Here is a 231774-nt window from a genome sequence, read left to right on the forward strand (position 1 = left end):
TTTAAGAGTCATCTGCTCAGTCATACACAAAATGATATCATGTGCCTTGGGAAAAAAAAATCACACCACATAGAAGAATGAGTGATAATAACACACAATTATAGATACTACATAGGATCAAATTACCTGATAAGCTATCATATTTGACACTAAATGAGTATGGAGAGACAAAAATCACTTGAATGAGCTAAGGCTCACAGGTGCTTGACAGATTCTAATGGGAGGAACAGTGGGTCTCAGGTTTTCTGCCAGAATTCAGGCATCCTGCATAGGTGGGAAGACTTATTGTGTGCTACACAGACTGCTTCTAGGACAAGTATTATGGCAGGAAAAAATTGCCTCAGAGTTATTTCTAGTGGCATTCAGACAGTTTGCCTCAGTAAGCATTCAGTGTAATCAGGGCCACAGCCTTAGTCAAATAAAATAATAATAAACCAGGAATATTTCAGATCAATTTGCTGATAGACTGATCTATGTTCCTTCAGTTTAAAAATGACTTCCTGATAGATCTGTAATTTATTAGCAGACAGAGAAGGCAAAATAGCACAGCGTATGTAGTCCTAGAATAGTTACTCTTTTTACTGAGGAAGAACACAACAGCCAAGGACAATAGCAATGAAGAACAAACAAGTTTCACAACACTGTTTAAATTACTACTTTCCATGTATAATAGTTGGATAAGCTTGTGCATTGATGACAAAAGTTATTTCATGATTTAGAGAGAAATACTGTGTGCCCTTCCAGGATAGCTGTCCGAACTACAGTGCATGGTAACTCTTGGAAGCCACTAGTGACTGACTGTAACACTCCAACACAGCAAATTGCTTGTCAGCACTGGAATATGTCCATTATTTGGAGCTCATGAAACATTAATGTGTTCCTGTCTCAACCACAAAATCACACTACGAATGAGTTTGGCCCATGAAAAATATTATAGCATCCACTTCACCCATCCAGTTCGTGACTGCTTCAGTGCCTGAACACATGCAATCAATCAATGCTGCAAACATGGCCCTAGTGAAATCTTGCTGTGTGCAATGTTGGGTGGAGTGACAAGCATGGCCCAAGCTGACATCTGGAACAGAATGTGTTACACCAGTGCCACCAACATGTAACAAACTGCAGTTTTTATGGACGCAGGCTCAATGCAGTTGCATTCTCACATCCCTGCTTGTATAAAGGAATTAAACTAGAGATGGCTTCCAGATTAAATACAAGACGTCTTTGTAATATCTGTAGTTGAATTAGGAAGAGTATGTGGAAGACAGTCCATATTTCAAGCCAGTTACAAACATGCCTACTGGTAAATTAAGTGAATTGTTATTTAGTATCTAATCCTGAAGAGAGGCACAAACCCACCTATTCAACACCAGCTGCCTTATATCAGCTGGAAGGTAGGTACCACTGTGAAGACAACTCTTTCCAGGAGCGAGTGTCAGAAGATGTATAAATGTGCTGTTTATTCCACTGAATACAGTGAACATGTTCTGCTCATCAGTAAATGTGATCTTACTACCTGTAGTTTTTAAATTAATAGCTGTATTTTTGGTCTGTTTGTGAAAATGTTATTGATGCAGAAAATACTTGGTGCCAGCTGTGGCAGAAAAAAAGACTATAGGCTCTTAAAAACATTTTCCATGAATGACAGCTTCTAGCAACCCACTTGCTACATTTCAGTGGCTTGAATTTCACATTCCATAAAAAGGCTTTTGCAGGGCTGCTGACACATGACTTCTCTATATTCTGTGGTGGTGTTAATCATTATCGCATAAGAAAATTTTATATGTGTATGTATTAGGTGTAGCTTGCTGGGTAGGCTCTTTAAAACAAGAAATCCTGATGCCCAAGGAGACATTCACACCTGCTGGAATGGAGAAGATGTTCATGCTATGACCATGTTACTTTTATTTTACCCATCTGAGCTTCATGGCTTGTCTCCCAAGCGAGATCACTATCGTAACTGGACAAGAAACTCACCCCAAGTATGCTGTTTCTGGGATGGACTTTCCCGGGTCAGCAGTCCTTCACAGCAGTTAAAAAGATCAGTTCTCTTTGCAGTCAGATCTGTTACACACATTTTAATGTCATGTATGTTCCAAACTTCCCATGAAATTGCAGTAAAGTCTAGCCTGGTTCTAGTCAGGAGTAACTGCTATTAAAAGATGAGCCAGGGCAAGCTCTTTCTGAGTTTTTCCTGTTAAAGATTGGGTTTAGATGCAGTTTGGTAAAACTTTATTTCATCAGCAGTAAGGGTGACACACTTAGGACTGTCCCTGTTAAATATGCTGCCAGACAATATCCTTTTTGGGCAAGACAATAATCTTAGTTGACAGCTGGATGCATTTACTGGCCAGCTGAATCCAAGACCTTGAACCCTGGCCTGGAAAACCCCATACTGCTGCTGCTGGAAGCACTGAGGCCAAGCCCAGGCCATGGCAAGGACTGGTGATCTTTGGCTGTGATTGACGTGGTTGGGCACAGCACACATGCAGCATAGCTCAGGCAAGGACCAAGGCTCAGGGTCCCAGCGCAGCTCCAAAATGGATGTGTGCAGGCCCCAGCTGGGGCTTCTGGCAGTCATCTCTCACACCACTTTCTCCACAGTGGTTGGCTCAGCGTCACTCAGCCGCTTCACATCAGAGCTGGCCTGGAGCACCAGTGGCCAAGCTCCCAGGAGGAGCTGGAGGCAGCAGCTGCAGGGAGAGTTACAGAGAAAGGCCATTACGTGTTAATTGTGCTAATTAGAGCTTGTTGGTGCATTCAGGGCTATGACAGTACTTGGTACCCTCACAGCTGCCATTACAGGCAAATAAATCTGATGGTAATCAAGAAATTGGAGAGTAAAGAGCATAGATGGAGGAAGCTGAGAGAGACCAGGTGAGTCAGTGCAACTGCTTTTACAGGCTGCTGAGAGAAAAGTGACTTGTACATTGGCAATAAGTAGTTTATAAATTCCCTGTGAGTCACCAGTAAATATCAATACAAGAATTTTGAGAAAGAAACATCAGCTACTTCAGCTTTTGAAGTAAAAAAATTGGGTGTCCTGTGGGGACGTCCCTTGCATTTGTTACGCTGGGTGTCACAAAGCATGAGAGGCTATGGCATTTGAGTGGGCAATGCACATCACTTTCGGTGGCCAGATGCATCCTGTCTAGCCCCTTAAGGGCTTTGATGTCTTGACAGCTGGGTTCTCTGGAGGCTGCCTCCAAGGAAGTCCCAGGGCTCACAACACAACGACCACAGTAGCCTGTGGATGTGCCAGGGCTCAGGGTCTTGCCTTGCCATGTGTCAGATGAGCACAGAATCCTCCATGTCCTCTCCAGGAGTAATTCTCTTCATGTCATGTCATTTTTCTAATATAAAATATTGCTTGCTCTTCCTCTACAGAAATGGCTGAGTGGCCAAAGGATGTAAGTAAGTAAAAGTGCCTTGTCTGCATTTTGTCTTTGTCTAAATGAGATTGTAAAGCATCTGGAAAATTATCTTGTCTTTTGTATATGACCTGTGTGCTGTGTTAGATCAGCACAAAAGTAGAGAACAACAAATTGCTTGGTTGTTCTTCCCCACGCCCCATCTATTTCACTTAACTTTGGTTTTGCTAGTGAATTGTGAGGATACTATTTTTAAAAACGGCAGGAAATGTATTCTCACCATGGAAAACCTGCACTTTTATCTACTTTTTGCATAATGATCTAGAGCATCTCAAATTAAGCAAACAATGCTATGGACAGCAGAGTAACTTAGTTTTGGAAGCTCAAATTTAATCTGAGGTAGTTCCAAGCAGGATTTAAGACAAGGCCATTGGAATTCAGTAGAGTAAAAATAAATGTGCTCCTTAATATTATTTTATTTTTTCTTTTTGAGAAAATAAAAAACTGTATATGTCAGCATTCTGCAATTTATTTTCTACTGTCTTGATGTTATGTCTTCACATTTGAAAGTTGGTTTTTTTCTATAGCAAGGTTTGAGTTTGAATCTATTGGCTGCTGCTTCACTTTTGGGTTTTAGTATGTTTAACACCCAGTCAGAACTAATTAAACTTATTCCTTTTGATTTGTGGAAAAGCTTTTGCTCAGAAAAAAAAAAAATAAATAAATCCTTCTCTTCCCTAAGTTGGGATTTTTTGCTGGCTCTTTAAAAGATGTCAGCTGAGGTCTCCTAGGGATGCTCATTCCAAGGGCGTGCAGTCAGTCATCCTCAAAAATAGCACTGGATTGTTCTCTCTTGGCCAAGCCTGAAGCAAGCACAGTTTTGATAAAAATGCCAGAGCCGCTTCTGGCTGGCCAGCATGCACTTAGCCTTTGGTTAAGAAATACCATTTCTCCTAAGGAAAGTGAGAGAGGCCCGAATCTGATTTATATCACGGGGTCCTGAGTTTGGCTGAGGTTTCAGACCTGCCTGCAGGCAGTCCCACACCCTCGCCTGCCCTCTGTGCACCTCAATTTCTGCCCATCATGGCCAGAGCTCCCCGGGCGGCCCTGCGTGCCTGTGGAGGACGCCCTTCCCTCAAATTACCCGTCTGGTCTGATACTGAACGGTCTTCCCTGCTCTGCAACAGCAAGGAATGCCAAAGCCCTTCCCAACATTACTTCTGCTTTCTGAGCTTCTTTGTTCCCTGCTGCCTGTGGTGAGCACAGGAGGTGTGAGGCTGTGTGGAAATTGCTGCTACTAGACAAGAGAGACATAAAGTACACCCACCAAGTCTCCAAAATCATTGATCTGATGAAAGATCTTTCATTCCTGCTGTGGCTAAGAATGCGCTATCTGTTCTGTAATGAGCCCCTTTATTTGCTTTCACCTTATCCTATTTCATCCTTTTCTTTCCTCTCCTCTTTATTGGATTCTCTTCTCCCTCTCCTTATTTTCACTCTCCACATTCATCTTTTTCTTTTCTTCTGTCACTGAGTGTTTACTTATAACTGAGCAACTGAAGTTAAACATGCCCACTAGATCCCGAAGAGAGATCTTGAAGAGCTGCAGAAAGAAAACCTATCCAGGGGTCACTGCAGAATGACAGTGCTTTTATGCCCCAAACATTTTACCATGGCACTCTGTATCGCATCTAGATTATGCCAGGATGGACACCTGCATGGGACAGTTCATGGCCACCCTCTTTTAAATTTCTCACTTACAATTAAATCCGTGTAACTTCAGGGTGCAATTTTCCAAGCGAAGCATGAGGCAAAAAAAGACTCAAAAGCCCTTTTCTATAAGATATTCCTATTTGACATGGTACTTCGTCACTCCCTGCAGGAAGACAGGCCACACAGAAGGTTGGTGAGCTTCCTGCATCTGTGGCAAACAGAATATGCGAATTAATCATGCTTCATCTGCATTGAGACAGAGGATCTAGGTTAAACCCTGCTGACAACGGCTAATGCAGAGAAGCAACATGAGCACAAGATATATATATATACCTCCTCCCTTCTGTTCTCAGATATGTTTTCCTCTGTGTGTACTGCAGATGAGAGAACTGGCTGGTATCTGTTGCTGCCCTTCAGGTTTCCATGGCCTTTTAGGGGACTTGCCATGCTTTTTGCAAGCTTCAGTCCTAGGTGATACTTTCGCTAGTACTGCTGAAGCAAAGGGCCAGTCCCTCATCGTGGACTCAGACTAAAATATTGCAGCAAGGGGCACTGAGTTGGGGCATGGGGAGTCACCTCATGGAGTTCAAACCACTTGCAGACACAGGTTCCTGGCACTAGTTCCCATGTCCTACAGATTGCATGTTCTCACATGCCACAAAATATCATGGCATCTCCACAAATCCATGCTATGTTCAGGTCCTTGGTGTGTTAGAAGACATTTGGGATCTGCTTGTGCTTAAAGGCCACTGGCAGAGATGGCTTCTCACATTAGAAGAACCTGGGACTCTGAACAACAGCAAGGGGGGACTTTCCCTCCCCTCCTGCAACCAACGCTGGTCACTCTCTGGAGGAATTGGGATCCAGACATATGAGAATGGCTCTTCCCTGAAACTGCATTCAATAACTGATCTAGATTAATTAAATGTCACGTAAGTATCTATGAGCAACTTGAAAGTTTTATGATTATAGCATTGAGATACGACCCAGCTGATGCTGAAAAGATGTTTGGTAGTGATAAAAAGTGATAATTGAGCATATAGGCCGTCTGATGCTATTCTGGCAACTGGGTATATCATATCCAGCCCCTCCATGCCTTCACTCACATGCCTGCTAGTGACACCAGTAACCTTGTAACTTCCACTGAGCAAGAAGATAGGGTCACAACTCACTCCTCTCTGCTTCACAATGACGACTGGGCTACAGGAGTTCCTCCACACTGCGGTGAGAGGAGCAGATCACCAGCGAGTGCGTGATGATTCACATGGCTGGTGCATTGTGAGATTTAACAGTACACACAGTGTTTGAGATTCCATGAGGGTGAAGCACTGTAATTTTACGATCACACTTAGCTTAAGTCTTGCATTGGTATTGCTCTGATGGGAATGTCCCCCCTTGCTCAATTTAAATATTTTTCATAAAAAATCAAATTAAAGAAAAGCAGTTGTACCAAGTCTGACATCTTAGGTGAATCTCAGTTCTTGCAGAGTGACCTTTTCAGGTTGATTCCCAAAATGGTGATTAGCTCTTTTCTTTTGCCACTAGCTGATGGTTCTCACATGAGTGAGGTGTGGTGCAGGTCATACAACAGTGGTGGGGGAGAGCTGATAAAAGAGAAATGCTTTCATGTTCCTGTAATCAGGCTGACCCTGGTAAGGGGAACAGCAACTTTTGCTGAACCTGCCCCATCAGTGACCTCAAACCTGATTGGAGAGACCACCCTCAACTCAGGATGCAAGGTAAGTTAAATTACATGCTGCTGAATTGCCCTAATACTGCCAACATTTTGGGCAGAAGTTGTAATAATGATAAAAAAGCACCAGTGTAATGGATACCATCATAACTCTGTAACTACAGTTTAGGTTTCAAAAATTACAAATACGTGTTTAAGTAAGGCTAACCAGAAAGTACTAGATGGCGCTTTAACTATGGCCAGCTGTTTAGTATTTAGAAATTACAAAAGAATGTTTTTTCCTTCAAAAGTGGAAAAATTTCTGTACATTTATACATATTGAGCTGGTGACCATTTGTCCAGCTCTACCAGGATGCATCAGATTATCTGTTTTTATCAATAGATGACAAAATACTTCGTAGAACAACTGCAAAAGAAAAATTTGACTCTGTAGCTTTCAATTTATGATGTACTCCACCTCTTATGGATTAGAGGCCTCATTCACAGCTACTAAATTTCATAGATTTATTTTTTTTTTTTTTTACCAGACCCCATCAGTTTACGGGTCATGGTAAACTTTGCTTTCTTTAGTAACAGTGAGTTTTATTTTGCCTTGAATTATCTGTGTAAAACTTATTTCAGTGACATTTCTTCAACTCACGCAGGCAATTCTATTCTTTCCGGCTCATGTATGTTTGGCTGCTGAGCTCTCTGTCAATTTATGATAGTTCTCTTTTATTCCTACTCTGAGTAAGCTTCACACCTGACCTCTTATCCCACCTCCCCCCTTCTTGAGTTTCTCAGAAATGGAACTGCTGGGAACACGGAAAAAGTATTTCAGCTGCTGATGTCTGTGTCAGTTGAACTGAAATGAAGTGTTCTAAAACCATAAGACGCTGTTTGTAGAGCTGCTGGCTCCAGATCACAAGGAGACCCGGCAAAGAAGGTTACATGGATGGGACAGGCATTTAGATGTAGCAAAGCATCTATCTTGGCAAGCCAATAAGCTGGCATTAATGCAGTCTGAAAACATGTGGGCTTCCCTGAACTCCTCCTAAGTGTCTGGCCAAACACAGCTAGCTGGTAGAAAATTTTATTAATTGGTTTATCCTAATAGGCATCTTTGGCTATATAAAAAGATAGGACAGCTTGTGGAAATATTTTAAACTCATAACCCAGAAACTTTACACAAACAGTGGAAAGGCTGGCTGAGACCACTACAGGGTGGTGATAGTAATTAGGGAGGCCCAGTACCTTCTGCAGTCCTGAGCTCCGTGCAGAGATCACAGCTCTGCACCCATGTTGCTGAGAGGTGCTCAGCATCATGCGCTAATAGGGTGGCCCATGTTGCCTTCTGCAGTTTGCAGCGTGATATCCTGAGTTGAGAGAGTTCCAAGGGGGTGGTTTGATCCTGCAGAGCCAATCTAATGACACAATGTCCTGTACCATTGTGCTCCCACCTGCAGCTCTTGGTACCTTGGTTCCTCTCTTCTGGAACTGGCCGATGCCTTTAAAGTGACACAAATAGCTGCTTTTGGGGTGGGAGAGAGTTTGCTGCTAGTGAGTGGATGGGAAGAAAAGGTCTGTGGAGCAGCAGAGCCAGCTGTTTGAGCATGCAAGGCAGGAAGGAGGAGAGGCTGTCGTAGTCTGGGAGATCAGGAACCATATAGTCCAGCCACTTCCTAAGGAAACAGTGGCTCCCTGGAATAGCCACTTCTCTTCAGTTTGCAAACATCTATGGATGGAGAAGCAGGTGTATCTGAAATGCAACTGTGTGAAGTAAAAGTGAGACAGCACTGTTAATCTGTAAGGAGCAGTCTGGGGATTTGGGGGAGTTGGCAGCTCGTGCTGTCCAGTTGCAGAAGCTCCTCCCCAACATACCATTCCCTGCGCATTAGCCCCCTGTGGCCTTCAGCTATCCCACCCAGTCCTGCCAAAATGACAGACTGGTAAGCAAAAAGAAGCTTGTTTGAATTTGTCCTGCTCCAAAACCACGGGTTGTGGTAAGAAAGGACCTGATGGGTGGGATTCAGTTACTTAACCATGGGCTTCTAGTGCCACTTTGGATGTTTTGAAGTATCCACAACCTCTGTGTGCAGATTGGGAAACGACAGCAGTCTTCCAGGAGAACCACACCGTTCTGGAAGAAGGTGGAGAGAAGGGGCATCTAGGCTGTCACTAGCTGCCTGGATTTCAGCATTTGAACCCCACCCCAGTGCGGTATAGGTCACCCTAAAGCACTGAGCCATCCTGGGGCCTGCCTTGGTGGGGAGACACAGGGTGGTCACAGCAGGTATGGCCATACCTAAACTGGTGGTGCCCCTCTCTCCCTCCAATAGGCAAAAGCTGGCTTTATCCATGTGGGGCTGGATCTAGTCATTGGTGTCAACAGGAATTTCACCACTGAATTCAGCAGAATAAAAGCCAGCACAGCTTCATGCTGATGGGCTTTCACAACCATTTGTTGCCGAGCCAGTGTAACAGGGAAAATGAGGAGATAACAGAAAGACATCAAATTGTGTTGACAAAAAAAAAAAAAAAGTAGCTTTCTATTATCCTGCCATACTCCTTGGAGAGGATAAGCAAAAGCAGATGCTATCGGTAGAGGAATGTTGCTATAAGCAATGAACCAAATCTGGAGAAGTTTGTTCAGTATTATCTTAATTAGCTGGAAGGTGGAAAATGCAGACCAGGAAGCAACTGGGCAAGGAAACTGAAAATGCTTAACTAAGAACTGTCCAAAATGAAAGAACAATGGAGGCAGACAGAAAGATTGACCAAGGAGCTGGGGAAAGTTGGAAGTTTATGGTTTTGCTTTTTCCTTTGTCATCTGATTAAAGTAACTTCAGCCCAATGGGTTTACATCTAAGTGGTTGAGTGGCTGCCAGGTAATATCAGTGTAACTGCTCAGATGAGAGAAGACCATTTGATAGCTACCTGTATGAAAATCATATAACAAGTGATTTATAGACCACAAACTTCAGTATTTGAATGTGAGGTGCTATCAACTTAGCTGGCTCTTATCAGAAAAAAAAAATAAATAAAAGACCTCCTATTCTGCCAAGAGCTGTACCGAGGGAAACCTCTGTGTGAAATACCTCTGAGGGTCTTATTGGATCCAGTTCTCTGTGGAACTATCAGTAAGAAATAGTAGCAGCACGCTGGGAAGTTTAAATACTATTTATTTTTCTATTATGTAGGAAAAAACAGAGTTAAACTAATATTTTTTTTCACCCATTCACAGAAAGAATGTAAGGATTATGGTTCAGGATGACTTCTCAATGAAGCGCAAACAAATCAACTGTTTTCTTTTAAATCCTTCTCTATTCTTCTCCATTAACTTGCATCTCTTAATAAATTTTTGTATGTGTAAATGTACATGTAAAATATACATAGACACATTTTATAAAGATATAAAAAATAGAATAATATTGGAATAATATCAATTGAATGTCAAAGACTGCCAGTTTGTTGTCAGAAGAAAATGTCATTGGAGGAACTCAATTCTATTAACAATATTTGTTGCCCAGTAAATCTTACCAGTGGGCCAACAAGGGTCTGTAACCAAATCTTCTTATAAAGGCTGTTGAACTGAATTCACTCCAATAACATGGTCTTTTTATGGAAACTGATAGGAGTTTTAACTGCAAAATTCTAAATCACCCCATTCTGCTCCATTTTACTGGAATTTGAGGACTTCAGTCAGAAAAGAGGACTCAGAAGAAATAATGTTATTGTATTGACAGATGTCCAGACTGCAAGGGAGGAGGTTTGATTTGACAGCCAATATTGTTACAAACACTTGTTTTTCTATCTTTGTTAACAGTGGATGGGAAATGCCTGGAAGTCTAAATGGTTCTCTGTAGTTCTCTGTGCTTGCAGCTCAGGTTAATCTTACAAGGTTCACTTCTGATCCTGATCACAAACATTTGGAAAAGTAAACACAGGTGGCATAAATGCAGTGAGGATAGTACTCATTCTGAGAGAGAGGATGTTATAAAAACAAAACAAGATAAAACATAGCTATAACCAAATTAGCCATGACTAATTTACAATGCTGTGTTGGGGACTATTAGTTACAGATAAGTTCAACAAACCAGTTTCAAACCACAGGTTTTAAGTCCCACACATATGAGATTAAAGGAAATTCAAGAAAGTAATTATTTGCAGTATGTTAAAGAGTTTACATCAGATTTTTGTGAAGGAGTTTTTAAAAGGAAGGATATTATGACTTGTTTACAGGTTAAATATCAACCTGGCAATTATGTTCTGCTTATTTAATTTCCTCTGCAATTCTAATTGCATACACAAGTCTTCTTCCTCCCTGCCCTCTATGGCTCTTCAGTACCTGTCATAGTCTTTGGTATTTCTTTGGAATATTGTGTAAGCCACCATACTGATATAAACAAGCACTGCTCTGTTCTGTAGCTAATAAATGTTACATGAAACTTAATTCATGCTCAAATAAGGAGCGCTCAGGTAACTGCAGTCCTGGGTTTGGTTCATAAATGCAACGTGCTAAAATAACTGAGTAGCATCCATATCAGAACTTAGACTGCACATATGTCTTGTCTAGACAATACACTTTTATTCTCTTCTTCCAACTGCAGTTCACAGACTGAATTTTCTTTCCTGAAGTCAATGGAGCATTGCCATTAATTTTGACCAGAGAATTTAATTGACTGATCCTCTTTTGTCCTCTGTCTCTCCCTCCCCCCACCATCTTCTGTTTGATTATTCTATAACACTAAATGCATTAGACCCCCTATAACACATCAACCTTATTTTTTTATTTACAAAAAAGCAAACTCTTGGAGGGAAAAAAAACCCAACAAATATTTGATAGGCCTTGTGGATCCAGCACCATTTTCCACATGGCCAGATTTCTGAAGGTCTGCAGATGCCTAGTGAGAATGTCTTACATAAGAGTCAAGACAGATTAGCTATCTGTGCTATTTACATATGTCAATAATGTTTTAATCTAGTCCATAATCTCCTCAGAATGTCACTATACAACATACAAGAAAGTATGTGCTGAGGTGTTGACAGAAAGGCATTTTTATTAAAAACCATTCCTTCCTGACTAGAACAGGAAAATAAAATTTATTGGATTTGCTAGAAAATAACGTTGTACTTTCCCACTGCCCGCCTCTTAACTTAAATTAGAGTCTATACATGTAATACTTGAAGCAAATGGATAATGGTATTGGCCTTTCAACTGGAACTGAGGAATAGAAATGCTGATATTCTATAAGATACTATGATCAATAATACTAATAATATCTACTAATAATATCTATAATACTAATCTATGATACTATATTCTATAAGATTCTATGATACCAAGGCAATATGACCCAACTAACTGTAAGCTACCTACACAGCAGGGCAAATAATCACTTGTTAAACAGTGGAAGAGAGTCTGCTGATGGAATGACTTGCAGTCTCTTCAGCTTATGGTCAATAAATCTCATTTGAAAAGTAATACTGCCCACTTATCCTTTCAGCAAGAGGAGACTGTCATCACCATGCTATATTGTTTCTGGCCTCACAGTATTTGTGCTGCTGACCTACTATTAGTCAAGTTATATCGTCATCCACAACTAAGTTAATTTGTCAGAAGCCAGTGGGTGGAATTGTCTCAGGTCACCCTGGAGAAAGAAAAACGAGAGGGACAGGTCCAGGTGATTGGGGGGCATCTTGTCTGACTGCGGCCAGCAACAGATCGGATGTGCATTCTGATATGAGGCTACCTGTAGCCAGAGATGTTTGGAGGTAGTAGGTTATATAACTAGACACTTCACTATGTTACATGTCTCAAAGAACCAAGAAGCAGCTCAGGAGGGCAAAACTTTGTTGTCTTCATGCTGCCCTTGATGTTCTCTGTGGCCTTGAGCAAGTCATGTAGGCTTTGCCTAAGTGGCAAACAGTGAAACATAAAAGGATCAGATGTAGAGACTGAAACAGTTGAAGGTAAAGAGTTGATGTTCACCCTCCACAAATGCACAAGCCTTACAGGTTGGTTTGTTTTTTCAAAAAAAGGTCTAGTCTGATTCATAGTACCAAATATCCACAAGGCTGGAGCACATCAGGGACCTTATTGATATGCATCTTGATTTAGCTTCACTCAGTATGAATCCAGATGTTACTATACAACCTCTCCACACTACAAACCAAAGCACAGTAGATGGGGACAACCAGGAGATTAACTTCAGAAGTGCACTAATGGTGCAAACTGAAATGCTAATTCAGATAACCCTTTTAATCCTTCTGCCTCATAGGCATATCATAGTACTAGGTTCGTTTACATGAACGTGATATGTTTAGCTATTATGATCATGATAATTAGATGTGATAGCATATTTAATTTCAGTATTCACTTGACAATATGGAAGCAAAGATTAAATGTTCTTCAGTAAGTGCATTATTAGTAGAGGTTAGGCTGAAAATTAACAGAAAAGAAGTAGTTCTTCACACAATGGTAATTAAACAGCAAGGTTCAGGATATTGTACACACCAAAACTTCACAAGGTTACAAAAGTGGCTGCACATATTCCCAGAAGTAAAATTCACGGAGGCATAATTTTTGCAGAAACTTTTCCAGTGTCCTAGGAGCTCTGAACTCTGAATTGCTGAAGAACTGGAGAGTGTCCTTGGGAAGAATCACTATACGCTTGCCTCAAGAGCCCAGTACCGGCTACTGCCAGAGACAGGGTAATCAAGTGAGACAGGCCTCTGATTTAACATGCTATAAGAATTCTTAAATTGATCACTTCTTTCTTTAAAAGGCTTTAGATTTTTCAAATTTAATCATTCAAATAATTCAAATAATTTCAATTATTCAAGTTTTGAATTATTGTTATTTAAAATATATGTCTTTAGAAATAATACTGTGGTTCCCTGGGGAGAGGGAAACTGGATATTATTTCTTCCAGAATAGCTGAACTTCTTCTACAGACTCAGTCTCACAATAATTCCAGAAGTCTTCCTGCAACATCTGGAAGTGGTCCATGATAGGAAAGGACTCAAACTCTATAGTATCAATGACGTTTTGGTAGTAGAGTACTGACAACTGAATGTTGATATTTCATCCTCAATACTTTGGGGACTGGGCATTCACGTTTTTACACAGAACTGTGATTTTTCCCCAGATGCTTTTTATGAAAACTAATCTGCTCAGCCCAAATCTCACCATCCCACTGAACAACAAGCAAAAAAAAAAATTCCTTAGTGGCTTACATTGAAGGTCTTAGTCTGTCACTGGTGGAAAGCCTCAGCAGATGCCTACGATGCAGTATAAATCTACAGCTTATATGGACACAAGCATCTCATATTGCTGTTGGTCAAGATCAGACTTTTCCATATTCATCAGAGGATCAGATGTTCCAGTAGTTCAAACCAGGTCTGAGAGAGTAGCTCCGTAATACTCAGAGGGATTACAGTAGAAGGTTTCCTTCTCAAAGCCAGTTTGAGACTCTCCTGCTCCTCAGCAGTCTTTTTAAACATTGCATAGTGCTTTACTGTCCCATCACTACAGCTGATGCAAGTCTTTAGGAACTTGTGTTGCAAACCGGGTCTTTTTACATGCCTGTATTAAAAAAAGAAATCACTGCTTTGCTGTAGGTGTTTTAACCCAGGTGCTTTTAGCAGTCCAGTATATATATAGTTCATTACCTCAGAAGATCACATAAGCACAATGAAGCAGCTATAAATAGCAGCACAAGGGTGCACTAATATAAGAAAAAATTATCTTTGCTCTGTCATAGAAATTAGGCACACAGTTAGGCATGCCAGTAATTATAGCGACTATAATTCCTTTATCCAAATTTCGGCCTTAAAGCAAGCAGCTTTCCTCCACAGTCCCATGCACAGTTATGTTCTTTGTGCAGTTCAGAATGCAGACTTCCTGTCAGCTGGTGGCTAGAATCTGGTTAACATTGCAGGAAATAGTTTAACCCCTTCTCTACAGATTGGGTGAGGTCTGGTGCTACTTTTTCCTTTTGGATCTGTCTGTCCCAAGCCACAAAGCACCTGCTAGAGGATGGCAAATAGGAAATTCCATCGATTGAAGTGAAGCAGCTAGTACTAATCTATCGCATCCTAGGGATTAATAAGTTCTAACGACAACAAAAAAATTGTGTCATGTTGTGAGCCTCCTAGTTTTTAAAGTCTCAGTAATTTTTTTTTTAAACCTGAGCCCATCCTTTTAGAGTAGCTAATTTCTGCAGAAAATTCAGAAGTAAGTCAAACCACTTTCTAAATTTACCTGAAAGTGCATTAGTTTTCTTTATCAGAGATATGTTTGTAAGGATGAAGAACATTGCATTGATCAAAAGCACTCTGTGTTGCAAAAAACCCAAAATACATGATAACTGATAGTAAGAGGCAAACTCCCAGCTCCTTCTTTCTGCTTTATAGGAGGAACTGGCGGCACAGCCTACCATTACATCTGCTCAGCATTCCCTGTTACATGATACTCTTTTCAGCATAAGGATTTTGGCAAAATATTAGTGTTTGGGCAGAAATTTTCTAGGTCTTAGGTCAATCTTTGTTTCTTAGCCAAAACAAACCTCATTTTTTCAAGCACAATGCTGTGACGAATCAGACTGACTGTACACATGAGCTGATGGGTGCCAGAAGAGATGGGTAACATGCATCCTGCCACACAAAAGCATACGATGTACTACCTGTTGCTAATGAAAAGTCTAAATTTGCACTTTTCATATATTAAAGTATGCATGAGTTATTTTCTTTTTTCTCTCTCTCTTTTGTTCCTCTCGTTTGGTTTTTTTTTTCTGGCATGGTTTCAAGGTAATTCCCAGGTGTTATGGCCTTCCTGAAAGCTAGGCAACTTTTTCCATGTCCACAAAACATCTACAAAAATACAAGAACTGAGAAACTTTTGAAAGCCAGCAGCCTGCATATGCTTAGTCAATACAGAAATGTTACGCTTCAGCGCCTAGCCACTACTTCTTTGTAAGCCGGTAGGGTTTAGGCGTACATCTGTTATAGGTGAAATCATCGGATCTCCTCAAGGCTCTTCAGTATTGAATTATCTTAAGTTTCCCTCACCAAGTATATTAGAAGCTTAAATCTCTGCCATGGAGCATGCCCTGAAGTGTCAATCTGACCTTCAAAATTCCTGCCTCCTCCTTTAGGTCATGAGGGATTCATGGGTCAGGCATCTCTGCAGCCTCTCTGTTCCCTGAAAAACCCAGTTTGCCAGGTGTGCCAGGCCCTTTTATTCTCAATTATATTATATGCCACCTCTAGGACAAGCCAAATATTCTGAAGGTGACCTGTTCTTAATTGTTATACAAACTTTGAACAAAAAGAAGTGATAAAAAGATAAGAAAAAAATCTTAGAATGGAAAACGGGGTCTGAAGGAAAAATGTCTGCAACCAATGGGGTTAAAATACTGATGAAATTAACTGTTTGTTTTTCAAGAAAGAGCATTTATTTATATAAAAACTCCCAAGCCCAAGGCAATTCTCAGTCTCAAGGGTTGTCATGTTAATTGTGGTATGGCATTCAATCTGTTCTGCTGCAAGTCTGTCTTCAGCCATATTGCTTGAGAAAGATTAAAGGTATCCTATCTAGCTGGAGCAGCACAGAGCTGTGACAACAGTATTGTGGTTGCTTTAGCTTAAGTGATTATATTTTGACATGGCAATCATGAATTCAGAGCAGAGCTGGAGAAAGCTTTGTGGTGATTTTAATTATTCAGTTCTAGTTGTGTTACTTGATTAAATGGCATTGCAGAATAGCATCACTGTGCTTGACATCCCAATTTTTCTTCCTTAAAGGGCTTTCCATGTCTTGAGCTGCTTATTTTTTCCTTTCATTAAGATTTGGGATGCCAGTTTGGATGGCTTAGGTATATATTTTAGTAATATCAGGATTATTTGGGTTTTCTTTAGCTTTTATATCATATTGACATATAAAATGTAAGATGTCCAAAAAGTGTCTTTAAAACTACAATACATGTTCTGTTTAGCAGCAGATCGGTATGAAAAGCAGGATAGTGTGTTTGTCATCAAGAGGTGCTTTTAAAGGGATGCACACAAAAAGCTGTTTGCAATGTATGTAAGGAAGTTTGATCTGTCCCAGGAGAAATAAGTGCCATTTATTGGGACTTTATCCATCAGCAATTAGCATATTTCCACACACATCTCCCTTCCAGGATGTCCATTTTCAGTTTGAGGTTTAAATTTTGTGAAACGGAGCTGTGCACGCTGGGCAGAAAATGGCCAGATGCTCAAAGGAGTCAGCACAAACCAGTGAGAGCTGTAATCTGCAGCAGAGTCCTGGGAGCACGAGAGAGATGATGCTGTGGTCCTGTGGAGCTTGACTGCCACACTATAGCATATTTACCCATGCATTTATGCAGTACTTTGTCTTCCCAACACCCTAGGGCATACAAAAAAGGGCAGAAACAAGAGCCAGACTATGCAGCCCAATTCCTTGCAGAGATAATGTTCTTGCAATTAAGGAAATTCACTCTTATTCAGCCAAGGCAGGTAATGGAAACCAGGCTAAGCAAACCACCATCTTTCCTTGTACTCTTTTCATTGCAGCTGCTTTCCTGCTTCCTTACTGCTCCTCCAACCACAAGGAGGACCCAGATCTCTGCTTTGTCTGTGCTGGCTCCTCAGCCTCTGCTTTGCAAGAATGGTTCTTTGCTGGACGAAATTTACCTAAGCATTTCACACTTTACACTCCATGACGCAAGATGAAGAGCTAGACCTTTGGTCTCACCCGCAGCTGTTACGTTCATCACTGTCACTGAGCTCCTGAGCTGTCCCTGACAGAAACTGGGATGCAGATGTGTCAAGAGGGGCTCTTGGCTGGGGATGTCAGGCAACTTTAGGAGCCTCAGTCCAGTCAAATTTTTCTAAAGAAAAATTTCTCTTGCACACAAAATGTAGCTGATGCTAGAGTTTTCACTAAAAAAAAAGACTGGAAGACTGGAAAGAATCTGAAAGTCAAAACAAAGCAGGAACAAATCTTCCTTTTCTCCTCCAAAGAGTTTAACCCACAGTCCAGTGAATTTAACTGACAAAAGGATTGGAAAATCTGATACATGCAGACAGATGCAGATGTGCATAAGATACATAAAGGAGTTACCTGTAGACATAAGGATTATAGTACAAGCTGGAGAAGTCAGCCTGTGTGAACCTCATGAGGTTCAACAAGGCCAACTACAGGGTCCTACACCTGGGTTGGGGCAATCTGAGGTTTCAATACAGGATCGGGGATGATGTGATTGAGAGCAGCCCTGCAGAGAAGGACTTGGGGGTGCTGATTGATGAGAAGCTCCACATAAGCCGGCAATGTGCGCTCGCAGCCCGGAAGGCCAACCGTATCCTGGGCTGCATCAAAAGAAGCGTGGCCAGCAGGTCGAGGGAGGTGATTCTGCCCCTCTGTTTCTCTCTTGTGAGACCACATCTGGAGTATTGTGTCCAGTTCTGTAGTCCTCAAAATAAGGATATGGAACTGTTGGAATAGAGAAGGCCACGAAGATGATCAGAGGGCTGGAGCACCTCCCATACGAGGACAGGCTGGGAGAGTTTAAGTTGTTCAGCCTGGAGAAGAGAAGGCTCCAGTGAGACCTTAGAGTGGCCTTCCCATAAGGAAGGGGCACCAGAAAAGCTGAGGGCAGACTTTTTACAAGGGCATGGAGTGATAGGATGAGGGAGAATGGCTTTATATTGGAAGGGGGAAGATTTAGATTAGACATTAGGAAGGAATTCTTCACGATGAGGGTGGTGAGACGCTGGCACAGGTTGCCCAGTGAAGTTGTGGCTGCTCCATCCCTGGAGGTGTTCAAGGCCAGGCTGGATGGGGCCTTGAGCTGCCTGGTACAGTAGGAGGTGTCTCTGCCCATGGCAGGGGGATTGGAACTGAATGATCTTTAAGGTCCTTTCCAACCCAAACCATTCTATGATTCTATGATAATACAAACATACTGATGTTTGTCCTTGCAAAGGTGTGACTGTCAGTATAATCCTGAAGTGCTGGTTTATGTACCTTCATGTAATGATCCAGTTTTGACCTGTGATAATGTACAGGGCAAATCTATTTACTCTTTCAGGTGATGATCACAGAAGCAATCTGCTTCTCTGACGGCAGAGTGTTTCCTGGACAGGCTGCGGATGTTTGAAATTAGCTGAGATCTTTTCAAGTCTGCACTACAGCCTGCCTGGGCTCTGGCTGCCCCTCTGGAAGGTTGTGTATCTTCCATAGCTCCTGCATCACATCCGCCAGCCTAGTGCAGGTATCTCTGCTAGCCTAAAACATCTATTACAGCACTGCACATCTGTGTTCAGACACCTGAATTACTCCACTCAGGAGCTCTGTTGCAGCCTATATTTAAAGGGAATTATGGCCAGACAACACTGGATTTTCACCATTAGGAAGACCAACGCACTGTGGAAGGAAGAAAAAAATTATAATTGATTATACAGGGATTGCCAGACGAAAATGCTACCAGCTGTGGGTGGAAGCAGGGGTTTTTGTTACTCCTAGCAGGAAAGGGAGTAAAATGCCTACTTTGTTATTTGGGAAAGACCTAATTTGTAAAGTTCAAATCTGTGTTCAGACCAATGTCCAGGGTTATTTTGATCAAAGGAGCGAGTATAGACTGCTGCAGAGACAAAAACAATAGTCTGACTGGACTAGCAGAGAGGGAACTGAAGCTTTCAACCACTAGCTTCTCCATTCTTGGAGTGCTGAGCCTGGTAGAGCCATCCAGGAGTCAATTAGTACAGAAATAATCTGCATTTGGGAGCACTGAGGCTCTGTTAGGTAGATAAGACACTAGGAGGAGATTAGATTGCGGTGTGATGAAAGATCATCTGTTTTGGGGAAGAGCAGGAGGAATCAAAAGAAAAGGAGCATATAACATGCAGAAGTTAAGGTTTTGAGTATTATAAATTATTTGAATTACTGGATTTCTACTAAAGTTCTTCTTGGTCAACCATTGGTGAACTTCCCCTCTGCTTGCTGCTGGCAAGGAGCTGTGTCATTGCAGGAGGTGCAAGAAATTTGCATATAATGGATACTGCAGCAGAGAAGAGCCAGTTCAACAGGTCTACTTGATTTAAAGTGGTGAACCACAGCAAAGACAGAGTTTATGATGCTGTAAAAGAAGCATCCACATTGCTCAGGGTTATTTAAGACTACCTTGATTGAATCATTCATCAGGTCAGCAACATGAATTTAACAGCACAAAGCCCTCCTGCTCACCTTTTGTATCTCTCTGCACACTGTTACTTTTGTACCGAAAAAAATAAAAATATCTGGTCCTGACCACAGTCATCTGCAGAAATGAAAATGCTGACAGGACGGAACTGCTTAGCAGTAGATACCAATTTTACACTTAGGGTTGCAAAGGCTATGGAGAGCTCCAAGTCCTGCATTCCCAATGAGGATAAAATCATTGATTTATTTCATAATTTCACCTGCCTCTCACTGATAGATGACTGCTTATTTTGATCCCTGGAAAACAGTTCTGCACAAAAACATAGGTGCATTGAATGCTCCAAAGGTCAAGCAGCTTGAGCATGGGAAAATATTTGTGAATGAGGCCCCAAAAAACTACTGAAAGAGGTGATTTCTGGCTCAAAGATTAGTCTTCATTTAGAGACTGAGAATTTATTGCTGCCCAAACCAGCATTATCAGTTTTCTGTCAGCAACAATCATCAGGATTTCCTTTCCCAATCAACGTGAGATGTAACCTCATCGTTGCAAAGGTGAAACCCTGACAGGGATTAAAGGCTAATAGAGAGAAATGAGGCAGCAGGGCTAAACAAAGAGGAGATTGTTACATGGCAATAGCAAACTCAGGCAGAATGTTACAGCTGAAACATGAACCACTGAACCAAAGGGGAAAACCAGAGTATTTTTAAGAAGAGCCTGAGTAATGTTGGGTCTCTCCGTCTTTCAGTGGAGAAGGAAGGCAGACTGCAATCCCTGCCTTCAGAAGGATTTTTGAAGCAGGATTAGCATAGCCTTGTGGTTTGTCAAGTGTTTAATTGCAATTCTGCAGGGACACAGCCTGAAAGACACTGGAAACCAATTTAACAATCATGCCTATCATTATATACACCAAATTGCTCCTGTGCACGTATAATATTTAGTAGTCTGAAATAGAGATGCCAAGGCTGGGGGCAAGGTTTAGGACATGAAAAGTGCTGAAAGGAAAATACATGTCTGATACTCATCAAAGTGATTTAATCCATGGCTGAATAGTGAAAAAAAGGTAAAAAGGATTTTATGTCGTTGATCTATGAGTTATTAGATTTTTACTCATTCTTTCACTTTCTGGAACCAACAAGTGAGGATATTTATTCTGGGGGGATTCTCTTCTCTTAAAGGTCACTCTTGGCCACCACGATATCTTTTAATCTTAAGACTCACCGCGGACTTGATTCAAGTCCCAGTGGAAGCCATATGCATTATAACTTCCAGTGGGGTCCCTTTGGCAGTCTCCAGCATACCCCCATTTTTTCCAGCAGAGCTAGACTTGTGCTGTAGTCCATATCCAGGTGCTTTAGGAGTTCATGGCATCTGGGCTGCTTTCTGCATGTTTCAAATGCCTTCAGCCCACCTATACGAGTTAAACATGTCCTCATGCTGTGTGCTGGACCCTCTTTAAAAGGTACCAGATAATTTGACCTTACACTGGAGCACAGAAATTACCAAACTGTGCTGAAGTTACCGCACTGCATGAAGTCGCTAGATTGCAATCACTTGTGAAGGTACAAGTGGAGGATTACAAACAAAATCCATCTCAAAGGTACAATAATAATATTGAATTAGATGTGGACTGGATGCCTTTATATTTGACATTGTCTACTTATGGCATATCTCAATCTGGCACAATGCTTTCAAGTGAATCTTAAGCAGAAAGGATGGATGAAAATATTTTTATTGTGATGATGAGAAGTATCTATATAAATCAGGGTCCTTGCTGATACTGAGCAGCCTTCAGAAACTACTCATAATATCTCCAGGCTAATGTATTTTAAGGTTTTCTGTGAGGAATTAGCACATCCTTAAAACCTCCAGGGTGCTTTATTTCTTATATTTTAGAGATTAAAGTCATCCATGAATGCAACAAGATTAAGTCCTTCTCTAGCAGAGAAATAACCAACTCAAGCAATCTGGTTGATCGCCAGCTCCCAAAAGGTGGAGCTGTAGGAGCAGCCTTCAGCTGCTATTGAAACGTTTTTAAGCTTGCTTCGAAACTTGAATTCGCATGTGGATAATCCCCAGCCCACATGGAAACATTAAGATGCATGGTTCGTATCTGTGGAGGGTAGCCCAACTGAAAGTTAGTTCCTGACTACCGATAAAAAGCATGCAGCAGCTTTTAAAGGCCAGGCAAAGTCAGCGGCCTTTCTGAGCCGAAATGTGTGGTTTTGACATGGCTGAAACTTTCCACACAAGGGTATTAAAATATTCAATTGTATGAAAATCTTAGAAATATTAGGATTTAGCAACACTATGGCTTGAGCTCTATTTTTCAGTGCTATCCGGCTAAGAAATATAAAGCCTACTGGGGTAGAGGTATAAAGAGCCTTTTAGCAAAACCCGAAGCCCTCCAACATTGAAAGGCAAGTGGCAGGCTTTAGATTTGTTAGACAACAGTTTTCAGAGAGGAAGACACATATATCATGCTGAACTGAAGGGGAAATTTAAGTAGGCACAATGTAATTACCTTGCTTGGAATCAGGCCAGGAAAACAGACTGGGATCTTTATTCTCAATGAAAATTCCATGGATTTATGCTTGGCAAACTAATTGCCATGAATAATTTATTAATTTATATGGTCTCTTTCATTTTCAATTTCATTTTTAGTGACCGACCACCTGCAAACAAAGTTAACTTTCCTCTTCTTTTTTCCTTCCTATCTTCAGTTATGATCACTCATCAGGATCTATTTCCGTTGCTGCCTTTCTTGCAAAGTTTTATTTTATTTTATTTTATTCATGCCATTTCTGCTCCATGGATGACTAGATCTCCTGGTGCAAGAAAACTAAAAAGATTTCAAGAACTCACCCTATTTAAATGTCAGGTTTGTGTGTTTTAAACAACACCTGAGTTTGGGGGAGGTGGTTTTGCAGACTTTTACAATATAGGAATATTTTTAAAGAGAAAATCAACAAATATGCCAGTTAACATGTCTTTATCAGGCATGAACACTGCAGGTTTCACACTGGCATGTGGCATAAAGCACCTGTAACTCTCAAATTACAGGGTGTGTTGGCACCTTATTCCCACACAGTCCTGTCAAAACTCTTATCCTAAAGAATATATCCCTTCAAGATCTTTAGCCTGGTGTATTTGAATACATTTTTATTTGCATTATGATCAACTCTAAAGCATTTCAGTGAGGAAAAATATCTGTGCTTTCCTCAACATAACCTATTAAGGGCAGAATTTCAGCATAACCCTGCTGCAACTACCAGAGCCCTTCTTGTTTCCTCCCTCTCTCTGCAAAGACACTTTAATTTGGAGTGAGCTGGAACTATTTTTTTCACTATGTATACTGAAGTCAGACTTGGTGTTTGTATTGGCTCAGGGCCTGACATGGCATTTGTGAGGATGAACCACAAGCATGCGTACTCCAACTAAGCTGAGCCAGGAAAATGCGTCCTACAACCAGAAACTACCTTCTCCCTCCACCCTTCCATTTCCAAACTGATAAGGCAAGGAGGAAAGCATATTTCAAGCTTCTTTCTAACTTGTAACGACGGCTTCCTCTCTTGGATCCCACCACTCTGGACAGGCAGACATTGAGACTACTTGGCAGCCGTAGAGATGGTCAGGGCTGTTTGAGGAAGCTTTGTGGGATGGCTTTTGCAGGAGTGGGAGGGGAAGAAAATGGAAGTGGTCATGAATGGATTGAGTTTGGTCTTTTTTTCCAATAATTTGCAAGGCGACACACATAAGCTTTCAGAGAGGAGAAGATAATATGCCCCTAATATGGACAGTAATCAAGCATGTTCCCGACTACAGCGAAGAAGAGAGGATACTCTGAGGAAGCAATTTTAACTCTATATCCCAATTCTATCCTTTGTGTGCTCCTGGAGTAGCTCTGCCCCTCATCCTGGCCTAGTAACTCACACATTGCAGTGAGCAAAACTCCACACATTATACAAAGACACGTTCTGTAGTAAGGTTAATCTAAAATGGTGCAATAGAGCGGTTTGGCACGTGAAGCAATTAATGAACTGCAGAACCTTTTGACTTGATGGTCACCAGTTGAGACCTCACCCAGGGTGGTAGCAGCCAAACTCTTCCAGACAGAGAGTCTCCTGTTCCCATTGGCGTCTCGCACAGGGAATCGTGGCTTTCTCACTGCTACCCCAACATCCAATACAAATAACACCTCCCTGCCTTGTAGCCTGCCTGAGATAGACTGGTTCTGAGCCAAAAGAGCTGATAATTAATCATATTTCAACAGGCACCATCTTATGGTTCTACCTTTGCTGAGGGTCGTCAATGGAAGCACTAGAAACTGAATGCTAGCTGAGACTGAGGCTATTTCTGCCCCTTAGTATGGGAAAAGCTACTGTGATACTGGCTTGATACTGGTCTGCTGTACTTGTTCTACAGGCAAACCCAGACATTATTTTCCAATAAATTCACAGATTGACGTAAGGAGGAGATGAAATTTGTGTTAATATACATGAATAAAATCTGATTTAGAGAGTAAGGGCTTTCCAAAGACCAGTCACTATAAGCAAACTATCCCAGGTTCAGTCCCTGCACATTAACAGCGATGCTTGCAGCTGCAGGAGGTGATGGGATTGTAAGGTAGGAATGGTTCCTGTGCATAGGGGTCACAGAGATGCTCATTCTTCTTTGAGGCCAATGGGAGCTTCTAGATCCTTGAGTAACTTCCATTCTCAAAGCCATTTTTTTTCCAGCTGTGGTCAGCAGGAGGTTATTCATCTGCTGGAGGTAACTCCTACAAAAAAAACTTCATTTGCAGCATGACTGGAAAAAATACTGTCACTTGAGCTCATTGAACTTATTTGACCATTCAGTGAAAGCAGGCGAAAAGCTTTTAGCAAAAATTCCTTTCCTCCTTCACACAAAAATGTTAACAAACACTCTTTAAAACCTGGACAATTCCAGAGGATTTCTGAGGAAAAAAAAAAAAATCATTATTGCTTTTGAAAAAATCTGAAAAACACTCTATTTCATCCAAATCCAAAATTTTCAGAAGATAATATAATCCAAAATCTGGAAAGCTTTGATCAGCTCTGAGACTGATAGACTTATAAACTGTCATAAAGTGGATATAGTCTATTGGGCTTTTTGTAATTGAAATGCACAAACCCCCTTTCCATTTAAGATTAGCAGGAGCTAAGACAGTTCACCTGAGCATCTTCTCCAAGTGAATTATTAAGAATTCAAAGGTAGACACATTGAGAAAGTGCAGTTAATATGTTTCCCTGATACATTCCTCAGTCATTTATACATCCTTTTTGTTTAATCATTAAGTCAGTCAATCTTTTCTGCTCTATGTGAGTCAAACTTATGTTGCTGTTCAGATACTTTTTCCCTCAGAAACCCTGCAGTGATTAATGAGACATTTTTGTAAATCAAAGAAAAAAGAAATGAAGAAAAGAGGTTATGTCTTTATACAAGTGGGTTGGGTTCATTTGGTTTTGGACTTTTTTTCCCCTTTACTTTTATTAAGAAAAAACAGTCTACCTACTTAGCTGTAGAATCTGAAATGCAGCTTTAAAAAGAAGGTATTTTGAGATTCTTGGCTTGAGGAAGGAAGTTGGAAGCTGCTGTCAGCCCAACTCTTTGTTTGCCAGAGGTCAATGAGTGATGAGAAGAGATTACACAGGAGGTAAATAATATTGAGTAATGAGCTTTGAAACTCTTCCGAAGCTTTAAGCTTGCACTTACTTCTTTCATTGCTTCTGTATCAGTCTGAATAAATCATCTTAATTAAAAAAATCAACATCTGGAACAAGCATTGATTTGTCATTTAAACCACAGCGCTCAACAAGTCTTCTTGCTGTTTGTAGCATTAGCAGAGCACTGCAGGTAACCATGTGGCTGTGCCTGTGCCATACCTGCTTAGGGAATAGGCTTTGTAGTGTTTTCTTCATCCACCCATTCTTGGGAACATTTTCACCTGGGCCTAATTGTCTAAAGCTTTCCCTTGACTGGCACCTTTTTGCCCTGTGCTTAGACAGTTGTGGGCAGCTCTGTGCCAGGAAGGAATAGATGGAACATGGATGGCATTTTCTGATTCAGGAGCTGCCTGTGTCTTGCTCAGGGTCTCGTTTATGTATGTCCACTGTAACTCTGAGCAGTGTCACAGCATTACAGGTGGCCATCTGCCAAGGACAAATTGTGGATTTTATGTTCCTTTCCAGTTCTGACCTGCTTCTCCAAAATTACCCACCCTGCCATGCTTTGTGGGAAGAATAACCATGCTGGTTATCATGTCCTGCCCTCCCATACTCCCTGTTCCTCATTTCTGCAGGTGTCTCTTCTCCCTTGTGTTAAGGTGAGTCTTGAGCCAATACATGGTGGAGCTGTGTCAGGAACTGATCTGTATGGAAATAGTGTGGCAAAAGTGGAACAGTCAGATCAGGTCACTAGCCCAGACAGATGTGTGGTCACAGAAACACTTGCACTAGCACAGCAAGGGAGGCAGTGAGGTGTAGGGCACCAGCAACCAAGAACGGCCAGGAGAAAGGAAGGCAGAGCGCCCTAGAGTCAGATTCCAGCATTCCTGCCCAATAAGGCTTCTGAATTGGCTCATTCCTCCACCAGGTAACTGCTAGACCTCAAACAACAGAGTGAGTGTGGGAAGTGGCACTTGGGGCAAAGCATGACTGCCCCTTTCCAAGAGGGGTCTGCTCCAACATCAGTCTGCAGCCATCATGTTTGCCTAGCTCAACTCCCTGAGCTGGACCACCACCAATCACCACCAGCACAGGAGGGAGGTCAGGCAATTTCAAGGCAGATGCTTTAAGTCATCTCTGGCTTCTGAGAGGTACAGTCTTCCACAGGGTATTTACTGCTCTCCCCCCTATCCCTATTGACCTGCCAGGGGATGCCATGGGGCAGAAGTGGGGCTATAGGGCTCATTAGCAACCTCTTCTTGATATTTGCTATTGTACCAAGGGCTGAAAGGGCTCTGAACGCTGAGAAGGGTTGAAATATGCCCCAGTTAATGATACCACAGTAAAATAACAGTGTATTAGAACACAGCTGCATTGCCCTTGTTTAAAGAAACATAGGAGAGGCTAGACAATTGAGAACCAAGGCATCCTTTAATAAGGAGAGGAATTTCTTAGAAAGGGCTTTTGGAGTACATCAATATGCACTCATATGGAAGTAAAGCAGCCCAACTCATTTAAGACTGGGAACATCGTTAAACAGTGAACACAGTGGCCAAGTCCGCTGTTGTGTTTAAATCTCAACTATCATTAATGGGACAGAGAGGGGAAGAAAAAAAAGACAAAAAAAAATGGCCCATTCATGACAGAACCAGTCATTATTTCTTCCTTTACAAACAATGGGGAAAAAAAGTGCTCTCATGAGAACCTGTATGAATTTCCTTAAGAGGCTGTACTTCAGATGGAGAATAAGCTAAACTCTGTGAGATATTGTGGTTACTAGGGCAACAACGCAACATTTCAAATACGAAAGTGAACAGATGTATACGCCCAAAGTAAATCATTAATGTGCATCAGTATTTTTGAGATGGGTTGGAGTGACTTATATATTGTAGTCCCTCTATTTAATATTTCAAAAGTGTTCTTTGATTTAAAAGCAAACACTTAATAGGCCTCTTTTCAGACAATTATGCTCCCTTTTCTACACAGCACTCTGAGAAGAGATCGGTTATTGCCATCTAATAGAACAAACACACAAACTTGATGGAGTCAAACAGAAGAGAGGGGCCTCGATACATCAAGAAACTTAAACACAAGCATTATTTTAAGGTTGCGTATCATCCCAGGACTCCTTGATTCCTTGAAAACTTGCACTGGCATGAGCACTTTGATGAATTAAGGTTCACTCAGTCAATCTGCATTATACTTTTTAATTGCAGAGAACAATTTTTGGTAATAGTGGTTTTTAATTAAGTCTTTCTACAGCAATAAATGAAACAGCATTGGGGATGGGCATAACTGCTTCCCAATCAATTCTTACCTTCTTATTCATACTATTTTCCATTTTCAGTACAATTAATTCAGTCCAGGAGACCCATTCGTAACTGCATGATGAATAACTCCTAAAGTAATTTAAAACACTCAACTGAAGAGATTTCTTAAAGGATTGTGACTCGGCCTTGAGAGGTACTGAATCTCTAGTTGCTAATGTTTGCTAAGAATTGTGAATGATAATTTTTTTCCCCAAGATCCAATCACTGTTCCAAGAGTGGTTCATCCCTATTCTAGTAACACACTCAAAGTTTGGACTACGTATTTAGCAGTGCTAAAACACAGTCATTTAAAAATGCTAATAAGATGGAACAAATAGAGCTACTGGTACTTCGTTCATTGAAGTTTAGCATCAACAATAGAGGATTATTTCTAAGAAGAAAAATACACACTGCACACCTAACATTATGGAACTGAATTGAATGGAATGATGATCTGTAGTTAGAGAATCTTTGCAACTACTTTCATTAGTCCAGTAGAGAAACAAAATTCTTCTGATATGGGAAGTGTTAAATCTGTGGCAATTTATGAAGTGACGGAGTTTTTACTCTTCATAATGTATGTGAATGATTACAAAAATAAGTTCTTACATATTTAAGTAGCACTTCTTCCCAGGATTATCTGTGGAAGTTCCTATTTCCTGTATGTTATCTGTGTCCCTTCTGTAGTGAAACATAAGTGACAGCAAGTTTGTAAGCACATTCTGTTGCAGGTGTGAAGACACACATGAGTTTCTGCAACTCTGTTAATGGTATAACAAAACATACCTTTTCTTGCAAATCTTGCTTCTTTTAGACCTTCACGACTACAGCAGACTCCTGCTACTTCCAGCCTCAGAGGACAGCCTGCTACTGGAGCAAGCAGTTTCCCTGCAAAAGCACCACATCAGGACACTTCTCTCTTGGGACATCCTGCTGACCGTGCTGTGAAGCAATGGGCAAGTATAGAGAGATGGGGGAGAGCGGCTGCATGGCTAAGGCACGGCACAAGGAGGAGGGGGAACTCCACTGACCTTCCCTGGGAAGCTTCCAGCTGGATGATGGTGCCACACCACATTACTGCTGACAGTTCCTTGAGCAGATTCCTTCCATGGGTAATTAGCCACCATGAAGCATGAATGGACTAGTTTTCTACCAGAAGGCTGAATTTTAGCTGACAAATTAGACAGATTCCCTGAGGCCAGAGTTATGCAGCTTTGCCAGCCTCACTAAAAATGTGATTTATAATAGATTCCTCGGTACAGGCACTCCTTCCTTCAGGAATGAAGGTGCACACCATGCTCAGACTCTGCTTAACGTGACAGTCTTATAAACCTTTGTCTTCTGCTAGGAATACTGAACTCTGTTAGCCACTTTTGATTTACCAGGTGACTCGTCTTTTGCCCAGCTGAGTGTGACGGTGCTGGGAAACTACTGTCCATATTCAGAAGTCAGACGTGTGCAGGTGTAAATAACATTTAGGAGGTAAGGGGATCTTAGATTGGGAAGTTATATCAAACGTAGCTGAAAACTCAAAAGACTTTGCCCAAGACACATCTCTGGCTTTCAATGACTTTGGCATAAAAGAGAAGCAGAGCAAGGGGCTTGCGAGGTTCAGGCTTCTTACTTTACATTAATTATACAAGAAATAGCTTATCCTGCTTTCAACCCTGCAGTCACCCTGCATGTTCCCCTGCACTAGTGTGAATCCCATTGCCTGTTATCTCTGAGCATAGCCCCAGAGGCAGGATGAGGCTGCTGTGCCAATTCACCCTGCAGGCAAAGATGGCTGTTGCACTGGTGCAAGGCAAGCACAGGTAAAAGATAAGAATGAAGACTATCAGACATGCCTGCCATGTTCTGCTTTATTCCCCTTCCCATCCTGCCTCTACACCAGACCTCAGAGAAAGGGAGATAAACAAGATATTTCCTCGAGGCTAATGGGAAGACCCAGAGTCTTGTGCAGCTGCAGAGTCCCAGGTAACAAAAATGAGAGGCAAGGAGAAAGAGGAAGTAAGGAGTCAGGAGGGGCTTTAGGCTAACATAATCCCAGACTCAGTTCTTGACAACCAGGGGTCCACCTCCAGCTCACCACTGTGTCTTCTCCATATTTAGCACTCCAGTAAAACCAGTATTTGTATTCAGTGAATTTCAGCACTTTCTCAGATCAAAAGGCAGGCTTGCCCACCCCTGACAGTGTCTTGAACATGTCTGTGTTTGCATAGTATTAATAGTTAATATTTACTTTAATTATTAATTTAAATTACCTAATAACTGCATGCAGTGTTATTGAGTTACCTGGCACATCCAGAGGCTGAAAAATTATGTGGGGAGAGATTAATAAAACCCACGTAGCCTAGATCTAGCAAGCGGCTAATGTGTGGCAGACAGATGCAGACACAGTGGGCTCATTTCATTTGTACTAATTTTGGGTTTAAGTGGGACACGGCACAGGTGAACAGACGGACAACCCCCTCCTTCAAAATTTTATCTCAATGTAGGGTGGGAAATTTATAGCTCCCTGGCATTATTACTCCTAGTCATTAAAATGTGCCATTTTTAAATTTAGAAAATTGGAATCCTGTCATATAAATACAAATAGTGACTTCTGCAGAGGCTGATTCTTATAATCAGAACATGCAGAAGGACACCATCTTATTTCATTATATTTGTGGCTGCTTAAGGAAGTTAAGACGATGATTTAAGAAAAAAAATCTGTATATCACTTAATCTTAGTCTACTGACACGATCTTGTAGGGAATAAACATAAAATACGAATGGACCAAACCTTCCCTTCAGACACATAATTAGATTAACTTTTTTGGACAGTCTTTACATACTGGTTTAAAAGAAACATAATTTTCTCTTTTTCAAGTCCACAGGTACAACAGCAAAGTTTCATCAGATATTTCTTTGGTGGGTTAAGCTTTTGAAGTTAAACGGCAATAAAATATCCTTGTATCCATATATCTTTGGAAATCTTCTTAATACGTTACTTAATAGCAATGCTTCTTGCCCTTTTTAAAGTTTTGGTTGTATATTTCTTTTCAAGAGATATAAAGGTGGCATAGGACAATTACAAGAGAATCAGATCTGAGAATTTTAAGTAGACTGTCAAGTATTTCACAGTATTATATAAAAATTAATACTAATTTTCACTACTCTTTTCTGATGAGTATTAAACTGCTCTTAGAGTTGCAAAAATTGACAAAACCCTGAAGAAAATTATTCTGGAGAACTAAGGTTTCAACCCATTATTTCTCAGTTCTGTATCTGTCAGTCAAACATCTTTTTCTATATAATTGGATATATTTGGTCTTTGGAGAAAGACAGAGAATGTATGTGGCAACTTCTGAGTTAGAATTAGCATCTTCTAAAATAGTATTTCTTAAGTTGACATAAGAATGGCTTTTGTAAATGCTCTGAAACCAAACCTTGTAGGTATCTGTTTCCTAACACCCAAGACACAAATCCCAGTCTTATTGCCTTTGCTTTTATAAAGCTTATCTGCTGACACGGTATTGTATGTACAGAAAACATTTTAGGTCTTGTTTTAATGTGAATTAGTTAGCTCCTAGTCTTATTTCTGTGTGTGCTAAGTGAAATGCTGTAAATTTACTTCTCATCTCCTGTGATCTGAGTTTAAAATAGTCATCATTAGTGAATGATCAATAGTGAAATCATTTTGTATTTCAGAAATGGAAATAATAAAATTACCTGAACAATTGTGATGAATCATATGAACTCGGTGCAGCCATTCAGAGAGACAGTTTTAGGTTGAGTTCTGCAACCTCAGAATTTTACCTCCGCTAGATGTCAGTCTGTTGACAGAGCTGGAGGGGTTTAATCCCTATTTAGCAGTACAGAGCATGGTAAGGATCACAGCTACAATTCTTCACTTCCAAACACCAGCAGTAACCCAAAAGAAGAGATACTCAGAGCCACGATATTGGTTTTTCTCGTTTTTTGCTCTTTTAGCCCCTGCCTTTTCCCCCCAGCAAATTTCTCATCAATGACAAGGTCCACCAATGCTGATAAATGGGAGCAGTGCTGAGTAACGCAGAATTCCCTGCGGGCATTTCCCTTCACTCATCCATTCATAAGGGGCTAGCCTTGACACATCTACTCAGGAGTACCTCACTTGTTAGTTCCTTGAAAATATTTAAATGCATGCTATTTTACTCTCTGACAGTGACAAGGTGATGAGGAGCTTTTTGGTTATTTCTGTTACTTAGGTAGAACAGAATTTATTTTTATTTCCTAAGATGAAGATATAATTTCAGAAAGTACTCTCACTACTCCAATAGTATCTTTACAGGACAGCTGAAGGAGCCAGGCTTGACTGCAGGCTTAGCAGATGAATCAATTTCCCCAGGCAGCAGAATCAGGATAACATTTCCTGGAGCACACATAAAATTTTGGAGGCTTTTGCACACCCATGCTAACCGGTAGCTTCTGCAGCTCCAAAAACCTAGGTTTACCACGTCCAGCTCTGTAGACATCATGCAAGCACAGCATATCAGGTTTAATGTGCATGTGGGAAATGACTACACACTGCATGCAAAGGCAGTGAGTCTGCTCGAACTCTCTGCCCTCTTGACAGAGAGCCACTCCATGTAACAAAAGCCTGGTGAGCTCAGTACAGAGCTCAGGAGCAATTTATGTTCAGATACTTAATAGTAACTTCTTGGATACTAGCTGTCCAGGCTGCTGAAGTCCAGAAAAAACGTTGCTGCTATCAAAACACAGGAAACGCCAAGATTTTTGTATGAGAGATGAGAGCTGACTGCAAATTTTGAATGTTCACAGAATCATAGAATCGTTCGGTTGGAAAAGACCTTGGAGATCACCGTACACTATTAAACCATATCCCTGAATACCTCATCTGTCTGTCTTTAAATACCACGAGGAATGGTGAATCAACCACATCCCTGGGCAGCCTATTCCAGCGCCCAATGACCCTTTCCGTGAAAAATTTTTTCCTGATGTCAAGCCTGAACCTCCCCTGGCAGAGCTTGAGGCCATTCCCCCTTATCCTGTTCCCGGTCACTTGGGAGAAAAGGCCAGCTCCCTTCTCTCCACAACCTCCTTTCAAGTAGTTGTAGAGAGCAATAAGGTCTCCCCTCAGCCTCCTCTTCTCCAGGCTAAACAACCCCAGCTCTCTCAGCCGCTCCCTGTAAGACTTGTTCTCCAGCCCCCTCACCAGCTTTGTTGCTCTTCTCTGGACACGCTCCAGAGCCTCAACATCATTCTTGTGGTGAGGGGCCCAGAACTGAACACAGTACTCAAGGTGCAGCCTCACCACTGCCAAGTACAGAGGGAGAATAACCTCCCTGGACCTGCTGGTCATGCCATTTCTGATACAAGCCAAGATGCCATTGGCCTTCTTGGCCACCTGGGCACACTGCTGGCTCATGTTCAGTCAGCTGTCAACCAACACCCCCAGGTCCTTCTCCTCTAGACAGCTTTCTAGCCAGACTCCTCCTAGTCTGTAGCACTGCATAGGGTTGTTGTGCCCCAAATGCAGGACCTGGCATTTGGCCTTGTTAAACCTCTTGCCATTGGTCTCAGCCCAGCAGTCCAGCCTGTTCAGATCCCTTTGCAGAGCCTCCCTACCCTCCAGAAGATCCACGCTTCCACCCAGCTTAGTGTCATCTGCAAACTTGCTGAGGGCACACTCAATGCCTTCATCCAAGTCATTGATAAAGACATTGAACAGGGCTGGACCCAGTACTGAGCCCTGAGGAACCCCACTTGTAACTGGCCTCCAGCTGGAGTTAACTCCATTGACCACCACTCTCTGGGCCCGGCCATCCAACCAGTTTTCAACCCAGGAGAGTGTGCACCTGTCCAGGCCAGAGGCAGAGAGTTTCTGAAGCAGAATGCTGTGGGAAACTGTTTCAAAGGCTTTACTGAAGTCCAAGAAGACTACATCCACAGCCTTTCCCCCATCCAGTCGTTGAGTCACTTTGTCATACAAGGTGATCGGGTTAGTTTGGCAGGACCTGCCTTTCATGAACCCACGTTGACTGGGCCTGATCACCCGGTTCTCTTGCATGTCCTGTCTCTATGATACACAGTCCATTTCTGAGCATGCTCTTCTGTAAACCTGCTGCTTACTGTCACCTTCCCCACATCCATCTTTTCTTCTTCAGCCTTATGATCAGTCTCAATAGCAGCCCAGAGGGGAGAAAGATGTCCTTCATTGCTTTGTGTATTGCCTGAAACACCCCTGTCCTTTCCTACTGACAAACTGCAGTGAAATTTTTCCCTGCCGCAGTGTTAAACTATATTATTGCGAAGTGACAGTCAAAAAGACACGAAATCAGTGACTTTTTTTAAGATTTAGTTTATTCCAAATTTGCATTACCTCAGGGTAAAAGAAAAATGTCATGCAGAGGGTGTAATAGAGAGTGAACTGTATCCCCCCCTTCTTATCTGTGCATCCATTTTCCATTTTGGCTATGTTCACTTCCTTAGTTGTACCAATCCATGCTTACTCCCCTCTCACAAAAACGAGCATGTCACTCCCCTTGTGCTATTCTGAGTTCTGATTTAGTTTATACCGTGCAATAACACAGAATAACTCCTCTTAATTTTTACATGTCGCTCTGTCTCTAATATGCCACATGCCATGGTTTTGTACATGCAAATAGGTTCAAATACACAACAAGGCATGCACAAGCTGAAGAGGAGGTCCACAGCAGTGGGTGCTGTGTGCTGCAGACAAATGGGATCCTGTTCTGCCTGTCAGACACTAGGGGTTTCAAGCAGGGAAGCCTTGCATGCAATGCTGCTCCTGCAACACAGAAGTCAGTATGGGTTTTGCCACTAGTTTCCTTCCAGTCCTGGTAATTAAATCCTGAATATTCTGTCAAACCCTGTAACAGAGAAATTCTCTATCCAGGAGAAAAAAAATCTGAACAGAAAGAGGTCTCTTGCTGGCCGAGGTTTTTACTTTACCTGTGGCCTGGCGGCACGGGAATCACTTCTTGTCACAACTACAAAATGACTGGTAGGGAAGAAGTCACCTTTGCAAGCAAAGGAGCCAGAGGAAAGGCAGGCAGAGAAAGGCACTTGTTAAGATCTTCAGAGGATGCCTGGCCAGCTCATATCCAGGTTTAAGCAGCCCAACAGGTATTTTCAGCTGGAGGACGGGAGAGGCAGCAGCTGGGAAATGCATGGAAGGTATGGGCAGAGCCACAGGCAGCGCATATGGGTCAGGAAAAGGAGGAGGTGGTAAAATAACATAAGCTTCTCCTCTGCCCTCAGAGGAAGCTATTGCCAAGGGCAAAGCTAATGACAAGCAGAGAAAAGAAAATGACCCTTCACTGGGTGTTTCCTGGTTACTACTGTTTAAAAATAGAATGACGGAGAAGTGTGCAGGTCATGAGCCAGGACTGGATGCAGCCCTCACACTTCCAGGGCTGACATTAGCTCTTCTGATGTGTAAGACAATCTCTGTGTCCCTTACACACAGAAAACTGCAGGACTACATAAGTTCGTGTACACATAGCCTCCTTTGACTCAGCAGCAGCCTTCTCACAATTCAGCTGCATCTCCTGCCAGAGCAGACCAAACCCCTACATCGAATTCTACATAATACAGATCAACTGGTACATGAATAAGATGTAATTCATGTACCGTGAAATTCCCTAGGTAATGAAGGAACTAGACTTTCGGTACCTGATATCCTAAGTAGCATCTCTCTGATCCAGCCAAATAGCGCAAGGATTGTGTCCTTCTATACACTTTGTGCAGTTGCCCAACATGATGATAATGCTGATCCTGACAAAAGCACTCCATGCAGATGTGGCATAAAAAGTTTGTGAAGGGCAGATGACAGTAACAAAGTTCCTCATTCACTCTGAAAGCTGGACTGCACCTAACAAATAAGGTGAGGCTATCTGCAGTGACTTTGAGCTTGACAACTGTACAGCGGACAGCATTTAATCCATATTTACTTCTTGGAAGATATCATTCATTTCCATGACAAACTGCAAGTGCTTTGAATGTCCCCTCCAGCGCTTTGCAGGCTTTCTTTCCAGATGGAGGGATTTCTTCCTTACGAAAAATTACATTAACTTCTGCTATTATATAACAAAGGAGTGACATGCACATTGCAACATCAAAGCCAACCATTCTTTTATGGCCCTCGGACTCACAGAATCACAGAATCACAGAATCACAGAATCACAAGGTTGGAAAGGACCCATTGGATCATCGAGTCCAACCATTCCTAACACTCCCTAAACCATGTCCCTAAGCACTTCATCCACCCGTTCCTTAAACACCTCCAGGGAAGGCGACTCGACCACCTCCCTGGGCAGCCTGTTCCAGTAGCCAATGACTCTTACTGTGAAGAATTTTTTTCTGATATCCAACCTGAACCTCCCCTGACGGAGCTTCAGGCCATTCCCTCTAGTCCTGTCCCCTGTCACTTGGGAGAAGAGGCCAGCTCCCTCCTCTCCACAACCTCCTTTCAAGTAGTTGTAGAGAGTAATAAGGTCTCCCCTCAGCCTCCTCTTCTCCAGGCTAAACAACCCCAGCTCTCTCAGCCGCTCCTCATAAGACTTGTTCTCCAGCCCCCTCACCAGCTTTGTTGCTCTTCTCTGGACACGCTCCAGAGCCTCAACATCCTTCTTGTGGTGAGGGGTCCAGAACTGAACACAGTATTCAAGGTGCGGTCTCACCAGTGCTGAGTACAGAGGGAGAATAACCTCCCTGGAACTGCTGGTGACCCCATTTCTGATACATGTGTAACACCTCACCTGAAGCCAAATAACCTCTTGAGTTGTTGGCTTTGGACTGCAATAGCTATTCTTGGGATTAAGACAGCCTGCATTATCCATTTCATATGTATTCTACTTTGCTTTTGAATACGTCAAAAAAACAGAAAAGTTATTTTGTGTTCCACCTCTGATGGTTAAGAAGACGATGGTATCTCCACTCAGATGCGCTCCTCCTCATCTTAAAATAGGTGTTCAGAATTCCTCGGCTAAATACTGTAATTTGCCTGGTGTAAGCAGGAAACTGAGGGCCATTGTGAGGGTGTGGTGTGCTCCACAGCTCAGTGGATCCACCGTGGGACTCACTGCTCAGCAGCAAAAGCTAATAAAAAGCATTTTCCTGAGTGCATCAATCAATTTCACAGGCTCCTATTAAATACTAAACCAAAAATAAAAGCTTTGGTCTATAGCTTCAAAGCTCTCTGGCCCAAGTTAATCTAATACAGGCCTAAAACAAGAGACAGAAAACTAATATTTACACCGGAAATATAATATGCTGTGGGATTTGTTTCTTCAGTGCAAAGTAACTTTTTCCAGAGCCCAAATTTGATCTTTTAATGGAAGTTACTTCCAATAATAAAAAAGGCAAGGTTAATATACATCTTGTGATTAAAATAAGCACCCACTCACAAACATTTGAGATGTGATGGATTCAAAGTCTTTGACCTGCTTCGCCTGCTGCAGAGACAGCATTTGCTGAAAATGGGGCAACTGTCTCCCTCCAGAGTCTCAGCTGTGACGCATCATTTTCCCACATCCAGCTTCAAACACCAGTGCCTAAAGAGACTGGGCAACCTCTAAATACGATGCAGAACTCTTAAAAATAGGTTCTGCATCATTTTATTTTCAGATGAAGTAGTCAGCTATAGATGCACCATTTTACTTCTTGTAGTTCTCTAAATCTTAGCTAAGAAAAACTGATGTTATTTAGAAACATAAGCTCTTTGGGGGAAAAATGGATATTTAAGGGATCTGCCTGTGGTCACAGAATCAGGCAAATCAGAAAAGCTCAAGCTATAATATCTGTGAGTAATCCAGTAAAAATTACTAAATTCTATAATTGATACCCCTAACACCCTGCAAAACTCCTTTACAAGAAGCCTGTCTCAAAGTATTGCATAACCTTGTAATCAAGGTGGTTTTGAGTATGTTGTTGAGAATGAATGAAAGCATGGAAAGACTAAAATGAGGAAAACCAAAACTGCTGTGGCTGTTTAAGGCAGAAAAAAAATTAAAAAAAAGATCATACTCATAGGCACTATTTTTCACAAGGACCCACAAATAATAACAACAATTGAAAAGGCATTTGATGAAACAGGCAGCAAATCTAAACAGGATAAAGCTAGGCTTTGAAAATTGTTAGAAGAAGATATCACCAAGATCAGGACTCTTAAAATTGCCAGAAAAAAACCCAAACTTTTCTGTTCTGCATTGTTTTCCAAGTGTTCTTAAAAAGAACATATTTATATGTGGACCTGCCATGTGCTACCTAACCTCACCTCATGGTAAGCAGAAGTTACTTTTGTCTTCCTCTATGTTAGCAGGAGTTAAGTTCAAGCCTTAACAATATACTAGTTTGCTTTATGGAACCAATGTATTCCCATCCTTACATCTTGGACATCTATAGTCTAGTTTGTGTTTTCAGCTATTTGATCTGAAATATTTTGTACACTACACAAAAAGTCTCTACACTTGATGGAGTAACAGCAGGACAACTGTTGCCTTAAATTATCAGATGTCATTAAAAAAAAATCCCTAAAGAGAAATGTTTACGAGGGGTAAACAAGACACTTTTGCTTACAAGATTTGTGTTCTAGAAAAGAAAGGCAAAATGGCAAGTAAAAGATGGATGAAAGTTGAATAAGATCAGACTGAGGAGTGCATAGTGTCCCTTCCAAAAGAAGGTAAAATAAAACTAAATACACTATTACATTATTTGCAGATAATTTTACATAATACATGATTACATTATTCGTAGAAAATTTTCAGAAAGCACATGTGCACTCTACTGCTCCCTTCATTGAAGCTGCAATCTGCTGGTTGCCCCCATACTGAACCAGCGGTCAGCAAAACCATGCAGAACAACATTGCTACGTGCTGCAGCCATATCCTCCCTGGGGCCATCACTGCAAGGCTTAACATACCCAGCTGCAGCCAGGACACTTCTGATGCTTGCCTGTTCTTAGCTTTGAGTTTCACTGCAGTTGAAACAAATTACTCTTCACTCACAAACAGTGATAGGAACTGCTAAAAGGAAGAACTTGCGTGATTGTGAAGGCCCTTGCCTGGCATCTTTTACCTACTTAATTTCTAGTTGTTATTTGAAGCAATTCGGCTTTGCTGTAGAGTGGCAGAGAGCTGCTTGTTTGTGCATTAATAAGTAATACATAATAATTACCAGGAAAAGGCCTTAAAATGGCACTTATTGGTGGACAAAGGAGTTTGACCGCGGACTTAACAAAAAACCCACCCAACCGGTACCCAAAGACAGGGGAGTATATTTCTAGAAGAAGGATACGTCCTTCAGGTGTGTAGGAGATGGAAGTGAGGTCCTCTCTGCTCCCCACAGGGTCAGACACCACTTATGTGGCCTCAGGGGATGCAGGGAAACATGGACAAAGGTGTGAGTGGGAAGAAATTAATCACCAGCGAGGTTTTCTGCCATATGCTTTCAGATTCCTTCAACTACCTTCGGTAAAGTTAGCTTAGTTCCAACTAATAAGGCTTTCTATAGATTTCATAGGATCATAGAATCACTAGTTTGGAAAAGACCTCTTGGATCATCGAGTCTAACCATTCACATCTGCCACTAAACCATGTCCCTGAGCACCTGGTCTACCCATCTTTTAAATACCCCCAGGGATGGTGACTCAACCACCTCCCTGGACAACCTCTGCCAGTGCCCAATGACCCTTTCTATGAAAAATCTTTTCCTGATATCCAATCTAAAACTCCCCTGGTGCAGCTTGAGGCCATTTCCCCCTGTCCTGTCCCGTCACTTGGGAAAAGAGGCCAGCACCCTCCTCTCTACAACCTCCTTTCAGGTAGCTGTAGAGAGCCATAAGGTCTCCCCTCAGCCTCCTCTCCTCAAGGCTAAACAACCCTAGTTGTTTACAAGGAACAAGGCCAGTTCCCTCAAGCACTCCTCGTAAGTCTATAATGGCCACAATTAATCATAGAATCATAGGATCACACACTCATAGAATAGTTTGGGTTGGAAGGGACCCTAAAGATCATCCACTTGCAAGCCCCCTACCACGGGCAGGGATACCTCCCACCAGATCAGGCTGCCCAAGGCCCCATCCAACCTGGCCTCGAACACTTCCAGCGATGGGGCATCCACAACTTCCCTGGGCAACCTGTGCCAGTGGCTCACCACCTCATGAACAATTCCTTCCTAACGTCTAATCTAAATCTTCCCCCTTCCAATTTAAAGCCATTTCCCCTCATTCTATTAGTCCATGCCCTTGTAAACAGTCCCTCCCCAGGTTTCCTGCAGCCCCCTTCAGGTACTGGAAAGTCACTATAGGGTCTTCCCGGAGCCTTCTCCAGGCTGAACAACATCAATTCTTTCAGTCTGTCCTCGTGGCAGAGGTGTTCCATCCCTCTGATCATCTTATTTGCCTCCTCTGGACCCGTTCCAACAGTTCCATATCCTTCTTATATTGAGGATTCCAGAACTGGACAGGTGGGGTCTTCCAAAAACAGAGTAGAGGGACAGAATCACCTCCCTCGACCTGCTGGCCACACTTCTTTTGAGGCAGCCCCAAAAAAGTCTATGGCAAGTACTGTAAGACAACAGCAAATTCTAAATGAATAAAACAAAGATATAAAAAAGGCTAAGAATAAACACCAATTTAAGGCAATTTTGCTACTGTCTCACACTATCGATATTTTCTCATTTGCAGTTAAAGGGAAGTCTTTTTGACTCAAACACTCACATCAAGCTCGAAATATAAACTCAACTGCCAAATAAAGATTGTGACAGTTGCCTTCACTGCCCAGGATTTTATTTTTTGTTGGTTGTATTCAAAGAATGTTATGTTGGAGATTCTGATACCAAAAATACTGGCAAATAAAACTCTCCAAGACTTATTTTGCAGTTTTAGAAAGGAAGCACTCTTTATTAGGCCTGGGCAGCACAAGGGAGTGGTCTCCATCAAATATGTGCAACGAGACGAGCTGGAAGAGAATGCATTTCCCACTAACATCCATATGTATAAATATTCCCATAAATCTTATGAATATTTGATTACTTTTCAAGGACTTATTTTAATGTTATTATGAACTTCACAGCAGTCAAAACTGCTGGTAATTTGGGGCTTTGGAGACAGATCTACTTGGCCTTGCATTCGACAGAGAGAAAGGCTATAGAGCTGAGTACAGAAAAAAAGACATCTGTTCAGCACAAATCGTACTTAACACAAGACATTATCATCTTTAAAGAATTAATAGTGTCTTGAAAAGTATCTGAAGGTGGCCTACAAGGAAGCCAAAGAGGCACTTTTTACAAAGGCTTGTAGTGATAGAATAAGGCACAATGGGTATACACTGAAGAGGGGCAAATTTAGACTAGACATAAGGAGAAACTTCTTCACCATGAGGGTGCTGAGGCACTGGCACAGGTTGTCCAGGAAAGCTGTGGCTGCCCCATCCCTGGAGGTGTTCAAGGCCAGGTTGGATGGGGCCTTGGGCAGCCTCATCCAGTGGGAGGTCTCCTTGCCCATGGCAAGGGGGTTGGAACTGGATGATCTTTAAGGTCCCTTCCAACCCAAACCGTTCTGTAACTCTACAATTCTATGAAAAGCAATGTTTTAAACAAAACACACTCTCAGAAGGATATTCTGCCTAACTTTCACGGAACACAAATGCTTACATGGAACTTAACTCTGCTTTAGCTTTGACAAAAAGTATTCCACGTTTTGTAACAGCAACCACTTCTCGTACCAATAGCAGACTGAGCGCGGCTTATTTCACACGGCGGGGCCTCGAAGGCTCACGCCCCAAGCGGGCCCCCACACAGCGCCGCCATTTGACCCTACACCCCCCCCACCGCCGGCTGCGCGGCCGCCATTTTCACGCGGGGGGGACGGAGGGGTGTGTGTGAGGGGGCGGGGCCGCGCCGCGCTGGCGATGGCGGCGTTGGGAGCGGGAGCGGTGGCCGCGGCGGCGGCGCAGCTGGAGAGCGCGATGGCGGGCACTGCGACGGAGCGCCAGGAGCGCGTGAAGGAGCTGTCGATCCTGTTTCGGGAGGCGCAGGCGAGGTAGAGCGTGGCCGCCCGCGACCACGTGGGCTGTGGGGGGAGGGAGGCCGGGGCACGGGTGGTCACGTGGCCGGGGACACACCGGAAGGACGAGATCCACACCGGAAGAACGGGATGTCATCGAGAGGGCCCTGTACAGGCTGGAGGAGTGGGGATGTGTGAACCTCAAGAGGTTCAACAAGGCCATGTGCAAGGTTCTACGCCTGGGTTGGGGCAATCCCCAATTTCAGTACAGGATGGGGGTGATGTGGTTGAGAGCAGCCCTGCAGAGAAGGACTTGGGGGTGCTGGTTGGTGAGAAGCTCAACATGAGCCGGCAGTGTGTGCTCATAGCCCAGAAGGCCAAACAAATCAAAAGAAGCATGGCCAGCAGGTCAAGGGAGGCGATTCTGCCCGTCTGTTCCTCTCTTGTGAGGCCCTACCTGGAGTATTGTGTCCAGTTCTGGAATTCTCAACATAAGAAGGATATGGAGCTGTTGGAATGGGTCCAGAGGAGGCCTAAAGGATGAACAGAGGGCTAGAACACCTCCCATACAAGGACAGCCTGAGAGAGTTTGGGTTGTTCAGCCTAGAGAAGAGAAGGCTTTGAGGAGACCTTGTAGCTACCTTCCAATACTTGAAAAAGGCTCTAGGAAAGCTGGGGAGGGACTGTTCACAAAAGCTTGTGGTGATAGGATGGGGGGGACAGGTATAAACTGGAGAGGGGCAGATTTAGGTTTGATACAAGCAAGAATTTCTTCAAGATGAGAGTGGTGCGCCACTGGCACAGGTTGCCCAGGGAACTTGTGGCTGCCCCATCCCTGGAGGTGTTCAAGGCCAGGTTGGATGGGGCCTTGGGCAGTCTGATCTAATGGGATGTCCCTGCTGATGGCAGGGGCGTTGGATTTTTAATGTCCCTTCCAATTCAAACTATTCTGTGATTTTATGACGTGGGAGTCTGGGGGCACGGGTTGTCACTGTGCTCTGTATGCAGGCAGGGGTCGATGCTGCCCCTCGGCTGCGACACGGGCTCTGCTGTCTTTCGGCTCCATCACGGGGGGCGGAGGTGCCAGGCGCTGCTGGTCTCTGCTGTGAAATCCCCGCCCCTTCCTTCCCAGGGGCTTCTTGTGCAACCTGGGGGTGAGCGGTGGCCTTGGTGCGAGAAGTAGCTGCTGTTAGAAAAAGGGGACTATTTCTTATTTAAGCTAAAGCCAATTTAAGTTTCATTTTGTTAATTGTGTTCTTTGGAAGTTAGACAGACTGTCCCTTTGGTAGCTTGGGTTCTTTAAAACAGTGTTTTTCCAGACACCGTTTTTTCTTTGGAGATGATGACTTCTTGTGTTGATACCAAAAATGCCGGGAAATAAAACTCTCTAAGACTCACTTTGGAGTTCTAGAAAGCAAGCTTCCTTTGTCAGGCCTGGGCAACACGAGGCAGCGATCTCTGTCAGCCGTGTGCAGCAAGACAAGAGCTTTTACAGAACATATTTCCTGCTTACATGCACGTGTATGAATTTTCCCAGAAATCTTGTGCATATTCTATTACTTACCAAGGAGTAACTTTAATGTTATTATGAAGTTCACAACAGTCAAAGCTCTTGCAAATTTGGAGGTGGCTCCAGCTCCAGGAGCAAAACTCTTGCCAATTTGGAGGTTTGGAGCCATTTCTCTGCTTAACCTTGTATTTGAGATGGAGAAAGCCTCCCAACAGAGGTGGTTACAGAGGAAGACACATCTGTTTAGCAGAGATCATACTTCACATTGATATAGGAAGTAGTTACTAAAAGGGGAATATTTTTGATTTAAACTGAAGTAAGAATTAATTTTCATGTAAGTCACTTTTTTCTTTATTATATAGAGTGTCCCTCTGATAGCATGTTTTGTTTCAAGCATTGTTTTTCTGAACTCTCTTCATTCTCGGGAGATGATAATGTCTTGCTTGAAGTATGATCTGTGTAGAACAGACGGGTCTTCTGCGATCACCTCTGTTTGCAGTTTCTCCCTACCTTAAATGCAAGATCAAACAGAGAGCAGGAGCCAGTGATAGAAGATTACTATTACAGAAAGGGGAGTATTTTGATTTAAGCTAAAGTAAAGTTAAGTTTATTCTAGTAACTGCATTTTTTTGGAAGTTGGACAGAGTGTCCCTCTGATAGCATGTTTCGTTTCAAGCAATTTTTTTTTTTTTTCCCCAGATACTGTTCATTCTTTGGAGATGGTAACATCTTGTGTTCAGTATGATCTGGGTTGAACAGATGTCTCTTTTTCTGTAATCACTTGTTTGCAGTGTTTCTGTGTTTCAAATATAAAGTCAGGCAGAGAGCTGCCTCCAAATTAGCAAGAGTTTTGATGGTTTTGAAGTTCATAATAACATTAAAATAAGTCCTTGGAAAGTAACAGAACATGCATGAGATTTCTGGGAAAACTTATACATACATGTGTAAGTGGGAAATATATTCTGTAGCCTGCTCTGTTCTGGCTGCACACAGTTGATGGAGATCACTCCCGCATGTTGCCCCAGCCTGACTAAAGGATGCTTGCTTTCTAAAACTTCAAAATGAGTCTCGGAGAGTTTATTTGCTGTCATTTTCTGTATCAACTTGCCCTTTCTCCCCTCCTTTCCCTTGGGGTCCTCTAGGGAGCAGACAGTCTGCTTGTGTCCCTGTGCCTGTGGCTAACACAGGGCAGAGAGGGAGGCTTTGGGTCTCCCCATCGCAGGTGGCAGCAGTTGCCCTCCTAGGCAGGTCTGCTCAAGCAGGTGGGTTGTAGCTGTGGGAGTGGCTGCTGTGGGGCAAAAAGCCATGGAGGGTCCTGTCGGGTGGCCAGAAATGGGTGAGATGTGCCCATGTGAGGTCACCTGAGGTTCTGTGCCTGCATGCAGGCAAGCCCTTGAGGTGAGAGTGGTGGTTGCAGCCCTTGGTGACCAAGGGCGCACGGTGTGCTGTGGGTAGGCTGTGGTGGGAGGGAAGGTTGGATGCCTCTTGGTACCTTTAAGATATGGACAGGAAGTGTGGGGTTAGTGAAGAAAGCAGGGGGGCCATATGGAGCATTGCCCTTCCAGTAATGTTAGGGAGACTACTGCAATACTGCACAACTTCGTTAGTTTTGGCAAAGGTTGGGCATGCAGAGGTTCAGCTGTGTGACTGGGTTTACAGTAAAGGTTTTGTCTCTTCCTAGAAGGTGGGAGGTGGCATAGACTGGTGTGTTCGCTCCTCTGAATGCTAGGTGTTTGAATTTTATAGCACCTGAGAAAGAAGAAACCAAACTTTTTAGATTAGCATAAAATTGTGATGATGTTTTTTTGTTTTGTTTTATTAAATCCTAAATCCTAATAATACTTATGTTATTAAGTTATGTTCTTAAATTATGTTATTAAATCCACATTTCAAAGTCAAGGGGTGGGGATAAGATGTACTTACAAATAATCTCTTGTGATCTTTGTGTGCGTACAGGGGACCTCCTGGTGTTCATCTCCATTTCTCTAGGAAGAGAGGAGGAGCTATGCAAATTTTATGCTTACATGCTGAAGTTTTCTCTGCCTGTTTTTGGCCTTTCTCCTTGAAACCTCTGCCACTGTGCTTGACGGAGGGGTAGATATTCTGCAAAATAGCTAAGTTTTGTGGGCACAAGTGGGCTGGAAGAGAAACACTATGGCTGCCCTTCCAGAAGGACAAGGATGTAGTGTTAGCTTGCATCCTATAGGATGTGACCTAATGGGTCTGAGAGCAACTTTGGCAATAAATTTGCTGTTTAACCAGAAGACACAACCAACATGGGTGGATGTTTGGTAGCTAAAGTTGTGGTATTTAGTGACAATTCTCTTGTTATTGCCTGATTGTTCGGTGCACGTGAAAACAAAATAACTTAAAAACATGAGTTCTAGTAGTCTGAAATTAAGAAGCAAATAGGGTGAGGAAAATAATGCCCCAACTACAAGACTGTGGTGTGGAATTTGGTAGACTTGATTTCACCTACGTGCTTGACTTAATACTTTAAGCATTTAGATCTTCTAAGGAGTGACAGTAGTCTTTATTTTGGCATGGATACATGAGTACCAACTCTTTGTTTTGACTTAATAAATCGTGCCTGTCTTCCTTGTCTGAGGGCTAGGCTGTTGCACTCTTCACTTCTGCTTCCTCTTGTATTTCTGCAGAATACTTGATGCAAGGGCAGATGGCAGCAGCAAATTGTGAACATGCTTGTCTTAACCAACAAAACATAGGAAACAGAAGTTTTTGGAGCATCCACAGAGCATTTCTGAATGAATGTCAAGGTCTCTTTACAATACAAGGTATTTTTTTGCCTGAAAGCTCCAAAACAGGCTCCTTGCTAATTTTGTAAATTAATATTTAAACATTAGGGAAAAGGTTATGGAAGGAAAATATTTTCTATCTTTTCCTTTTCAAAAATAGATTTTAAATACTCGTAGCTGCTATTTATATTTGTATGCGAAGCTTTGACATAACACTGGAAAGAAGATTGTTTTTTTTTAAACGATTTTAAGCACTGCTGTGGAGCCACTACCTGAAATCCCTCTTGACTATTTTCTTAATCTTAGCTAAGCATTCCCTGCTCTCCTCACTGATTTGAGAATCTATTTTTCTGTGTAGAAGGATGATTTTAATTAAAATTCCTTTGTAGCACACACTCAAATTGCAGTACTTTTATAAATTCTGAAGTAGAAGAGTCACATTTACATTTCCCCTGAAGAGAATCCTGCTTTACTAAACAGCCTTTAAGTCATTCCTTGTTTGTTTGGAATAACTTTTGCTTATTTGGTTAGGTTTTTATATTCTACTGTAGGAAAAGAGTTGTGGGCGGAAACATATGATTAAAGCACATTTGTGTTGTTTCATAGTGTGCAAGAGAGAGATTTGGAGGTCTGTCTCTTTGCTGATATGTAAAAATTCACCTCTACTTCCACATTCACAATGAGGACAGGCACTTCCTTGCATGCATCTCATTTGCTCTGTTAGGACAGGCAAGAGTTTCATCTCTGTATTATACTGGAAACATCTACACTCTTAGGTTTTGTTTTGTTTTTTTTTTTTTGACTTTCAATGAGATACTAAGAGAAAAGCTGTCACGGCAGCCCAGTATGTTTGTGATCCATTTTCTCATTAAAGTTTCTGTTCTGCTGTATAACTGTAAGAAGAGTAGAAACTTTTCTGCGATCAGAATGACTTTTGGGTGCCGTTTTAACAGGAGAGTCACAAGAACTTGCTCAAAGGTACTTGCAGTTGTACAGTTGCATGTGTCTTGCACTGACCACTGGTTTCTGTATTTTGAAGTTAGTTTAGAAAATGACCAGTTCCCTGTGATGATCCAACATTTGAGCATAGGCCATGTGTTTGATTATAAATACAAAGGTAACTGCAGTTGGATTGAGAGATTTCCTATTTTAGAATAATTCCAGTGTTTAAATACTCAGCTGACCAACAGCTAATGGTTCTGTATGTCATCTTCACTCAGTAAGCTTTTGTGTATTTGGGACAGGCCCTGGCTGGGCACTCCTTTACTCAACAATAGCTCTTCTGATGTTTAAAACTTGTGCCTGGATGGATTTACCATGTGTACTGTGGTACATCAGCCACTGAATTTTCTTTGGCGTGCATACCTGGGATGAGGCTGCAGGAGTTGCACCACCTTTTGTAAGTGGAGGATTCAGGTCCTGTGAATGTCTTTTCTTAGGTTTTAAAAACAAAACCTAATTCCAGACTTTCTTTCTGACTATATAAGCTCCACTGTGTTCATTATGACTGAGGACCAGGTCTGCTTGTAGTCCTTGTTGTGACCCTTCAGTATATTCCCCACCTCAGCATTATTCCACTGTAAAATGTAGTTTAGGGTTGTTCGTTGGGTTTTTTTTTCCCCGCTCCCTATTGATAATTCTCACTGATTCTATTGTAGTTTTTTTTATGTAGCTGAAGATTGTGTAAGTGTGTTGGTCTTGATCAGCTGTGAGGTTGTAGAATAAAATACATATTTCCCGAAGATCTGATAGCTGATGGTGTAGTAATTTAATGATATTTGTGTACATGGCTTTATTTATGGATGTGTGAACACTTATGATGAAGGGTGGGTGGAATTTTTAATTATGAATATGTTTAGGCATTTGAGGAAGCAGCAGAACACGGGTAATACTGTATCGTCTACTAATGTTTGATCAAAAAATTTTGAAGTTCTCCTTCAGGATGAGTTTTATTTGTGAACTTACTTTGTTTAATATTAGTTTCCGTTTCATTCCACTTCCTTCCGTTCATAGCTTAAGGAGTATTTCTCAGTGTTATGCCTGAGATCCTAGCTTCCCTGTTTGATCTTTAGTACACAGTGTGTCTCTTAATGTTCAAGAAGGCTGTGTCTGAATTTCCATTTTTTTGAGTCTAATCAGAAGTATGGAATGAGCCAATTTATTGAGCTTTCCTGTAGCAATGCCATTGATGTGGCTTCTTTTCACCAGCATGTAGTATTGAAATTGGGTTAACAATGTTTATGATGTGTTGCCCTCATCTTTCTGAACATAAAATCAAGGGAGAGAGTGTGTGAATAGCTGTAGCTTGGAAACATTTTGTGTATCTGTGTGACAGATCAACTGCAGATGTGCATGTTGGTCCTGGGGAGTTTAGTGAAGCTATGTGGTGCAGCTGTATCGACTCTCTCATCCATTCATATACTATCTGTCTCTGTGCTTATGGTTTTGTAGTGTTGTTTTCTTAGGTCTTGATTCTCTTAAGAAGTGGCTTTGGGTAATTCTCTGCTAAATTAGACAGCGTTGACTTTCTCCCTTGGCTTTGATCCACACACCTGACAATGATGCTAGTGCAGCCATGGGCGTTCTTCGTGACTCTCTCATGATATTTGTGGCAGACTGTTTTTTAACGGAGCTTCCGATACCTCGGTCCTCTGAAATATCTAGTGCTAGACATCTAAACTGTGTTTGTTAAGTAAATCGGTTCCTAATTCTTAAATAACATGCAATGCCGTGTATAATCATGCTAGCTATATGCATTGAGGAGACTTTTCATTGGTTTGCTTTTTAGATTCAAAGGAGCTATTGGAAAGATGTAGGAATGCTAAGGCAACACAACTTCCTCACAGCCTCTTTTCAGAAAAGGATGATGGGATGATGGTGTGCCAGTATTTTGCTCTTTCTGCTTGAAAGACCTTATATACATCTTCAGGTTTACTGAAGAGAAGCATAACTGTCATAATATGGTGCTTTTTGCTAGCGATACTTTTTTTATTCACTAAAAATTTATTTATTTCAGAGAAATGGCAGAAGAAAGTATATTTTGGAATGTCTTGGAAATCCTGAAGAGTGCCTCAAGTGAAATTGAGCAGACCTACAAGGACTCTTGTGAATTGGTAGATCTAGACACCTGCCTGCTGCTCGTAGCAGAGTGTTTCAGATGTCTGAGGAATGCCTGTGTTGAGTGTGCCAAGAATCAACATGTCATGAGGTATAGTTATGACCCATTTTAATCCATACAAAAATATAACCACCTGATGTTTGTGTGGTTTTATATCGAGGTTCTTATTTTACACTGCTGTGTTAGTTGATTTATTAACTGATGTTTCCTGCTTGATGCAGTCACTTGAAATGAAGTATGCGAGGAACAAAAATAGCTGTCCTATTTGTAGGTCAGTTTGAGGCACTGCTGAGTAATAGAACAAAGTGTTTGTGTCCTTAGTACATGTTAATTATGCAAACTATATAAGTGTTTTGGAAGTCTGACTGTAGAACTATCTTTTTTTCTCTTTAGTTTGCTTATTTTTTGTAACATAATAATAAGTGGTCTTAGTTATCAGTTACAGGATTAGTGTGGGTTTTTTTAAGGTACATTCAGATCTGTCTGGAACTCATGGCAAAGTATAGCCTGTAGAGTTGTGCACATTACCTGTATACATATTAGGGTACTTAGCCTCTCTTTTTTTGTCTGCTTCTGTTGCAATAATATTGGGGCACTTGGGATAGAATCACATACAGTTATTGAAAACCAGTAGTCTACCTGCTGTTTTGTTTTGTTTTGTTTTTCTTAAATGAACTAAAACAATGAAAAACATCCTCCTGTGCCAAAACCAAACAGAACAAAACTCGATGCCCCAAAGTTTAAGAGCTGTTTGGATGATAAGGAGTTGTTGCAGAATACGTACAATCTTAAAATTTGGTTTCTTAGGACTTGTCAGATTTGGTTTATTGAACTAAATATAATTTTGACTTGGGACAAAGTCAGAACTTGTGTGCTGGGACAGAGTTTTATTAATGCCACAAAAGTTGCAGGACTTTTCATGGAAGACTTCAGTTTTAGAATAAGGTAAACTTGAGTTAAGGCTCTTAGCTTTTTGCATCTGTCAGTGCTAGCATTCGTTATCATGTTGTGGGTCAAGGAAGACCGAGTTCCTTATTGTAACTTACTGTAGCTCCGTAGTTACTCATGTTAAGAAAACAAGGGGAACAGAATTGCATGGCTGGGAGTTGGTAGGATTGCAGTTTTCAGTAGTATGACAAATACCACCTGGTTAGAAGTAAACTTTCTAATGGAATTCAGATATCCAGCCTCCTTCTGAACAAAAATGTGCCCTGCACTGGTTACACCTGTGCTGCATACTTGCCCTCACTGGGCAGTTAGTATAGCCTTGCTCATTTAGGAAGCTAGATATTAATAATTGTACTTCTCCTTTAGACTGCAGGAAGGGAAAGGCCTGTGTGTATAGAAAGTTCTGACCATGTTTGTGACAGTGAAGGAGTCAGGGAGTCACTCATCGGATACTGTTTTGGCTTTGTTGCAGCGTGACAATTTATGTGCCTTTTAATATTGCACTGGGTGCTTTGAGCCAACTGTATATTAGCCATATGTTTGTGTTGATTTTAAATGGTTGCAAATGCATAACTTCTTTAGGAGCTAAATGTCCCGAATGATCAAAAGTTGTGAATGGAAAGAAAATTATGTGCCTTTGATATAGAAGTGTGCAACATTCAGATATTCCAAGCTACAAATTGTTTGATCAAAATCAAAACTGTTTGTTTCTAGGAAAGAATGCAAAGATTGTAAACACATGGATTGTGTAACATTGTTTAAACTTTTGGGCAATATGAGGCTTTGTTCCTTCCACGGTCAGTTTTTCATTGTGAGCTGTGAAGAAATTTGGGATCTGAAGGAGAGTGGGAAGTGGTTTTGTTTTAATAGATTGTATGTATACCAGCGTGCATATGTGTGTTATAAATGTATCTTTGGCTTCTCTTCTAAATTAGAACCTATTTGGAAAGAGCGTATGTCTGTCTACCAAACATCTGCAGAAGACAATTATTCACAATTCATATGTGATGATACAATATTTTTTATGGAACTCGTGCATGGGTGTGGAGGTTTGTTAGAGTTAATATTCCTGTGTTATGAAGTTTCAGGCACTGTGTCGTGGCCAGTCTCGTCTCAAAAAGTTTGACTGCTAACTTACAAAGAAGTTAAAAGCTGAAAAGTCCATTTGTTTATGCTCTATTCTTTTACTTTTGTTTTTTTTTATTCCTGTTGTACGTGCATCCTATTACATATGTTGTCTACCTCCAGTACTACTGTTCTTTGGCTGTAGAATTATTTTAGTGTTTTTGATTCCAAATAGCTTCACTTCACTGTTTTATCTTCACTACCACCATGTTTTTCTGTGCCTCGAAGTGTTCAAGCTCAGGTTGGATGTGGCTTTAAGCTACCTGATCTAGTGGAAGATGTCCCCAGCCATGGCAGGGGACTTGGACTGGATCATCTTTACAGGTCTCTTCTAAGCCCAGCCATTCTGAGATTCTACCTATGATTCCTTCTTACTGGAGAAGCTCTAAGTGATTACTTGAGCTTCCTTGCTTCCCTTTTTTTGTGCGTTTTGTGTGTATCCCTTGAACTGGCCATGTTGTTCGTTTGATGACCATGACTAATCACTTTGTTGGTATTTAAAATTAACACTTTCCCAAAACCCATAAACTTCAAGAAAAGCAAAGTTTTTACACAAAAAAAAAAAGCTGTTTGAATTACAGGAATAACCTGCTGATTTTTAGCATTTGGTTTAGAATCATAGCAAAAAGAGAGGAGAGTGTACTTAGCTGTGAAGGTAATGTGTCCATTTGCTTCTCATGATAGCATGGCTACTGACAGTCCAGCGCAGTTAAGTAGGATAAACTGCTTTTTGTTTCGGGTTTCTGAAGATGTCAAATATTTGCTGTTAACTTTATTGAGAAGCCTTTTCACTTTGAGTCTATTTCATATCAAGTGATTTTACTTTTTTCTCTCAATTTCATAATAGGAACTTGGGTCTCATCTCAACATCTGTCCATTTGATCAAATTGCTGCTTAGAATACAAATCAAAGAAGAATTATTATTGACTGGTAAGGCTCTCAATTTTGATAAATATATAGTGTATGCTATATTTTTTTACGTGGTGAGTCATGTGGTGGTGTGATGTCAGTTTACTAATGCATTTTTCTTCATAAATAAGCCTAACTTTTTCCTGAATTGCATTTAAGAATCAGGGAGCCTTCTCTTAACGCTGCTTGAAAAAAAGTCTTGGCTCAAAGTCTAGTCCAATTGTATTTTCTCTCAAAGATTCCCTGTAAATTTTTAAAGGGGAAATAAGAGGAAACTTCTTTCAAACTAACCAGAATATTTGAATTGCAAAAAGGTAAAATTGTTGTAATGCCTCCATTCAAAATATGGTCTGCTGGTTTGCTGTCTTTTTATTTGATCTGCAAACATAGTGAAATGAAGAAATACTCCTTTTTCATTCTGATGACACTTGAAATAATTTATCTGATCCCAGGAAACAAATTTTGGCTGCGATTTATTTAATTTTTTTTTTTTTAATTTCCATTTCTGTGCTATGGTTGCTGGCCGGCCAGGGTAATATCTGCCAAGAACTACATACTGATTTGAGTACCATTGACATTTCTTTAATGGGTGGGTTTTTTCTTCTCTTTTCATGCCGTGAAGAGAAAATCTGACTACAGTATCCATCCTCCTTAATGGCAATTGTTACTACCAATTTCTACCAAATTAATTTCACTGGATATTGAAGCATTCCAAGTAATTATTGTCACAATCTGTGTTTCCCTGTGTATGCTTGTAGAGCTTGATATATGGTGTTGGACCCCAGTCTTTAGCATATGTGGTTGCAGAGAGCAGAGAACCTCTGGCTTCTCTTGCTACTTTTATTTCTTTTTCACTCCCTTTACTTGGATGAGTTTTTAGTAAGTTCCTGTTGCTGCTTTTTTATAATTTTGTGAAAGCAAGTGAAACTACTGTCATGCAGTGACTTACCCTCAAACACCTTTATGAAACTGGAAACAAGTCCAGGATACTGTTTTTCGTTTTGCTGCTGTATTTGGCTCAAAATGAAACCTTTCAGGCATGAGAGGTATTATGCTTGAGTCACTTTTGCTCCTTCACGTGTAGTTGCGATCTTTCTTCCAGGGAAGGATCAGTGATGCTAGCACAGACCTTCAGTGTGGGAAGACCAGGACTAAGCCCTGTGTGTGGCAAAAAAAAGGGCTTGCTTCGTGACCGTAAAGAGGAGGAACTGATGGGACATAGGAGTGACTTGCAAGCTGTGGCAGAGGTTTGGTCAGATGGGAGTAGGTAAAGGCATGTGGAGGGCAAGAATTATGCTGCCCTACAGTGGTGAACCCCTTCATAGACCAGTAAGAGAAGAAGAAAAGCAATGGGAGTGAAAATTCCGGTTTTGTCCAGCCTGACATTGTCCCTATTAGGGTCCTTGACAGCAATAGACTCGAAAGGCTGTCCTGGAGAAGTGGGCTTCCCACCTTCAACTGATTCAGGTCACCAGGAATTGCCGTGTGAGAATACAAACTTTCAGGTGTGCTTCTCAACATCTGCAGGACAGTGAGCAGGATGTACCCCTTGCTGGTTACATGCATGGCCTGAAGTTTCCCCTGCGGGGCTGCTGACCCTTTCTTGATTATCATGTGTATGCGTGCTGTTCTCCTGCTCCTGGGATCTGAAGAAGCAGCAGTAAATGTTACTTAATAAAAAAGAAAGGAGGAGGTGGAACCCAGTAATTTGGTTAAGTGCTTCAGACTCCTTTTCCTACATAGAGGATATTGTAAAATCTCATTTTATCAACACTGAAAATTAAGGGAAGCATTGACCAGAAAATTTTTAACAGTATTTCAGTAGAAAGTGTTTTGTAGCTGTTACTCTACCTTGCTGTTCAACAAATAAGTTTGAGTTATAGCTAAAATCTGATGTATTGACCCAGGACAGATGGTTTGTTTGATACTCTACCTAGTATTGATCTCACCAGGAAACATCTGTGTTGAGCATTGCTTAGGTATTCCATTTATGTTGGTAAAACAAAAAAGAACCAGTAGACAAGCTGGTGTTGCTAATTAATTGCTGAGTGAGCCGATAGACTTGGTCTTAAGTAAGAATTAAGGTAGTGTCTAGAGCACTAGCTCCTTCTACAGGGTGTATCTCAGAAGTTAACTGTTACATTGAACTGTAGATTATTAGTTGTATTTTCAAAAGCGAGGCAAGTAAGTAAATTGGTGTCTGATGGAAATTAGTTACTGTGTTTATTAACTATATTTCTGCTTTATGTTTCTCCTACTGTTATTCATATTGGAAATTGGGTCGCAAGGCTAGAGTAGCATGTGTATTTCGTTCTAGCAGATAATTAGGTGTTAAGTGGAACATTTCAAGTTGTTCATTTGGATATGTGTCCCATTTCATCCTTTAAATGGCTTCTTGGATTTGATGATACCTTTTGGTACCTGTTCATATCATTAAGGTATTTTAAATACCTTCATGTTGCTTCCATAGCAATTGAATACAAGGATAAAGAGGTAGTGCTGTATTGCACAGTGAACAACACTAATTTTTCAGTTCATAACCCTGTGAAAACTTCCCAGACTAAAGAATTGTTGGCTAAATAAATTTGAAGTTCCAACATTGTTACATGTATGAAGAAGAGATACTGAAAATTCTTTATGTAGACTTACTTTAACCCGATCTGTGGCATGTTTCCTCCCTCTTACCTATTCATAACTGTTAAAACTGGTATCTGAATGGTATGTTAGTTTTTGTAGGAAAGTTGAGTCTAGTACAACTTGTAATGGATAAACCAAAAATGAAATAAAGTATATATTCTTTGGCCACTGCTGTGACCGGTGTGGTGATTCTAAAGGAGGGGATGAACTGCCTTTTCTAGCAATATATTAGTGATCAAAGCAGTAAAAAAGGAGATGCTGTGCAAAGTGGTGTGATTAAAACTGTTGCTGAAACTCATTCAATTAAATCCAGATTCCTTTGCATCATCTCTGCTAGGAGCAATACTTTTTTAATAGTTTATCTTATTGAAACAGCTTTACTGCAGGTTTTCAGCATATCTCTTTCTTTAATGCCCTAAAATGTTAGATAAATTCCTGTATGCTTGTAACATACTTGTCCCAGCTCGCTGTGGAAGAAGCTGTTGTTTTGAGTATGTGATATGCCACTAAGGCAATGGGCCAGAAAACCTGAAGGTAAGTTCTTATGTCTGTCCTGGTATAGCTCTTTAAGGCTTCAGATAGGTTTAAAAATAGCTAGTTAATAATACATATGGCATATAAAGATTGTCCAGCCCCACTTGCAATCCATCCATCCCTGTAATAGTAATCTTTTATTTTAATACTTAAACATTTTTAGGCCTTTGATATTGTGTTGATACAGATAGCTGTTTGTCCCTACTCTTCCTCCCTAACTTCCCAAGTTAGTTTTAATTGCATTCCCTAGCCTCTTCCTGTAATTGCTTACAATACATAGTAGTATTTTTTCTTGAGCAATTTATATTCCATAGTACTTAGAAAAGGGAACGCGCTCTAAGGAGTTGCACAGAGAAAACCAACAGACAGATGAGTATAGCGGGTTGATGGCAGTGATGCCTAACAAATGTTTAACAATTTGTAGCCACTCTTCTGGGCAGCACTAAGACTGATCTGGGTCAGATAAGTCACACATACTTGTCAATGTGCTTTATTTTCTTATTGCTCCAGCAGCCCTCCCTCTTTCGTTCTGCAAACAGGATAGAACTTCCCAGTCAAGTAGAGAAAAACTCAAGTGCTATAGTTCTTGAAAAGTATCTGGACTTTGTTCTTAAAACTGTATGTGCTGAAAGTCTAGGAAATGGGTGATTGTGTAAGGAAGAACTTAACCTTTTAGATTATGGAAGTTGGATATTCCTGGTGGGAAGACACAGAAGATGACAAATGCTGTGCTGCTCTCCGCGGTTCACTATTCATTTGAACAGGGATTGAAAGTGCAGGAACTGTACCTACTTACACAGAAATTCTGCGTGCAAGAAGGTCCATTATATTTCTTTGTTAACTGATTTGAGACCACAATCTTCCAGCAAATCGCTAATAAGATACTCAAATTTTTGCTTTGAGTCTTAGGGAAAAAAATTAAGTTTCTGCAGAATGTAGATTTAATGGATTTTGTAAAGTACCCTCTCCAGATGCCTTTTCTTTTGGCTTTTTTTTTTAAAAAACCCAGAGCCTCATCATAGTAAACTGGTTTTTTTCTGCTGTGAGTACAAAGACCAAGAACAATTGGCAGAGGAGTAGGCTTATTAAGTTGCCAGATGAACTTTAACTGAACTTAAAGCAGACCCAGATCTCGTTAGAGCTAGGAAATAGTTCAGTATGTTAGGGATTACAGCCGATACAGGAAAATATCCTTGTCAGAAGCCCAAGTAGAAAATCTCCTTCACTTCATAGCATGTGGCTTGGTTTGGTTGTGGCGTTGGTTTTATTTTTTTCTATGGCAAATCTTAAGCTTTCCAGCAGAATCTAGCAGACCTTTGGGAGGGTATTTTGAGGTTTCTCATGATGGATATTTAGATTCCAGAATGTGAGATCTGGATTTAGGATTCATCTCTGAAATCTGGAAAAAAACTCCAAATGGATAGCTTTGTTTCTCCTTTAAAAACTGCAGTGAGCGCATGCCTGTTTTGAAGCAATCTTATGTTCAGTAGAGTGTGCACCATTTGATCCTTTCCTTGATTTCTACCCCCACTCCACCCTGGACAGAAGGAGCTTTGATCTTTTTGTTTGTAAATAGATCTTCTCAAACCTTTCACCGCTTCAGAATATTGCCGATGCTGAAGAATGTGCTTTGAATTCCAAAGTAATTGCTTAAAAATTATTTATCTGCCAAAATACTTTTCTCTCCTCTGTGATGAAAAGGCATTGAATGCCTGGTAGCTGCCCTGAGTGGGACAATTTGTTGTTCAAGTTCTCTGAATGAGTTGATTGTCCTCTCTGAGCAGAACTGAGTGCAACTGCGCTGTATCAGCTGCAAAGCAATACTGTGCTGTTTTGTGTCTGTCTGAGAGGTGTGCTCTGAGCATTGTGCCAGCATTCCTCAGTTCCAGGCCACTGGTGGTGCTTGAACTAGCTTTAAACCAGGTAGCACAGGTATTCTTATTTTTATGCTGTACTGATGCCATGTCTTGCAAGTTTTTAGGGGGTTTAGCCAGCCAGGGTAACCTGCATTAACACACATCAATGGCAGAGTATTAACATCAGATGTTAATGGCATGGGTACTCCTGGAGATCTCACTCAAAATTAGCATCCAGGTACAGTAGCTGCAAGAGAAGAATAAAGGTTTAGGTTGGTTGTTCGCTGCTCTTAATGTCCAGAAACTTTAAATTATAGTGATAAGCTTGAATCTTTGAACAGGACTTTGACTTTGCTTCCTCTTCTCTGAAAAGTGTTCAGGTGTAGGTGAACTGCCACAGATATTTTATTCAGAATAGAACTTAAACCACTCCTTTACAAGCAGTGATTAAAGATGACTTTGTGTAGATATGGTCTTTATTATAGTAACTTGAACTTTTTCTTGTAGGCTGTTAAGCAACATGAATATCATATGTCTAACACCTGTTTACACATCCCTTCTTGAGGGAGGATGTGTGGGGAAATATGGAATATCTTGTTTTAAACATTTTAAAGTACTCCAAATGCCATGCACTTGTAAGGGAGCTGTAAAGAAATGTTTCTTTCTTTGAGCAGAAGAGAAGAAATTCTGTGATGCTGTTCAGGTAAAGACGACCACAGTGAATCTGAAACTTCTTCAGTGCCTTTTTATTTGTTTGTTTTTAAATTTCCTCTGCCTACCAGGAGCTTTAATAATATCTTGACTTCAGCTTTAGACAGTGTTCTTTTAAGTATTCAAACTGATTTGGACCTGATCATCATGTATTTTCTTTTGATTAATGAAAAAACAGTTGCTCTTGACCTATTGCTGCTTTATGGGTTGGTCATAGTCTAGGAGGAAAGTGTGTTGCCAAGTACTTTTTAATCTGTCACTGCGCAGGAGAAGTGCTCTCGGAAGAAATGGCAATAAGTAACCTTGGAGTTCATAACTCTGTGAAACTGAAAACAACATGAAGTCAATCTTTCATAGAGATTAAAATAAAAAAAAAAGAGGCATAAGGTGTGTGTGGTTTAAAAATAAGAGGTAAGGAACCTAGGTTATATATAGCTTCCAGAGATACTATTTCTTGCAAAAGCCAGATGGGATGGAAGCATTTCGTCTTTGATGGGACAACACAGCACTTATCCTTGAAGTCTGGAGGAGGAGAGCATCACATGATTGATCAAAGAAGAGGGATACTTGATTTCTTTGTAAACTCTTTAAGGTGAAGGCATGCTGTGCTAAAAAGCCACTGAATCATAAGCTGCAGGAGTTCATGTAGTACTAGAAAATCATTTCAGGGATCTCTCATAATGAAAAGAAATGGGGAAGAGGACATAAGAAATTCCCAAGAGCTGCATTGGGCAGCTTATCCCTTCCAAAAAGTTGTTAATTCAAAGTAATTTTTCAAGGGTTTACAGAAGAGATATTTAATCAAATGATTTTGTTTTCCTGAAGAAGAATCTGGATAAAGCAGGGAGCTTTTAGTTATGTTTCCAAAAGTCTTCCTGAAAACAAAAATGAACAAATACCAGCTAAGTGATTCAAGTGATTTCTACTTCCTCAAGAGAGGCTAGGAGACAAACTTTTCAGTTCTGTCGTCACTCAGTGGAATGAAACACAAGATGTTTCTTTGCTCTGACCTGTTCCTAGTTCTGCACACAACCATTTAAAAGTTGGAATTGCACTGGAAAACTGAAACTTGCTAATTTTGAGGGAATGGAAAAGCAGAGAAAAGTGATGTTCTCAAACCTGCCAAACATTAATTTGACTTTCCTTTATTCTTTTTTTAAAGTAGGCAGCCATGTGTCTTAACAATTTCTTGATTCTTGTCAATATTTATTTATCTATTTATTTCCTTCCACTAGAAGACAGTGGCAAGAGCAGCACTGTTAACTTTTGGTCCCATTGGAAAGAATATATCTTGGCAGTAGGAAAATGAGCTAGAAGTAAATACTCAGACCTTTTCAGATTCATTTGAGTGGTACCTTTGCAGACGCAGTTAGCTAGAAAATTGTGGCATTTGGGGTTTACATGCTGGCACAGGGGTCTTACTATATGTCGTCTATTTTTGATACTTTCTTTTGTTCTGTACCTTAGCATTTGGAATGACTGATAGGCAATGTATTTTAAATTAACAGGAAAGGAAAACAGAGCGGTCAACTATGGAACTTAATTATTCTTTAATGAATGCTAGTATTGACCAAAGGAGCCTGTAACTTATCTTTTGTGCTTCTATTTAATTTCCTGTTCACTATCTTCCATGTTTCTGTTTTATTCTTCTAAAAATTTGTATTCTGCTTTCAGTGCTTTTTGTTGTTCTTTAATCATATTGCACTGAACAGTTTAATTTTTAAATGATTTCATGTTGTTTATATGTGAAAAATAAGTATCTTCAAATATGCCCGGAAAGTGTGACAGAACAGTAGATTTTTACTGGACAGACATCATTACAGAGCGAATATCCAGAGTGCATCCAATGTATTTGGGAAACCATTGATAAGTTTTGCTGCATATAAACAGGGATCTTTTTTGCTATCTGAACAAGTGTCTGCCCACAGTCTTGGTTATGTGGATTTGGATATAATGTGACTACAGTTGGAGAAGATGTAACTTCTAAATTGTATCCTGGAGACTCTCAAACAGGATGGCTTATGTTTAAACTAAGAGAACTAAGGAAGGAAAGTTAATCCTTCCTCTCTTCCCACATTAGTGTCCTCTATATTTATCACTGGAAGAAGAGGCAAGCTTGTTTTATTGGGATTTGAATTTGTTTTGCTTTTTTTTGTTGTTGGTTTGATTTTGTGGTTTTCTGTGTGCTGATACTGTAAATTATCACACTGCAGATTTGTTTTTTGAATCATACGTTACATGCTGAGTTACGTGGAATGAGAGAGTAATTCCTTATAAACATTAAAGCATTTTACTTGTCATACAGGGTCAAAACATTATGAACTGTTAATAGGTGACATTTGTCAGTTTAAGTTCATATTAGCATTTCTTTTAAGGGAAAGGAAGTGAGAGAGTGACTCGCTAATAAACTCACAGTCCATGGAGTTAGTTCCCAAAAAGCAGCCTGAAAGAAGTATAGCTCTGTTGCTTGGATGGGGAGATTTAAAAATCTTCACTTTCATTGATTTTTTTTATTTGGAGTTTCCTTTTTCTTACTGTTAGCATAATTAGACTACTTATGTTTTACAGCTTAAATAATCCAGACGCAAATTTAAACAGACTTTTTTTAGTTGCATAAAAAGGGGGCAGCCTTGATCTTAAGAGCTGCCAGTTTCCATATGTGATCTTCGCTTTGTCTGTCTAGGCTTTTTGTATGGGGGATTGGTGCCAGTACTTTGCTGCCACTGTTAAAGTAAAAACTATAATTACATTGTCAAAATAATATTTATAGTATTTTCAGGGAATAATTGTGGGAGGGTGACGAATATATTATACTCATCAAACTTTTATGTAAACATAAGCATGAGTTTTTTATTTGACTTATTGGTGTTGTTTTTGGCCTTTGTGTTTTTCCAATCTGTAAAAATAATATTGGGATTTTCATAGTCTTTGTAGCATTGCAGAGTGTATACCCTAACAATCAGTTGATATACTATTTGGTAGAAGTAAACTGCTATTTGCACTTGTATTGGGATTTTGGTTTCATGTTTCCATAGCTTAAGAAAATCCTGCGATTTTTTGAGTTCTGCTATCCCCTACTTATTATAGTTCAGAGCATTTTACTACTTTACCAAACAGGAAAGTTTTAAGTAATTGGTGTGTTCTCTTGGTACCACTTGGGGTTGTTTGAGTTGGTTTTTTTTTTTTTTGGTTCGTTTGTGTTTAACTTCTAAGTTTTTTGGGTTTTGTTTTGTTTTGTTTTTTTTTAATTTGAAAGTGAGTCTGAGTGCTCTTGAAAGGTGACTGTGAGCATTTTCCAGAAACATCTATGAAGCAAGTAATAGGTTTTCTAACAACAGGCAGTTACCCCATTGCTAGTTAATGGCATAGACAGGACTTAGGTATTCTTGCTCCTGGGTGATGTGAAGTTACCAGGTATAATAATACTTAAATACTAGTACTGCCCTATACTGTGGTTTTACCTTTACAGCTGCTCTGTCTGTGCTGTGTTTGGTGAATATTCCCACAGCTTTTTAATGAACTGTCTTCATAACACCTACAGCAATGATTACAGACCTGCGAGCTTCACCCTTCCTAAGTATGTCAACCACTCTCTTGATGAGAACATTCTCTCGGTCCTCATAGTTCGGTCCAAAACCTATTGAAGGCCATGGAAGGACTCTGATTTGAGTGGACTTTGTTCCAGGTCTTTGTTCTCTGGCCTTTTTTCAGAAACTGCAAAATAGGGAGCCAGCTTTTACACCTCTTTCAGCTGTCCACAGAAGGGAAAGAGTCAAACCTGGACTAAGGCAAATCAAACCCATGAATTGCCCCGAGTTCACAAATGGTGAATTCTCTTGTGTGTGTGGTATTGTCCCTGTCTGCAGTGGTTAACTCTTGGCCCATGTACTGAGACTCCCACAATTTGAGTTTTATGCAGTGCATACAGGCACAGCTAACTGTGCACTGCTCCTGTTCTCCTGGAGGGACGGGTTTTTCATAACTGTGCCCTGCATGGCTAGTACAGTAAACTCTCTTTATCTAATACAGCAGTAGCTATTTTTTTGAGTAAAAGCTGGTGTTAACTGTGTTTTCAGCCCAACACATGTGTTCATGCATATGGCTTGGCGGTGACTTCTGTTAATACGGAAATTTTACACATGCCTTAATTTCTTTTTCTCGTGTCATAACATCCAGAGTGGAATGAGGTTTGAGGAGAGCAAGTTCAGATCTATTGAAGAAGGGCAGCTTTAGGACCAGGAATGCTATATAAATGCAACATATTATTATGTTAATGGGGGGGAGGGAGAAGGGGAGAGGAGGGTAGTAGTGGGGCTTCCAACTTCAGAATAAAAGCTTAAGGAGGGGCCTACATCATCATCACTAGACCGTTTATACCACAGGTAAATGTAGGTTTTTGTGTCCAAATACATTATGCTCCAGCTTTTTCTGTTTACCTCTTGTTAGTTGTATGGAAGACTGTTACACTCCCCTGCTGTTTAAAAACCTTTCCTAACTCTGGTGAAAACATCCTACCAAGTTTAATTCAGTGCTTCTTGATAGTTTGGGTTTTTCCCCTACCTTGGGCTTTATTCCCTACTTGAGTCCCATTGCTTCTGCAGTGACTGACTGATATAAGCTGTTCTAAGCCGAACTAACTTAATTACCACGAACTGTGACTATAAAATTGTATTATTGCAGCGGCTTGTTGAGGTACAGTTTGAACAATAGGCTGGACCCTGCCTGGCAAGGTTCACCTGTCTGATAGTATTGACACATATGGCATTGGAAGCAGACTTTGGAATAGTGACAGAAAAGCTGGTGCTTTCCAACAGTTTGGTGTTTGTTGCTCTATTGATCAAACTGTCCTTTCCATAATACGAAAATGTTTCTGATTGCTGTACTGGGAGACAGAGGCTGTGACTGTCTCAGAGTAATGTAATCATTCTGCCACTTCTAGGAAGAGACTAACCTGACCTAATATCCTTAAGTTATAACAGTTAGTAGATCAATGTGCTGCCTTGTAGGGTTCCCTTGTCTAGTTGCTGATACTGCTTTTAGGCAGTATGTGTAGCTGTTTTGTTTTTTTTTTTCTTGCTCCTGCAATTTGGAATCTTTCTAGTACAGCCTGCCAAGATGTTGCTGATTTATGACACATGCATAGTGGTTTTATAATGTGGACTGATACCCACTTGGAGCACAAAGGAAATGGGAGTTTGCTGATGTCAATTTAATTAGAATGGTTTCTGGTAATTAGAATGGTTTCTGGTTACTTTGGTTGAGGCTTGAAATGAACAGTAATGCCTGTATTTCTGTGGACCTTTAAATACAGTGTTCTATAAGCCCTTTCCTTCCTTCCTTCCTTGTGCTTTACTGTCTCCTACTCTACCAGCAACTAATGTCAACAAGACTCGTATGAGGCAGGTTTCTAATTTACATTAATATATCTGAATCAAAGCTTGCAGAAAAATCTATAGATCTAAGCTGGTTGCCATAATTTCACTGTGAAGGTATACAGTAAAAAAAATTAACTTCTGTTATGTATGGAAAAATTGTTGCCTGCCTCTTTCTTTTGATGTAAAGGCTGTGGCGTTTTTACTTTGCTCTGACATTGTGTGCTGAATCGGCAGCTGCACTGGGCAGCTCTGGTGTGAGTAGGACCATTGTAATTCTGATCATCTTACCTCGCAGCAGCTGCTTGGTGGCTGTTTCTAGCTTCTCTTTACATCAAAGGCAGGAAGAGGAACCAGACTTTATCTCATAACCTGCTGCCAGGCTTTGGCCAGAACAGGGAAGGTATTAATCAAGTTTGCCAGTTGTTTACTGTCCATAATAGATCCTGTGGTTATTGGCAATGATGGGCATAGTGCAGGTCACATGCGTCTTCCGTGTCTTAAGGCTGTGATGGAGGAGAAGAGGTAAGAGGCAAAAGTAAAGATTACATTATGTTGTTCTAGGATATGACCACATCTGGGTTGGTATTGTTTTCCCCAGCAAGGGCATCAGGTTTGTAAGACCAAAGTGGGATGAATGAGGCAAACAAACCTTTTAATGCAGAAAGCATTCTAGATTTAATGTAGGGAGAAGAAGCATTAGCTGTTTTCATGTGTACTGAGACGAAATGACCCTATTAAAGAGTCTGCCATGGAGGCCCAAGAGTGCAATAGTTTCTCCTGCAGGGAAAGTGAAGTTGAAGGAATGGAAAGGAACTGGAGGAAAAGCCAGGAAAGAGAATGTGAGGCATCGGCTTGTCTTCAGGTAAACTGTCACCTGTTTGGATCAAAATTGAAGCAGTTGTATTTATGTAGAAGTTCACCATGGCATTCTTCCAACCTTTTGATTATCATTGCCATGACATGACTTCCAGGCTCTCCAGTTAAATGAGCGTTGTTCTAATGGAAAAGGAGGGAGCTATGTGTAACTGTGGCTTTCCAGACACAAGCTACAAGGCTTTTTTTTTCCATTCTGCAGTATTGTTTTTGCTAGCAGGTTTGGGCTGGAAGGGTGCCTGCCCTTTGCCCTTCAGTGAGAACTTTAGGGAATATTGCCAGTATAGAAAGGAAAAGTTACAAGATTTGAACCAGGAGGCGTCAAGGTGTTTGCCTTTCTTCCATCCTCTGGACATGTATCACATGTGATGCAGAAGGGATTGTTACATGGCAATGAGAAGCAGCAACCTACCTTTACAGGTATACAAAAAATAAACAAAAATAAAGGTTAGTGCCCGAGAACATGGAAGCTAAAGCTGTTGCTTTATATTAATGTGTATATACAAGTAAAAATACTAAATGTAAGTTTATTTGTTGATCTCTGTCTATTGCAAAAAACCCATAATCCATTAGTAGCCAGATACAGAATATAAACAGTCCAAGGGAAAAAAGAAAGGCTGATATCCTTTCCACAGACTTACAGAAAAAGATCATTTAGCTCTTCTAGGAAAAATATAAGCACTTCAGTGGAAATTTTGGCTTAAATGAAACAACATCCACAGTATGCCTTCAAAAGCAATTGGAGAAATTTGGTCATAATCTTGGTTAGTATTTTACATGTTAATAATTTTCTCTTTTTTAGGGGTTGGTGTTTTTTTAGACCTGTACAAGGTATCATGTAGTAGTCTGTCATATGGTTAGATACCACGAATAACACGTAGTGGGTGGCCAGTACTTTTTGTTATTTTTCTTGGTTTCCTGGCATGGTTTAAGTCCATGTTGAGACTCCACAGTACTTCAAACTTGCTGATTTTGCTAGAGCAGGGTCTTTAAAGAGACATTGTCTGTTAGTTTCAGGCTCAACTTTTAGGTTGAGTCAAGAAAAAGATTTTACATCCTAACACATGCAGGAAACTTATAAATGCAGTTCCCAAGTCTGCAAGCACTTACACGTTTTACTTCACATAGGAGAGTAATCTCAGGCATGTGTTTTTGCTGCTTGTGGGGGTATAACAAGAGTCCCATTTATTATGCTTTTAGACTTTAATAGATAATTTATTAAAGAAATGAACACACTTATGATGTTTACTTTCTAAAAATTAAACAATGCAATTAGAATACCAGAAGATAAAGATAATGGTCCTGTTACTGTATTTGATGGGCATTGCTAATGCTGTATGAATCGGAATCACTATAAAATTGATCTCATTTCAGGCAGTGGGCTGTCAAACTGACTCTTTTCCTAGCAAAATGCACAATTTTCCTTTGAATCTACCATTATGAGATCTTTTAGAACTTTAATTTTCATCAGACTCTAATTTGATGAGTGTTCTGATGGTTTCTTCTAGTTCTCTTCTAATTCACTTCTAACTCCGTATTTTTAATAGCATGGTGGGGATTTTTCTTGTCTTTGAGTCAAATCCTCCTTTCTAGTAAGAACAAAGGTTTGATTTTTTGCCTAGATATTTATGTTCCAAGGATAGAATGGTTGTCCAGTAACGCCACATAATGTTCTGTTAATATTAGAATTGACATTTCTGAAGGGAATGAAAAAAAAAAATTAAGAGTTTTACTTTCATTTGGAGGTGGAAGAGATGAGGAGTGGGAACAGAAACTTATTAAACACCACATTCTTGGTATTCCACAGATAGTAAAAACAAGTTACTAGTCTCTACTGCAGCAAGTGCAGTATAATCAAGGAGGAAATATAGTTGGTAGCTAGGCATTCATTTTATTTACAGAAATAAAATGTTAAGCACTATTTTAATAAGTTTAAATGACAGAGCCCGTATATGTTTTGTACATTCAATTTGAGTAGTCTAGACAGACTGTTTTCCAAGGAAAATACATTTTCATCAGTATTTGTGGTATGATTCATGGTGGCGAAGAGGCAAATAACTCTTTTTTTATGACTGGAAGTTGCTTTAACTTGCAGCCACAAGGAAACAAGTCAATGACCGGATGGTAGTGGTGGAAACTAACATTTTATAGTAATAGAGGTCTACACCTTATGCTGAGTTGAAGATTTTACTTTTCCAGGAATGGCAATGTATCACAAAATATTCTGCCATTGTTTACAAATAACCAAAGGTGGTCTGTGTAATGGCTTGCAGCCCTCAATTTAGATTTGCCAAGCTCATAGACAACTTAAAAGGTGTACAGGCTATGGGAGGCTGTGATTTGGTATAAGTTGTTGTAAAACTTTGTGCATGTCCATTGTAGAGGGAGAACACCAGCTGTATCTTTCATGCATAGTTAATAGTTACCAAAGCATTAAAGAGAGAAATGCAACTTTGCTAGCCTTACAGTTTCAGTCTGACAAGTGATATTGTACAGTTTCACATACATTTTGATTGGATTTTTTTTAATATCTCTATGTAACTCCAGTAAAGGCAAAGGATTGTACTAATAACTCTTTCTGCACTATCTGCCCCACAAAAAAAGAACAGAAATGTTTTCTTTTGACTGTTTTAAGGCTCTGCAGCTCAGGTCAAGGGTTTTCAAAGTGATTGGTGAGCAAGTTCCCAGGCTCCTTTTCTTGACTAAAGAAACTGTAGTAGGAATTTGAAAGATATGTCTGATTATGCACCAGAAAAATACTCATATTCTTCAAGGGATATGTAAAATTATGTGTGAATATAAACATTTAAATAATGTACACTACAGCAAAATATGTTGCTTAATAACATAATGGTTGTGTGTAGCAATCTAATTCAGAAAGATACTAAGGGGAGAAATTGCAGTTAATCTTGTTGACAGAGGCTTACCAGCAATTAACTCTTCTAACTTTTAGTACTGGAATTTTTATACCTTTTTTAAGAACATAACCTAACCATGCGGAAGACAAGGAAACAAAGTATTGTGTTTTTAAGTCACACTGCTTAAAATCTTTGCTTAAATAACTTCAGTGTTTTAGGTTTTCATCTAATACACAATATTTTTCTGCCAATAACACTGAAATGACTTATTTTTGACAAGCATGGCGCAGGTTCAGACCTGTGAAAGCTTCGTGTGTCCTTCACACTATCTGGGTACTACTGTGATATAGTTGTTAAATGAAAAGTGTGCATTAGAGCTTGCTTCAGTTAGCATGTGATTATAAGAGACTTAAAGGAACAAATGGAATCACAGAATCACTTGGTTGGAAAAGACCTCCTGGATCATCAAGTCCAACCATTCCTATCAAATGGAGCTGTGTTCTTGAAGGCACTGAACTGCTCGATTGCATTTAAGCCATCTTCATACAGGACCATAAAGTAGTATCAATGGCCTCACCTTCTGCATGGGTTGCATTGAGCAACTCTGAAAGATGAGTTTAGAGGCAGACATACATGTAAGTACCAAAATTCATTAGGACAAGAGCCAGTGTTTCCCCTTGTGCACTTTAACCTGTTGTATAAAGAGTTATTTTTGTAGAACCTAGAAAAGTATTGGCATTTGCTAAAGAACATCCTGCTTCCACAGGAACCATTGAAATCTCAAGCGGAGATGGTAGTTTCTTCAGCTCGAAGGTCAATCTGTGTATCAGAAGTTCCATCTTAGTATATGTAATTTCACAGTGGTTAACCATCAGGTTAAAAATAGTCTTGTTGACCACACACAGTGTAACATTTTTTAAATTAAAATTTAGCTGTGTGGATAGCTACTGAATTATTTGTTAAATTCAGTGTTTATAGACACCAGCAGCTGGGGGTGGACAAAATGTAATATAAATCAGTCCTGTGGAACAGACATTTTTTTGGTAATTATATTTCCCAAATACTAGCTAATGCAGCTGGAAAGAGTGATTGACAATTATTTTTGTCTTCATAAATATCTGTAGGTTTTCAGGGAAAAGAAATAGCCTTGTCTTCTTTTTTTCCTTTCCTTTTTTTTTCTCTTTCCCTTTCAAGAAAGAACATGGCTTATTGAGTGGATGGTGAAATGTTTTCAACTGGTATACCATGCAGTGAAGTCAGTCTTCTAGACAGATTTCTTCAACTTCTAGATTTTCTTGCTGAGAGGACAATGACATTGTTGGAAAGTAGAAGAGTAGTATCTGTATTCTACAGATTTCTGACTATAGTTGAATCATATGTTGTAGCAGTCGAGTCCATTAGAGGTAAAACAAAAAAGAGAGACATGGGACTTGAATACTGAGATTTCCATAGCTGGTAATGCAATGCTTCACTTCTACAGTAGCATTTGCACTTTTTAGCACATGCTAAATTCACTTTGCATGTGAATTAACAGCTCTAGTTGGATATTTTTTGGATTTTTTTTTTTAAGGCATAAATACCAAAGTATGCTCATATCAGAATTCACTGTCACTTGGTAGCTGCTGATAGGCTGCCACATTTAATCATCTTTGGAGAAAAACACTGCATATGAGACATTTGTATACTCCAAGACCACCAGCTGCCTCTGTAGGGTTTTGGAGGGAACGTGATGTTTGTTTTTTTTAAGCACAACCACACAGATATTACTGTGATGTGATGTGATTGAGAGAACATGCTGTGATAAGCTACTCTAGCTGAGGTACTATAATGACTTTTAATGCTGTTTGCCCCTGTTCATCATTGGCTTTCCATCTGTGACTGCTAGACGTGGCACAGAATCACAAAATGCTTTTTTTCAGAAGGGACCTTTAAAGGTCAACTTGTTCACCCTCCTGCCATGGGCAGAGACATCTTCCACTGGATCAAGATGCTCAACCTGGCCTTGAACACTTCTAATGATGGAGCATTCATAACTTTTCTGGGCAACCTGTTCCAGTGTCTCATCACCCTCATCATAAAAAAATTTCTTACTTGTATCAAATCTAAACCTAACCTCTTTCAGTTTAAAACTGTTGTTCTTCGTCCTGTCACGACAGGCCCTGGTAAATAGAATACATCATTTTCGTAAGCCCACTACATATATTGGACGTCTACAATGTGGTGTCTCCGGAGCCTTCTCTTCTACAAGCTAAAGAATCCCACCTCTCGACCTTTCTTCACAGGAGAGATGTTCCAGTCCTTTGAACGTTTTTGTGGCCCTCCTCTGGAGCCAATCTTTCTAGTACTGGGGACTCTAGAGCTGGATGCAATGCTCCAGGTGTGGTCTGACTAGATGAGTCTGTCCATCTTGTTGGTGAAGACCATCTTGTTCCACTTGGTAAAGTGAATCTCATCAGCTTCTAGCAGACTCGGCTTATCAAAGGCAGATCTATGATCACAGAACCCAAAACATAACTATGCCTGTCCCATACATGAAGAATATTTGGCATATGTCGTTGACCTGACATCACATTCTGAAATGAGTTACATTTTTTTGTGATATCAATTACTCCTTTTTGTAGGGAAGAGGTGTTGTGGCATTACATCTTTTGAATTGCTGAGATTCATCACATGAGATTACTTGTATGGGGAAATGTTGTATTACCAAGATGATGCACGGGGAGGGTGCCCATGGTACATCCACAGACTTGTGAACTTTTCCTAGATCCTTCTTGCATGTTCCAGGACATCACGATTGAACAAGGACACTGTTAATTGCTTTAACAAATATTAAGACTGCAGTGTGTGTGATTATTCAAGAATTTGTAGATATTTATTATGATATAGCAAATGTTTTCATGGCATTTCATGACGGTAACACTAAGAATGGCAACTTTAAAAAGATCTTTTAACTCTTTTTTCTACCTAGTCTGTAGTATTTTTTTGATAACTTAGTCTCCAAGGGTCAGAATGTAATTGATAGCTGGAAAAGGTCAAGCAAATTTCAGGTAATGATTGGATTATAATCAACCAACCTCATGTCTCTCTGACAGTTATTTCTCATGGTAGATTAGGTAAGGAGTTCATGAAGAGAAATAATACCCTATTTCTGTGATTTGCTGCCTTGTTGGTTATTTCTGGCGGGGTAGTATTTCCTTAAAATATCTGCTAGAAAAGTAGCGTGCCCATGCTGGCCTTCAGAAAAGTTCTGAGTCAGCAGGATGGGAACCACAATGGCAGGCAGAAAATAATAAAAAAGTGCAAAGTTCAGTGAGATATAACAGAGGTCTTAAGAACTAAAGCATAAAGGACCAGATGATTCAAAGTGCAATATGGAGAGGAATATTTATTTTGACCTTAAAGATATATATATGGAAAAAAAAAATTGCTATTCCCTAAGCCTGAGAGACCTCATTTTAAACTTAGTTTCTTTTTGTTCTTGAATTTGTTCTGGCTGGGATAGAGTTAATTTTCTTCTTAATAGCTTGTATGGTGCTATGTTTTGGATTTAGCATGAGAATAGTGTTGATAACACAGTGGTGGTTTTAGTTATTGCTAACTAAATGAAGGACTTTTCAACTTCCCTTGCTTTGCTGGCAGGGAGGCGGACAAGAAGCTGAGAGTGAGCATAGCCAGGACAGCTGCCTCAAGCTAGCCAAAGAGATATTCCATAATGTATCACATCGTGCTCAGTATAAAAACTGGAGAGTTGGCCAGAGGCTAGATTGCTGCTCAGGGATGGGCTGGACATCAATCATTGTGTATTGTTTATCACTTGTTTTGTATATTATTAGCATTATTATCATTATCATCTCTCCCTTTTGTTATCCTATTAAACTGTCTTTACCTCAGCCCAATAGTTTTATTTTCTTTTCATTTTCTTCCCCATCCCACCCGGGTTGGGTGTGGGGAGGTGAGCCAGTGGCTGTGTGGTGCTTAGTTGCTGTCTGGGATTAAACCACAACAGTTCCCAAAAGGACACATGCCTAGACCTCCGTAGGAAATGTGGCTGCCAGCAGGCACAGTACCTTTCAAACAGACCTAATTTTACGTTTTCAGAACTTGGTAATGTCAAGCCACTTCCATCTGTATTAGACTGCTGTTTATAATATCTGTTAAACTGTGTTTTAACATTTCATTTTAACTTTGCCAACCTATTAATAAGTACTAGACTATTAAGAGCTGTCAATGACACCAAAAAAGTGGTTTAATTCTATGAGGTCCGTGGATTCATGCCTGTTTTTCATGAATTTACATCCTTTGGAAGGATCTAGGTAGGATATTATCTTGTACGATTAAATATCATCTTCCCATATTTTAAGTCTGTATTGAGAAAAGGCTAGAATAAATCCTTTGTAGTAACAGTAGAAATCTGCCATATTAAATTCAGAGTTACAATTGGAGAGGAAGTTACGGGGGGGTTTAATTTTTCTGATATAGGAATCAGAAAGTATTGAGCATATCACCATATTAAATAATGATTTGTCTACCTAAATAGAATTTAGCTGGATAGCGCAGGAACAGATTAATTTGTCTTGCTTTGGGTCTACCTGCTGCAACAAAATTTTCACGCTGTGTCTGGCTAGCTTAAGAAGGACTTGCAAGGAGCTTTCTTAGTAGCAGCCGGAGCTGCTCTTGTGGATTTCAGGTGTTGACAGGCAGCGTATTTGTCTGAATTTAGTACAAGGAAGAAAGCCACCTCAGATCCAGAAAAGGCAAAATTGCCACTGCCATGTGATAACCTCTGTTTCAGTATGGGTCTACTTCAGTCTGTGCTAACTGTAGCTCTGAGGTCTCATTGATTTCAGTCTGTCCTAAACCTTGACAGAGTCAGTTAGTTGTTGTAATCACTAGTAACCAATGTTTGATATTGATGTAACTGAGGAAAAAAAATGATTTGTTTCAGGTAATAACTCTAGAATACATTGTAGAATTATTTGCATTAGAAGAGAAAATGCAAATATTTGTGTACAGTAACAGTGAAATACTGCACCCAAAAAAGCTTAACTGAGATGAAGTCTTTAGTGTATAGATGTAACGTTAACGTTTGGCATTTATATGAAATTGATTAGTGTTTCTTTGAATTCCTCTTAATATATTTTCTGGGTTTTTTTCAGCTCTTCGTTGCAGCCTCCAGTTTCTTGGAAACATTGCAGCAGGAAATGGAGATTCCCAGAATAGCATTTGGAAGTGTGCTTTCCCAGATCTCTTCTTGTAAGCATGGATGCGGGATTGTTTTCTAATGCAATTTCTGTGGTTGTATTCAAATCTTTTGTACATGATATTTGTGCCTCTACTAGCACCCTGAAGCTTTGAAAAATAAGTTTGTTGAGAACAAGACATTTAAGACTATATCCTGCAGATTTTTTTTCAGAGGCGTTTTCTAGCAGTTATATTCATTTCCAAGAGCACAGCTTTTTCTTTATTCACTTTTCTGCTGTGCAGACTTTTTAGTATTTGTAGATCAGAAGGAACCTACTAACATGACTTAATCTTTGTGTCTTCCAATCCTTTTGTCCCCCTCCTAACCTCTCCAAAATATCTTCCTGGAAGTTTGGTAACATAAGTGTAATGAATATTACATAAAAGATTTTGTGCAGACACACGATAATGTTCTTGATGTGTCTGGGCAAGTTTTTCATAGCTAGCTAGTAACAAAGGCACATTCATTCAATTTGAGAGTCATTCTGAATGTGTTTTCAGCACCCACTTGCCAACACTGGAAGTAGACAGACCTTGTGATGATATAAGCAGATGATTATTATGGTTTCACCCAATTTCTAGATCTCCAGTTAGATCCAATTTAGCATTAGTTTTGTAAATTGCCCAATAAGTTTGGCCTTCAGCTAGAAGTTGGATGTTTTTCTTTGCAGGTGATTTCTGTCCCTGTTAGGCAATGTCAAACTCATGATTCTCTGAAAGACAGCAAAGAAGAACATCTCAAGGGGCTGAATGCCACTAGTCTGTTTTTCCAGGGTCAGTATTGACTTAATCTCTTAACTTGTTTTCTCTTGAAGGACATTCCTAACATACAGTGATGAGAAGATTGTTGCCTATTGCTGTATGGTCCTGTTCACCTGCCTTAATTCAGAGAAAGTGAGAGAACTACTGAATCCTGGGAACTTAACTGTGGCTGTTCATGTCTTGAAAGTCTACAAAGAGCAGTTGGAGACTGAGTGGTCGTATGTATCTTTAAATTTTTTTTTTTTTCTGCCTCTTAATTAGGTGTTTTTCTGGTATAAATCTCTGTATTAAAATGGCTAAATTTGTGACACTGCTAAGTAGAAAATTAAATTCTATTTAGAAATTAGTAATGTATTATAGAGATAATTTTTGTAATGCTTTCACTGGCTGTTTTTCTTGCTGCTAAAATTAGACTACATTTTTGTTGAGGATATAGACAGGAATTTTAAAATCTTGGTCTGTTGGGTTTTTTTTTAATGAATTGGAGCTCTAGAATGCAAATTTATACTTGTGTGCTGATTTGTGGAGATTTTTTAAATGAAGTTAATGCAGAACATAGTCTTACAAACTTTGGTTGTTGGGTCATGCTGGGAAGACTTGTATGACTTAAAACATGGAGTGGTTTTGGTTTTCTTTTTCTAACAGATCTGTTGTCTAGCGCAACGTACAATCATTTTTATACCAAAACAAAGAAGAATTTTTTTTTAATCTTGCACGTTTCATTTTCATACTTTAAGAGCACATAATCAGTGATTTTACACCATGGAGCTTTTATATTTTTTGCTAATGGCCGTTCTTGTAAATATTGTTGTCAATCATGCATTTGAGAAATGTTCTGCCCTGCATGAACAAGGATACACATTTAGGTAAATGTTAAGTGATGCGTTTTAAGGGGGGAGGAAAAAGGATAATTCGTATTTTTTTTTAGCATAATCCTTTGGAGGTCATGTTTAAATTCAAAATTTGTTTAGGAAGAATTGTCAGGGTTTTACCAGTTATATGGAAAGTCTCTAAACAGAGCGAAGATGATTGAATGAAAAGCAAATGTCATTTAGTGGTTTCCTTTTGTACTGAAAAAATAACTTCAAAATATATAAATGTTTTTGGAAAGCAAACTGAACATTTCAGGGTCAGGTGACTAGACTTCTATTTCACAAGTGATAAGCTGAGCCTTTAGTTTTGGCGTCTGTCAATATAAACACATGTGAAAGATTGCTTTTTGGATAATCATCTTGATTATCCTTCATTTTCTTCATGTATTGAAGATACATTGAAATGTATTTTGACTGAGATATTAAAGCCAGGGAGAGCTGGAAGAGGTTGTCACGGTGTTAAATTTATGTTTTGAAGGTAATTGCAGAATAAATGCAGCATCAAAATAAATGCTGAGATATCCATTTCCCTAATCTTTCTAGTCTGGAGTGCATTCTGTTCATGTTACAATGAAAATGTCTTAACTCCACTATGGATGTATATGTGGGTGGGAGATGGTTTCTCTTCAGAGTAGTCTTCAAATTAGAAAGAGGGAAACTTCTGTACAAGATACAGGACCATGATGAAGGAAAAGAGGTGGGTAGAAAAGAGTAATCCTAGCCTTGCCATAAGATAGTTGCAGAATGTTTGCTGTCTTATTCCTGTCGGGTTGCTGAGTTCCTTGTGTAGACAGTATGCAGAAAAAGCATTGGAATATCTTCCAGGCATTAAGAAAATCGTACATTTGGGTTTCTTTCATGGTACTTAAACATTTTCTTGTTAAGTCTCAGAGCTAATTATCAGTTTTCCCAACTGAAAGAAAAAAGTAATGAGTTTGTATTACATAGTTTCTTGGACCAAAGTGTAAATGGAAATCTCAGTATTGGAACTGTTTTCAATACATGTCAAATGCATTAACAAGTGCAAAATCTGAACTGAAAAGTGTATTGCAACTGTGCAGTTTCAAGGAGGTATTCAAGCAGTGTTACCTTGAAAGATAATTCCTTGCTAGAAAAGTTCTTATTTTTCTGTGTCTTTGTAGCTCTAGAGCCTTTTTGTGATTCTTCCTGTACCTGTTTCCCCCATTTCTTGATCCTCACTTCATTTCTTTCTCTGATATTCCATTTCTTATATCTCCTTTCTCAAGAAACTTGATTACTCCCTGGTTCTCTCTCACTATCAGCGATTCATATTGTGAGATAGTATCTCATGGCTGAGGGTAATTTAAATGGCAAAGTATATTCTTTCTTCAAATTAAATAATTTTGTTTTAAGTGATGTCCATCCTGAAAGAAACTGATATTTATATTTTATAATACTTGTAATATCTTTAGTCTACTTGGTGTGGAGGAGGAGGTAAGAAAGTAATATTTTCACTTCTTTATTTTTTACAGAAAAAAATGATGTAAGATATTTATTTTCCATATTTTTCATATTTTCGATAGTAATCTGCTAGGATGTACCTTTCCTTATGCAAAACTGATTTAAACAGTCTTTCTTTGCACTGATTGATATTTCTTTTTTTTTTTTCCCCCCCCCCTCTTTTATTCCCTCTTCCAGAGCCTGTACTGCATGGTATATTTCTGTGTAGTGAAAGGTTTGGAATAGCCTACAAAGTCAGTAGTCATGTTACAAGTAGAATAATCATTGTAAAGTCTTGCAATGCTGTTATTTTTTTTTAGTTATCCAACCAGTCTGGACAGTTTTCTCTTTTTGTTTTTTTTTTAAGACTATCATAATTAATTTGGTTTAAGGGTAGTCTGGAGCTGACTATTACAGCCCGTTTCTTGTACTAGCATTAATCGTCCTACCTGAGATAAAAGTGGATGAATACAATTGTGTAATGTTCTTTTGCTTGCTTGCTTTCTGTCCTTTTTCCTATTGCTGAGCAGCAGGAAGCAAGCTAGGCAGCTCTTGTGCTGACTTTCTTCTGTTCTGCCTACTTGAGTAGTTTTCTCCGCCGGTTCTCTGATTTAAGGGGAAAGCTCTACTTCGTCCAGCCGTGTTGTGTTTATTTTCTGTAGGAAATTGTTTCTTTTCATTGCTTTTCATTTACTAGTGCAAAGTGCTGCTCTGTTCTTGTAAACAGACAGAGCAGGTAGAGTCCAGATACGGCTTCTTACCACATACTTTGCTATGAACAGAAAAGCTGGACAGTAAGCGGAATTTCTTGTTTTGGTAGAATTAATCTTATTTACTTTGGCTGATGAAAGCTGAAGATTCTTGCCTTGAATATAAGAACTTCTTTTTAACAACAATATGTGAAAAGCTAAGCTTTATCCTTGGGTCAGTGTTGGCCCTGACGTGTAGTAATGCTGTGTTTTTAGGACAGCTTTTGAAATTGTGTAGGTTTGCATGTGCCTTATGTTGATAGTAGCTATTCTTTCATTACATCCTTCTATTTATAAAATGTTTTGGATACATCTCCCCCATCTTCCACAAAGAGTTATGTTACTTTCTGATAGGGAAGAATATGCATGTGATATAGTAAGATAAAAGAGCATCAAAAGATTTCGGTCCCTTTTCTTATGAAGTCAAAGCATCCAGAGAAGTTGAAGCTAAGCTTTGGGTGCCTCTCTGGCTGGACTGTAGAAAAAATATTTTGTCAGTAAGTCAATTGAAAATTTGGAGCTGTACGTCGGCTCTCACTGAAGTACAGACTGCTAGGATTGCTTAAATGAATTTACATAGCAGCAGTATTTGCAATAGAGCCATTACTCTTGTAAGGATTTGAGCCCCTTGAGCCACAGCTAAAAAAGTGTACAGCAACCATATTTTGGCGGCTGTTACAGCAGTATATGGCTGAGCTGAAATGCAAACTATTCTTCTTCCAGGAGGTTACAGTTGCTCCTGGACTCACAAATGACTGAAATTAAGATGTTGCTTTTAAAGTTAAAAATATTACTTAATTCATGCCTACCTTCTTGTCTCTCGGTAGGAGCATCCAGTTTTGTATTACACTAAATAAAAGATGAATGCCGTATGTATTTACTCATTTGACTAGGCTTTCTTGCTGTCAAATGCTGCTTTTAGGAATTAAAAATCTTTTTTTTTTTTTTTTTAGTAACCAGACAAGTTTTGGTTACAGGCAAAATTTGTATTTGTGATTTTACGCCCTTTACCTTTGTTGTGCACTGAAATTTATGACTTAACTTTCTCAAATAAGCACTTACAATGCTCGAGTTATTTTTGTAGTTGCTGCCATGAACCATTAGGACACAGAAGACATCCAGGACCAATATTTGGATTTAAGGCCATTGGCTGACCTGTAGTCTCTCCCATGGGGTCCTCACTAGGCCTAGCACATGTTGGGCTTTCTACTCTTCACCCACCACAGGAGGACAAGCACGTCTTTAAAATCTTCTTCTTTTTTTTTTTTTTTTTTTTTTTTTTTGGTGAATTGGCGATTTCTCATCTGCATTCATGTTTAGAGTCCAGTTTTCCATCTCCAACCTGGAAAAATCCTTAGGGAAAGTTCAGGAGGAACCTCTTTCCAAGTGTGATGCCTTTGGCTTCTCCCTCCGGTCTCGCGGCAGTTCTGTGGGGAGGTTTTTTCAGAAGAAATCTGAGACTATTCTGAGTAGTTCCTCAGACCTCCTTTTTTTAGAAGTAGCTGTTGGTAGCAGACCTTTCGCAGTTCCTCTTCTGTCTGCTGTAAACTCCTTAAAGAGAGTTAAAGAGAGGGGAGGAAGTGACTTTAAAGGCAGGATGTAGTTCTTTGGAATGTTCCTGTCACATTTGCCCACTTTTTGAATCACAAGATGTTCAGTATTTGACATGGATCTCCTTTTGGGGAGAGGGAATATTTGAAGTGTTAGCTATGCTTCCTGAGAGGGGTGTGTTATGGGAGATAAGGCCTCAGTTTAACAACTCCTAAATCTAATCAGTGATGGAAAGCCAAGCCATCCACTTTCTGAGCAGGTTTTGAAATGTAGGAGAGCTATTTTGTAGATAAGCACAGTGAGATTTTTTTGGGACTGCAAGCACTGATGCATTATTAAAACATGTTTGTAGAGTGACAGCGTAACAAAAATTGCCTCAAAACTTGGAAGAAAGGGAAATAACAGTGCTGTGATGTACACCTAAGCATGTCTTCAAGTGATAGACATTTTAAGTACTTCCTGTAGCATGCTATGGGCTAAGAAATAGTTAATAAACTTAAGGAGGAAGTCAGTTCTATAAGGAATGCCCTGGTCAAATTTTGTATTCAGTCTTTATATGATCATACCTGTTTATCCAGACCATATAGTCTGAAGGCTTATTTCATTAAGCTTGTGGTTACTTGTAAGCATCAGAAATGCTTCTATCTCTGAAATCTGGGAAGTTGCTGAATGTAATTCACACATTTATTAAATATTCTCTTGATTTAAGAACTGATATCTCCTCTTCTTTCTCTTGTAGAAAATTTGTCCTCTAAACAACTCCAAGAAGGTTTTTTGTTTTGGTTTGGTTTTTTTAGCTACCTTTGCCATCTTTAATACAGGATGCTGGGTGGCATTTTAAAATGGTATTAATTAACATATATCAGACAATATATTTTTAAACTGCTTCTAAACTTCTAGTCAACGCAGCTCCTGAACTTGTTTCAGGCTAGCAATCCTGTAATCTTGAATACTAGGAGCTCTTCCAAGTTTGTTGCTGCTGGTCTAACTCCCAAGAGCAATGAACTGAGGAGACAGATTGTGTATCTCCAGCTGAAGTTCTTCAAAACATTGCCTTGACTGGCTGTATAACCCTTTGTTTTGTAGCTTTTGGCTAACATCTTAGAGCAAGAAGAAACTGGAAGTTTTCAGGACTGAGAGCTGTTGAAACTTACCTCTCTTGTCCTGAATGTTTGGATATGTAGTTGGGCTTGCAAAGAGTGCCCAGAGCTTGCTGTTCTCACAAAGTGTCAAGGAGTATGTTATTACAGAATATATTTCAAAGCTTATGTCTTTGCAAAGATGCTGGCTTTGCAGAAACAAGTTAGGTTCCTTTTTTTTGATTGGATTTGTAGCATACACTAATTAAATGATCCTGTCTCCTTGATGATTCCTGTGCATTTGTCTTCTAGAAAGTGTGGTATTCTATGTAACATATGGCTTCTCTCTAGGCTATTAGCCTAATACCCTCTAACTCTGGTGAAAAACCTCAATGCTTGCTAGTGCCTGGTGCATGAGTGACCATTGCTGTTCTATCTTTATTCCTGAGACCTTATCCTTTAATGCAGGCTCCCCCTTTGAGGAGTTGGTTATGATCTGTTGCTTGCTTTGCTTATGATCACAGTTGTGTGATTAGAATTTAGCATTCCCTCTAAAATACTTTCTTGCACATGGAGAGTTTTTAAACCTCTCAACTTCAGTCCTGTTGCTTCTGCCTTCTTGTGATTTTTTTTTTTCTCTTTTAGCTCCTTACTGTCTGTTCCGTAACAGCAGATGATCTGTCTCCTAAACTGTGAACAGTCTTTCTACGTTATGCATCTTTTGGTTCTGATTCCTCCACCCCTATGTTCCCTCTTCTGTTTCTATTCAAAGGGATGAACATTGTTTTCAAGCCCTTGCGAACTAGTAATTATTTTCTGTGTATCTTCCATCTTTGCAATATAAGTCTGTAAAGGTACATAGATTTAATTCTTCTGAAATGTTGACATATTAAGTTGACTATATCTTAAACATATAAGCAAATACACTTATTCCATAAGCTAATGAAAGAAAATGCTGCTTCCTTTCAACAGCTGCTGCCTACCAAAGGATGCCTTCCAGTACCTGAAGGGGCTACAGGAAAGCTGGGGAGGCACTTTTTACAAGGGCATGGAGTGATAGGATGTGGGTGAATGGTTTTAAATTGGAAGGGGGGAAATTTAGATTAGGCATTAGGAAGAATTTCTTCACTCTGAGGGTGGTGAGGCACTGGCACAGGTTGCCCACGGAAGTTGTGGCTGCCCTATCCCTGGAAGTGTTCAAGGCCAGGCTGGATGAGGCCTTGGGCAGCCTGATCCAGTGGGAGGTGTCCCTGCCCATGGCAGGGGCTTGGAACTGGATGATCTTTAAGGTCCCTTCCAACCCAAACCATTCTATGCTGTCAGGGAACTGAACATATCCTTACTTTAGGAAACAAAGCTGAAATACACTGTTCAGTAACTGAAATGTATTTTCTATTCACTCTATTTCTATGTGATTACTGCCAAGATCTGAAGAGTCCTCTCTAACTCTCTTGCAGTTCCAAAGGAAAAAAGAAACACAAGCAGTAAGCCATTTTAAATATACTGAAATACTGAAAACGCTTGCCAAACACTACCTTTTTTTGTTTGTTTCTTTCTTTCTTTTTTTCTCAGTAGAAGCTTTTTCTTAAAACAAGCAGAGAGCTATGTCTTACGCTCTGGAAAATTGTGGAGCCTTTAAAAAGTCATTCCTCTGTGTTTCCCCACACATCTACATCCACAGCAGAAAAGTGTGTCACACAGTTTAGAAGCTACTGGATTTAGAATAGAAACCAACACAGATCTATTTTAGAATGTTGAACCTGCAAACATATGTGTTTTGTAAAATAATTAGGAAAAAGTAGCACAAAATTACATTGTAATTTATCCTAACCAAGACCAATGTGTATTCTAAAAGTTGTTTATTTTAGAAATACTTTGGTGGTTCCATTAGAGATGAGAGTATAGCTTGTGTCATCAGTTTTTCCAACTGTGTGCATCAGGCATAGTAGCTACTATGGAAAGAAAAAACAGGTTGTATTTTTGATTCCTGAAGAGCAAGGAACAAAAATCCTCCATTTTAAAATAAGAGGCATAATATGCCTGTTGGCTTCCAGAAAAACGATATTAAGAGTGTGGTCAGCTGTTTGGCACTGGAAGTAAGATTTTCTGAACGTCAACTTTCTCTTTTTGAAACCACAGCTCAATGATGACTGTAAAGATTAGGATGTTTGGCCTCCCCCTCCCCATTTTTTGCCTTTGGTTATTTTGTCCTGGCTTATGGAAAGAAGTGTGGACAGAAACTAGTTCTTCTGTGGCAAGGAGTCTCGCCCATGGGCACAGATTTAAAGACAAAGATGGAACTCTTCAGTAGAGTGCTTGTTGCTTAATTTGTATGGATGTGGTGGAGAAACCAGAAAATGTTACTTTTTTTTTTTTTTTTTCTCATTTTGGGCTGGCAACTCTCTCTTTTCTCTCTGACAGTTTAGGATGTTCCCCACCCCCCTCTTCTACTCTCCAGAAAGAAATTCTTATTTTTAATTCCAGGAAAGTTGGAGTTATATTGCAGGCTCCAAGTTCAACTGTGGTTTTAGATAGTATTGACAATTGGAAAAGTTTCCTTAATTGTAAAGGTCTGAGTAGTTTCTACTTTCTATTTGCAGTAGCAGTGCACTGGTACAGGTTTCCTCAGTTTTTCAAAGCCCAGCCTTACATATTTATTTATCTTGTCACCTCTTTCCTCTTCTATGTTTTGTGGAGGGGGTTGAGCAGAAAGTGGTCATATTGCTAATTATCTTCTATTTTTTTCATGGTAGCTCTTTAGAAAAAAGTTATTCCAACTTTGCACATAAGTAAAAATAAATCTCTTTTTAGTGCCTTTCAGATGTAGTTATCAAATTGAAAGTTAGTGTCTTCTGAATCAGAGAAATATTTCAGATAATCTGAACTGGGTCTTCTAGACCTGAGAGTTGTCTTGATGGAGAGTATGATGGCCTATAAGGAGGATGCATTTATAATGAGTAGTGCCTTTTGAAGATGAAGGATGATTCACCTCAGGAAAGGAGTTTAAATGTGGAAATGTATTTCTTTATTCTTTTCAGTGAGAAGTGCTGATGTTTGAGTGGAATGAATTGTCAAGGTTCTAGAGGCCTTTGTGACAGCACGTGTTTTGTTTGTTTATACTTGCAATTTTTTTTTTAAATAATTTTGATAGCATGCTTATATTCTTGTGCAAAGACAAAAAGACTTATGCTTCTAAAATATGTTCTGGTCCAAAACAATTCTTAATGAGGCATATTGCTTTTTTAGCATCTAAAAAAGCTGGAGTAATGGGTTTGAAAGGTTAGTTGTCTAAATTATATTCTTGTTTTCTTCAAGACTGGGATGATTTGTTACATTTGTTTCTTAACCTACACTGAAAATAAGTATTTCATTCTTGCTAAATTTTTTGGGTAGAGTGGCCTCATTGTTGAATGATGAAAAATGCTTTTGGTTTTGAGATCAGCTGAGAAGTTTGTTAATCAAATAGAGAATTGGCATGTCTTTTTTTTTTTACTTTCTTCTCAAACATTTGGCGGGGGCTCTTCATTTTCTGAGACTGAGGACACTGTTCTCTAAACTCACTAATGGGATTGAATCAACTTAATGTGGAGCATGACATTTGATGATAAAGTTGATTGCTTACACCCGGGTCTGATTGAAGCAAGCTTAGTGGTCATTTGGATTATACTGAGTGCAAATGTGGCTTATACCATTTCATCTTGGCTGCTTCTCAAGTTCAGTTTGGTACAATGCAGCCCTTGTGCTATTGTAAAGTCTTTGAACTGAACATCTCCTCCTGTTTTTATCTACTATGTAAAGACTTGATTTTTTTAGGATTTTAGCCAAATAATTTTTAAAAAGTGAAGAAAATTGGCATATTTAACAGTATTCATTTGTTACTGTGTTACACTTGCATAACAACTTTAATTTTCACCATTTCCTTCACTAAATTACAGTGGTCCTCAATTTACCCCAGTGGCTCTGCTGTTAGCCCCTAAAGAGAGTTTAAATCTCCAACCAAAGCCTTTTGTGTGCATCTAAAATGCCATATTCAGTCAGTAACCGAAAATTGAATGTCTTCTTTTATTTCAGAGATGTGGGTATTCTTACTTTTCCTCTTCTGCTACCGTGTCCCAAATAAAAGAATAGGACAGCTGAGGACTGAAAATTTTAGGTTTGATTTGCTGCATTCTTACTTAACTAACACCAGAATTTCTGGGCATGGGAGCAAGAGTTGAAAGTTTTTTATTGCATTATTAATTCTTCTGTTAATTAAAGTATACTAATGCTCTATTCTTTATGTTGCAGTAATGCAGGAAGTGGGTGAGGTAAAAGAGAAACTTAAATACAGAAGTGGAAATTTCTGGGGTGTTACATAATGTTGTGAAATTAAAAGAGAAAGTTTATATAAAAGTCTATGCATCTTTACCAGCAGAAACTTTATTCTGAGATACTGCAGGCTCCTCAAGCAGTAGGGGTCTAGTCCATGAAAGATATGTGTGAATAAATACACAAGTGTAGATCCAAGTAACAGGTAAAATACAGGTCTTCTACTTTGCAACTATAATGTGCAACTAGTACACTTAGAGCCTTCTGTGATAATTATTGATTGTTTTTTAACTACAAGGCAAATAGTCCAGAAGACTTCCTCAAAGGAATGTTAATCATGAAAAATAAGACTTTAGTCCATACTACCAATTGCAAAATTGAAAGATTGGGCTTCAGGCTGTCTCTGTAAGTGCTCTTCTACCATAATTCATTGCCAGCTAAAATTTATATGTTATGAGTCTACGTACTGTGCTCTGCACAGCTCTGATTATTATGCTTTTTTCTATTGAAGCTCCAGATAAAAGCCTTTGCTTCTACTCACATCTTTGAAAAATAAAGTCAATTGTTTCTATTCTGAAGGTTTTATTGTGGATGGCTCATATGCTGTGAACTATTGATTCACAAACTGTAGAATCATCCACCTTGACTACCTTGGTGATGGCCTGATTCAGTTGTTTTGACTGAGTCTGCGCTGCTCAGTTGGAATGTATTTGTCCTGCTGACTTTGGGTTGGTCTGTAGGCTCAAATTTGTGTTGAGAAACCCTTGAATCAATGTTATCCTGCTCAGAATACCAGCTTTGAGTTGATGATTCCCTGCGTCTATACTATTTTTTTCCTTGATTGTGTATGTATCAGTAAAAAAAAGAACAGCACAAAATAGCATTTCTTCTCCCTCCCCTTCTTAAAAAAGTCTAGTTTACAGTAACTGAACCAGTTGCTGGTTAAGTCCACAGTTACCGTTAGAAATATAATAACTATTAATCTTTTGACCTCTTGTTCTGCCATCTGTCCAGTTGTCATTGAGCGTTTGTCCAAAAAAATACTTCATTACAGCTGGAAGGCTTCTATGTGATCTTCCTCTTAGCTATGTAGTAGATTATGCATACACAAAATAAAAGGCTGTCAACAAAGTGGGAAGTAAGGAGGACGTGGAGGGAGTATTGAAATTGCTTGGTTTTCATTTTATTTTAGCTATTCTTTCTCCATAGCTTCATCAGCTTGGAGGATGCTCTGAGGCTTGGCCTGTAATTGTTTTATATTTAGTAGATAGACACACTTCTTTAAAAATGTGTAGTTTGTACATGTATAACTACACAGCATATCTAACACTCTCAGTACTTCTTTGAATGTAATTTGAGGAGAAAAATGAGGTATGTGAAGATATTTTTCCCCATGATGCTGAGAGTACATGTCTGGCTTGAAATTAAATGACTAGCGTTTGCTATTGACTGCTATGAATGGTACTTGGGAAAGTGATCCATGTAAATACTGGCAGACTGACCATACCTGCCTGCTTCGTAGAGCAAGGAATTAGATTTCATTATCACCTTAGGTTCCTTGTACACAAGGAGGGGGTTTTTTGTAAGTTTAAAACAGTATTTTGCTGCCTTGCTTCTGACAAAGAAATATCCATTTTCTCTGATGCATTGTTAGAAATTTTTTTAAAAGATAAATTATTTGGTCACTTTTTTGACTGTTGGGTGGGCTTAAAAACAGTGTTCTGATGAGTAACATAATAGTTTTCAAGCCTGAACTTTGGCTTTTCGCTGAGATGCATAAACAATTGGATGAGTGTTTTGTTATTTGAATTGTGGTGTGCTTTTGTATAACTGGCAAAAGACTCTAACCAGGTTTCCTTCGAGCATTAGAGTAAAAGCGTGCTGAATTGATGGGAAACGGCCACTTCTGTATTGAGAGAAATACGGCAGAACAATAGGCAGTTATTTTGTGACAATTTGGATCTATTAGCAAATAGAACCAGTAGCATGTCACATGGTCATCTGCAAGTGAAAATAACAAGCACCTTTTGACATAAATGTAGATGCTGTATTTGTAGCACCAGTAACACTTTTTTTTCTCTTTAGGTTCTTGATTGTTACAGACCATTTGCTGAAATGTCCAGAGTTGGTAAAAGCCCTCTATGCCAAACTGAGCAATCAAGAAAGGTAACCCCCAAAACCAATGTGGCTTTTAGTATTTAGCATTCCATATAGAGTATCCTGTTCACATGATTGAAAAACTGTGTGGTTTCATAGTTGGCACAAAATCTCTAAATACATGTTTCTATGTCAGTAATGGTTTTAAATTGGTTGGTTAACATTACAGCTTAGCCACAACTGGCAGTGATTTATGTAGGGTTGCAGAATCCAGGTTGGCGCCATTACTTGGTAAAGAACTACTTGAAAAAAAAAAAAAAAAGAGACAAGATTTCATGCCTGTGTCTTGATTTCATAAAAGGACCACACCCTGAAATATCTTATGGCTCTGTTTGAAATGCCCTCAGCTGTTCATGCTCCTGTTGTAATTACACGAAATTAAAAGGAAACCTTTACTGAAGTTTGAAGTGTATATAATACTGGTTTGCGGAACCTAAAAATCATATATGTACAGATGTCCAAGAATACTTAATATTTTGGTATTTCTACTATTGACAATATAAAATGCTTCAACAAACCTTCACCTTCAAAGAAACTAGCTAATTTTCCTTTAGATATTTGAGTAAATGTATGCTGAATTGATGGGAAGTGGCCACTGCTGTAATTGGAGAAATGCTCATTTAAAATTACTTTGATAAAGAATTGAGGAAGGTAACAATTATTTTCTTAGGATAATCAACTATGGGAAATTATGTACTATAATTCTACAGCTCCTCCAACTGCTTGAAGATATCGTGATCTTGTTTATGTATTCAACATGGCTACTTTTTTCCTCATTTGTCTGGGGAAACTGTAGGTTCCCTGTGTAGGTTTTGCAGGTGAAAGACAAAGCAGTCCTTTAATATTTTTTTGTCTTGTGTGTTTTGCTGTGATTAAAGCCACAGTGTTATTATTAATGGTGATACAGACACTGATCTTAGAAATTTTAAGGAAAGAAAAGTAATGATAGGCGAAGAAAGAGTGTACGATAGGTTGAGAACCATAGAATGAATATCATTAACATATAGGTATGGGATGGAAAACAAATGAGAATAGTAAGGAAAGAAATACTGTCTTCCTCCTTTATTGAGGCTAGCCAAATGGGACCAAATATAAGCTGTATGCTTACTGTTCCGGAAGGTTATTGGCTCTTTAACCAGTTAGCAGGAAAGACTGCTTTAAGTCAATGAGCTGGATTTAATTCTTCTGAGGGATGTCATCAATGTTCGTATGTTTTCATAAGCCCCTTGAGGACATCCAAGAATGAGTTAGGGTGTTCAGTTGTACTTAAAACAATAGATATAATCATTTTCTTGAAAGTTCTCAGCTGGATTTTTTGTGTGCACCATACTACAGATGGCGATCGGCAACCTCAACGGCATGGATTTTGATGTAGGCATCGTATGGATGATCACATGTGGGATGGCTAGTCACAGAGTATTTGCAGAATTTGTTATCAATTTCAAGCAAGTAAACTCAAGTTTTCCAAAAACACAATCACAGTACAATTTATTATGAATCTGATACTGTTTAATTTACTGGCAAACATATGCAAGTAGCTCATGTGGAAACCGACCTTTTGCATCTGAGCTACAGAAGAAAACCCTGCCATGGCATCTTTCTATATAATGTTAACATATTTAAGAATACATTCTTTTGAGACATATGAGGAGACTAATCCAATTCAGATAAAAACATTTTTGACTGTCATTAACTGGAGAAAAAAAGTAACCATTTAAACCAAAGCATAGGGAATTTGTTGTTTCCAAACGAGACAAGGAGCCTTCACCGCAAGAGTTGCCACATTGGGTGTCCAATAAGGCTGACTAAGTCATATGAATGAAGAAAGGACAGATGTGGTATTGAGGTGTCTGAGGAAAACAGCTTGAGCTCATGAATATATGGTAACTCGCAGTTACAGTGTTCTCTATCATGGACATTAAATACGCTTACTTTATATGTATTTACTGAAATGAAATTAACTATGCTGAGAAAGTTTGCGAGCACATACGTTAGTGGTGACTCCTAAAGTTGGCGGTTGCCTTAGATAACCAAAGTATATGCCATTGCATAACCGCAGTTATTTGCACTACTCACAGTATTTGCGCTATTCAAAGTATTTCTTGTAATTGAAATCTATTTGTGATAAAGAGGCCATGGTGCGTGCCATGAAGTTCTCCAACTTCTTGTTGTAGAAGTGGATTTGGAATATGAATTTTTAATTAAGAGACAAATTACTGACTTCTGGATGATTTTCTCTTTCATTTCCAAACAAATTTAAGCACTTTGTTGCATGTCTGAGTTTGCAAATGGCCTGAAATAAATACTGTGATAATGTGATCAAGCTCTTTTAGTGGTATTCTGGATTTGAAAAATGTATGATGATTGGACAATGCCCTTTCTCTGCAAGTGATTATTGCATAACACATGGCTACAGTACTTAGCCAAAAGATTGTAGATTCTTGAATTCTTTGCCAGATTTGAGATTTCCCTGCACGTGTGTGCAAGTATTTGCCAGAAGAATTTCAAAAAAGGCTTCTTTGTTTCAATCCAAATTAGCCTTGAGCATGTACAATGCAAGTTAATGCCTTGATAGTCTTAATTACATTGTAAAATCTTCAAGATGAGTAAGGCTATGTTGTCCCTTTTAAGAAGGAGTCTTGCTTTAATTAACAGCAACAAAAAAGCAACTGAATAGCTTCAGGTGTTTTTAAGATGCTCAACTACTTGCATTTTTGGTTTTGATTTTTGTATTATTTCGTGTGAAGTGTTCTCAGTGAATGGTGTAGCCATTGAATTACCAGCACGTAAATGGGCACTCAAATAGTATAAGTGATACTGCTTCTTGCTAATGTTCAGCTATAGGACTGGTAATGTCAGTGTTCTAGTGGGCTTTTGTTTAGTAATGCTCACAGACACAGAATAGCTGAAGGTAACATTGGATTAAAATCCTTACCTTAAAGGAAAACTTACCAGTTTCCTTTAAGAGGATTCTTACAAGTATCGTTCAAAGATGAAAGAATTGAAAATTTTGAGGAAGAACCTAGTTTGTCTCATAGAACTATTGCTGTCAGTGAACTATTTCGTGAAAGAGAAGTTCCAGTCCTGGAGAAAGAATGTCCCAAGCATCTGGCACCTACTGAGAGGTTATAAACCAAACGCACTTGATAAAAAATTGTTTGGCAATAATAAATTTCATAGAGTTTTACAATACTAATTTTTGACAAGCTTTGCAGAACTTTGCTTTATTTTATAATAATGAGGTTCCAGATTTAAATAACTATTGCAAATAGTACTTGTTCTAAGTTCTTAACAATTTGGTCAGCTTCCAGAATAACTGATTTAGATTTGTCTACAGGGTAAAAAGGAAAGAAATTGACAAAAACTTTTCTTAAGTAGTGCCTAAAGAAAGGGAAGATGATACAGCATGATTCTTTCCAAGTAGAGATATAGTCACAAATATAGTATAGCAAATTATAGTGTAGATACTGAACTGTTACAGAAATTGATTATGAGATGTGCTAAAACTGGTAATAACAGTTGTCAATCTCTTATACTTAACTATAGGCAAACAAATAAGAACAAGCTTTGTCATCTGAATGGCTAAACAATTGTGAGATAGTTTAAAAGAAAGGAGCAAATTGCATTGTGTGGGAGAACTGACATGGGCGAGTTTTAGAAGAAAACTGGGAGAAACAGCAGAAGAAAGGAGTGTAAGGGAACTTGCACCAGAACAAAAAGCATTACTCTAAGGAAATTGTTGGCTGAATGGCAAGACTTGCTTGAAATTCAGGGGAAAGATGGGGATGTCCTGAATGACTGCCTGGAATAAAAGTCAGGAAAGCTATTTTGACATGAGTGCACAAAGAGAACAGGAAACTTTAAAAGAAATAACATACAGGTGATGTTTTAATGTCACTCCTATTTCTTTGCAAGGATTCTGGTTGTCTAAAAGGGCACCTGATTATATTGGAAGAGGAATAGCAATGCAAAAAAATTCTCTATTGGCAACAATTTTTTTGTCTCATGCTTATGGAAGTATGTGGTGGCCCTCTGACATTCATAAAGAAAGACTGTCACTTTTGAATTCATATTATTGGGATTATTGTTGCAACAGTAACTGACTCATATTCCATTATGTGGGAGATAATATTTTATTGGAATAATTCTTGTAATCATGAAGTCTATGAGCAGTCTGTTTTCTTAGCTGAGCACATACTTGAAAGGCTCTAAAACTGTTAAAAATTGGTATGTAAATCTAGTCCTGTCTTGAGGATGAATGGCACGTCTGTGCACTTCACTTGATTTTTGTATAGGATGCCAAATCTGAAAGCCTTCATTCAGTTAGCGATGTTGGGTTTGTAGATGGGCAAGCGTGTGGTACCCAGCTGTAACCTACAGAACAAACAGAACGACTGTTCTGTGTTGGTGTTCAGTCACATATGTAAGCAGAGCCTGTGAGAGAGGTTACCAATGTTCTGTCGGGAGTCCGCACTTTCTCAAATGTGTTCAGCGCATATGTGTGCTACTGTGCTGAAAAAGGGTTTTGTCCTCATTCAGGTGATTGTTTAATGCAGCTGTATTGATGACATTGAGGATTGAACTCATCAAGAACTGAGTAGCTGTTACATGATTAATAGGGGTGGCGTTTTGGAGGTTAATAAGGCAGTGACCATGCTTTTTCCACAGAAAAAGACAATTCTCTTCCCGTTGTGACAACATGCTTGGTGAATTTAAGAAAAAGCGTCTGAACTATTCCACACGTTTAAATGTCAGTCCTTCCATCTGAATTGCAAATATTTTAGTGAAAGAAAACCCTGAACCTGCTCTTGAATTCATTCAATAAATAGTGCTCTTTCAGGCTGAGAGAGTTACAGTCAACTTCACTAGCCCATGTGTTACTTTGCACTGCAGTTGAACAGGGAAGCTGTAGGAGGGCCTCTGCCACGTTAAAGTCCTGATTCCACAAAATATTCCCCATTTGTCCAAACAGCATGAAGGGATATTGGAAAAAATTTTATTTTGAAGCTGTTAAATGACCCAAGTACATTTTATAGAGCAGCTTCGTTATGTATCCACTTGCTTACTGGTATAATACACTGAATAACTTTTACTGCGTATATGAGTAATTAACTTGGATTTAGAGTAGTCCATCTAGTGGCAATTATAAAACAGCTGTAAGGAACTGAGTGTGCATATCAATTTTTATTTCCCCTGTTTCTGCTCAGAATGGGTTTGGGATTGGGGAGAATTAGTGAAGGCTTGTATGCAAGGCAAGGGCCACAAAAAGCTGGTATTTTCAAATGGAAACTGTCAAATGGTCTGTATTTATCTTGCTGAACTTAATAACAGTAAGAGCTGTTTCGGTGAAAATTTTAGACATATGGAATATGCATTCACAGTAGTGTTAGGTCAAAATATAAGAAATTGGAAATTGAGATAGACTTGAGAAAAATATTGACTCTACTGTCTGGCCAGATTGTATTAATTGAGTGATGAATTAAATTAATAGCATGCAGAAATAAACCAGCTAACAGGAGCTGATTACCAGTGTCTGTAAGACTTCTTAGTTTTTAAAGATCAGCTTTGTTACTGGCATGCTAATTTTGTATCATTTTTAACAATTGTATCTGCTTATTCTACTGATGATTCTGTATGGCTTAGTGAATTCTATTAACAAGTTGTTTTCTGATTCTAGAGTTACTTTGTTAGAGCTGATGATGGCAAAAGTAAGTGAGAAGAACCCAGCTACCAGCGAAGAAATGAATGTGATCGCCAGACATGCTGAGTTCCTTGCAGGCTGTTTCCAAGAGAAATGTGAAGCTGTGCTCAAGTTAACTTCTGCAGCAGATGCAGAAGATGAGGTATGTCTGATAAGAAACATTATAGGAGTAAAATCTGAAATGGTGAATTCATTGCCACTATTAACCAAATGCCACTTGGTTAAACATTCTTAGTTTACTTTGTATTGGGAAAGCAGTGGCAGAGTTCATGGGAGAGTCTGTAAGGTAGCAGTCTAATTTTGCTTTTGATTTGAGGATGACAAAAATACAGTACTTTGAGATAGAAATAAATCTACCACATTGTTAAAGATCTAAAAGTTTAAAAATGTTCAAGTTGTTGTATGTTTGGATGTTTTATTATGTTCTCACTGAGGATCACATCTATAATATATTTGGGTTGTGAATTGTACTTTACTCAAATATGAATAAAAACTTAATATACTTACTTTATTTATAGGTAGGAAACAGTGTGTCTTTTTTTTTTGTACCCCTTAAAATTGGCATAAAAATTGAATATTTTTCTAGTAGTACTAAAGTAAGTAAATCTTGGTTTGTTTTTTTTTTAAAGAAACTTAAATAACCAATGATAACTTCATATTTAGTACATCATTACGGTCCAAAATACTAGTTCTTTGAAAATGCATTTGTCTGCTTGTAAGGCAGATATTCCCAATCTGTTTGAGACCTGGATCATCAAGTTGTGAACATGGAGAGCTGTAGTGTGTGTGTGTGAACAGCTCAATGCAGCAGAGCAATCCTCCCTGTAGGTGCAGGCTTTCAATACTGACTCCCCACAATTTTCCAATGATCTGGGGCTCTCTGGTGGACCATGCATAGCTCTGACAAGGCAAAACTTGTGGGGCCAGCTAGCATCCACAGCATCAGATTGCAGAGCACGCTGGACTCACAGTGGCAGATGACTCCTGTCTCCAGAGCACCCAGACACTTGTCCCAGCTCTAATACACTTGGAAGAAATTGGTTATTGCTTCAGACTTAATGAACTACTTCTGTTGAAGATGGCCACAATGAAGACCCTTTGCAGGCTAAATAGGAAGGCTTTTAGGAGTCACGGATGGTTTGTGGATTGTGCTTTGGGAACCTCTGATACAGAGCTGAGTCCTGGATGCCCTTTTTTTTACTTTCCCTCCTTAGGAGATATCCAACAATTGCTGGCTATTTGCCACACTGTATAGTGCAGTGAGAAGGTTTAGGCCATCCATGGATAGAGGTCTTTTCAGGTAATCTGGTGGTCTGTTTTCCCTCTAGCTTTGAACAAGCTGCTTGAAGATCTAACAACACCTCTGGGAAAACAGAAAGCAGTGACGATAACGTGCATTGACCTTATTTGTATTGTGTTAAGTCATCATACTGTGAGCAGGCAGTGCCAGGTCATATTGGTCTTCAGTTCTTGATTCCTCTCACATAGATAAAGTTTTAGTGTTTTCACGGTTTCTTTCTTTTTTTTTTTTTTTTAAAGACAACTAGCCAGAAAACTAAACACCTTAAAAAAATAACGTTTTCTTCACAGAATTTAATCACTGATTCTCACTCGTTAATCACGCTTAGTTTTAGAAGTGTCATTAAAGTACTTTGTTAATAAGATATTTTAAAAGATATTTTAAAATAAGTCAGATCTAGCTTCTATCTTGCCAATTGAGTACAGTGGTATGTTGAAATTGTGTTAGCTAATATACCGGCAGTCAGAAGCATTTCATCGTTAAAACAAAACTAGCCTGTAATAGTTTCATTCGTAGAAACTCTTGAGAATGATTGTCATAACTGATTTAGTATCAAAGTGAAAAAATATTGATCTTTAAATGCTATTATGTGATGTTACACTGTGTTGTACTTGCCAATTTTTTTGTTAGTTTAAATGGGCACAAGAATTTAAAATGAATGCTGAAAGGTGTTATGAAAAGATATTAAAGTTAGCTTCATGTAAAGGTGATAGTTGGATAGCAATATGTTATCTGTCCAAGAAGCACAGCTTCCCCTTCCCTCTGCAAACTGCTTAGCTATGTTATGTTAGAAAACTTAATTGGCTGCTTCCAGAAAGCGTATCAGCTTGGCAGAAGGAAGACATATATTGTGACAATCCCGTCTTTTTTTTTTATCTTCCCTCCTCTCTCCATTACATTCTTGGAGTTTTTGTTTCGTTTTTTTTTAATTTTTTTTTATCCTGTGTGGTTACTTTCCAAGTATTCTGTGGCTTCAGTTCTTGGAAAAAAACATTTGTTTGCGCCTAGCAGGAGATCTCTGTCCAACTTGAAGGTGCTGGGAAAGCACTATTAAGAATATTACTGTAGAACTTGCCCTGCTTGACACTTAACTTTTTATCTTTCTCTCACATAAGTATGATGTGTGATAAAGTTCAGTATTGCTGTTTGGTGGGAAATGTGGCTCATTTAATGAGCATAAAATATAAGTGACAATAACTGAATAAGTGGAGACCAATGATAAGAATTATTTTTTAAAAGTGTGAGTATATGTGAGCATTAATATTTGTGATATTAAACTAAACTCTGCCTGGACTTTTTTGTGGCCCTGAAGCCAAGTGCCTAGATCAGGCTATGTCTGTACTAGTGACCTGTTGTAGCCTCCAAAATTGGGAGGCCACATTTGAAAACTGTCTTTTGGGAACAGTCCTTGAATTAACTTGATTCCCAAAATGTTGTCTGGGTGTCCTATCCTCTGTTTAATTTATTGTGCATAGACACTACCTTTTTTTCTAAGGAACCTCAAGTCTTGTAGCTTCCATCTCAAACCAATGAAAAGCAAATCATATGCTTCTGCAGTGTTTAAAATAGCTTTTCCATTATAAGCCTGACTTCAACATCAATTTGCTTTCAGTAACTCTTAAACGTACTTTCAAAATAAAATCCTGTCCCAGATTTTAAGTTCTTATTTCATCTCTTTATAAGGAACTTCTGAGTCTCCCTCAAAACATGTTTATTTAGAAAATCTTCAATTATTTCCCTATTTACTTTTTAGATTATATATATTAATTATAGATAAAATATTAACTATTAATTATATATATTAATTATAGATTATATGTTAACTTTAGATTATCTATATAAACTACTTTTAAGGTAGTTTCTGTAAGTGCTGGATTGTCATTATAAGAACACATCAACAGTCTGTGAGAAAAAAATAGTTCTCTGGCTGAATAAATAATATGCAAATAAAACTGTGTCTCTCATACCTAACCAAAATGCTGCATCTCTGATCCCAATCCTATTTACCCAAGAATAATGTAAATTCTCGCAGCCAAAGTTCATTTGACCACAGAACTTCACAGAATTCCTGCGGATAACAAATTGGTGTCTTGCAGGCGGTGTTTGTGTCTTTAAAGCAGGGCACTCCTACTGAATAAACTCAAAGAAAACATTTATACAGAAATAAATTTCTCAGCTAGTAATTTTCTGCATTTCTGCTTTTGGAAGCTACTGTGTTTTTGTTAAAATTTCATCCCTTATGGCTCTGGTTTTGTTTCCCCATGATTTTTCAGAGCAATTTTTTATTGTAGAAAATAAATCATTGCAGTGTTATACATTATTGTTGCAGAAGGATGTCCTTATTTTATATAGATTTATTCTTGGTAGTTTAGAAGACCTGCAAAGAACCTGAGGTGATGAGAGATTCTGTCCTCTGTTTAGATTTTCAGTTCTCTTCTCATGGTACCCTTCATAAGCCATTTTCAGAAATATAATTTCCATTTACAGGAAGCACTGATTACAATTCGTCTTCTTGACGTTCTTTGTGAAATGACATCAAACAATGGGCAGCTGGAACATCTACAGACTTTGCCCGGTTTGCTTGAGGCAGCCATAGGTGAGTGAAAAGCCACAAGGTTTATTAACTGTTGGCTTCCTCCAAATCATGTTGCTCTGTGAGTGAAAACATGTTTTTTATGAGTGGTGGTAATTATTATTCTGACCTTTTAGTAAAATAAATAAATAGAAGATTGAGTTAATCTACATTTTCAAATATTTGATTTGTTCCTGGAGCTTTTCTGCTTCTCTGCTAGGTCTGTTGGCTCCTATTACCCAACAGAGCCTGGATTCAACTGTCAGCAATGTGCTATTTATACAGTAAGAGTTGTGCAAAGGACAGCTGCTGCCTACGTTCTTCCACTGGCTGAATGTATGTGGAAGAATTCCTCAAGAAGTAGAAAGAGAACTTTTCCATGCCCGTTCCCTTCTGTTTCCTATATTACTGAAAACTGAAACTAAGTACAGTTTGAATGTTCTTTACCAAATTCAGTGACTTTTACCGGTCAGTTTGAAAGAAGATTTGTTCTGCAAAGAAACGACAAGCAAAGGGCTGTATGCAAAGAAAATTAAGCTAGGATGCTCTAGAGTGACCCTATATACTCGGGGAGGAAGGAGGAGAAAGTGTACATATACTGGCCTGTGCCTTCCTGTTAGCACTTTCTGAGACTGATGTACGACACCATTTTCTGAGAAAACTGTACAAGTTTATGGATTTTAAAGAGAAATATATAATATGTTAGCTAAAAAAAAAGGCTGAAACAGCTGTTAACTATGGCTATTTTGAGATGTTCAGAGGGTCCTTGCTGTAAAAGGAAAAAAAAAAAAAACCACAACAAAAATCCAAACTAAAAACAACTCAACCCCAAAATCCCAACCAGACCTCTATTTTTGATGACAGGTTCATAGTTTTATTGCTTACTGTAAGAGGACTTACAAGAAGATCTATTTTGTGCTTGTGTGTGTGTGCTTTGAGAAAACTCAGCATAATGCATTGTCATCTGAATGCTTATGCAAGTCTTTGAACTTCAAGGAGCTGCAGAACGGTTAAGTTTAGAAGCCTATAGACCAGTACTCTCTAGCTGCCCACAGACTGAATTTCTCCACAGTCTTTAGGCTAATGAAACAGGTGCAGGCTAGACCATTGCTAGCACATGCACCCTATGTATTTTTTTACATACCTTCAGCCAACAGGAATTTATCAGCTTGTATAGTTTCTCTTTAAGACCATCTTTTGGCTAAAGGACTCTTGTAGTCCTGCGTTAGCAAAAAGCATGAAAAATTGTATTGATGTGTTAGATCACCTTCACTATTCTGAAGCCAGAAGAATAAGGATGAATAGCACAAAAGATTTTCATCTAATAGACCTCTTGATGAAGCAGTTCTTATCTTCATTTTATATCATGAGAAATTTCCTAATGGAAATGACTAAAAGATTGATCGAAAGATCTGAAAAATATCTGAATGCTCTTTTAAGTATCAACTAAGTAGCATATTTTTCTGTTTTCAGTAATTGTTGGATTAAGTTAAATGTAAGTTGCATGAAGCGTCCTGGGGACAATGGAATGCCAGGACATTTATTAGTATTGCAAATTCCTAAGAGGAAAATACTTCTTAATTTTTAAGTATAGAGACAGCCTTCAGTGAATTGTCTTCTCAGCTGTATGGGCTCTCAGGTGTTCATGTGAATTCAACTTTTGTTCTGGGTGTGGTCTCCTTGTGGAATATTGTTTTCACAGATTTTGGTTTCCCTTCTCCCTGATTTCTCTCTGGAGCTTTGTAGAAAAAAAAAAAATCCTAATTGCTGTAAATTAGCATTTATGATACAGGAACATTAGTATTTCTCAGCTGATAAGATTATGCCACTGAAGGATTTGTAAAGATGTGTGAAGGTGCTAGAGGTATTCAAAATCTTTCCTTGTACTACAGAGCTAGGAACAGACTGGAGAAGAGACAAAAAGTAATTCTGGGTTTAGTACGTGTTGTTGTGACAAATTTGAACTTCAGGAAGACTTCTAAAAAACTTTCTTTATAGAAATGAAACATCATACCAACTAATTCTGACTGCTTGAGAAGGGACAAATAGCATGAGCCTGCAGACTTTAGACACCTCAGTGTGTAAAAATGATGCAAATTTACCTTCTGACCTTGGGACGGCCTTGTATGCTTATTCTGGTGTGAATTAAGAAATTAAAATTAAGAAGACTTTCAAAGTTCTTTTGACATATTGCTGAATATCTGGAATTATATTGATTAACTTTGAACCTAACAATTAGCAGTAAAGCTCTGTGCAAAGGGATACTAATTTTCATGTGGTAATTAATTAAAATATTCTTGTTTTATGTAGATACCCTGAGGTTAACTCATCTTGCTGGGAAACAGGCTGTAAATATTTTCACTGCCACACATGCTATGACAGGGCAGGAAGAAATTTCACATCCAGCTGTGGGTTTTAAATCTCATCTCATTCGTTTGATTGGAAATTTGTGTTACAAAAATAAGGAAAACCAAGACAGGGTAAGTTTATATCTTTTTTCTGGGAGAACTGACACATGAACAGATGTGTATGCTTGACCATGACTTAACTGATGAAAATACATAGCTGATCTACAAATGTGTGCCTTTCTACCTTTTGCTTTGGTCCTATAGACTGCAAGCGAGTGCCTAATTCCTTTGTTGTTTTCATGTTTGCACTTTCTTTGAGAAGAAAATGTCTGAGACTAAACCTCAGCTTTACTTCGAAGGGAAATGGATGGGAATTGTTGCATGAACTCAATTTTTAATCTTTGAATTAGTTCTCTAACACTTTTTCCCCTCTCCCACCCCTTCATTTTTTTCCATAGCACTTCAAAAATGTAAGTCTGCTTCCATCAAATCACTTTGAACTTGATGTTTAGATTTCCTGTTTGAAAAATTAGTTTTGGTTCCATAATGAGGGAAAAGAGGGAATAACAGCATTTTTTAACTATAAAACCCCTTTTTCTTAGTTTGGTAAAAGATGTGACATTCCTCCAAGACTTGTTAGATTAATGTAGTTTAAGCAAGAAAAGCCGTAATCAAATAACATTGTCTTACAGTTCATCTGAGCACTTCTGAAAATCAAGTGGATTAGATGTCTCATTGGGCCTAAGCGACCAGATAGTGTATTATAGTAGCCTCGGCATCAAACGTGTGTGTTTCTTCTTATAAAGAAACCCTCTGTTCTCGTATCTTTCTTTTCTTTTAGAAATATCTTTCCTTATGGCAGCCTTGTTCTGGAAGGAAATTGTCTTGAATTGCCTTTGTTATTGGTATTTGTTAATTACTTTAAACACGGAAATTTGGGATTAATTTCCTTTCTATGTTTTATTAATTTGAATCAAAGCTTTCACATGCTCGCAAGGAAGCAATTTTTAAGCTACAAAATGAAAAACATAGAAGAAAGACTATATTGAAGGAGGAGTAAAGGATGTAATGGCCTATTTTTACTCCTGTCTTACAATGCTCAGTCACTGTCAGCAAGTACCAAAAATACAGTAATTAATATTGGTTACTCTGCAGAAGGTTAAATATAATAAGATGTGAGATATGATGAGCTATGAAGACATTGAATAATGAAAAATTAATCTCCAGTAGAAGCTTCTATTTACTAAATACTGTTATTGTGATTACTTCATTTTGGAGTTGGATTCATTATTCTGTTTTGTACTGATGCTATCAAATCTGGTTTCAGCTGCTGCAATTTTTATCAAGTTAGGTTTTTATAATGGCCGCAGGGCATTTTCATAGTGTATGACAGGAGTGCTCCATTTTGTTGTTTGGGTTTTGTTTGTTTTTTTTTTTTTTCTGGAGGGTAAAGAAATGGAAAATCTGAGGAATGTTACCTCTTCATCTAGCAAATGCTAGTAATATGGTCATACAGATGGGAAATAAAGTAACATTCCTCCCTTTCCCAGTTTCTGAAAAATATTAGCCACCTTATTAATAATTCTTGCTTATCTCTGTCTGTGACCTGTTGTTACTTTATATTTGTTTATGTAAGTGAAATACATTTTTGTGGAATACCTTATGATAGTGGAGGTGAGAGGGTTGCTTTCATTTTCAAAGGGTTGATTTACTGCTTATTGTTCATTTTCACTGGGATTTTCAAGTTCTCTGGAGCAATTAGTCAAGCAGGCTTATTGTTTTCAATGGAAGTTGGGTATTAACTTGCCTTAAACTGCCCACACTTCTTATTGCTTTATGCTGTCTTGAAAATTACTTAGATTCTTGTGTGTGATATCATGGAACGTTATTTGAGTTCTGTTGAAACTTTAGAAGTGCCAATATTATGATATCCTGTCTGTACCTTCAGTTTATTTCATACTTTTAAATTGGTTCTAATAAATGCACTTGTCTTTTTTAAGGCACTATCCATACACATGCTTGTCAGGACAGGGTAGGCAGCCGATATCATTCCGCAGATAAGAAAACTGAAATTTTGAGATGGGAGTGCATTGCTCTAAGTGGTGCGTGTGTCAGAACTGGAGCTGAATGAAAATGGAGTTAGTTCCTGGGTTCCCATGTGTGTCTTCAGAGTTGTATCTCACAATGTACATCTTATTTTGTATCCATTGTTGGTGTTAACATAAGTTTACATTACTTTTGATTGCATATAGAGAGTAATATGGGGTATATTGTGTTTTATATATAACAAGACAACTGACCAATACATCAAAGAGACCTTGGGCTTTACCATTGGCTGTCGCTTTTGTGCGTCTTACCGTCTGAGTTGTAGGCACAAGCTGGGGAAGTGGCTTTAGTCAGTTCAGCTGGTCTCTTGGCATAAGAGGGTTGCACATCACTCGCCAAAGGCTCTTGAACAGCACTGCTAATGCTCTGACTCTTTAATGAACTGAGGCTTTCATGCTTGTTTTCTATAATATTTTTCTGTAATTTCCCATCTCAGTAGAGCCCTTTTCCAGTAACAATGAAAATGCAGCAGTAAACAGAGTAATAGCACTACTCTATTTTTGTAATAAAACCTTGGTGTTGGTCTGCTTGACTTGATTTGAAAACGTATGTAGTCCCAAAAGACTTGGGGCCCAAACAATGACTTGGGCTAAGCCCTCAGGGTGTCTCTTGAGCCAGCCTACACCTCATGTGGTGCGTGTCTCCTGAAGTATGATGGTGCAGCCCTACAGCATGGGGCATGAGTGACAGAGTTAAAGCAACAGAGAATGCCTGGAGTGGGAGGATAATTGCTCTGTTTATAGTCTCCACATGCTGTAAGAATAATAATTGCAGGGAATTAGTGCACTATTTTATTGGCAGTGGTGAAAAATCTTGTATTACTTTGTAACAGAGAAATATCTTACTAGTGCTTTATTGCTTCATCACTTTCTGTTTAAAACAGTTCTTTGTTTTTAAAAAGCGTTCCTTGGCTTATACTCTGTTAGCATTAGGAATGCATTCTTTACATCTTTTCTTCCTCATAGTTTTATTTACAGTATTGTGATACGTTCTTAAGATATAAGGGAATGTGTAGACAGTTAAGCTGTAACCTGAGATGCAGTTATTAAAATGGGTCCTGCCAGGCTTACTGCCCGCTTGCATGTTTTCCAAGGCTTGGTATTTGTATAAGTGTCTGGTAAAGTGTTCCTTTCAGACTGGTACCTGTTAGGCACACGCATGTCCCAGTGATCTGCACACACTCTTGCATGAAGAGAAGAATAAATAAAAGTGCTGTATTTAGAACACCAAGTATTGAGCTAGTTTTCTGTTGAGCCTGCCAAAAGCCTGTAAGGGGTGTGCAGTTCTCCTGTGCTTTTCTCTCTCTGTAGGAGGAAGAGGTGTCAAGACTTATTGTCATATGTGTGTGCCAGTCCTGCAGCTTGCCTTTTATTATGACTTCTTCACAAAGATAAAATGTTTTTATTAAATGTATGCTTTTATTAAATGTACTGGAAGGAAGGAGGTGAGTTTTCAGGCCGAGCAGTGGGTGAAAGTTTTGGCTGGTAGCTGGTGAATGAACTTATCAGAAGGAAAGAGTGGAAATTCCTCCATACTCCCCTCATCTTGTTTGACTTGCTATCTAAACACCTCAATTTTATCACCTTGACAGAATTTATAGTGTTTTCTTAGTGAAGGCTTTTGGCAATTATTTTCCACTCTTACGTTTAAAGCTATGAACTGATGGATTCAGTGCAGCTCTTTCTGCTGGTTTAGTGTAGTGGAATTGTCTTAATAAAGAATAAAACTTAGGAAAGAAACCTAACGAGTGACGTTTACAGGATATAATCCTTTATTGTAGAAATGAAACAAATACAATGCAAAATAGGTCATAGCAAGTAACCTGCACCCCTCTTTCTTTGTTCATTTACAATAATATGTACTGGAAGGTGAGATGAGTCTCTGCCTTATTGTGACTTATTGTGCACTGGTCTGCACAACCATATTTCCTTTCCCTGAAACTATACGTTGTGAAGTATTGATGCAGTATGACTTGTTTAAAATATTTGATTTAATTTCAAGTGTCGTACTTGAATAAGCAAAAGGATAATGTAGGTCTTCTGCGTTGTTTCCCTTCCTCTCTTGTAAAGAGAGGAATTACATAGACTTCTATCACATAACCCTGCTGGAGTTAGTAAACAGAGAACCGAAAGGAAGTAGAAAGCTTGACAAAGTTTAATTGCAGTCTTTATTCACTGTTCACTTTAGTTCACTGTTACCTCTTAGATCAAATGGAGGAATATGAATCGCCTGGAGGGTTCTGTCCTGTGAAAACTATTCCTGAAGAGTGCAGTGTTGTCTGGAACAAGCTAGACACGAGATATGAGCTGTGTTCCTTGCAGCAGGGAAGCAGCCAGCTGGCAGAACGTCGGCACACTGAGATCATGCTGTACTGTTGCCTTTTGAGAGGGATTCTGAAGGAAAAAACTGTGACATTTCTGAGTGCAAAGTTAAGCCTAACATAGTAAGAACAAAGCACTTAGCTTGAATTTGGTGCTGTGTTCTGGTTGCATTGGCTTTGCTGTCTTTAACTGACTCTCATTACTGATAGCATAGGTAGTTTATTGCTACCTGCTTACTCTGTCTAGCAACACAGTTAGTATGCTGGGACGGTTTGATACGTACTGAGAGATCTGTTACCTGCAGAATAGTGAATACATCCATATATAATTTTGAGATGTGTCTTTATCTTAGCCTGTTAAGAGCAAAACTGATCCCCTCAGGTAAAGAAAGCAATCCATACTATTATGCCAAGGACATTTGAGGTACTATGGTTGCTGGTGGACCTCATGATTGGATATTAATCTCAAAATTTGTGGCTTTCATTGGTAAAGTTGTTACGTTGATTACGTAGGGGGAAAAAAAAGTTGCCAGTCTTTGCTACTGGCACCATCTTACCTAAATGGAGTCACTCTAATAAGGTGAACAATTTATGAGGAAACTTTTTCATGTATGTGTTTTTCATTTGAGGTGGCAGCAATGCTTCCACTAAGGTGATTATGTTGTTTTTTGTCAAAGCAGAGTTGAGAAAGGAAGACTACTGGGAGAAAAAGTGGGAGGAAGAAGCTTCTGTAGTTAAAATTAATCCTAATAAAAGTACGAAGTAAAACATCTGGATACTGTTTAATGTGTTTAATGTAACCTGGATATTTTTTTTTAATAAACATCTAAGCCAAATTGTTTTATATGAGACTAGCTCCCTAATTTGAAGACTCTTTTCTACCTGAAAGTATGAACAAGATTTGACTTGTTTGGAATTCAGTTTCCAATTCTTCTTTTTCACCGGGGCAGGGTGTGCAAAGAATCCAGTTAGAATACAGTTAAAAAAAGGTGCCAGCATCCATAGATCAAACTGTCACCATTCAGCTCCTTAAGTTAATCTTCTTGCTGTAGTGATTACAAAATAAAAATTTCAAACTAAAGACAAATACTTTGGTTTATGACGTTAGTGCAAAAATAATTGCTTTTTTTGTCATTGTAAACTGTGATGCTTGTTTTGGATTAAACTTTTATTTAACTATATTTATGTAGTATACCCTCTTAAAGCGCAAAATTTGCTCTATTTATTTATGCTGATGGTTTTGTTTTCAATGTTTAATCTTTTTTATATTACACTGTCAAATTAAAGGTGGAAAACCTCCAAATTCTAACAATGTTGTTGTAGGAGTTGAAAAGGGAGCATAGAGCAAGAGAAACTCTTAGCAATATCAACCAAGCATTTACCCAGGGGACCATCAACAAACCTACAGCTTGACATTTGTTCCAAAAATTTCATAATGAAAACTAGAGCCTTGAAGATGAGGAGGGACACAGACGTCCTTCTGCAATAGATGATAAGTAGTTGAGGGTTGTTACTGGAGCAGACACATGCAAAACAACACAAGAGATAGCAGAAGAACTGAATGTTCACCATTCAACAGTTGCTTGGCATTTACACCAAACTGGAAAATTAAAAAAGCTCAATAAATGGATGCTGGAGGAGCTGAATGAAAATTTAAAAATTACCATTGCAAAGTCTGCTCTGTGCTTCTTTTGCACAACAAAAATAATCTATTTCTTGATTGAATTGTGACATATGATGAAAAATGCATTCTGAACAAAAACAGATGGCATTCTGTGCAGTGGCTGGATTGATATGAAGAAACAAAACACTTCTTTAAAAGTACTGTTGCAACATATAAGGCATCTGTTGCTAGTCCTGGTCCCATACAGATTTTACTTTAGTCTTCAGCTCTGTCACAAACATAATTTTTTATTAAAGTGCCAAGATTTTCACTGAAGTGCTAGAGAGTGTTAAACGAAGAAGAATCATGAGGTCTCTAAGTGGTGGGACACTATGAGTAATAAATCGTTGGTGTGGAGCTTTTTTGCCCTGAGGTCAGAGATGCATGCCTAATGCGGTATAGCTTTCATTGGACGTTTAAATTGCAGGCTACATAGAGACATCTTCACATATTGTGTGTCTGGATATCCTTGGTGAAGGCTGACATACACACAGTACCATGCTCTCCTTCTAGTATGTTATTGGCCTGTTTCATGTGAAGGATTACCGTAATTGCCAACTAGCAGATAAAGGGGTATAAAGAACAGTCTGTATATTATTACTTTCTTATGAATCGTAGGCTGAGACTGACTTTGACGAGACCTTGAATATACATAAATGTAAACTACATTGGCTTGTGCCAGTGTGAAGATGTCTGTAGAATGATGATTTTATGCCACATACATTTTCCTAAAGCAAGAACAGGACTTGGGCATTTTGGAGTAAAAGAAAGACTATGGGAGGAGGTTTATTCTTGTGAAGGTAATAATGTTTTAAATTAAGATGTTGGATAGCTCTAGAAATTAAATTAATTGCTTTGATTTATAGTGGAGAGGGAAGCTAGGAAGGAGTAAGATGAGTAAATGTCTTCTAACATTCAAAATTAAAACAAGCTGGCTCTGCATACATTTCAGAACAGTCAGTACCAATTTATGATCTTGTTGACCTCTTCTTGACTGTGAACGGTTTTCTGGACCCTATTTGGTGTTGAACCCTATTACCATTGTGGTACAGACCAGGACTCTTATCATTTTTAAAGGAAAGCTTAGGACACCGCTGCCATACAACCATTTCTTGACCTTTTTCAAATTCGCAATAAAAACTTCTTCTAAGTCTTGAAACTGCATCTATGGCATTGATATTTAATGAGCCTGCAGCTTGTGTAGAAATACTCATTTTAAGCCAGACTGAAATCTAAAAATAAGGTATTTACCTTTATATAGAAGAATTTTCAATTGTTCCTGCAATTCCTTTCCTGGGCTGAGTCATATTTATACATGTGGCAAACATGAATTAAACTTGGTGTTCGCCAGCGAGAGTTTTGTCCTATTGCAGGCTTTTTAGACTTGTTGCTTTGCAGAATGGCCTGACATAGTACTTTGGTGAAAGGTATATTGTATGCCCATCCTTACTGCTTGGAGTAATTTGGGTAATAAACTGGTACTTATATAAAAAGGGAGGTACATCTGTGCTGTGGATAACACAGGTGATTTTTGGTGTGTTACCTACTTTGTAAAACAGAGGACTATTCTCCTGGGCTTTGCAGGCACTTCATTTCTTGAAGAACAACCTTAGCACCCATTAAGCAAATGCCCTGATTTAAAGTCCGCTTTGTTCAGCAATCTTGATCAGCTCTGTCATTTCATTTTCCAGGTGTATATTTTGAGGCCTATAAAGATAGGAGGTGGCATAGCCTATCTTCTAGAAAAAGTATTCTATTTTTGCATTTCTACATCTTGGGTTCAGATGCTTTAGGAGGACACGGGATGATAAAGTTCTAGTAGCTTGCAAAATGTTCTGAGATATTAGAAGGGTGTTTTTTGGTTGTTGTTATTACATGTATCATTCTCAGTTAAGAACACCATATCAACGGAAAATGCTTCTTGCTAGTTTACTAGGGGGAAATGGGAATTGGTTTGAGGTATTCAATGTTGGGAAAACTGTTGCTAAAATAACCATGTTCTGATGTGTCTAATATAATATTAAGAAAAAGGCTCAGAAGACAGACAGTAACCTGTTTCACAGGAAGGCTGTTTATCAGCATTTCCTGCTTTTTGCTGGTGTTACTGATTGCTGGAGGCAAGACCACCGTACGTGGAAGAATGTATACATTGCTGAATACTTTTTTTCCAGGAGATCTGAGCTGTTAATCCAAATTCTTTCCACTTTTACTGGTGTCAGATACAAGTGACATATATTTTCCATTACTATAACAAGGAATTTCATTAGTTTTTTATGTTGTTTTTCATTGTTCTAACCTCAACATGAACTTTGAGTTTCCCTTTCTTTTCTTAACTGCAATTCCACATACAATTTCTTTTTTTTTCTTAAAGCTTTAGCAGACTTCACAATGGGCTGATGTTATGGTACTGTGAGTGTTGAACGTGATCCCTTTTGGATGCACAAAATTTTCTTTTCCTTTCATATTACAAGAGGTTGTGTTTGCTGTTTTAATTACCCTATGAGGCATAGGAGTCTGTCATCACAAGAAAGCTGGTAAGGGACCTTATTCAAAGGCATGTAGTGATAGAATGAGGGGGAAGGCCTTTGAATTGGAGAGGGGGAAATTTAGACTAGACGTTAGAAAGAAATTCTTCATGATGAGAGTGGTGAGGCAGTGGCACATGTTGCCCAAGGAAGTTGTGGATTCCCCATCCCTGGAGGTGTTCAAGGCCAGGTTGGATGGGGCCTTGGGCAGCCTGATCTAGTGGAAGGTGTCCCTGCCTATGGCAGGGGGGTTGGAGCTAGATGATCTTTAAGATCCCTTCTAATCAAAACCCTTCTATGATTCTATGATCTTTTCATCTGTTTTTCAGGTAGTTTCTAAGTTTTGGTTACTGTGAAATATTAAAGTCTCTCAGCTAGTATTTTTATGACAATCCTAAAGTTTGTAAGCATTGGTACAAGCCAAAAAAAAAAACAAACCCCACATTATTTTCTGTTTTGTTGGGTGTCAAGACTTGCCCATCACTACTTGTAATCTGTCAATTCAGTTCACATTTTAGAAACACCAGTAAAGTGGTTTCATAAAGGAAATAAAGAAACATAGCATATGTGACATTTTGTGATGAATCTACTGTGGTACTTCTTTGTTTTAGCAGTACTCTGTGCTATATTCAGGATGAGAAGGGCATGAAGGAGACTTTATGTGAAGGCTTATGGAAGGTAGTGGTGGAAGATCACTTATCATTGATCAGCAGGCAGGATGCTGAACACATTCCACTAAGTCATGATAATAACTTTCCTTCTAAAATCAAAGAAGCATTGAGCTAGACAGAAGCTTACGAATGTGAATTATGAGCTCTGGTGTCCAGTTTCTGTTGCATCAAAGTGAGGTCCTGTTATTTAATTCCCTCCTTCTGTGGCACCCCATCATCAGGTTCAGTAGATGTGTAATGTCTTGAAGGCTTCAGCCTGTCTTTGTCTTATCTAAAAAACGGGCTTCGAGCCTTCACTTCTCTTTCCCCATATACTTTCAAGCCACTGTAACTTCTGTTACCAGCCACGAAAATTGTTTTCTAAAACTCCCGTTGAAGCACATAAGGCCATATAAGAGCACCTAGACCGAGAATTTGGTTTTCTTAGGATTTTTTCCCCCTTTCTCCAGTTTTTCTTTGTGTCTTTAGGAAGAGAAAGGAAACTGCAGTGACTGTCATCTGCAGTTTTGAGTTTCTGCCATTGGGTGATGCTGTTTGTTCTAAATTGTAGACTTGCATTATTCAGCTCATTGCTATTCAATGTGGCGTGCTTGTGCAAAGTTTGGTGACGCTGGTACCCAAAGGGAACTGAAGTACTTGAATACTCTCATTTTTAAAAGCTGCAAAACCAGAAGCTTTTATTTTTATTGTGCTCTGTTAGGCAGTGAAGGGCTACCTGGTTGAGTGGTAAGCTTGTGTTTTTCTGCGTGTTATAATCATGTTAGGTCATAGAGGAAATGAAACTGGTGAAATTGTGCACCATTTCCAACATAAGCATTCCTCTCCAGGATTGTTTTCTATTTCTCCTGTTTACTACCCAGCTTCTGAATATGTCCCCAAAAAGGAGTTCCTCACATGTTGTAGAAAGTATTGATACTGAAATGTCTGGATACTGGAGCTTGACTTGTCCTATTATTTTGGAAGTTTCTAAGTTTTCTGTAGTGCTCCTACATGGAGCACTACACAAGGCTGTATATATAGTGTACGTGGATTTTAGTAAAGCCTTTGACACAGTATCTCACAGTATCCTACTTGAGAAACTGCCAACCTCTGGCCTGGACAGGTGCACCCTCTGCTGGGTTAAAAACTGGCTGGATGGCTGGGCCCGAAGAGTGGTGGTAAATGGAGTTAAATCCATGTGGTGCTGGTCACAAGTGATATCCTCAGGGCTCGGTGCTGGGTCCAGTCCTGTTCCTTATCTTTATCAATTATCTGGATGAGGGGATCGAATGCACCCTCAGCAAGTTTTCAGACAAGTGAAGCTGGGAGGAAGTGTCAATCTGCTGGAGGGTAGGGGGGCTCTACAGAAGGATCTGTACAGGCTGGATCGATGGGCTGTGACCAATGGCACAAGGTTTAACAAGGCCAAATGTTGGGTCCTGCAGTTGGGACACAACAACTCTGCACAACGCTACAGGCTTGGGGGAAAGTGGCTGGAAAGCTGCCTGGAGGAGAACACACCTGGGGGTGTTGGTTGACAGCCAACTGAATATGTCAGCAATGTGCTCTGATGGCCAAGGAGGCCAACAGCATCTTGGCTTGTATCAGAAACAGTGTGCCCAGCAGGACCAGGGAAGTGATTCTTCACTTGTACTCAGCACTGGTGAGACCACACCTCGAATCCTGTGTTCAGTTTTGGGCCTCTTGCTGTAAGAAAGACATTGAGGTTCTGGAGCGTGTCCAGAAAAGAGCATCAAAGCTGGTGAAGGGGCTGGAGAACAAGTCTTATGAGGAGCAGCTGAGGGAACTGGGGTTGTTTAGCCTGGAGAAGAGGAGGCTGAGAGGAGACCTTATTGCTCTCTACAACTACCTATAAGGAGGTTGCTGAGAGGTGAGCGTTGATCTCTTCTCCCAAGTGACAGGGGACAGGACAAGATGGAATGGTGCCAAGTTATGGCAGGGGAAGTTTAGATTAGGACAAGTTTCTTCACCAAAAGGGTTCTCAGGCACTGGCAGAGGCTGCCCAGGGAGGTGGTTGAGGCACCATCCTTGGAGGTGTTTAAAAAGTGGGTAGGTGAGGTGCTTGGGGACATGATATAGTAGTAGTCAGGCACAGTTGGAGCTGATGGTCTCTAAGGTCTTTTCCAACCTAATGATTCTATGATTCTATACATCATTTAGATTTGTAAAAAGAAAAATGCCTGTTTCAGACCTGGAAAATTGTTCTGGTCCTACGTAAGCAGATGGGGACATCAAATGACTCTGCTGTGCCTTTAGTTTTCTGCATTTATTCTGCTTTGCTGGTGGTAGCAGTAACATAAAATTTAAAGTATATGAGATACAATCCTAAAAAGGCCTTCTTTTTCTTCTCCTAAATGAGCAATTATTCCAACAGTTCATGTGCTGTATTTGTCTTGTTCTGGACAAAAATAAATTTTTAATCTACTTTCTAAGTGAAAAATAGCAGCAAAACCCTTTTCATTTAGGCGTTTGATAAGTTTATGCACCTCAAATCCCTTTTATATATGTGTATTGCAGTATTTAAAATGTCAATCTATGGACTGTAGTTTACACTTGAGAATTATTAAAGAATGGAAAAGGGTGTTTTGTTTTGATACTTGTTTAAATGAATAGGTATACCAATGTCATATTACTGTTACAGTATGTTATTTCTTTAGCAGGTGGGCAGGGAAAAGCCTGTTTTGATTTGGGTTTGTCATTTCTGCAGCAAGAGGGAGGGACTTTGAATAATGGCTTTAAATTTACGCTCTTCACTCTTCAGATCATGCTTATATAAGCAGGAAAAAAAACCCCACTCTTTTTTTTTTTTTTTGAAAGATAGAAACACCTAGAACTGTGCAGATGACACACTTTTACTGTTCCTCCTTTGCATCCTTGAACAGGTTAATGGGGCTGTGATATCTGCATGGCAGTATAATTGCTGGAACCAGGAGTTGGAGAGAGCTGCCCCTCTGGTGCTGAGCTCTTAGTGCTACTTGTTAGACCTCTTAGAGGCATATCAATGAGACTTGTTCAGATTGTTACAGCAGAAGTGGTTTGCTGGAAGGGTTTCAAAGGGATGTTGACCAAAGATCTAGTGAAGACACTGTGTCCAGCTCTGGGGCCCCTAGAAAAAGAAGGATGTGGACCTGCTGTAGCAGGTACAGAGGAAGGCAACGATCAGAAGGCTGGAACTGCTGTCCTATGACAGGCTGGGAGAGGGTCTGGGGAGACCTTATTGTGGCCCTCCAGTACTTAAAGGAGACTTAGAAGAAAGGTGGAGGGAGACTTTTTACCAAGGACTGTAGTGAAAGATCAAGGGACAACTGTTTTAAACTGAAAGAGGGTAGATTTAGATTGGATGTAAGGACATTGTCTTTTGGCATCTCTCAATGAGCTTTCCTTAAAAACTAGCTATGGAACAGTCTTAATTATATGAAAATGAAAAAAAAAGAAAAAACAACTCTGATGCTTGAAAACCTTTGTATGACCATAAATTATATAAATTTATGGAAGCTGAAAAATCTTATTTTGCAAGCCAGCAGTACTTTGCCAAAACTGTGCAAGTCTTAAACAATGTGTGTATTCTGCTGTGCAATTTAGGTATGATATAAACCATGATAATTATATTCCCCTAATGATGGTTTTCTGAACAGAACACACAGTGTAAGAGATCTCTTTGTGATATGAATGGGTATAACGAAGGCTGTTGCAGTATTTTGATTTGAGTTTGAGATTCAGTCTGGTTGTGTAACTTTAAAAATATAATTTTGCTACTTTTAAGTGTAACAAAAGATTTTAGATATTTGACTACCTCTAAAGTGAAAATACCCAATGTGCTTCATTTCAGACTAATAATTTTTGAGGTGACGTGTACAATATTTCAGGTTGCTTTAATATTTAAATTATTACTGATATTTCAAGTGAAATATTGAAACTGGACTTAATATGAAGTTTAGCTTCATTTTGAAAATTAAAGTTTTTGTATTCTTTACAAACTAAAATAAGCATTGAGTTGCTTGCTTTCTTTTTTGTGTTGTAGCATTACAGTCTGGATTGATTTGATGTTAACCTTACCTATGACAAAATAAGAAGGATTTTGTTTACTGTTCTAGAGCACAATTATGGAGCTCGGTGAATTCATATTGAAGTTGGTGACATTTGTGTTGAGTTCTAGTAAGGGTAAACTGCAGCATTTACCTCCAAATTGGTTTTCTCCTGTCTTTTTAGAAAAAGAGGAGTGCTACCCATTGAGCAGTTCAGCACTTGAAATTTTCCATAAGACATTTTCCAACTTTTCCAAAACACGTAACTAAGTTAAGGTTGCAACCATCCAGCTATGTAGTTCTCAGCTCTGCCTGTTTTCTGCAGCTCCCCATAGTCATGAGAAGCTGACACAGCTTGAGAGGACATTCACGACAGCCAATTCTGGAACTTGCAATCCAGTTGGAATATTTGGTGGTTGGGAGTGCCTTCTTTTAATTGCAGCTCTTGAGTTGTACAGTTCCATGAGCACTTCACCATTTAATACGTTCTTTGAAAGTGCTTTTAAAATTTATAGCTGCCAAGAAAACAAGCTTAAAAATGCTTTCTTAATTTTAAAAGTAGAAATGTAATTTTTAATGCCCCTACAATAGATCAATCTGGTGGCTGCAGATTAAGGTTCTGGTTCAATCCTTTGTCTCCTCTCACCTTTAGACCCACCATTACTGTCAACCTGCTCCTGCAGGCTTTTCTATAAAAGTGTCGACCTGTGCCTTTGAAAATTAACTTCAAAGAAAACAGTATTTATTAATAAACGCCTCCAGAACTTTTCTTTGTTCTTTATAAAAACTAATAAAAATAGTGACTTTTCAATCTTAAGAATTTTTATTAAAATGTTTCTAATTTTATGATTGCCTTTCTTTTGGTGCAGATTTCAGATACTGAAATGTACCTTCAGCTCTGTTCATATGAGATCTTTTTTTCTTTAATGGATTTGCTAGGAAGAGTTGCTGTGCATGTGTTGGTTTCTTTTAATGAAGTTTTAATAATGTAGTATATGTAAATACTTAATGTAGAGTAATGAAACTGTGTTTTGAAACAAGAACTCTTTCTAGTTTTCAGTTAGCACCTGCAGTTTTGACTTTATGGACCTGTAATCAAATGATCTGTTGCAAAAAAAAAAGAAATGACAATATAATAAAAAATTATTTAAAATTTTATAAGCATTGGGCTTAGTGCCTGAGGATGCATATATATGCCTTGATTGCACAATAATCTTTTCATGTAAATTTACGATAAATGTATGGAATTATGGGATTCTTTATGGAATTCTAAAAACAATTTGAATAACACCTTTACAAATTTAAATAGATTTCTATTCATCATGGATATATGAATTCAGCTGGAAGCTGGGAATTTTAATTTCATAGTACCTGCAGTTGTTATTACCAGACTTGTATTTAGAGACACAAATACTCAGAACAACCTCTGTTAGTTGTAATTTAGAGGTAAATTAAGAAACTAGTGTGCAGTCTCCTTATGTACAGCTTCATGTATCGTCTCGCTCAATAGCCTGGGGCGGCAGCAAGCTTTCAGCATGAAATTTAAAGCATGCATACCTGAGTTATTGTATATCATGCATACTAAATATATGGCTTTTATAGGCATATAAATCACAACATCAGGATTCTTGTGTTGTCTAAATGTAAAGTTGATCTTAATCTCAATAAGGTGGCTAAATTTATCTTAGTAAGAGAACCTGATCCTGTGCAAAGGTTATGCTTGGTGAATCATTAAAAGAAAATGCGTATTCTCAGAATTTCAGGTAAAGGTAGAGAACAGTTGCTCAACTTTCTGTAAGTCTGGATCATCAGCAAAGAAACACAATCAATGTCACATGAGGACTGAGCGAATCCCTAGTGAATACAGGAAATAAAATGTGTTGGGAACCATTTCTAGCCTTGATGGCAAGTTGCTATTTGGCAAGGTTCACATCCACATGACAGAATTCTCCTTTATTGGCTTCTCTTCCTTCACCTTGATGTTTTCCCACCAAAAATACATCACAGAACTGCCTTTCCCTTGCCTCTCCTTGGGAAAAACTGTAGACTACATACCCAACCATTCCTGAATGTCCATAGGAATGCTAGTTGTCATGAGCTAGCAGCGCCTTGAGGACCATCTGAAAAGGACAGTAAGAAAGGGCAACCACAAGCCAGTGCTGAAGCCTGGCATCCTGGCTCTGCATCTCTTACTAATGTAATTAGAATCTCTGCTGAAATGCTGATTTACCCAAGTTTGCTGCAACCTTCAGACTTCACTACTGATTGTTCACCTGTAATGAGGTTTGTGATTCTTCTCCTTCCTTCCGCTCTGTTCTACAACTCCTGTAATGATTCTTGTACTGATTTTGACTACAGTAAGAGGATTAGACCTTGAGTACCATTGGCTTGGGCCATGGAGGCTGCCACCTCAAGTCGTTCTGTGTGTGTAAACCTTTGGCAACTCATCGCTAGTCCATTTGCAGGTTTCTTGAATTCCAGCATATGGTTTTGGATGCCCTGCTACTGTATTAACCTCATTACATTCTCTAGTTCCTAACCTTTTCAGGAATTTGTTTTCCTTGAAAGTGGCTTTCAAAACATAGATACTGCTCAACTTGCAGGAGAGGTTTGTTAAGTATTGTATTTATCTGTTTGTCAAAATGTGCTCTGGGGGATAGGTTTTGGGAGTTGGCAGTGGCATTTCAGAATGCAGTTGACCTGGGTCATGAAGCAAGTGGACTATGTCATTTGATAACTGATTTCCTCAGCTGTCTTGAGAGTATAGTGTAAGATGAACGATTTATTCTGCTGTTGCATACTGATATGTTTGTAGATAACTGCTGGAAGGAGCCAAGTGAATTATTACACTAGTGTAACCTAGAGTGTAATTTTGCTTGCTTTCTGAATCCTTTTGTGGTTTTCCATTGGCAATTCGGGACTTCCCAGAACTATAACAGAAAAGTTATGAAAACTTTGTGCCACCGGACTCACTTTGTAATGATTGTCAGTGGGAAAACTCTCTAGCAGTTATTTTTAACTGCGGTTACATTAGCAAAAGGGGTTACAAGAATTAAGAATGATCAACTATATGATGAACTACCTGATGAGGGCTACAAAGACGATCGGAGGGCTGGAGCACCTTCCCTACAAGGACAGGCTGAGAGAGTTGGGCTTGTTCTGCCTGGAGAAGAGAAGGCTCAGAGGAGATCTTATAGCAACTTTCCAGTACCCAAAGGGGGTCTACAGGAAAGCTGGGGAGGGGCTATTCATTAAGGCTTGTGGGATAGGACCAGAGGGAATGGGTCCCTTCCAACTCTTACTATACTATGACACTATGAACTGTCATTAAAGGATCAACATTTAGATTTCTTTTGCAGTTAAAAATGAAATACCATTACTTGCAAAATTCTGGAGTTGTTAAGGATTTTGTTCTGATTGTATAAAAGCTGTAAAAAAGACCCTAAACCAAAATAAAACCCTTTTTGTTCTTCAGTGTAAGGAACATTAAATACTTGAACAGTATGTGTAAACAGGGATTTCCATTACTTACTTAGTTACGCTGATAAAGAATAACACTTTAATGCAACTATACTGGTTTACATACCGTAAGTCAATATTTTTTAAATGACAGAAGAGGCTCCCATACACTGATATTTTCCAAGTTTCATATTAGCATACAGTGCTGCTAGCTACTATCTAATAGGTTGGCAATGCAAAACACCTTCATTAGTACATCCTTACTTCTCATTGAATTACTAGTTTATGTAAGTAGTTTATGTAAGAAGTTTATGTAAGACACAGCTGATGAGAAATCAAACCACAGTTGATTTTTAAAAAATCAAGTTTATAAAATAACGTTTGTTGAAATAGTCATTGTTTTTCACAGGGTGTCAGAAAGTGAGAAGAATGGACATATTGTATTAGTGATTGTTAACTTGAATAAATCCTCTCTTAATGCATTTGAAGATTTTTTCCATAGAAAAGTATCTCTCAGGTGCTGCAACTTGTCTTGCATTAGTGTTGATAAATCTTTCAAATACGTCAATGAAAGTATTCCATTTTCTTTTACTGTTTGGTTTCAGGATGTGAGAAATTCAGTCTGTCTGGGATATTCTATTTTCAAGACAGTATCTTCTTCAGGCTATGTTCTTAAATACAAGGGTTTTTTATTCATAAGATGTGGGAATGTAGTTGTCTCAGTAAAAACAATGCTGAAGTAGCTTGTGGCATCATTTCAGTCATGAAGAAATAAATTCAGTCTGACTTGTAAACAATGCAAAACTGAACGAAGAGTTATTCTGTTCATTTTATAATCACTTAATTTGTGAGAATTTATTGGTTTTGGCACTGCTTACAATTTATTTTACTTAGCAGTAGATGCCTTCTATGAAAGCACAATACCAAAGAGTGGCATAAGAAACTGAAATATGCGAATCCCAGCACCTGTCAGTTCAGCTACTATTGCTACATGTGAAGCAAATGTGGAAGGTTCTAATTTCTGTTTCTCTAGGTAATAGAAACTTAGACAGCTGAGTATACAGAGCTTGTGAAAGAAGCTTGGCAGGAGTTTGGTAACTGATCACTTTTAAAAGAGGATCTAGTCCTTGTTTTGAAGTTAAGCTGAACACTTCAACTTTGCCTTAACATTTCCTGAAGGTTCCAGTGAAAGTTACTGGGATTTATTAGTGTACTGAGCACAGAATAAATAAAATGAGGAAAAAGTGAGAGGGCTTCACAGGGAAGTATTTAGAACAGGACTGATATTTTGTACAGGATTATAAAATAAAAGGAAGCCAATGAATAACATTTGAAAAACTTAAAGGAAGTGCTTTGTATTTGAAATTACCTGCCACCAGTTCTATTTTGGATGAAGAATAGACTTGGTAACTTAAAGTTATCATAAGGGAAAAAGTTATGGGAAGAAGATATGAATAAGTCTCAGCAGAACAATGTACATCTAAGGCTACTTTCCTCACAACTTGAGACTTGATTTGTACCTGTATTAACATCCTGTGAAATTGAGACCCCATCTATTAGTTGTGAAACAAAGCAATTATTGTAATTGCAAGTTTTGTGCTTTTTTTCCTTTCAAAAGGACTATAGTTCTGTTATTTATTTGTTTCTTGGAAAATGTAATGTTTCATATACAATGGAGTGTGAAATTGGCATTGCTCAGTGAGAAGTATTATTAGTATTTAGAGTGAGTCGAGAGGAGAGCCACAAAGATGATGAGGGGGCTGGAGCACCTCCCAGACAAGGACAGGCTGAGAGAGTTGGGCTTGTTCAGTCTGGAAAAGAGAAGGCTCCGAGGAGACCTTATAGCAGCTTTCCAGTACCTGAAGTGGCTACAGGAAAGGTGAGGAGAGGCTGTTTATCAGGGAGCGAAGGATAGGACGAGGTAAAATAATTTTAAGCTGAAAGAGGGGGAATTTAGATTAGATATTAGGATGAAATTTTTTACAGTGTGTGTGGTGAGTTACTGGCACGGGTTGCCCAGAGAAATCATGGCTGCCCCATCCCTGGAGGTGTTCAAGACCAGGCGGATGAGGTTTTGAGCAGCCTAATCCAGTGGAAGGTGTCCCTGCCCGTGGCAGGGGCTTTGGAACTAGATGTTCCTTAAGGTCCCTTCCAAAACAAGCCATTCTGTTGCTCTGTGTTTAAGCAAAGGATAGTTTAAGCTGTAGACATCTGGAGGCTTCCCTGACTGCTCTGATTTAAAACACAGGCAGCAAACACCATTAATCTGTCTTCTGGCTTTAGTAGTCAGCCAGGTCGCACAGTCTACTGTTTACAATTTCTGTAGAGTTCTAGAAAGGCATTTTACAGTCCTTTACTGAAACACTTGCTTTACTTTTCTATGCTTTAAACTAGTGAAAAATGTAATTATCATCAAGGTTAGCTTTATACTTAACATGTAATGGAGTGCACATCCTTTACACACATACTAGGAAATTAATGGTTTGTTCTTTGACCCGTCACTAAAATCTTGGAAGCTTTGTAAATGAAGGAATGTGGAAAAAGAGAATAGTGAATGCCATTAATAATGTCTATGTGCTGTTTTCAGTCTTCAAGCCTACTAGCTTTCTTTTTTTGTTTTCCCCTACCTCCCTTGGCTGTGAAGTTTGCAGTGATAAAAATATACCCCTTAGTTTATTCTTTGCAGTTCCTTAAAAAAATTTATCACTACTAAAGTCACTGTATTTGCAGTGGAAAACTCTGGGCTGTGTCATTATGGGAAACTTCCACCACTTGGGTGACTGTGGTACTTTGTTTTTAGTCTTGAGTCTGTCAGCGCACTCCAAGCACTGCAATTCAGTGGGGCATGCCATTGTATTTAGCTGCAATGTTTTACCATGAAATGCAGCAATCACTATTATGACTCATTGTACATTTTGAAATCATCCTAGATCTTTTCTCACACATTTTTTTCATCACTAGAGTATTATGTGTTGCTATCTTTGCCACCAATGAATTTATATGTCTGGCACTGAACTTCTTTAAAGCCTCACTTCAAAGTGAAAGAAAAACAGAATTCTAAGTAATGCAGGACACGATTAAAGTCATCATTTGAGCACAGAAGACCTGACCAGCATTTATTTTTGCTTGCTGAATTCAGAAGTTTCTGAGGAAGAGTTGTAATTCACAATGTTTTGAGTGGAAACAGTTTAAGAGTGCAGTAGTAATGTGGGAGAGTGTTGACACATATGGCCTCAGTGACTATGGATTTGAATTGCTTTTCCTCCTATTCCCACTCACTCTACGTTGTAAGCAACTGGCAGTTTTCAGAGATATTTCAGCTGAACTGGGTTTCAAGGAGCAATTGGAATGCTGAGAGAAGGCAGCAGCAAAGCAGGTGTGCAGGCTGTTGGGAGAGAAAGGAGTTAGGTGCGAAAGTTGGCATTAGTATTAGAGTGAAGAGGTTATAGAGAACCACAAGACTGTCACTGCTGGTTTTTTTGTGTGTGTGGAACAGTAATGAGGCAATCTTCAACAGAAACATTGTATGGTAATGTATTTTTCTGTCAATGATTTTCAAAATTGAGCTATTGTGTGTAATCCTGGAATCTTGTTGGAATAAGAGCTATTCCAACATAATATCAAATGTGAAACTGATAAGAAAAAAAACCAAAACCAAACAACAGCATACTCCCCAAAATACAGTACACACAATCAACAAAACAAAGTCCTTCGTTTTAATTGAGAGATGTTGAAAATGCTTTTTTAAACTTGACATGGAAGATATTTGTTGCTACCAAAGTAGTGACTTGGAACTTCCTGTTGCAATGGTGATAATAACAGCTGAAATGAATCATGTGACTTAGCCAACCTTTATCCCTATACTTTTTCAGAACTTTGGAGTAATTTGAAGTCTCTGGTTTTCATTCTGCTTTGGAACAAAATAAAATTTTGAAATGTTGATTGCCTTGTGTAAGTAGTGTGTTCGGCCCTGTTCTAGTCACATACCTAATTCTTACATTTAAATTTCCTTTTACTTTTTTTTGTTCTGACTAAAGAAAAAGATTAAGAGAGTCTATTTTATAGCAATAATTTGAAATTAGCATCTAAGACTACCTGATTAATGGTTTTAGTGGACTGAAAATAAGATAGTGAGTGACTAGACACAGAGAAACATACACTGTTGTTGATGCAAATTTGTACAGATTCAATTGATAGAAAGGACAGGGGTTTAATGCTGGATGATGCTTAGCACCATTGTTTTCTCTTACTGCTGCTGCCAGGATAGGTGAAGACCGCACTAGCAATATTGGGTGTTTCAAGTGAAATTCTTCTTGTGTTGGACCTTACGTTTTCCATGTTAAGTAGTGAATATAAACCTAAGGAGACCTAAGCGCCTGCTCCTCATAGCAGCATCTCTTTGTTACTGAAAAGTGCTTTCTGTTTCAGGAACTGTAAATAAGTGAATGTTGAGGGTTGAGTTGTTTAAAAAACAAACGAACCAATTGTGTTATTGTCTCTTGTGGGAACCTATTCTGAATTCTCAAGTGTTTATATTATCATCTCAGTGCTGGAAACTCCTGTGTTTTGCTCTTGGAAAGTCTAGTGGAAAAAATGATTCAGCCACTGAGGTGGCTTGTTACCCTCTCCTACTAGCTGGACACTAGCTTCTGCTTGTTTTGGCTCAATCCTGACTGTGTGCTTGGTACCTTTGCATTCACTTTCCTTCCCTTCCCCGCTCAGTAAGGCCAAAACCTTCATATTCTAAACCACTTCTCCTTGGAGGGTTTTAGGAGATCACAAAAGTAACTCACTTATAGATTCTAAGATGGGTTTGGGGTTGGTTTTTGTTTTCAGTCTCCCAGAAGAGGCAAGGCTCACGTCTTCTGCAAGAGTTGAAATAAACCTTCTGTCTCTCTGGGAATTAATGCTGGAAGAGGAGCGATACATTTGAAATTATTGTAGCAGGAGCAACAACTTTTGTTGCCATGATTTCTGAATTTCAATTGTGAAGACGCTAAATATGTGCTTACCTAAACAGTATAGTAGGTGGATGAGTGTTCTGGGTATAATGCTTTGACTGAAATGGACATAAAGGTCTCTCTTAGCAATCAAAGTCATTCACACTGGTATAAGGAGCTCTCAAGCTAGCTAAGCAAGTCTGCTGTGATATCCTGGAGAAAGGAGCCTCTGTCCACAAGTATTTCAGTAGATCTGCAGGATGTGGTGAAGTCCAATAATAGACTTGATTGCTGCAAGCCACAGCTGCCTCTATTCTAAGCCAAAGTGCCTGTAGTCTGCAGTAGACCTAGGAGTCCACTAGTGCTGAGGGATTAAAGTGTTCTTTTGTCCTTTGAAATAGAATCTCCTAGGTATCTCCTGTCACTTCTGCTGCTTGGGAAAACAAACAAATGAACAAAACCCAAACCGAGAGTCACAAATGAAAAAAAGTGCAATATTTTTGCAGTGCCATGATAGCTGCAGTGGAGACAATTTGTGAACCTAGCCATCTGATATATTCCTGCCATCTGATTCCTGCTCTTTATTACTCAACACAAATGCTGGGTTCTGCCCAGATGTCTAATTACTAATTACCTATCTTGTTGAACAGGTCTTGGAGGAAAATTGACTCCTGTTGGTCAGCCCTGTTTGGTGACAGGACCTGAAGGATATACGTGGTCATTCTGTAGTCCTCATGTGGTACATTCAGAAGGACTTGAATGTGTCTTAGATGTTGACCAAAGAATCGACAACAAATCCCCAGTGTGTCTATTGTTGGATCACTTCTCTTTGGCAAGATTTATTCCAGTATGATTTTCTGTCTGAGAAGGTTGTGTAGACTCAAAGGCAGAAGGGACTTAAAGGGTCATAACCGTTCTGCTATCCAGAGCAGGACTGCTTGGAGTGTTCGTGGTTAAGATTTGTCCGAACATTTGGGGAGATTTGCAATAGCGGAGGCTGCTCCAAGAGTTCATGTTTCAGTGTATTGCAGTGTTTGACTAACCATTACTGTTAAAAATATTTTATGAATGTGTAACATGAGCATTCTGTTCATTAAGACTATTGCTTCTCATCGTCCTGAGTATAGATAATAGAACATACTTTTTCCCTTGGAACTGATAAAAGGTTGCTGTGTTCACCAGTAAGCTCTTGTGCCATAGATTAACTGAGTTGCTTATGCTCCCACTCTCTTCTCCCCTTCCTCCCTCCTCGAATTTTGGTTTTTAGATCTCATTTTTATTCCTTTCTGCCCAAATATGTCTTCAGGATTGTGCAAACACTTATGTTTTACTCTAGAAAACACAAAGTTGTCTTAGTTTGTACAGTTGAGGAATCCTTTTTATTTACTTTCAGGCATTAATTTGAGGTTATATGAGTTTATAGGAATAAATTTATACAAATGATCTGGCATCCAAAATACAAATTATTTTAAGATTTCCCTGTCATGTGAAGTCAATGAATATGCAGGAATATTCCACCAATGGGCATGAGTCATATATTTTTTAGAACTGTTTCTGTTTGTTGGTAAATTGTTTCTGGCAACCTTTTCCAGCTTTAGAACCATATTTTCTCTATTTAAGCTACTGTGAACCCGAGTCAGAAGAGTGGCTCTGTCTTCTTAGTAACCTCCTTGTAGATATGGGAAGACTATCATCAGGTTCGCCTGAGGAGTTTTCCTTTCAGACTAAAAAATCACAGTTCCCTCAATCTCTCTTCACATGGAATGTGAAGCTACTCTTTAGCCCCTTGAGTAGGTTGCAGCCTAATGAGTACTAAGGAGAATAATTGCTTCCCTTGATCTATTGGCCGTGCTCCTGTTGATACAACTTAGGAGGATGATGTTTCATAGAAGATGAATGTTAATGTCTTGATGATTTAGCTCTTGAGAAGTATGTTGAAAGATAATAATTTCAGTAATCTAAGGTACTAAGAGAAAACAGAAAATATAGTCAATAGTGGGTTTTTTTCTGCAATCTTAGTCTGTTCTTTAGGTTTTCTGTGGTCATGCCATCCCAGCTGTGTTATTCTTCCCCTTCCCTCTTACTTTACCTCATCCAGCTTTTATATCCATTAGCCTTTTAAAATTAAATTTGTCAGACAAATGTGGGTATCAGAAGAATTGTGCTACTTCTACTTTTTCCCTCATGAGAATCAACACATAAGTAAATGAGAAACTCAAAGTAGTACTCTTGAAGGGGGAAGTTGGGTAGTGGCGGCTTAATCTCTAATCCATTGCAAACTAAGTCTGATGCCTGGCAGCTGATCAGCACACCTGTACCTATGAACCATGTGCTGCTACTTGCATATTCTTCAGTATTTTTAGCTATGTGACAGAATTAGGAGCGTTGCAAAGAGTTCAGTGAAGGAGTCAAGTCCATAAAAATGTCAAGTTTGCCAGTTTTGTTGCTCCAAAAAACCTCTATTCTTTTAAGTTCCATAACGCGAATTGAAATTTAATACTCTGAAGCTAATGCTGTTGGAGACAAGACTTTTTTTCTGGTAGGAAACTGGTGATCTATAAAGAATCTCATGTCTGGAGGTTTTCCATAGAAGTGGTTCCTGCTTGTTCCTATTTTTTGACTTGTTTCTAGAGTATGTGCTTCCCCCACCCCAAATGTCTTTTAAACTAGAGACTAGTCTTTCTATTTCTATGTATTTGTCAATAACATGTAAGAAGAAGAGCAAGTGTTAGCATGGATTACTCAAACTGTTAGCAGTTCAATTGTATTTGTGAGAATGCATTTGCGTTTGGTTATCTATAGTTAAACCAAACAAAACTTCTAAGAAATAGAAGCATTTCAGTGAGTGAAACAAACACGTTGCTCATTCTGCCTTCTGCATCAATGAAAGGCTGAGAATCAGTCGCGTTCTAGTGGAAGAGCAATTTCTGTTCAAGCTGTTGTTATCTAAAGGCATAAATATACATTTTGCATAATATTATTCTCATAGTTGACTAGGTAATGTTTCTTATGCCTGAAGCATTAATAATTCTTTGAAGAGAGTATTTTTGCTGGAGATTTTCTGTTGCTATCTGTATAGTTACTGGACTTGGAAATCGTCGTTGTGTTTTAATATGTGTGTGCAGATTTCTTGTTCAGCAACAAGCACTGTCATGCTTGGAGAATTTGCATTCTTACCCTGAGCTTGGCTCTGTTGCTGCTAGAAGAAAAAAGTCAAGAAAGAGCCTACAGTTAATTTATACTTTCTCTGGGCTCTGCTGTGAATGGTTGTGTTAATGATAATTACTTATGTGAATTTCATAAGAAAACACTGGGAAATTACCAGAGGTAGTTCTGTTCAGTCAGATTTCCTTAAGTATGCTAGTGACTTTATTTATGTATTGGTCAACAAATGTGAATTCTGTAAGATATCATAAAAGCCTTAATTTTGGTCTGAATATATTAATTGGTTATCAAGAGAAAAAGCGTAGCTTTTTCTTCAGGACTGATGTGTCCCAAACAATGCAAATAAAACACTGTGTTGTGCCTCAGCAGTGGGCATATGCAGTCTAGGTTCATCATTTTCATAAGCTCTTGTTTAATATTTATAGAGCGTCTTCGCCTATGTGGGCTTCTATCTAGTGTCTGTTTTAAGTAATTTAAATACATTGTTAAATTCTGGGTTACAAAAAAGAGAAAAACTAGCAGTCACTATCACTGGGGAAAGCATTTTCTTTTAGGTGTAATACATTTACATTTCTCACTGACGTGATACCGATCTTCGTTGTATTTCTAGGGCAAGTAGAGGAAAAGACTAGAACAGCAAAATAGTGCTGTGTTGTGAAAGGTGTCTTTATTAACTAGTGGAGGCAGAGACTTGCCTTTGAATGCTGGATGTTCTGTTTTTCTGCTATTAGAAAACAATTTCAGAAGTTAACACAATAACATCAGGGAAAAATGGTACCGATTTGACTGAAGCACTGGAGATCAATAGCATAGAGCTGTATGTTTTTGATTTTTAACGTGTCTTAATTAGCCTTTGTAATGAATTTGCACGTGGTGGAGATTTCAGCCTAAACATAGACTGCAGCTTCATTTATTGGTTCATTGTAGTTCAGAATAAAGCATTATAATTCTTCGTAAAAGAATAACTTCATAGGGTTTGTTAGAGTCCACTGCACTTCCATGTTATTTGGTCAACTGTGTTGTCAATAATGTAAATGGAGAATAGATTTAGGGATCTGTTGTGTAACACAGACTACTATCAGCAATTGTGTTTACAAGACAGACATCAGAACCATCCTATTCCTTATTTTCTGTCTATAGTTTCTTCCAAAATCTAGATGGATTACAGCCAGTTTCACACCAACCACTACGTGTTTTTGTTTCCAAGGATATTTTTGCACCTTTTTTAAAGTGAGATTTGAGGCTTGTGCAATATTGACTCTCTTCCCAAGCCCTGCAGAAGGTCCCTGCAAAAGGTCCACCATGTTGCCTTGCACTGTGGATTTCACAGGCATTTCTTGTCAAAGGAAAAGCTCTGAGGCCAATAATTACTCGGAAAAAATCACTAGGCTCTTTGTATTGGGCAATATAGTTCCAATAAATCTGTGTAAGAGATTGAGACCTAGGACGAGGATTTCTCAATATTTACAAAATCTGCTCGTGTGCGAAACTTCAGACAGATGAGAGTGGGAAGGTTTCAGAGACTCTTATAATGCAAGTAAGGCTGTCTGGTGAGGGACAGTGATTCCTTCCTTTGACTCTGTGGCACACTCGTTGCAGAAATGTCTCCACTGCATGCAGAGCAATTACTAAACTGACTCACTTTGCAACCCAGATTATTACATTACCCTGGCATGAATTTTAGGTTACTATAAGATGTAGTTTCAGTGGATCACTGGTGGTTCATGAACAACTGGCACAAACTAGAGCTTCTCTAGCCATGGTTGCTCAGGAATCAGAGTTCTTCACCTCACTCGGAGAGTAGAAAGTAGAAGTAGAAATATTTGTCTTGTGAGGGCATGTTGTGAGGTTTCTTTTTCTTGCTTCCTAGTGTAGTAAACCACAGGTGACATACTAAAACTGGCATGCTGGTAACAAAAGCTATACCTAACTTGGTCAAATTATACATACAGTTTAATTGTAAGCTGTTCAAGAGACTCTCAGTGGGTGTATAAGGCAGTGATAGTTAGCGGGTGGTTTTCACATTTAGCTATCACTAAGGCTGTGATTTGCTGCTTCTATTCGTACTTAACTTTGAAGGAATCTCGTTGTATTCCCTCAGTAAGTTTTTGAAGCACATGTGAATTTTAATTAAAATTTTACTTTCCTAGAACACACACTCATGTTAACCAAACATCTCTTTGGAATTGAACTGGAACAGATTGCATGGTTTATTTCAGTTGACAGCACTTAATCTAGATTGATTTGTTCTGTTCAGCATTTCACTGATGGAAAATAAAAGGTAACATTGTAGGCATATCAGAGTTTGTCTACAGCATAAAAATCAAAGAACTAATGTTTCCCAAGCACATGCATGTACTGTGATATTGGAAGGTCACTGTTTGTTCAAGCTTTGAAATATGGCATAATACATAATGCATGGCCTTTATAAAACACACAAAAATTTTGTGGAAACAATGGATATTTTAAAACTTACGTTATTAACTGTATTTCATGTAGGTATGGTTATGCATGTTAGCACAGATGTGACAGCTAGCCACGCTCTTTGCTTTTCTTATACATAAGCCTTGCCTACTTGTATATCCTCCTCTGTTATTGTTACTTTCTTATGTTATAGCTTGAGACTGCAATAATATTATCTGAAAATAATTTGTAAGAGGGAAGGCAAGTGCTAAGATTTGTCTCTGAATTCAGTTTTGCTGATGGATACTCTGTTTTGGATTTCTTACCTAAATCTCATCCTGCCCAACTCCGCTCTCTATACCAGAGAAATTGCATTTCAGATAAGAGATCCCTCCTGCAGAGTAAACTTTGTGATTTGTTGTTTTACATGGCACTTAAAAACACATCTTATTTTGGGCAAAAAAAGATGGGAGAGATAATCCCACCATCAAGCCATGACCTAAATTGATGTTCTGTATAAATTCCTTTGCCCCACAAGTTCTTGGTTTGAAATTAAATTTTAAGGAATTAGAGAATTTAAGACTTGAACAAGTACGGTTTGGCTATCACAGAATCACAGGATGGTTGAGGTTAGAAGGGACTTCTGGATGAACCTCTTGTCCAACCCCCCTGATTAAATGTGGATCAAATTGCCCAGGGCCATGCCTGGATGTCTTAAAGAACTTAAACAATATATGTGTGTAAGGATATAAACAATGAATCCTCATGCTCTGGAGTGCTTTTAGAACTACTTTTGTAAATTAAAAATAAAATGTTTCTACGTCTTTAGGAGGTATTTCCAAGGTTGAAATGTTGCAAATTATTTAGAACACGTTAAAATTAAAAACTAATGCTTTTTAAAGCTAAAAGTATGCATGATGATATATGGTGTTACAGTGTATCTTACAAGTCGCAATGAAATTCTTATGCAATATACTTTTCTTAAGATAATTATGCTACATATTTATTGTTGACATTAGCTTGTCCTGAGTTCTTCATATGCATGAGTCAGTATGTATGAGTCTATTAGGATTATACATTATTATTTCATTCACAGACACAAATGAACTAGTGTGGCTTGTGAATTCACATGTGTATGTATATATAAAAAATGAAAAATGACAGATCTCATCTTTGCTGTTTTGCTAATAACATAATGAACATCTTATCAAAGGAAAAAATCAGTGGCTCTTACTTGATGTAAAGAATTTATGCGTGGGTACATAGAGGTAACATTGCTTTTGAAGGTTCATAGATACAGAAGATTAACTTGTCTGCATGTATTTTTCAACTTTTAATTTTTTTCTATATTTTTAATTGGGTAGTTTTTGGTGCTCTTCTCTTCTGGAAGCAAGCATGAGCTGTCAATTAGCATAGCTTCGCTGGCTCAGTGAGAGAAGCACAATATAGACAATACCTCAGTAAAACACATGTTGAATAAAGGAGCAATGTGAAATTAATATCTGCTTAATATGTGTTACTATTCTGTGATACTTAATGCTAGTAATACCAGATTAACTCTGCAATTTATGTTAATGTGTTTAATATTTTTTATGAAACAAACAGCCATCTTATGTTTTTACTTATTTCTGCATGAAACATCATTAGTATTGTTGAGATATCTGATAAATTAAACTTTTATTTTTATTTAGGTTTATGAATTAGATGGCATCCCGTTGATCCTGGACAACTGCAGTATTGATGACAACAATCCTTGTATCCTTTACAAAAGAATTCTAATTATTGAATCTGACTCATAAGAAAAGGTGTGGATGTTTACCATATTTATGCCAACATTGCTTTCAATTGGTTCCTAAGTCTAACTGGCCTCACAAGTTTCTAGTTTGTATTTACTGCATGGTTCAGAAGTGAGAAGACTTGTAAATATACTTTCATGAACTGGATTCTAAGCTGAACTGTGGTTAGATTCTGTTTCCTGAAATAATAATTATTACTGGTTTACAAATGTCAATTCACAGAGCTAGCTGTGGTAGAAATCTGACTTAAGACTTAATGTTTGGTCATTGTGTCAGATCTTGGAGCTTTTGCTTCTATTGAAATCATTCAGTAGACTGAAATAAGTACCCCATCAATTCTATACGGTTATTAAATCTCACTGGAGGACTTATTCTAAGCACAGAGACAAGGCTAGCAAGCTGTAATGAAAATCTGTATAATGGAGGGAATTAATGATGCAGATTACTGAAATGTGGGGGAAAATTTAATATAAATGGCATTGTGCTTCATATTTGGGATTTTTTTTTTCCCTGGGGCTTAAGAGCAGAGACTTTCCAAGATAGATTGCTGTTAGGGGGAAATAACTAAATATTGAAGATAAGTAGACTTATCCATCTCTTCGTGAGCTGCATAGTAATCCTGCTAGTGAGTTGAGCGGGTGAGGTATTATTTCCTGTCATCTAATCATTAGCTCCTTGTAAGTTTTTGATAGGAGCATCTGGAAATCAAATGCCTTTCCTGTCTAAAGTAATGCCAGCTTTCTTATATGGATCATATGAAACAGATTTTTAAAATTTATTTTTGAGAAAAAGATCACTTTTTAACAAGTATCACAAAGAAAAAAAGCAAAAATGTTGTGAAAATATTACATATTCTCATAATTGTCTTCTGTAGAGCATCATCTACATATAAATATATCTTATAAGGATGAAACAATGTAGGGACAGATGACAGCACAATGTTAACAAGCTGCATGGAGGAGGAATGGCTGTTAAGTATTTTCTGAGTTATTAATTTTGTTGCTTTATACATGAGATTTTTATATTCATCACCATTCCTGTAGTTGCAGACCTGACACTGTTTCTCTTGACAGTGCACCAACTGGACTTAGACTTCCATGGTCTGATTCTGGTAAGGGGCACTGCTGGATGCAATGGGAAGGGTGGGGAAAATTACCTTTCCCTAGGCAATAGAGCAGCCCTGAGAAAAACCTAATAAGGATCCCAAGATACTTTCCTTTGCTGGAAAGCGCAGCTGTGCAATGACTTTTAGATTTTCTTTCTAGGATTAATCCTTCATTTTAGCTCTTAGTAAACGAGGATAAATGTTGAGGCCTTCAAAGGGTAGAGTCATAATTTACGATGTTGAATTAAATGAAAATAAAATACCATGGGTTCCTTTACTGCATTTTGGGCAATGTGGAACTTCTTACACCTTTATTATACAGGATGACATTTTATGGCTGTACCATAAACTTTCCAGAAGATAAAACTTCGCATACTTGGTTTTTAAAGACTTACTAGATGTGACACCTTTTAATATGAGCTTTCATCACTGATCCGTAGCATACAGTAGTCAGGTGAATGAAAAAGTAAGCAGCACTTGGGCAGAGGGAGGACTAGCCTGCTGGGATGAAGTTTGCTGCGTCAGCTTTTGAGCACAGCTTCTGGCTATTACTGTTTATCTTTCTGACCTGGAGCTATTTGAGGTGCACCTATGCTACATAAAGTTAATGTTCCCCTGCTTCTCTCCTGCCTCTGATGTTCCTCATCTAATGTCTTCTCAGTACATATTGTGCAGGGAAGCAGAAGAAGAGTTTGCAGTTTGTATCTGTCTCTACTTTCACCTGATTTGCAGTGTATTCTGCTACTTCTAGACACCACAAACAAAGTTCTTAGTAGTGTGTAGTTGCCTGACTCTATTGAGTAACATTCTTCTGAAGATACTCAACTGTATCTGTCCTCTCTCTGTGCACCCAGTCTTGTCTGGCACAAATCCAGGTTGTGATGCTTGCAAACCAGAGCAATGCTCTTTCTAAGATTTGAAAGCCTACTTGCGTATAATTTGAACTTCCTAAAATTTCCTGCCTTTTAACTTTGTGATCCAGAGTGAATATATTTTGTCTCTTTTCAAGGAAGTGTTTAGGCAGCTCTTGACCTCAGTGTTGAGAGAGTTGCTGAAATTCAAATACGATCACTCAGTGGTGCTGCAGTTTGCCAAGGTGATGTAGAAAGCTGCAAGGGAAAGCTCTTCAGCCAGGGTTCCTCTGGGGAGTCATGTCCAGAAACTTCTCTTTATGTCCTTGTTTCTAGTGCCTGTTTCTGTGATTTCAGGCCTTGTTACTTGGATTTCTCCTTGGGTAAATCTAACTGGAAAAAGTTTCATCCAGATTCCTTTTGTATAAGAACTGCTTAGATTTTTAAGTTGTTGTAGATGTACATTTCTATTTGAGCTCTATTTGTTTTGGACACGCCCAAGCTCTACAGTTAAGATATTATTATGTTTTATACTGATAATAGTTAATACACTGATTTTCTACATTTTAGTAACTAAGTTCTGACTCCAAATTATACATACAAAATTTTCCAAAGAAAAATGTAACTTTTGTGGTAAAAGTGATGGGATTTTTTTTTTCTGGACGGAAAAAGAAACAATTTCCCTGAAGTGTGCAATTAATCAGGAAAAGCTGGACTGCCATGTTAGATGTTGAAAGTGCTCTTTTATTACCTTTGAGAGGAGAAATCCATTGATAAATCTTTTTATTTGTAGCATGTTGAAGCATACTGAAAGAGGAAATGGGTCTGCTCTTATCCTAAAATGAATTCCTTTGTAAACCTGTCATTACCTTAAAATTGCATCTTTTGAGATCTTGAACAGTTCTGTAATGTGCATTGAAATATCAGGAGGTACATCACGATTGAGATTGCTAGCTGAAGTTCAGCTAACATGTTTGCATTGCATTAGCATTTTAGGTTTGAATTCACCTTTCAGTGCCCAGTTTTGGAGAAATGTTAACTTGTCTAATTACATCTCAGCCTAGTATGTATCTTTTACATTTGTACTAACAAATAGTGCTTTTTTCTTTAGGATATTTCATGAGTAAAAGCAATTAAAAAAACTTGTTAGTAACAGACGTGAAGATGATTATGGACAGTTAAAAATAAGTTTTCCATACCTCTTGCAAAGATCATTTGAATTGGTATTTTAAGTTTTCGGCATCCATAGCTTTCTGTGGTTCCTAGTAAATTTAATGGAGAAATGCTGACAGATACCAGGTTTTCAGCTGTTAGGTGTCAGGCTTTTAGCACAGGGGAAAGGTAAATAGAGTGAGACTGGGGAGGTGCAGTTCATTATGGACCCTGGGGTCTGAAGATTTAAATTTAAGAGAAGACTGAATGTCACTTTAACTTTTTCTATATCCTTTAAATATTCCATCTTGAATTGGCTGTATCCTTACAACTGTCTGTCTGTATTCAAAAGAAAGTGTGTTTCAAAATGCAAGTGGATTTGCTTGCCTTTAGATTAAGTAGAGGTTCTTTCGTGAGATAAATTTTTGGGTTTGAAAATTCAATTTCTTGTTCCTCTTCTGAAAATTTGGAAGTGTTGTGCTTTACTTACATAACCTGTGTTTAAACACAAATAAACCTGCCACAGAATAGCAGAGTGGGTTGGAGATACCTAACTGGGTAATACCAGTAAAAAATTTACTCCAGATGCTGCTTTTCAGGTATTTTGGGTTGAAAAGGTGCTCTAAATCAAAATATTTTCTCTTTTGCTCTCTGAATGACCATCTTTCTCATCTCTGTCAGGCTTTAGCATCAGACAAGAGCTCTTTTTCTTCTTGTTCTTTACCTCATCCTAAGCTCTCACTGCTTCATTCAGAAAGGAAGGACCAGCTTCATTTCTGACCTTCCACAGATTCCAGTTCCTTAAGACAAACATGAAGTAGGAGGCTGGCCCGTTCTGATCAAAAGACTATTGACCCTAATCTTACAGAAAAGGTGCTTATAGAAGACACAAAATAAGCTAACCTGTTTATTATTAAGACTGTTCAGTTTATCTTAACTAGGTAAGTTGTCTGGGTTTTTTGCTCCTTCCTAATATTCAGACTCCTGAGTACCATGCAAAGATGTCATAGTTTATGAGGTTTTGGGGTGGTGAGGGAGTGGGGGTTTTGTTTATTTTTTGGTTGTTTTTTTTTAATTCAGTAACTGTCCTTAAAAATATTTATTCCTATTTTGGGAAAATAGACACGTTATCCAAAGTACTACAATGTAATATATGTTAGTTAAACTGGTAAAACTTGAAAATCAGAAGTGAAATGCAGTTTTGAAGACGGGGTGGTCTTGTTTTTTTAGGATGCTTACCAATCTTACCCTTTTGAGCCTTTTAGTAGACCTCTTGATAAATTGATTTTTTGAGTGTCTGAATGTAATGAGAAAGACCTTATGTAAGCATCCATATCATATTAACCCCTAAGCAGGCATATTTTTCTCATAGCCAGAAGTGCAGTTATACTTGAAGACCAAATATCCTGCTGTGTAGTGAGTGTACATATATGTACACACATATATATGTTTAGATATATGACTAAACACCGAGTTGACTCCATTTTTGGAATAAAGGAATAAGAATTTTCAGCATTTGTGAAAGGAAAACATGATTGCTGTGAATATCCATACGTAGACCCCCGAGTCTGAAAAATGGATGAAAACGTTGAAAATAAGTTCATTTTTGGATACTACTTTTCTAAGCTTCTTCTATTACAGTCAGTTTGAAAGTCATCTGAGAGGTAGATTGAAAATACTTTTGACTTCGTGGCAGCAGCAAGTATAATTGTGGTTCATGAAACTTCTGGCTAAAGCTAGGAGAAATCAAGTTGCTATGGTCTACAACAATGGCAGTTTGTTTGTGTGAGATGCCAGCAAAGACTTTGGGAGGAGCTGACAGACGTTTTATTTCCAAGTTACAGAGTGCAACCTAAAACAGGCCACATGCTGTAAAAAGTCTCACAGCTGAATACAAGCCAGTAGAAAGCAAAAATAAGAGTGTGAGTTAACTTTTTGGAGTAAATCATCATACAATTAAGCATTTTCACATAAATATGGCTATCTCATGTATGTTGGCAAGAAAATACACTGTAATGCTACATCAGTAATGGTTGCCTTTCTTTAGAAAGCTCACTTTAGGCATGCCGATACATTTAGTACTTCAAGGTGACCTATTTGATTCTGTATTTTTATAAGCATACATAAAATCATGTTATATCAGTGGATATGGACAGTGCAAAGGACCTAGACTACCAATGAAAATAGTAATGACCTCCTCACGCCCAATCAAGTTCTGTGCACTTGGGAGAAATTACTCCTTTCCTCATCCCATTGACAGTTTGCCTGGCTGCACAAGTAAATCTGAAGTCTGCCTGGGCTGAATAGGAGTATATTCTTTATTAGATGTATAAAGCTTTGCATTATGACAGGTTGCTGCTGCTGCAACCCTTATCCTTGAACAAGGAGCACTTTTAGAATCTTATTTTCTGTAAACCAGTACTGATTATCATGATGACTTTAACAAAAAGGTGGATATTAAGCTTTTAGTGACCTAGCAGTGGTTGGGGTTGGCCATAGAAGAATGGGGCTCGTCAGCACAGGTAAATAACAGAAATTTGTTAGCCTCAGCCTTAGTGTCAATGACAACACAAAATATCAACTTAAGTGGCAGCCAAGTACCATAGGTGGAACTAGAATGAAAAAGAAAGGTCAAGCAAGACGAAACCACTGTATTGCCATACTCTGTTTCAGTCCAATTCAACTCCTACATGCTAAGAATTCCTCTCTAAAACTGTGGAGAGAGAGGAGAATTTCTGGTTTGTGGCATATACACAAACCTTAGCTCCTTCTCTACATCTTAAAATTACATTCAGATGAACTGGTCAGACTAGAAACTGGAACAAGTACAAGTGTGGTTATTCATTGAGCAAGAACAGTCTCTGAGAGGGGCTTATTTCTTTCACCTTATTCAGCAGACCAAATCCTATCCTGTTCCTGCAAGTTGCTGTGAATGCTTTATAGCTGTATTTTGTTAGATACTAATGGAGCCTAGGGGTCTGTGTGGCTCGCAAGGGAATTTCTCTGTATTGTATGATAAGGTTTTTTTTTTTTAGCTGCAGTGGTGGGCCACTCATTTCCTAAATGATTCCCAAGAGACTTCAACCTTCTTGTTATTTCTCAAGGTGAAAGGTGGAAAACACAGCTGCTCACAAACACTGCTTCTGGTTTTATTTGGAAAGGTCATCTGCCCACCAATGCCTGTTTCTGTCACTATGCATCAGGGTGTCTTTACGCTATTGAAAGAAGCATTGGAAGTAACTGGTCTTGTTCTTACAGAAGCATTAATGGACCTAAGAGGTCTGGATTTCATTTTAAGTAGGATTTTTCTATACAATATTGAGTAAAGTGGGATTATTGTAAAGCTCTGAGGGGGGAGGAACTAGGTGCATGGTCCCTGTTGAAAAAGGTATAGGAGGCATTTTCGTAACCTGATCTTATTTAAAATCACTCTTGACATTGGCTTGGTATCTGAAGAGTTGCCATAATATAACTTCCATGTCTTAACCCATTGTTTATCTTTTTTATATGTTGAAAACTCTTTGGAACAGCATTCACCTGAAGGTAAAGAACTAAAAAAAAAAACCTACAACATCAGATTAAGCACAATATTTGGTAGATTTAAATTCTGACTCAAAGACTGCACTTCTGAAATGTTTGTTGTAATGAAATCTTTGCTTTAGAATGCAAACAGAGACGTCAAATTTTCTTGTGAAATGGTTTTACATCTACTAGCTGTATTAATAATCCACACTGTTTCCCCAAGAACAAATTTTCTCCTGTCAAATGCAAAGTTCTCCTTAGCATGAAAAAGGCTAATACCACAGGAGGAATGCAGTGTGCAAGTACAGGAAACGATATGCTGGGAAATGAAAGTGCTGTCCCTTTTTTTCTTTCAGAAATGACCACAGATTAAATTTTGTGTTTGGACATTTAACAAAAGTTATAATTCCTAATGGTATATTTCAGGTGGCTGATTCCATAATTTCAGGATGCAATTTTTTTTAGGATATCTACAGGATTATTAAAATACTGAAATACAGAGTTTGGAGGCAAGGGCTCAGTATTAATTTTTTAATTTTTTTATTATTATTTTTTATTATTATTATTTATTTATTATATTTTTTGTATTTTTAATTTTTTTTTAAGTATATAGAATACTAAAGCAGATTTGCAGAGATGTAATTATGATGTCTCTTCTTCAGTATCTCAGTTCTACCCAGCTTCAGTAAGTGACAACTACCATCATTAAGAAACATGTGATGTACAGGGTCCCTCTTAGAGCTGGAGGAAATATAACAGAGGTATACAGAATGCAAGAAGGCTTTTTCAAATGTTACATTATAATATTTCTAATCCCTTGAGAACAGTAATCTCTGTAGGCACCAACTCATGCATGTAAAAGTAAGGAATTAAAGTTAATAACTGTATTTCTAAACCAAATATTGTCATATTTGTCCTCTGTCCTAATCCTCTTGGTGGATTTAAATCCATAACAGGCTTGAATTCTTGAAAGAAAGCAGATCTTTAATTACCAGGAGCACCAAAGAAAAAAAGAAATTGAGAAAATATAATATTTCACTGCTTTTATAGCTCAAACAGCTTGCTTAATTTTTCTGTAGACGTTCTTTTGAAAAATTCCCCTCTGGGCTGAGACAGAGCACTAGAAATTTGAGACCCAAAGGTTTTTGTTTTGTTTAAATAAAGCTAGGAGTGGTTCAAAAATATTGTTGAGAATGGAATGCCTTCTACAACTGCCTTATCATATTTCAGTCTGTCTTCTTGACATTGTTTCTTGCACGCCTATAAAGAATATTCAGATGTCATATGGCCAATGTTTTGCGTAATATCTTTACTCTTACAATTTTCTGTTGTCACATTTTTGATCACTATTATTAAAAATATCTTAACTTCAGCTAGGGAATGTGTTGTCCTATGTAGTTCCTTCCTGATCCTTAAATCCTTTTCCCTCCTTTCCTTAGATCTTTGTTTAGACTTTGTTCTATCTGTTTCCAAAATGGTTTCTAAAACCTGGCTTTTCTTTTCTTGCTGAGGATATTTCAGCACTCCATTCCACTGACCCTGTTGATTTGTTCTCGTCTCTTAGTGTTCTGAGAGTTCTTCATGGAGGTGCAACCATTTCCTGAAATTGCAGTGGATATAATTGTGGTTAATGGCTGTTTTGCAAAACATGGGAGAAAAACCTGAGTCAGTTATAATTTAGTTGCATCTTTCAAAACACCCATTTATTTAACAGTTGTTATTTTTGGATACACACTGGTCATCATCTGATGTGTATGAGACTGGAACTGGAGTTTCATTTACCTTTGTTGTTTTGATTATTTGTCATAAAATGACGTTTGAAATTACCAAAAGCAGCAGGGATGGAAGTTATGCCACGTAAGCTAGCCAGCAACACTGAATCAATAAAATACTCAAGTACAATACTGAAAGATAAGCTGGCATACAGATTCTTGTTGAATCTATATAAATAGATTAATCTGTAGACACTATAAATAGAAAAAGAACTTATGTCCAAATTGTGAGTCAGTTTATCTTCTCATCTGCTTTACAGCGAGACTTTCTCATTGACTTGACCACATCTCAGGTATTAACTAGGTTGGATTTTTAAGTCCAGTGCCAAATCTTTGAAAGTTTTGTTTGACTTCTATAATTTCCATTTTAAAGTGGTTTAGAAAAGCTGTTTATTTCTATGTGTATGCATATAAATGCTCAAGAGTGTATTTCTGTAAGTGGAACTTTTTTTCTTTGCATGTCCAGGGAAATTTAAAATTAGTACAATCTGCCTGATGTTTAATCAGCTTTCAAGCACAGTAACCATCCCCCCATGCTGTAGTGCTTTACATCTCTATGTTTGCGGTAGGTTTTAATAGTAATTTGATACACGAGTTTCAACTTAATGGAATTTTGCATTTTTTTCTGTACCTGGGAAAAGAAGATAAGCTAAGGTGTTTTTAACAGTTAGGTAACAGCAATTGAAGCTTTTTCTTTTTAATGTAACAACCTGCTAACTCTCCAGTATGTCTTATAGGTAACAAACGGATTTAGTTGTCATGAATTCTTGAAATGGGATTAGTGTAATAGAAGGGACTGTAAGAACAGAATATTGTAACTGTGGAGCATTAGCTTGACATTGATCAAGAGTGTGATTCTTTCTGTTTTAAAACCAGATGATTTATAGTTACTCATAAATTATGGGTTTCCATTTAAAATGTAAGTCATAATTTAAAAAAAAATTGGCAGCCTAAGCAGCAAAAATGAATGTTTTAAGCTAGTATTACAAGTCTTAGTATAGGAAAAAGTAAAACAAACTAGGGGTTATGGCTTAATTTTTTTTAAAGTTCTGTAAGTTTTGGCATAAGAGACATTATAATAAAGATAGTCTGACATAGCTAAACATGTACTATGCCTTTTGTACCTCTGCAGTATTTGACTGAAATTTTGTGTTTAATTGCATAGTATGCTAAGGTGTGTGTTGGCACTGTGCTTTTAAGACCCCCAGAGCATGGAAGCAGTCACATAGAATATGTATTAAATGTTATTGAGCTGGCAGGCATTAAAGACCAATAGCAATTGAGGTGTATGGTACTGTCCATTGGTGTCTTGTGTAATCTGTTAATCTAGAAATACTAGTGATCCGGGTGAGAAAATTCCCCATATTGCTCTAGGTAAGAATTGTCGTAGTAACCCAAATTGCTGAAGTAGTAAACAGCATTTTAATGAGCGTTGGGTACCATTTAGCTGGGAGTCACTGAAATGAGTATGTAGTTAAAATCAGTCAAGCATTAAAACTAAGAATGAGCCTCATGATTTGGGTCTGTGTGTCAGAGACTGCTGAAAATGTGTTTCTGAATAATCTAGAGAGCTTGGACTTTACTTGTGGGACTGTAGATAGGAGTGAGAGGGCAAATGTATGTTGTGAGCTTTTGGTTTTCGCTTTTTATGAATTATCAATAGCCAGAAGGAACGAGCAACTATGTTGCACCTGTAATCAGCCATATAGCAATATTTAAGCAGAATTTGTTATGTAGCTTGCTTATCCTTCAAAACACATACTGAAAAACAAGTAGAGAGAAGGGGTACAAGAATTATGCAAAGGTTGGAGTATCTCCCCTAGTTTCTGTCATGCAAAAGATGCTTACCAAGTGGCTTGATTATGATCTGTGATTTGTTTTTTTCATCTATAATGAAAATCACTGGAAACAATTCTAAACAAATCTAAACCAGAAATAAATCACAAGTTGTAATGAAGGAGATATTTATCCACTGGAATGGCTTATTTAGGGAGGAAGTAAAATCTCCCGGACAAGATTGGATGCCTTCAGAAAAGGACATGAAAATGTCTCATAGATGACACAGAATTGATTTTAAGAGTGACTTATCATCTGTCTTCTGTGCACAACTGTTGGACAAATGAGGTATAATCATCCATTCTGGTCTTAAGAGATATTTGTTGGCCATAGACACTTAAATGGGTGAACTTTCAGTGGAAGTTATACATGAGATAAAACATGCCTGTCTGATTATACAGAAGACAGGTCCCACTTTAAAGAAACCTATATCCCAAAAGACACACTCTAAGAAATGGATTAATCATTACAGATAATAGGTAGGACATTCAGAGACTGGTATGTATACAGGTAGCCAGAAAGATGGTGGTTGTCTGCTAGAGGTGGAGAGAACTACTGGTGTGGGATGTTAGTGAAGGATTGGGAACTGGAAAAAAATATTTAATATACTTGTTGTACATATTGCAGAGAATGTTGCCTTCATATTGAAACTGTTTTGAGAACTTCAGACTGGGTACTTTTGTTCATTTGTCAGTTCTGAGATGGTATAATTTGAGATCTTTCTCTGACAAAGCAAGGTTCTACAGCGCGGAATTCAAGCTGCAACCCCCCGTTCAGGTTTTTGGGGACAGGCTTTCTGTCTTTACAAAAATATTTTGTGGTAGCAGATTTGTATGGGGAATGCTTACAGTTAGCTCAGCAGCCCACCCTAGTCTTCCTGTCCCAGTAAGGAATAGGAAAAAGCTTGCTGCAGGCATCTTATTTCAGCTGTTTCCAGTGAAGCTTTGCTGCCACGTAGTGGTGGAGATGGAAGCTTGTTTAACAGTGGATGGTCCAAACCTCTTCCAGATCTCTTGGACCAGGTGAGCATTACCTGTAGAAGAAATGGACCTCTGCTTTAGTTTCCCCAGTGTTACAAATCTTATCCTTAAAAAGCGTGTTCAGGAATAAATGCCTCTTCCAGTATCCAATGGTGCTGCTCCACCTTGGAGGCTTCCAAGTTAGATGAGTTGTGCTATGCTTTGCAAGAGTCAGGTCAAGCAGAGGAAGAAAAGCAGGCAGGCAGGCATTCCCAGCTGATACAGCACTGCTCATTTCTAGCTTTTAAACCCAGAAAGTGGTGGCTGCAATAATAGGTAATAATAACTGCTACAGAATAAATAAAAATAGAGACAATTGAACTATTTTAGACCTTTTTATTCTAACTTCTAGACAGAGTATTTTAAGTTTGTATAGGCTGAATTCCTGAAGCTTTCTGATGCTGATAATTTAATTTCAGATATAAATAGAAGCCAAAGCATTAATTGTAAATATAGCTTTTTTAAAATAAGTAAGTGAATTAAGATAAAACCTTTAGTTCTTTACATTTTCTGTAATTTTTTTTTTTGGTAATGTCTTAGGCGCAAGTAAAAGTTATCTAAAAAGCTAAAGGAGGTGTTAGGAGTTGCTGTCATTTTATACATCTTCTAAGACTTCACAAAAATACTAGAAACCTCAACAGGAGAAAACTTGTAAGCTTTGTAAGGAATTTGGCTGACTGCAAGGGACCAAAATTGTGACTATTTACTACATATAGTCAATCACAGCACATTGATCCACACTGTGATTAACAGTTGCAGTAGCTGTCTGCATACCTCTTTTAATGGTGAGAACAAGTTGCTGTGAAACAAAAGTACTTTAAAGGACTGAAAGACTTGAAGGGAAATGGTTTATGTCTTTTCAGTGTGGTTCTGTAAGTGGAAGTGATTTTCCTAACATGACATTTTTGTATCTCACTCCTGTCTACAGAATTTTTAGTGATAATTGGATTACTTGTTAAAGACCAGAAAGGAATATCATTAACAAGAATTGTATTTTCATTATCTCTGGTTTCTGGCCCTACAGACCTGTTCCAGAAAACCTCTTTGGCTGGTTTTAGCTGTTGCATAAAAAGCCCATTTGGCTAGTGTTCCAACCCATGTGGGAAGGTCAAGGTTTCCTGATAAGGTTTTGTATCTCTTCCTATATTTGATTAAAATGTAGTTAATATTTAAATAGTAAAAATTCTGATTTAAATGAGGTAATGAAACTGAGCAAAGAATATACTCTTTTTCTCATTAGGCCAAATGACTCTTAAGGAAGAAAGTTTCCTAAGTAATCATTTAATTATTGAAAATCAATTGTAGTGTGGGAAATTGTCTAACTAAAAAAAAAAAAAAAAATTGTTTCATAAAACAATTCATAGTGGGTCCTGATGGCTGCAATAGACTTGCCAATAACATTTAATCTAAATTGGACCTCCTAATAGGAGAATGAGAAGCAGGAATACTGTCTTTGAGAAATGGCTTGTAAGTCCTCCTCTCCAGTAATGCATCACAATAGGGTTTTGGTTAGAAACTCCTGGCAGTGTGCAGTTGTATCTTCATATACCATTAAACAATCACCATGCTATTGCTAGCACTGACTCTTGCAGGCTCTTAGAGCAGAATCCATATGGAAAGAAACAAGAGAATTGTGAAAAGTCCTCTTTGCAGTCAATGGCAAAACTTCCACATGATTTAGTGGCATAGATTTTTATGGTTTATGTTCATTCTAGGTAGTAAAATTTTTCATCCTGTAGGGCAGAATGCCAGAACATTTTCTGTACCTCTCTTCCTTTCTCTCTCTATGCTCTCTTCCCTGGCAGCTGTAGTTACAACTCAGAGTTTAGATGATAGATTTTAAATTGCTGTATGAAGATGTTATGCAAGAATGGAATGCAGGGCAAGCTGACTGAATTTTATTATTGTTTGTAAAAGTCAAAATAATGTGGGAATCCCATAGCATGTAATGCTGATGGATTTTTCTAAAAAAAAAAAAAAAAAAAAAAAAAAGTTTCTATAAATACATGCAAATGTTTGCTTTCATTCCCAAAACACAGGTAGTTTAGTAATGAAGCTCCTGCAAAACTAAATGGAAAATTTTAATTCTTTCTTATGCCATCTGGACTGTGGCAGAGATATTGTAATCTTCACTTTTTTACCTATAATATTAATTAATTTAAGAGTGCAATATGTCCTTTTGGGAAAATCTAGACAAGTCTACGCAATCTGATCTGCTGTGCTTGCTGCATTTCTTTTCCTTTATGCAGTTGCACAACAAACAGGCTCATGCTCTTATTTGTAGTAACTATGGAAACTTTAGAAGCTCCCTTTCTAAAGCTGAGCATACAATAAAGTGCTTAAAGTGTTGGTAGGATTAGAGACTCTAGAATATGTTTAATTTTCTCTCTGTGTCTCTATCTTTGGAGAGGAGCAAGAGGGTAATGTGAATATGAGCTGGGGACTAGCTTTAATCTCTGCTGACACTTAAGTCTGTCTAGGTCTGCAAAGAGCCATCCAAAGGTCTTAGCCTCACACAGCATGCGAACGAGGGAAATCATGCATTGCATATTCATGACTGAATTTACAATGGAAAACCTGCATGCAGAAAAGAGTTTTTGAGTGAGTGAAAACATTATTGAAACCATTTTGCAGCTTCAGCTACAGTAGTCAATAATGATAAATGCCATAATGTTGATAGAGTTCTTAAGATAATGGAGATGTCTTAGATATTATGTAAGCATGAATAGATATGATAATAGGAAAGCATCATTTGCTGTGGGGTTTAGCAGTGTTTTTGTGTTGAAGGACATAAAGATAATGGTAACAGGATTATTCCCAAGGCTAATACGAAAAAATAAAAAAAGAGAGTACTTTTTTCCTCAGTTTGGCACTTTGTGTGATTGAGAAGTGTCAGTCTTTGCTGACTTTACTTTGGGGTTTTTTTTTGGAGGTATTAGTTTATGTAAGTGCTATATTTTATGCAGAGCTGTATTTTAGGAACACAGGAGAAGCCTGCTCTTCATCCCAGGAGCAAGCCAGGGAGGGTGATAGCACACAATAGAACATTGTTTCTCACAATCCATTGGGAGAATTTTATGTTAATTTTTGGCACTTGTCAAATACCCTAAATCAGACCTTAGAAAGACCTGCTATATCAGACTTTGTTCATCTGCATTCACCAGCTTGCATACTTTGCTATTCTGAAATTTGGTTTCACCACTGGAGAAGATGGGTGAGATTCTGCTCATATATGATATTATTTCTTTGGTGTTCTGTTGTTTTATGTATTCAAATGTAATCTTCAGTGAAAATATTCCATTTATGCAACTTACATGTAGCGTGGTGCTTGTTCACTTAACTATAGTACTGTTTCACTGACAGAAGAGAATACATTGATATTCTCTGTCATGTTCACCTATTAAGGCTTTCATGGGATACTTTTTTTTTTTTTAATTTCTCGCCTCTGTTACTACCACACACCAGAATTTTTTAAGTGAAGAAGGTGTGCAGCCTGTTTCCTGACAAAGTATGAAGAAGCATGTTGGTAAAAAGCCCTGTAGTCGTTATTGCTTCGCCATTTTGGATTTTCAGTTCTGGGCTACTTGAACATGAAAACAAATATAAACTGCTATTAAAAGGCTGGGGACAGCTTCACTGATGCATGCCAATACAGCATTGTACCCTAGCATGTATGTTTCCTATAATGTTTGTCCAAGCCACTCCTCATTTAAACTCTTCTCTCTCTATTGAGGATTCCTCCTGTGCATTTTATTTCAGTCCTTTCTGTCTTCTCTTTTGATGTGTAAATAGTGCTGTGGCTAGGTGTGGTCATAAACTTTTTTTTGGTCTCCTGTATTCTCAGTTTATCACTTCCCCTCTCTTAAAATGCAAGCTTGTGAAGGCATGACCAAGTCTTATATTAAGAAAGCAGCTCCTGCTACGTGCTGTTGCTCATCCACATTGCCTGGTGCGTCCACAGCCTAGCATGAGGGAATGCCTCTGCTCGACAAGTAGAAGCCTAAGGGGTAGTCGGAGGTGGCAACAAAGTGGGCACGATGGTCAGTGCAAGGTGCACAGAGAAAATGGTAAGACTGCTACTATAAGAAAGTGTATTCGGTGATACTGGATTTTCCAAATGCTGTCATGATAGATTGTGTAAGCAAGTCCAGTTCCTGGATTTTTTTCCTTTGGCTGAAGTTCCCATCTTCCACAACCGAGGAGTTTTCCCCTCCAGTCAACCCCTGGCAAATGCCCATAAGAACACTGTCTTATCTGTGTGCTTAGACACTGTCCAAGCCAAAAGATGTCAGAGAGATGAGTAAATTGTGCATATTCTTCTTCTGGATGTGAAGCTACATGTAGTAAATAATTGGTGCCCTGCAGGCAAACCACTTTTGTGTGATTCAGAATGATTTGCCTCCCATATGGGTAACTTGGAAAAGATTATATCATAACATAGCTTTTCAGCTGCAGAACTGGGGCTAACATCTCTGACACTTCATAAAATGAACACTGTAGTTCACTTCGAAGATGCCTTACTGATAATCCTGGGAATTTAAATCCTTCGTCTACAGCCCTGACATGTGCCTCAATCCTGGCCTCAAGGGACCACCTTAGAAGGTGAATGAGTTGCAGCTTGTGCCCATATATATGTGAGCAGGAGCTACCTGTTAGTGATCTTAATGTCTATTCTGTTGGCAACTTCATAAAAGCACCCAGGCACAAAGAATTGAGTTGAGATATCATTAGAAGCTAAATATTTCTAGGTATCTGCCATGGTAGTTGTACTATTTTTAACCTGGATAAAGATGTGTTTATCTTTCTACATTTCTTCAACTTCTGCAGTGAAAATACCGGTTGTTTTCTTTCTTGTACCTGATTTACAGCTCATTTTCTTTGCCAGTTCTCAGGGGTGTATTCTTGAAGTGTTCAGATTTTAAACACAATGACTGACTTTTTTTTAATTATTATTATTTCACCAGGAAGATCATTGGAACATTTCAATTAACTGTAATTTTTCTTTAAAACAATATGTCCGTTTAATTCCTGCAGTTCACTTGTGGTTTGTTTTCTGTTTTTTTTTTTAAATTGAAGATAAAACCTAGTAAACTTGCCTGAACTTAATGGACATACCTCATTTAAACTTAAATTACCTCATATGCAAGTATTTGCAGGTTCAGAGTCATAACCTGTAAATGTCTTACTTTTTCAAACCCTGGATTTCTGGTGTTTTTCTGGGGAACTGTGGGTGGAGGGAGCCCTGGAGGCGGGGTGGTGGGGAGATTGCAGTCATAAATTAAAGTAAGCATTGTTTCATCTTTAAATACAAAAATGATCCTTAACTTTGTCCAACAGTTGTGAATCAATGGGCAGTATATGCTATCCGAAATCTCACTGAACAGAATGAGAGAATTCAAGACCTTATTGCACAGATGGAGGAGAAGGGTCTGGCAGACAATTCTGCCCTTGAGAGTATGGGTTTAGAAATAGAGAAACGAAATGACAAGTTAATTCTGAAATCCGTCAGGAAAAAAACCTCATGAACAATAGGTTAAGAACAGTCAAAAAATTAAAAGAAGATTTTTCTTATAAAATATTTTTCCCTGCTCAGGCAATCAATATTTCTTCAGTTTTAGTTCCGGTCTGCTGGAAGTGTTTACGTTCATTCTCCTAGAAGCTGCCAAATGATATTTCTGCCTCACTGTTGTAAACAAAAGGACACTTACCCATTTTCTAAATACCTAGGTAAATTAACCTGTGGAAAAAGATCCTTCTTTTCAGGTGGTTGAAATTTCATTACTTTCTTGTTTTGTTAGTAGAAAGATGTCCTGCGTGCAGTACCGAGTTGTTATAATTTCCATTGCTGAACTTGGAGATAACTATCATTAAAAACTCAACAAAAAAATAACTGCTTTGCAGTCTGCTTTCTGAGATCTCTGCTGAGTCAGGCTAAACAATGAAAGTAACTCATTTTCAATCATAGTGCTTAAATGTCACTGCTTATATAAGGATATGTGGAACCTTGGATGTACATAAATATTTAGTGAATTAAACACAACATGTCTTCTGTGTGTTTAAATTATTAGCAAAATGTTTTTTCTACCTTGTTACCTTTCAGTCTTCATGACAAGTATATTAAAAACAAAGCTGAAGCTGTTGTGGCAACAGATGCTACATTCATTTGCACCGGGGCATGTCTCTGTTTTGGAGACTTGGGTGTTTGTTTGAATTTTATTTGTTCCTTTGGATGGTAAGTCAGCCCACTTTCCTTTTGTTTTGCACTTCTCATGGGTTTTCTGAACTCTGGCAGACTGCTGAAGAGGTAGTTTCTCACTGTGATTAATTCTAGCAGTTTCTTTTCACCCCTCTGCCTTTCCAAAACATTGACAAAACTCATTTCCAGTTAATTAATTCAAGAGAGGCAGAAGAATGGAAGGCCCTGCCTCTTCATTTTGGGTGCCCTCCTATATTGTTGTTGGACCCTGCCACTGTGGAATGTTGCATGAATGAGATGTGGGGAGAAGGGGGGTGAAGAAAGAGTGGGGGGCAAGGTTAACTCTGTGTGTGCCATAGCTTTGTCCTGGTAATCAAGAAATTTAGTCCTTCGTGTGTAAGCAAAACAAGAATTACAGCTTAGTGTAGCTAGCACTTGCTTATCATTGCTGTCATTTATCTTCAGTTGTGTCTAATAGGAAAGTCGCAGAAAAGTAAAATTGTTCATTTTGTTGTTGTCATTTCGTGCCATTCTTAAGTGGAAAGGCAAGATTATGTCCTAAAACTACATGTACACGTAATAGGCACTTAGCCATGTGCATCAGCTTTGCTCCTCCAGTTCATTTTTTGAAAATGAAAAAAACTATTTGGTCCTTTGAACTATGAGAAATATATAGTGATGCTTAAAACTGATGGGGAGTGTAGCCAGACTACTAAGATCTTTTTTAAGTTAACCATAAGATTTCAGTATCTACCATGCTGACCAGGTGGGACTATGGAAATGATCTAGTGGGATTTTGGTCACCTGTTGGCTTTAGAGGCAATGTTCTGAAGGTGCTGTCTTTATCCATTTATTAAGTAATGGTTGTGTATAAAGGGATAATGGCAATAGGAGCAAAGACTAAAACTTTTTCTGCTCTTAGAGACTTCTTACCTTAAAAACAAATGGTGGAGAAAAGTGTTCTTTGTTTTAGCAAAGAATAAATATGAATATAAGCAAAGTGCTTTATTTGCTTTTAAAATAATTTTACGGGACAATAACTTAATGTCAGCAGATATTAAAAACTGTTTAAGTTTAAGTGCTGGTTTATGAAGTCATTTTTTATACAGGTAGGTGCCTGTTGCTAGCTGAATGGAAAAAGATATGTGGTTTTGGTTCATTGTGAGCACATGATCTCTCAGACTTCAGTTTCTCAGTCATTTCCATAAGCTTTAATTCTTGTGTTTAGGCTAGAATTCATTTAGCAGTTTAATTACTGTGTCACCTAAGATTTGCAGCTGGTTTTGTTTGTGTGTTTTTTAATCTTTATCTCCATAACACAACAGAAAATACGTACTTCTAGCGCCTAAATGGCAAAGAAAGAGAGTTCTACACTTCAAAAAAAAATTCGGAAGGCTACTTCATTGAGCTTTAAAAGGAAATAATTAAATTTTGCTAACAAGGGAGCATCAACCGTAATAGCACATAGAAATAAAATTAAGTAGTTTTCTGCTGAGTAACTGTAAAACTTCAAACATTTTTATTTTAGCACCACTACTTAGGAAATTTATGTTAATAATAGGTAATTTAACAGAGTGAAAAAAAAGGAAACCCCATAGTTCTCCTGAACAAAAAATGAACTTTCTATATAAGAAAAAAACTCTAAATATTTTCCTTTTATTTAGGGTAATAAAGAGTTAAAATCCTGTTCACAAAGCAAATCCAGAAAGAACTTTGGTTGTGGAAAAAGCAGTGGGAGTCCCTTTTTCCTTTTAAGCAGTTGGGAATAGAGTTGGAGTTTTTGTTGTTTGGTTGATTTTTTTTTTAACTTGGTGGTTGTGTACCCACTGGTGGAATAACACAAACCCATAAATATAAGCCAAATAATAATAAACACAAATAAATAAAAGGGGGTTGTCTGTTTCACAACATAATGGAGTAATAGTTGTGTTGTCTAAATGGGAAATGTGGGGCTTTCACAGTGGAGAACATGCTGATTACTATATTGTGAGTGGCTGGCTTTTGATTTTCCTAGATGGATTAATTCTCACAACACAACAGCTTCCCTGTCCTCCCCCGGTGAAGTCCCAGTCTCCAATAGGCTTGTTTTATATGCTCGGGGATTAATACAGCACAGCAATCAGTCATAAAAAGGAAGCTTTATTGAGTTTGTAAAGGGGCAGAACAGTCAGATCAAGTCTTGTGACCATCTTATTGCTTTCAAGTGCTTTCAAACAATAGTGATCAGATTTTTTTTTTAAGGTCTATTTTTTATTAAAAGCAAATAGGGAATTATTTTATCATACTGAGTGGACAGATTTTTTTTTTGAAAGCTTTCTTGCAGATTGTGACAAATAAGCTTAAATATTTGCAAAGTTCTGAATTTTTACTGCTTCTTATAATTCAGGTTTGTTTTGCCTAAAGTGCTTGTAAAATACATTTTTTGAATGCAACCAGCACCAAAGGCCACTGTTGCAATCTTTATTTAGCAGTTGATTTTATATTTTGAGGTTGATGTGAGTGTTTGCGTAGTGAGACTCAAAAATTCATAGGATCATAGAATCACCAGGTGATTCTTGGATCATCGAGTCTAGCCATTCCTATCTGCCATTAAACCATGTCCCTGGGCACCTCGTCTACACGTCTTTTAAATACTTCCAGGGATGGGGATTCAGCCACCTCCCTGGGCAGCCTCTGCCAGTGCCCTATGACCCTTTCTGTGATACTCAGTCTGAACCTCCCCTGGCACAGCTGGAGGCCATTCCCCCTTGTCCTGTCCCCTGTCACTTGGGAGAAGAGGCCAGCTCCCTTCTCTCCACAACCTCCTTTCAAGTAGTTGTAGAGAGCAATAAGGTCTCCCCTCAGCCTCCTCTTCTCCAGGCTAAACAACCCCAGCTGTCTCAGCCGCTCCTCGTAAGACTTGTTCTCCAGCCCCTTCACCGGCTTCGTTGCTCTTCTCTGGACACGCTCCAGAGCCTCAACATCCTTCTTGTGGTGAGGGGCCCAGAACTGAACACAGGATTCGAGATGTGGTCTCACCAGTGCCAAATACAGGGGCAAAATCACCTCCCTGAATTTGCTGTCCACACCATTTCTGATACAAGCCAAGATGCCATTGGCCTTCTTGGCCACCTGGGCACACTGCTGGCTCATGTTCAGTCGGCTGTCAATCAACACCTCCAGATCCTTCTCCCCCAGGCAGCTTAACTTCCCTAGTTGCAAATGAGAAAGTATTAATAATGTGAGACAGTTCCAAAATTGCCTCAAATCTGTGTTTGTACCTGGCCTTTTTCTGTATCGTTGTTTTATGTTGATTTAGAATTTGCTGTCTTTGTACGCTACTTGATATGGATTTTTTGGGGGGCTGCATCAAAAGAAGCGTGGCCAGCAGGTGGAGGGAGGTCATTCTGCCCCTCTATTCCTCTCTTGTGAGACCACACCTGGATTATTGCATCCAGCTCTGGAATCCCCAGCATAAGAAGGATACGGAGCTGTTGGAACGGGTCCAAGACGAGGGCCGTGAAGATGATCAGGGGGCTGGAGCACCTCTGCTACGAGGACAGTCTGAGAGAGTTGGGGTTGTTCAGCCTGGAGAAGACAAGGCTCTGGGGAGTTCTTGCAGCCACCTTCCCCCGCCCACACCCGAGGCTCGAAGGCGGCCGGGGTGCGCCGTACCCGCAGCGCTGTCCATGGTCCTGCTGGAACTGCCCATCGCTCCTCCGATGGAGCGCCCTGCAAACCACCGCCTCTACACTTGGAAAAGAGATTTCGGTGTTTTATTGTCACCTGTTTTCTTGGCCTTCTTTTTAGGGTTTCTCTGTAGTGTGTTGAGGTCGCAGCTGGGAAATAGCACGCGTGCTGTTTTTAAAGTATACCAAAGACAAATGTTTCTTGCTGTGTTTACATGTGGAAGATGTTTAGGTCTTTGTTGTTTATGAGCAGAACTGTTAGGAATGTCTCTGAGGTTAAATGATGCTTCCCATGTTAAGATACAGTTCCAGTTGCTCACAGCTTGGCCAAATCATAACCATTCAAGTGGAAATTTTCCAAGCTGCCTTAGGCTTCATTGGTTGCTTTACAAGAACTTTCTCTCACAGTCATTTCTGACAAGATTCAATAATTTTTGAGGATGAGAAACTGGCATTGTTTTTTGCACAAGTTGTTAGTATCCCTAAAATATTTGTTTTAAAAGACTAGCTATTCCCTATATAAATGAGGGTTATGCATTTTCCTTCCGTCATAGTCCAGTCCAAAAATGGCCACATTGTAAACTCTGGAAATCCTTATTTTATACATTGTAAGAAGAGACTTGCGAGAGCTGAGCTACTAAATTTCCTGAATTTTCTCTTGCATTGCCTTTGTTCCAGTCATGAATCCAGGGTTTGTACAGTGCATTTTCAACAGCTATTGATTCTGACTTGTTTGGTGCTGGCTAAACAAATCAAAAAACAAGAGATTCTCTGCTATGGTCGGAGAGCTGCCTAATGGTGTCTGTCCTGCATTCAGTAAGGAACCTCTGAGACTGGAGAAAGAAACAGCAAATAAAAATGTATCTCAGAGGGTGAGAGAGGGAGTTTTTCATGTCCAAGAGAGAACTTCTAGAAGATGGGGAACATTTGAATAGTCTGTTTGTAAAACAAATGAGCAAGTATGATTATTTTGCATCATTCTTTCCAGATTGTGACAGTTGCAGAAATTTGGTATCCAAAAGTTATCCTTTAGAAAGAGCCTTTCCTCACTAGACTAAGATCAAAGCAATGGATAGTTTTACCCCAAATTATTTTGGACAGGATTGGCAATGTACTTATTTTAATTGCCTTATAAGAATCAAGGATGGTCTGCTGTTTGGCTCAGCATTTTCTGCAGCCATACAGCTTACTGTAAAAGTAGTAAATAATTCAGAAAATGGTTAAACAGGTAAAACATTTAAATCAAAAGCAGAATTATATATAAATAATCTGGGAAATTCTAATTTTTCATGTCTTTTCATAGGATGGGAAAAGCAACCAGAGATAAAGGTCGGTGAAGTCCAGATCGTTTATAATGAACCTCATCCTTTTTTTGCTGCATGGCATCTTACCTCAGTTCAGAAGCAAAGCTAATGCCTCACCAGTAGTGCTGTGGACACATCACTGGAGCTCCATTAATAAGATGCACTATAATTTGCACTTGGTCATGTTTAAACTTCAAGTGACTTCTGTAAGATATTTATGCTGAACTTAAAAGTTTCCAATCATTTTTTAGTACAAGCAAACATGAGTTTAAAGACACAATCATGCAAAAGGGATTTCTGTTTGAATTTTCACTGTGTCATTCAAGAGGTATTTCAACCTATCCTCTCGTTTGTGGAGTTGTTATGCAGTGCCTTTACTTTTGGTGGAGTGTTCCGTAATGATTCAAGGGTTCTGAATATTTTAATGCTTTTTGACATGTTCATAGTCAGTATTTGTTATGAGATGAATAGTTCAATCTCTAATTTGTTTTATGGTGGTGTGATTCTTGAGAGGTTTTCTTCTCATGGGATTTTGAGAATACAACTGAAGTAGGTACAAAAGCTATGTTGCCTAAGTTAAAATAAAATCTAGAAAATACATCTGATATGTGTGGACTGAATGGGTCTCCCAATGGTAGTGTTAGCTCTAGAGCATAAGCATAGCAAGATGCTTAGTGTTAGTGATGATAGTTATCAGTTAGATGTTAGTGATGATAGCTAATCTACTGTCAATTTTTTCAGAAGTACATTTATGTTGTATTCACGGCATGATAATAAAAAAATGGATTATTTAATTTATCCTAAGTATCAAGTCCTAACTCAGGCTATAGAGGAGTTTTTCAGCTGTTAGCCTGGGCAATTTGGGGTTTGCAGTTGTATTTACTGGAAGTCACTACAAAGCCAAATCTTCCTATTATGACGTACCTTTTAAAATCTGTCCTTTTGAGCTGCTTAATGAATGTTCACAAAAGCATTTTCTTGGGTTTTCATGATAAATCCTTTATATATGACTTGTTTAAAATATATAAGCAACTTTAATGAGAACTCGGTTTAACACAGAGCGCTATCATGTAATGTGTTGTTTGACACATTTCTCAGAGAACAGATCATGAAACTAGTGTATGTGGACTTTCATAAGATAAACCATTTATGGACAAATTGGGGAAAAAATAGGGGAGTAAGTATTCATGACACAGGAGTTTCTTGTGGCTAATTACTTATATAATCCACAACATGACTAGCTAAAAGCTAAGTGATGATCCTTCCCAGTAGTTTCTGGAAACTCTGTTATCTGAAATGTCAGGAAGCGATCCTGATTTTGGGTGGAACATTGCCTAGGAAGAACAGTGGAAAGAGTGATAAGAACCTGTCATGTTCTCTTTAGGGTGCCTGGAGTTATGGCCTCATGTTATAAGGCTAGTGTCTCGTGTTGGGCTTTGCAATGTGTTCTTTTTATTTGTCATTTGGAGGGGTCTAGAGGAGGAGTGGAGGAATTCATTTGATGCTTCAGTTTACCAATTCATTAAATATGGATGAAGTTGCCTACATTTTTGTAGTAGTAGTTTTGCTGCAAAACTTTTTCAGCTGTTAATGTTCTTGGAAGAATTAAAGTGGAGGAAAGTAGGAGCATGCTGGAAGAGTATTGAAGACAGGCTGACTGAAAAAGATAAGATTTAGCAATATGGTTCTAAATTGTTTTCTGTGGTTAAAAAAAAAAAAGAAAAAAAAGTTAAATCAAGCCTTGAAGATCAAAGCCCCCTGGCAGGGCAAAATTGGGGGTGACTTTAAAAGAAAACAAAAAAAACCCAACAGAAGTTGTTGATAAACCCATTAAAAGATCACTTTTCCCAGAGCTAGGTTGTGAAGTTGGTGATATTTCTGTTCTTTTTATTCTGTACTATGCATTTCTTTTCTTCTGCACATTATAGGCTGTTCCGACTTTTGATCAAAACTGAGGTTCGGTAGGCTGATTTATATGAACAAGGCAAAATGCAGTATTGTGCATTAGTTGTGCACTAATAAATGGGAAAATGTTGGGCCAACAATGTTAATGGAAAGAATCAAACACCTGTCTTGTATTGCCCCTTCTTCACCTTCAGACTCCTGGCGAAGCCCTCCTATTCTGTTTTTATAGACCCATCATGATGGTTTCTGCCAGAAGTATTAGTTTGTCAACAGGACTGAGTGCTCTGCATCACAGGCTGCCTTCCAGCTTGGCTCAGAATACTCAAGATAAAAGATTTAAACCAGCTTCTCTGTGAGATATGTATGTTCCTTCTGCCTGTGGTTTCCCTCAATTCAAATTGAGATTTGTTTTCTCAACATGTTTTGAGAAGTCTAGTGAAAAGTGTCAACAAAACTACTTCATAAGGGAATAATGGATGAATATGCCTAGCTCCTTCCTAGGAAAAAATAATCCTAACTAATACCTGTGAGGAGTCTCATCCTTAATGTCAAGTTTTCTCAGCTGGACCAACAGTCTAGAGTATGTTATTTTTACCACTCACTGAGAGCAAAGTGCAAAACACTGTTACAAATCACCAAAGGGATTTTACTAATAGTATCATTAAAATTACAGCACATTCTTTGTCGTTCTACACATCTGTGTATCATCCAAGTCTTTGCAGAGTGGCTTCACTCTCTTTTCCTTGCCTTGTAAACTCTTTGTTGCAGTTGTTGTTCATTACCGTGTTCAGACAGACCATGGCACCTACTCTCTACTCTCAACTACTCTCTGAGCCAGCATCAAATATTATTTAGTAGGCAGGGGGTTTTAGCCACATATTTTATCAAGCAGTGCACCTCCAGTCTTTGGCCCAAATCCATGTCTGTTTAAGGATACCAAGATGTGTTTGAAGAATGTTCTCAGTTCTGTGTAGTTTTCATTGTCAGTGCTTTATTCTAAATTGCAGCTACCCGTTGTGAGCCTGTGTTCCATGGGTTAAAGTGTATTTTGATATCAGAACAAGCTTTCATTATGTTTTCCCTCTTTACTCCCTTCTCCCACCCCACACAATTTGGAACTTTAAGCTTTCTAGTTACGCTATTATGGTGGCCATAAACAGGTGCGTGCTTTACAGAGGGACTCATTCTGTGGTTTCCACTGGCATCCCTGGCCTTCTGAACTCCCCTTTGCTACCTCCTTCCCCGTCAATAATTTTTTATGAATGATAGCTTTTCAGCACCCTGGGAACAGCTTGTTGGGAAAAACGCCCTTTGTGGGGTGCAGTCAAATCCTACACATTTCTTCAAGGGAGTTTTATGAAAGGAATGGTACTGTGCTGCAGGTATGACGTATGTGTGGACCCCCACTCCCCACTCACTCCCCTACCCCCTGCCTCTGTGATTCACTGTGATAAATTTGCTTTTTAATAATGCCAGTAGACTCTCTCACCACAGGTGCTTCTCAATTAAAATCCACTTTGTTTAAAAACTGGAGGCTTGTTTAACTGAGCCCCTGGTGAGAGTTGTCAGATCCCAGGATAGGTGACAAAAATAAATTGGTGGACCTCTGGAGTTGCATTGAAAATACCATATCCTGGGGTACCAGAGGGCAGAGTCGCTCTTAAAACAAATCTGCAAGTTTGAGAAGCCCTGGGCAGAATCCCTGGGAGTTATCGTTTTCAGCTTGAGGCTTTTTTTAATCCCTCTTTTAGCATTTTGTTTTGTCTTGCTACCCTTCTACACCTCCCACCGTCAAGTACTTTTCCCTTCTTTCTACTATTGATTTGGCTTTGTAGAAAATACAAAAGTAAAAGGAATGTTATTGCTTTTTTTCCAAGAACAGCCTCACTTTCTTTAGTATTTTAATGATATTTGTGAGAAATTAATTGGAATGGCAAAGCAAGGTGGGGGAGGCCTTCTGTGTATCTTTTTATTAAAAAAAAAAATAAGCTTCAAGTATTAGAATTATGACTTTTTTTTTTTTATTACTTTCTTTCCTTTATTTTCTTTTTAAACAGATAGGAAAAATTACTTTTGGTTGATCTGATCTCTTCCCAGCCCTCTTAGACATGTATTTTTAGCATTTTGAACACATGTAATGTCCTCAGATATTGCTTACCAAAGCACTTTGAAATAACTATAGAGGGTGGGTAGGATGACTCAGTGACTGGTAATTGAACATGGAGCCTTTTCACCTCGAAGTCACTAGTTTGAATCCAACCCAAGTTGCTAGCGACCTAGTGGTTACCCTCAGATGGCTGTTTAGTGGCCTGTCTGAAGTGAGTTGGTGGTCTCAGTCCAGCTCTTTGCAAACAGCTGTCCACATCACAGAAACCACCATCACAGTTAGTACTAATTAGCAGCCTTGTTGGCAGTGTTTGTAAGTGAGGCGAAGGACCGAATTGGCCATCAAGCTGTCTTCTGCTGTTAGAGGTGGTCTCTCAGAAATGGAGCCAAGGCACCCAGCTCATGGAATCTTACAGCAGCAGCTGAGGTTGACACTGGATTGTGTGGGTGTGTGTTTTTTCTCCCTCTGGGAACATTGCAAGCTTTTCCTGCTCCCACAATATCAGTTGTGTCCCTGTTTTGTTTTGATTTTGCTTTGCCCTCTGCAGTTTATCGATTTGCAGATTCAAAGGCATCTCCATACCTGGCAGTTGGACTTTCCCGTGCACCCTTCATCTGTTTCCCTAATATCTGCAAAATCTACTACAAATAAGATTCTTGACATTACAGTCAGTTTCATAATGGCAGTCACACCAGTGGTAGCTGTCGGTTCCAAAACGTTTCCCGACTATCCCCATCATTTTGCTCTTTCCAAAGCATTTCTACATTTTCTGTCTGCAAAAAGTTTCATTCTTTCTGAAGGTAAGCCAAAATGTAGCCACTTTGAAGATGTGAGAATAAAAAAGGATAATCCTGACCTTTTAAAATATCACATAGCTGAAAGAAGAGTCTTGCAATAAATATCTTGAGAGTTTTGGAGTACAGGACTCGTGTATTCTCAGTGGTGCATTTAATGGATTCCAAAGCCCACAAAAGATGCCTCTGCTGGTGGTAGATTTTGTGTTGATGAATAAGTCTATCTGTGGTAATCATTTGCAAGATCACAAAAATTTCCACTGTAAAAAAAAAAGTTGAAGTAAATGTGGTTTACAGCATCTTAAGCTGTAGGCAATTTTTTCTGAAAATGAGGAATTTGGTATGCATACTCCAAATTCCATGCAGGGGAACAATAGTAACCCAATTCTAATCAAAATACAGTGTTTTTCTTTCCAAGTATTAAACTAAGCCCTGTAGGAACCCATTTCTGATTTTTTCCCCCCCAAGTTTTAATGTGAACCGTGGTTTCTGCAAAAATAAACAGTCTTTCTAAGTACTGGCAGCCCAAATATGAAAGTTGAAACTGAAGGTAACAGTAGTGACCTTATTAGGTCTTCTTCTCTAACTTGAAAGAAATGGCTGAAGTGAAGAGCACAGGCAGCAACAGGTAACGTAGCTTCTCAAGCTTTTAATTCCTGGTATTGGTGAAAAGGTAAAGAAGAATCTGTATAATAGAAGAGTTACTTATTGCCTCTTCAGGAGGAGTACAGGGTCGCAGCTTTTAGGATCTGTGGTTTAGGTTAGGGTTATCATTATGCTACACACTTTCAGGTAACTAATTAGGCTGGCTACCATCTCATGGTTTCTGTTAGTGCACTGATAGATGCTTAGGTCAGATTGCACTGGGGTTGGATCTGTGCTGTGTATCTTTCTGGAATACAGGGCGGGTTTAGCCAGCAGGAGGATATAAGGTGTCTAGTGAGAGCAGTGCTCGAGCTGGGAACAGCACGACTGGAGACAAAAGAAAGCCTAGCTCAGGGCTTTCCCTCATGATATGGATAATCTAAGGGAATTGACTCTTTTGAGCTGATTAGAAGGATCTACAAGGAGAATTGTGCACTGGTATCTTGAGCAGTTCAGGGAAAAAAAAGGCAAAGATGGTTGCCGGTTGGAAAAAGTTAATTAAACCAAGAAGGTGTTTGAAGGTATCAGTGAAACAGATGTATAACTACAGTGGTGGTGACAGTGGTAGTGCATTACCTCCTTAAATCTCAGGCAGAAAGGAGGGCTGTAGACAGCACTGCCCTGAAAAATGTGTCTTAGAGTAAGTGTTCATAGTAGAAGTACTGCAAGTCTGCAGCAGATTAAATCTCTTAAATAATGACAGTTTTATGGAGGAGGTCATGTTCTCCTCTCACGAAGGAGGGAGGTGGAAAGAACTCAAGTGGAAACAATTGGCAAGGCCAGTCTGCCTTGTTGTCACAGGAGGGGCAGGAAGGAGGCCTCCAAATAAACCGAAGCCCTTGGAGTGAGGCAATCACCATTTCTTCCTGCTCACATTGAATTCTTGTTCAAGACACTTCCAAATAAGGGTTAGGAAGTGAGCACTGCAACCGCAAGATGACAGTGCAATGCTGTTAAAACCAAGACTCCTTTTTCCTGCTACTTAAAATAATCTATGTCCAGGCATGAATCAAAGCGTCTCTGTAACCTGCCATGCTCTAAAATAGACTGACAGAAAACTATACAAATCACACCGAAAAAATAAATTATGATAAAAGCTTTAGCTGGCAGTTCCGGAGTAAGAATGATTAGCAAGTTTCGCTGTTGAGTTAACGTGATTTTAATCACGTGCTACTTGTTAATCTCAAGGTAAAAAATGCCACGATATGTCTCTTGAACAAGCACAAGGCATGAAAAAATCACATGGCAAAAGTAATTTTTGTGTAATGAAACCAGTAAAAACAAACCAAAAGAAGAGAACGAGGACCAGAATTTCCTGACTAATATGAGTTCGTCTGAGATCAGTGGAGTTTTGCTAATATATGCCAACAAAAGGTCTGTCTTGCCACCCATACCCTCAAAGCCTCCTCTTTTGCTTGTCAATGTTACAGCAGCAATGAGCCATGGAATAATTGTTGAGATGCCTTGCTGAAGTAAAAAGCAAAGTGATATGATAGTGAGGAAGAGAAGGGAAGAGAATTTAAGTTAAAGGCAATGCTGTTCAGGATGGGAGCAGCTTTGAGTTTGCTAGCACTTGAGCCCTCTTTCACTTTGTCTGAACTTTTAGATATTCAGGAAACCTTTCAGTCATGTTTTGATTTCAAAAGCTATCTGGTGACCTAAATGTCAGTACCCAACAATTAAATCAATAAATCCAGAGGCTAGTCTTTAAAGTTCTGAGCTTCAAACGCTGCCTCTAGTGCATTATTCATGGATTTGGTTTTTCCTTTGATAACTCCCTATGGTGTGATCTATATAGCAGAAAAGAACCCACATCTGTCTGTTTACACCACCCTGGAAATTCCTGTGGGCAACCAAAAAAGTCAACCACAAATAACTGCTGGGCTACCAACAAACATAGTATCTGGATAGCCTCCACCCACCTGCCATTGGGCAGACTTCTAAATCTTATTTGAAAATGGGAAAAATCAGATCAGGGTGGGAAGAATAAATAAAGAGAGGGCTGGAGAAAAAGGACTAATTTGAAAAACTAGCCTGAAATTAGCAGAACTAGTTTAGAATTTTTTTTTTTTTTTTTTAAGTGGAGTATGTTACATATGGGCCTTAGGCTGAGCATCACATCATGACACAGTGCACCTCATCAAATTGGATCATTTGACCCATTGTGGAGTTTGTGGTTGAAACCTTTTGTGCTGAGTAGTCAGGTTCTTCTGAGCTGCAACTTGAGGACAGGTAGACAGAAATCATGCCATAAACCATTTTGAAAATTTAGGAAAAATTCTGCAGAGGATGCTGGGAAAGTCTGTAAGTTCCAGTTTTGCTCTAGCCAGTGGGGCTCTACGATCATTCTTGCTTTAACTGCATGATCTCTTTACATTATTGTGGGTCTCATTGAAGAGAGTTATGATTTTGATTGGTTTGAAAAGCTTCTCAACTTATCCGTGAATTCCTAACCTTCAATCACTCGGATTACTTTTTTTATGCATGCACGTGATCTAAAGCTTTTGTGTAGCCTTCTCAAAATCAATGGAAATAGTTATATACTTAAAAGCAGACATCTACCAAGCTGAATCTCATTCCATGACTGATAGTATCCTTGAGAAATATGGAAAATATTCTGATTTATTAAGCTGCACCTGCATCGTGCTACTTGATTTGTAATATTCAGTGAACTCTTAACTTTGCTTTGACTTCATCTCTGGTTAGTATTCAGTCAATTAGATGTTCCACTTTAACTGGATGCATGATTAACAAAATAAAGCTATATTGCAGTTGTTACAAAGATTTCATTGTCCCTAAATAGTTTTTCAGTCAGATGTATTTATTTTTGGGGCTTTAATACTTGGTGAGATAATTTCTGTCTCACATAGATCATCTTATGTAGTTGAGTACACCACATTTATGTTGATTTGTCCCCCCGAAAGTTTGTTACTGTTAGAAGTTTTATTTCTTTCATTTGGCTAATAGTTTTCCCCTTGTAGTTGGGTTCAGTTTTCTGATAAATACTTTTTCTTTTTTTCTTTTTTTCTTTTTTTTTTCTAAGTAGCATGTAACAATCCTTTTTAATGAGGAGATACTTACATTTGCAAGTGGCTTATGGCTAGGTGGCAATAATCTCCACATTCTGGATCCGTTAAAAACAAAATAATTCATTCTTTTAAAAAAAGCTTTTCTTTAATCTAATGGTGAGCGTGTTTTTTAGTCTTCTTCTTAAAGCAGAAATTTAAAAACTTGATTTTTAAATTTTTTTTTAAATCACTAAACCTCCAATTTATTCATGTCAACTGGAAGTCTAATCAATTTTTTTATTTGGAGTGCCTTTTTGGCTCTTCCTGACTTCCTCCCTCATTCTGTTTATCCTTACTGTGGAAGATGGCCTCAATTCCTCCATTTCGTGCAAATTAAAGGTACTGCTGGGGTCCCTGGAAAGTTCCCAATACAGGTCTCAGATGACTTACATCCTTCCCATGGGTACATCGACATATTATTGAGCAATTACATTCTCTTGTGGCAGTCATCTGTGGAGTAAGCAAACTCCGTCTATTAGCCACACAATGATATCATGCACCATAAATGCATGCTTGGCCTCCATTGTGTCAACAATCAGTTATTTTCTCAAAGGAAGAAATGTGAATATAATTCTAAAACTACACTGATGAATAAACACATCAGTTTTATTATCTGTTTTTACCTTGAGTAGCAAGATTAAATTTAGTTTAAAAGACTACCATAATAGGAGAAGGCATAAAGATAAGTATACATTTATTATTTATTCGTTGTAAATATATTATTAATTGGAGGGGAGGAGGAGGAAGGAGGGAGGGGGGGATGGAAAGAGGGGCCAAAAGAGGAAAGTGACTTGCATTTAGAATTTTTTTTTTGAACTGACTAAATGAAAGCTAGTCATAAAGATTATTTTCTCATTGATAGCTTTTGCAAGACTATGACGTACATTGCTGATCGTTTGTGGATCTGCTTGCACAAGCAGAATGTTTATGCAACAAGATGTCAGGTAAGGTTCTCTTGAAAATTAGGAGATCTCTGATTACACAATATAGTGTACGGTTAATATTTTAATTATTCTCTTTTTTTCTCCCTTTAAAATGTTCTGTAAGACTTAGAAAATTTCCAAGGACAGAGTGTATCTAAAAAGGTGACCTAACTTTCTGGATGCCCTTTACTAGTACACACTAAGCTATCATTAATCATGTAGCCTGTGCTTGCATGCTTTCTTCAGCCTTCCTGCGTCTGTGTGTCATTTGGTGATGCGGTTGAGGCTGATAACTTTCACCGATACGGTATTTTAATTTGCTACCCTTTGAAACTACATCTGGTGATGCCTACATAAAGTAAAGACCGGTTCCCTATGCACGTTCAGAACAGGCCAATGCAAGCAAGCAAAGATACTCAGAAATTATGCTTACAAGGGAGGGAATTGGTAAGGTTTTAAAGCTTCATACTGTCCTCAAATAAATTTACTGACCAACAGGTGTGTTGGAAACATTGAAAGGGGGAAGCCCAATGCTCTTTCCTGACTGGATCACCCTGAAGATGGAGGTGGGCCATGCTGGGTGCCCTACATGCAAGGCTAATTAGGCGTAATTTCCTGTGGATCTAAGGTTCTGGCTGGGGACACAGATCTCGGTGTGCTTTTCAAGGTTTTAAAATATTATTCAGTCTGGATGAATGACTACCCTTTGCTTTGTCATCAGAGAATATGATCATTGAAGCAAGGCTGGGTTCCTGGAGACGGGATAACGCGTGGCTTTATGCTGCCAGACAGAGAGTTCCTTTTGGTGGTCACACCAATGTTTTTTCATACTCCCACGGACACCGCAACTTTTTTGGATAAGGAAGAAGATGATGGAACACAGATGAGGGAAAGAAATGGCCTCAGAGAACTTGGATACATGGGGGTATTTTTACCCTTTGGGGTTTTTTCTTCCTGAATTTCAATGAGTTACTTATTGGAAACTTCTTTGGGTTTGAAGTGTTTTGTTCTTGTTCCACACACAAAACTGTTCTGGGTTGTTTTGTTTGCCTTTGTTTATAATGCAGCTGAGATAGGGTGACTTGATATTTTTAAAATAGAAAACTGATGCCTTCTGAGGGAATGGGGGGAACAGAGGAGGACTTTACTAGCTGGAAACACGGGTCATGCCAAGGACAACTTGTTGCTGTGAAGGATGTGTTGGAGATGGGAGGGAAGATTGTGTGGAAGCTGGTATGGAGAAAAAAAGTAGTGCTGCTTCTCTTTGAGTGCCCAGTCTACTAACCCTTCTCCAAATGCAGGACCCCAAGGGTTCCTCCTCACAGTCACATGTCTCCTTTTATTTATTACCCCCCTTTTTTTTTAATCTCGCATAAGGCAAATCCTAAATTAAACTGTGTTCCCATTCACAACATTATCAACTATCAGGCACCAAATGCCAAACAGATACCTTCTATTTCATTCACTGCTGTCCTGTTGTCTCATATCACTCCCTAAAAAATCCCAAATAGATAAAAAAAAAAAAAAAACCCACAAACAAAAAAATCCATTGTTATTGACAAAGTAACAATGTTAATGGAATTACAAATCCAATTTTGTGAATTGCTGTCCAGAAGGACACTGACAGAAAATGTCCAGCATCTTGTCCATTCTTTTATTTATATTTTAATATATACTGGAGTGTATGAGGCACTATGAATTTAGGAAGATGCTGTTTTGGAGCGCATGAGGCACTATGAATTTAGGAAGATGCTGTTTTGGAGCCTGCTACATACTGAAGGCTGCCTAAATCACCCAAGTGCAATAGCAGATTGACAGGTAAATAAGTTGTCAAGGAACTGCCAGATGTGCCGTGGAACAGGAAGAAAATATGCCAAAGGTAGAGAGTCTTCCAGAGATTACCCATCAAGCTAACAGCATAAGACACCACATGAGACCTGTTTGTTTCCACTTTGTGCTTGTTTGGAGGAGTGTAGTCCTGTTTTCCATGCTGTGCAACTATATTCATTATTATCATGAGTAAGGCATTCTATTTTTTCAGAACAATCACCCTTGGAATAACTTACTATCTGGAAATTAATATTTCCTTGGTATTTCTATGTCTATATTATAGAGAATGCAGCAAATGCTGTGACAATGTAAGGCGTGACTAAAATACTGACAAATTTTCACTGTAAAATAAGTCTCTTTGATGATAATCCTCTTTTCTGCTGTAATTGCCATTTCACAGCTTCCTTGCTTTTCTATGAGAATTGTTCAGACTGGAGACAGGGACCAGAAATTAGTGGTGGTATGGAAATAAACTCTGTTGTTTTGAGATTTCTGAATAACACATTCCCACTGGTGCTGGTGAGGTTCAGATACAAATCTCAATAGGCTTTGCTAACTCCTGCTGGTGGATTGAGAGAGAGAGAGAGAGAAAGGCATTTTTTTGCATATCATTTATCACCTAATTTTGATTTTGTTGTTCAGAAATAGATGAGATTTTATATATATTGACAAGTTTCACAAAGGTACGCTTTACACAGATTCACTTCAAACGTCAACAGGTGCTGACAGAGCCAGGAGATAATGCTGGACAGGGCAGCATGCTGTCATTCTTTTTACCACTTCCTTTCAAACTGGTGTAAACACATGCATGTTTTTATGTTCTTTCCCTTGGGAAAGGGAGAACACTGAACTGAAATGATCAATACGAGGGTTTTTTTTTCATGGCTACTCAGGAAACTCCATCCAAAAAATCTTTTTTACTCACAAGTTGTTTGGCATCTCTTGACAGGATTCAGGTTTTAATTTTTGGTCCACTGTAATGTATGGAATCTGACTAATAAGAACAAATCTGGATGAACTGGTTTATGGAGCAATAAACCCAGGCATGTGTGTTTGTCAAAATTAAGGAATTTTTAAAAGGGAAATAATCACTGTTTTAAAAATGGTGATTAATTTTAAATTTTATATGTACTAAAGGTTTCCATATTCCTTTATTGCTCTACACAAACATTTTTAATCTTGGTTTTATTTTCACCCCTGTTATTTTTAGCAGATTTGTGAAAGCTGGATTTGACAGCTTCTGAACCACTGCAATTTCTTCTCAATTAGCGAGAACCTGAGGCACCCTGCATGTGAATGCAAGGTGCAGGAAGATATTTTGTGGTCACCAGTAGCAGGACACAATGGTATGCAATTCCTGGATTGTATTTCTGGTGTGTGCTCTGCAGCTCTAGAGAAATCACATCAGGGAGTCTTTCAAAGACACACGTCTGGTATTTATTTCCCGTTGACAAGAAATAACACGAAGTGGTTAACAACCAGTTGTATTTTTCTGAATCCCTCCCTTATAGTCTTTCAATTTCCATCTTCTCAGTTACTCAAATAAGAGATGAAAGCTTTTGTGTTTTCTTCCCTGGAATTTAAATTCTGCAAAAATCTGTTTGCAGTTTAAGTTTTGAGGTGGTGTTTACTGCATGGTCCCTCCAAGAGCACTGGCATCTCACTGTGGCAGCCAGAGTTGGCTGGCTGAAGCTGCTGGGTGCTGGGGGTAGGTGTGGACCTCCCAGACCACATTGGAAAGGAGTCTCTGAACCACAGAGCCCGTCAATACACTAAAGGACAGAGAAGAGTCACATACCATGCTTAGGTCAGCAGTTATGCTGCCAGATTTGCAGGTTTAGAAAATGGATTGCTGAGGCAGATCATGTTCAAGAGGTTGGGAGGTCTGTGGGGATGTGTTTGTAGGTCTGGTGAGAGGTGGGCTGTCAGTGCTGTGTGTCTGGGAACAGTGGTGGAAGGAGCTCCTGGCCCTGCATCCAGGTTTATGGGGAATTGGGGCTTGTAAGGTTGGATGTGTTTATTATCAGAGATAAGAACTGGTCTTTTATAATGGTATCAAGAGCTCTTTAAACAGAGCATGCTTAGGGCAAAGAATATATACAGGTATAAAATTATAATGGAAGTTGGAAGACACAATAGTCTTGTGGTTCAGACAGTGGATAGGAATCAGGAGTTCTTGGATCAGTTTTTGACTTTGCCACAGACTTCCTGTGTTACTTTCAGCCAGTTACTGAATCCCTGCATCCACCATCTGTGAAACAGCAAGGCTTGGAACAGTTTGTCTCTCTGAAAGCATGTATCTAATTTAGCTGTTATTATAGAAGTTAAATATTAAGGAACTGTTACATTATTGTAGGATAAAACCATGCCCCATCTATTTTCACTGTGAACTTTGTTCCTTTAATATTACATTGGTTGTCAGGAAAAACTGTTTTCACACAGTGAAAGCAAGTTAAGCAGAAATTCATGATGCATGCCATGAGAGCTGTACTCGTAGATCTTATGTCTGTCACTAAAATAAGAGATGCATGTTAAAAGCCAATGGAAAGACTTCAGAGCTGATTGTTCAATAAAACAAAGCACAGGTCTACACATTGCAAGTAAACTAATAACATCAAGCTCTGTAGGGATCTGTCTCCCAAAGTTGTTCAAAAAGTTCAGTTGCTTGTGCCTGAACGTAGACACTCCTCATCTACTCGTTGACAGGCATGCTGCTCTGAATTCTTTGTTCAAATTACCATTAATATTCTGTGTCAGAGAAGGGAAATAACTTAGGTAAGATCAATTTTCAAACATGTTTCTTCAGGAGGGAACTAAAAAGCGATCCTGAACACTGCCACTTGGAATGTAAAAATTCTGATCTTAGGTAAAATAAAGGAACTGCTATGTGAGATAAAATATGTCGGTATATTTGGAGGACAGGTGAGTTTGCCAGACTTGACTTACTTGCAGATGCCAAGTCCGTCTTTTATTGTCTGTAGTCAGGTTGTGAGGAGGTGCTTCCACACATAGGAAACACTGATTAATATGACAGAAATTTACACTATTGACATTAAGAAACATGGGAGCTTCCTGTGATGGCCGGCAGTGTGTCCATGTAGACTTTTGAAAAGTTCTGTATGGGTTTAATTCTATTTTCAAATGTTCATTAATAGTACAGGAAAAGGTAATTATCTAGTGAACACCTGGACTAGTTTATCGACCCAGCAAAGACGAAGGGGCATATGTAACACAATTAGACATGCCTAAATGGGCAGAGAAGCAGGCAAAGTGTGGCTGAACATGTGTCATTCAGAACCAGCAGTCTGACCAAGGCAGCTCTATCGGTGTCTTCGCTCTTACTGATAAGTAATTTAATTGCATAAAGGCAGCATCCAAGGGATGTAACCCTGAAAGACGTCTTCTCACCTCCTCCTCCTCTCAGCCACAACCTAGCAGTGCAAGCTGGTAACAATAACCCTTAACGTTTTACATGATTCCAAGTATTTTACCTGTGTTGCACCTACATTGTCTCATGCACCAATGTCTCCTCCCTAAAGCATTCATACAGCGTTATTATGTACCCTATCTCAGTTATCTCTGCTTGCTCTCTGGGGTTTTTTTTTTGGTGTGAAATACTCTTTGGAAAAAGCCTCACCTTTTTTTCTCCACTAAGTATTTAATATGATCCACAGATTATTTCAAACTGGTTATGAACAACTCCTGGGCAATGATTTAAGGAACTCTTGCTCTGAATCTATAATGTAGGTCTCTTTCCAAAACTTACAGAGAGCATGCCTAGAACCATTGAATCGCGCAAGTTAGCGGTTGGAAAATCATTACCTTTACTAGAAAAAAACTCATCTGCGTTCTTTGGATGGCCTTTTGTAATGCAGGGACTGTTACAGACCTCAAAACCAGGGAACTCTTTCAGCTTCTGAAATGGCTGCAGATTCGCACGGTTGTGTCCTTAGGTGGTTTGGCACAGCTTTAGCAACATAAAGCCTTGCTCCAAGGTATCTTTGTATCCCTGTCTTGTCTGCTGGAGCAGATGTGTTTGGTGATACCTTGAACCTACTATGAATTACTTGTGTGCCTTGCTGCAGTAGCATCTTTCACATCTGTTACGTTACTTCTGCTAATAGGAGTTACATTTTATATTGCTGGAGTTAAATCATAGCAGATCTGGCCACTGGTTGTATCATTCTGAGCATACTTGAGTCTCTAAAGGCTAAAATGCTTGGGATTTTTTTTCTTTCTTTGTGTGGAAATGTCAGGAACCATACACCATTGGAAAGGAGGCATGTTTTGAAGCTACTTGAATTAAAAACTTCGGAAGGGTGCCCTGCACCTCAGGTTTCTGCTCGGAGTTCCACAGTTGGAGACTTTTAGCCGCCCAGGACCTTGTAGCAGTAGACAAGAGACACAAAGGTCCCACCTGCAGGTACTCCTCTGCCAGTAAAGAGCTTGATAAGTGCAGTAACCTTAGCAGAAGTCTGTGCTTGGAAGGACCAACTAGGCTCAATACAGTAGCAGTGTAATATACTTCAGGAAACATATTATAATGGGCCATGTATGAAATAATAGGTCCGTTCTACCTGTTTTCTCTGGTGTGTTTCTCTGAACCTTAAATACCATATTATACTACATCCACACTATAAGGCAGAAGGTTTCAATTTACATCTTTCATTTGAAGATCAAACAAATGCTGTGACTGACAGTGTCTCTGACAGTGGAAGGCAATGTAATACTATAATTAAAAAGCTAAAGAAAAGCACTAATAATTTGTGTTATCTCACCAAAACTGCAGCCTTTGTCCCTGCAGCTACAGGATTTGACAAAAAAAAATAAGAAGCCATGGAATAGTGGATTAAAGATGCTTTCCAGCCTGATAGCTTTAGAGAATACCTTACCAAAATATGATTCTTAACAGGAATTATTGTGAGGAGCATCATCATTTAGAAACCAGCAAGAACCAAATTCATTTTTTGTAATTTTTTTTTTTTCATCATTGCAGGCTGGCAGTCCTTCTCTCCAGATGTACCATTTGGCACTTTAAGCAATTCTTTTCTTAGAAGGGGAACCTATGGTTTTGCCATGTAATGCAAAACACCAATGGAATCACTACATAAGCAAAATGCCAGTAATGGTATAGTGGTCCAGCCACAAGCATTGGTATGTTAATTTTGTTTTATTTTTCCCAGTGTGTCATCTGTAGTACTGTATTTTGCATCAGGACTATGGCTGGGCTGTTTAGTATCAGATTTTAAACTACATTCTCTTTGAGGCTTTTAAGCTAGTAAACTGATGGTTGATGCTTTTTTAAACCAACCAACAAATAATCAAACTGTACTTAATATGGATTAACTATCATTTTAGCCTGACTTTAGAGACCAGCCCAAATTTTGAAAAATTATAGCTGCTCAAACTCTCAGCTGCATGCATGCACCTTTGATACTGGTATACAAATCATTTAAAAGCGAGTAGTTTACGCTAAGGCTGTGGCTTATACTTGCAGTTAATTCCTAGGACTATTTCTTCAAATAAAATCTGATTTGTTTGTAAGAAAGAAAATTAAAATAATTATTGTATATTGAGGTTGCACACGGAAGGCACTGGCTGGCCTCCCAGTCCTATGTGCTCTCTTAGTTCTCTAACGGATCGTCAGATCGTTTAGTTCTTGCAAATGCAGCAGTAGTAGCTCTTACATTGTACCTGCTATATTTCAGCTTACTTTCTGAATTTGTTCTATGCTATTGATGTTGTATACAAGGGAAAAAAGTCGCAAAAAAAAAAATTGTTTTAGGTTCCTTTATTTTTCTAGCAGCAGAAAAAGTGGGGAGAGCTTACATGGTGAGGGTGTTTATCTATCATCCGTCTGGTTTTGCATGCAGAAGAAGAATATGAGTTGTTCCTTTTTTCATTTTCCTTTTCGAGATGAAGATGGGATTTAGCCTGCAATTTCTCCTGTGGATCTTGTTGAAGGCCATCCAAGATGAGGGTTGTTTGTATGAAGTATGGTTCATAGGCATTGCAAGGCAGCTCTTCTCCAGGTGTACTTGAGTCTAAAGAGTGGTAAAAAAAGTTGGGGGAAGGAGGGCAAGCCAAGCCAGAGTAGGCACCCAAGGATGGTGGCTCACACAGGTCTGTGAAGCACATCAGCAGAAATATGATGTTTTTTTCTACATCTCCTACCCCTTCCCATAGTCCTCAGCATTGCTGAGCTGCGAAGGAATATCTCAAGGAGAATTGCTTTATTCTTGCTATGTTTCTCATGCACCTACCCTAGGCATCTGCTGCTGGATACCATCAGAGGCAGGATATTGTTTAAGACATTTCTTTGGTCTAATGTGGCGTGTTCTCACATAGTAATTTCCTAAGCTGGGATCTGACATCTTATGTCAAGTAATTGTAGATCTCGCTCCCTTTTCCTACTGCCTTTGCCATGCTGTAATACTTACAATGCCATTAGTCTTGTTTCTGTTTTATGTGTTGCAAGAGAACTGTGGCCATACTCTCTCATCAGCTAGCCACAAAACACGGCAGACAATAGGCTGAATTCCAAGGAGTGAATGCATGCCCTGCACTCACATGGCAATCCTGTTTCTTCCCATGTTAGACCTGTCCTGGGCACGCGTGAGGTCCTGAGTTCCCCAGCTGCTTCTGGTAAGCACCTTTGGGCTGGTCATTGGGAAGCATTCTTCAGACGGTCATTTAGAGACTCAGGATGGTAAGAAATGTTTTTTCACCTTGCACAAATGGTGACAGCATTACTGTAATTTCTTTGTCTTGCAAGTAAAGGACAGCAAAGGAGCAAGGACATTGCTCACTTCCCTCTTTCCCTGTACGCTAACTCTTAATGTATATTCCAGAGTGTTTCTTCCCAACGACTGGCCTACACTTTACCCTCTGTGAAGCTTTTTGAAGAACTTGTGCACTTCATGCAAAGCATTTTGTTTTCAGTGCCCAATGTAAGGAAGAAGCAGCACCTCCCATGGGGACCATAGGCACAAACAGCACAACAAATATCTCCTCCCAGCTTTGGTGCTACCAAGGGAGAGAAAGGAGGTTGGCTACGCAAATAATAAATTCTTCATTGGCAGCGCTGCTCTTTGCACTGGGGAGAAGGGTTGTCACCGTGGGGAGAGAGCAGCAATATACTGCCCAGCTGGACTCCTGGTTTGGGTTCCCTAGTATTTTTCTGTTTATTATAGCAAATGTCCTGTAATTCAAGGTCTCCATAGGGGGAAGGGAGGGTGTGTCAGACTCTGCTTAGTAGAGTTTCGGCAGATAGCAGTTTTCTTTCCATTTAATATGACAGGTGTTTAGTTTTTAACCTGCTCCTGCCATTCACCATTCTCACCTTTCCTCCTCCCAAGTCAAATATGTCAGTTTTGAGTTTTGCTGATCTGCACAACCTGAAAATGACAGCTTCTGATTACCCACACATACAAACCCCTGGAATATCAACTGTAAAAAAAAAAAAAAGGGTAGGATTTGTGTCCAGGTTTCTGCTTAAATTAGGTCGTGTGGCCTTTGCACTTTGATTAACTATGTAATTAATAATGAACAGGTGTGGCAGGGTAGGCACTTTATTCTGGCTTTTTTTTTCTGTCCCATGAATGCTGGGAAAGAATGCAATGAAGGCACTTAGTTGTGAGAACACTTTCTCACCCTGTTGGTGTAATTCCTAAAGTCTGGTTGTGTTTTAAACCCCCAGGAAGAGGAACAAGCAAAAATTCATTATTTGTCTTTGGGTCTACAAAGGCTAAAGGCTAGAGGAATTCTGAAAGGAAGCTAATCCTCACTCCTGGTCAGCAGCAGGAATGAAAAGGACAGTGGTAATGCTGTCCTCTGTTTTGCCTTTTCTATTTTCTTTTTTAATTTTCTCTTTGAAGAAAATGACCCAGGGCAAAACATGGTTGGAAAGGTTTACGACTACCCTTGGAGCTGAAGTGGAGAGAGCCACCACCATGTTGCTGTCAGCTCTGCCATGCTAATAGAGTATGAGGGGAAATCAGATGCGCATTAAAGGTAAAATACTTTCTTAAAAGTTACTAGCTAAATGTTTCAAGTCATATTTAGGCTTTTCACACTCCCAGTTACGTTACAGAAAATCATCCCCTCCCAGCTGTAGGGTGCTTGAGGTGGGGGATTGAGGTAGATGGGACTCTTTCCTCCTTAAGGCAGATGTGTTAAATACAGTGAATGTTGGAACTGGCATGTGAATGTAACTCAAAGCACTGCTTTATGCATCAGTATGATATGAGTGAGAGGGCATCCATGACAGAAATGTTGATTAGGCTATCAACCTACATAAGTCTTTTCCCAGTGGCACACCATCTACTCTTATTGTATGTTGTATTTTCATAAGACTTAAGCAACTGAATTTACGTATTCCCCATTCCAAAGTCCATTCCATTTTTTTAATACTTTTCAGTTAGAAGTGGCTTTTCATGCCTGGCTGTCACCCAGATTGCATGTTGAAGACATTTCTGAGGAAACTTGAAGTTTTAGAGTGTTAATGAAGGGTTCCATACTAAAATAAAACCAGATTGGTTGAACATTAATGCTAAAGAGTATGTAAATAGTAAAGGCTGAAATGTCAAAACAAATAAAGATAATTTATAAGTATCAAGGTATGTGCTCAAGGTATGTTGGTGACATCTGATGAGTTATTTTAGTGAAGACTATTAAAAAGATGCATTGCCATATGCTGAAAATGTCAAGTTTCCCTTTTACTGCTGCTGTTCTTATGTCAGAGGATCCTTCTCTAGTCATACAAAATAATATATTATCTTCCTTCAAAATCTTTCTTCAGCTTTTGCTCTGCAAAAATGCCTACGGACGAAGTTTTGTCTACAGCTTGTTAGAGGTACTTTCACAAGGTTGTTATTCTCCTTTGTCCCTGTCCATCTTTTGTTCTTTATCCGTCTGTTTTGATCTACGTCTTTGCTCTCAACCTCTTTAATTGGAAGTCCTGTGATGCAAAAACCAAATTTATGTTCTGTGAGCATACAGCACCTAGATCCTTGTCCATAATTAATGCCAGTATATAGAATCATAGAATCATAGAATCATAGAATCATAGAATCATAGAATGGTTTGAGTTGGAAGGGACCTTAAAGATCATTTAATTTCAACCCCTCTGTCATGGGCAGGGACACTACACCAACCTGGCTTTGAACACCTCCAGGGATGGGGCACTCATATCTTCCCTGGGCAACCTGTGCCATTGCCTTACCACCCTCATTGTGAAGAAATGCCTTCTTATATCTAGTCTAAATCTGCCCCTCTCCAACTTAAAACCATTCCCCCTAGTCCTATCACTACATTCCTTTGTAAAAAGTCCCTTCCTAAGAGGAACCAGTCCTTTTCTGGGGAGTTAGATTAGTCTTTTATAAAGCTAGTCTTTTAAGTCAGTCAGTTATTTTGCATGTTAAATGCTTTATCATTTATTACAGCTTTGACACAAAAGCAGCGGTCCCTTTACATGGGGTTCACCTAGAAGAAGAGATGGCGAGCTCATTGATATGGCATACTATACAGGCCTCCTTTACCTCTGCCCCACATTCTTCCACGACACATTCTGCTTTTGTCAAAAAATCTTGGGACTGTGGGCACAAAGTGCAAAATAGGGTTGTTGATGCTTTGTTCTTCTGACTTCTTCAGGATTATAATAACCATTTCATGGAGATTAGCTGAAGGGATCAAGAATGATTCTGCTGCTGATTCCTGATTCCTGATTCCTGACCCATTGAGATCCAGTGGCTACATTTTCATTTGGTTTACATCATTCACTGGCAAGTTTTAGGCCAGTATGTTGTTGCTTTCCAGATGAATAAGACTTTTAAAGTCTTTTCATATACTGCCAAAAAAACTGGGTTCCAATAACATCAAGGCAACCTTTACTGCTTTTAAAGTTGCCTTGTAAAGCATGTAAAATAAGATTTTATATCAGTTTTAATATTCTTTCATACTACAGGCTCCCCTTTAATATCAAAAGCAACTCTTGAGTGAGGTAGGATTTGATGTGAAGAATAGCATTAAGTCATCAGAAAGGAAGGTGCTGCTTAACCACTAAAATCTTTTTTAAATGCTTTTCTTAGTAGATTTGTTAGTAATTATACTATATAAATTTAAGAGTGGAAATTTTGTTTCTCCATCATAATTTCTATGTCTAGTACTTTGCACTGAGTTTTGGAGTGCAACCGAATTGCGACTGTCCCTGGAAATTTCTTATTAATATAATCCCATTTTCTAGTAAAATATTTCAAATGAAATGTAGTGAGCAAAGAAAAGAGGACTGCTTTGTTTGGAGTACTCTACAGGCAGAAGATTGCCTGAGGACTTCCTTATTGAATGTACCTTATCTTGCTGTGTATCCAGGAACAGATCAAGCTGGAGTGTAAGGTACCTCAAGTTCTGTTCTGTTTGATTTTTTTTTTTTTTTCCATCTCCACCTACATGGATTAGAGCTATTAAGATGTTGGTCTAAGTGAGAAGAGTTTTGGAGACCGGAAATACTTGATTTCAGTAGTTGAATTTAAAGTTATCTGAAGGTAAATATCTCTTATCTAGATGGTGTGTAAATTGTGTATTCATCTGGTTTCCTTTCCTTACTGGATATCATTTTCTCTTGGTGAGTGGTTCATTTGGCTTCCTAAGCAGAACTAGACAAACTCCCAAATCGCTTCATGCTTTCAGTGAGCTGTGTCACTTCTCTCTTTTTTATTTTCATTAATCATTCTTTTCATGCATCTGTAATGATTGAGCTGCAGTATTGCGAAAGTTTTGCTATAATCTGTGTGCTTGTCTCGAACTTCATACCTTGAAATTACTGTTTGATATTCAGCTACCATCTCTCTCATAATGCATGCTTCGAGGTTTGTGATTTCTAACATGACTGCAAACATTACCTTTCTAATGATACCTTGCTTTAGATTACAGGATGCAAACACTAGAATTCTGAATACTGGATTTATGTACCCTGACCCGTCTGGGGAGCTGTAACCTGCTGCTGTAAATTCTTATTCAAGTTTCCCAAAAATAACACCTTGCCCAAATCCTTTAATAAATTATTATTGTGTGTTGTTAAGTAGCTTGTGTAGAGCCTAAAGCCAACTACATTCTGATGATACCCTAAGTTTTAAAAAAAGGATGTGTGTCTGATACTACTCTTCTTGTATGGATATTTTTACAAGTACTTTGTGTGGATATACACGCATATTTGTTCTAATAGCAAGTAATTATCAGTGATACCAGTATATATCATTACTGTGCTGGTTAACCTAATGCATTCAAGAGGACATTTTGACTTCAAAAAGTAGTTCTAAAAAAATTTCACCTTTCCTCCATACCATTATCGCTTCATAACATACCATTATCACCCCATAACACAGCATTATCAGCAAATAATTGATAACATATCCCTATATGCTTGTTCTTGTGAAAAAAAAAAATATTTACTACTTTAATTGCTGGATTCATTTCCAAAGTGTGCAGCTATCTCAGTTTTGGAATAAATCTTGGCAATGTTAACTGTTTTGCTACTGTGGTTGTAAATCCTGCCTTTAATTTACCCTTGTTCTACCTTACTGGAAACTGGGAGTTGTCCACATTGAGCTGAGGGCAGAGTTTGGCTCCAGGAATCTCTGTTACTTGTGGTGCTATGTAGGCCAAATGAAAACCAGCTTGACTTCAGTCAGAGTCCAGGATAACTTTTCTCAGCTTGGCACCCTAAGTACCACACTGCTCGATAAATTGGTATGAGGAAGGACTGATGCACTAACATTGCTAGGCTGATTGAATACTTTATGTCATACAATTAAAACTGTGGGGAAACAGAAAAGAAAAAAGAAGATTCTCCCAGCAACATTAACTTGATAATCTTCCAATCCCTACCCATTCTCTGCGTGTGCAAGGCTGCCAGTTCTGCATTTCACAGGTTAAGGGCATCGTAAGCACTGCATGGAGAAGCTTGTTTTCATCACAAATCTTGATGCCCTTTCAAAACTATGAAATTAAGAGGTTGATGTGTTGAAATCAATTGAAATCCTGATGAAGGCTGAAGGTAGGAGGCAGAAGCTCTGTACTAGCCACATACATCTCAAATAATTAATTTAAAAGCAGAAAGAATTTGGAGAGACTGCAGCAGCAAAGAACATAGGATTAGTCTCAAAATCACACGAAGCTACCACTGCTTTAAAGATCTGTCTTAAGACTCTGACTACACTATTAATTTACCTGGTGATGGACTTTGAAATGCTTCATTTTCAATGTCAGTCATGTGGAAAAAATGGGGTCAATCCTCCAGTTCTGTGACCTTTTGTACTATAATTTCTACATGGTGTGACAGTCCCCACTGCTGCGTGGCCATCCTGAATAGAAGTACTGATACGCTTCCAGTTAGCCTGAGACAGCACTTCACTTCATTTTTTGGTGGCATTTGTGCGATCTCCCCTGCCAAAGTTGTGCAGCTGCTTTGTATTTCATCTTGGGAGTAGCATTTCCTTGAAACCAGTCTTCGGGAATTCAGTGTGTAACTTGGAGGAGGGGAGGGTATCATCAATTTCATTAAAATCATATCCAGGACTTTTGTGGAGGAAAAGTCTTGGAGAGAGGGAAGAAGCCAACATGCTGTTAATGAAAACATTAGATTCCTTGCAGAGCACTGCTTTCCTCACAAGGCAAACACCAAAAAGAGGAAGAAGTGATTCTTGGGTTTCTGATTTCTGTGGCCTTTTGAGCTGATTTGCAGCCGTGAAAAAGGTGCCAATATCTTTGTATTGTTTGGCAGGGAAAATATTACCTTGTAACTCATCTTGTCTGGCTATGGCCTGGCACTGGATCATGAGCAGGTTGATGGCAGCCTGACAGTTTTAAAAGAATATGTTGGCATTTTATGAAAAGGGAAGTTATTACACTTGAAAGGAAGTAAAAACAAAAACAGAAAACCTATGCTTGTCAGTTTTATGGCAGAGAGGCAGCAAAAATTCTGGCATGTTGTTTCAGCCAATCCCTGCAACAAATTAGTGGACTAAACTGATTACAAAATCAAAGATGAATACACATAAACATTTTTTGCTTAGATGCCCTGTTCCTACAGTGTCTAAGATACTCAAAAGAGTCAATCCCATGCCCCTTACAATAAAAATTAGTTTATAGCCTAAATTTAGATGTGTGGCAGCAAGAAGGGGGCATGGAAAGAAAAGAAGACCATGGGAAGGGATGACATCTCCTGTGTCGCTGGCTCCAGTCCTCCTGGTCTCAGGAAACCACAGTATGTTACCCTTTTTCAGACTGTGTTACGATCTTCTGACATATTGTTAGGCAATACAAAAGATGGGGGTTTAAATTTACAGATTTGTCCCAGTCAAGTATAGTTTTTCTGTCTCCGTTAGCCATTAGACTGGAATCATGCTGAGGCTTATCACAAGTTTCTGCTGGTGACTGTGTTTTACGATGAGGAGATGTGCCAGGGAGCTGGGGAATCTGGAGGACAAAGGCAGCAATGTTAGCAAGCAGAGCATGAAGAATGAGAAGGATTCAGGATAGCTCTTCCAGCAGCCAGGAGGAGCATGAAGTTGGAAAATACAGTTTCCAAACATTATTTCTCCTCCTGTTCCTGACCTGCTGTCAGACGAGTGAAAACAGATTGCTTCCCCCGGACATGCCTACCCTGCAGTGCAGCTTGGTGTGAGCCAAGGGGGCTTGGGTGCTGGGAACAGAATGAATTGGTGCCTGAGGAGCACCATACTGCGCCCAGCTGAGTTGCTTTCCATTCCCTTACTCGCTCAAGTATCCCCACATTGTGCACTATGCCATCCTTGAAAACCATTTCTCATGCCATCCTTCAAAACCCTTCAGTGAGTATCTTCACAGTCGTGTAGGAGTTCAATGGGTGAATAAAGCGTACAAAGAAAGGTTAATTCATGAGTGCCGTGGCCTCAAAAGTGGTTATGAATTATTTTGCTTTGTCAGTCAGAATTGTAAACTGCAACCGTATGGCGTTAGCTCTGGAGAGGGCTGTGTGGAGTTCCTAGCATTATAGCATGTTTTTACTCAGGCAGCGTAGCCAAAGCAAACGATGAAACCAGACTACTTCTTGTGGTCAGAAAGAAACAAACAATTTGTTTTGATTGAAGGTTCGGCGCTGTGGAGAGGCCTAGCGTTATGAGCAGCTGCATAGGAAGCACAATGATATGGGCTGGTGGTTGCCAAAACAAGTTATATCCATCATAACTCAACCTACAGTGTGATGAGTGGCTGCAGCGATAAGAGCAAGGGTTGCAGCTGAGAACGTGAGCTTTGTGACTTCTGGCAAGAGTGAGGACTTGGACAAATTGATATGCTTTTCTTAATGCTGATAAAGATTTTTAAATATTGAATGTAATTGCTTGAGTAGATGTATATAATCTTCAGACTGGCAGTAATTTTCTACAAGATTTATGTTTCCTGTTTTGGGAAGGAACAACATGATGGCAAGCACATTGGGTCAGTATCACATGCTGTTGCACATTCCTGTGGCCAGAAAATCAACGTTGCTTATGCCTCCACCTCTACAGCACCTGCACCCTCTGGATAATGCAGCCTTGTGCTTTCTGAGACTGAAGGCTTTTTGTTCTCTTTTATTCTTCCATGGGACAGGACTTCTTCTGTGCCTAAAGCTGCAGCTCAAAGCAATCATTGCCCCATCCCAGTTCTACTCAGATGGCCCTTGTACCTCCCTCTGAGCTAAAACCAAGCAAAACCACAAAATTTGCATTTAAGAATAAATTTGACCAAATATAAAAGATTTAGATAAGGCAGAGGTCTTAGTGAAGGAGTTCCTCCCTTTGCATTTCACTTTCAGTTGCTTTTTATTCTGGACAAACAGAGCTAAATGTAATGCTGCAGTAGTAGTTGGGTCTCCAACACTGGGAATGCACTTTAATGTGTCTTTTAATGCTGTAGTCATCCTTTTACTTGTTTGTCATTATCTCCTTTGCAATATGAACTTGAAATTGAATTGTTCTTGCAGTAGATTTTCATTGCACTTGACAAGCGCAACACTGGGCATAGAAGTTACATAATTGTATAGGTGGAACCTGAAGCACATTAAATTAGTACTCTTTATTTAAGGCATGCGTGCAGAAGGCAGAGCTGTGATTTTAACACTTGCTATTGCAAAATTCACTGGGAATTTTCCCCAGAAATAGGTGTGAGCCCAGAGCATGTAGATGTGCCCTTGTATATTGGCAATGTTCTTTGGAAAGGTCACCATTGTTTTTCCCCAAATGCACCTTTGAGATTAGATTTTGTTGGGTTTATGCTGTAACTTACTCTGGACTTTGTCACATTTAGGAATCATCTCTGTTGTCATTTCTTTTGAGAATAGATTTCATCTAGAGGTTTGTTCACGTGATTCAAACTTGCCGATTTATTTATGGTTTCATTTTGCAGGGTTTACCAAATGTAAGCATAGTTCCTTTGATGCTAAAATGAAAGCCCGTTCTGTTTGGTATTGAACTCAATATAGGAAGCGTGATTTGACTCCACTCAGGTTCCTTAACGGATTTTAAGGCTAAGGACTCATGTAATTCCCAAACAGGCTTTTGCATGAGATGAGAATAAAAACTCCATTTTCTAATGAGAAAGTTGCAGTCCTGTGCAAGCATAGTGGAAAAACTTCAGGCACTTAAATATGATTGCTGACAAATGTTTTGCCCAGGCAGTGTTTTTGTGAAAGAGGTGCTCAGATTTGAGAATCTAAATTTCACCTCAAGAGCATTATATGCTTGTGTTCAGACTTTGCCTTTTATAGTGGGGTTGGCAAAGAAGGAGTGGGGTATCTGGTCCTTAATGTCTCTGTGCTTAATTCCTGTTTTTCAAGTGGGAAATTAATAACACTTCTTAACCGTTCAGGGGTATTGTTAAGTTAAATATTTGAGCAAATAAATAACAAGTAATATAGAGGTCATATACATGGTGAAATACAGTGAGCACCCAGTCTGTCAAAATTACTAGTTGTTGAGTTGTAGTAACTTGAAAGCCCAGGTGAGATGAAGAAACAGAACTGCCATTTAAGAATGAGATTTCTAGAAAGCTGTGTTGAAATTCCATTCCTCTGGGAATTTCTGCAGAGCTTGTCATTAGAGAAATCATGTTATAAAAAAGTATTAATTTTTGCTTTGAATAGAATTTAACAAGAACTAAAACACAAATAAATGGAATTTGGAGCCTGAATTTACTTGTAGAGCTCTACCATCCACCAATTTTCTGTCTGTAAATCAGCTGTTTGTCTGTCCCTGTAAATCTTTATGATGAAATATGGCTGAGACTGGCAAGAGCCATGTATTGGGATGGGAATTGCCTCAAAGGCTGCCTTGCTGCTCCGGAATACCATCAAGCTGTTCAAATAAAGATGAGCTGGGGCAATGCAACAGCTGGCTGAGATGAGCATGGGAAAGAAAAATATGGTGACAGGAGATGCAGAAGTGGCTTGGTGTGTTGGCATTCCTTTCTTTTCATTGCAAGGACATATGAAAGGGCTTGTCACTAACAGAAAGACACTCTCACATTCTATTGTGGTGAAACCTTCAGCCTCCAAATAGTACCACAAGTTGTGTGTTTCCAGATGTAATTGGCACACACACATTCTCACACTGCGGGAATTTGACTTTGTCTTCTCACGCCACAGCCTTGGCAACTTGGAGATCTGCTATTTTACTCAGGCAGAGGGTCAGGGGTTTGCTTATTTTGTATTTTCAAATGCACATTTCTGGTAAATTGCTTTTCCTTTAAGCATTAATTTATATGCAGAATGAGATCTTTCTGTTGCATTTGATTAACTGAAATTCATTGGTAAATCTTTGAAATGAGAAGATTTTCTAATCTCCATACATTGACTGCACTATGGGATTAGGAGACTCACCTCGCACCTCTAAGGGTCTGAGCTCAAACTTTCAGTTTAGTGTAAGGAAAGCTAATTCCAGGGAAAAAATGGAACAAAGGAAGAAAATAATAGTATTTCTAAGGGGTAGAGAATGTAATGTACAATAGGGGGTTTTATCCACCTGCATTTAACATGAAAGCCTGTGTTGATTAGGGGCTTTGTGAAAAGTTGATTTTCCAGTTCAGCAAAACTTTTAGAAAAAAACACTTGCTTCAGGTCAACTGCAGCTAGTTTTCCTCCCTCTCACTCATTAAAATGAAAAGCAAGTGTTCCCACTTCATTCAGCCTTGAATGACCTGTTTGATCTAAAGCAGAGCTTCTCCCAGAGCTAGGTCCTGGTCAGGAGGACTCAGGAGGATTCTTAATTTCTGTGCTTGTGATGGCTCTTAAGGTCATACATAATTATGCCCCAAGGAGCATAAGGAGCACAATGCAGGGTCCCGCCCCTAGCTGGATGTCTAACCAGTGGGAAGTCAGGGCTTGTGGGATATGTTTTCATCAGCCCCTCCTGAGGAGCAGCTTCATGTTATATCAGGTATCTTTTGAGCCAGAAGGTGAGACAGGATGTTGATCTGTGGCTGATGGAAATGGAAGGTCAAGAAAACAAATCCTCCCCCAATCATATAAAGTAGAACATCGCCAAGTAGCATTAAGATGCTTTCTAAGAGCACAGAGTGACGTTAGCACCTGAATATGGGTGGAAAGGCTCACTAGATTTGATTCACTGTTTGTGGAATAACTTTTCCATGTGGCTCTAAATTGACCATCAATTCACAATATTAAGAGGCATTTATTTTTTCAGTAATAATTTTGATTAACTTCATTGCAACATGTTTCACTTTTCAGTCTAGTGATCTTCAATGCCAGTAGAGTGGCTTCAAAATTAGAAGAGAGAAGAAGTCCTGTTTCCAACCCTTAGCCTTAGGAATAGTGTTGCAGAGTCTCAGAGCTTACGGAGCAGGCAAGACATTTTTGTGATCTTTCATGAAAATCCTGACTTCTTAAAGTTTGGGAAAGACAGCTCTACTCATTTTCATGGTGAAGCAGTGGCTCTGAGGTGGTCTTGTCACATCCAGATTCTTTCCTCTACATGCTTTGGGTGTGATCAACATGAGTTTGATATTGTGCCTAAGAAGGTATGAGATCAGGGTATGATCTCATACCATATGTTTAACAGATGGATTTGTATGGTAAGGCTAATGGTTTCAAAACATGGCTCCACTTAGGTCAGCGGTATCAAGATTTTACCCGTGACTGGAGAGGGAGGAGAGAAAAAAAAAAAGTATGTCCAAAGATAGGTTTCCTAAATTGCTGCTGGGAAAGTCTGTAGGATTCAGAGCCTTACTTAGTGTTATGTCATTTGGCTAATAGTTATTTGTGCTCAACCCCTGGGCAGAGTATTTGATCTTTATGTTTAAATCTGTATGTTTGTTGCCACTGACCATTAAAATATGTAACTGCTGAAAGATATAGAGGAAGTAGAGCTCTTATTTCTTTTGAAAGTGAATATTATTCATTTAGCTGGTATTGATCAGAATCCTGTTTGTACACATCTGTTCTGTAGTGAATCTAGCACAAATATTAATCACATTGATTGGTAAGGTTATGTGTTCTGTTCACTGCACTAGACCAAATGGTTAGATTGTTTCATTGTTGACTGAATTTGCCTGTTTTCTTTTCTCCTCTTTAAACTCCCAACAACACATAAATCATCCCTGGATTTCTGTAACCCACAGAATACAATTGTTCTACCCTCACTGAAATGTTAAAAGTAGTTTGCGGACTGGAACATGGCTGGATGGGGCACTATTCAGTTTCCAGCACAAAATCCGGCAATGGCTTCTAAAATACAGTCCTCGATAAATTAAATCCAGCTGTTGCACAGGTGCACTGAGGCTGTGCAGCAAGGAAGTTTACCCACTTATAAACTTCTGCCTATGTGCGTCATTAAACCAAGATATTTTTAGTTCTCAAATAGATACTTTTTGGTTTTTTGATTAGGCAAGGCAAGTGGTCTTCATTAAAGCCACAGACAGCAGAACGGTTTCATCTAGATTCATCTCTGTAATTGCAGAAAGGCAAGCTGGAGTATCATAACATTCTGGTTCCTCCCATCCTGCTCATTCAGCCATTCTTATAATTGGGAGTGAAGCCTACAAAATCTTTATTGTTTGTCTAATTTGTCAGTTTAACATCCTCTCTCCACTGAAGTAATTTGTGTTGTTACATTTCATACATTTTTGCCATTGGCTCTGAGAGAGCTGTGATATCACATTCAGATATGGCCAAGGGAATTGATGTAGTAGAAAAGCTGTTTCGAAGAAGTAGGATGGAGTATTATCTGATTTATATAATGTGCAGATCCAGAATTCTCGTGTCTCTCAAGTATTCTGTTAGGCAAATAATGTGTACAATAGACATAGATGCTTTGCTTTATAGCCAGGAAATACTGACTACAGCGTATATCTTACCATGTTTATTGCACTTGTGATCAGAGTGCTTTTGTTAACTTTCATCTGTAACGTGTGATTTTTCCAACACTGTAGACGTGCCTTCTCTGTAACGTAATTATTGAGAGATGCACAGATGTGTCTTAATGCCTCTTGGAACACAGCATTACTGAATTATTCCAGGACACTCTGAAGCTAAATAGTCATCAGCACTGAAGTTTCTCTCTACCCTGTCCCACGTCCTATGAAATTACCTTCTATCTTTCTGAACAGTGAAAGAGGGGACTGCTCAGAAAACCCAGGTAAATTACAATCCCATTTCTTCGTATTGACTTTAGCTGGAGGTGTGGCCAATAAGCAAGATGAAGGAAAAGCCAACTAGATCCTTTATCTGTTTTTGAAAGGGTATCTCTTCCACAGCAGTAACTGTGGACCATGCAGCCAATAATGGTGGGGCTAATTGTAAACTTTCCCATAGCCTTTGCCGGCCTGCAGACAAATCGTGCTACATGCAGTGACTCTTCCTCAGGTTGCTGCTATGGTCTGGAATCATAAGCTTAGCACCTCCGAAATGACAAAGGGTGGAGAGAGGTGGCAATTTTATGCAATTATCTGTTTTCATACCACTAGTTGTTGTCTTTCCGACTGTTGCCTTATCCCTGAACAGAACTGAAGGAAAGAGCACATGCCTGTGAACAGGAATCCCCTTGAAATTGCAAATTTGCCATTAGATACCTCACTTATTCCTTCCAGAAGATTATTTAGATTAGCAACAATGTCTTGTATTGGTTGTCTTATATATATGCAAGGACCTCTCACTCGAGAATCCTTGTTTCTGTTCTCTTACTAACCATAATGACTTCCATGCTGAGTCACACCACATGTCCTCCTGGCCCAGTATTTTGTCTCCAGCATGGACGTTAATGGATGCCAATTGTAGCACTGTATTTTCTTACAACACCCTCCCAGTTTCCAGCTGTTAGGGGCATAGGTACTTTCTCAGCCAGAGGTTCAGTCTGCACCACTGTTTTTAATAGTTGCTGACAGATGTATTGTCCATGGTTCTATCTGAAGTCTTTTTTACTTTTGTCCTGAAGCCTCCTGTATCAGTGAGGTCTACAATTTAATTATATGTTCTGTGAGAAAGTACTTTCTCTGATTTTTAAGCTCACTATCTGATCATTGTTTTGGATATACACTTGTACTGTATTTGGAAACAGGGCTGTTATAGTAAGATTGACTTTAATAGGATCCAGAGAGAAGTAAAAGTTTACCATGCTGATTCAATTACAAGTCTAGGACCTATGTGCTACAGATTGTTGAAGATACTGAACACGCTCAAGAAGGTTTTACAATCACTGAAGTGCATCTACATGTAAGTTGAAAATGACAGCATGAAAGGACATGGGCAGTAACAAAGATTTATGAAACAAAAAGTGCATGTAGGTCTTCATCAAGCTGTTACTGTCTGAATTGGAATTAGGTGCAGAAATCCCATCTAGTGATTTAAATTCTTCTGGAATTTAATGTTTCAAAAGAATCAAAGTTTCTTGTTAATTTTCATTAAAAAAGAAAAAAAAAAAGTACTTTCAACGGGGATATGAATTGAGGAGCCGGATCTTGCTTGTGGAGCCAACCCTCTCCTTAAAAGCATGAGGCCTGCTTAAATTCAGACTCTTACGTAGTGCACACATTCTATATAACAGTTAACAGGATTGTGATCAGCCACTTCAAATGCGTTGAGCTGATCCCTGATGTTTCTGATGTGGACATCAGCAAACACGGAACTTAAACTATTGTAGAACCTTTGCTCTTGTATCAGAGGCTTGTAAGATCCCTTTGTTTTAAGGACATTTTACTTGTTTACCATGCTTTGCTTTCTTGTGTTCCTATCTTAGAATAGAACAATGCATGGTTTTTAACTTTGATTATACTTATAATAATTTTTATTTCAACATTTCCAAAATGTCATTAACCTGTTGCTGAGGAAGTAAGCTCTTTTACCTGTCCTCAAATGATACGTAGGTGGATAGCAACAAAATTCCAGGTCATAAGCCTTACTATGTACTTACTTACTGGTAAGTACATCTGTTGGTTACTTAAAAATTATTTGTAGTCATCTGTTGTTCCCTTCTCAACTGATCCAATCCTAAAATACAAACAGTAACCATCAACCAATCCAGTTCACAATATCAAACTAACGGATATTTTAGATGGGAAAAAAATTTTGGCCTCTCACAAAAAGCTGAAGTTTCTGGGCAAATCTGTGTAGGGCATGTTTAAAGGTACTAGGGCTAGAGATTTCTTATGTAAATCAACACTACCAGCTCTTGCCTAAATTCCACGTTTCCAAGCACTCTTCAGTCCTCACATATGTTTGGATTGCCTTCTCCTCTAAGGTAACCAAGCTCATAATTTGTTAGATAATTTTCAGAAAAATGTTGAATTCTTGCACCTGAGCCTCATGAGTGGTGACAGTAAGTAGTGACATATGTGAAAGGCTGGACTCAACTGTGTCTTTTCCTACCCTGGATCAAATTCTTAAATGATAATAGCCTAATCAATAAGTGACTGTTATCTCATACTCATATTTTCCAGTTCATGAGATCTCCCTCTGATTCACAGGCTGTCCCTCTGACTGTTCTGTGACTTAAAAAAACAGGCTTGACTTCTTTGTGTCCTTTTTCAGTGCAGGTACTTTGGGAGTATTTCTCTGTTTCTGATTTATTTGCATGATTTTATTTTCTCTCTGGAGAAGCTGTTTTCCCATAGTAACTTATCTTCCCTCCTGTTCTAGAAGCACTGGAGTGAAGACCCTGTGGGGCATTTTCCTGGCAATGCTTGTAGCTTTTTATTTTCCTTTTTCTGTCAGGTCTTTTGTTTCTACTATAATATTTTCCTGTGATTTTACTTTTGAGTAAAACCTTTAAATTTTTTCCAGAATCAAAACTACGGCAGCTTGAGGGCTGGATTTTGATCCAGTTCCACAACTGACAATTTGCTATGGGCTGTATATTAATATTGTGAAATTAAATGAGTAGATGAAAAACTATTGCATGAACATGTTCTTCGGATTACTGTATTATGCAATAGATTTCACTGTGTGGGAAAGCTGTCATCAAGGTGTCATGTACCTTGAACTTGAATTCTTTAGAAATCTACATATAGATAAAGCTGTGATAGCATCAGAGAAAGATATTTTCAATTTACATTTGCAAATTAAGATAAGATCAGTGCCAGAGTTCTCTTGTGGACTGTTTCTTTGGTTTTATTAGATTCAGAGTGGGTGCCCACTTTTTAGAATTATGTTGATCACTCATTCATCTTTCTTTTTATTCACGGCTGATGTTCATGTTTTGCTGAGATGCATGTGACATTTCACGTGACACCAGTCTCGCTTAGAGCAGAACTCAAATTCAGAAAAACGTACTTTTATTCGTTTATGTGGTCCTCCAAAACACAAGTCTTGTATTGCAACTGTGGTAATAAAAAAAAAAATTTAAAAAAGTGATCATTCTGGTTTTATTTAATAATGGCTGAGATTTTGAAACCTGTAACCAGCGATGAATTTTCCTGCAAATGCCAGCACCACAAATGATTGAATTCACAACATTCTACTTGCAGCTGAAGTGACATCAACTCTCACATTTCAAAACTGTTTAATCCCACTCCATTTTTCCTCAAATTCTCATATGGGGAAAAAAAATCTTTTCGTATCTAGTCTAAAACTGTATGTGAACTTTTTTAGAAAGCTCGTGGAAAATCCTCTTAGTCCCTTGGTTTATGGTAAAGTGCTCTCCTTCACTGTTGTCATGCGCAGATGAGAAACTCATGCTTAGCTTCTGTCTGTATACAAGAGTGTTTCTGCTTGATTTTATGTCTGTGTATACAGAGCAGCTGAGAATTAAATTTATGCCTGATTGAGGGAGAAAACAGGAGAGTAGCAGGAGGGAAATATGAGGAATACGTCTGCATTTCTTTTTTGTTTTACTTAGGCTTGGGTTTTGTAGTGTTGTGTATGTGAAATCCATACTCTGATCTAAAACTCATCATTATCTCCGATTTTCCCTGTTTTCTGTATTTTCCTTGAGTTCAACAACATCAAACATTTAAATATACCTTCATACAGAAATATTTTTGTACAATAAATAATTTATCTAACAGCTATTCTCTTGGAGATGATGGTAAACAATATTTCTATACAGTTGATTCAATTTAAAATACAGTGTCTGAGGTTGGTTTCTCTGTCATGATTGCTCATTATGAGGTTCTCATCAGATTTTTTTTAATAACGTGTGAAAGTACTGATTAAAATTTGGTGAGTTTGGATGAACAATAAATACGTCCCTGTTAAGGTAGGAATTCATTTATTTTGCTTGTCACTGAACTTCATTATGTCGGGTGCTGTTCAAAATTCTCCTTGTACTTATGGCATTATGCTTCTCGCTCAACTTGTAATGACCTCTGATATTCCAGTCCAGGCCTTCTTTTTAAGTAAAAATTTCCATTTATGCAGGATCATATGATGGGTTTTCAATGTTGACAGAAGTCCACTAGGATGTAAACCACCAAACTCATTTTCACTGACTTAAACCAGGATTTAAACTGACGTCTCTAGAGATGAAAACCTAGACTACTAGCAAGCGATGGGCAAACCCCAAATAGCTTGGTTTAGATAATGATCTAGAAGTTTAACTTTTCTGAAAACATTTTGGTCCAGAAATCGGATTTCCAGTCCCATGACAGAAGTTTGCTTTTTCTGATTTATTGCATATCCAGGTCAGGAGTGGGTTTCTGAAATACCATAAAGACAGATTCTTTTTAGTAATGATTTTTACTAAAATCAGTGAGTGAAGATGTGCATTAGAAGAAAGGAAAAACTACTAATATTTTGAAATCTCAAGTAAAATCTCAAGTACTGGACTTATCTTCTTAGAAGAATGAGGTGACCATCTATTCAAAATTTTATTTTCTCTGTTATTAAGCAGCAATGTTAGAAAGAAAACGCTGGTCCTTACACCAGCAGTAGTTAGGACAAGGACTGAGCTTAAATAGACATTAGAAACAAAAGTTAATAGTAAGAGTAGTGAATCATTGAGACAGGAATGCCTGGGGAAATGGTTTAATTTCTATTACTGAAAAAGAGAGTGGCTAGATAAAGGATTTGAAGAACTGACAAATTTAGGTCTTGTCCTAGAGTAGGAATGTGCATTACATGATGTTTTCAAGTGTCTTCCAGGTTTATGATTCTGTGATTTCTTGTCTCATGCAACAAAACTCTCAAGTATATTAGTAAACATGTCAAAATATCTCAGTGAAAACAAATTTATTTCTTAAAGATCACTCATGTTTTACCTCATTTGGAATAGCTTAGCAAAGTCTTCTCTATTAAAAACATGGCAGCCTTTGCGTGCTGGAGCTTCTCTTTGGCCTTCCATGGCACTTTTGCTACTTTGCACAAAGTGGTCGGGAAACACTAACTGAGAAGTACCTATATCCTGCAGCTACTGTTCAGTTTTTAACCCCAAAACAGTGGTTTATTTTGCAAATTGGAATGAATAGGGTGTTGCCACTTCCCTTATTCTTGATACTTGAAAGTTGAAATATGTGTGGGAGAGACGTGCAGAGGAAAAAGTGGTGATGTAAGAAGTACAAGATACGACTACTGGAAATTATGGTTCCAGTAGATGAGACCCACTCACATCATAAAAATATGAGTCAGCTCTCATTCATGTGCTAACATGGTAAAAGTCAAATTTCCTCTGACCAACTGTTTTTAAATTTTCTAGATAAACATCATGATGCATCAGGATGTGTCTAAAAATATTCTTTCCTTCCCCCCAGCGGATATATCCACAAACCCTGTGCAAAACCACTCATGCTTCTCAAATACAACTACTATGCTGTGTGAAAATCTTGGATAAGATGAGTTTCAATCAAATCTTAGCTAAAGCTGAGAAAGAAAATTATTCCAAAAGGGAAAGCAAAGAGCTGAATGTGCCACCACTGTTCCTTCTCACTACCATATAAATACAGTTTTGTCAAGTCTCACACAGTTTATTGGTCTGATGTATTTATCTGAGCTTCTTCTATTTTTGCTAGTTTCTGGAAGTGCTCTCGGTACTTCTGTTTGGCTTTCCAAGAACTGCTAAAAGTGCCCCTTATCTGAGCTGGTAGTTTCATACAAACATTTTATTCAGCTGAATCAGCATCTGGCAATAACACACTAGTTTTGCTGTGGTCATCTCTAGTGGGAGCTGGGTAAAAGGAGACTGGCAGAAAATATTTGGAGCTCAACATGATGGACAACTAATGGTGTTACACCGGAAACCAGGAAACAGGCTGTTTTTTTCAATTTGTGGGGTTTGTCATTAATAACGTGCTTGTAAACATGATCTAATTGATCTAATATTGATCTACTGTATTGATCTATTGCTGTTTAGTTCTGTGAGATGAAAGACATTCCGACTGTCCACTTGCCATTGCTTGTTTGACGCATCTTGTTGAAGTGTTCACAGATGATGGTGTTTCTGTGGGGGATCATATGGCTAGGGCTGTTGGGTGGCTGTGGAGCTGCCTACACAGAGGAGGAACAAGGATGAGACAGGGCAGATTTGAAGTTAGTTATAGCTTGGGAAACCTGCTTTCTTTGAACCCCTGAAGTCAGTGGCAGGCTTTGCACTGACTTCTGCAGGAGTTCTTCCTGTGGACTTTCAGGGTGGCAAAATGCATACCAGCTGCTTTTGATTAACATAAACTCTGTAGAGTTTATCAAGTGATTTGTTTGAATCTAGATGTAAGCAGCTCAGCTGCCATAGATTCACTGAAAAAAAAATGGCACTGGTCTTAGTGGACTTACGGCTTTTTATGCTGGCTCATGACATTTCATGCGAGCTGTACAACACTAGGCATCTCTCCTCCTGCTGGTCTCTCATACCAAAAACTGGGTAAAAGCCCAATATTTCTGGGGTTTTAAAGCAAAAGTCAAAGTTCCCTCTTGTATTTTTCTTGAGTCCTGAAAATCTGTATTCTCAAGAGCATTCTATCGTTACACAGCAAAAGTGAGCTATTATGACCTAAATGAGGCCACAGTAGGGACCAACTTCAGACTTTCAGAAGTCTTCTATGATGATCTAGTTCTGCTCCCATTTAGGTCACCCCTGGGACTGAACTGGAGCAGAGGTAGACATGATACTACTGCTTTCGGAAATCATATCCTAAGTTCAGAAAAAAGTTAGGGATATTGATGTGGTACAAACTCCAAAAGAAATAAACAAGAAAAAAAACATGTAAAGTATGAATTTAACAAATCCTGTCATTTTATGCAAACAGGCATTTCAAAGATATCTACAGTTTCTACAAAGAGAACTTCGGCAGTAAAACTTGAAAGATTAACAATCATCTTTAACAATATAAAAAATATATTTTTGCTGGCTGGGTTTTTCAAAACAGTTCTATATATGAAATATAAAATAGCAAGTGTTGCATGGATTTTATTTTGCCTTAATCCTTGAGTGTGTAATCCTGAAATAAATTTTGAGCTAAATCCCCTGTGACCAGAAATATTCCTTTAAACTCTAGGGATTCTGCCAGCTACAGTGATATTTTGTGCCAACTAGCCAGATGTATTTAAAAGAGAGAAAATGCTATTCTAAGTAAAATAAATTCAGAACTCTTTACCATAAAGTTTAAGCTAAAAGACAGCATAGATTTTATTAGCACAATAGCACAGAATAAATATGAAAAAAAAAAAATACATGGTAGATGGGATCAGAACTGATACTCACATGTTGCAGGGTATTGCCTCAGCAAGAACCAGTGCAACCGCCTGGACACATGCAGGAAGTGAACTGGTGCAGGCGTTTGATGGCTGATAGAGGCGTCTTCTCTTTTGTGTAACACTGAATCCCTTTTTGGTCAAGAAACTGAAAAGTTTGCAACTTACAGTGCTCTGCTGAGCTTCAAGAAGCTCCTGTTTGAACAAAAAGATCTAAATAATAACACAAAAAAAAAGGAGCACGGGGCTTGACAGGGTCTGATCCTGAGTGAAGCAGATGAGAGAGTCTCTGTGACCTGGCAAGGCATGTAGGTATTGGGATCTATATTCAGGTATCAGGTATATATATCAGGTATATCTATATTCAGGATTCAGGTATCAGATGAATCCTGATTTAGAGTTGTTGTGAAGTTATGTCCTTAAATGCCTGTTGAAGCCCTATTTTTCTATAATTTTCCTCTGCTGTCCTTTCCTTGCATTCCATTTGCCGTAATCCTACACAAACACACCCCCACCACATTTTCTCCCCCATTCGCTGCCATTTAGCATTACATCAGCAGAAAATCTCTGCAGAGGAGCAGCTTCCATAAAGCAGCAAATACACTTAAAATGAAGGAACAGTTTCAAAGATGGATTTGTTGTGTTCTTGTGAATGTATCAGAACTATAATGAGGGTTTGGAATACGTCTACACACACCATAGGGGTAACTTCATCGTTACCCACCCATGGCGACTCTGATCTTGAGTGATCTCATTCCATATCCTCAGCATAGTTCTGGCATGTTCCCTCTGCATTGAGGGGGGAATAGAAAGTGACCTTCCTTCGAGATCCTGGGTGTGTTTACACGAGAGCATGCCAAATGCATTAACAAGCGGTGGAATGAAACCCCAAGTGAGTAAACATGGTCAGTCCAAACACGTGTAAATAAATCTAAAATTCTGGAGAATGTCATGGCTGCTTTGATTTTCACCACAAACTATATGAGAAAAATGTCAGGCCAATGAAAATCTGCTATATTAATTTATTTTTAATTTCTGTTTTGTAATAGCATAGCACATCAAGCTCTGGGGAAGTATTTTATTTCTTCTTTGCAAAGGACGTTTGGTTCAGTTGACAACACTGTTTCATTGTGACTAATGTGATGTTTCCTTGCACATAGTAGCAGCTTCTGGACGTGGATATTTGGGGTGATGTGCTGCCTGTACATTTATCTCTGTTCTCATTCTGCTACACTCTCACTCAGGATAAATGCTGCTACTAAGCTGGAAGCAGATATTTGGCTGAGTACTTCCCTGGTTTTGGACGGGTCTTCTTCTAGCAGCATGCCTAGACTTTAGAGGTACCTTATGATGAGTGAACAGCTATATGTGGAACTTTCAAACTTTAAATTGTATCCAACGAACCTCCGGTAATAAGGGCTTCAGCTTATACCCACAAGTGGTCCTGTGGGAAAAATGGTCTTTGGCTTTTATTTCCTGAAAGGAAGGATTGTATGGCAGTGTTGGGGCTTCAGGGTCTGTATAATCAAGGCTCGGCATTATGAATTTGATGTACTGGCATCTGTTCTGTATGCTTTGTAAGATTTCCAATAAAATATGAATAAAAAAGAAATATGCTTTATATGTCTATATAGGACATATGGCAGTTAGAGCTTTAGATATGGCATTTTTGTTGAGTTAAGAGGGATACATTAGAACACACATAAGTGGCACAGTTCTTTCAAAAACAGAAAGGCAGGGAAAATTTAGGAAGATAATCAAGGCAGATCTGACCCTTTTTTTTGGACTTTTTTGGGGGAACGGGTTGCTTCAAGCTTGAACGCACCTTTGAAAAATCTGAAGCTCCAGACAGCATCATGTTACCGTATATAATCCTTCAAAGAGGGCAAGGTGTGAAAACAAGCCAATAAATATTTAAGGGGTGAAGGAAGATTTTTACAGATCAGAGTCAAGGTTGCCAGCTTTTCCCTACCACAAAACCCCAACGTCCCTCTCCAGGAACTCGACCCAGAATATTATTTTTGGATGACTGCCTCTGTAAATCAGTACAGTGCAGATGAAGGCCCTCCCCCACAATCAACTTCCAGCCCCTCTATGAGTGCAGGAAAGTAAAAAATAAAGGACAAAGCTGGGATTTGGATGATTTTGGTGTGTGATGGGGTTTTCAGTGCTATTGATGTACCTTGTCTTTTCAGAATGAAAATTAGAAGCATGATGAGATAAATCAAGTGTTTCCTATCTTGCTTGTGCTTTCTCTTAAAGCAAAACAAAACAGCTTTTTCTTCTTCATGCTTTTTCTGCAGCTGCTTCCTCCAGCTCCTCCACAGGGCTTGCTTGCCAGCTCTGATGTGGGGCAGATGCCAGGGAAAGAGCCATGGTGGGAACCTTGCCAGAAATCTCCCTGCTTTGCTCAAGGGTCACATCTCAGCCCAGGCCCTCCCCCTTGGTCCTGCAGCTGCAGGAACCAGCATGAATGTCACTACACGATCCATAGAGCCCTGTCTGGGAACAGAAGGAGTTTTGGTGACCCTGCAGAGGAGAAAGCTCTTTGAAATGTTGGGGTTACACCCATAAAGCAAAGGATTCCTGTAGTGTTCTGCATACAAACTCTCCAGATGCCATTTATAAGTTTGTGAAGGAGTTAACAGACAGAAATGAAAGAGCGCTTTCCCCTGGAGGTGGTCCAAGGGAATATTTGTGGATGATTCTTCACAAGCAATGGGTAGCTTATGAATCCCCTGCCTCAAATTTATGAAACATGAATTGGACAGAAGATGAAATGCTTTGTAACATGATTTGGTTTCAGTCATTCAAACTGATCATGAGCTACCCACTGTTCAGGACCGGCTGCTTGCAAGAACAAAATAGAATCCTTGAAGAGTGCTTATTCAGTGTGCTGGCCTGGCAGAAAAAAAAGCTTATGATCAACCTGTGCATTCCCATGGGAGAGCATCCTCTGGACTCAGCACTGTGTGGTCTCTTCTATGTGGTGCTCGTGTCTCTACTCTTGCTGAGTTCCCCAGTCCTGTGAAACATCTGAGTTAATGCTGTTTTTCTTCTGGCCCAGAAATGTCCTTTCCTACACCATAACTGGGACACCTTTGTCATTACTCACTGTAACAGCCCCAAGCCACGTTCCACAATTAGACTCAGTTTCCTGACAACCAGTTGCTGCTCCTACTTCTCAATCTTCTTCAGTGTATTGGTGGGCTGAAGCAAGGATCCTTTGAGGGAGAAGAAAAGATTTCATTTCTTTTTCAGAGCCGACAAAGAAAGAAAGAAAGGCCAACTAATTTATAAGATTGCAGTATAGCCGGAGGAGGAAATTTTATGCAATTCTGATACTGGCTGGAGAAGGCAGTCATTTTCTGGGACTCACTGAAGGATCTCCCTTCCTGGGAAACCCGTGAGTGATGAGCCTGTGTGGACTGCTGTGCTGAAACAAGTGGTGAGATGAATTATTTTCAAAGGAAGGGTAAGCATAAGGTGCTTAGCAGATGCAGAGCAGTACAACTGCACTGGCAGTGTAATTTACGTCAACTCTAAGACCTTTCATTACTGGAAACAGAAACAGGACAGGTGAAAAGCTGTGTGAGGTGAGGGAGTAGTGCATGAAGGAGCTGGGAAGGGACATAGAAAATATTTCAGATTATTTTATATCAGGGCAGAAACCACAGAAACCACCTACTCATGGTATATCTTGGGGTAATAGATTCTTAATGCCTAGTCAGAGTCCTGTAGATGCTGTCACAGTGCAAATGCATTCATTACCCATTCCTTTCACTGGGACAATTTTCCTCCCTGGAAGCTCTTGCAAGAGGGTATGGTAGTGATGACTCTTGGCCTTGCTGGTCGCAGCTAAGTATCACATGTGTACAATCTCATGAAACCAAAACATACTCTCAAAGAGCTCTTGTACTCCAGGGCATCCACTTCAGGAAGTATATTAGATTTCAAAGCATATTTACATATTTACTGTAACACTTCCAAGAGCAGGTTTTTTAAAAGGTTATAGCAACATCTGTTTGCCTTTGATGGGGACAGTTCGTCTTGCTTATGTTTCCTAGACTGTTGAACTCCTGAATCTGACAGAAATCCTAAGCATTTTAAATTGTCTAAATGTTTTTTAATTTGGTTTTGTGGGGTTTTTTTGGTTTTTTTTTTTTAGGGGGCTGGGGTGTAAAAGATTAGAAACCAATAGGCTGCAGAATATCTACAGACGAAACTAATAGTAGACCAGTGTACTTCAAAGACCTGAAAGTTATGCTTTTAAGTGTGTTGCATTTGCTAAACTTAAGTGAGAGAAAATAAGTTTGCGGTTCATACTGTGTTGTGTGTGGTATACAGTAGCGCAAAGGAGAGAGTGAGCGAGTTTTCTGGTTACTCCATAGCAATGAAGTAGCAGAAAGATGTGGAAGAAATTCCATTTTCAAGTACCTTTGTGAGTTCTTTGTGGGATCTTATCTGTTTAGGAATCATGAGTCTAACAATAATACAATTGGATTAAAAATTTGAAGTATAGAAGTGGGAGAGTTGAACCTTGGAAGCAAACACTGGTTATGCTCTCTAGCTACTTTTTGTAACTATCCAGTTCAGCAACACATCTTTCTTTAAAAGTTAAAAGTTCCTATTCTTAGTGGCTGTAAAATTTATCAATATCAAATATTGTGAGATATATCAATTCAACTCAATAGACACGGATTAACAAGAAACTTTGCTTCTTGGACTGTGAGCTGTGTAGTCCATATTCACCTGAATATATAAGAAAGCATTTTATAATCATTTATTGGAGTATGCTAATGTGACAGGGGATATTTCCATGTGATTTAAAGAGCTGCAGCAACATTGCTATTTAAAAAAATAATGAACAATTTTAAAGTCCCTTAATGAAAAATGACTGCATTAGTCTTATCTTCATCTCAGCTGCTGTCTGTTTCTTCTGTTGGTAGCTTAGCATGTACCTTGGGAAAGCTACTGTTAATGCTGCTTCCACACTTTTCAATTTGGAAAGTTTGGCTTTCAACTGGAAACAGATATGGCAGAGGACCAGGATATTCTTTCTGGAATTGCAGAGGGACAAAGTAAATAAAGCTGGACAAGTTGGGTCTTGCAGTGAAGTGAAAAAAAAAAAGAAGTTTGGGGCAGCGTTTTTGAGGTTTCATCATCCCCTTTCAGTATTCAGATCTGAAGCTTCCTGAGACAACTCAATCTCAGACAGCCTACTTAACCCTGGAGGCATAAGTATAGCTCATAGCTACCAAGGGACATGGGAGATTTGTGATCCTCCAACATAAATTCACTTTCAGTGGCACTGAAGGTGCTTAATGATGGCTTAATTCACAGGAAAGGACTCTATCCAGACTCTTGATCTCTCTTTTAACCCTTAGGAGTACAGTCTTCTTAAAGGCATGAAACAGAAAAACCTCAGTCTTTCTTCTATCTCATCACCTCTACTAGACAACCCTGCCACTCATCTGGCAGATACTGTGAGGGCACCATATGGACCGACTGTCCCAGTGAATGTCAGCTGTCCAGCCTCATATCTGGATTGTTTTGAGTTAGCACAGTACAGGCAGCAAAAGAGATGTTAGTCCCTGTATGCTGACCATTGCTGGTGGTTAAGTTTGTATTAGATGCTGAGCACATTACGCAGTGTCACATCTGTGTCTGTTTTACCCTTTCCTATGTTTTCCTCAAGTAGGTTTGCAGAGTAACTCAGTTGATTCAGATCATTTGCCATCTGTGGAACTGCACACAAGTTTTCCTAGTTGGGCTTGAGGAGTCTTTCGGGTGGCAAGAGAAGTTTGGAGGTAGTATGAGCTTTGGGATCTAATCTAACAGCAAATTCTCAACTGTAAGACGGTCGTGCTTTGATGTAGAGGAGTAGCAAGAGCAAGAACTGGAGAAATGTTAATCCTAGTCCCAGTTCTGACTCTACCTGCAGGTGCTTAGAGGATGGATTAGGTCTCTGTTCTTCACTTTGAACAAAAAAAAACCAAAAAACACAACATAAAAGTATCATTTAGATTCATGATTCCTAGAGCTGTTTAAGCTTTTAAAAAACATATGGTTACCAGACCTCATGATTTCTCCTACTTTGTTCCTCAGGGAAGTGGGAAAAGACTCGAATATTTTCTTAATTTATTTGACAAATTCTTTCAATGAACATGGAGAAATGCAGAAATTTGCAGAGATGCAGGGAGTTAAACTAAATCTTCCCAAATATTAACCTGTAAGTGAAATCTCAAATATGTTTTTTTTATGCTAGGGTGGAAGCAGAGAGAGGTGGGAAGAAAAGCTATGGTTCTTAAGTTTTAGGTCTATTTCTAAAATACTTATATTTTCTAAGTGGTGGTTTAGAGCAAACCTTTATGTTTAATTAAAGATGTCTTATGTGTTGGAGAATCTTACCCGCCACATACAGCATCTTCCTGGTTCTAATGGCATAGCTAGGTGGTTGTGGAGTTAGGGCATTAAATATCAGCACAAGACAAGCCTGCTCTCAGAACACATTTTGCAGAGGGTTATTAATACACTTGTCTGGCAAGGAGGAGTTTTCTCTCTCTTCTCTTTTTACTCGTGCAAGGAATCTTTTTTTTTTTGCCCCTTCCTGTGCCTTTGAAGGGAGCACAGACGACCCTGTGTCTTCCAAACATCTGAAATAGTCAACTACCAAGACTGGATGGACTGTTTTTTCTTTGTAATTACCTTTCTGTTCCAAAAAGACTGAAGAGGAGAAGCAATTCTTGTAATATCTGAATGAAGATTGTTTGTTTGGTGCAACTAAAGTTCTTTATCCCACAGCTGCAATTATTTTAAATAAACAAAACCTTGTGGGTTTGTCCCATAGAAAGAATTTATGTTATTTTCTGTATGCTAAACCATCTCATTTGAATTATGTTGGGGATTAGCCTGGGAAATATTACGCAAATGGCTGATTTTTTTAAATTTTATTTTAACACATCAAAACCCCTTTTCAGTTCATGAAAGCCTTTTTCCCATAATTGATATTATTCCTTCTTTTTCCTTTAAGTCCTTAGAGGATTATGAATGTCAGTATTAGAATAAAAGGAAGACTGCTTTAGATAATTTTATGTGCAGGGCTCTGTTCCAAATGAACCAAACTCAGATGGAGATCTTCGAGAACACTGGTAAAGGGACATGATAAAAATAAGGTGGGGGTGAAGAAAACCAAAGTGGGAGAGGGAAAGAAATTAAAATCTACACATCAAACTCAGCAGAAGCTTTCAATATAGTTGACATTCTGTGCTTTTGATCATTACAATCCATCTAGACTGTTTTGATGCTGTAACATAACATCAATTCAAGATTGTTTTCTCTTAACAATGATGACTTTTTTTCCCAGAGTTCTGCGAAGCTTCCCAGTAATCACAGTAACATGATTTTATCCTAGATTAGCACAGGACGTGACTGTAGAGAACCAAAGACATTGCAACTACATCCCAAAAACTGTGATGTCTCATGCCACAGTTATTTTCTTACTTAGAAACAGAAGATGAGACTTTGAAGGACAGTTATTAGTAAATAGTCATATTACTTCAGTTCCCACAAGAGAAAACTTTATCCCATATCACAGAAATATCATGCTAGCAAACCCCTTACCTACAGCTAGAACAGGAAAGAGCAATGGCTTTTTTGATCATTGTTCTTAACCTGCTTTTAAGTCCACGTGATGGCCGCCCTTTAGTACTTCTCAAAGACCACATCTGAAGAATGTTTCCCCTCATCTCCACTACCCGTGGTATGATTTCAAACCATATTGCATTTAATCTCAAAAGCATTATACCTCTCATTAAAAGACTATAATGAATAAGCTTATTGGACATCCTTTGCCATTAATTTGAGCAGATATATAGGAAATGTTCTAAACTTCTACCAGTCAACCTACAAGTTTTTTTGGCAGGCAATGATCAAAATTAATTTTTCTTCCAACTTTTCAGTGTGTTTAATGTAGTTGCCTTAGAGTAGGAAGGAGACAGATAGGGATTTGAAGGAAACCTAATCAGCCTAATGCACTTTCCTAACAATTTATCTCCTCCAGCAAGGACAATGACAAGGGTACCCCAAAAGGTAAATATTTGGGGATGTTTACAATGTTTCTACTTCTTATGGAGAATATCTGTCAAGCTGTTGTGTCTAGCCCATCTAACCCAGTCCAAGTCTGAGTGACAGCAATAGCATAAAAAGAGCAATGTAAGTCCCTTAGATGGTTTCTAGGCATTGACTGCTAGTGTGTCTTGCACACACACCAGTGCGGAGGAGCCCAATGGAGAGGAGCTTTATTTTTCTGGTGGGGACATTACTGTCTTGATCTTGTCCACTGTCCTGGAGGCTTTACAATGGTCAAGATGTAGCCATTATCAGGAGATGTCATCAAGTCAACCAGCCCCGGTGGGGTGCAGCCCCTTTGGAGTGGAGTGAATCAGGTAGAGCAGCTGTTACACTTAGAAGAAATGCTCCTTGTTTCTCTGGTAGAAGTTAGGGAGGCCAAGTCTGTGTTTGAACTCCTGTTAGCAACTGAGAGTGTTGAGGGTCCAGCTCTGTTACCATCCTTAGAAGGGTAGCTCAGGAGTCAGGACGCTGGTTAAGAACTACAATAGCTGATTTCAAATCTCAGCTTCATTGCAAATTTCTTCCGTAACCACAAAGGTCATTATCAAGGTACAGTGGTCAAGACAGTAAAGTTGGCCCAGGAAACTGTCCACTAGATTAACCTAGCCCCAGAATCAGCATTTCCATAGGAAAGCTTTCATCCGCATAGGTTATTCCTACACTATTGCATGTGTACTGAGCCATATTTTATTTTCCTTTGGGCTGAGGTGCTTTTTCCTAAATATCTGTAGAACAAACGGTGGTTAAATAACACCCCAGATGATTTAGCTGCTTCAGGTGTTGATACCGTTAAATCTGAAGAATGCTATTGGGTTTAGAAGCCAGAGAACTGTCAGCATAAAATCTGGAAGAAGAATGACGTTTACTGTACAATAAGCATAATAATCCAGGATAACTCTAAAAGTTGGTGTCTCACGGAGTTAAGGTTAAATATATGAAGTATTTTAAAATAGATCACTATGTTAGTGGAGCATACATATACTAGATGAAAGTTTGGAATCCCATTCTAAAGTAATATGCTACAGTCCCAAAGTAGTTATGGAAGTTCATGAAGTTATGGAATCAAAAAGTGGCACACGCCTACTTCTGGTATCATTTAGAGGTCTCATAAGTGTTTCCATTAAGCCCAGCTTTGTGCCATGCAGACATCTCTTAACATTTTGATCCTGCACCATCTGGTTTTACCCAGCTACTTGCTTCCCAATGAGCAACTTGTATGACTGGTGGAGATTTAAACTGTTCATGACAACTTTAGCAATTGCTGCCAAATGGTGTGGAACTACAATCCAGCGGACAGGCATTCTTGTCAAAATATTTAAGCCTTCAAATGAAAACCTGTAGTTCTTATTTGCTATATAGGAACATGAAAACAAGATGTTTTCCACAAAGCTGTGCCTGCACCTGATATTTCCAGTCAGAAGATGCCTTATACTTCAAATCTTAGAAAGCCAAAGACAATTTTCAAAGTGCACAAGTAAGTGTTTAGAAATGGAGAAGTAGGCACCACTTTGGGAAATTTCATCTCTGAACAGAAGCAGCTTGGCATAAAACCACACCGACAATGAAACAGTACAATCTTCCCCAAAAGAAGTGGAAGATGGCATGGAAGCTGGCCAACATGAGTTCAAAGCAGTGGTGGCAAGACAGAAGTCAGATGCAGATGGAAAGCAGAGGGAAAAAAAAATGCAGATTTTATTTTCCTGTAGCCCTATGAGCCTGCATTCACATGGATGAGTATCACCAACTTTCTGAGTCAATGGAGCAGCTGAAGCAAATGATTAAATGAAGATTAACTATGTGTTGCAACAAAATGCTAAAGGAAGAAAGGTGTCCTCAGTCTTCTGATGTCTTCAGACAAAATCTTTTCTGGAAGATGGGCACTGACAAGAACATATGTTTCCAAGTCTGGTGCCGAGGGCGTTGAGGGATAATCGCTTGCGTTACAGGGGAGGTCCTTCTGACCTTGGGGCTTAATGGGCTTTTCAGTGAGGAGGTGACTTAGATACACAATTATGGTCCAATGTGAAATCTTTTATACCTCTGTTGCATAGTGGGAATAGGGAAGCTAAGCCAGGTCAGTAAGAGCAACAGCAAGAAGAATCACTTGGATGTGAATCTCTGATGACTGCCTGTGAGACTGAGGCACTGCCAAATACCTGTTCTATTGTTTATTTGGCTTGAGGGGGGAACTTTGTCTCACTGGCCTTGTCCAAACAGCTCTTTCACAAGTTTTCTGGTCATAGAATAAGCTTGGGTAGACTGTTATAACCACAAACTGGATGTTTTCCAAAGCAGAAATTGTATTAAAATTCTTCAGGAGTCACACAGGTTGTGGATACCCTCTAAGGCTTTGACCTTTACTCCTGAGTAGTGATGATTTGGATGTGCTGTGTTGCATCAGATAGGTCTATCATGTTCACCTGCTTTCCTGGATCACAGCATAAATGACTTCCCCTGCAAATCTATAAGAAGACAGTGCACAAAATTCAGAGTATCTCACGCTCTGCACTTCCCACATCCCACTGGCAAAATTGTTTCCTGTTTTACTGAATCATTTACTTTAATTTACCTCAAAGTAGTTTTGCAGCAGTTGGATTGGTCTGCACTTCAGTACATGTGTTTCTTCAGTAAAAATGCAGTTTTAAGGAGCATCAGTCAGAATAACTGTAGTTTTACCCTTACTAATTTACATCTGCTTCATGATTGCACCTTAAGGGGTGAGAAGGACTAGATAAATCTACAGGGGTTTGGGTGGAAGGTTGTTTTGGTTTATATGCAACTTTCAGTAAATTAGGATTGCAATTTAATTAGGTCTTTTTTCTACTCTTTTTCTTTGTGTGGCAAGATTCATTTCAGCAACTGGAAAAACATACTCAATGCCACCATGTAGGTTTTCAGTTGGACAAAATGATGCCATTGCCTTCTGTATAATTATAAAATCCACATCAAATTATGCAAGTGTTCTGTAATGTCATGATTACAGTGTTAGACTCATACCAGTTGAAAAATATGACTAATTGAATATGAATTATATGTTTGGCCATCCACATAGATACAAGCAGTCTATTAAAATACTATGTCAATTGTTACTACAGCAAGTTAGGAAGATTTCCTGAGAAGGAAAGTGGAGGCTGGAATTGTAGCCTTTAGCATTCATTGTGTTATCACCCAATTCTACCATCAGACCCTGCTCATGAGGAAAGTGATAGGAAAGAGAATCCCACAGTAACACCCAGGCAGTGTAGGAAGTTGCTGCTGGTCATAAGGGTGAGGGCTCCTTTTCCAGCGCAAACCCTGTATCTTGCTGTGGTGTGAAGTGTCATCCTGTGGCAAGAGGAGGCCAGTTTTGGAAGATGGGAGAAACCAAGGGGCCTGTCACAGCATGGCATCTGCAAGTAACTTTTTGCAAGAACTTGAAACTGTTTTTGAAATAACTTTATTTCTATTACAAAATTGCAGCCTGTGTAATTATATTCTGGTTGCCTCAAGTAATCCTGCAGTTTCAATTGAATGCACAAATAAATAATAAATAAATAGCATGTTTTAAAAAACTGCTAACTGGGCAGAATGGCAGAAGGCACAGGGGTGCAGCCATAGGGGTTGAGAAAACATACTTTATTTTATTTTTTGATACATTTGCCTGAAATAGCCTCATATTTTCGGGTCAGCTTATGGCCAAGAAAAACACAAGTAAATCGAAGCCCATAGGAAACTGTAACAGCCTAGGAAAGGCTGGAGAATGAAGGGTGTAGAAAAATCACTGTGAATGATATCATTGACCACTGACAGTGGGAAACTCTGAGGACTTCTAGCTGCTCGTGAAGAAGGGTTGCAGAAATGAAATGTTAAAATATTCTGGATTTTTATTTATTTGTCCTCTGTTTTCTAAGAATCCTGGGAAAAACAGCTTCATTATGACTGCCACCCATTGCTTTCTGACTTTTAAGGTCCCATGGATGCAATTTATGCCTCTGAGTTGCTATAGATACAGTGGATGAAATCCATTCCTGGCCTTGCTAAAGTTGCTGGGAGTTGTGCCATTTAGCAGGGGACAAATTTCACCATAGATTTTCAGTGGCACAATCTAAACTTCTAACAAAGACAGAATAAGTCAAAATGTTGCCACTTCAAAAAGCAACATATTGCAAAGAAAACAAACCTGTGTTTAACCATGTGTGACTTAGAAGCACTTACGTTGCTTTATCAGAATTGCATATGCTACCATGGTGTTAATTGAGTGCACGGAATAAACATTTGCATGTTTAATTAGGAGCAGCTTTCTCTCAGATGCTGACACGGGTCTAGCACTAGAAAGCAAAAGTGAGTAAGCACAGAAGCAAATTGAGAGTGCTTCAAGTGCATATTGAGCTGGATTTATTAGATCACAATCATCTTCTGATGATACAAAAGGGCTTTGTGTTCAAGTATTTTTTTACAACTGGCCATGACCTTTTGTTAATGCAACTGAATGCACTGGCTTGTGGGCTGGGGTTGTATTGCTCTCCTCTGCTGTCTTTCAGGGACTTGATTTCATTTGTGTGGTAGACTCCATTTTAACACAAAGCTTGTATCACAGATCACCTTTCCTGCTGTTTCTGAGCACAGATTGTGCTTCTGTAGTATCTGTTGCAATGATTTAATTGAAACATGACACTAGCAAAGCAGAAAAGATATTGTATGTCATCAGTTCATGGTTTCCGCTGCTCAGAAGTCAAGCAGCAAATGCCATGTGATGAGGCAATTCTCAGCAGATCATAGTCTGAGGAATGTGGAGTGTAGCTGCACTACCCTGATGCTTTTCTGGTGGGAGAGGGAAAGCGGCTGTTTCCATGCTTCAGTGTGTAGGCAACCTCCCATTTGTAATTCATGGCACAGGCTGGTGCTTTGCTGCTACTGCTTGGATTTGGCACCGTAGCACACAAGAAACTCCAGCTTGCTCACAATTGCAGATATTTCTACTAAGGATTACAAAAGCTAAAACTGAAGCACAGGTAAAGTAAAACAAAGTCACAAGCAGTAAATTCAGAACAAATCTATAGTTCTTCAAGTCCCAATCTAAAGGCCTGTCCACCAAACGCAGTGGATTGGCATATGGTGTTTCTTTCCCAGTTTCAGCATCTGGCTGACAGTGGAATGAGTTGGCTAAAGTTCAGTCCAAATAAACCAAAGGTGACTTAGGTACAGTTGGTGTGCTTCATCTCATAGAGATGGTGAAGGAGCTGCACCAAATACAGCAGTTTTCTCACTATCATCGTTCCCCAAAGAGTCATAAAATACTTTGCAATGTTAAATTATCTGTAATAAAACATTCTCTCCAATACAACTGGAGACCACCCATAACTGATCCTAGATACAGCAGCATCCTCTCCAAGGAGATAAGCTGAAATTATTTGGAGTTCACGGCCCATGAGGCGTATTCTGGGCTGGATATACACACACAGGCAGAGCTCAAGGGACTTGTCTCAGAGCACTCTGTTTCTGGTGTGTTTTGTTTTCATTTGTGTAATGGAACCATTTAAAAAATAAATAACAGTTTAAAAATAAAAGAGCAGTCTTCATATTTAATGTTTACTTAGGATAACTGGCCTCCGAAGCTAAAAAACCTTTACTGACTTTACAAATCTGTTTATTCAAGCATCTGTATTTCAAAAGAGGGTTATAATATTTGCATTTTAAGTAGCACACAAATTCTTTTATCAAGAAAGTGTCTTCCTTGTGTAATTCTGAAAAGAGAATATCATGTGTTATAACAAAGCTTTCAATTAGAATGGTCAGAGTCTCAGTAGTATGAGTAGCTTCATTGTAGTTTTTCTTTGCCTTAGAGTCTTTTGACATAGACTCCAGGCTCAGTGTAAGAGAAAATCAACAATGTGGTCATTTGAAATAACTATTATTTTGTTCAGCTGAGAAAGAAGCGTACACTGGCATCACTAGAGGAATTTGGAGAGAGTTTTCTGTTTGATATTTGAATGAAAGACAAATTACTTATCAGGCATTGATTCGGTATGTGCAGTCTTCATGTATGATTCTATGGTTGGAGGCAGTCTGCATTGTTAAAGAGGTGGGTTAATAGCAAATTGAGAAGATCAGAAAATCAAATACACACACCTCTATCATTTTGGATGTCTCTATGGATTGTTCCTTGATTTTATGTTAGACATTTGATAAATTGACCATACTGCTCCAAGTGTTCATTCCCTCAATGGGACCAGCCCCCTCCAAGTCCCCTTTTGTGCCATAAGTGTAAATGTCCCTTTGCTGAAACAGGACTTATTTCATCTGTCTCGGAAAGTTAGCTGGTGTCCATGGTGCTAATGTGAAGTACAACAGCACAAATGATGTAATTTAACTACCTAAAGCCATCTTGAAAATGCTTGAATCTTTCTTAACTGGCCCTAGTGTTAGTCACATTGGAACGAGCTTGCTGTGGGGAATTGAAAGACAGTCACAGGGATCAGACACCAAGAGTTCATAGCCATACGAAAGGAACAGAAGAATTACAATGCTCTGCGGAGCTTTGATTAACTGTCTCCAGAGTAAATACAACCTCTGGAAACAAAAGTTTCTCTCACACTAGGCCTCAGAATTGGCAACTTTAGCACATTCTCTTTGTTCACCTCCAGGATGGCTGGCAGGTTCAGCCAAAGGAGAGACACTGTAAATTACAACAAAAAGGGAATTAGAAGATGTTATTTTAATCAGACTACTGAATGACTTCATTGCCGAGCTAGTGCACGATGTGCACAGTAATCAGACTTCTGTAGACCTGCAGTAGATTTCACTGTGGGGTTGTGCCAGAGGAGGCTCAGAAAGAAATCTTTCAGCACACCCTTACGGTTGAACGATCAGGCAAATCCTGCATCCCTACCCTTGTACTTCTACTGCATCTACTTCTGACCGCTCTTTGCATAAGCAATAAGACTGAATTCTTTTAGGCAGGACATCAGGCACCACTTTTGCAAAATGTGATCTACTCGTGTAGACCCAAGTGCTCACATAGACTCCAGCATCGTTCCAAAAGAGGGTCAGGAGATCCTTGCTAGGAGCTGCTGTTGAATGATTCACTTTCACCCAGGACCTCTGCATTATTTTAAACTCCGTCCTCATTCTTATAGAGAAATGCAAAATGTTAGAAGGTTCTTTGTGCTGTGCTGTTTTATGTTGTCAGAGCAAAAATCTCACTGTTAATTACTGGATTTAGTTCCCAGCTCTGCCATAGCTCTCCCATGCAGGCAAGCTGAATTTCCTTGCAGTATTTCAAGTGACACATTTACTGCCAGTGTTAGCAAAAAAAAAAGGATTTTTGAATGCTCCCTTATTTTGAATTATTTTCCCTGTTGAATGTATGCTTCTTCACACTCACTTTCCCTAGGCTCAGAAAAAGCAACTTGTCTTTCCCACAGCAAAGTTCAAGAGTTGTCCCCAAAAGTCTGTTCCTGAGAGTGGTATGCGTGAAGCAAAACCAATTTGCAGGATTTTTCAAGGGAACCTACCTAATATTTTTCTAAAGAAAAGAACACTTTACATTGAACTTTTCCTTCATGTAGGTGACTGAACAAGAAGCATCAGGATTAACAGACTGTAACATAGTTGGAAACTTAATTAATAAAATTACTAGTTATGAATCTAATTAAAAGGATAATTTCTGTAAATTAAAGAAGGTTAGCTCAGCTGAGTGGAGATGACATGACACCCATGACCATTTGAACCTTTTGTATGGGGAGGGGAAACTGGTGGTGCAAGTCAGGAATATCCTTTAGTGCAGGGCTGTGTATTTGGAGAGACTGTCTGCGCAGCCCTGTTTTCCACATGAACATGCAAACCACCATCACCAGAGGATGTCCTTATTGCCTCTCTCCATTGTCTAAAAGCTCTGGCTGAGGCCTACCCACGGCAATCTCCACATTCATATCTTCTGTTGTCCAATCCCTTTTCCCAATGCCAACAACATATGTACATGCCTGTTGAATTTGTCATACCCAATAGCTCTCTGTGTCACCAAGCAAGGAGAGTTTTGCTGCACAAATTTCAGCTTCTGAGTCAAACTTGTCATGCAACACACTGTGTTGCAAGTTTATTTGCACTTACTCCATTAGCAAAGTGGCTAAATTGTGGTGTGGTTTTTTTAAAGTTGTTAGTTGACCTTTCATTTTGATTGAGGACTATGATTATTCCAGACTGTGTTACCTCCAAGAGTTGTGAATCATCTTTTACAACATAGCAGGCTTCCCCCCTTTTTTATGCTTCCTGTGAAACTCTCAGTACAGCACTTTGTGTTGTGCAAAGTCCCAAGTGCCAGCCAAGGGGCAGAAAAAGGAGCACCAAGTAGGGAGCTTGTAAAGCAGCAGGGAATGAATGACATCTGAGAAGAGAAAGGGGTAGATGCATGCTGAGTGACTTGAAGATGTGCTGTGATTGTGGGAAGCCAGGTAGGTCCTGCCTCACTTTAAGCAGAATTATGGATGGTGAAAAGCAAGCAACCCCAAAAAGATGTACCCTGTGCAACACAGGACTCAGATGTGTAAAAAATTACTTTCAATCTACTTATTCTGTTCTGTCTCACTTTGAGCTTTCTGGGGGACAGGAGGGTGGAGGGTGCCCCATGGTGGTGTCTACAGAACTCTTAGTGACCTGTCTCAAGAAAAGCCATGAGTGTAAAAGGCAATTCTGCGGTGTGCTTTCCTGCAGAGAGCCTTTCCCGTCATACCTGGCATCTTATCAAGACACTTTTTCTCCTCAATAGTACGCAAGGACAGGGTTGTTATGGAGGGACAATGTGGGGCTGCACACTTGCAGATGTGTGGTGCGCCTGGGCAGCCAATTGGATCTTGGCAGCAGCAGCAGGCTGCTTTTCCAAAACCAGCATGAATATTTCCCCTGTATGGTTTTTCAGGGGTGCCTAGAGAAAGTCTTGAAAAGACTTAATAGTTTCGTCGGACAGTGCTTAACCCACTGACTGACGAAGGCTAGGTCTGATTGGCCTCCACGTTGGTTTGTCTTTCAGCACATTGGAGCAAGTACACCCCTTTGGCAGGGCAGAGGTCTGAGGCATTAGGAACTCTGATTTTATCACTTCATTATTTACCTGGACAGTCATCTCTTGCAGCATATGATTTGCTATTGCTGACATCATATTAGAATAAAAAATATTCTTAAAAAGAAAAAAATGACCATATAAAAAGAAGGGCAAACCCACACTAGAATTCAAGGTTGCTCCTTAAATTTGGGACTTTCTGTTGCTTGCATGAGAGGAATGAGGGACTTGGGTTTGATTCCTCTCCCCTACAGTCCTTCTTCCACTTTCTAATTTCTTCTGGTTACGTGTATTTTCTTCCTCAGTTGCAGTTCTCTCATCTTAAGCCTGCACTAAGTCACGAGCCAGGAGTGTATGTTGTTCGTCACACCATGAGGACCTCACTAGCTGTATGTTTTGATGCAGTTTTGTATGGATGATTGTAGAGTTTGCAGATCCTTTTCCCTCTCCCTCGTAGCTGTTTGTGAGGTTTTGAGCCCTATTCTTCTACGAGCCTTGCTGCCATGGTTTTCTTTTCAGTGGTTTGGATGCTGAGGGTAGCATTACCACCAGTGCCATATTGCTTGTTTTCAGCAGAACTGCTGGACTATTTACCTTTTTTCCTGACTCGGATCTAATCTCACAGTTCAGTTATCTATACTGTTTGAAGTCTTCCTCCAGCCATCCTGGAGGAGGTTTGGGGTCCTGTGGGTATTGGACTGCTACTCTTTTATCAACTTCACTGCTGACTTCCTATGTGATCTTGGAGAAGTCATTTTGGATGCAGTTTTCAAAAGCACTGCTGAAAGTAAGTGAAACTTCTGCTCCTAAGCTATTTCAGCCTTTCAGAACATTTTTCTGTCTGTAATCTGCTTGTCTTCCCACCTCTCCTCCTAACAGCTTGTTCAGGCTGCCAGCTCTTTGCAGCACTACTGCTTCTTGCTGCTGTTTCTGTTTCTGTGCCTTTGGCCTAATGCAGTAGGATCATGGTCTCAGTTAACAGCGACAACATCTCAGGGAGGACAAATGCAGGACTGTCTAGAGCTCACTGTAAATGAATCTGAAATCTAGGCTGGAACGATCTGACCAGGGGATGTTGATATTAAATATTCTTTTCTGTTAATCAGTTACATATGGTGGACTGAATAAATAGGTGTATGCAGCACTGGGTGCAGCCCTGTTTAACATTCAGGAGTTTGCATCTGCAGGCCTGGGTCACAAATGAGGAAATTGAGGAAACAGGGTTCTTTAAGTGAGCTGATGAGTTGTGGATATGTCTGACCCACATGGGCAGGGTGGTGGCTGCTTCTTGGGGCTTGCAGATGCCACAAATCCAGTTGCATCTAATGCCCCAATCCAGTCAGAGAGTGATCCAAGAGCCAAAGCAATGCTCTGCCACATCCACTGAAAGTGGTGGAAAGAGAAAGTAATGACCCATTAGCCACCCTTAATAAATCTGTATCCAGATATAAAGATATAAGGATATAGAGAAATGTGCAGAAAGTACGGGTAGGACCGTGGGCTAGGGCAAAGTTTTTCTTTTTAATCTCATTCTGGTTGAGGAAATAGAAAACACTGCTCTGTAAAATATGACAAATTTTTTTGAAAGGTAAATATTGCTGGAATCATTATACCTCCAACATTTCCACGTACATGTTAAGATATTTGAATCAATGTTTTAAAAGAGGAATTTAAAGCAGAAAAAAACAATACATGAGTTTGCCTAAATGAATGATGAATGCCCATCAGTTCTGTCAGATGTTAATAGGAGATACACAGGAGATACTGCTGGGTAGTAGGAGTTGTTGCTCTTTGTGCTGTTTTTTTGCAAGAGGGAATTTGGGGTCTTAACTTTATAGCTCTGTTTTGTAAATCCAGTATAGCATTGCTCACTGGAAAATGTTACAATCTATGCAAAACTGTATGTATCCTGTGCCACAAGCCTCAAATTTTCATCACTTGACTATTACACCACCTGGGTGTAATTTGCAGCTTGACATCAGATGATTACTAGAAAGTTACGTTAAAATGGAAAACCTAGGCAACTTGATTTTCTATTTTCATTTTAAACAGACAGGAATAGACACCACAAATGAATACTGGTCCCTTCTGTGGACATACCCTCTCAAACATTTCTTAGAGGCTTTACTCTTTTAACCAAGGATATAACTGGCTGAATGCATATCAAACGCGTTGTTTTTCATGCTAATATTTTCAAATTAGAAGCAATCTGTGGTATATTTTACAGAAACTGTTTCAGTGCTGGCCAAAAGCTGAAAGCTGCAGTTACTGAAGATCTGGCAAGGCAGAAATCTAACACTGGTTTAGAAGAGCAATGTGTTTTGAGTGCTTGACTTGCCTCATGGAGCAGTTCTGACAGACAGAAGATTTTAAGCTTATTAACACTATAAGTCAGAGAGATGTTTTAGTGCCTGTGTTGTCCATGCTGAATGAATATAAAACTGTCCCAGAAAGGCTGGGCTAAAGCAGAAGTTCTGCTCAGATCATGAAAAAACAGGGACACCTCTATGTCGTGGCTCCTGGGTATCACCTGCTTTTCCAGAGGTGCCCAGGGGAACATGGCACCTAAATCCCATTGCCTTGCCTGCATAAATGGCAACCAAAAAAATTAGTGCCATCCCCGAAGGACACACACACCAGTTTTATGATCCTTCCACAACGTCCTTTCCCCAGAACTAGCTTCTCTGCCGCCAGACTGCGCACGGCACAGCCCAACCACATGAACCCTGTCTGGCTGACTGCAAGGTTTCTGGTTACAGTCAGCTTCAGAGCTAACTTGGCCTCTGCTGCAGAGTTAATTGGAAATATTTGTCCAGCGAACTTGCCTGGCGGATTTTGTGTGCTCTTTGATTTCCTCATTCTTGGTGTTTAATCTGTCATATCAGAACATGCAGCTTAGTACAGTTGGTTCGTACCATCTAGAGGAGTGGTAAGGATGGTGAGTGAAGCCAGCAGATGGTGCAGCCCTCAGTAAGTCGAGTCTCACGGCAAGCCTGATGAGGACAATGAGGGGTGAGGTTTCAGCCTGATATTTTGGAGTAGGAGGGTTGATGGATGGCTGCCTGCTGATAGCAGGCGCTGGCTGGATCATTGGCATTCAGCACAATGCCCTCCTTTGGGGAAAAGTGATAGAAGTAGGATATCTCTGTGCAGGATCATTGGCCGATTACCCCAGTGTAATTGCCAAGCAATCCTAACTGCATTTGTTCTTTAATCCGACATTTTCTTAACCAAGCCATTTGAACTCTTTAAAGTAAAGGTATTTGTTTTGTTGCTGCTCTAAAAATAGGTAAATCTGTTCTTCCTTACTCTTTTTAAACTAGTTGAGCAATACCTTGACTTCGTTTTAAAGCCCTTTTACCAAGCTTTTTTCTTAAGCACCAGTGACAAGAATATGAGAGGAATTAGAAAATTATTATGGGATTAAGACAGAATGTTGCTCATACGTTAAAGGCATGTTGATTCCTTATCCTCCAAAGAGAGCAGTGTAGTTTCTGCAATTAAATCTGGTATAGCCAAATACAAAAGGAGCTTATTTGCAGTCATGTACATGGTAGGTAGGAAAGTAGTGTGTGGAATAAGCTTTGACTAAAAAAAAATTAACATCTCTCAAAGGAGTCTTTCAGGGAATAGTCAAAACCCTTTTTCATTTTTTAGTGAATTCGAGAAAAAGTATTCTTCATCTACATTTGCAAAGAAATACTTATTTCTCTCTATGGTAAACAGTAAAAGTGGGTACACTTCTAGCTTACTGATTTTTTGTAATGTGTCGTTTCTGTCTCTTTCTCACCAGCAAAGAATTGCTTTGTTGCATGGACAGTCATTTTTCTATTTCCTTAATAATTTCCCATATAAAGTAAAATTAGATGAGATAAAAAAAAATGTTTGATACTTCGTTGAAAGTTATCCTCCATATCTAATTTTTAGCAAATAGAAATGCCCCCTTCTGTATCCTTTTCCTTGTAACCACAGATATGTCCACAGTTTTTATAACAATGTCATATATATATGAGAAGGAAAGTTTTTTTGTGGAAAATGACATACAGCTCTCTGGATTTCTGTTTGTTACAAAATCTAACTGAAAAATAATTACTTTAAAACTCTACTGAGTGGACTTGCAGCTATTTGAAACTCGCAGCTAAAAGACAGTCAGTCTTAAACCATGAACTCTAAGCTTAGTGTTTGCAAACCATAAGGTTAATGTCAATGGGAATCTTGCATCAGTGAGGTCTTCAGGATGTGGCCGTGTGCATTACTTTGTTGCTTATTCCAGTTCCTGTTTTCTTCTCCCTTTGAAAGCCATGTTTGAAGTTGCTTCTTAATCTTCTAAGTTGTTGACTTGAAAGTACATATCGGCCCTCTTAAGTGTGAGTCACACCAGCCCTCAGTCATCACTATTGTCCAGAAATGTAATGTTTCCTTTCTCATCTCCTCTTACCCCCTTAACCAAGGGCAGCTATGAGTCACTGTAAAAGGGATTGATTTGCATTTGATATGAGTCAACAACTAATTCAAGATCAAGAAACAGCATCAAACAGGCCTTACAGAAAGTGATGGAAGCATTCTTATTTGCTGTGACTGACTCAAATGTAGAGGCAGAGACATTATACTTGAAAAATCGAAAGGTAGATTATACTTTCTTGAAACCTCCTTTGCACAGATACTACAAATGTTTGAAGAAATGAGTATATGTTAAAATATATTATGTTTCAAGCAAATCAAAATGTTGCTTCTTTCTTAAACATGCCTGCCATGGAAACATTTCTGCCTTTTTCTTTATGGAAATCTTTGTACTAGACTCTCTACAGGTGAGCAAAACAGGATGAAAAATTCTCCCATAAGAAATCCTTTTAGGAATGCACTTAAAGGATACAAATCTCATCTTTATTTTAGACATAAGTAATTATGTGCTTATCTGCTATTGATGTCTGTAGGCTTTAATTGCCTCTTTAAAGTTAAGTACATTTATAAATTATTTTCTTCCATTGAGGTCTAAATGCACAAAATGGGGCAGAGATCTAGGGAGGAGTCAGGACAGGCCAAATGGCTATGATAAATTCATAGGCCCCTGCTTGCAAACCTAGAAATTTACTTCAGGGGTCTTAAGCTACTAACATTGCTCAATTCTGAATGAGTACTACAGCTGAGCAGGAGCAGGATGACTGCACTCCATAGTTGCAAGGCAGTTTTCCTAGGAGAAAATTATTACATGCACTATGAATCTTGTCTGGTTTTTACTCTCTCCAACTTCTCTCATACAGGCTAAACAGATGCAGGTGTCTCAGCCTTTCCTTGGAAGAGATGCTCCAGTCTCCTAATAATCCTTGTGGCTCTCTGCTGGACTCTCTCCAGTAGTTCCTTGTCTTTCTCAAACTAGAGGACCCAGAATTGGACACAGTAGTCCAGATGAGGTTTCACTAGGGCAGCAAAGAGGGGGCGCATAACCTAAGTCCATGTCTAGCTACAATCTTCTTAATTCATCCCAGATTACCGCTGGCCTTCTTGGGCATGAGGGTGCATTAGTGACTTATGGTAAACTTGTCCACCAGGGCTCCCAGGCCCTTCTCTGCAAAGTTGCTTTTCAGCAGATCAACCCCTAATCTTTACCGGTTCACAAGGTTATTCCTCCCTAGGTGTGGACTCTTCCTATGCCTTCATTGAACTTCATTAGGTTCCTCTCTGCCCAACTCTCTAGCCTGTCCAGGTCTTGCTGAATGGCAGCACCTCTCTCATCCAGGTCACTGATGAATATGTGGAACAAAACCAGGCTCAGTACTGACCCCTGGGGAACACCACTAGCTGCAGGGTTCCAACTAGACTCTTTGCCGCCAATCACACCGTTCGAGCTCTGTTGTCCAGCCGATTCCCAACTCGCCTCATCATTCACTCATCTAACCCATACTTCCTAAGCCTCCTGTAGCTGGAGGAAGAAGCCTTCATCGGTTGGCTCTTCTTGATCAGGTGGCCTGTAGTATACACCAACCATAAGGTTCCTTTTGTTGCCTCAGTCTTTTATTCTCACTCATAAGCTTTAGACCCATTTGTGGCTGTTCTTAAGAGACAGCTCTTCACACTCTATCCGTTTCCTGATATAAAGGGCAATGCTTGTGCCCCTCCTTCATGTCCTTTCTGAACAGCCTGTGGCCATTGATAGCCACGCTCCAGTCATGGGATTTGTCCCACCAAGTCAAGCAGGTCATAGCTTTCTAGCAGCACAGAAATATCTAGCTTTCTGCTCGACATATCATCCACTCTACAGCCCTTTGCCTTGGCAACTATTTGTGGGTGTCCAGTTTGCCTACATGTTCTCTAACCAGATTCCCCTTGACCAAGGGACAGTCTTCTTTTCTCTAGACTTTTTTGCTTTCCTCCATGGTCTGGAATTCCTGAGGGCCAGCCTTAGCAGTAAAGACTGAAGTAAAGAAAGCATTCAGTAACTCTGCCTTTTCTGTATCTTCTGCTTCAATTTGTTTCAATATAATCATAAAAATTTTTAAAAATGCATTAATAGCAACATTGGTTCTCCAAGACAACCCCTAAGACAGTTAACTTCTATGCATACAGAAATTTTATAAGTGAGAGCATGTATTTCATGGTTGCATACTCTAATGGTGATATTTCTGGAAATTAGGGATAATAATCCACAATCCAAACATGAACAGTTATTCATCAATGTATGTAATCCTATATACATCATATAAGGCCTATAGGTCTAACCTTTTTTAAAATGATAATCAGTGTTTCTTTTATTTTGGCCCACAGTTTCTGAGTATTCCTATTTTTGACATTTGTTTTGGTGGTATTGGGGGTTTTTTTGCCACTCTGTATCTGCATTAATTCTTGGGCAAATGCCACGTGTTTCTAACTAGTCTTCTCCAGTCCTGGTATCCATGCATGTTTCATGAGTTCACTTTTGTATTTCCTACACACTACCTACCTAGAACCTCTGAGTAAAGTACTGTCTGGAACATAAGTTTCTCCTCCAAAGCTATTAAAAGGAGTAGGTTTACATTTGGAAGGCCAGCCTGCGTTAATCACTGATGTAACCTTTTGCAAAGTCTCATTTTTGCATTATGGTCTCTTGCAGTGAGAGACCTCATCCTGTCTGAGACTGAGAACATTTTCTTGAACTGATGTACATGAACAACAACCGCCTCCAATGCTTGTACTATAGCACTTTTATTGAAAATTCAGAGTGTCTGCTGACACGAGGTATTTCTAGCAACAAATCATCCAACTGCAATAGAAAGAATAACTTTTCCAAGTTGCTTTAACTACAGTCTCTAGTGCTTGCCATCTTTGCAAAAACGTTGTTGCCAGGCCTCACACAGTTGGCTCAGTTGACAATTTTATATAGCAATTCCCATCAGAGAATCAAAGGAAAGACATCTTTACTTACTGCTCTTAGTCTAACTGTTCTTTCATACACTACCAATTTTTTGCACGCTAAAGTTATCCAGATCAGATACAATTTTTTTTCAGCCAAATTTATCATTCCTGTGTACTTTCCTTCTCTTTAAGTAGTAAAAAAAATTGATAAACATCTACAACCCTCCAAGGCCTAGCAAGGCCCCTAGATCAGTCCTGGTTTTCCTACATAAGTTAATTATTCACCCCCACATTTACATTGCTCTCTGTAAAGTTCAAAACTTCCACTGCCAGCTCCGTGTCTGCAGTACTGTTCCATTCATTATACTCACAGCAAAATGCCATCAGTAAACTTCAGCATCTTCCCATGCTTGGATATCCTTTTGTGAAATCATACAGGTGCAGAGCGCACTCGGAAAGTTACAGTAAAGTGCTGTGTTCAGAGGGCAGACATGAAGTCTCTTACTGAAGAAATTTTCCACAAGCCAGCTAAAGTATTTAGGGTGAGATGAGAGGAAGAGGGGCAAAATACATTTATTAAGAAACATCTTTCCTGCTAGAAATGTGGCATTCTGTACACAGGCATTGGCTCACCCATTAGGATGTAGGTGTAGGTAAAGAGTTTCCGCTTTTCTGGAACTGGTAGAGACAAGAGCCCTTCTAAAGCTGCATCAATACTCTGTTAGATTCACAGCAGTAACTCTAATTTCATCCTTAAGTTTTAGTCTCAGTACACTTCAAAGTATACGTTGGCTCATGTAGGAGGGAAATTGAGTTCTGTTAACTTTATTTTGTATTCCGTTGATAGGTTTCTATGCCATTAAAAACACCTGAGAATACATTTTTTACCTTTTAGTGGCTTCTGTCCTCCTACTGTACTCACATTCTTAACAACCTACTATCTGGCATTTTCACCCCTTGAATAAGTACTCCCTTTCCTGAAAATGTTTTATAAGAAAACAATTATAAATATTTTTCTTCAAGATTTTGTTATACTTTCACATGGAGTTCATACCCACACATAACGTTTTGATTTCAGTCTAGTGTCATCAAAGAAAGCTTTTATCAGCTCGTTCTCATACAAATAGGTTTTCTTTACAAAATCACTCTTGTAGCTTCAGCTAACTAATAGCCTGTACACATTCTCTGGGTGCGAGAATAACTTATGCACTAAAGCTTAACCTATAAAAACATGATATTTCAGTTAATGGTTATAGCTGTATATGAACTAAAACTTAACCTATAAAAACATGATATTTCAGTTAATGGTTATAGCTGTATATGCAAAGACTCCCACAATGTATTCCTCTCTTATCCTCTTCACAGCATGCATACTCTGTTTCTTTTTGTCCTGGGGTTTTACTATGTCAAAAACTTTCTAAAGCCAAGGCATACAACATGAACTTCTTTCCTCACTGCCTTCATCCAGAGAGATGGTCATCTTGTCAGATAAAGCAATGAGGTTGATCAACATCCTTTGCCCTTGGTAAATATATGCTGGCTGCTTCCAGGCACATTCTTGCCCTTCTCATGCCTGAAAATGAATTCTATGAGGATTTGCTCCAAAACCTTGCTAGGGACAAAGGTGAGGTCGATCAACCTGGACCACCCTTCTTGCTACCTTCTTGCAGATGAGTATAGTATTTGCCTTTTTCAGGTGATCAGGAATATCCATTAACTGCCATGACCTTTTGAAAAGGACAGAGAGCAGCCTCGCAATGATGTTGGGCTACTGCTTCAACGCACTTGGACTCGTCTGTTCTGGTCCATGGAGTTCTGTATATCCAAGTGGGTTAAATGATCCCTAACTTTGTCTTCCTCTGCTGCGGGTACTGCTTCATGCCCCTGAACTCTTCTAGGATGCTGAGGGGCAAAGCCTACCAGTGAAAACTCAGGCAAAAAGGCATTGTGTAACTTAGCTTTTTAGATGTCCTTTATTACTAGATCCCAGTGAGCAGTAGGCACATGCTTTTCTGAACCTTCTTTTTACTGTCAATATACTTTGAAAAAAACCTTCTTCACTTTCACATCCCCTGCTAGTGCCAGCGCTAGCTGAATATTGCCTTTCCCAGCTTCAGACCTGCCAACTCAAGCAGTGACTATTTCTCCAGGGTAGCTTGTTCGTGCTTTCAGCCTCTATGGTCTTCCTTGTGTTATGTCTTACCTGTGTTCCACAGAACCAAATGAAAATCTGACTACAAATTTACAGCAGTTGCAGTCCAAAAATTGTTATAAATGCCTCAGAAGTCTTTCCATCTTTTTAACTTTCCTAGGAGATTTCTGCCTATGTAGCTTAATTTTTCCTAAAACTCTACTGTGATTTCTGTAATTTGAGATGGCAACTAGTTTTTTCCTCCTCAATAGTGCTTCTGACTCGAATGGAAAGTACAATAAAAATAATACATGAAACATCTACAATTTTGCCTTCTGTCCACTCATTGTCTTCATGAAGAGGTCAATGTTGCTTGAACATCTTCCAGTTGCATGCAAGATGTATTGGAGCAGTGCTGTGACTGACATGAGCACTTACTCCTTTATCTTTTCCACAAGTTCTAGAGGCAACCTCCAAATTTATGACACCAGATAATCATCACTCCAGTGAGAATTTTGTTTGCAACTCATAAGTAATAACAAGTCTTTTAAAGAATAAGCAGGAAAAGAAGGAAATAGTGAGAAACTGAGGCAGAGAGTGTTCTCCACAAAGTCAGCTAAATCTGAAGACAGGATACAATTAAAATGCTGTATGCCTTTTAGGGAGCTAGTTCTCTTGCAGCATGTGTCTTCTTTTGCTCCTATCCACAAAAACATATTGCAGGGGCAATAATACAGTAGTCTTTTTAATCATGTTCCAGTTACTCTTAGGCTTGGTCTGCAAAGGAAAATTCTCTGTGCCAATAACTGGCTAACTCTTTTTGTACAACGTGTACAATCAAATAGATTACCAATGAGCTATTAATCAAAGAAAATACAAAGCCAATTGTTGAAATATGTATTCATTTTTTTCAGAACATTTCCAAACTCCCTTGCCTTCCACAATATTTCAAAGAAACTGTGTTAATTCAGATTTCCCCAGTTTTCTCTGTGAACTGTCTTTTTCTCTGAATAGGCCTCAGATTTTCACTGAAGGTGGCTATACTTAAGATGAGTTCTGTTCTTTGTCAGAGACTGCTCATTTAAGAAGATTATTTATATATTTTGAATGGTTTGGAGGCATGCATTTTGAAATTATTTTATCCCAGTATTCAAGCTTTTGGGACTGCAGTTTTTCCCAATAAGCTTTGAACTGCTCAAATATTAGTTGAAGGACAAGAATGAATCACTAACAGTATTGAGTAAAGTTTAATTCTGCATTTCTAATGAGATATTTACAGATAATCTCATCCATTTTTGCAGTGTAGAAAAGAGGAGGCACTTACAGATCAAAGATGAGTGTCTGTAAACTTTGCTTTTGTTTGTATAGAATAATGCAACTCTCATTCTTACAGTTTCAGAAGAACAATGCGGAACAACTTTTCTGTATTTTTCTGTAATACACAGACTAGGTTGAAGCCAGACTGATTTTGATGAAAATAAATAAAAACAAGAACAGGTTGAAGAAAGAGATCAGCAAAACCTGAAAAGTTTTCTACGTCAGAGCATGATTCACCCTTTAGTTTGTATTTCTGCTCTGATGCCTACAGAATTGTAACTTATGCATTGCCCATGATCTGTTTGAGTCTTTCATTTTCACTTTAAAGAAGTTTACAGAAAAAAAATGATTTATTAAAGTTCCCAGAAGCTAGATGGGCAGCTTGAAAAATGCCAAGGGAAATGACACCTTTCAGTGTTCACAATTGATTTTCCTGTGTTTTGGAGCAATGTAACTCTAAGCCAGTGAGTCGCAGTACACGAAGTTCCTGTGAAGCTTTGTCAGGATATATCCAGTAGGATTGGCATGAAGCACGCAACCACGAAATATGGATCAGAAATATAAAAATGGACTCAAAAATCTGCAACTAGTTAGGACTGTGCAAGATGTCCACAATGAAAATAGAAACTGCATGAGATTTGTTTATTTTGCAGATTTGTTTAGAAATTCAGAATAAAACCTGTATTTGTTTGAAGGTCAGTTCAAGGTCTCTACTTGCCTGCTGACAAAATTAATTTTCAAATAAATCTGGGTTGATTTTTAAATTGCTATCAAAATCACGCTAAACTTGTTGTGTTATACAGTTCAAACTCGCCATGCTACTAAACCAGGTAGCTCTCAGTGGTTTTGACTGGCTGATTCAAGTTCACTAGAGACCCAGGCTCAAGGTGGAAAGACTGGAGATGTCAACCCTACCCTGTTGTCCCCCAGGAACCTTTGGCAAGGCTGCAGGGTTTGCACAAGGGCCAGTTCAGCTTCTGCAAGAGCAAGACAGTTAAGTGAAGGAATCAGTTTCTCTTGAGAGCAGAGGCACTTTTGCGCTTGGTTGCAGAAGAAAGCATGTGCGTGTCTGTAAAGAGCTGAAACACTGAAATGGGGAGTATGCATTCAGGCAGAGGAGTAACTGCTGCAAGCTCAAGACTTATTGAGCCAGTTGTGAGTTGAGAGTGTTTCTACCTGCATTATTATGTCTACTAGTATTAACCTCTTTCTTCAAAGCATGCTAGATTTCATCAGCAGTATGTATTTTGAGACACTAGTTGCTATTTTTGGAATGGGACTTAACGATTCCATGACTGCTTCTTCTGCATCTGTCTTCGGTAGCTCAGAATCAAATTCATCCACTTGCCTCCTCTGAAGGAGAACTCTCCACACTTCTCCTATTATGTGCATTTTTTCACGTATTATATTTATTTCTTATGCTGCATTTATTTTAAAACTTGGTTCAGTCACACGTCTCTTTTTCCATTTAAAAGGAGCAACAAATAATTATGAGTCAATTTTAATGCTTACCAATTATTTTCATGGGCCTTATTAAAGTAGGTACTTTAAAAGCTGTGGTTGTATCAACCACAGCTGATATTTCATAATTGTTCATATCTAGAAGTGTTATCAGCCATCACAGAGCGTTACCAGCATAATTTTAAGCTCTCTTCACCTTCTTCAGTCTGGGTTTTATTTGAAAAGCAGACATGCAGTCCCCAGTGAGAATTAAAGTAGAAGCATTAGCTTGCAAAATATATGCCAATGACCTAATGATTCTGACATTTTCACAATACAAGCTTTACAAGAAGGCATGCAGACAGCAAAGTCTGTTTTTCTATCTCATATTTTTTTAATGGCTAAATGTTTAGAGGAAACAAAATGGATTTATTCTGCTCAATCCAGGGTATAATATCAGGACTTATCCGGTTCCGGGCCCCAGGGCTTCAGACAACTAACAAAACACATCTTACTTCTGCTCTACTAGTTCTCTGTTATGCTTTTCACATGCAGGAAGAAAGAGTAAAAGCATAACCCAATTGAAAAAAGCAGCATGGCCTGCTATTCTTTGCTTATGAAGCATCACATGATAGACACCAAATTAAGAACCCCCCACCTGTGGTCAAGTATGTATGCAACTGTCAAGCCGTTTTATACAATATAGAGGGAACTTTACTATCCCCTTCACTGCCGGAGAGCAGGAATATCTTAAAAATGTTAATGTCTTACCAAAGCATGCTTCATTATTTTTGAATAATCCAGTGATTTTATGCCATTTAAATAAAATCAAAGATGCCTCTCCCAAATTTATTTTGAAATGCTCCAGCTTTTCAAATCTTTTGCTCTGATCTATGGAAACAAAACTAATATGGGATTTTCCTCAGAACTTAAGTTGCAATTTGTTTTTTGGCAATTCTGTCAGTGTTTATGTAAGGATGTATTGGGATAGGGTTGTCTGCCATGATATGGTGAAAAAATAACATCTTTTCTAATAAGCATAAAGTGCTATTTTAACAAGAGGTTAAAGGAACTCTATCCTATCGAGACCTTTCAGACTGCGGTAAGCGTAGAACATAGGTGCCAATTTTATGACACCGTCATGTCAAATAGATTGTATATGATATATTTTATTTGCGATTTCAAAGAAAATTTTGATCATGAGAGTTAGAAGGAAAAACCTCATTCAAATATGTTCTTGTTACTTTTTGAACAGTAAATTTATGGACCAACTACCTAAAGCTTAAGACATGCTGTATCCAAGAACAGTCCCTTAACCACAGGGTTTTCTGGTTCATTTGCTTGATGTATTCCAAATTTTTCCTGTTGTTGCCCTGAGAAGTTCCAAGCAAATCTCATGGTGATGTCAAATTCTTAGAGGTGTCTGGCATTTGCTCAGATATTGGACTGACAATTTTGTCTTTTGTGTTTTATCTTCCTCTCTTTCTTTCGCAGACTTTACCTACTTAGATGATGAGCTACTTGCAGTGACTTCTTGTACCTACACATACTTGTGGCAAAAGTGCTTAAATTTCAGAGGTGGCCTGTGTATATTAAAACTCTGTAAATTTGGATTGGTTCCTCGTGATACAGCATTCAGCAAATAAGGAATGAGGGAATCACTTCATGTTCATTAGAAGGGTCTGTACCACTGCTGCAGTTGTTGACTTCTGTGGTGAAAATATTTCAAATACCTGGCTATAGACCAAGGAAATGCAAGCTTTAAAAGTGGCTCATCACGCTGTGTGAAAACCTAGTCCTTGCAAACCATATGGATCATTAGTTGTTTTAGCCTAGGATTATCATGAACTAATTCCTTTTCTGCTAAAATTTCTTCCCTGCAGTTGCTGTTTCTCTCTATGTGTATAGAGGAAAAACTTCGCTGGTGCTATCATTAGTGTACATCTTTCCTTTTTAATGTGGGCTTCTGTTTGCTGCAGAAGTGAAAGCTGTGGAAGCCTTCTGCCTTTGAAGAACTACTTAAGATGAAATGGTTCTGAAGAGCATTTAAGGGTGTTTACTTTAGGCACTTTATTTTTTTATTTTTATTCCTATTGGAATTGGCTGATGTTATTCATTAAACTAACAATTTCTCCCCTGCCTGTTCTTAAGTGTGACTTGTGACCTTGCAATCTGTGTATTTTGTCATCACAATGTGTTACCATGGAACTGATTTTGATGTCATGAATAAGGGCATTGTGAGTTTCCACGTTCCCAAGCATATTTGAGACACAGGTTTGGAAACAAAAATGACTTCACCAGTTAAATATTGTTAGATCCTATAGCATATCAAAGGTAAGAACACTTATGCCTTATATTCCTTTACATAGAAGAATCTAAGGTTAGGAATTTCAAAGCAGGTATATACAAGAATGACACTACAAATAACATTTCACAAGATTAAATATTTTGTGAGAGCATTGACCTATAACCCCTTTATGTTACTGTAGACAAAAATCTTTCATATTGTTTGTGGAGAATTCTCAGACTATCTAATATGGAGCCCATATAAAGGGGAAGAAACACTGTGTGCATAACAGCACTTGGATGCTGCTGGAATTTAACTCCTTCAAGACAGTAGCGGCCAAAGGGAATTTTCAGCCTGAGATTGCTCACAGGCAGACAGAGGGCAATGTAACATTGCTGATTTTGAAGCTGAGAGTAATATTTGTGCATTTTTCATAAGAGAGCCTTACACAATGCACAAAGGAAATATATACTTTCCTTGTGCAGCAGAGAGCAAGTATTGTGTGTCTTAGCTTGAAAAGAAAGCAGGTTCCCTCTGTGATCTACCTACCGACATGATGTTAAAAGAGTTCGATTGGATCTCTTGTCAAGCTGTTCCCCAGGGTGTTTAATTCATCACAGTTAAAGAGCTGATAAGTTTCTGCAATAATGAAAAAGGTTGGAAAGCCTCAAGTGAGGTTAAAATCCCAGGCTGCATAAAAAGTTGTAGTGTAACAATGACCTCAGATGCTTTTCTGTATATTTGCTTTCTTTTTTTTCTTGGTTGTTTTTTTTTTAGCTGACACTTACCCATCCTTTGCATTTTACACTCTAGCTCAGTACCATTTGGCTCCTGGCACCAGGCAAATATGTCCTCATTAAGTAAAATTTATGCTAATACCATTCTGATTAGCTAGCAGTCATTGATATTCACTCTCATTAGCTAAATTGGTTCTCTGGAAGACATCCCACTGAGGATTTTTTTTTCTGTTTTAAGTGGAATATAAAATGTATGGATTTGCAGAGGTGACAGATGATGATAATTATACCCTGTGTTTACTTGAGCAGGTTTGGGGTTCTTTTTAATCTCCCAAAGTACTTTGCAACATTTCCATGTGCAAGAAGAGAGAAGACATTTTGTCCCCCCCTTTTGAGAAAGACCCTCTGTCAGATATATAGAAGTCATTCTGGTTTCACTCTTATTAGGACAGATAGCACAAAGGAATGTTCCATTCTGAATACAGGAGCACTTTTTAATAAGACAGAATTAAGGTCTATTCATAGGAAATCTGACTGGGGAATAAGCTTAATTTGTGCAGTAATGGGACTTTATAAATACAATTTCATGGAGTAACCTTGAGACTATGAATTAACATCTCTGGGAGTTTTGCCTGCAGTAATATTGCAAAATTAGCCTCAGCGTAAACCTTTCATCAAAATTACAAGGATCTGTAAGGCCACTCTCAAACATCTTGGTTGAGACAAGTGATAATTTCAGCTAAGAGTTTTATTATGTTTTCTCATGTTAAAACATTTATGATTAATTCCACCCATGGCTTAATACAGCCTAGTATGACTCTGTCATGAATTATGATCCGTTTTCTGCTCTCTTAAAGGGATCTTGTTGTGCAGGGATGACCAAGTAGGAAGCTGTTATTGCCAAGATGTGATAATCTTGTCATCAAGACTATTAGGGTTGAGAATATGTTTCCTTATATTACAGCTTCCATTTCAAGTGCCAGGGGAAAGCAGTGATCTTAATGCCTTATATTCTCAGTTATATGTTTTGTTTAAAATCTCAGTAGGTGCTTATCTCCACGTGTAGGCATAATATCCTTTACAAACTCTGCCTTTATACGCTTCTTAAAAAACTCTGTTTACACTTAAATATTGATAATATATTCCATCCTCTTTAATCAGGGAAAATATTTCTCTGCTCCATTCAATCTTGACCTCACTATAAGAATTATAAACAACTACGTCTCTTCATGCCAATTTTTTAACCTTTTGAATCTGTAATGAATGCTATAGTACTTAATTTAGGCTGCCAGGCAGCAAACAGATAACAGCGACCATTGACCATCGACAATGACAAGATGGGAAACGTTGGGCTACAGTGGCCTTCAACTGGGCTGGAAATTCCTCAATTTGCCTTTGAATCCCCACCACTGAATAGTACACGTCACTCCTGTGCAATAATTGCAGTGTTTTCGCATGTGGTCTTCTGTTTCAAATTGTTTCACTCTTATATTGATCTAATCTTTTCTTCAGTAATCAAAACTAATTTCACATCCAAGAGATGTTTTGGAGGGGAGATCTGTGACCACAAACAGTAATGTGAAACCACCCAGATGCAGATAAATTGCCATTCTTCCTCACTGCACAGAGAAATTGCATCCTAATAGCATGGCAATTACTGTTTCCATGGTGATGCGTGTGTGTGTGTGTGAGAACCATAAATGAAGCTTGATGTTTATAAACAATTCAGTTTGTAGTGAATTATGCATATTATTTATGCCAATATCCAAGATGCACTTCCAGTTACCTCACAGCTAAAGAATAGCAAACAGAAAGCTGAAAATTTTGGGAGCACTGCAGTGAACCATGGGATTTGTATTATTTTTTCCACATTTGTGTCCAAAGGAAAAGCTACATGAGCTGAATCTATTTCCTTATCATATGGTATGCATTAAATAACTGAACCCCCCCCTCAGAGAATCAACAGATTATTTTGCTACCCATCATACTTACTATACCAGAGTTATTTTTCCCAGAAGGTACAAAACATTATGTTTACAATTCAGCAACCTGTTTCCATGCCTGTTCATTTTTAAGCTGATGAAATGATCAAATATCTCAGTTAAAAAATATTTTTCCCCCTGTTATGGTGTAACAGAAAAAGATTCTCTGTGTTTTCTTTTTGATATTGAATTTTCATGAATACTGCAAAATCTACAAAGAGCCTTCAGCATTTTCCCAAATAAGGTAATAAACTTTCTTCAGTAGCAGCTTGTTTGTCATTTGCAAATCATTGCTGGGGAACAAATAGGGCTATTACTAGTATTTAATATGGTTTCAATAATGGTTGTAGTGAAGGTGAATTTTAAGAACAGGCATGTGAATACCCACTGGCAGGCAGAAGTGCGTGGGCAAGGGCACAGCTCTGAGATGAAGGAGCTCTGTCGATAGTAGCACATTAGAGACACAAAGGAAATTCTTCCTCCTTCCTCCTGCCTGGCTGGGGAAGCACAGTTCACTTCTGCAGGTCCTTGGCCACCAGCCAGTGCAATTAAAACGCTGCACCCTACCTCGGCATGCTTTAATTGCTGCCTACACACTTAGCAAGCAGTGTTTGTACTTGTTTAGCTCAAGACCTTTGATGGACTTAGCAGCCAGGCTGGAAGAGGGAAGCAAACACAAGAGAATAAATTTATGTTAACAGACGGTAAGTGTTCATACTGCTTAACACCTGTGGGCAGACACGTAGACAGCAGTGGGTATGCCATTTAAACAGCAAGAGAGTACCATTTACCTATTGTTTAGGAGTAAATGAAACACATTGCATTAAATTTGTTCCTTGGCAGTCATCCCAGTCAAACTGCCACGCTGGTTAGCTGTGGACGCTCCTGTATTTACATTAAAATAGTTTGGAAAATTTTGCCTTTATTCATAGCCTGAATATGCAAACATGATCTCCTCAGCGCGAGCGGCAAGCAAGGTGGTGAGGTGTGCTGCAAGATGGGCTTATGCCTCTGCAGCTCCTTGGTCCATGCTGTGGCTGTTTGCTGGCAGCAGGGCAGCCTCCTAAGGGCAGCAATCCCAGTCTGGTCCCTTGTGCCTTTGATTTCCTGACACATGCCACTGCCAAAGTGTCACAAACTGAATATTTACATTATCAGACGGGGGGGGGGGGTTTGTTTGTTTGCTTTACCCACACTTGGAGTGACTTTGCAATCCATGCTGAAGATGTGTAACAACATGCTATCATGGCAGCATGTTTATTTTGCATTGATTTGTTACTGGTCTCAAAAAGGAAAACGTTTGCTGCCAGCATGTGGGAGACCACCAAGGAAACAAATACATCCCAAGGTTTTCCAATTAATAGAGGCTAAATATTGTGGGATCCAGTAGGAAACTGTTAGCATTGCAACAGGGCTGAAGTGTCACTTAAGAAGAACTCTGTGCTTGGGCACCAACAACATCTTGCTCCTCTCTCTTAAATGATTTCTCCATCGTTGGCCACCAAACCATCGTTCTGCTGAGCTTGTGCCATGATAAGCAGAAATGACCACACCAATGCTGGAGGGCTCATTTTCCAGCAGTTTGCCTGTAGCTCTCAAAATGAAGTCTTGGAGACCTGACTTCTGCCCTGTTCTTCCCCAGAGGATGCAAAAGTAGCTAGTACCCAACGGCATAGAGAAGTTAAGCAGTTTTCATGGCTGAAAATAACTCTAACCATGAATCACCTATGGTATGTCTGTTGGCATGAGTACTTTTGTGGTTTGCAAATGGTTGCTCTGATGTCAAAAAAGCCCGACATGTCTTCTGCTACACCTGACCTCAGGATGTAGTCTTACTGTGTTTTTCTGAATGAAGGAAAAGGGAAAACTGTCTACTCATTGGGCAATATTTCACAAAATGATACCTTAAATCTGGCCAATAAGCTCATATTTAATCACTTCTGTTTATTTAAAACAGTGAGAGGATGTGACAGCCTGGCTTTGTTTTACTATTAGGCTTCTGTGGTGATGGATTTTTTTTTTCTTTATATTCTCACTACCTTCAAAAAATACTCTTAAAACTTTTTGACTTTATATATTTATTTAAGTTGAAGAAGATGGTATATTCCAGTTCTGTTTGTTTCTTGTGTCTGAACTTGGAAGAATGACATCTTAAAACGTATGGCATATATATAGCATAAATATATAAATAAAAAATATATAAAATATACAGCATATATAAGCCTGAGAATGCCTAGAGAGAAGAAATAAGGAGCTATCTTCTTTTGGAATACAAATATGAAACTCCACCATTGTCACATGGTTGGGTTCTTTACCAAAGTAGGAGGAGAAGAAAGATTACGAACAGAATTATTTAAACAGAAATGTTCATAAAGATAATATGCTCCTTTTAATAGGAGTAAATTATTTTCCCATCACGCACACACACATACAAAATCCTGAAAAGTATTCTCTTTTCAAGAGAAAAAAAATTGTAGTTCTGGGATTTCTTGGATCTAATATAGGGTCTGTTTTGGACCTGCCAATTTATTTCATTCTGATAGTAGTGTAATCTTTTGTTTCTTGTTTCTTTGTCTTTCTTTTGCTTTTAGCCTAAATATATAAAAATATATAATTAAAATTAAATGAAAATTAAGACATTGAAGAAGCCTACTCTTAAAAGTATTCTGAGTTGCTAGACTCCTGGTTTTGTGATCAGTTTGAAAGATTCATCCCAATTCTGTCTTATTTTGGTCCTGATTAACTGCTCCTTTTTCAGCAAAGAAAATGTTTTCTAAAGTTATCTCACAGGTTTGGGATTTTTTTCCAACAAAGGTAAGTGTGTGAACATGTTATAGGACAGATGGACATGTGTAACCACGCCACTCTTGTAACTGTTGCAATTATATACTAAGCAGGTTCTGTGCTACCATTACTGTTCTGCAGAGACTCCATCTTTTCAGTACTTTCACTTTCTTAATCTTAATTTGGCTGCTTTTATGATTTTTGATTCTTTCTTGTGCTTCTGTTGAGTGTGTGAACTACTTTATCAGTTTGAGATTAGTCCTGAAAATCCCTTTTTAATAAGTCCTTTTTTTCAGTAGCCGAATTACTGAAGGATAGTAAAACATGGGAATCATGCTAAACACAAAGCTTTTATACAAAAAGTGTTTTGAAATTTTCAGAAGTAAAATGAGATATTTAGGGCAAGGTGTTCAAAAGTGAGATTCAGGGGGTTTTAATTGCTTTTGAATCTGGATTTGGAAAACCCTCTCATTTAGGTCACATCTCCTATCCCTGTTGTACACAGACCAGAACTGAATTTGGTGGTAACTGTCACCTTTGACAAGTTTCAAGAGTTTGAGGAGGGCCTGACTTAATTTATTGCTCCTCAAATCGATATGACTTATCTTACAGTCATCCATGCTTGAAGGGTAAGCTCAGTTCCCTCCTCTTTCAGTTGGAGATGATGGAAGCAGGCAAACACTTCACTGCTCTGAAGTGCCAGCAGAAAGGCTTTTAGGATTGTGGCCGACACCCTCTACAAGTACTTTTTGGATCTGTCTCACAGTGAACAGAGACATTTGAAAAGGCATCAGATTGTGAGGGAGTGTAGCTAACTAAAAAGCTGAAGCGGAGAAAGAAACTCAAGTGAATCCATCTGGGGAAAAGAGGCATCTCTTGAATGCAAAATGTTGTAAGTGTAAAAGTGAGGGTACTGTTTTTAAAGGAAAGCAAATAGAGGTACTTGGAAAAACATCCATTTTTTTAGAAAAATTATTTCTATTTGCTCTTTTTTTCTGGTGGATAATTAAATACTGGGAGAAACAGGAAAGAGGAATGCCCAAAGAAAAAAGTTGTCAATGCTGTTACTCCCGCTAAGTGTGTCTTACGTGTACATATTGAGTTGCTCATACATAGTCAAAGACTATAAAAAGAGTTAAAATACCAAACATAGAATCATAGAATCATAGAATCATAGAATCATAGAATAGTTGGAAGATTTGGGTTGGAAGGGACCTTGGTTGGAAGGTTTGGGTTGGAAGGGACCTTAAAGTCCATCCAGTTCCAACCCCTCTGCCATGGGCAGAAACACCTCCCACTGGATGAAGCTGCCCAAGGCCTCATCCAACCTGGCCTTGAACACCTTCAGGGATAGGGCATCCACAGCTTCCCCGGACAACTTGTACCAGTGCCTCACCACCCTCGTAGTGAAGAAATTCTTCCTTATGTCTGGTCTAAATCTGCCCCTCTCCAGTTTATAGCCATCGCCCCTCATCCTATCACTACAAGCCTTTGTAAACAGTCCCTCCCCAGCTTTCCTGTAGCCCCTTCAGGTACTGGAGGGTCACTATAATATCTCCTCAGAGCCTTCTCTTCTCCAGGCTGAACAAGCCCAACTGTCTCAACCTGTCCTCATATGGAAGGTGCTCCAGCCCTCTGATCATCCTTGTAGCCCTCCTCTGGACCAGTTCCAACAGCTTCATATCCTTCTTATGTTGAGGATTCCAGAAATGGACACAGTACTCCAGATGAGGTCTCACAAGAGAGAAATAGAGGGGCAGAATCACCTCCCTCGAACTGCTGGCCATGTCTCTTTTGTTGCATCCCAGGACACGTTTGGCCTTCTGGGCTGAGAGTGTACATTGCAGGCTCATGTCAAGCTTCTCATTGACCAGCACCCCCAATTCCTTCTCTTCAGGGCAGCTCTCAATCACATCATCCCCCATCTCACATTGAAATTGGGAATTGCCCCAACCTAAGTGTAGGACCTTGCAGTTGGCCTTGTTGAACTTAATGATGTTCACACAGGCCCACTTCTCCAGCCTGTACAGGTCCCTCTGGATTACATCCATCCTTCTGGTGTGGCAACTGCACCTTGGATGTCATCTGCAAACTTGCTGAGGGTGTACTCAGTCTAGCTATCTATATCATTGATGAAGATATTAAACATCAGTGTTCCCAGTATGGATCCCTGAGGGACACCACTTGTCACGGATCTCCATCTGGACTTCAAGCCATTGACCACTACTCTCTGATATGACCATCCTACCAGTTTCTTATCCACTGAACCGTCCACCCACCAAATCCATATCTCTCCAATTTAGAGAGAAGGATATTGTGGGGACAATGACTTACCAAATCTTAATGTACACTTCAGGGAGCCATCACCAAGGTGTCCTATGACCTCTTTGTAAAAAGTATTTAAATGCAGTACTGCCCCTCATTTTTAAATGTTAAACTATGTGAAAAATATATACTATGCACCAATTAAAAATAAACATTTTCCATACATACATTGTTATTTCAATATTAAAATTCATTAAAACAGTCAAATCACACACTAACAGGAAGTATTTATGGCTCCTCACTTTCTAATTCAAGTCTTTGGAACTGAAAGTTGGTATTTACAGATATCTCTAGAATTGTGATACCTCTGGATGAGCTAATGGGAGCATACATACACTCAGGAGTTTCTGCTCTGTGAAACTAGAAACTAGAGAAGCTGAAAGTCCTTGGGAGCAAAGACATTTTGTGTTCTGAACTGATGTCTATATGCTTTTGCTATTACCTTTTCTTTTAATGATATTAATTTCATAATATTATTGGATAGCACAAGGATTATTTCTATTTCATGAGAAATTTTTAGCGCAGAATGTCTAGACTGCTAAAAAGGTGATAAGGAAAGAGTTGCTCAAAATTAGTGTGGGTGAAAATAATCCAGGATATTCAACTTGTGTAATGGGACCTTCAACCAGAATAAAAGAATCTTGTTTAGAGGCTTATACTGAGAATAAATGTATTATTAATACTTAGGAGTGGCTGTGTTTGACTAAGAAAATGCCATTAGAACCAAGTATTTACAACTAAACACACTTGAATAGAAAACATGCAGAGAAAACTCTTGGTAGTTCATTTGTCAAAAGCCGATTGAACTGTGGCCCTGTAATAATTATGTACTGCGTATCATAGGCAGAGAAGCTGGTGACCGCAAACTGACTTCCTCATTCTTTCTCCTTCCTCCAGGAGTGGTTTGGATTAGGTAGTCAGCTGAAACTTCCACAGCACATATTTTCTTACCGTGCTGCTGTGACCCATCTCCAGGTATTCCTTGCTTAGATTCCCACTAAATGCTTTTTTTTTTTCGTTTTTTCCATGAAGTGATAAGTTTATTAAAGCATTTACTTAGTTAAACACTTTTTAAGTCCCACTGCTTGCATATAAACAAGCGCACAGAGAGGAAAGCAACATATGCACTGAAAAAAAAGACAACTGGGCATTGCTGAATGTAATCCAACAACTCTCTGGTTCCTTGTCCTGAACAACAGATATTCTGTATCACGTAATATTAGCAAACAAAAGACTTTTTCCCACGCCATTATATATTTACATTAGCCTACTGTTCAGGCTTGGCATGTTGGCTTCCTAAGACTATTTGATCCCAGATGCAGCTCTGCACCAGAATTGCTGGAACAAAATGCAGTGGGTGGACAAACCTGTCCTGCTGCATTGCTTCTAGCCTTTCAACAACAGAAAGCATTTATCTGACTCATTACTGTAAATGTACTAACAGAGCATACCGGTGATGATTTTTCTGACTGAAAGTGCCTGCCTCTGTTCAAAAGGTTAACAAGGGTGCAAAGTAAGTGCATATCATGACACATTTGTTGATACCAGCCAGGGGCAAATATTAAGTAGCTTATCTTTTAGAGAGAGAGATAAGGAAGAAGAGTGGTGAGGTGCTTGCCAATAAAAGTATATTCATCACAACTGACACTCCTGTGCATTGCCGTAACCACAGCAGGTATAGCCCCAGACCAAAAACAAGGGCATCGGAGTTGTAGCCCTAGCTCTTCACTTTCACTGGGGCCTTTGGCAAGTGGTTTAGAGCTAAATTAAGTTGACTCCTCTTCCTCAGGAGGTGAAGGGGACAGGAGGAGGTTTCACACCTCTCCACTTTCTCCAGTTGCAAAATGAGAGGGTTTTTTTGCTTTTCTTTGAGATGTACAAACAAAAAAACCTACAAATGAAAGAAAGAAATGTTATCAGGTGTTATTACGGTCCTGATGACACAGTACATCTGGAAGGAAATGTGGAAAATTTGTATTCTTGTATTTCAGTAAGAGACCACAAAATCCACTGCTCTTGAAAGGGGAAAAAATGAGGAACAATCATAGAGAAATTACTATGAATATCTGCAGTGTGTATTTTTTAAATACACACACACATATATATTTATGTATTTTTAATATATTTACGTATGTTTGTGTGTATATGGAAATAGATGTATGATGTGTGTGCTTATTAGGCTTTTTATTTGGGCTATGTGATGCAATTTGAGCAGTGTCTTTTTTTCCTCTCTCTGAGTAGGTTAATATTTTTTAACTAGTTATGTATATATTTCTTTGTCCTTAAAGAATATAATACTTAGTTGAGGAAGGTGCTGAGACAAGTAACCATATTCTGTGTGATGCTTAGCATTACTGAGAATACGTGAACATTAACTCTCACTGCCTTTTTAACAAGCCTAATTTGTAGGCTGAACTCAGCTTCAATGGCAGCGTGAAATCCATGCAGGCAGTTGGGATGCAGCTGCTGGAAAAACATTTTGGTGTAGCCTGATGTACTCAAGACCAGCAGCCTGGATGCACTCAGATGCAATAACCAGGAGAGCATCACAATGCATGTACACTAGGGTACTCCACAGCCAGTGTCATAATACTATTAAACCTTCACCTAGTGTATTAAAGTTCTCTGCACAGCACAAATCTTAAGAGGAAGTCAAGGTCATAAATAAGCCACTTTGTAGGAAAATGCCTCATCAAATCACTGAACTGACAGGAAATGAAGAAGCTTTTTGGTTCAGCACCAGCTAAGAAATAAGAGAATAATAAAAGATACAATTATGAGAACCAACTTGAAACCTTATGTTTGGATTTTGCTTGTGCTTAGGCTTTTAAGCAAATTGCTTTCAAATGAACAACCCTGTGTTCATGAAAGTCAGCCTTATCACAGGTTTCCCTCTTTAAGGGGAAAAAATATGCAGTTTTTTACAATTTTCTTTGAAATCAGTTCTACAGGGAAATAGTTCATGTGTAAAATCAGGAGTCAGATTGGTTGGAAGACGTGAGGACAGGGTAGCAGTAAAAGGGAAGAGCAAAGCAAATTTCACTGACATAATACAGTGTCTATTCCACAACACATGAAATAATAAAACTTGCAGCTAGAAATAGACTAAAGGAAAATATAATTAGTGCCCAAGAGCAGCTGAGGCAAACCGTAGAGGGAAAATGGGAGTTCATTCACACAGTACAATTTCTGGTGATTAATTTCAGTGGATAAATTACCTGGCGTGCCTCCCTGGGGTTTTTCTTTAGTTGAGAAGGAGGAAAGGGTCTGTCAGAGCTGAAATAACGCCTCTCCCAGAGCAAGTTTGGTCTCTGTCTTGAGGAGGGAGTCCAGAGATGCTGTCAGCTCACTTGGCTTGTCTTTTAGTCTTTTAAATTGAGTGGTATGAATAGTCTTCCAAATGCCTTTGGGTTTCCCTTTACCCCAAAATTGAGGGAATGCTCCTTTTCATTGTCAGCCACAGGAATTAAACAATAAGATCAAAATCTTGTAATCTCCTTGGGAATTCCTTTTAGTTGTATGGGATCTAACATGCTAGTTTTCTGCTAAATTGCTGGGCAAATGAGGGCAAAGGCTAATCATTCAGCTGGCTTCCCATGCAAATATTTCCAATGTCTAGTGGGGTGCCATTTGTTTGGGATCGCCGATAGAACAAATATTTAAATCATTTTTAGTACCTATGTACATGTTTAAATGTCATTAAACTGGGTCCTTATTGATCTTATGGTCTGTTTACAGAAATAATAGGAGGACCTGGATACCAAAGTAAAATTTATTATTCCCATATTTTTGGCCTTTCATAGTACCAAGTTACGGAAAAGACTGTCCTATCAAATAGAATCACACTAAGATCTCCAAACAGGTAATATTTAGTGTGTTGCTTTCAGTAAAAATAGCATGACTGAAGATTTTTCATTTACAGCAGTACTATTCCCACTGCCTCAGCATTTTGGGGAACACACTATAACCAACAACTACGTATTATCTGAAAACTGCCATCTTTATTTTTCACCCAAGAAATCTTTTAAAGCCAATGCATCTATACTGCAGGAATGTGTAAGGAAAAAAAAAAAACAGATCTTAATTTTAACAATCAGATGCAAATTTTAAATTTGCAACTGCATGTCCTCTGTCAGTAAGTGATCCCCTACCTCATCCACTACATGTTCCCCTTAGCCCCCCAAATGATTCCAGATGATCCCTAAAATGCCAAAAGGAAAATACTTGCCAATGTTTGGGTGTGCTTGTTCTCCAATGAAACAGTCTGGATTTGCAGATATGCAGACAGGGACTTCAGATACAAGGAGAAAAATGTTTGTGGGTGAAGTTCAGCCTACAATGCGGTTTGTTTTGCGTGCAGGAGGTTTCTTACAATATCAGTATCAGAAACTCAAATTGCTTACAACTTCCTCTGCCTTTCCAACTTTGATGTTTATTCCCCTTAGACATAGTTTTAGTTGTGTACATCCCACATCTCATTGTGGCTGTCACTTGGAGACAAGAATGTTGGGTCTTTACTGTACCACTCACTATACTGCCTTCGCTGTGGGAACTGTCATTGCAACAAAAGGTCTGCAGGATAGGAAAGGAAAAGTGCAGGCATTCTGTCCAGTTATGAAAAACGCTATGAATGAAAATTATGTCTGGCTTTATAGAAAGCATTTTCTGTTGGACACCAATAGTGCCTTCAATAGTGAAAGGCATATCAAGTTATTTGCTTGGGAAAGCTGCTATAAGGGAAGGTGTGTATTTGTTATGTTCAGTATCACTTCAGAGTTTAACCTTAAAATAAGAAAGAAATCCGTGAAAACACGTTTGAAACTTTGTGACCTACTCTCAACATGCTTTAGATTTGTTGAAAGATTTGCAAACTTTTTGATGTTTCATCTACTTCCCAGATGCCATCATAGAAACAAATGTAGTATTATAATTTGCTATAAAAACTTCCTGCAGCTCTGTTAGCAAGTTTCCCATGACATGTTTAGAAAGAAGGTACAGTGTTTCCTTTGGCACCTGTGGGTAAAATGCTATGCATTCTTATAGCACTATAAATCCAGGGCAACTCAGTTCATTTTAATGAAATT

At 38.9% G+C, this 231774-nt stretch overlaps 1 protein-coding gene and 1 long non-coding RNA gene across 4 annotated transcripts; both read left to right on the forward strand.

Moving 5' to 3' along the window:
- The first annotated feature begins 41845 nt into the window (after positions 1-41845).
- ATXN10 (ataxin 10) lies at positions 41846-146104 on the forward strand. 3 transcript variants are annotated; one of them, XM_054085730.1, is made up of 11 exons: positions 41846-42004; positions 49251-49442; positions 52273-52355; positions 72335-72431; positions 73235-73399; positions 85287-85367; positions 91036-91201; positions 94847-94955; positions 97242-97411; positions 126248-126311; positions 142947-146103. In XM_054085730.1, the coding sequence occupies exons 1-11, from the start codon at positions 41874-41876 to the stop codon at positions 143132-143134; spliced, it is 1446 nt and encodes a 481-aa protein (XP_053941705.1). In that variant the 5' UTR covers positions 41846-41873; the 3' UTR covers positions 143135-146103. The 3 variants fall into 3 exon arrangements, with proteins under 3 accessions (XP_053941705.1, XP_053941721.1, XP_053941714.1); XM_054085746.1 differs by lacking the exon at positions 41846-42004 and adding an exon at positions 42089-42198; XM_054085739.1 differs by lacking the exon at positions 41846-42004 and adding an exon at positions 46136-46273 and having other exon boundaries at positions 142947-146104.
- Positions 146105-165066: 18962 nt separating this feature from the next.
- Positions 165067-170250, forward strand: LOC128854303 (uncharacterized). Its single transcript, XR_008453330.1, has 3 exons — positions 165067-165203; positions 166648-168062; positions 168850-170250. It is a non-coding gene; the product is annotated as an uncharacterized LOC128854303 (long non-coding RNA).
- The last annotated feature ends 61524 nt before the right edge of the window (positions 170251-231774 follow it).

The sequence above is a fragment of the Cuculus canorus genome, chromosome 1, assembly GCF_017976375.1.
Source record: "Cuculus canorus isolate bCucCan1 chromosome 1, bCucCan1.pri, whole genome shotgun sequence".
Lineage (NCBI taxonomy): Eukaryota > Metazoa > Chordata > Aves > Cuculiformes > Cuculidae > Cuculus > Cuculus canorus.

Excerpts from the sequence above, each read along its gene's own strand:
- ATXN10 (XM_054085730.1), top strand. The coding sequence starts at position 41,874 with ATGGCGGCGTTGGGAGCGGGAGCGGTGGCCGCGGCGGCGGCGCAGCTG. Across the intron at positions 72,432-73,234 it reads GCTTTCCCAGATCTCTTCTT|GACATTCCTAACATACAGTG; the intron begins GTAAGCATGGAT and ends TTTCTCTTGAAG. Across the intron at positions 85,368-91,035 it reads AAACTGAGCAATCAAGAAAG|AGTTACTTTGTTAGAGCTGA; the intron begins GTAACCCCCAAA and ends TTCTGATTCTAG.